The sequence below is a fragment of the Oncorhynchus nerka genome, linkage group LG13, assembly GCF_034236695.1.
Source record: "Oncorhynchus nerka isolate Pitt River linkage group LG13, Oner_Uvic_2.0, whole genome shotgun sequence".
Lineage (NCBI taxonomy): Eukaryota > Metazoa > Chordata > Actinopteri > Salmoniformes > Salmonidae > Oncorhynchus > Oncorhynchus nerka.
In genome coordinates, this window is record NC_088408.1 from 64,500,781 (window position 1) to 64,789,138 (window position 288,358).

The following is a 288,358-nucleotide window of genomic DNA, read 5'->3' on the forward strand; positions in this document are numbered from 1 at the left end:
AGAGCCACATCAATTTACACAAACACTCATCATAAACGTTGATGAAAGATACATAATTCTACGTATCATAGAATTAAAGATAAACTTTTCCTTAATGCAAACACTGTCAGATTTAAAAAAACTTTACGGCAAAAGCACACCATGCGATTATCTGAGGACAGCGCTCAGCCACCAAAACAAGCCATACAGATACCCGCCATGTTGTGGAGTCAACAAGAGTCAGAGGTAGCATTATAAATATTCACTTACCTTTGATGATCTTCATCGGAATGCACTCCCAGGAATCCCAGTTCCACAATAAATGTTAGTTTTGTTCAATAAAGTCCATATTCATGTCCAAATGGGGCGGCAGCGTAGCCTAGTGGTTAGAGCGTTGGACTAGTAACCGGAAGGTTGCGAGTTCAAACCCCCGAGCTGACAAGGTACAAATCTGTCGTTCTGCCCCTGAACAGGCAGTTAACCCACTGTTCCCAGGCCGTCATTGAAAATAAGAATGTGTTCTTAACTGACTTGCCTGGTTAAATAAAGGTAAAAATTTTTTTTTTTTTTAAATACCTCCTTTTTGTTGGCGCGTTTAGTTCACTATTCCAAATGCACGAGGTGCAGGCACTTAGTCCAGACGAAAAGTCTAAAAAGTTCCATTACAGTTCGTAGAAACATGTCAAACGATGTATATAATTAATCTTTGGGATGTTTTTATCATAAATCTTAAATAATATTCCAACCGGACAATTCCTTTGTCTTTAGAAATGAAAGTGTCAGGACCCGGTTACGAACCCGGGTCTCTGGTGTGAGAAACAGTCACTTAGCAAACTGAGCCACGAATAGTCAGCAGAACCCAGAAGATGAGGCAGACACAGCAGTACTTGAGACTGTGTTTTTAATCAAGTAAAAAGGAAAGTTCAGGCAAAAATATAAATCCACAACGTCAAAAGTAATTCCAAGAGAACAAAGGTAATCCTCCAAGTCAAAAAGGTAAATCCACAAGGAGGTAGGTACAGCAGAAAAAAAGAAACAAAAACAGAGTACCACAAGAGAGTCCAACTGGAGCCACAAATGTTCACAGCATCACTGGGGCTGGGTGCTAACATTCAAACACAGAGCAAAGAACTGAGGAAAACTAAGGGTTTAAATACAATCAAGGGAAACGAGGCACAGGTGCAAATAATAACTGGGAACAAGGGAAAACAAAAGGGTCAAAAAACAGAATGGGGGCATCTAGTGACCAAAACCGGAACAACCCTGGCCAAATCCTGACAGAAAGGGAACGGAGCTCGTGCTCACGGCCATGCGCAATCAACAACTCATGGCTTTCAGCCAGACCCCTGGTTCAAACAGCTCCCCTTTCACAGTAGAGGCCTGAAACAACGTTCTAAAGACTGTTGACATCTAGTGGAAGCCTTAGGAAGTGCAATATGACCCAATTTACACTGTATATTGGATAGGCAATCACTTGAAAAACTACAAACCTCATATTTCCCACTTCCTGGTGTGATTTTTCTCAGGTTTTTGCCTGCCATATGAGTTATGTTATACTCACAGACATCATTCAAACTGTTTTAGAAACTTCAGAGTGTTTTCTATGCATATATTATGCATATATTAGCAACAATATTATGCATATCCTACCTTCTGGGCCTGAGTAGCAGGGAGTTTACTCTGAGCACGCTTTTCATCCGGACGTGATAAATATTGCCCCTATCCCAAAGAAGTTAACCCTCGCAAGGCTGCCGGCCCAGATGGTATCCCTAGCCGCGTCCTCAGAGCATGCACAGACCAGCTGCGATCTTCAATCGCTCCCTATCCCAGTCTGTTGTCCCCACATACTTCAAGATGGACACAATTGTCCCTGTACCTAAGATAGTCATTTAGTTCAATTGCCTTTGCTATCGCCCCATAGCACTCACCTCTGTCATCATGAAGTGCTTTGAGAGAGTAGTCAAGGATCATATCACCTCCTCTTTATCTGCCACCCTAAACCCACTTAAATTTGCTTCACGCCCCAATAGATCCACAGACGATGCAATCGCCACCACACTGCATACTGCCCTGTCCCATCTGGACAAGAGGCATACCTATGTAAGAATGCTGTTCATTGACTATAGCTCAGCATTTATCACCATAGTACACTCCAAGCTCATCATCAAGCTCGAGGCCCTGGGTCTGAACCCCGCCCCGTGCAACTGATTCCTGGACTTCTTGACAAGTCGCCCCCAGGTGGTGAAGGTAGGAAACAACAGCGCATCTTCGCTGATCCTCAACACTGGGACCCCACAAGGGTGCGTGCTCAGCCCCCTCCTGTACTCCTTGTTCACCCATGTATGCATGGCCAAGCACACTTCCAACTCAATCATCAAGTTTGCAGACGACACAACAATAGTAGGCTTGATTACCAACAATGGTGAGACAGCCTACAGTGAGGAGGTGAGGGCTGTGGGAGTGTGATGCCAGGAAAATAACCTCTCACTCAACGTCAGCAAACAAAGGAGATGATCGTGGACTTCAATAAACAGCAGAGGGAGCACCCCCCTATCCACATCGATGGGAACGCATTGGAGAAGGTGGAACGCTTCAAGTTCTTCGAAGTACACACCACTGACAAACTGAAATGGTCCACCCACACAGACAGCGTGGTGAAGAAAGCGCAAAACAACGCCTCTGTGCTGCCTTCAGGAGGGTGAAGAAATGTGGCTTAACACCTAAAACCCACAAACATTTACAGATGCACAACTGAGAGCATCCTGTCTGGCTGTATCACCTCCTGGTACGGCAACTGCACCGCCCACAACCGCAAAGCTCTCCAGAGGGTGGTGCGGTCTGCCCAATTCATTACCAGGGGCAAACTACCTGCCCTCCAGGACACCTACAACACCCGATGTCACAGGAAGGTCAAACAGATAATCAAGGACAACAACCACCAGAGCCACTGCCTGTTCACCCCGCTACCATCCAGAAGGCGAGGTCCGTACAGGTGCATCAAAGCTGGGACTGAGAGACTGAAAAACAGCTTCTCTCCCAAAGTCATCAGACTGCTAAACAGCCATCACTAGCACATCAGAGGCGGCTGCCTATAGACATAGATTAGGAATCACTGGCCACTTTTAGAAATGGATCACTACCCACTTTAATAATGTTCCGTATCCAGCATTACTCATCTCATGTGTATAAACTGCACTCCACACTATGCTACGGTATCTTAGTCACTTTTAAATTGTGTTAACATATTGCATCACCCATTTCATATGTGTATACTCTATTGCATTCTATACTACACCACTGACTGTTAAACAGCCATCTCCAGCACATCAGCGGCTGCTGCCTACAGACATAGATTTGTAATCACTGGCCACTTTAATAATGTCTCCGTATCTTGCATTACTCATCTCATATGTGTAAACTGTACTCTATACTATTCTACAGTATCTTAGTCACTTTAATTGTTTGTAAATATTGCATCACCCATCTCATATGTATATACTGTATTCTATACTATGCCACTGTATCTTAGTCCAATGCCGCTCTGACATATGTGTATATATATTCTGAATCCATTCCTTACTTAGATTTACGTGTATTTTGGGTATATATTGTGAAATTGTTAGATATTACTGCACTGTCAGAGCTAGAAGCACAAGCATTTCGCTACACCTGCAATAATATCTGCTAAACATGTGTATGTGACCAATAAAATTTGATTTGAGAGCGGGGAAAAAAAGTATATTGAGCCCATGTGCTGAGAGAGGAGCTAGGAAATGAGATGAAGAGGTGGAGAGACAGGAGGAGAGGAACAAAGTAGAGAGGAGATTAGAGGTCCTTGTCAGTGCTACCACTACTGTACAATACATCCTTACACCTTAAGGTACTGCAAAAAACGGGGTGGCAGCGTAGCCTAGTGGTTAGAGTAGTAACCGAAAGGTTGCAAGTTCAAATCCCCGAGCTGACAAGGTACAAATCTGTCGTTCTGCCCCTGAACAGGCAGTTAACCCACTGTTCCTAGGCCGTCATTGAAAATAAGAATTTGTTCTTAACTGACTTGCCTAGTTAAATAAAGGTAAAATAAATCAAATAAATAAAAAGACCTGACAAACTAACAAAACCACACTAGAGAGGAGTGTGCCTTTGTACAAAGTGAAACATCTAGGCTGGGAAACTGGAGAACTGTAGAGCATTGTGCTTGTAATGCCAGAGTAGTGGGCTTGATTCCTGGGACCACCTGTATTTAAAATGCATGACTTTATGTTTGTTTAGATAAAAATGTATGCTAAATGGATTATATGTCATAATCTCAGCTGAACAATGTGTTTAATTAAAAATGTCAGCTTCTGCAGGACAAACAAACCCTCTCTTGTCTCCACTCTTCCACTATTGGAGTTGTGTTTGGCTTGATCTCAAAGTGCTGACTGAGAGGCCCAATGGCAGGCCCAGGGCCAAGTGTCGAGCGTGGAGAGAGCAAGAGAGAGCGAGAGCGAGCAGGCTGCATTAGCAGTGGAGGAAGGGGATAGTATCTATTATCTAAGTAGTTTATCTTATCGCAATCCTCGTGTAGACAGACTGAGAGATTGAAGCTATTGGAAAAATGCCTTGTGACCTATGCTGTTCCAACACGGGTACAGAACATGCTTCAGTTGTCATGTCTGTCTGGCAAACAAAAACAGGGGATGTATACTCTGGCCGGTTCTGCTTGAATTACTAGTAAATTGTTAGAAATACATAGACAGGGCCTCGATGTTGACTGCCAAATAGTAATCTCAGTCCATTGAGCTGTTACAGTTCAGGAAAGCCATTGGGTCTAATGTCTGGCTGCAATGGCCATTTAATGGACAATTAGCTACCCCTGCACTGGTGTGTGTTTCATTTAGATGGACGGTTAACTAAAGTTCAGTCTTGTGGGAGACATTATGTTTGTCTGGGGAATAAAGGGGAATAAAAGTATGTTTCTTAAGCTGTGTTTCTTTCCCTTAAGTGTGCTCTTAAAGGTAGTCAAAGATTTATCAAGTACACCGACTGACGAGAGCACTTTCTTATGGGATTGCAGGGTTACATGGCATCAAAGGGCCATTCTTATTTCAGATTCACACCATTCTCTTCCTATATGAAATAGACCCCTCAAATAGTTTCCCATTTCACCTTATCCTGAAGAAAAATATTGAAATACGAAAGGGTGACCCAAGTACCCAGAAAGTAAACCAACACTTCTGGGCATTGTGTGTTTAGAAATGACCACGCCTGGTTTCTTAGAAAAGTAATTATGACAAGAAACTGTTCATTTCCCAAAACTGACCCATTACTAAACCGTTAGTAAATCCACATAATCACTAGACTTGCAGCTGACTACATCAGTCATCAGTAGCATGCAATAACAACCAATCTGTGACAAATGGGGAATGAATGAAGGATAGCACTGAGCTTTGCCCTAATAGAACCTGAGCAGAGCCCTGAACAGGCCATGCAGTGATGGGTTTAGGGCTCCAAGGCTACCTGGATCTGCGTTCACGTTGGGTTAAAGGAGGGCTTTGCTCTGCAGTCCATTCATCAGCTGTCTGTCTGCTCTGGGCTCCCACAGCTTTTAATTATTCTCACTGATTCTGACTCGGACCAGTCTGTCACATAAAGTAGGGCACACACATACAGCCCAGTAACCAAAACCAATCAGTAGAGGTTAAAGAGGGGGATCCTTTCAAGAACTCAGTCCACTAAAGTTCACGAAAATGGTTCACTCCTACATATAGTGAGTCACATGGCCGTGGCTTGCTATATAAAGCAGGCAGACAAACATTGCAGCATTCAGCTACTGTTCGATTGAACGTTCGAATGAGCAAATGGAGTGACCTAAGCGACTCTGAGCGTGGTATGATCGTCGGTGCCAGGCGTGCCGGTTCCAGTATCTCAGAAACGGCCGGCCACTTGGGATTTTCACACACAACAGTGTCTAGGGTTTACTGAGAATGGTGCGGCAAACAACAAACATCCAGTCAGCGGCAGTCCTATGGGCAGCTCGTTGATGAGAGGCCGAAGGATAATGGCAAGAATCGTGCAAACTAACAGGCGGGCCAAAAACAGTACAACAAGGGTGTGCAGAATGCCATCTCGGAACGCACAACTCGGTGCTTGTCACGGATGAGTTATTTCACGACCACATCGTGTTCCACTCCTTTCAGCTAAAAACAAGGAGCAGCGGCTCCAGTGGGCACTTGATCACCAACACAGGACAATTGAAGAGTGGAAAAGCATTACCTGATCTGACGAATCCCTGTTCCTGTTGAGTCATGCTGATGGCAGAGTCAGGCTTTGGCGTAAGCAGCATGAGTCCATGGCCCTATCCTGCCTGGTGTCAGCAGTACAGGCTGGTGGTGTAATGGTGTGTGGAATGTTTTCCTGGCACACATTAAGTCCCTTGATTCCAATTCAGCAACATTTCCAGGCACCAAAGAATTCAGGCTGTTCTGGAGGCAGGGGGGTCCGACCTGGTACCAGATGGGTGTACCTAATAAACTGTCCACTGAGTGTATTACGGGGATGTTTTGAATTCCAGTGATGTTCTATTTTAGTCACTTTGAACATGAATTTGTTCTCATTTATGTCAGCCAGAATGAATCCCCTGCTGAATCCTATGTCAGATAATAGACAGAGCAAAGACATGCTGTGCATAAATGCTCTGAGATTAATAAATGCAAACTGGCATGTTATTTTCATAAACGTCGTCACACTTGGGGGACAGACAGTGACAGTCTGAAAGCCATATATCATGTCTGGATCAGTGATGTCTGAGACCTGGTTTACTTAACAGCTCATATTAACACAGTATTTTTAGACAGTAACAAAAATGCTGATGTCAGCTGATGTCAGGCCTCTCTCAGACCCAACATCCAAATATGCTAGGATCAAAATGTAAACTCACTGTTCCCCAATCATTCTAGCCACAGTCCTCAACAGTTTTAGAGATGTTTCCATAAGACACTGCACGTCTTAAAAGGGCAAGTTTTTTTTTTTTTTTTACAAACAACTGCTCTTTCCATGACATAAACTGACCATGTGAATCCAGGTGAAATCTATGATCCCTTATTGATGCCACTTGTTAAATCCACTTTAAATCAGTGGAGATCAAGGGGAGGAGACGGATTAAAGAAGGATTTTTAAGCATTGAGACAATTGAGACGTAGATTGTGTATGTGTGCCATTCAGAGGGTGAATGGGCAAAGACAAACTATGTAAGTGCCTTTGAACAGGACAATGCATCTCTAATTGTTCTTCAGTCAGAATAATTAGTGATGCATTTTCCCACATTTCACCCTGACAACTTGGTTCTCTAGAAAACCTGGTCTGTTCAGCAACACAATTTATTTCTACTGAAGCATTTTTACATGTAGCCTACTGGCACATGACAATATTAATATCATGAATTGTGCATCCTATTTATAGGGCTGACTGTAACTACTTCTAGACTTCCAAAGATCCAATCAGCCATTGGATGAATGATAGTACACATACTGGAGCTTCACATTGAAATGGAGTCCTTTCTGCAAATCAGATTACCCCAAGCTCACTCCAAATTTATTTCAAATCCATCTCGTGTAACAAAAGTTGAGGGGTTACTTTACATTTTCAATGCTATTTAGGTAGTCTACGCAAGTTAGTATGGAAGCTGATCAATGTTTAAATGTGTTGACATGATAGCTCAGCTGAAACAAAGACAACTTGTTTCCAATACTAAGCAGGGTACATAGGAACCTGGATGGTAGACTTGTTCTCACTGAAGTGCATTAACCCATATATACCAGTAGGAGTCACTGTTCACACAGACATTGTTGAACTGTGGCCTGTGGGAGAATTGACAAGATTATGTTATTATACTGTTATTGCATCAAATGGTTGTTTTATGCAACAGAATAAGGGGTTATTAGAACACTGTGTGTGTTCTACTGAGGATGGGCCTCTGGGAGATTTAACACTGATAGAAGATTTATGTAATATTGCCAGGAGGAACATTGCCAGGAGGAAGGACGGAATCAAAATGGCGGACGGAAGACAGGGTGGTGCGGCAGGTGCCGCTTCTCATTCGAATGCTGTCATTTTATCTAGACCATGGGTGTCAAACTCTGGCCCGTGGGCCAAATTTGGCCTGCGGGGTAATTATATTTGGCCCGCGGGACAATACCAAATTACTACTAGAGCTGGCCCGCCGGTATTATACAGCGCATTCACCACTAATACTACGAATCCCATAATGCTCTGCTGTTTTCGCGCGCCAATCAGGACAGGACCCAGAAACGCTCTCTCCTCTGTGACAGTAGTCATAGCAACATAGACGCTACAACTGTCAGCGAGCTAACCCTTCCCAAAAATGGCGAAAAGAAAGGCAGAAAACAGGAGCTTTCTGGACAAGTGGGAGGCAGAATATCTGTTTACATATGTAAAAGACAAACCTGTTTGTCTTGTTTGTGGAGTCAACGTGGCTGTAAGTAAGGAGTACAACATTAGACGACACTATGAAACGAAACACCATGACAAATACAAGGATCTGGACATGACTCAAAGGAGCCAGAAAGTAGAGGAGATGAAAAGAAGTTTGGTTTCACAACAGAATATGTTTAAAAAAGCCACATCACAAAGCGAGGCTGCTGTAAAGGCTAGTTATATAGTGGCAGCAGAGATCGCAAAATCAGCCCGGCCCTTTAATGAGGGAGAGTTCATGAAAAAGTGCATGATGAAGGTTTGTGACCTCGTATGCCCAGAGAAAAACAAGCATTTTCAAACGTGAGCCTGAGCAGGAACACAGTAGCTGATCGCACATGTGATCTTGCCACCAATCTGTATGACCAGCTGATGGAAAAGGGAAAAGATTTGGTTGCGTTCTCCCTCGCTGTGGATGAGAGCTGCGACGCATCTGATACTGCTCAGCTGTCAGTCTTCATCCGTGGAGTGGACTCAAATCTGTGTGTTACGGAGGAGCTATTAGGATTCAAATCAATGCATGGCACAACCACAGGAAAGGAAATCTTTGAGGAGGTTTCCAAATGTGTAACTGAAATAAAGCTGCCGTGGGATAAACTCGTTGGATTAACGACAGATGGTGCGCCAGCGATGTGCGGTAAAAAGAGTGGACTGGTGGGCATGGTTCGGGAGAAGATGCGGGAAGAGAACTGTGCAGGTGAGCTAACTGTTTACCACTGCATCATACATCAGGAAGCACTGTGTGCCAAAGCCCTAAAGATGGAACATGTTATGACCACAGTAACACAGGTAGTTAACTTTATAAGAGCCAAAGGTCTAAATCACCGCCAGTTTAAATCTTTTCTGGAGGAGTGTGGTTCGGAATACGCAGACGTGCCGTATCACACAGAGGTGAGATGGCTAAGCAGAGGAAAAGTACATTTACATTACATTTAAGTCATTTAGCAGACGCTCTTATCCAGAGCGACTTACAAATTGGTGCATTCACCTTATGACATCCAGTGGAACAGCCACTTTACAATAGTGCATCTAAATCTTTTAAGGGGGGGGTGGTGAGAAGGATTACTTTATCCTATCCTAGGTATTCCTTAAAGAGGTGGGGTTTCAGGTGTCTCCGGAAGGTGGTGATTGACTCCGCTGTCCTGGCGTCGTGAGGGAGTTTGTTCCACCATTGGGGGCCAGAGCAGCGAACAGTTTTGACTGGGCTGAGCGGGAACTGTACTTCCTCAGTGGTAGGGAGGCGAGCAGGCCAGAGGTGGATGAACGCAGTGCCCTTGTTTGGGTGTAGGGCCTGATCAGAGCCTGGAGGTACTGAGGTGCCGTTCCCCTCACAGCTCCGTAGGCAAGCACCATGGTCTTGTAGCGGATGCGAGCTTCAACTGGAAGCCAGTGGAGAGAGCGGAGGAGCGGGGTGACGTGAGAGAACTTGGGAAGGTTGAACACCAGACGGGCTGCGGCGTTCTGGATGAGTTGTAGGGGTTTAATGGCACAGGCAGGGAGCCCAGCCAACAGCGAGTTGCAGTAATCCAGACGGGAGATGACAAGTGCCTGGATTAGGACCTGCGCCGCTTCCTGTGTGAGGCAGGGTCGTACTCTGCGGATGTTGTAGAGCATGAACCTACAGGAACGGGCCACCGCCTTGATGTTATTTGAGAACGACAGGGTGTTGTCCAGGATCACGCCAAGGTTCTTAGCGCTCTGGGAGGAGGACACAATGGAGTTGTCAACCGTGATGGCGAGATCATGGAACGGGCAGTCCTTCCCCGGGAGGAAGAGCAGCTCCGTCTTGCCGAGGTTCAGCTTGAGGTGGTGATCCGTCATCCACACTGATATGTCTGCCAGACATGCAGAGATGCGATTCGCCACCTGGTCATCAGAAGGGGGAAAGGAGAAGATTAATTGTGTGTCGTCTGCATAGCAATGATAGGAGAGACCATGTGAGGTTATGACAGAGCCAAGTGACTTGGTGTATAGCGAAAATAGGAGAGGGCCTAGAACAGAGCCCTGGGGGACACCAGTGGTGAGAGCACGTGGTGAGGAGACAGATTCTCGCCACGCCACCTGGTAGGAGCGACCTGTCAGGTAGAACGCAATCCAAGCGTGGGCCGCGCCGGAGATGCCCAACCTGGAGAGGGTGGAGAGGAGGATCTGATGGTTCACAGTATCGAAGGCAGCCGATAGGTCTAGAAGGATGAGAGCAGAGGAGAGAGAGTTAGCTTTAGCAGTGCGGAGCGCCTCCGTGATACAGAGAAGAGCAGTCTCAGTTGAATGACTAGTCTTGAAACCTGACTGATTTGGATCAAGAAGGTCATTCTGAGAGAGATAGCGGGAGAGCTGGCCAAGGACGGCACGTTCAAGAGTTTTGGAGAGAAAAGAAAGAAGGGATACTGGTCTGTAGTTGTTGACATCGGAGGGATCGAGTGTAGGTTTTTTCAGAAGGGGTGCAACTCTCGCACTCTTGAAGACGGAAGGGACGTAGCCAGCGGTCAGGGATGAGTTGATGAGCGAGGTGAGGTAAGGGAGAAGGTCTCCGGAAATGGTCTGGAGAAGAGAGGAGGGGATAGGGTAAAGCGGGCAGGTTGTTGGGCGGCCGGCCGTCACAAGACGCGAGATTTCATCTGGAGAGAGAGGGAGAAAGAGGTCAGAGCACAGGGTAGGGCAGTGTGAGCAGAACCAGCGGTGTCGTTTGACTTAGCAAACGAGGATCGGATGTCGTCGACCTTCTTTTCAAAATGGTTGACGAAGTCATCTGCAGAGAGGGAGGAGGGGGAGGGGGAGGAGGATTCAGGAAGGAGGAGAAGGTGGCAAAGAGCTTCCTAGGGTTAGAGGCAGATGCTTGGAATTTAGAGTGGTAGAAAGTGGCTTTAGCAGCAGAGACAGAAGAGGAAAATGTAGAGAGGAGGGAGTGAAAGGATGCCAGGTCCGCAGGGAGGCGAGTTTTCCTCCATTTCCGCTCGGCTACCCGGAGCCCTGTTCTGTGAGCTCGCAATGAGTCGTCGAGCCACGGAGCGGGAGAGGAGGACCGAGCCGGCCTGGAGGATAGGGGACATAGAGAGTCAAAGGATGCAGAAAGGGAGGAGAGGAGGGTTGAGGAGGCAGAATCAGGAGATAGGTTGGAGAAGGTTTGAGCAGAGGGAAGAGATGATAGGATGGAAGAGGAGAGAGTAGCGGGGGAGAGAGAGCGAAGGTTGGGACGGCGCGATACCATCCGAGTAGGGGCAGTGTGGGAAGTGTTGGATGAGAGCGAGAGGGAAAAGGATACGAGGTAGTGGTCGGAGACTTGGAGGGGAGTTGCAATGAGGTTAGTGGAAGAACAGCATCTAGTAAAGATGAGGTCGAGCGTATTGCCTGCCTTGTGAGTAGGGGGGGAAGGTGAGAGGGTGAGGTCAAAAGAGGAGAGGAGTAGAAAGAAGGAGGCAGAGAGGAATGAGTCAAAGGTAGACGTGGGGAGGTTAAAGTCGCCCAGAACTGTGAGAGGTGAGCCGTCCTCAGGAAAGGCGCTTATCAAGGCATCAAGCTCATTGATAAACTCTCCGAGGGAACCTGGAGGGCGATAAATGATAAGGATGTTAAGCTTGAAAGGGCTGGTAACTGTGACAGCATGGAATTCAAAGGAGGCGATAGACAGATGGGTAAGGGGAGAAAGAGAGAATGACCACTTGGGAGAGATGAGGATCCCGGTGCCACCACCCCGCTGACCAGAAGCTCTCGGGGTGTGCGAGAACACGTGGGCGGACGAAGAGAGAGCAGTAGGAGTAGCAGTGTTATCTGTGGTGATCCATGTTTCCGTCAGTGCCAAGAAGTCGAGGGACTGGAGGGAGGCATAGGCTGAGATGAACTCTGCCTTGTTGGCCGCAACCTGGAACTCCACGTGGGTCGTGCGCGCTGGGACCACCAGATTAGGGTGGCCGCGGCCACGCGGTGTGGAGCGTTTGTATGGTCTGTGCAGAGAGGAGAGAACAGGGATAGACAGACACATAGTTGAAAGTACTGAACAGATGTTTCGAGCTGCGTGAGGAAATATGTCAATTCCTGGAAACCAAAGGGAAGCGACTTACCAATTTGTAAGTCGCTCTGGATAAGAGCGTCTGCTAAATGACTTAAATGTAATGTAAATGTGGAAGGATACAGCAGAGCTCCGGGAGCAAAAGTTCCTGTGTGAGCTGGCCTTTCTCTGTGACATCTCGAGCCATCTCGATGCGCTGAACCTGCAGCTTCAGGGGCGGGGGCGCATCATCACAGACATGTACGCTGCAGTGAGGGCCTTCAAAACTAAACTGTGCCTGTGGGAGAATCAGATGCTGCAAGGAAACCCTTGCCATTTTCCCTGCTGCCAATCCATAAAAGCGCAGATCTCTACCGCCGTGTTCCCATGCGCACAGTTTGCTGAAAAACTCAGTGTTCTCGCTGCTGAGTTTAGCCGGCGATTTGCCGACTTCGATGCCCAGAAATGCAAGTTTGAACTGCTTAGTAATCCCTTCGCAGTTGATGTGGAAAATGCACCAACCAACATCCAAATGGAGCTGATTGAACTCCAGTGCAACGACACGCTGAAGTCAAAGTATGATGCTGTGGGCGCCGCACAGTTTCCACGGTTCATCCCTGACACAATGCCTCAGCTCCGCACCCAAGCTGCTCAGATGCTCTCCATGTTCGGCAGCACTTATCTATGCGAGCAACTTTTCTCCTCGATGAAGATGACCAAAACAACTCACAGGAGACGTCTGACTGATGAACATCTTCGCTCGATACTGAGGATTTCTTCAGCTCAGAGCTTGAGCCCAGACATTGATGAACTAGCATCCAAGAAGAGATGCCAGGTATCTGGCTTGGGCACATCAGATTAGACCAGTGTGCAATAATTAACGTTTTCTTTATGCACTTTTTCTTGCTACAAGGCATGGGCTTGAATGGTTGATTGATTTATTATCATTTTATTTGTAAAATTATTAGCCAGTGGAAAAAGTTTATTTTGGTATTTAAATCAGAAGGCTGCAAATAGAAAAGAGGCATACAATTTTTATTTAAATTTTATTTATTTAATAAATGAATGCCATTGATGTGTTTTTTTCATTTGAAATTCGATTTTGCATGTCTCCACTATTAAATTATATATTGTATGGTAATAAGCGATGCTTGTTCCATATTCAATGTTAAAGCAAAACTTGTTTGGGTCCATATTAAAAGGTTAATTTGTTCAATGTTGGCCCGTGACTTTGTTCAGGTTTTACATTTTGGCCCACTGGGTATTTGAGTTTGACACCCCTGATCTAGACCATCAGGTGTACGCCGATCCCAGCTAAGTAACTCATGCAAAGAGTTAAAGCGCAATTATGTGTTTTATCTCCAGTACTCTGCCATGATTGTCAGTTATGTAGCTGCTCTACTGATAATCTCAGTGCGTCCTTGCTGGGATGACACAATCAGTCTACTACCGGAGAATATCAACACCAAACACATTGGTTCACCGTTCCACGGGAGCGGACAGTACACAGCATACCATAATGTTCTGAATAATGGCCAAGTCTACCTCGCTCCTTATTCTACTGAACCGCTTAGGCGTAACAAACACAAGTCCAACATTTATCGGAAACTGTTAAACTACCTGTTCACTACCCTCCTGCTCTCCGGGGATGTACAACTCAATCCTGGGCCCAATATCACCGAGCCAGTGATACGCACCGGAGTGGAGAGTGGTGGATGGCCTCGTCCACTGGTCGTCGCAGCTGTGGAGGTGGGTGAGTGCTATGGTCCTATGGTTTCTCTCGACTCACCCGGCTCCAGGATATATTTTGACTCTTCAAACATACCAGAGTCGCTATATGCGATCCCTGACTCTGCTTCTGGTACGCAAGCTATTTTAATTAGTTACCCGCATCCAGTGCAGGCGGGAGGGATTGTTAATTGTGCTACCGAACTGCCCCTAATCAAAACGAAACAAAACGGCCTAAACCCAGCCGTCAGAAAACACAGAAAATTTAACTTTTTTCAATGTGTCAATCACTCTCGAGTCATCTGGGACCCACGAGCTAAGCCCAAGGGACTACTAGGGGGGCACTTGAACATTCGTAGTGTCATTCCAAAAAGTGATCAAATTCAACATCTACTCACAGACTCCAACCTTGACTTTCTCTGCCTCTCAGAGACATGGCTCCATAGACACTCTCCATGTGCTGCTTTGGTTGTGCCTGGCTACAATGTTTTCAGGAGAGACAGGATTGAAGGAAGAGGAGCGGGTGTGATGATTTACATTAAAGAACATATCCGATGTAAACAAATTGAGTGGTCATGTGATAATGAACTAGAATGTATCTGCCTGAACGTTACACTGTCTCCCCAAATGTCTTTTACCCTCATTGGAATGTATAGGCCACCTTCCACCAAAAGTGTTTTTTGATCAGTTTAATACCATGCTTAGGGAATGTGATTTTGGGAAAAAGGTCATCTTAATGGGAGATTTTAACATTAATTATGAAGACAAGTGTTGTAGGAAAACCCTCAAACGGATCACTAATACCTTTGACCTTACACAGCTAGTTAAAGGGCCAACCAGGGTGACTTGTTGCTCTAAAACACAGATTGATTTGGTGTTCAGTAATAAACCAGAGAGAGTGACTAAATCATTCAATATGGTTACTGGGCTGTCTGATCATAATCTGACACTTATAGCCAGAAAGCTGTCTAAGAGCAGGTTTAACCTCTCTACTGTTAGAAAGCCGGATCAACTCAGAATACCTAAGAGTGAATTAAACTATTTTGAAAAAGCAATTAAGGGAATAAACTGGAATGATCTCTTGTCCTATACAGACGTGGAAGCTGATAGTCAGGTTTTTCTATCCACAATCCAGACTACAATAAATGGCTTCCTAAAGAAAATCAAATCCAAACCTGGCCAAAAGAGCACTCTTCCTTGGCTAAATGGAGAAATCTGGAAATTGATGAAAGAACGAGATTATGCTCTAAAAATAGCCCTAAAATCTAAATTACAGCATGACAGACGTAGGTTTACCATGTTGAGAAATAAGGTGATGAAAGAAATCAGACAGGCCAAGGCAAACTTTTTTATTAACATAATTGGTGAAGCAAAGGGAAATTCTAATTTGATATGGGAGAATCTAAAAAAGTTAACAGGGAAAGACCATAGTAACACTGCAAAAAGACTAGAAATCATGGTGAATAACAATCTAACACAGGATGCAGTCGAAATAGCAACAGCCTTCAATTCCTACTTTATTGACTCTGTCAGGGTACTGACACAGAACCCCTCCACTGGTTTCTTGGGCTCAGTGCTAGTGAATGACACTCAACCTGTCTTCATCATAAGGGAGGTTTCTGAGTCAAAGGTGAACAAGGTGATTAGCTCACTAAAGAACTCTAAAGCCAAAGATGTGTTTGGGATGGACTCTACCTTTCTTAAAAACTACAAAGAGTCACTCATTGGCCCCATTACTAAGGTCACCAACACATCTATTGGTCTCGGTGTGTTTCCAAGGGTATGGAAGTCGGCCATAATAACGGCCATCTTTAAATCAGGCGACCCTGCTGACGTGAGTAACTACAGGCCCATTAGTATACTACCTGTGGTGTCAAAGGTTGTTGAAAAGTGTGTAGCAGAACAACTGATTGCCCACCTCAACAACAGCCCCTTCACATTACACTCCATGCAGTTTGGCTTCAGAGCGAAACACTCCACAGAAACGGCCAACTGCTTTCTTCTGGAAAATGTGAAGTCCAAGATGGACAAAGGGGGTGCTGTTGGGGCTGTGTTTTTCTGGACCTAAGGAAGGCTTTTGATACTGTTAACCATGAGATTCTCATCACAAAATTGTCCAAGTTCAACTTTTCCCCTGATGCCTTGAGATGGATGAAATCATACCTTGAAGGCAGAACTCAGTGTGTCAGAGTGAGCAATGAGCTGTCGCCCACTCGTAGCTATGATGTGGGCGTGCCCCAAGGGTCAATACTGGGGCCCCTCCTGTTCAGCCTGTACATTAATGATCTGCCTTCTGTCTGTACTGGGTCTGAAGTTCAAATGTATGCAGATGATACAGTGATATATGTGCATGCAAAGAGCAAACAACAAGCTGCACAAGAACTCACTACTGTAATGGTCCAGGTTACAAAGTGGCTCAGTGACTCGTGTTTGCATCTCAATGTGAAAAAAACTGTTTGCATGTTCTTCACAAAGAGGGCTACCGATGCTACTGAGCCAGATGTCTATGTGTCAGGGGAGAAGCTCCAGGTGGTATCCGATTTTAAGTACCTTGGCATCATACTTGATTCCAACCTCTCTTTTAAAAAGCATGTGAAAAAGGTAATTCAAATAACCAAATTCAACCTAGCTAATTTCCGATTTATACGAAATTGTTTGACTACAGAGGTAGCAAAACTGTACTTCAAATCTATGATACTCCCCCACTTAACATACTGCTTGACTAGTTGGGCCCAAGCTTGCTGTACAACATTAAAACCTATTCAGTCTGTCTACAAACAGGCTCTCAAAGTGCTTGATAGGAAGCCCAATAGCCATCATCATTGTCACATCCTTAGAAAGCATGAGCTCTTGAGTTGGGAAAATCTTGTGCAATACACCGACGCATGTCTTGTATTCAAGATCCTAAATGGCCTGGCTCCCCCTCCACTCAATATTTTTGTTAAACAGAAAACCCAGACATATGGCAGCAGATCCACAAGGTCTGCCATGAGAGGTGACTGTATAGTTCCCCTAAGGAAAAGCACCTTTAGTAAATCTGCATTCTCTGTGAGAGCTTCCCATGTCTGGAATACACTGCCATCAGACACACATAACTGCACCACATATCACACTTTCACAAAATGCTTGAAGACATGGCTAAAGGTCAATCAGATTTGTGAACATGGTCCCTAGCTGTGTGTTGCCGCTTTCCATGTTGTCTATTGTCTGTAGCTTGTGAGGTGTGGAAACACTTTGTTGCTTTTATGAATTTTGTCTTGCTGCTTTTTGTTCTATGTTGCTCTGTCTGTATGCTACGTCTTGCTTGTCCTATGTTGCTCTGTCTGTATGCTATGTCTTGCTTGTCCTATGTTGCTATGTCTTGCTTGTTCTATGTTGCTATTGTCTATATTGTAATTGTTTTTAATAACCTGCCCAGGGACTGCGGTTGAAAATTAGCCGGCTGGCTAAAACCGGCACTTTTACTGAAACGTTGATTAATGTGCACTGTCCCTGTAAAAATAAAATAAACTCAACTCAATGTCTTTGGGTGATAAACCTAAAGAGACCGCATTCCATAGCGTGAGTTAATGTTTCTGTTCTATAAGGTACCAGGGAGAGATTACTCTGGGGCCAGACCCTGGTCTCTATACAATGAGAACAGTTTTTACAGCAGATACTATATACTGTGAATTATAAGTATCTTTCATACAAATCTTAACCTTGTGTCCCATTACATACATCTGTTGTTTGTCATGTAGACTGAAGGGGGTGTATCTTGGCTATAAAATACCTTTGTACCTTTGTCTCGTGGCTTTCAACGAATCATCTGAGGGTGATTCGTCGACCAGACATCATTATCGTAGAACACTGAATTGATTCACTTTATATGTGTGTGTTGTATTGACCTGGCATATTATTGACCAGGCTTCACATTTTATTTCAATATATCTCTTTATTCAGGTTGATGGCATGACGTTGATTGAAACATACCATTTGAATGTCTTATCAAATATGAAATTCAACATAATTTCAACCACCCAATATTTCTATGTAGAAATTTCAACGTAATTTCAACATATTAATAGTTCTGATGATTTTGTTGAATTAGTTTAATGTAAAAACCTGTTAGTCAGGTTAAGTCATTGTATTTAAGTTGAAGTTTTACATTAATTTCAAAGTTGTAACCAATATGAAATGTCATGAGGTATATTCAGAGCAACTCAACTTGGTCTCAGAGCATTTCGCATTACTCATTTAGTATGATATGTTACGTTTGGCATGGTTACAAAAGACAGACGGTTGCTTTTTTTTAACCCCCCTTTCTCCCCAATTTCGTGGTATCCAATTGTTAGTAGTTACTATCTTGTCTCATCGCTACAACTCCCGTACGGGAGAGACGAAGGTCGAAAGCCATGCATCCTCCGAAACACAACCCAAACAAGCCGCACTGCTTCTTAACAGTGTCCTGGCAACCTGGTTAGCGTGCACTGCGCCTGACCCGCCACAGGAGTCGCTAGTGCGTGATGAGACAAGGATATCCCTACCGGCCAAACCCTCCCTAAGCTGGACAACGCTAGGCCAATTGTTCGTCGCCCCCACAGACCTCCCGGTCACGGCCGGCTGCGACAGAGCCTGGGCGTGAACCCAAAGTCTCGGGAGTCAGACAGTTACGTTTAAGGCGAAAACAAAAGGCAAATGGTTGGTCTGGGTTGATGGATTGGCGTGTAACACGAATTTCTAGCAACCGAAAGGTTGCAAGTTCCAATCTCATCATGGACAATTTGAACTAATTAGCCATTTTTCAACTACTTACTACTTTTTTGCTATTTTGCAACTACTTAGCATGTTTGCTACCCCTTCCCCTAACCTTAACCCTTTTAGCTAACACTTACCCTAACCCTAACTTTAACCCTTTACCCTAACTCCTAAACTTAACCCTAACCTTAACCCTAACCCCTAGCCTAGCTAACATTAGCAAGCTAGCTAACATTTGCCATCTAGCTACAATTCATAACATGTAATAGGAATTTTCATTTGTAACATACTATAGAGAGTGTCTCAGATTTTTGTACAGAATAATAGGAAATGCTCTGAGATCAGGTTGAGCAACAAGGCAGCCAGGTCACAATAGTACAATTTGTCATTGCTTTCTGCCTAAACCGATTCGTGAAAAATTATAAATTGCTGCATCTGAATTCAAGGTTGAATATGAAATAGGCTATTTGGAATTTCATGTTTCCCAATGAGCTAGTTAATGATGTCAAGGAAATATTGTTAACTGCAACAGATCTCCCTTAATCTCCAACATACCAGCCCGTCTGACTCTGCCAGGCTAAATCCATTCAGCACCTCAGCTCAGCCAACTGTTGTTTTTGGATATCCTCATTCAATCTGTAATCAAAAAGACACTGTAGCTCTTAGTAGAGCTTTTCACAGCTCTCTGACTAGTCTCCGAAAAGCCAGGTCGCTGACGTCAGGATCGAGACCCTGAGACAGCAATATAATTCAGGTTAGGGAGGGTTTAAGTTAACACACCCACACAAACCAGTGTCCCTGGGGAGGGGGCTAGCTATGGAGGTCAGTTGAAAGTAAAGTAAGGAAATAGTCAAGTCAACTGTAAACAATAGCGTGGAATGCTTCCGAATATTTATGCTCTTTCCACAGGAGCAAGGTTAATTACTCTAAACATTGTCTCGAGTTCCTGACACATGCTTAAAATTCACACAGGTGACCAAGGACATAGTGAGCATTTATTCATTCTTAGCCACAGTATATGACATTTTGTAGAATTCTGACAACAGCAGAACTGTAATTATCTGGTCTACTCAAACACTTAGTAATCAGCTCGCCAAATAGGCCACCTAAGCAGCCAGGCATGATAGGAGGATGACATTGGGACAGCTGGATGGCTAAAGCCAAATACTGTCAAGTTTTACGTGCAACTCCCATTACACTCCTTCACCAAGCATAACAGTGTCATAATCAACACAGGCCTGGCCTACAGCAAATTCTAAAACTGTGAAGACCTTTTTACTACAGCCACCACTGCTGGTTTCCAAACTGAGTAACCTAAAAATCGAATTGTTTTGTCCAGCATGTCTAACACAGATAGCCCTGCCATACGGATTCTATATTTATTCTGACTCAATCTGACAATCCCTCAGAGAATTGAGCTCTTTCATGTTTTCACCGAACATACAGTTTCTATAGTAATCTCAGCCATAGTTCCACCAGGTGCCCCTGGCCTGGCCTATATAATGCGGTCCCGACATCCAATAAGCAGGCAGACGTTATTTTCCCCTGGACACATAGTTATGGTTATCAAACCAGGATGACATTCATTACTTTATTCAGGCCTCAGTAGTCTGGCTTTGGAGCGGTGCCTCTCAGACCCAGACAGCACAAAACCTTTGATCTGTACATAATGACTCGATATGGGAACAGAGAGCAAACAGATCAGGTTCCTGTCCAGGCCAGTTGATTATACTATTAAAACACGTACACACCATACTACACATAGTTGATCATTGGAACTACTTTGTTTCCACTGTCACAGATCACACCTTTAATAACAGAAGAGATTAGAAATACATATCAAGGGCCTCCCGGGTGGCGGCAGTCTCTGGTGGCATCGCAGTGCTCTCTGGGTTCGAGCCCAGGCTCTGTTGCAGCCGGCCAGGTTGCAACATGGGGCGATGCACAATTGGCCTAGCACTGTCCAGGTTAGGGAGGGTTTGGCCGGTAGGGACATCCTTGTCTCATCGTGAACTAGTGACTTCTGTGGCGGGCCGTGCACGCTAACTAGGTCGCCAGGTGCACTGTGTTTCCTCTGACACATTGGTGTGGCTGGCTCCTGGGTTGGATGTGCGCTGTGTTAAGAAGCAGTGTGGCATGGTTGTGTTTTCGGAGGACACATGGCTTTCAACCTTTGTCTCTCCTGAGCCTGTACGGGAGTTGTGGCAATGAGACAATATATTAACTACAAACAATTGGGGAGAAAAAGGGGGTAAAAAAAAAAAAAAACAGCCGAGAGGCTTGACGAAACGAAACGAACTGGCAACAGACAGGCAACACAGGTATAAATACACTGGGGATAATGAGGAAGATGGGCGACACCTGGAGGGGGTGGAGACAAGCACAAAGAGAGGTGAAACAGATCAGGGTGTGACACTGAGAGTGGTTATATTTCTCCAGGCCCATCCCTCAGCTTTTTACCAAAACAGAGGCGGGGCCACGGTTTGTTATTATATCATCTGTGGATTTTCCCTTCAAACAGCTGCATATTATCAAGGTATCAAAGTGTAGGTCTATTCCATGAGCGCAGCATTTATTTTTCAACTCGAATCAATGAGCCCAATCAGTCCTCCATGAAAACAAAATCATAAACAACAGAGTAGGGCTGGCTAATGAGTCATTAGTTTTGGGGTTATGGCAGTTAAGCCACTGTTCCCCGGGCACCGAAGATGTGGATGTCGATTCATACATGCTTTGGTAGGAGTGTTAGGTCAGTAACTGAAAGGTTGCTGGATTGAATCCCAGAGGTGACAAAGTAAAAATATATGTTGTTCTGCCCCTGAGCAAGGCAGTTAAGCCACTGGTCCCTGGGCACCAAAGGCGTGGATGTTGATTAAGGCAGGCCTCCAGTTCGGTTGTCAGAGGGGTTGGGTTAAATTTGGAAGACACATTTCAGTTGAATGCATTCAGTTGTACAACTGACTAGGTATCCCCCTTTCCCTTGATTGTGGTGAAAATGAAGTTGAATAAAACTGACCAACAGCTGCTCCAAGTGGTTGGGTATGGTATTACTGCATGGTGAAAATCAATGTCAAAAAAATAGGGGCCATTTTATAACTGTCCACAGAATGTTTAATTCTATCATTGAAAATGGTAGGAGAAATTCTTTCAGCAGACACCTGCTGAGACCATTTGCCGAGACCCAATTCACGTAAAAAGTTTGAAGTCTCACGAGTCACGACAAATGGAAAAGTATAGAGAAATGAAATCCACGAAGAAAGGTGTGTGATACATTGATGACCTCGACCTTACCTTTCCGAACGATGTACGAGCCCGTATCCTTTTGAATATCTTTAATAGCGGCTCCATGATAGTAAATAGCCTACGATAAATTCAATAATTTTTAATGGGAGATAACATAGCTCTTGTTCCGTCTTATACACAACAGCAATGACAACAAAAATAACAAAACAAAATTCATTCGAATATCTATGTTAGGTTGTCAAATTACTTTCATTACTTTAAATCGCATGATTAAAAATGTACCATTGTCTGTAAATTGCTGTCTTGTTTTAGGCAGTCTCAAGACAGTAGATGCTTCAACTGTTTCCCGCAACTTGAGCATCACCGGGATGTTCCACCTTGTGTATTTTGGGGAATGTCTCTGCCTACTGTAGGCTGCCCACCAATAACATTGCGCCATTGACAACTTATTGCACAGCAGACACCTTCACCCATCCTAATAAGTCAAACACCTCTCTTGTACTTTCACTGGACATCAACTGTTCTCTTATTCAATAAACAAATCATTTTACAGCTATTATACATATTGAGGCCTGTGTGTTTCATTTTTTATTTTTTATTCAAGGAACTTGGCTTCATACAAAATGTAAATGTAGAAACAACTGCAGAATTCAAATTCTGGCCAATAAACATAAATCAGGCAACAAAAACTCAGACCCAAATAAGGAATGTTCCATCTCTGTTGCATGGCTGGAACTATCATCATTGTTCAATACTATTTTTATATAAAGTAATTTTTTCCAACAAACCCCACAGATTATATATATATATATATCTATATATATATATATATATATATATATATATATATATATATACCGTATATGTATATATATCAAAGATCAATAAAAATGAACAAGAAATTAATACATGGTATCAAAAAAAGTACTACAGTTTTTACATGCACATACATTATCAGAACATGCAAACATGATTTTCTCCAGAAAACAGCCACATGTACACTGCAGTTGGTATGCAGCGAGAGAAATAGGAACAGTTCAATGTTTGGCAACCAACTGTGAGAGACTTTGGCGTGGATATGTTTCTTTTGAAATAGTACAGAGGCCGTAGAGATGAAGGAAGAGACTGATAGTATAAGTTTAAGTTTTAACCCACTACGGCAACATGTCAAGGGGAAATAATTGAAGGTACCTGTACAAGAATGTGGATCATTTTTACCATTTTTACAGTTTATTCAATGTTTATGAACACCCTCCTCTGGACTGACCCCCCCCCCCCCCCCCTCCCCCCTATTAGGTGACCTAACATGGAACAGATGACCATTAGTATGACATTGTTTACTTACTTTTTAAGACAAGTTTTTCCTTTTGACATCGTCAACGTGGGTAAATTGTATGCATGCAAATATATAAAGTTGCTGTATTTCTAAATATCCTCTTCATTTCTGCTTCAACTCGTTGTGCCGTACGCATTTTAAAATATATGTTTTATACATGTTTGAAAACGTTTTTTTGTTTTTTTATAAAGATTTGGTCACAATCATGCTGTAGTATGAATCTGGAGATCTCCGCATGTAAAGCTACAATATGGATGAAGTATATGACCGTAGTGTCCTCTTGTTGCATAGCCCTACTTTCTCTGTCATCAAAACCCTGCTTCTGGGAAATATGCAGTACAGAACCCTGACGAGTGTGCAGACATTGCAACACCTGGCCCCGCCTACTGTGTCTCCAATACTATCAGTAATTGAGCAACACTTTTGCTGGAGTAGAGCATTCCTTAAACAGCACACCGTGCCACATTCCACTACCAATGTAGAATAGAAAAGAACCAAAACTCTTCCAAGCACTAGATCATCCATCCCAGGGAAACACGTTTTTTTTTTAATTATATTGTATTAATATCCATATATATTATCTGAAGCAGATGTGAACCATCAACATTATCTGTTACCATGGCTGGGTAGATAGAACGCTAGAAAGTGTGAACCATATTTATGCTATATCAGACGGGCTAAAACCTTAACATAGACGGGTCTGAGCCAATGGGGAGACACAGGGGGGTACAGTGTGCTGGTGCCAGGGGCTCGACTCAGAGTATACACTCATTAGGGATCTGCATCTATCTCTGCTTCTCAAGCACATCCATCCAAAAAGTGCACCCTGTTTGTTTCTCATCAGATTCCTTATGTTCTATACTAACTCTGCAGTTATAGCATTGAAACAGATGGTAGCTTGCGATGCTTTCGCAGTTGACTAACCTCACCAGGAAAGTGACTATACACCACTACATCTTCATAAGTGTTGTGGACCAGGTTTATGATTTACACATGCAGTGTTACTCTGATTTTGTCTTCCTAACTGGATTTATATGCTACTAATGCAGTTTTCATGTTTGTTAAGTGTTCATACGACGATTTTGCCCCAACCTTCGTCATCCCCACTCAAATTGATGAAATATATTTAGCAAAAGGAATATCACACGTGAAAATGATCAGCAATCATAGGTTAATTAATAGTGTACATTAAAAAGCATTTCTTTTTCTTGAAGAAAAGTTGTTGTTTCTCAGATAAGGCTTTCTGTACATCTTGCTCTCCTGCAGAACTACCAAATAACTACTTAAGTGTTGATGCTTTACAGAAACGGGTTTGACTTTGCATCTTTACTACAGCATGTCTAAAAGGATAGGCACTTTGTTTTAAACATCTGAAGCAGACCGTCTGTAAGAAACATTCAACCTGAAATGATGGCAAACTTGAAGCAATTTACATAAACAAAGTTGTTTTTACAAGATACAAAATATGCACACAATGAAAAGATAACATATACCATAGTTGTATATAAAACCAATCACATTTCATTTCCTCTCCTCATTTCTCTGAAGTAGTAGTAGTGAAATTTGCAACGGTAAACAGTAACAATTCGACAATCACTGTCTGTAATGACAACATCGATCCCTCTATTCGATCAGGCTGTATCTTCTGACAGAAAGGGAATGTCATATAAAGGGCTAGGCTACTGTAAATCCCTTTATATAGTGGAATGGTAAGAGTCCCAAAGCAAAGTAGAATAGCTGTTGTGCAGTTTTACTTTCAAGTGCCTTTCTTAGGGAAGTTTGAATAAATCTCTCGGACTCCTTCCTTATCGCGTGTTGTTACAGATACTAAACAATACATGGGTGTCCCCCTGCTCATCACAGAGTTAGCAAAGAGGCCTGCTGCTCGCCCATCTCTATTGTGAGTAACTGTAGTAGAGTTTCTTATGTCACTATTTGGGTCACTATCAAGACTAGTTAAAGCATTTTTTTTTTAAAGTTGGATGTTCTCAAAGTAATTCAGTTTGATAAAGAATCAAAGCAAAAGTGCCCTCAATTAAACATGCCACTGTCTTCAGTGCATAAGACGAAGTGGGATCAAACTCAATTACCAACAATTCACCGAATCCACATCCAATTTCATTTTCATCCAGTTCCTAAAAACGGTGCTGCTTTGTTCACATTCAAATGAATCCCAACCCTTCCTTGGCTCCCATTAGCTTTACATACAGCAACAGTGTAAACTAAATCCTTCAAAAAAAGATGATAAAACTCATCACGATTCCTAAGAAAATGCAATAAAAACATCTGTTCAAAGCCATGCTAGCACCATTCATCCTCATCTGCCTCGTGGTAGTACCTGGGTGCCCTGGCGCCAGAGCCAGACTCCGGGCTGGCGTTGCCAATACCACCAAAGGTGAAGTGGTATCCGTTGGGCACCGCATGGCTCTGCTGGGGTGGCGGAGGCAGGTGGAGGGGCCCCGGCCCCATCTGAGGCAGTGCGGTCCGAGGTGAGCGTGCTCTGGCAGCATAGGGGCTCAGCAGCTCGTCCCGGAGGCTGCAGTACAGACTGCCCTGGCCCTGGGCTTCCCTGTGACTGTAACCCAGGAAGGGCTCAGAGCTGATGCGGGTGACAGGGGAGGGGATGTGGGAGGAGCCACTGTGCAGCAGGGCGTTGTGCTCAGACAGCCCGCGGCTCAGCCGGCCAGGACTCAGGGTGGGCAGGCCACTGCTACACTGGGCAGACACAAAGTGCACAGGGGAGGAGTTGGCAGTCTTGTAGGCCACCCCGGGGCGGGGGGTCAGGGGGTCTGGGGTAGCTGCCTGCGTCCACGGCTGGGTGTGCTAGCCCCTGAGGTCATCATCACTGGGCTGCATTTAACCGAACCACTACCCTAGATGAAAATTGGACAAAGCAATTTAAAACAATAAAAACGATGAGGTCATGGTCACCAGAAGGAAGGGAAAGACACCAACATTGGATGGAGAGGAGAGAGAGGACAGTGGGAGAGGACAGACGACACAACCAAGGTGGACAGGGCAGCAAAAGAAAGGAGAAGAAGACAGACAAAATGGACAGAAAATGGTGAAGAAGAGGAAAAAGAGTGGAAAGAGAATTGAAAGGCCATGAGTGGTTGTACTAAAGGCAGAAAGAAGAGAAAGTTGAGTTTCAGCCGAGGCAGAAAGAGAAAGCAGACAGATCCTCATCAAGAGAGTTGCACACAAAATACACGGTGCTGTACTAAACCAGACAGACATATACTTACTGATAATGTGTAGTGTGTGTATTGTTCAGATTCTCATTGCGTACCTGATTCCTTCCCATGCTCTGCTCATATCATACCAAGCCTACAGTATACCCTGCCATGTTTTGTCCTGACATATCCTGCCGTACCCATACTGTGCCCTGCCCTGCCCATATCCTACCCTACCAATGCCCTCCCACCTGCTTGTTGATGCTGGGGTCCTGCACCTCGCTGGGGGAGGTGGCACAGCTGGTGGTGGCAGACTTGGTGGTGTGGCAGTGTTCCCTGCTGCCGTAGCGATCGCAGGAGTAGTAGCGCTGCTTCTCCCCTGCCGTCGAGTGGTTCTTCCTCTCATGGGAGCGGCCGCGGTCCTGCACCCTGTCTCTAGACGAGGGCTCTGCAGCCGGGTCTCCTGGTGTACCTTAGGAATACACACCAGGGTTAGGGTTATGGCCAGGGTTGAGGGTAAGGACATAACCCTAACTATAATCTTGGCATAAAGCTAACCCTAACCCTAGCCTTATGTTCAAACCGGGCCTCAACCTACTGTAACCCCCCCCCCAATTCACCTCTTAAGCCCCATTCAACCGCTGATTGCACCCAGTCTATACCTCACTCACAGATTCTTAAACACTCACAAAGGCCAGACTACTACCACACCAAAGGCTTTTCTCCCCTAAAGTTCTCCTCTCCCCAGCATTGCCCTGCTAAGACAAGAGGTGCCCATTATTAGCAGGTCATTGGGTGTGCATGTCTGTCAGTCCCTTTTATCTTTGTGATAAAGGCCAGCTGCAGAGCTCCATTCTAACACCCAGGCCTGAACGATGCCTCCATGGCGCCCAGAGCGGATCTCTATAGACGAGCCCCAGCTGGCTGGGCTAATGGTCTGCTTCTCACTCTCATGGTCCAAACACCCACATTTCGTGATCAGGGTATTGGTGGTGGGCACTCATATAACATACACAACAAGAACCCCTTTAACCTCACCGATAAAGTGATCCCTAGCATTGCACATTTAAAACACGATTGGCATTGCTGGCAAAAATAATATTACCCTGTGTTTCAAGAATACGATTGAGCACAATCTTTGATGTGTGTGTGTGTGTGTGTACTTGTAGTGTGTGTCATTGTGTATTCGTGTCTGTGTGTGGTGTTTGTGCACTAACCAGCGGTGCTTGGCGTCCTGTCGAGTGACCGCTGCTTCTTGTCCCTCTCTCTACGGTGGTGGCAGCGGTGGTGGTGGTGGTGGTGAGGCCTTTCCTGGATGCTGGGCGTCTCCAGGGTGTAGTCACGCAGGTTCGCCTCTTGGGGGCGCTGTGGGGCATGGGTGGACGCAGAGCGCTTCATCGGGCTGCAGTCAGGAACAGGCTGTGTGGAACCAATGAGGAAGAGGGATCACTGACTAGTGTATGGAAACTTACATCGCTGCTAAGCTGAGTGAAGCGCGACCTGTTATACAGATGTTGATCTCTTCTCTGATCGGTTTTCAAAGTGAACTCGTAATCCAGCTGGAAATTGTAATCATCATTGTGATTATCAAACTGGAATGCTGATCGGAAGATGAGAACTGAGCGTATGGGATAAAGGAGACGTAATGCACCTCACCGACTGCATTGTGAAACACCATTTCCACCTAGTGGAGACACATCTGTCCTACAGAGCCTCGCTGCAAAACATACGACTCACATGGTCAATGTCCTCAACAGATATAGTCACCTAGGTAGATTGCTGTTGGTAAAACCATAGACACGGCTACCAAGTGGGCAGATGTGTTTTAATGAGTGTTGTTCAGTCCCCGTAGAATGATGAAAGGAAAAGCCTCCTCTATGAGATGCACTTCACCTGGCTAGGCCTTTGATTTCAAGTTTTACACCGAGCTTAACTCTTATCCTAAAATCACTCGGTATATCTCCCATATTGTATACGACAGAACAGAAAACATGTAGACTGCGTTCTTAATGTACGACCAAGTGTCAAACACGGACCATACGGCAGAAGCATATGCTTGCGGGACCGAGCATTTTACACACCTGCATGGCTAGTTAATACAAAATAGAATTTAGTTTTACACATACTAGTACATTGGGATCAACAAACAAAGAAGATGTGGTGCAGGGGAGATACTGAGGGACCGAAGAAAGGGATACATACGGCCAGGAGGGTCCCCGGGGAGTGGCGTGACTGGCTCCTCTGTCACACAGCGGAGAACCAGCATCATCGGAAGGCATCAAGCCAAAGAGACAGGAGAGAAAACGAGGTGCAGACGGAGAGGGTGACATTGAACAGTTAAGACAAAGAATAATGGAGAAGTAGCAGGAAAATAACAGTGGTGTTATTACATGCTTATTAAAAAGTAATGATCCCTTTGTAAATATGACATAATTATGATTGAAGGGCCACTGAGGGCATTTGCCGTTCAGCACGCCTTTTTATAGAAAGGGTCAACCGGTTATATCTCATTGTGTTTCAGCACCTGGTAATAAGACAGAATTACCCATTCCAATCAGACAGAACTGGTCTTCATGTCTTGTGATACTCAATGCCCCCCATCTCTAGCCTAGATTCCTAGACCATGAATACTAAGATATCCTAGAAAACATATCTGGCTCTTTAGCTTTTGTTCTCGTGAATCAAGCTTCTGATCTAGCAGAGGGCAAGTCTATGGGGTAGAGCTGCCCCTAGGGAATCAAAAAGGTTTCATCCATATTAAGAGGTGCTGAAACCACTAAATCAACATCTATTGCCTCTTATCATCCGGCACTCCAGTTTAAAGAGATTTGGGCTTAGCTTCTCACTGGGATTCAGGTGAGGGTTCATGTCGGCCCTGGGTGTCACATGTCAATACTGCACAAAGAGGAGGTGGAGGCAGGCTGGCTGGGAGATTTTACGCCCTGATCCTGTCTGGCATCGCCAGGGAGTGGGAAATGAGGCATTACCCCAAAAAGGGAAAACATTTAATTAAGCGATGGAAAACCAAGCCGGAGAGAGAGTGAAATCCATCAGTCTGTTTCAGGGTAGAGTTCAGACTACGTGCCTCCCCATTTCACTCTAACGATAGCAAGCCATCTCAGAAAGGCCAACTCTAATTGTCTTTGTTGAAGGATTTCCTGCCCTCGTTAGAAAAAGTGAGAAAAAGTAGACAGCAGGTCACGAAGCAATCTCCCTCTCCTCTCATCCAATTTATCCCCCTCTTTACATTCTCTATCTTATAGTAACATGATTACTCTCTTCCTCCCTGAATGCATGAGGGATCACCCCTTTCATTTTCTACCCACAACCATTTTGAGCCACTATAATTTTTGTATTTCCTTCTGTTGGCAGCAGAGGAAAAACGATACAGGACAAATAGTTGGCGGTCTTCCAGGCTCTAATGAAATTATTCAGGACTTCTTCTGTGCACTAAAAGTAGGATCAACACACATCTATTCTAATTGGCCTCTGAAAGGAATGCACTTAAATGCAACAATCGATCAACATAAATATCACTCAGGAAATGAGGAGCTGATTATATTTCTTGGGACGAATTGAAGGATTCATTTTTGTTATTTTTCAGCAGTTATACTGCAGTAATGTTGGATGAAATTGAACCCCTCATAAAGATAGCCACCTGACCATAGTAATCTGCCCGCAGTATAGCCACTGATGTGTAACAAAATGCAACCATGCTTTCTCCAATATAGTTTAGTCATGGCATGCCGCATCTGCTATGCTTCACAAATGATGTGTATGTTTTAGGGTGTCTTTACCTGTAGCTCTGCGTTGAGGCGGGGCATGGATACAGCCCTCCCCTGGCTCTCCAGTCCAGACCCAGGACCAGGCACTGTGCTGTCACTGGTGTCCACCTTCCTCATCTCCACTGACTCCTGGAGGACATAACACACACACATAAGCACGACACACACGCACACACACACACACACACACACACACACACACACACACACACACACACACACACACACACACACACACACACACACACACACACACAGAGAGAGAGATACGTGCTTGCATACAGATAAGTATATCCAGTCAAGTTAAGTACTAGGAACAGATACATCAGGAGAGAAAATGCAGGTCGCAAGCCATGATGTTCATGTGTGCGAAGGCCATGATGTTCATGTGTGCGAAGGCCATGATGTTCATGTGTGCGAAGGCCATGATGTTCATGTGTGCGAAGGCCATGATGTTCATGTGTGCGAAGGCCATGATGTTCATGTGTGCGAAGGCCATGATGTTCATGTGTGCGAAGGCCATGATGTTCATGTGTGCGAAGGCCATGATGTTCATGTGTGGGATGGCCATGATGTTCATGTGTGGGATGGCCATGATGTTCATGTGTGGGAAGGCCATGATGTTCATGTGTGCGAAGGCCATGATGTTCATGTGTGCGAAGGCCATGATGTTCATGTGTGCGAAGGCCATGATGTTCATGTGTGCGAAGGCCATGATGTTCATGTGTGCGAAGGCCCTGATGTTCATGTGTCTGTAATACAGCAGAGGGCAGTCTGGAATGGCTACAGTACCTGGGGAAGGGTTGTGTTTGGGACATCTTCAGACTGGCCCCTTTGGATAGGTGTCTTATTCCTGGGTCTGTGGATCTCTCTAGACTTCTCTGACACCCAGGAGGATGATCCTTTCATGGTGCCATCATGGCCTGGCCTGAATTGTTAATCATAAATAAATGTAGACGTTAGTCGTCATACAATGACTAACTGATTGTAAATTAAAATTGTTTTGTATTATCTTTGCCACAAGTCTTTGTCAAAGGCAAAACACAGTTACAATTGTCATAAATGTAAACCCCCAAAACATTGGGATTGTTTGAGACACTCCCCGCATGCTAGTGAACTCACAGTGTGCCTCCGTTGTTGAGCAGGGTGGAGCTGGGTCTAGGTAGGGCCTGAGGCTGAGGAAGTAGTTCACAGGGAGGCTCCATGGTGTTGAGCAGGGTGGAGCTGGGTCTAGGTAGGGCCTGAGGCTGGGGCTGAGGAAGTAGTTCACAGGGAGGCTCCATGTTGTTGATGGCCTTCTCCTTCTCTTTCTCCTGCTTGTAAGTCAGGGGCAGTATTGGTTTAAACAGAGCCCCCACCTTACCCTGTGGATGAAAGACGGCAAGATGCTCAACATACTGAACATGCACAATATTGATCCAGGTCTCTGCCTCCAGAATATAGTCAATCAAAATTCTGGAAATGTGAGTCATATTGGTTTTGTTAGGAGATGTTTGAAACATTTTCATCCATGGGTGAAATGTATGCCTCCTGGGCATCAGCAATAGTGTGTGTGTGTGATACCTGGGAGCCGGCAGCATTCTGTTGCTGTTGCTGCTGTTGCTGCTCCTTGAGCCTCTTGGCTCGGTTCTGCTTGTAGTAGTCAAAGATCATCAGGGCTGCATACACCTTCCCAACAGTAAGCTCATTGGCTGAGAGAGGTACACAGGGGAGTGGTTGATGAAAACCTCTGAAAACCTCTGACTTATCCATTATCTCATCCATCTGTATTGGTCTCATCCAAACTCTCTGATGCCAGTTTATCGCTAATACTATTCAGTCGATTTAGCTGTTTGAAGAAAATTGCTGCATGCCAGGCTTGAAAGAAGGAGAGAAGAAGTATCTGTTTAAAATGCCATTGTTCTCAGGTGAGATGCTTAGATCCTGCCACAAGATGTCAGTGGAGACAAAGCAGATGACTGGAATCTTAACTGACGGCCAAGTGAGAGCAAAGGTCCTACATGTTATGGCAACCTGTGTGTCATCTACAGTTTGGCAGGGGATCAACTCTTACAAGAGCAGCAAGTATATTATTTTATTAAATTAGAAGCTGTTAGTATTGTCTTGCTAGGGCAATTGAAATTTTTTTCTGCCTTTTACCTAGTAGCCTAGTTAACTTCACTAGGGTAGGGGGCAGCATTCGGAATTTTGGATGAAAAGTGTGCCCAAATTAAACCGCCTGCTACTCAGGCCCAGATGATAGGATATGCATGTAATTAGAAGATTTTGATGGAAATACTCTAAAGTTTCCAGAACTGTTAAAATAATGTCTGTGAGTATAACAGAACTGATATGGCAGGCGAAAACCCGAGGAAAATCCAACCAGGAAGTACTATTATTTTGAAAGGCTGTTTTTCCATTGAAAGCCAATCCACCATACAAAGACATAGGACCCAGTTCACGAGCTCTGTGGCTTCTTCTACATGTGGCCAGTCTTTAGGCATTGTTTCAGGCTTTTACTCTGACAAATGAGGGAGATACAGCACATTCAATCAGTGGCCAGTGGAAATTTCCAGACATCAGCCATGCGCCTGATCGGGAACATGCCTTTCGTGTTTCTCTTTTTCTATTGACGAAGCTTTTGTCCGGTTTATATATTATTTATGACAAAAACAACCGGAGGATTGATTTTAAACATCGATTGGCATGTTTCTACTAACTTTTATTGTACTTTAAAAAACCTTTTGTCTGGACTTAGTGCATGCGCCTTGAGCATTCGGATTAGTGGACAAAACGCGCAAACAAAAAGGAGGTTTTTGGTCATAAAGAGGGACATTATCAAACAAAACAAACATTTATTGTCTAACATGGAGACCTGGGAGTGCCTCCAGATGAAGATCATCAAAGGTAAGTGATTAATTTGAATGCTATTTCTGACTTTTGTGACACTCTCCTTGGCTGGAAAATGGCAGTATGGGTTTCTGTGGCTAACATAATCGCAAAGTGTGCTTTTGCTGTAAAGCCTTTTGAAATCTGACACAGCGGTTGCATTAAGGTGAAGTATATCTTTATTTCTATGTTTAACACTTGTAGCGTTTATCAATGTTTATAATGAGTATTTCTGTAATTGGATGTGGCTCTCTGTACTTTCACCGGATATTTGTTTGAGACAATGCATTTCTGAACATAATGCGCCAATGAGATTTTTGGATATAACTATGGACTTTATCGAACACAACATACATGTATTGTGTAACATGAAGTCCAATGAGTGCCATCTGATGAAGATCATCAAAGGTTAGTGATTAACTTAATCGCTATTTCTGACTTGTGAGCCCTCTCCCTGGCTGGAAAATGGCTGTATGGTTTTCTGTGACTAGGTGCTGACCTAACATAATCTCATGGTGTGCTTTCGCAGTAAAGCCTTTTTCAAATTGGACACTGTGGTTGGATTAATAAGAAGTTTATCTTTACAATGGTGTATAATACTTGCATGTTTGAGGAATTTTAATTATGGGATTTCTGTTGTTTTGAATTTGGTGCCCTGCACGCTAGCGTCCCACATATCCCAGAGAAGTTAACATGCTTAAATGTCTTACTCACATTGGCCACGGAGAAGGAGAGCCCACAGTCCTTGATAGCGGGCCGCGTCAGTGGCACTGTATTATCCTTGTACCGGAGAGGTTAATCACTGCTGTTTGAACTGTCTGATTACTCAGTAGTTGTGACTGTCGTTGTGGACTTAGATTAGTTTCTGGCCTATTTGTGTAACAGTCCTGCTAAGTTGTGGGCGTGTTATATTGTAGGGAGTGTATTCTTGACAGCTGCTAAGCAATCAACAATCAAATCGAGTTGTTCTGCGGAGTTATTCAAGGAAGGAAAGTAAGGAAGGGGGTCAGTATTGAGTAGCTTGGATGAATAAGGTGCCCAGAGTAAACTGCCTGCTGCTCTGTCCCAGATGCATATTATTAGTAGTATTGGATAGGAAACACTCTGAAGTTTCTAAAACTGTTTGAATGAAAACCTGAGACAAATCCAACCAGGAAGTGGGAAATCTGAGGTTTGTAGTTGTAGTTTCATTTAAGTGATTGCCTATCAAATATGCTGTGTCTATGGGGCCAGATGGCTTCCAGCAGATGTCAACAGTCTTTAGAACGTTGTTTGAGGATTCTATTGTGGAAGCGGGTCGAATAAGAGCTGTTTCAACAAGTGGACTAGGCTGTGGCCAACCAGTTGTTTACTGCGCGGTCACGCGGGCGCGCCGTTCCTTCTTTTTCCTCTGTAATGAATACGCTACTGTCTGGTTGGAATATTATTGAAGATTTATTAGAAAAATACCCTAAGGCTTGATTGTAAACATCGTCTGACATGTTTATACAAACTGTAATGGAACTTTTTTGACTTTTCGTCTGGATTTTGCACTCGCGCATTGTGCCTTTGGAATAGTGAACTAAACGCACAAACAAAAGGTATTTGGACATAAATATGGATGTAATCGAACAAAACTAACATTTCTTGTGGAAGTGGGAGTCCTGGGAGTGCATTCCGACAAAGATCAGCAAAGGTAAGTGAAGATTTAAATGCTATTTATGACTTTTGTTGACTCCACAACTTGGCGGGTAACTGTATGGCTTGCTTTTGTGGCTGAACGCTGTTCTCAGATTATTGAATATTGTGCTTTTGCCGTAAAGCTTCTTTGAAATCTGACACAGCAGTTGCATTAAGAACAAGTTTATCTTTAATTCTATGAAAAACATGTATCTTTCATCAAAGTTTATTATGAGTATTTCTCTTATTTGATGTGGCTCTGCAATTTCTCCGGATGTTTTGGAGGCATTTCAGAACATGGCACCAATGTAAACTGAGGTTTTTGGATATAATTATGAACTTGATCGAAGAAAACATACATGTATTGTATAACATTGAGTCCTGTGAGTGTAATCTGATGAAGATCGTCGAAGGTTAGTGATTCATTTTATCTATATTTCTGCTTTTTGTGACACCTCTCTTTGGTTGGAAAATGGCTGAATGCTTTCTGTGACTAGTTGCTGACCTAACATAATGATATGTTCTGCTTTCGCCGAAAAGCCTTTTTGAAATCGGACACTGTGGTTGGATTAACGAGAAGTGTTTCTTTAAAATGGTGTAAAATACTTGTATGGTTGAGGAATTTTAATTATGAGATTTCTGTTGTTTTGAATTTGGCGCCCTGCAATTTCACAGGCTGTTGGCGAGGTGGGACGCTAGCGTCCCGAACGATCCCAGGGAGGTTAACACTTTTTTTGTTACTACATGATTCCATATGTGTTATTTCATAGTTTTGATGTCTTCACTATCATTCTACAGTGTAGAAAATAGTCCAAATAAAGAAAAACAATTGAATGAGTAGATGTTCTAAAACTTTTGACCCGTAGTGTATGTTCCCCTTCAGTCCCTATACTTTTTGGCCCTGACAGAGACATGGATTTCCCCAGACACCACTGCTACTCCAGCTACTTCATCTGACTATATGTTCTCTCATAGTCCGAGAACATCTGGTCGTCGCAGTGGTGGCACACTACTCATTTCTCCTAAGTGGAGATTTTCTCTTCTCACCTGTTGATCTCCTCATTTGAATTCCATGCTGTCACTGCTCCACTCAAGCTTAACATTTATATCATCTATCACCCAACAGGTGCCCTTGGAGAGTTCCTCAATGAGCTTGACACCTTGATAAGTACATGTCCTGAGGATAGCTCACCACTCATCATACTGGGCGACTTTAACCTTCAGCTTCAATAAATTTCTTTCCACTCCTTTTCTCTTTTGACCTCGCCCTTTCTCAGTCACGTCCCACTCACAAGGCCGGCAATATGCATGACCTCATCTCCACTAGAGGCTGTTCGCCTACTAATCTCACTGCAACCCCCCTTCATGTCTCTAATCACTACTTTGTTTCCTTTTCTCTCCATCTCTCCTCCAACCCCATAGACTCAGCCCCTACCCAGATGGTCATGCGCTGCCGCATCTTCTCTCTTCCTTATGCTAAATCATTCTCCCTCCTGTCACCTGACTCTGCATCTTCGACCCTACTCTCCCTCCCTTTCTGCATACTTTGACTCACTGTCCCCTTTCCTCCCAGCCGGCCCTACCTTTCTCTCCCGCTTCATGGCTGAGTCACTCACTGCGTGCTAACAGAACAGGGCTACGAGCAGCTGAGCAGAAATGGAGGAAAACTAAACTTCTGGAGGACCTATCATCCTGCAGATTCATGTTCTGCAACATTGGTAGCGTACAACCTGTCCTCACACAGGAAGCGGCGCTGGTCCTAATCCAGGGACTTGCCTACGGAGCAGCAAGGGAACTGCACCTCCTTACCTTCAGGCTATGCTCAAACCCTACATCCCAACCGGAGCACGTTCCACCACTTCTGGTCTCTTGGCCCTCCCACCCCTACTCAGCCCAGTCAAACCTCTTCTCTGTCCTGGCACCCCAATGGCGGAAAAACATCTGAAACCCTACCTCTTTGAAGAGTATCTTAACTTCTTCGAGATAGGGGGCGCTCTTTTAATTTTTGGATAAAAAACGTTCCCGTTTTAAACAAGATATGTTGTCACGAAAAGATGCTCGACTATGCATGTAATTGACAGCTTTGGAAAGAAAAAACTCTGACGTTTCCAAAACTGCAAAGATATTATCTGTGAGTGCCCCAGAACTAATGCTACAGGCGAAACCAAGATGAAATTTCATACAGGAAATGGTCCAGATTTTGAATGCTCTGTGTTCCAATGTCTCCTTATATGGCTGTGAATGCGCCAGGAATGAGCCTGCACTTTCTGTCGTTTCCCCAAGGTGTCTGCAGCATTGTGACGTATTTGTAGGCATATCACTGGAAGATTGACCATAAGAGACTACATTTACCAGGTGTCCGCCCGGTGTCCTCCGTCGAAATTATTGCGTAATCTCCAGCTCCATGCGCGTTTCCATTTTCTTCAGAGGAGAAAGTCAACTGCCACGAATGATTTATCATCGATAGATATGTAAAAAAACACCTTGAGGATTGATTCTAAACAAAGTTTGCAATGTTTCTGTCGATATTATGGCGTTAATTTGGAAAAAAGTTTGCGTTGTAATGACTTAATTTTCGGGTTTTTTTCTTACCCAAACGTGATGAACAAAACGGAGCGATTTGTCCTACACAAATAATCTTTTTGGAAAAACTGAACATTTGCTATCTAACTGAGAGTCTCCTCATTGAAAACATCTGAAGTTCTTCAAAGGTAAATGATTTTATTTGAATGCTTTTCTTGTTTTTGTGAAAATGTTGCATGCTGAATGCTAGGCTTAATGCTATGCTAGCTATCAATACTCTTACACAAATGCTTGTTTAGCTATGGTTCAAAAGCATATTTTGAAAATCTGAGATGACAGTGTTGTTAACAAAAGGCTAAGCTTGAGAGCTAATATATTTATTTCATTTCATTTGCGATTTTCATGAATAGTTAACCTCTTGGAACACTAGGGGCAGTATTTCATTTTTGGATGAAAAAACGTTCCCGTTTTAAACAAGATATTTTGTCACGAAAAGATGCTCGACTATGCATATAATTGACAGCTTTGGAAAGAAAACACTTTGACGTTTCCAAAACTGCAAAGATATTATCTGTGAGTGCCACAGAACTGATGCTACAGGCAAAACCAAGATGAAACTTCAAACAGGAAATGAGCAAAATTTTTGAGGCGCTGTTTTCCATTGTCTCCTTATATGGCTGTGAATGCGCCCTGAACGAGCCTACACGTTCTTCCGTTTCCCCAAGGTGTCTGCAGCATTGTGACGTGTTTGTAGGCATATCATTGGAAGATTGGCCATAAGAGACTACATTTACCAGGTGTCCGCCCGGTGTCCTTTGTCGAAATTGGTGCGTAATCTCCAGCTGCAAGCATTCGTCCATGTGATTCAGAGGAGAGAGGAGACTTCCACGAACGATATATCATCGAAGAGATATGTGAAAAACACCTTGAGGGTTGATTCTAAACAACGTTTACCATGTTCCAGTCGATATTATGGAGTTAATTTGGAAAAAAAGTTCGGCATTTTGATGACTGAATTTTCGTTTTTTTTTGGTAGCCAAACGTGACGAAGAAAATGGAGCGATTTCTCCTACACAAAGAATCTTTCAGGAAAAACGGAACATTTGCTATCTAGTCTCCTCATTGAAAACATCCGAAGTTCTTCAAAGGTAAATAATTTTATTTGAATGCTTTTCTTGTTTTTGTGAAAATGTTGCCCGCTAAATGCTACGCTAAATGCTACGCTAGCTATCAATAATCTTACACAAATGCTTGTTTTGCTATGGTTGAAAAGCATATTTTGAAAATCTGAGATGACAGTGTTGTTAACAAAAGGCTAAGCTTGAGAGCTAGCATATTTATTTCATTTCATTTGCGATTTTCAAGAATAGTTAACGTTGCGTTATGGTAATGAGCTTGAGGCTGTATTCACGATCCCGGATCCGGGATGGCTAGAATCAAGAGGTTAACGTTGCGTTATGCTAATGAGCTTGCGGCTATAATTACACTCCTGGATACAGGTTTTTTTTGTAGCCAAACGTAATGTACAAAACGGAGTGATTTGTCCTACACAAATAATATTTTTGGAAAAACTGAACATTTGTTATCTAACTGAGAGTCTCCTCATTGAAAACATCTGAAGTTCTTCAAAGGTAAATGATTTTATTTGAATGCTTTTCTTGTTTTTGTGAAAATGTTGCATGCTGAATGCTAGGCTTAATGCTATGCTAGCTATCAATACTCTTACACAAATGCTTGTTTAGCTATGGTTCAAAAGCATATTTAGAAAATATGAGATGACAGTGTTGTTAACAAAAGGCTAAGCTTGAGAGCTAATATATTTATTTAATTTCCTTTGCGATTTTCATGAATAGTTAACGTTGCGTTATGGTAATGAGCTTGAGGCTATAAATAGGATCCCGTATACGGGATTGCTCGTCGCAAGAGGTTAAATAACTCTCACAGGAAAATGTACTTGATTCGATTGTGATGTGTTGTTGGCTCATCTAGCTATCTTAAGATGAATGCACTAATTGTAAGTCGCTTTGGATAAGAGTGTCTGCTAAATTACTACAAATTGTTTATGTTGTTTCAGAGTGAGGAGTCTGGGGCTTGCCACTTTAAGATGTGGCATAAACAGAATCACAGACAGTCCAGGTATCCTTCTTGTAAAGATGAAATATATCAGTGACATGAAGCAAGGATCCGAGAGGACTGCCGTGCAGAGGTGCTTACGTTTGTGTGGTGTAACCAACAGATCCATAGTCTTCTGTGAAAGGCTTGGCCAAACTGTAGAGAGCTCTTTCTTCAGTTCAGCATCAGAAAGACGCTGGGCAACCATCCCTAAGAAGAAGATCGCAAGAGAAAATAGAATATTCTTGCATCAAATACACAATTATCTAATTTAAGTATAGCAACAAAAGATAAAGACAAAAGTAAACATGAGCTTGCAGAGTCATTGTGGAGGTGAACCAGAGAGAATAACTAATTGAAAGCGGCAGTGAGCAGTGAAGCTAGAGAAAAGCATACTGCACTGTGACGTCATTCAACTACAGCAGCACAGGCCCTAAACACAAAACCCACCACAGAGCAGCCTAATGAGACCAAATGGGACCCATATCTACTAATGCAAACCTTCTGTAAGCAACAAACAAGCAGCATATGTCCCTGCTACGCATCCTGGGGACATCACAACATCTGTCTGTCTGTCTGTCTGTCTGTCTCTCTGTCTGTCTAGGAGGACAATGTGATGGATCGCTAAATCTAACATTTACAACTAGTGTTTGTTGCTTTTGCTTGAGTCATCAAGTCGGCCTCATATGCACCTAGCCTATCATGTATCACACAGGGGTGGAGAGGGGACAGAGTGTGGGGGAGTGAGGACAGGGTGGGGGGAGAGGGGACATGGGTAGGGGGGAGAGGGGACATGGGTAGGAGGGAAAGGGGACAGGGTAGGGGGAGAGGGGACAGGGAAGGGGGACATGGGCGGGGGCAGAGGATAGGTAGAGAGAGAAGGGCGGTCTCACCTGAGGACAGTTTGATCTCCAGGGCCGTGCGGATCAGGGCCATGAGAGTGGAGGTAAAGTGGACTGTGTTGTCATCAGCGATGGGCATGTTCATCTTGACTAGCCGCTGGAGAGAATGTGTGGACGGAGGAGGAGGTTAGAAACACACTTCTACTGTTAACACTTCATCCAGACCATCAGCCAATCAGGAGAAACCAGTCTGTGTGCTGCTGGTAATATTCACAGAGGCCCCTACAGCACACAAAAAGCTTTCTCAACGAGTACAAAGAGGAGACAAACTAAACATTCACATTCACTGCTATTGGCTACAGTATGCACTATGCTGCAAGTCAAAGTGCACCGGTGCAAGACTGACATTGATCGAAATAAAAGTGAGAAAGGGCATGTACGCATAACCATGGAAGTGCCTCAAAGATCTCAGGAGCTCCACTCTGTGGTTGCTATACCAACAATCAAACTGAGGTAAAAAGGTATGACGCTGCTCAAGTCATAAACATCTTGAGAACCAATGCCTAGCATCGACAGAAAAAGCATGTGTCACACACAGTCCATTCCAAATAACCTGAACTGCTTATCAAAAGAGATGAAATCTACACCACTATATGCATACAGAGCACTATGTTTGATGTTTAAGCTATTGTGGTAGAGTTGAGCTCCCCTGAACACAAAAAGCATTCCCCTACTATCAGTTGCGGTGCAAAAGTACGACAGAAGTCAGAATGAGAAAGGAGAGGAGGGGAGGGGTGAGACACACACACATACATGTGCACACAAATCCATAGAGAAAAAGTAGAGGTGAAAGACAGGATGAGAGAGAATGAAAGATAGAAAGACAGAGAGTAAAGCACACATATTTCTCACACAGGAAAGCAACAGAAGCCACACACACTGGCCCACAAAACCGAAAAAACCCTAGTGGGTAAACTCAGGGGATAGACTGAGATAAGGTAAGGGAGAGCAATACTAAACCCCTTTCCTATAAAACAGATTGATTGGTAAAGGATTTAAATCTGGGGACAGTCCTGGATTGGTCGAATATGTGTGTATTGTAGAATTAAATCGAAAAATTCTTCCATGAATTAATCTGCGCATGCCTGCTGTGTTGGATGTATAGAAGGACAATTCCGACACTTTTCAACATCATAATCATAATCACCATCTCCAGCGCCATACCAGTTCTACATAGGTGAAAATGTCTCGTTTCTGTGATCTGTGGTTAAAAAGATAAGAAGAAAGTTCCCCAGAAATGGACATTTTCTCAACTTGTAGCAAGTTTCTTGCCAGTTTCTTGTATTTTCTTCCTCCCCATGCCCCTTTCTCCCCAAAATCACTATTTTTAAAATGATGATGTCATCAGGTAGAACTTTTTAACTTTATATATTTTTCTACAGAAAGTAGAAATGTGGCATTTTCACATATGTAGACAGTGGTATTGTACTGGAGACAATAACATGAGGTTGGAAAGTGGTGGTTGCCCTTTCAATTACAGAGACGGGATTATATGAAAACCTATTGTGTATTTATTATCCTAAGGAATTTGACACCCACTACCGTAAATGTTACTAAATACTTAGTAACACGTTTTCACATAGTGGGGATCCCGTATGTGTCTCATGGTCTATCTCTCCGCCTTAGTGGACATCACCTCACAGGCTGAGCTTGCTCCAAATAAAGTAGCTATGCCCAAAAAAATAAGGGGAGGGAAGGGGCTACACCAAAGAGATCAGAGCGTTAGCAAAACAAACTAAAGAAACAAGGGAACACTGCAGAGCACAGAGATTGGCTGGAGGTCAAGCCAATGGGAAGACAGGTCGAGCAGAGGGAGTGGCTACCTTGTAGGCGACTCTTGGCGGACATTTCTTTCCCAAACCTAAGGGTGGGGACATGTGGAGGAGCATCTGATACATATCAAGGTACTTGATACGGCCACTTCACAGAGTAGGAAACAAAAAGCCAAATAAAGAAGGATGGAAAGTTAGAGGAGGAAAGGAACAAAATGTTTTTTTTTAAGAAACCAAAATCAATAGGAAAAAACAAAAACAGAAATCTGTGTTATTTAGATTTCCAGTAGCGACATGGAGATGGATGCCATCTTTGGCCACGGTGGACCAGGGATGCATCAGTGCGGTGGTGAACTCAGCTCAGGAGGAAGTGAGCTGCTCAGATTCCTGAGGGGAGACATGGGATGGAAGAGTGAGTCTGGAAGAGTGAGGAGAAGAACACACAGGATGCTGATGGGGAGAGAACGACAGCATTGTACGTAGTGTGGAAGACGGCTTCTGCATGCTGAGAGACATCCAGGGAGGGTTCACCAGAAGCACGGAAACAAAGGTTTCAATGCCAGACTTTTTAAAAAATCTTCATGAATTAAAGCCCTCCTTTCTCTTTACAACGTTTACGTCTAGGATCCCAAAAACACAGTACGTAAAGACGTTGATCCGATTCAGACGTGTTCATGATCTGAATCAATTTAGGACTAAACATCCAAACGTAATGTTTAATCTAACTGTACATAGATAGGAGACGGAACAGGTGCAAACCAGAATGTGTTCTCTGCATACCTCGACACATCATGTAGAAAGTAAGCATTACATAGGGATTCCAATGTCAGGTAGAGTTGGGGTTTAACATGGCTTTGAAAGCTTTGTTTCCAGTCTGGCATCATTAACCAAAGCCAGTCAGTCTGGAAGGGCGGGTGCTAGTGTGTAGGCGAGTCATTGGTGCACAGCCATTCACTTAAGTCTCTTGGCATAGGAACACAAAGCACCCTAGTGGAGGAAATGTTCTGGGGTTGCTAACCTTGTACGCTACCCTATTAGGGCAGTTCTTCCCTAAGCCAAGAGGGGGTGAGATAATTCGTAACAAGTTGTACATATCGTTATAGCGAATCCGTCCGCTGCAAAAAGAACAAGCAGATATAAAAACAACAACTTCAGGACAGCTTCAAGAGAACAATGACCATCAGAGGGCTGATAGGGTACTAGGAGGTATGTTACCATACCGTACCCTCTACATGACACTACATGGAGGATTGTCAGCAAGTCACAAAGTATCAGGCAGGGATTAGGCAGTCCCCTCCATACTAGCAGCTGTAATACTAGATATCTCTCTGACTGGGCATAGAGGCACAGTAGGAGCACCAGCCAGCCAGATGGCTGAAGGGAGGGAGGGAGAGGGACACATACCAGGCAGCAGGGTCGTACTCAGCCCAAACACGGATGAACTCATCCAGATGATGAGGCCCCAGTATAGACGAGTCTCGAGTCAGGTACTCAAAGTTATCCATGATGACAGCCACAAACAGATTGAGCATCTGGAAGATACGATTCACAAGGATTTATGGGAATAGACACAGTATGCTGGCACAACACTAACTCCTGGTCCTACGTTTCAAATCAAATCCAACTTTATTTGTCACATGCACTGAATATAAGTGTAGACCTTACCGTGAAATGCTTACTTACAAGCCCCTAACCAACAGTGCAGTTCAAGAAGAGTTAAAAAAAAATATTTACCAAATAAACTAAAGTAAAAAATTATAAAAAGAAACAATAAAATAACGTGGCTATATACAGGGGGTCTGTGTGCGGGGGTACAGGTTAGTTGAGGTAATTTGTACATGTAGATAGAGACGAAGTGACTATGCATAAATAATAAACAGTGAGTAGCAGCAGTGTACAAAACAAATGGAGGGGAGGGGGTCAATGTAAATAGTCCGGTGGCCATTTGATTAAGTGTTCAGCAGTTTTATGGCTTGGGGGTAGAAGCTGTTAAGGATCCTTTTAGTCCTAGACTTGGCGCTCTAGTGGCGCTTGCCGTGCGGTAGCAGAGAAAACAGTCTATGACTTGTGTGACTGGAGTCTCTGACAATTTTATGGGCTGTCCTCTGACACCGTCTATTATATAGGTCCTGGATGTCAGGAAGCTTGGCCCCAGTGATGTACTGGACCGTACGCACTACCCTATGTAGCGCCTTATGGTCAGATGCCGAGCAGTTGCCATACCAGGTGGTGATGCAACCGGTCAAGATGCTCTCGATGGTGCAACTGTAGAACTCTTTGAGGATCTGGGGACCCATGCCAAATCTTTTCAGTCCCCTTTTCAGTCTCACCCTCTTCACGACTGTCTTGGTGTGTTTGGACCATGATAGTTAGGTGGTGATGTGGACACCAAGGAACGTGAAACTATTGACCCGCTCAACTACAGTCCCGTCAATGTTAATGTGGGCCTGTTCGGCCACGATCAGCTCCTTAGTCTTGCTCACATTGAGGGAGAGGTTGTTGTCCTGGCACCACACTGCCAGTTCTCTGACCTCCTCCTTATATGCTGTCTCATCATTGTCGGTGATCAGGCCTACCACTGTTGTGTCGTCAGTAAACTTAATGATGGTGTTGGAGTCATGCTTGGCCACGCAGTCATGGGTGAACAGGGAGAACAGGAGGGGACAAAGTACACACCCCTAAGGGGCCCCTGTGTTGAGGATCAGTGTGGCAGAAGTGTTGTGCCTACCCTTACCACCTAGGGGGTGGCCCGTCAGGAAGTCCAGGATCCAGCTGCAGAGGGAGGTGTTTAGTCCCAGGGTCCTTAGCTTAGTGATGAGCTTCGTGGGCACTATGGTGTTGAACGCTGAGCTGTAGTCAATGAACAGCATTCTCACATAGGTGTTCCTTTTGTCCAGGTGGGAAAGGGCAGTGTGGAGTGCTATTGAGATTTTGTCATCTGTGGATCTGTTGGGGCGGTATGCAAATTGGAGTGAGTCTAGGGCAGGCCTGGGCAATTCCAGTCCTCGGGGGCCTGATTGGTGTCACACTTTCACCCATCCCTTGCAAACACACCTGATTTAAACTAACTGCATTTTTAACTGAAGATCATGATTAGTTGATTATTGAGTCAGGTGTGTTAGCTGGGGAAAAAGTGTGACACCAATCAGGCCCCCAGGACTGGAGTTGCCCAGGCCTGGTCTAGGGTATCCAGGAGGATGCTGTTGATGTGAGCCACGACCAGCCTTTCAAAGCACTTCATGTTTACTGATGTGAGTGCTATGGGGCGGTAATCATTTAGGCAGGTTGCCTTTGCTTCCTTGGGCACAGGGACTATGGTGGTCTGCTTGAAGCATGTTGGTATTACAGACTTGGTCAGGGAGAGGTTGAAAATGTCAGTGAAGACACTTGCCAGTTGGTCCGTGCATGCTTTGAGTACACGCCCTGGTTTTCCGTCTGGCCCTGCAGCTTTGTGAATGTTGAACTGTTTAAAGGTCCTGCTCACATTGGCTACCGAGAGCATTATCACAGTCATCCAGAACAGCTGGTGCTCTCGTGCATGCTTCAGTGTTGCTTGCCTCGAAGCGAGCATAAAAAGGCATTTATCTCGTCTGGTAGGCTCGCATCAACAGGCAGCTCACGTCTGGGTTTCCCTTTGTAGTCCATAATATTTTTCAAGCCCTGCCACTTCCGAAGAGCGTAAGAGCCGGTGTAGTAGGATTCAATCTTAATCCTGTATTGATTGATGGTTCGTCTGAGGGCATAGTGGGATTTCTTAAAAGCGTCCGGATTAGTGTCCTGCTTCTTGAAAGCGGCAGCTCTAACCTTTAGCTCAATGCAGATGTTGCCTGTAATCCATGGCTTCTGGTTGGAATATGTACGTACAGTCACTGTTGGGACGACGTCGTCGATGCACTTGTTGATGAAGCCGATGACTGAGGTGGTGTATTCCTCAATGCCATTGGATGAACATATTCCAGTCTGTGCTAGCAAAACAGTCTTGTAGCGTAGCATCCGTGTCATCTGACCACTTCTGTATTGAGCGAGTCACTGGTACTTCCTGCTTTAGTTTTTGCTCGTAAGCAGGAATCAGAAGGATAGAATTATGGTCAGATTTGACAAATTTAGGGTGGGGGTGAGCTTTGTATTGCATCTCTGTGTGTGGAGTAAAGTGTGGTCTATAGTTTTTTTTCTCCTGTGGTTGCACATGCTGGTAAAAATGTGGTAAAATTGATTTAAGTTTGCCTGCTTTAAAGTTCCCGGCCACTAGGAGCATCGCTTCTGGATGAGCATTTTCTTGTTTGCTTATGGCCTTATAGAGTTGGTTGAGTGCGGTCTTAGTGCCAGCATCGGTTTGTGGTGGTAAATAGACGGCTACGAATAATATAGATGAGAACTCTCTTAGTAGATAGTGAAGTCTACAGCTTATCATAAGGTACTCTACCTCAGGCGAGCAATATCTCGAGACTTCTTTAACCTCTTCAACCTATGGGGGCGCTATGTCATTATTGGATTAAAAAAACGTTCCCGTTTTAAGCGCAATATTTTGTCACGAAAAGATGCTCGACTATGCATATAATTGGCAGCTTTGGAAAGAAAACACTCTGACGTTTCCAAAACTGCAAAGATATTATCTGTGAGTGCCACAGAACTCATGCTACAGGCGAAACCAAGATGAAACCTCAAACAGGAAATGAGCAGAATTTTTGAGGCTCCGTTTTCCATTGTCTCCTTATATGGCTGTGAATGTGCCATGAACGAGCCTAAGCTCTCTGCCATTTGTCCAAGGTGTCTGCAGCATTGTGACGTATTTGTAGGCATATCATTGGAAGATTGGCCATAAGAGACTACATTTGCCAGGGGTCCGCCCGGTGTCCTTTGTCTAAATTGGTGCGTAATCTTCAACTGGAGGCATTTTCCATTGAGATTCAGAGGAGAACGCACACTTCCACGAACGATATATCATCGAAGAGATATGTGAAAAACACGTTGAGGATTGATTCTAAACAACGTTTACCATCTTTCAATCGATATTATGGAGTTAATTTGGGAAAAAGTTTGGCGTTTTTATTTTTTGGTAGCCAAACATGACACAGAAAATGGACTGATTTCTCCTGCACAAATAATCTTTCAGGAAAAACTGAACATTTGCTATCTAACTGAGAGTCTCCTCATTGAAAACATCAGAAGTTCTTCAAAGGTTAAATTATTTTATTTGAATGGTTTTCTGGTTTTTGTGAAAATGTTGCCTGCTGAATGCTAACGCTAAATGCTATGCTAACGCTAAATGCTGTTACACAAATGCTTGTTTTGCTATGGTTGAGAAGCATATTTTTGAAAATCTGAGATGACAGTGTTGTTAACAAAAGGCTAAGCTTGAGAGCTAGTATATTTATTTCATTTCATTTGCGATTTTCATGAATAGTTAACGTTGCGTTATGGTAATGAGCTTGAGGCTGTATTCACGATCCCGGATCCGGGATGGCTCGACGCAAGAAGTTAATATTAGACATCGCGCACCACCTGTTATTGACACCCCCCCACCGCTCGTCTTACCAGACGTAGCTTTTCTGTTCTACCGGTGCATGGAAAATCCCGCCAGCTCTATATTATCCGTGTCGTCAGCCACGACTCGGTGAAACATAAGATATTACAGTTTTTAATGTCCCGTTGGTAGCATAATCTTAATCGTACGTCATCAATTTTATTTTACAATGATTGCACGTTAGCCAGTAGAACGGATGGCAGTGGGAGTTTACTCGCTCGCCTACGGATTCTCAGAAGGCAGCCCTACCTTCGCCCCCTTTTCCTCCGTCTTTTCTTGCACGCAAATTCTTGGGATTTGGGCCCGTTCCCGGGAAAGCAGTATATCCTTCTCGTCGGACTCGTTAACTAGTTGCTCCTACCCTCTACTTTTTTGAACATTTTGTTAAAAATCGCGCAACATTTCAGCGCCCTGCTACTCATGCCAGGAATATAGTACGTTCATATGGTTAGAATGTGTGTATAGGAAATCACGACTGTGGCTATTACATAACGTGCGTTACATCGGAAAGCGCAGGAAAACCTGATCACAGAAAATGGAAATAAATATCCTTGCGCCACTTCCAGCAATTGTTAACAGTGAGCCGAATTAGATAAGACCGAGCATTCAACTCCCACAGCATCCCTATGTAGTCGAGTATCTTGTGAATTTAATCCTCTTTGATTCTTGGTTGAACCGAAAGAGGGGCACGACGTACCTCCGGTCTCCGCCCAGATCATTCCGGAAGAGCTCTCTCCTGAAATGTTTTCCAAGACGACAGCTAATGATATGTACATCGCCTACGGATGATTTTTATCGCTTATTAACGTTTACTAATACCTAAAGTAGCATTACAAACGTATTTCGAAGTGTTTTGTGAAAGTTTATCGTCTACTTTTTGAATTTTAAAAAATGACGTTACGTTGTGAAATCGCTGTTTTTTTAGTTTATCACACAGTCTACATATAATGATATCTTGGCTTTATATGGCCCGATTTAATCGAAATAAAGACCCAATAGTGTTTATGGGACATCTAGGAGTGCCAACAAAGAAGATGGTGAAAGGTAATGACTGTTTTCTATTTTATTGTGCGGTTTGTGTAACGCCGAAATGCTAATTATTTTGTTTACGTCCCCTGCTGTGCTTTTCTGTTGTAGTGTATTGGTGCATGCTATCAGATAATAGCTTCTCATGCTGTCGCCGAAAAGCATTTTAAAAATCTGACTTGTTGCCTGGATTCACAACGAGTGTAGCTTTAATTTGATACCCTGCATGTGTATTTTAATGAACTTTTGAGTTTTAACTAATACTATTAGCATTTAGCGTAGCGCATTTGCATTTCCAGAGCTCTAGTTGGGACGCAAGCGTCCCAGGTAGAGGTAAGAGGTTAAAGGAAAAAGCTTCTTCCAATTCGAAGTGAATAATCGCTGATCTGATGTCCAGAAGTTATTTTTGGTCATAAGAGACGGCAGCAGCAACATTATGTACAAAATAAGTTTTAAAAATAAGTTAAAAAAAGGGAGCATGTAAAACGTCAGCCATCCTCTTCAGCGCCATCTTATTCAGATCATTGTCTAATGTTAACATCCCTTATTACTGCACATCAGCAGAACATCAATACAGTTAGTGTATGTTGGATGACATCAGTACTAACCAGGAAAGAGCAGAGGAAGATGAAGGAGACAAAGTAGAAGTAGGCGAAGTCACTGCCACACTCCTTCCCCAGGTTGCCTGACCTCTCATCACATGCTCTGTGACTCAAACACGACAGCATGATCTCATGCCACGCCTCCCCTGTGGCACTCCTGGAAAACAAGGGTGGACAGATGGACAGAAATGCCTTTTGAGATTACAATGAACACCTCTAACAAAGTTATTGTGGAAGATGGTCACAGTGTACAACTCGGGCGACGTAAGATGTTGCTAGCTACATACAACCCCTGGCTTACAGAGTTACAGGAGAGGTAGGGGAAGGGAGTGGGCAATTGTAATAATTTTGGTGCTCTGTAAAGCAGAGGAAAGAGTGACTAAGGAAAATGTGTATTTACCTGAACAGCAGCATGAGGGCCTGAAGAAAAGTGCGGAAGTTGTTGTGGTGAGTGATGGCTGTGTCCTCGTTGAGCTCAATGTTTCCAAACACCTGGTATAGTAAGGGATCGATTATACCCACAGATCATGCCAGTTTCTGCCTTACACTGCATAAATATTTTCTTATTTAATAAAAAACTAAATTTCACACCATTTTAGTCCGTAGGCGTGTATAAACCAATTATTTTGAGGGAACATTTTCAAGGGAGTCCAGGAAGGAAATGTTCATATTTGGAAAGAATGGAAGCAGCACTCACCTGCATACCAATGATGGCATAGATGAAGAACAGCATCGCTATCAGAAGGCAAACATATGGCAGGGCCTGGAAGGACAAGAACACTGTTCAGCAAAGTTCTCTAAATGCAAGTATACAGTGTACTGCGTGTGTGTGTGTGTGTGTGTGTGTGTGTGTGTGTGTGTGTGTGTGTGTGTGTGTGTGTGTGTGTGTGTGTGTTACCTTGAAGGACTGGACAAAGGTCCACAGCAGAATACGGATGGTGTATCCCTGCCTCAGCAGCTTGATGAGACGAGCTGCTCTGAACAGCCTCAGAAAACTCAGATTCAACAGCCGGTCCTGCAGGACCAGAGACAAGAACACAGTCAACATTACACCCTTTTCACAGGAGACAATCAAAATATGACTACATATGACGATGATACAGACAAAACGACATGATTGTATTTGGCTGGTCCTGGTTCAGCTTGCTAAAGGAGGCCAAACAATAAATACATACAGACCAGTTCACACAGTGCTGTAGCTTGTGTAAAGAAGGGAATGAGAAAGAGCAATGAGACAGGAAGTGTAGTCACTCACCGTTGTCTATAAGAGCAGTTGTTTAACCGTAGCAGAATGTGGGCACATCAGTGAATACATTAAACAAGAGGACAATGCAGAGAGAGGGACAGGGAGAGGGACAGGAACAGGGAGGAACAAGGAAAAGTAAGAAAAATAGAAACAGTAATGACATACAGAAAGCCAGTAAAAGCTCGGAACACACACTTAAATCAGTCAATGCATTGGACAATGATACAGACATCTGGACAGATACTGTTGGATACTGGACAGATACTGTATCAATTTGAGTATAGAACAGCAATAAACAACTACTACAGGACGTGAGAGAAACATGTTGAGTGATTCACATAGTGCTCAGATGACAATAATGACACACACACACACACACTGGACTCAGCTGGACTCTGACTCTGAATTGCCTCACGTTATCAGATCCCATATCAGACATCAGTGATGAATCAATAGTGTTAACATGCAGCTCTGTTCACAAACTTTCTCTCTCCCCCTCTTTGTCTCTGCTTTCAGTCCTGGACTAGAGCCAAGACATCTTTGCTGAGATAGCTATTTAGCCTGTGTACAGGGCAGGCCCACATTGTAGGTCTCTGCAATCATACAATTCTGCCTCATTAGCAAGTAGTGTAATGTATATAGAGGAGAGTGGAAGAAACACGGTTTGTGCTGCGCTGGACTCTTAACTTACATTGATTTCTGTGACCACAATGTCAGTTATACTTCCCAGCACTGTCACAAAGTCAAACACGTTCCAGGCATCCTTCAGGTAATTCTGGAACAAGAGGGATTGAATATCACTCACAGACTCAAGGCATGCAGTGCATGAATTCAATAAGTATCAAATCATTGATCACTTTTGCCATATTGATAGCATGCAGCTAAACAGGAAGGAGGATAAACCCACCAGCGGACCGAAGGCAATGATCTTCAGAATGCATTCCAGAGAGAAGAGGGCAGTGAAGACGATGTTGAAGTGCTTCAACATGGCCTCGTAGAAGTCTGGAGCTCCATGGAACTGGTGCAGAAAGGAGAAACCAGTGAAGAACAAACACCATTGTAAAGGCCTCTCGAGTGGCGCAGCAGTCTAAGGCACTGCATCGCAGTGTTGCGGCGTCACTACAGCCTGGGTTCGATCCCGGTCACAACTGGCCGTGACCGGGAGTCCCATAGGGCGGCGCACAATTGGCCCAGTGTTGTCCGGGTTAGGGGAGGGTTTTTCCAGGGGGGGCTTTACTTGGCTCATCGCGCTCTAGTGGCTCCTTGTGGCGGGCCGGGCATCTGCAGGCTGACCACGGTCGTCAGTTGAACAGTGTTTCCTCCGACACATTGGTGCAGCTGGCTTCCGGGTTAAGCGAGTGGGTGTTAAGAAGCGTGGCTTGGCGAGTCATGTTTCGGAGGACACTGCAACATCAACATTCGGAGGACACTGCAACTCCCCAACTCACCCGTTGGGAAGTTGTGGTGATGAGACAAGATCGTAATCACGAAATTGGGGGAAAAGGGGGGTTAAAAAAATGCTAATAATAAAAAAACACCATTGTAAATATAACCCATATTTATGTTTATTTATTTTCCATTTTTTACCTTAACTATTTGCACATCGTTATAACACCGTACATAGCCATACAATTACATTTGAAATGTCTCTATTCCTTTGAAACTTTTGTGAGTGTAAGATTTATTGTTCATTTTTTTTATTGTTTATTTCACTTTTGTTTATTATCTATCTCACTTGCTTTGGCAATGTAAACATATGTTTCCCATTCCAATAAAACCATTTCAATTGAATTGAATGATCCTACTATATTTTCTGGTGAATGAGCCGGACTGTACTAACCTTCATCATGAGCACCACGGTGTTCAGGGCGATCATGATCATAATGGAGTACTCAAACGGAGGTGACACCACAAACTTCCACATCCGGTACTGGAAGGACTGCACGTTCTCTGGCATGTAACGTGTCATTTGCTTGGCGTTGATGGCAAAGTCAATGCAGGCTCTCTGAAAATAACGAGATGGAAATGAACACTTACATCCAATGTTCTCTTTCATAATCGCCACCCATTTCCTCATTATCATCATCATGGTCATCAGCACCATCTTCACTCGTCAATCCGTTACTCTTTCAAGCATTGCCTTCATTAGGACCATTGCATCTGTATCATCAACTAAAGGGGAAAAGTTTATCAGAGGTAAATACTGTGCAGAAAACCACCAATATCTAACTAGACAGCAAGCAGAGTCTATCAGAGCCAAGTGCAGTGGAGATGTGTGAATCCAGAGGATGAATAAGTGGCTGGCTCCTCCTGGCTATGTTCTGGTTTCAGTTAGGAGCGTCAAGTTAGTTCAGCATACTGACAGACACAGACAGAGGGGACATACACTGAGTACACCAAACACTAGGAACACCTTCCTAATATTGAGTCCCCCCACTCCCCTTTTGCCCTCAGAACAGCCTGAATTTGTTTGGGCGTGTAATGAAAGCATTCCACAGGGATGCTGGCCCATGTTGACTCCAATGCTTCCCACAGTTGTGTCAAGTTGGCTGGATGTCCTTTGGGTGGTGGACCATTCTTGATGCACACGGGAAACTGTTGAGCATTAAAAACCCAGCAGTGTTGCAGTTCTTGCCCAGTCACCCTTCGAATGGCACACATACACAATCCATGTCTAAACTGTTTCAAGGCTTACAAATCCTTCTTTAACCTGTCTCCTCCCCTTCATCTACACTGATTGAAGTGGATTTAACAAGTGACATCAATAAGGGCTCATAACTTTCACCTGGATTCACCTTGTCAGTCTGTGTCATGGAAAGAGCAGGTGTTCTTAATGTTTTGTATATTCAGTGTTTATCTATCTGTGCACAGTTGAGTCGTCTTAGAATAGCATACAAACAGACACAGGGAAACATATGTTGTTTTAGTTTAGAATAGGAACTGACGGAGATATATCTACTATGGTTGCCTAATGGGGTCCCGGTAGACATGAGGTAGGGGGGACGGGGACGGCTCGCTGGCTTTGTTTCCGCCTGTGGAACCACAGATGGGGCTCCAGAATCAATCGTGGACCTGTGGACCTGTCACACTGGCCCTCAGCTGGGAGACTGTACTGTAGGCTCCACTGCAGCCTCACTGCCTCAACACGCACAACTGAACCCAGCATCAACAACAATAGCAGTGAGAGAGACTGTTCCTGCACTGAGTACTCAGCCTAATGAAAGGGTTTGGCAGTATGATTGGCAACATCTACAGAGCATAGTGAGCTGATGACCAACAAATCACAAATGGAGAGTGGGACCATTGAAGAAATATTAATTGTTATTCCTTTCCCTTACTTCCTGTTCCGTAAACTCTTAGAAAAAAGGGTTCCAAAAGGCTGTCCCCATAGGAGAACCCTTTTTGGTGCTGGGTAGAACCCTTTTTGGTTCCATGTAGAACCCTGTGTGGAAAGGACTCTACAAAAGGGTTCTACCTTGAACAAAAAAGGGGTTCTTCAAATGGTTCTCCTATAGGGACAGAAGAAGAACCCTTTTTGGTTCTAGATAGCACCTTTTTGTTTTGAAGAGTGTACTGTACCTCGTTTTTCTCCAGGCTGCACTCTGACATGGCCTTGTCTCCCTGCTCCTGGAAGGTAATGATGATCAAGGCCACAAAGATGTTGACGAAGAAGAAGGGAAAGACCACAAAGTAGACCACGTAGAAGATGGAGATCTCTATACGGTAGCCTGGACTGGGACCCTGGTCCTCAAAGGTAGCATCCACAGAGTGCTTCAGAACACTGGAGAGGAACACAGGAACCATGCTGTCAGTATATGGAACCACTCACCACAACAGCCAAATGTAGTTAAACTACTACAACAAGTTCCTTACAGCAACTACAATATGACTAAGACCTAACTGGAAACGAGGACACCATTTCAAGTTCTACGTCTAAAATTAGGGACATAGTCAATTAAAAGCTTTTGTTAAAATGTAATAGGCATGTGATTAATGTTTAATGTTGATGATAGAAAGGTCCATTTTCATCAGCCGCGCTAAAATATTCCTTGCAGTAATAGCCCAACTGAGAGAGAGAGAGAGAGAGCCTAGCCACTTAGCCCTCCAGGTTATGAGGACTGAGTCTTATTTAATGGCCTTCTACTCTGACCTAAATGACTCACCAGTCCATCATCTTTACATATCATGCATCACTGGATTATTTAATAACATAGCTAATTCAATGATTTCATTGAGGAGGACAGAGGATCCGGAATAAGAAGGAGAATTATGAACAGGCCGGAAATTGCACAGACAACCCTCTCTGGTGTGCTGACCCGACAAGCCTGCGCACTTTGCTTGAATACGACATTAAAGACAATTACAGAGACTAGCACAGCACATTCTCAGAACATATCCCCAGGGCAGGCTTGTTCACCCTCTAATGTTCTAGTACTGGGTCTTTCTATAATTAATGGGGCCAATGTGTGACATTGGGATAAATGTTTTAAAATGGTTTGAAACAGAAATAAAAAGGGTTTTCATGCAGTTCCACATGCGCACTTAGAGGAATAAAAGTGAATGTATGCAAATTGGCCCATAACTCCACCTATTCGACATCATAGGCCCAGGACTATACGTCCTTTAAGCAGGGTTCATACAGACATTGGCAAATGAAATTCAAGGACTCTCATGGACATTTTCAAGCACTTAATTGTACTTTTCAAGGACCGCAATGTTAAACAATTTTATAATTATAAAGAACATATAGGGCCTAATATAGAACACCCCCCAAAAAGCATGAAAAAAAGTGTAGGCCATTACTACTTGAAGAATAATGCCTTTCTTTGGCCTTGCCAATGCATTGATATTCAACGTATTATTACATTCTAAAATATGTGAGAATAATATGGACTTGCCTGACTAAAGAAATTGGATGCATGCATGGTGATTTTTCTCCTATCCTTTGTGGCCGACGCAGGCAAACATAACAAAGCCATGAACAGCGGCAGCATTAATCTCACCATTTGAATCTCACCATTGCTGTTTTATAATGAGAAATTGACCAAAAAAACAGGTTCCTTTTTTAATGGAAGGATTTGTATGGAAAGTCAAGTTGAAGACAACATTAGATGATGTCCTCATAACTTGCACTGGGTTTTACCCCAACAAAGATGTCAGATTTTCAAGGGATGCCTATTCCAGTACTTGAATTTCTGAGTTCCAATTTCAAGTTCAAGTAGGGCTACTTCAAGCCACTTGTATTGTTTAAAATTGCAGGTGTTAACATGGAAAACAACATGTATTTGTCATGATATTTCATTACCAGATCATGTTGTGAATAAGCCCACCAGGCTGTATAATTTGATGTCATTGTATCCAGAATAATATCAGGTAGTAGACTTGGTGTCCAATCCGAGGCACAAAAACACGTGAAAATATGAAGTCAATACCTTGATGCTTTCTCTGTTAGATCTAACGAGACACTGCTGTAAATCAAATGGGCAACAACAGATGATCACCATCAATTCGCTAGGGACATTAGATCCCATGTGGGTCCAGGCAAAGCGGTTTTCACCGGCAAAACGAACGAGACACTGCTGTAAATCAAATGGGCAACAACAGATGATCACCATCAATTCGCTAGGGACATTAGATCCCATGTGGGTCCAGGCAAAGCGGTAATTCACCGGCAAAACGAACGAGACACTGCTGTAAATCAAATGGGCAACAACAGATGATCACCATCAATTCGCTAGGGACATTAGATCCCATGTGGGTCCAGGCAAAGCGGTTTTCACCGGCAAAACGAACGAGACACTGCTGTAAATCAAATGGGCAACAACAGATGATCACCATCAATTCGCTAGGGACATTAGATCCCATGTGGGTCCAGGCAAAGCGGTTTTCACCGGCAAAACGAACGAGACACCAGAATATTCTGGACATTCCTTTGCGATCACATTTAAACTCAGTTTAGCACAATTCCTGACATTAAATCAGAGTAAAAATGCCCTGTCTTAGGACAGTTAGGATCACCACTTTATTTTAAGAATGTGAAATGTCAGAATAATAGTAGATATAATTATTTATTTCAGCTTTTATTTATTTCATCACATTCCCAGTGGGTCAGAAGTTTACATGCACTCAATTTAGTATTTGGAAGTATTGCTTTAAATTGTTTAACTTGAGTCAAACATTTTGGGTAGCCTTCCACAAGCTTCCCACAATAAGTTGGGTGAATTTTGGCCCATTCTTCCTGACAGAGCTTGTGTAACTGAGTCAGGTTTGTAGGCCATCTATTTTGTGAAGTGCACCAGTCCCTCCTGCAGCAAAGCACCCCCACAACATGATGCTGCCACCCTTGTGCATCACGGTTGGGATGGTGTTCTTCCGGTTGCAAGCTTCCCCCTTTTTCCTCCAAACATAATGATGGCCATTATGGCCAAACAGTTCTATTTTTGTTTCATCAGACCAGAGGATATTTCTCCAAAAAGTACAATCTTTGTCCCCATGTGCAGTTGCAAACCATAGTCTGGCTTTTTTATGGTGGTTTTGGAGCAGTGGCTTCTTCCTTGCTGAGCGGCGTTTCAGGTTATGTTGATATAGGACTCGTTTTACTGTGGATATAGATACTTTGTACCTGCTTCCTCCAGCATCTTCACAAGGTCCTTTGGTTGAAAAACAAGTTTTAATGACTCCAACCTAAGTGTATGTAAACTTCCGACTTCAACTGTATCTTATATCTTAATAATATCTTGACATTAACTAAATTGACAGATATCAATGACTTATCAACAGCTCTAACAAGTTGTCCAGTGTAGGAAATCCTCGCTGGTAGCCTAGTTTATAGAAAAACCCTATTGTTCTACTGTGTGTCTGTGTCTGACTGTCTTTCTGTATGTCTGAGAGACACCAGACAACAGCACATTCTCAGTACATATCCCATGTCATGTTTAACCATTCTACTTCCTGTCTGTCTGAGAGGCATCAGGCCACAGCACATTCTCAGAACATAACCCCAGGCCTGTTCACCTCCTACTGGTATACTGTTATACTGTCTGTATGTCTGTCTGCAGGCCACAGCACATTCTCAGAACATATCCCCAGGGCTGTTCACTCTCTTACTTACTTACTGTCTGTCTGTCTGTCTGTCTGTCTGTCTGTCTGTCTGTCTGTCTGTCTGTCTGTCTGTCTGTCTGTCTGTCTGTCTGTCTGTCTGTCTGTCTGTCTGTCTGTCTGTCTGTCTGTCTGTCTGTCTGTCTGTCTGTCTGTCTGTCTGTCTGTCTGTCTGTCTGTCTGTCTGTCTGTCTGTCTGTCTGTCTGTCTGTCTGTCTGTCTGTCTGTCTGTCTGTCTGTCTGTCTGTCTGTCTGTCTGTCTGTCTGTCTGTCTGTCTGTCTGTCTGTCTGTCTGTCTGTCTGTCTGTCTGTCTGTCTGTCTGTCTGTCTGTCTGTCTGTCTGTCTGTCTGTCTGTCTGTCTGTCTGTCTGTCTGTCTGTCTGTCTGTCTGTCTGTCTGTCTGTCTGTCTGTCTGTCTGTCTGTCTGTCTGTCTGTCTGTCTGTCTGTCTGTCTGTCTGTCTGTCTGTCTGTCTGTCTGTCTGTCTGTCTGTCTGTCTGTCTGTCTGTCTGTCTGTCTGTCTGTCTGTCTGTCTGTCTGTCTGTCTGTCTGTCTGTCTGTCTGTCTGTCTGTCTGTCTGTCTGTCTGTCTGTCTGTCTGTCTGTCTGTCTGTCTGTCTGTCTGTCTGTCTGTCTGTCTGTCTGTCTGTCTGTCTGTCTGTCTGTCTGTCTGTCAAAGAGCCACAGCATATTCTGAGAACATATCCCCACCAAAGACTTCAACTCTATAGAGCTACTGAAAAGGAGCCTGGAAAGTGGACTTACTCAGGCCAGCCCTCTCCGGTGGACACAGTGAAGAGAGTGAGGAAGGCCCAAAGCACGTTGTCATAGTGGAACTCATACTTCTTCCACACCCGAGGCTGGGCGGCCACCTCATCTTTATCATAGTCCAGGAAATTACCTCTGTTTAGGGTGGGGGAGGGGGGGAGAGAGAGAGAGAGAGAGAGAGAGAGAGAGAGAGAGAGAGAGAGAGAGAGAGAGAGAGAGAGAGAGAGAGAGAGAGAACAACTTACTGCACACGAACACATACAGGAATATGAATATTCAGATACCTCTTTGATTAGGTTGACAAGACACTGTCCATGTGACAAATCAATAAGATACCCAAACAAAAACACATAATTAATGCAATTGTCTTCAACGCAGCACTGGGCTGTTCTTCTCTCTATGGGGGAAGATACAGCATATATACAGCAGTATGTGGACACCCCTTCAAATGAGTGGATACGGTTATTTCAGCCACACCCGTTGTTGACAGGTGTATAAAATCGAGCACACAGCCATGCAATCTCCATAGACAAACATTGGCAGTAGAATGGCCTTACTAAATAGCTCACTGATTCACCGTCATAGGATGCCACCATTCCAACAAGTCAGTTCGTCAAATTTCTGCCCTGCTAGAGCTGCCCCGGTCAACTGTAAGTGCTGTTATTGTGAAGTGGATACGCCTAGGAGCAACAACGGCTCAGCTGCAAAGTAGTAGGCCACACAAGCGTAGCGCATAAAAGTCATCTGTCCTCGGTTGCAACACTCAGTACCGAGTTCCAAGCTGCCTCTGGAAGCAATGTCAGCACAATAACTGTTTGTCGGGAGCTTCATGAAATGGGTTTCCATGGCCGAGCAGCCGCACACAAGCCTAAGATCACCATGCGCAATGCCAAGCGTTGGCTGGAGTGGTGTAAAGCTTGCCGCCATTGCACTTTGGAGCAGTGGAAACGCATTCTCTAGAGTGATGATCACGCTTCACAATCTGGCAGTCCGATGGACGAATATGAGTTTGGCGGATGACTGGCCTGCAAAGAACTGTGCAAAGTTGTCATCAAGGCAAAGGGTGGCAACTTTGAAGAATCACAAATATAAACTTTTTTTGTTTTGGTTACTACATGATTCCATATGTGTTATTTAATAGTTTTGATGTCTTCACTATTATTCTACAATGTAGAACATCGTAAAAGGAAAGAAAAACCCTGGAATGAGTAGTTGTGTCCAAACGTTTGACTGGTACTGTAATCAACTCACCGTTACTGCTCTTAAATATATATAGCTAAAGCCTACCATCTGTGTTGATATGGCCAGTAATCACTTTGCCACATGAAAGGTAAACAAACAAACATGCAAATATAGCCTACAAGTGGATTCAGCACCACGGACAGTGATCGCAAATCCCGCGATAAGACAGTTAGATCCAACAGAGATAAGTGGAATATGTATTTTTTTTTGACAAAATGATCAATGAAAAACAATAATCAGTCTTTTTAAATAACTTGATGTTCCTAAACAGGCTTCCTACAAGTCACTGACACCATTCATGAAATGGGCATCACACATAATGAGTCCAAACATTTCACAGAAGTTGGACAAAAATAATGTCCACATACATAAAAAAAAGCGGAATGTCTGTTGACTGTTTTGCTGCTTGTGATATTTTAACAAAACATTTGTGATGTACATAAATAAAGCAACTGTGTGCGCCACCGTTGGCAAAATCATAACCAAGTGAGTAACCCCGAAGACCAGCTTTTGGTCGGTCTTAAATAGTCCTAGTTGTGCTCACTGAAATTGCCATATTGGCGCACATTTTCAAGAACACACCTCCAATATTTCCACCGCACCCACCTCAGCGCAAGCCAGCTGATGTTAGACAGGTAAATTGTCAAACCTGACTAACTGGCAAATGCGCCAGTTTTTACATAACGAAATTGGAAACGACGGTGCGTTTGCCTCCTTAAATCCAGTAAAAAATAGAGCCCCTGGGCCGTACCACCACAGCTGCCCTGGGGGGGGGCGCCATCTCTAGAGGTGTTACCGTTATTCCATGGTTTGCTATGTCAATGTTAGGCCCAGTGCTTTGGTGCCAACTTTGCTCATCTGCCTTCTCCTGTTAATTTCAAAATGCCCTTTCTTCTTGTGCCAGGCTTGCTCAGTGTACTGTACTGTAAACCTACCTGCAGTCTTTCTCCAGGCTCTTGGACTCATCGGTGCAGTAGAAGAACTTGCCCTTGAACAGCTGCACGGCGATGACAGCGAAGATGAACATGAAGAGCATGTAGACTATGAGGATGTTGAACACGTTCTTCAGGGAGTTGACCACACAGTCAAACACAGCCTGAGAGAGGACACACACACGCACACACACACACACATACACACACGCACACGTGCACACACACGCGCACACACACGCACAAACACGCGCACACACACGCACAAACACATGCACAAACACACGTACACGCACACACACAGAGAAACATGGGGCTGGGTTAGAAACAGTACACGCTGATGACTCTGTGTCCTGACAACACTCATCAATAAGTCAACACCAGTGAATACACGTGTAGTGTACAGGTCAGATAAAGTCCTATTCCGTACCTTCAGCTTGGGTAGGCGTTTGATGGTCTTGAGGGGCCGTAAGACTCGCAGAACTCTGAGGGACTTGATGGTGCTGATGTCCTTTCCTTTGGACCCTCTGCACAAGAAAAACACTAAGTTAGACAGCAAACCTGTAAGGTCAACACTCAAATGCTAAACCCCGTGTGAAGGTAGTTGTATTCAGAAATGGCTAAGAACAACAATTGCATTAAAACAATTGCATTAAAAAAAGAGGCAAACCACTCGTGACAAAAGTCAAAAGCTTGTTGATGAATCCCTGTTGCTTCTACAAGTTTCATGAATGGAAAGGTTTAGACTAAGAAACAGAAAGCATTTGAAGAATGCTCTCTGACGGTCTTTGCCGAAAGTGAATGGAAATGTTCTTACAATCTAAGGAAATGGGGTTAGGAGAACGTTTGTTATTTACATTACCATCTCCCACTACTAAAGACATTGCATTTCTAATAATACTTTCAAGATGATTTGTGTTTGAAAAATACAACAGAATAATAATTGAGGTAAACATTTTTTTGTCAAAGCTATAGATACCCTTGGTACAGATAATTGTTTGTGACAACCAACCACCCAGCCCCAACTGAGAATGGATTAGTAATCTCACTGTAGGCTCATGCCTCTCCAGACCATTCAGATAGGTGTACTGTAGCATGTAATCCTGGATTACATGAGCGAATTGGACAGTTTGTGGATGTATAGCATGCAGAGTAGTTATCCCACAGCAATACACCTTCTCTGAGAGTTACATCAACACATATTTCTCCATGCAAATAGCACCCAAAAAATAAATCAAGTACGCTCGCACTACAGACTGTGCATCAGGTTTCTGCAGAAGAACCCATAACCAGTGGCAAAAAAAATCAACTGTGACGTTTCTTTTAAAGGAACCAATGCGGTTTTCATACACAAATCCTGCTCGTTAAGCTAAGATGGTGAGACTGACAAATGAAAAGATGAAAGGATGTCAGTGTAGAGTATTATGACTCACGGGGAAATACAGGAACAAGAGATGTAATAGACTTTCTCAGATACAATGGGCGGAAAAACAGAACATCTTTTGAACCAACATGTGAAGAAGTCTGAGCAGAATCCCATTAAGTCTCCGTGTATATGAATGTTCCCTACAGACTCAGAAGAGCTCATGCTGAATCATCACCTTGGGGAGCTGTGAGAATAGCAATACAAGTGACTCGCAACACAGGCATCTCCAAATCAAATACAACGAAGTGATACAAAATACTGCATGTTATATCAAATGTAAAATAATTGACCAATGTGTGGTACAGTACACAAAATGGTCATGTATTTAAGGTCAATCATCCCATTGGTGAATCGTGGATTTGAATGACTCCAATAAACAGTCGGCAACACATAAATAACCAGTCAAAGATACTACGTGACACTTCGCATGAATAAATGTTATAGAAATAGACCTATTCAACGTACAGTACAGTCAACAACATTTATATCACAATGTAAAATGTTCCAGCAGTCATGTCACTCAATCACATCTCTGTCTCAAATCTAGAGAGATTTCTCTGAAAAGGTGAACGCCTTTTGTTGTTAAAGTAAATCCTACATAGCAGTCACTCATTTTCAACTGAGAGATAAAGACGAACTTGTAAAGATCGCAGCATCTGGTGAAGATGATTAACATGGCACCAACAAGACAGTCCAGGAGGAGGCAAATGGCAACAGAGAGAAACAAATCTGCCAGCACCCTTCATTTTCCCCTACTCTGCCCTGCCTCCCCCCTCTGTCTGCTGTCAGCTGCCATCACACACACACACACACACACACACACACACACACACACACACACACACACACACACACACACACACACACACACACACACACACACACACACACACACACACACACACACAGTGGGATGTTGTAACTCTGGCCATGTTGTAACCCTGGCTGGTATGCCCAACACAGCATGGACATGTGATATGACGCTGAGGTTCCTCCCTCCCACAGCCTCCGTTACAGCTCTACTCTACCACAGCAGCATGCAACATTCATGCTCTGATACGCATTATTAGTCCAGCATGCTTTTTTTTCACAGTAAGTAGAGCCCGTGGTTTGAGATCACAAAACACTCACACATGTTAAACCACACATGACATTTTGATAGCTTTCAAAGGACGCTTGACCAGCTTGGAGAAAAACATGTGACTTGGGAGTTTCATTGCGAGCGCTTTGAGTTTTCTACAGGGGCTGGACGGTGACAGAGCTATGAGACGCCAAGACAGTGGTTAAATGTGTAATGAGGACATCATTCTCAGGTACAGGTGGCTGGCGTGTCCCATATGTCATCTCCCTGGAAGGAGAACAAAACGGTCATCCAAAATAACCACCATGTCCTGTCTCAGCACTGGCTATTTTTACTACTACTCTAAAGGTAGTCCTACAGATGTAGGATCTTGATTTGACCCATTTTGCTACAGCAGGAAAACAATCCCTGCAGCAACAGGAAATGTGAATTATTATGTGGATTATAATTCATGGACATTTTTGTAACGGTTGGTACATTTTCGTTGGGGAAAATCAGGACTGAAATTTCAAAGGGGAAATTACAAACTTCAGAAACCTTTTTAATCCTCAAATACACTACAAAATGTTTAAAATGTCCTGCATTGCAGGAAGGTTCTCCTGCAACAGGGTGATCAAATTAAGATCCTACATCTGTAGTTCTCTCTCTGTCAGTGTGGAACAAGACTGTATTATGTTTTAATATAGGCACTGATATGGCTATGCTTGGTGCGTCTCCTAGTTTAACAGAATAAACATGAATGCGTGTTATAATAGCTCAAAGTATTTGACTTGGGCATAGAAGCTTGAAAATGAACACAAAGAGTCTGCTGTACATAATGATTAGAATGGCCAGCATAGTTAGTGCTGATGCTGGGATTTGGCCCAATCATCAATTATGAACACATTTTACTTGAGCTTCCATTTACAGTAAGATTGGAGAGTGCTCTTTAATTACTTGGTACTTTTATTTCTTATTTTTATTCGTCTTCTTTTTTTTTTTTACTGAACTGTCGGTTAGGAGCTTGTAAGTTCGCGTTTCACTGTAAAGTCTACACCTGTTGTATTCGGCGCATCTGACAAATCAAATTGGATTTGAACACCCAGAAAGAGAAAGAGAGGTTTCTATTGAAAGCTATCAGAGTGACATGGCTCCAGGACTGTAAAGGAAACCCTTTACTCATACAGGTTTAGTGATATGATACGGGCCTAAGCAGAAGAAAGAGGGGTAGAGGGGAGAGGGGGATCCCCACCTGGGCACACCTTGTGGCGGTCTGACGGGGGAAAACAGTCAAGGGGAAAAAACAAGATAAAGAGTACAATTATGGCGTCTTCCCACACATAGAAAATATGACAGGTACACTCTAAACAATTACGACACGGTGAATGGGAATAGGCCTATGATGTATGAAATTGAGACGTTTGTCATTGACTGTACTAGTCTGTCAGTGACAGACAGGTGAATGCTATTGTGAAAGTGTGTGGAACTGATTCGACTAGAAAAGGAACTCGCCAAATGACAATCTCGGCCACAATGACACTTCTTCGAGGATGACTGGGTTGCAAAATTACTTTCATTTTTTCAAGGCAATGTTCCTAAAACTCAGGTTTTGTTTGCCAAAAAGACACTCCTGCCACTTGTTTTGGTGGCACAGGTACGAGTGTGTTTCCTGTGTACTAGCAGACGTTTCCAACAGACAGAGGACATCTGACAGATGTGGAACGTCTGAAGGGAGATGGAATGGTGACACGTGGTTGTGAGATTCAAGGAAGCAACACCGCACAAACAGTGTGTCGATGACACATCACGGTGGCGGTACGGTTCATTCACAATGAGTCGGTGGATCACATTGACATGACAGGCAGAATGAGGCCCGGGGCATGCAGGGAGAATAATGTCCATCGATCAACATCAACACGCCTGGCTGTCTGTCAGAGTGGCTAGGGGAGAGTGATAGATACTAGAGGCAGTGCTGTAGACAAACAAAGTGGGGATGGAGGGTGGTACCGTATGGTCACTAAGCAGTCACCAATATAGATACCTTGATGACACCATAACAGTTTAAACACACTCTGAGATTCCATGCAGAGATGTAAAGAGCTCCTCGGGCTCTAAAGTGGCGTTATTTCTTACTACCTTGTATGAGTAGTTGCCACTTAATGAAATGTGTTCGGTGAGTAGGTCCATTTGTAATCAAAACATGAGCTGATATAGAGCAGTAGGATCCTTCTTATCACAGCAACACATGTATTTGTCTAGTGCGGTCCTGGTGAATATGTAGTCACACTGAGGTGACATTGTCCCCTATAGCGGAGGGGAACATGGAACAGGACAGAGGATCTGTGGTCAAGCAGATAAATATGAGAGAAGACAAGTGGACTATGAAAAGATGACGAGAAGAGAGAGAGATGAGTGTGTCCCAGAACAAAACGGGCCTATGGACTGAGCATAGACCCTGTTAGCTCACACAAACAGAGACAGGCAAGATGAGAGAGAAAGAGAGAGAGAGAGAGAGAGAGAGAGAGAGAGAGAGAGAGAAAGCATTACCCCATGAAGCTCCTTCAAGAGATCCAAGCCACAAGGAAACAGAAAAGGAACTTTGAGTCAACAGCGCACATAACACTTGTGTAAACACACACACACACACACACACACACACACACACACACACACACAGCATGAAATAAAGCAATTTTGTGGAGGTTAATTTAACACAATTACAATCCTTACTGCAAAACACCTCAACTATAAGCAAATCAACATAACATTTACATTCCTATTTTCCCATTGTGTTGTTATGGAACTAATGGTAGGTTCTGGCAGCAGCAGCAGCATTACCAGATGTACAGGATAATTACCCTAAACCCACAGAGACTCTCTCTCCCGGACTAAACCCAGTGCTTCACCTGAATTGACATATTCTCATTCTTACAAATAATCACAACAATTTGCCCAAAAACCCGTCCCAAAGACTGAGCCCATAATGAATACAATATTCCAGCAATAAGAGGTAGCAGACATCATCATTCAGGAGGACATATTATATTGTGGTGATACAAGGAATTTGATTCTGAGGAATTTAACCGATGGGAAATGACAGATGAATCGCAGCGCATGTCAATTCAAAAGAGAAAAGTATTTCTGGGAAAGTGCAGCTTATCAGTTTCTTCTGTCAAATTTGCCTTGTGCAATTATTTTATTTCATGAAACGATGAACGTTACTAAGAATATATACAACTTACGAAAATGCAAATGCCACCAGTGCGCCACTGACCACAATGAAGTCCAGAATGTTCCAGAGATCTCTGAAGTAAGAACCAGGATGGAGCAGGAGGCCCAGGTCAACCATCTGGACCAATCAGAGAGCAGGGTTAGACGGCTACAGAACACTGAGGTTGGAGCAACCTCCTATAGTCCTACAATGTATTCAATTAAAGTGCTCTCATTTAGTAATGCATTTCAATAAACACGGCACGTAGCATGAGGCCAATACAACCATAGGAGTAACAGAATGAAAAACAAAGAAATCAATTCTAGACAAATATATCGTGGAAATCTAAGACAGCTGCCCAAAAAGGATATTATTTTTGTTCAGTCATGTAGTAAAAATTTAATTTAATGACACGCGCCTATCCAAGCGCTTACCTTAATCACCATCTCAAATGTGAAAACCCCCGTGAAGACGTAGTCCAGATACTTGAGCACCTGAACAGGAGAGAGTAAGTGCAAGAGAAAAACACAGCCAAGAGGCAATGCAAAAGTAATTATTCCTCTAGCTCATTTGAACAGCTGCCTGATCTTCTCCTCGCTGACGGATATGTCTGGAAGAACTTGGTTGTCACACCTGTTGTTGTTTTTTTAAATGTCAAACTGAGTCAAATCAATTCAAATCTTATTGGTCGTGTACACAGTTATGCAGATGTTATCGCAGGTGCAGTGCAACAGTGCAGCAATATCTAGCAATACGACAACAATACACACAAATCCTCAAAATTCTAATTAAGACATGAAGAAATATCAGAACGAGCAATATCAGAGTCCGGAATATATATGTATGTATATATATATATATATATATATGGTGGTATGTATAAACAGTATATGAATCAAAAAGGTGTGTACAGCAGTAGTTTTATAGGATGAGCCTTGACTAGAATACTGTAATATATATATATATATATATATATATATATATATATATATATATATATATATATATATATATAAATAAATAACTCTATTCTAGTATATATATATATATATATATATATATATATATATATATATATATATATATAGAAGTGGGAAAACAGTATGTAAACATTATTATAAACTGGGTGGTTCGAGGCCTGAATGCTGATTGGCTGACAGCCGTGGTATAAATCTTCTTAAGGACGTGGTACCGAGGTGGGGACCACAATCAGCGGAAATGTTCAAGAGCGCCACCCATAGAGGTTGATAAACCTCAAACTTTCATTAAAATTGACATACAATATACTGAATTAAAGCTACACTCGTTGTGAATCTATCCACCAAGTCAGATTTGTAAAATGCTTTTCGGCGAAAGCATGAGAAGCTATTATCTGATACCATGCACCCTCAAAATACTGCAACGTCACCTAACAACGACAGATTTTGCGTTAGCCGTCGCAAACCAAAACGCTGAAATAAAATATAAAACATTCATTACCTTTGACGAGCTTCTTTCTTGGCACTCCTAGATGTCCCATAAACATCATTTAGGGTCTTTTTTCGATTAAATCGGTCCATATATAGCCTAGATATCGATCTAAGAATACTGTGTGATAAACGGAAAAAAATAGCGTTTCATAACGTAACGTCATTTTTTTTAATTCAAAAAGTCGACGATAAACTTTCACAAAACACTTCGAAATACTGTTCTAATGCAACTTTAGGTATTAGTACACGTTAATAAGTGATCAAATTCATCAGGAGGCGATGTAATTTCTTTTGCTGTCCGTGTATAAAACATGTCCGAAGAGAGCTCGATCAAAACATCCGGTCGGAGACCGGAGGGAAGGAGTTCCCTTGATTCGGTTAGACCAAGAATCAATTGCGAATCAAATGACAAGACTCTAGACAAAGTGTGGAAGCTGTAGGCACTGTAACCTCGGCCCTATTTAATTCGGTTCACTTTGAACAATTCCTTGAATTCGCGGAAGGATATATTTTTCCATTTTCAGTGAACAGATTTCCCTGCACTTTTCGATGAAACGCACGTTCTGTTAAAGCCACAGCCGTGATTTAAACAGTTTTAGAAACGTCTGAGTGTTTTCTATCCACACATACTAATCATATGCATATACTATATTCCTGGCATGAATAGCAGGGCGCTGAAATGTTGCGCGATTTTTAACAAAAAGCTGCGAAAAGCTGCTTGAATTCTCAACTTCCTTAACAGGATTTATATACTGTATACCACAGGTATGACAAAACATTTATTTTTACTGCTAATTACATTGATAACCAGTTTATAATAGCAATAACAAGGGCACTGCGTTCATCCACCTCTGGCCTGCTCGCCTCCCTACCACTGAGGAATTACAGTTCCCGCTCAGCCCAGTCAAAACTGTTCGCTGCTCTGGCCCCCCAATGGTGGAACAAACTCCCTCACGACGCCAGGACAGCGGAGTCAATCACCACCTTCCGGAGACACCTGAAACCCCACCTCTTTAAGGAATACCTAGGATAGGATAAAGTAATCCTTCTCACCCCCCCCCCCCCCTTAAAATATTTAGATGCACTATTGTAAAGTGGCTGCTCCACTGGATGTCATAAGGTGAATGCACCAATTTGTAAGTCGCTCTGGATAAGAGCGTCTGCTAAATGACTTAAATGTAATGTAAATGTAAATGCAATAAGGCACTTCGGGGGTTTGTGATATATGGCCAATTTACCACAGCTACGGGCTGTGTCCAGGCACTCTGCGCTGCATCGTGCATAAGAACAGCCCTTATCCATGGTATATTGGTCATATACCACACCCCTCGGGCCGTATTGCTTAATTATACAATGGGTGAGTCTAATCCTGGATGACTGATTGTTTACCACCGGCTAAATCTATGACGTTGAAATGCCTATTTACTCTGTTCCATCTGACTGCTCAATCCACTGTCTCATCAGCCCAGCCAGGCAATTTATATACAAGATCAACACTGTAAAAAGCATCTAGACATCATCTCCCATGTCTTTTAGACGAGCGTTTGGTTTTCAACAGCAGAGTCTACTGGTAATAACCTTGCTGTCTGTCTCTCCAACATTTGCAACATTGTTTCAATATTAAAATTGGATCTCCAGCTGTCCCATGTTAATGAACGTGTCAGGAGTCGGGACAAGACAGACAGGATGGCAGCTTTTCTCAGCCAGTCGAAATCATGAATCATCATAAAAATATGTCAATCATTATTTGAATATATTGGTAACCCGTTGTATAAAAGGGATAATGCCTTCGAAAGCCAGTGTTTCGAGAATATATTGGCACGGTTTGCCGGCCCGAGACGAACACCCCCGTGACAATAACTCCTCCAAACACCGGCTTCGAGGACATCATCAATGAATTATAAGTGCTGCATTGGCCATCAGAGACACACCTATGCTTGCTAACGGTTCCATCCTAAAAGAACGCCATGTTTAGGTTGCTGTCTGAATCCTCTCTTGTATTTATTTCTACACGCACATTGCTTCCCTTTGCTTCCGGCCTAGTATTTGGTTTGGTACTGCGGGGGTTAATATAAGCCTTGCTGTGTCTGCCTGTCCGACCTGTAGGAAACAATGTTTCACTTTTGGAAATTCGATCTCTGTAGCACCATAGAGTGAACGGTGCCTAGACGAGACCAGACAGCCTGGTCTTAGCCACATCATTATCATGGGACGTATCCAAGTAAGTGCCGACAGAAGAAGAAGCAAAAAAGGTCAAATACAAAAATGCAGCTAGTGAACTGTCATTCCAGGTTCAATGTTTGACGTGAACTGAGTGAGCTGAATTTGGCTTGGCTAGCAATGGACAAGAAGCCCGCATAGCAACCATTTCGTTTAGAATGGACAACTGGTCCTTTCGCATAGCGACTTTGCAAAAGTAATTAAGGACCGGAGCGTCTGTAGCAACATGACCAAAATAACTAATAACCAGATTTCTGTTCAGGACTATATCTTCTGGTGGATGAATGATATTGAATGGATTGACTTGTCAAAATAATGTTTGAATTAATCAAAATATGTAATTCACTGTTATTTTAGTATGTTGATAAGAGCTTTCTAAAAGCGATAAGGCACCCGAGGCAGTACTGTACCATGAATACAGTCACAGGTAAATGGGTTGACGGGGCCCTCCACTATCGCTTTGGGCCGAACAACAGCACTTACCTGTGACTGTATTCATGGTACAGCACTGCCTCGGGTGCCTTATCACTTAATTAAAGTGACCAGTGTTCAATCTCTGTTTTTCAAACTCTTGGTCCCAGCTCTAATGCACCTGTACTGTCTCCACCTTCTAGATGCCAGCGGGGTGAACAGGCCGTAGCTCGGTTGGGCCAAGCCAAATTTCTGTTGGAAAGGAGCAGTTGCGCCTTCTTCACCACACTGTCTGTGTGGAGGGACCATTTCAGGTTGTGTGTGTCTGGCATGTCTTCCTGTGTGTGTGTGTGTGTGTGTGTGTGTGTGTGTGTGTGTGTGTGTGTGTGTGTGTGTGTGTGTGTGTGTGACTCACATTGTTGCGCGGAGCGTTGGCCTGGACAGGGTCCTCTGCAGCCAATGCAATGCTACTCATGGATATCACTACCAGGATACACATCTCAAAGTACCGCAGGCTGACAATATAATGACACAGACGCCGCACCCTGGAGAGAGAGAGAGAGAGAGAGAGAGAGAGAGAGAGAGAGAGAGAGAGAGAGAGAGAGAGAAGAAAGAGAGAGAGAGAGAGAGAGAGAGAGAGAGAGAGAGAGAGAGAGAGAAAACGAGAGAGAGAGAGAGAGAGAAAACGAGAGAGAGAGAGAGAGAGAGAGAGAGAGAGAGAGAGAGAGAGAGAGAGAGAGAGAGAGATCCTATAGTCCATACACAGCTCACCTGAAAGACTAATGTAGACACTGTTCCTAGTAATGGCTGGCTGCATATAGACGGGCTATAACATTGGCTGGCTGGCTGCATATAGACGGGCTATAACATTGGCTGGCTGGCTGCATATAGACGGGCTATAACATTGGCTGGCTGGCTGCATATAGACGGGCTATAACATTGGCTGGCTGGCTGCATATAGACGGGCTATAACATTGGTTGGCTGGCTGGCTGCATATAGACGGGCTATAACATTGGCTGGCTGGCTGGCTGCATATAGACGGGCTATAACATTGGCTGGCTGGCTGGCTGCATATAGACGAGCTATAACATTGGCTGGCTGGCTGGCTGCATATAGACGGGCTATAACATTGGTTGGCTGGCTGGCTGCATATAGACGGGCTATAACATTGGTTGGCTGGCTGGCTGCATATAGATGGGCTATAACATTGGCTGGCTGTCTGGCTGCATATAGACGGGCTATAACATTGGTTGGCTGGCTGGCTGCATATAGACGGGCTATAACATTGGCTAACTGGCTGCATATAGACTGCTTATAACATTGGCTGGCTGGCTGGCTGCATTTAGACTGCCTATAACATTGGCTGGCTGCAAATAGACTGCTTATAACATTGGCTGGCTGGCTGGCTGCATATAAACGGGCTATAACATTGGCTGGCTGGCTGCATATAGACAGGCTATAAAATTGGTTGGCTGGCTGCATAGACGGGCTATAACATTGGCTGGCTGGCTGGCTGGCTGCATATAGATGGGCTATAACATTGGTTGGCTGGCTGGCTGCATATAGACGGGCTATAACATTGGTTGGCTGGCTGGCTGCATATAGACGGGCTATAACATTGGTTGGCTGGCTGGCTGCATATAGACGGGCTATAACATTGGCTGGCTGCATATAGACGGGCTATAACATAGGTTGGCTGGCTGGCTGGCTGGCTGCATATAGACGGGCTATAACATTGGCTGGCTGGCTGGCTGCATATAGACGGGCTATAACATTGGTTGGCTGGCTGGCTGCATATAGACGGGCTATAACATTGGCTGGCTGGCTGGCTGCATATAGACGGGCTATAACATTGGCTGGCTGGCTGCATATAGACGGGCTATAACATTGGTTGGCTGGCTGCATATAGACGGGCTATAACATTGGCTGGCTGGCTGCATATAGACGGGCTATAACTTTGGCTGGCTGGCTGCATATAGACGGGCTATAACATTGGCTGGCTGGCTGCATATAGACGGGCTATAACATTGGCTGGCTGGCTGCATATAGACGGGCTATAACATTGGTTGGCTGGCTGCATATAGACGGGCTATAACATTGGCTGGCTGGCTGGCTGCATATAGACGGGCTATAACTTTGGCTGGCTGGCTGCATATAGACGGGCTATAACATTGGCTGGCTGGCTGCATATAGACGGGCTATAACATTGGCTGGCTGGCTGCATATAGACGGGCTATAACTTTGGCTGGCTGGCTGCATATAGACGGGCTATAACATTGGCTGGCTGGCTGCATATAGACGGGCTATAACATTGGCTGGCTGGCTGCATATAGACGGGCTATAACATTGGTTGGCTGGCTGCATATAGACGGGCTATAACATTGGCTGGCTGGCTGCTGCTGCTTTTGTTTTCTATTAATTGATTGTAGGTTTAGGCAAAGGTTTACAAGTCATCTACAAAGACGAATATTTGACTGAGTGTGTGGACTTAAAGGAAAGTGCTTTAGTGTAACATTTTAACAGCTTCGCTAAAGGAGTTAAAAGTGGGGCCAGATGACAATGTCAACATGCAGGGACTTGCTACATGGAAGGCAGAGTGTTTGTGGCGTGAATGGTGTGAGTTGTGTAGCACAGAGCAGTGTTGTGTAGAGCTGTCCACGCGGGCCACTCACACGTTGGCCTGGCCAAACACAAACATGGAGCTGTAAGGCAGGATGGGTCTGGGTCCACTCTGAGTCCGCTCCTCCAGGGTCTTCTTCTCCTCGTTCATAGGCATGGTTTCACAGTCCATACTGTTCACTGGGACACAGACACAAAGGTTTACATACACCTCAGAAACACAAGACACTGAAGTAACAGTATTAGAGGGAAAATAGGTTTGCGGTACTGACTGGGTATAAGAGTTTAGTGTTAAGATTGGTACTGACTGGGGATAAGGGTTTAGTGTTAAGATTGATACTGACTGGGGATAAGGGTTTAGTGTTAAGATTGATACTGACTGGGTATAAGGGTTTAGTGTTAAGATTGATACTGACTGGGTATAAGGGTTAGTGTTAAGATTGGTACTGACTGGGGATAAGGGTTTAGTGTTAAGATTGATACTGACTGGGGATAAGGGTTTAGTGTTAAGATTGATACTGACTGGGTATAAGGGTTTAGTGTTAAGATTGATACTGACTGGGGATAAGGGTTTAGTGTTAAGATTGATACTGACTGGGGATAAGGGTTTAGTGTTAAGATTGATACTGACTGGGGATAAGGGTTTAGTGTTAAGATTGATACTGACTGGGTATAAGGGTTAGTGTTAAGATTGATACTGACTGGGGATAAGGGTTTAGTGTTAAGATTGATACTGACTGGGGATAAGGGTTTAGTGTTAAGATTGATACTGACTGGGGATAAGGGTTTAGTGTTAAGATTGATACTGACTGGGGATAAGGGTTTAGTGTTAAGATTGATACTGACTGGGTATAAGGGTTAGTGTTAAGATTGATACTGACTGGGTATAAGGGTTAGTGTTAAGATTGATACTGACTGGGTATAAGGGTTAGTGTTAAGATTGATACTGACTGGGTATAAGGGTTAGTGTTAAGATTGATACTGACTGGGTATAAGAGTTAGTGTTAAGATTGATACTGACTGGGTATAAGGGTTAGTGTTAAGATTGATACTGACTGGGTATAAGGGTTAGTGTTAAGATTGAAACTGACTGGGTATAAGGGTTAGTGTTAAGATTGATACTGACTGGGTATAAGGGTAGTCTCCCCGGGTGGGGGGGTGATGGTGACAGGGGGGATGTTGACGGCCGTCTGTCCAGTCCGTCTGACGTTCCTCTGGTTGTCTGAGTCTTCAGGTCCCTCTGTACCCCACCTCTGATCTCCAGGGTCCTGCTGGGGGCTGATGGCCAGGGAGTCGCCCTCAGACTCCACATATCTGTCCCTGGGAAACAGATACAATTACCATAGATCACAAGTCATGGAGCTCTGGTACGAGGTAGACACATCTACTCCTCTAAAATAATGTTGTGTGAAATGCTTTCATCAGTACAAAATGATGTATACTATAGATTTTCAGTTGTGTAAAAAATAATCTGAGAAGTAACAGAGACAGCCAGGGACAGAGCCAGTCTTACCTGTGGCCCCTCCCCTTCTCTCTCTCACTGTGGTCCTCTCCCTCCAGTGTGGACTGGCCCCTTGAGCCGTGGGTCTTGTGTCTCCTCCTCTCCCCATTGGCTCCGTTCTCTCCCCTGGAGCACCTCTCTCCCGAGCGGCCATCTTTGTGGCGTGACCTGCGCTCGCCCTTGCCTCCGCTGTTGACAGTGCCGTTGCCCTCTCTGGCCTGTCTGTGGGAGTGGTGGTGGCGGTGCTCTCTCTCCCCCGTCCCCCCTCCTCCTCCCTCGTCCACTAAGGTCTGGTGGTGGTGCCTCTTGCCCCCCTCTCGGCTGCGCGACCGCTCACTCTTCCCCTCCTTGCCCCGGGTGCCTTCTGCGTCCTTGCTACGACTGTGGTGGACATGGTGCCTACCCTCTTTGCCTGGATTGCCATTCTCATTGGCCTCGTCGATGGGTCTCTCCCTGTCCCGGTGGCGGTGGTGCCTGCGTGGCTGGGGGCCGGCCGGGTCCTCAGGGGTATCCGTCTCCTCAGGGGTCCGGGGCTTGTGTTGGCCCATAGGGCCGGGGCCGTCGTGGGGTTCCACCACCAGGGGCCGGTCCAGGTGGGTCTTCATGTCAGGGCGGATGTGCAGGGCAGAGGACATACGAAGCCTCTCCTCAGGGTCCAGCTCACTGTACAGGGCCTCACTGCTGGCCCGCAGGTTGTGTCTCCTCAGCTGAGTGGTTCGCTGCTCCCACACTGACATCATCTTCAGAGACTTCTGCTGCTCCTTACTGCAGGTGGACAGACAGGGCAGTTCACCTTTATCAGGGTACATTGAACCTGTCTTTTACTGCGCGATTGATATGTATTTCATGTATGAAAATAATCATTCTAGAATACATCACACGTCATAACAGATAAACCCCTGCATGCTGAATGACATACAGTATGGAAGTGCAATGGAGGTTAATTCACAGAAAAACAGTCCCTCTCCATTACCACATGTAAAAAGAGAGACTATATGGACAGGCCAAGCATGCTTCAGTTGACTTGCCCTGTCAATGTCTGTAGAGCACGTTGAAATGGTTGAACACATGCATTGTAAATCAGTAGTCTACCAATGCCATATAGACCACCCTTATACAGATACATCCCACGTGACTTCCTCCACTGTGTAGAAAGCAGAATTAACTTTCATAGGGTACAACGGCATGAAAACGACTACCGTGTCTACCCGTGCTAGCATTGTGGGAATGTTAAACCCCAGGGCTCCAATCCACCCTCCGATTACTTACCCTCCATGTAGTACACTGAGAACAGAGTGAGCTCTAAACTGAGGTATCTGGTTAGGGGTGAATGGAGAGCTGGCAGGGGATTATTTGAGTGAATTTGCAGTATCGTGTACGGTACACTGCAAGGAGGGAATGATCAAGCTAATGTAGGGCAAAGTAAAGAAGCAAGACAAGATGTTTATTCCATCCTGTAAACATGAGGATGATGGTCATCACCGGGAAGTTATGTTATGTTATACAAATAGATTGTCATGGCCATCGTACAGTAAGTTAGTTTACCTCAAGTAGTGATGGACTGGGGAGCAGACATAACTCCTATAACACATGAAGGAGCACATTGAAACACACCAGGGACAGACTAAGAGGCATTAACAGGCTAGGAGACATTGGAAAGAAAGACACAGGGGAAAACAAGAGCTTAAAAAGACTGACAGAGGAGAAACACGAGGCGACAACATAACACAGGCACCAAAGGACTTACTTCACTGGGAGTAGAACTGAAAATAAAGAAGACAAATGAACGGCACTGCAGAAAGTAGACTTAGTACTTGACTATATCTTAAACAATCCTACCCTCAAGTTACCTTCCTTCCAATCCTTACCTTCTAGTAATGAGAAAAACTAGTCCCTAATATAAAAGAGGGACATGGCACTTTGACAAACAAAGGGCCTCTGGCGTTACAGGCAGGGTGTGTGTGTGTGTGTGTGCGCTTGTGTTTTGCCTCTCCAGCTGCCTGGCTGTAGCATCTGGTCGTAAGGTACATGGTGGCCTTTACAGAGCTGCTCAAATGGAACTTCTGACTCACTGAGAGTGTCTCGCAGTCTGCTTGATACGGCACGAGCCTGCTGTCAACCCAGCCCAGCCCAACCCACACAACTCAGCCCAGCTCAACCCAGCCAGCCCAGCCCAGCCCAACCTAACCCAGCCGAGCCAGCCCAGCAGCACAACACAACTGTTCTGCCTGCGGCTATGGAACCCTGACCTGTTCACCGGACGTGCTACCTGTCCCAGACCTGCTGTTTTCAACTCTCTAGAGACAGCAGGAGCGGTAGAGATACTCTGAACGATCGGCTATGAAAAGCCAACTGACATTTACTCCTGAGGTGCTGACCCTGTTGCACCCTCGACATCCACTGTGATTTTTATTATTTGACCATGCTGGTCATCTATGAACGTTTGAACATCTTGGCCATGTTCTGTTATAATCTCCACCCGGCACAGCCAGAAGAGGACTGGCCACCACACATAGCCTGGTTCCTCTCTAGGTTTCTTCCTAGGCTTTGGCCTTTCTAGGGAGTTTTTCCTAGCCACCGTGCTTCTACACCTGCATTGCTTGCTGTTTGGGGTTTTAGGCTGGGTTTCTGTACAGCACTTTGAGATATCAGCTGATGTAAGAAGAGCTTTACTTATCGTAAGAGTAGGGGTGTTAACCCCGGTGTCCTGGCTAAATTTCCAATCCGGCCCTCAAACCATCACGGTCACCTAATAATCCCCAGTTTACAATAGGCTCATTCATCCCCCTCCTCTCCCCTGTAACTATTCCCCAGGTCGCTGCTGTAAATGAGAACATGTTCTCAGTCAACTTACCTGGTAAAAAATAACGGATAAATTAATAAATACATTTGATTTGAAAACCGCCCCAGTATACTCTGTCTGCTCAGACCACCGTTGAGTACACGGACACAGTACAGCGATGAGAGAGAGGGAGGTAAAAATAGGAGGGCTGTAAAGTCATTCTTTAGAGAGGGAGGTCATGAGGTGAGTTCAGTCACTAACAACAAGTGCAGATGTACAGTATCAATCACAGCAAACGTACATACAAAACGAGCATACCAATCTCATAATACCTGTTACGGAAAAAAGGCTGCCACATTCATCTGCTACAATTCAACACAGAGGGAAACTCACAATGGTATATGGCTCAATGCTCAGGAGAAACAGCTGGGAGTCAAAGGGGAGACGGAGGGGAGGGGAGGGGAGGGGAGGTAGCCGGGTGGTGCAGTGTGTTTGCGCTCTGGCACAAACAATAGAAGAATTGTGGTACTGTACATACAGTATAGGACCCAAGCTAGGGAGGAGGAGGAGGGTGATGAAGTAAAGTGTAACGGAGAGTAAACACTCACAGTGAATTAACGCTGCAGACGGACGAGCTGCTAGAGAGTGCACCTTGACTTTGCTTTACAAAACTGCACATGCAAAAAAAAACAAAAGACAGGGGGAGGGAGAACAAAAGAGGGGGAGAGGTCAGGGTCAGAAGGAGGACAGGGCACCCGCTGTCCAGCCGTCCGCCTGTCTGTCCCTGACTCTCCCACTGCACGTCAACTCAACGGGAGTCTCAGTTTGAGACCAACAGAATGAGTTAACAAAGGAACGAGAGGAGCAGCTTTGAGACTTTCAACCTCCAAGACAAGTAGCGAAAAGAGTCCTATTTCGCATTGCAGAGACCAATTTATAGGGGCCATATTTCAAGTCCAATTATACATTACACGTATATTTCCGTTGAGGAAATGCGGAGGAAGAAATTCCCAAAGCCGATATTAATAAGAAGATTCAACAAACCAATGGCTACATTAAATTTTTTAAATAACAAGATAAAACAGTGCTTTGAAACATTTAAGACAAAACATTTAAAACAATGACAGAATCACATATTCTGCTAACGTCGACTATGGATAATTACAGGTGTTATACAGTACATACTGGTGAATGGCAATACAAGGATACGGTGCCCATACAATGACTGAAATGTGCCAAATCTTATGTGGGCTATCTATTTCTTTTTCGCTCAATTTACATTTCAGGTTAAGTGCCTGTCATTCCACGAGAGATTAGTGGTAAGGGTTCCAACAAAGGCATACACCAGAGGTTCCCCTGTCACCAGAACCATGTGTCTGAATGTACAGCGTTGCATGCACAATCTGGGCTCACTGTTGAGGAAATTACCTTGCTGGCATTGCCCTCTCCGCTCCATGTTGGCCTGTGTACAGGATGCTGTGTAGCCTATGTGGGGTGGGAGCCAGAGTATTAAGGTGTCTCTGACCCTAGTCAAGGTCTTAGCAGGCATTAAGCCTTTTATCAAACTGCTTCTCAACACACTTACAACGTTGAGCCCTTCAGTGACTCAGAGAGAACACATGATCTATCAAAACAACAGACATTGGGAACAGAAGGGTTAAATCCTATGTAACTCCTCAGAAGAGCACAATCAACTGAAAAAAATGGCTGTCCAGACAGAATAACACAACATAAAGCCACAAACAACAGATACAATCCCATGTAGACACACTTCAATATAAAAGAGCATCTCTCAGGAGTGGGAGACTGTGTGGTGTGTCTGGGAGACTGTGTGGTGTGTCTGGGAGACAGTGTGGTGTGTCTGGGAGGCAGTGTGGTGTGTCTGGGAGACAGTGTGGTGTGTCTGGGAGACTGTGTGGTGTGTCTGGGAGACAGTGTGGTGTGTCTGGGAGACAGTGTGGTGTGTCTGGGAGACTGTGTGGTGTGTCTGGGAGACAGTGTGGTGTGTCTGGGAGGCAGTGTGGTGTGTCTGGGAGACAGTGTGGTGTGTCTGGGAGACTGTGTGGTGTGTCTGGGAGACAGTGTGGTGTGTCTGGGAGACAGTGTGGTGTGTCTGGGAGACAGTGTGGTGTGTCTGGGAGAGACAGTGTGGTGTGTCTGGGAGACTGTGTGGTGTGTCTGGGAGGCAGTGTGGTGTGTCTGGGAGACAGTGTGGTGTGTCTGGGAGACAGTGTGGTGTGTCTGGGAGACAGTGTGGTGTGTCTGGGAGGCAGTGTGGTGTGTCTGGGAGACAGTGTGGTGTGTCTGGGAGACAGTGTGGTGTGTCTGGGAGACAGTGTGGTGTGTCTGGGAGGCAGTGTGGTGTGTCTGGGAGACACTGTGGTGTGTCTGGGAGACAGTGTGGTGTGTCTGGGAGGCAGTGTGGTGTGTCTGGGAGACAGTGTGGTGTGTCTGGGAGACAGTGTGGTGTGTCTGGGAGACAGTGTGGTGTGTCTGGGAGAGACAGTGTGGTGTGTCTGGGAGGCAGTGTGGTGTGTCTGGGAGGCAGTGTGGGTGTCTGGGAGGCAGTGTGGTGTGTCTGGGAGACAGTGTGGTGTGTCTGGGAGACAGTGTGGTGTGTCTGGGAGACAGTGTGGTGTGTCTGGGAGACAGTGTGGTGTGTCTGGGAGGCAGGGCTGTGTGTCTGGGAGGCAGTGTGGTGTGTCTGGGAGGCAGTGTGGTGTGTCTGGGAGACAGTGTGGTGTGTCTGGGAGACAGTGTGGTGTGTCTGGGAGACAGTGTGGTGTGTCTGGGAGACAGTGTGGTGTGTCTGGGAGGCAGTGTGGTGTGTCTGGGAGACAGTGTGGTGTGTCTGGGAGACCGTGTGGTGTGTCTGGGAGACAGTGTGGTGTGTCTGGGAGGCAGGGCTGTGTGTCTGGGAGGCAGTGTGGTGTGTCTGGGAGGCAGTGTGGTGTGTCTGGGAGACAGTGTGGTGTAGTGTGGTGTGTCTGGGAGACAGTGTGGTGTGTCTGGGAGACAGTGTGGTGTGTCTGGGAGACAGTGTGGTGTGTCTGGGAGGCAGGGCTGTGTGTCTGGGAGGCAGTGTGGTGTGTCTGGGAGGCAGTGTGGTGTGTCTGGGAGACAGTGTGGTGTGTCTGGGAGACAGTGTGGTGTGTCTGGGAGACTGTGTGGTGTGTCTGGGAGACAGTGTGGTGTGTCTGGGAGACAGTGTGGTGTGTCTGGGAGACAGTGTGGTGTGTCTGGGAGACAGTGTGGTGTGTGTCTGGGAGGCAGTGTGGTGTGTCTGGGAGACAGTGTGGTGTGTCTGGGAGGCAGTGTGGTGTGTCTGGGAGACAGTGTGTTGTGTCTGGGAGGCAGGGCTGTGGGAGGGGTGTGAGGGAGGGAGGTTTGATCTGTGGGAAGGGGTGTGAGGGAGGGAGGTTTGATCTGTGAAAGGGGGTGTGAGGAAGGTTTGATCTGTGAAAGGGGGTGTGAGGGAGGGAGGGAGGATCTGTGGGAGGGTGTGAGGGAGGGAGGTTTGACCTGTGGGAGGGGTGTGAGGGAGGGAGGTTTGACCTGTAGGAGCGGGTGTGAGGGAGGGAGGTTTGATCTGTGAGAGAGGGTGTGATGGAGGTTTGATCTGTGAAAGGGGTGTGAGGGAGGGGGAGAGGATCTGTGGGAGGGGGTGGGAGGGAGGTTTGATCTGTGAAAGGGGGTGTGAGGGAGGTTTGATCTGTGAAAGGGGGTGTGAGGGAGGGAGAGCAGGGGGGTAGCAAGGGGGAAACTGTATCAAACGCCTGATCATGACTTACGCTGTGATGGAGATGTTTGCGGCCGACATGGGGCTGACCTCCTTGACCTCCTTGGCCTTCTGGAGGGCCATCTTCTTGGTGATGGCCACCTCCTGCTCTTCCTCATCCTGAGGAGCACAAACACAGTGAGGAACGGAGACCACTCAGGGGTGGGTAGGTGGGCCATCAATGGTTCCATGATGATAAGCCCTGCCACAAGCCAAAAAAAAGGCCTTCACCTCTCTCTGGTGTGGCCGCAAAGATTTAAACCTCTTCCCCATAGGTGTATTATTATGAATGGTCGCAAATCCTACAACCAGTTGGGAGGTTCATTACCTTGAGTTATTGACCAGGACAAACATCCGTCATCCCAGAACGGCCCCGTGCGACAGGGTTAAGGAACCAATAAAGCAAGGCACTATATATCCTAATAGGAATATTCACTGTCATATTCAACAAACATAAATACGGGAATGAAATTCATGGCATTTGATCAGACAGCTGACTTTCGTGACGGATCATCAGGGGAACACGTCTCTCTGTCTCTCTATCCAGGGTTCTCAGGGACTCCAGGGAGGGGAGGTTCCAGTCACAGAACACAGAGGCTGGAAGCCCTACTGCAGTATGTACTCTACCTTAGTGAGCTCCTGTGCGTTTGCAAGGTTGTCAACAGCGATGGCCAAGAAGACATTGAGGAGAGTGTCTGATCAGTGAGGGGTCAGGAAAATCCAAACGGTTAATGAGTCAATCAATATTTACATTGGATATATATATATATATATATTCTTATAGCTTACAAATCAACGCTAAATCATGATACTATCACAGAGCTCTGAAGTCATGATGCTTGACAGTTAATCAGGTTAATCAATGCAGGTCGATCATCCAGAGAGGATACAGTTTCCAAACAGGGTGAGAACAATGAAGTAGATGGAGGAGAACATTCCCCGGCGCACGCCCCCCTGGGACTCTATCCCATGGTACATCACCGCATTCCAGTCCTCTCCTGTCAGAATCTGGGAGACACACAAACACATTGTTACACGGATCTCGCTAATGGTATTACAGTAGTTATAGCATGAAATCATTTCAAAAGGAAGACAAAAATCCAACTTCATTTAGCTTCTTTTGTGAACTTCACCTGGAAAACTGTGAGAATGGCTGCTGGAAAGGTGTCAAAGTTGGTTGTTGGCGTCTCCTCGTCAAAATTAAACCTGCAGGAAGAAACACAGAACACAGGTTAGAACACAGGTTAGAACACAGGTTAGAACACAGGTTAGAACACGTTAGAACACAGGTTAGAACACAGGTTCACACTCTAGATTGTATAATCCCTCATCACCATGGAAATTGAGAAGATGAGAAGAGCCCCACTTAGTCCTAGTTTATTATTGTGTTGCTCCAGCACAATAGGCATCGTACATCTTGCCACTGTCAGAGCCCTACCAGCTCGGTTGGCTCCCGTAAACCTCTCCGTCAAGGCTGATCTCACAACAACTTGTGCTAATCTTGATATTCTGTATTGCTCTGTAAGAATCTACAGGGACCTCATTACACCTTCCAACAATGAGAACCACGCAGAAAGCAAAAACAAAGTGTGTCCTCTCTCTGCTTCCTGAAATCCTTTGGTGCATAGACGGATATTCATTAGTACAGCTCTCATTACTTCCCCAACTAGAGAAAAGACAATGCAGGTCTGCAGAAAACCCTCCACTCTACTGTGAGGTAAAAATATGTACGTCTGTGCAAACGAATCATCATAAAATACAACAGATCAATACAATATTACACAATAGATAAAACAAGTGACTTACTGTATAGTGTTCATCTAATATTGTATATATCCCACTAAATGTGTTTATTTTGATTTTGACTAGGACAGGCATGATGTTGAATATGAATTCTATTCAAAGAGTGCATACTGAATAATGATCCAGGCACCTGGATGGAACACCTCAGCTCAAGTGGATTTGGCTAGCATACATTTCCTGGTCCGCTTGAAGTGGGCAGGCTTTGGCTGGATCTGGCTGGGTGAAGCAGCTTCACAACCACTAGTCCTTAATCTATCTCTGACTGAGCACTGCACTGGAAGGGCCTGAACACACATCCTTACTGAACACTGCACTGGAAGGGTCTGAACACACATCCTTACTGAACACTGCACTGAAAGACCATGAACAACACAGAGATCCTGCTTCCATTATGTCAGGGAGTGAGTGATTGTACTGTAGTTCATACTCCCAGGCTGGGCATTTCAAGGCCTGCCAAGTGTCATTTCTCTTTGGATCAACTGCATGCATCTATTGTTCGTAATGTCCTCTCTGCCTGCCACTTGTGCATTTAGATCACATGACTGGAGTGCTTCTGCATTTATCGGGATTATTAACTACACAGAGACCTTCTACTCTGTTGAGCAACACAGAGACCATTTAGTCCATTGAACTACACAGAGACCATCTACTCCATTGAACTACACAGATGCCATCTACTCCGTTGAACAACACAGAGACCTACTCAGTTGAACAACACAGAGGCCACCTGCTCCATTGAACAACACAGAGACCATCTACTCTGTTTCTGAGTGGGCTCAATAATTCAAAGAGTGGGGGGATGAAAACCTTGCCTTTCATTACTGTTACTCTCTCCTCTCCATACTACTAGAGCAACAAGGTACTGTAGTAAAAACAACGCACATCTATATTGTATCACAAGCTAAATGGTAATGCGAACAACAATGGACCTGGCTAATGTTGAGTATCACCATGGATAATCTGGACCCATGAATAATACAGTACAGTGTGTACTGGACAGGAACGGTTACTGTGAGAGGCAATAAGGGTGGACTCACAGTCCCCCAAAGAGCTGCATGCCCAGTAGGGCGAATACCACAATGAAGAGGAAGAGGAGGAACAGCAAGCTGATGATGGACTTCATGGAGTTGAGTAGAGAGACCACCAGGTTCCTCAGAGAGTTCCAGTACCTACAGCAGGGGGATGAAGAGGAGGAATGAGGAGGTGATAGTGGTATACCATCGAGTCATGTATAGGTGATCATGTCGTGTTTTGGATCAGGGTGTAACGGATCGCTCACTTAGTGACTTTGAAAATCCTGAGCAGACGGAGAGCTCTCAGGACGCTGATGCCGAAGGAGGCCCCAGGTTTCACAACTGCCCAGATCACCTCAAAAATACTGCCTATAATCACCTGGGAGGAGAGTACATTGAATTACAAAAAATGTGCGTTCTCTCTAATGTAATGCAATGCAATGTCATTCTCTACTATAAAACATTTCAGAAGTGTTTGATTGGATCGCTGTCTCACTTACTCCGAAGTCAAAACAGTTGAAAGACGAATGGAAGTAGCTCATGGGTCCTAGTCCATACATTTTCATGGACATCTCAGTCAGAAACAAGCCCAGGAATACAAACTCTGCCAAATCTGCAAGGGAGATGGAATAACACACAGATCAATTCACTGAGTCAAATATGACCGCCCTGATGTCTGACGTGAAGGCACTGTTTCAATACAACTAACACACTGTAGATGGTTTCATTGTACAAACAGCAAATAAATAGAACGATACGTCCTGTTGGCGATCGTAGGAAAACAAATGGTACAGCATTCCCTCCCACGCAGGTCGGGTGTTGGGCAGGACTTACACAGTGCATATGTGAGCCACTCAGGCTGGTCGTAATGGACGATGGCCACACACAGTGTGTTGAGGCCCACCAGACACAGCACTGTCCAGTAGAAGCTCTGAGCCTTGACCAGGTGTCTGATGGTGAAGCGGAGCCGCTTCTCTTTCCTCCGGAAGTAGGAGGCACTGCCGTTCTTGCTGCTCTTCAGGCTGGCCCGGGCGAACGGAGACCCTGGAGGAACAGTGGTGGGAACAGCACACAAACTGGAGATAAAGTCACACAGTCATCAATTCCGTATGACTCAATGAAATCACTTTGATGTCACTTCATGACCTGAACGTTTTCACTTGGCGGGGACCGTCTCGAAACGTCATTAGACTCAATGAGAGGAAAGATTCAAAATCACAGCTAATAAACCCCCAAAATGTGCACTATGGATCAATCAAACCACAGCATAGCAGGCCAAACACAGCAACTTGTATGTGAAGTTGAGGGCATTTGTAATATGACCGTAAGCAGATTTGCCTTTACATTTCTCTTTAATAATTCTGCATCATATTGTTCAGTATCTTCTCAGTGTCCTGGCTAGTTCATCCATAGAGAACTCTGTGCACTGCCCTCCTCCCTTCTCCCCTGCCTCCACCTCCCAGCCCCTGGACCATAATAAACCATCTGTAACTTAAATTAAACACAAATTTGAGGCTGGACCAAAAAAAGAAAAGTGAAAAATGGTTCTATTAGCATCTCATTAGTGGCCCAGGAGGAGAGGGAGAATCATCATTTCCTGGGCTATTTTCATCTCCAAATGTAACTAGGGTGTGGAGCCTCATAAACTGAGCACCAAGTCAGGCGTGCCTTTTTCCCCTCTCTCTTTTTCGCTTTCTCCCTCCATCTCCCTCTCCTTCTCACTGTCATATATTTATTTGTATGGGATTCTAATACTGAGCCAAACCACCTACTCCCCTTTAATTACTGTACAGTGATGCAGATCTAATTGAGGACTATTAATAATCACTTATTCAGGGGGACTGAGGAGTTCAAACACATAGTTAGCTATCTGAAAAAAAGCAGGGAACAGTTGGAGATTCTTTTATTATTACTTTATAATTGTTTAAATAAGAGTCTATTGCAATGCTTCTGTCATTAGTCATTCTTAAAGGGCAGTTGTCTAACAGAATAGATAAAACCAGGAATTCTTTATGTCACATACTGGGAAGTATAGAAATTTGAGTTACTTATTGCATTATGAAGGCTAGTATTTAACCCAAATTGATACACATTGTAGGAAGTAGGCCCAATACCACCACAATCTAATCAAAAGACAAACAAAATGATTTGATTATGCAACATCATTCAATTGAAGCACAGTCGAAGAAAAAGATTGTTCCAGGCTGCATTTGAGACAGAATTTGGTGACATGAGACAGCTAGTAGAGGTATATAAATGTAAATGATTTATTAAGGTGTCTTTAATAGAAAGAATGTGTCGAAAAACAAAAATGTAGACATTATGAGAGCTTGGGACTATAAGGTTCTAGCTGCATTTTAGTCAAATGTAGTTATTGACTGAGCCTTGTTCTTTCCATGTCCTCTGTATGTAGTACTCTAAATATCCCCAATTCATGTTGCCAAGTTCAAAAGAATACAAGATAAAAATGGATGACACCATTCAAACCAATTAAGTTTCGGAACGTTAATGCTAATTATCTCAGAATCATCTTTTGGGCAAGGTACAACCTTATAGTCCCAAGCTCTCCATTAATACATGCATTTCTAGAGCTTCTAAAATAGTTTTACAATGGTGGGGGTGCCAAGATGGCCAGGACGGTGGCTTCAAAACAGTGCCCTGCATCAGTCATCTAATGTATAGAAATCATTGGGTAGAACAGAATACAGCAGTGAGCAGTGTGAAAGCTGACACGTTGATCAAGAGGTCCGAGTCACGGGCGTTGGCCTTACCAACAGATGAGATGTCAGTGAAGTGGTCCTCGCCCTCTTCAGCATTGATCAGGTCATTCTTGCTCTTCTTTGCCCTTTTCAACACTGAACACACATTAGAACAATACTTTGGGTTAGTACCACACCAGATTTCCTTGTGAAAAGTATCTTAGTGTAGTTTGTTCGAGGGAGATAATGTATACACAGTATGTGTGTTTGATGGATATGACATCAGCTCTCAGGGCATTACTACAGGACTTCCACCAGGCAACGTACTTCCTTTTGAAAAAGCAGCACACAACTTGAGCCCTTCACATCTCTGATAGCTTGTGAAACTACTACTACAAGCATCTCAGGGGAAGCCTCTCAGGTGTTGTTAGCTCAACAGACCATTCAAACTCGACTAGCAACACAGTTCCCTCAAACACACTCTCCCAGCCAGGCTCTCTCTGAACTGTGGCCCTGTGCACTTCTCTCCCATTGTAATACAATTTACATGTGGCCCCAACACCCATAATTACTGTGGGTTCACACTTGGGCATTGATTATTTCTGTGTTGTGCTAACAAGGCCAGCAACAGCACTGATAACAGCAACAGCACACAATATTTAGCACAGAGAGGGTGGGTGGCATCAGCCCAAAGCCTCACACATCTACAGCCACAGCCAGAGAGGAGACTGGGTAAGCAGTCCTGGGCAAACACAGGGAGATGACACTTGGATAAAGCTCATAACCAAGGCACTGAGTTTCCCCTGATCAGATCAGGTGGTCTGACTTGACCAACTCAGGGCCCTGGTTATACTCCTGACCTGGGTTATTGTGTTTCCTTTTGTACCACGCTCCATCCAGAGGGGACTTCTCTTCAGCGTGCTTGTCCTCCTCCGCCAGCATCACTTCCTCTGAAACAAATACACAGGTGTCAGCCACACACACCATATAATGAACACATACACAGTGGTGTAAAGTCCTTAAGTAAAAATACTTTGAATTACTACAAGTCGTTTTTGGGGGTTTTCTGTACTTTACTTTTTATATTTTTGACAACCTTTACTTCACTACATTCATTAAGAAAATATTGTACTTTTTACTCAATACATTTTCCCTGACACCCAAAATAACTTATTACATTTTGAATGCTTAACAGGACAGGGAAATAGTCCAAATTACACACTTCAAGAGAATATGTGGTCATCCCTACTGCCTCTGATCTGTCGGACTCAATAAACACAAATGCATCTTTGGTAAATAATGTCTGAGTGTTGGAGTGTTCCATTGGCTATCTGTACATTTTTAAAACAAGAAAATTGTGCCATCTGCTTTGCTTAATATAAGGAATTTGAAATGATTTATACTTTTACTCTTGATACTTAAGTTTATTTTTGCAATTACATTTACTTATGATACTTAAGTACCGTATATTTAGAACCAAATACTTTTAGACTTTTACTCAAGTAGTTTTTTTACTGGGTTTACTTGAGTAACTTTCTATGAAGTTATCAATATATTTACTTAAGTATGACAATTGTATACTTTTTTCACCAATGCGCGTTCGCACGCAAGCACACACACACACACACACACACACACACACACACACACACACACACACACACACACACACACACACACACACACACACACTCTCTCTCCAAACCATCAGCATACTTAATATTGCATATCATAAAGCCCTTAGCATTAGTCTATGTCAGCACAATGTAATATATATATATATATATAAAAGAGAATGTGTGGCAGATTACTGCATATAATATCAAATCATGTTTGCCTATAACTAAAACTTTAGCAAAAACTTGAGCAATATTGAAGTAAACTTTAAGAATTAAAGTAAAGGGGTATTAGGTCTTAAAATGAAAAAGGAGAGGGAGTAGAGGGCATTCTGACCTGCCTTGCATATCCACTCCAGGTATCCAGTCAGCTCCCTCTCGATCTGCTGCTGCCTGCGAAGCTTCAGAAACTCCTGCCTCTTCTCCACACGCTCACGCTCCTTGGCAAACTCCCTGCAGGTACACACACACACATACTTATCGGACAAGCATAGGAGCACACACACAGTTTTAGCTACATGTCAGAGCCTGGAACACTCATATGCTGACAGCAGTCTGCCTCCCAGCTGTGGACTTGGCTGTGGGGGAAGCTTTTTGGAGAATGAAAAGTTCAGACACAAAATAAGCTTTAAAAAAGAATGAATTTGCTATGAATTCTTTTTTTTAAGTATATATTGGCAATACAGTCAGTGGTGTGTGCAAACATCAGATCTCTATAGTTACACCATGAAACAATCATATTTCTGACACTATCTTGGAGCAACATGCAACCCAGGTTCCCCTGCAGAAAGACAATTGGGAAATCAAATGAGTGTCATTCATTTTAATCAGTGCTTGTTCCTAATGCACTGACATCATCAAACAGTCACTGGAAAAAAGCTGAAAGGAGCATGTGATGATTTTTGTAACCACATAAGCCACCATCTGTTATCTAGCCAATTAAAGAGGCTCATTTCCATTCTTCTTTCCCATGAGTAACCTGGAAATAGATAGGCCTACTGCTGATTGGGCAAAGGTTGGAATGAATTACCAAGACACAGAGGGGGAGGTCTTACTCATTAAACAAGTTGTTCACAATTTTTTTAAACCTACATTTGCGATTTCATTTGGCTTTGAGAAACTTACCAGCACAGCACAGCTGATAGGGGAAAACGCTTGAGTCACACAAAATGAAATATAACGTTGCGGATAAAGTTCAGAATTATACAATTTCATGTGTACAACATCTAAAGACCTGCATCACTATACTGAGAGCTTTGCCGTTTCTAAAAGGACGTATTTGGGTGTTTTTGGAGCCTTTGTTCATGTTTCTCCGGTGCCCCCATAGTGTAGAACGAGCAATGAGGAACTCTACTGCGGGTGGGATAAGTTTCCCAAAACCAAGTGAAATCCCTGAAAAAGTGTCTGGACCCTTCTATAACATGCCAATTACATAAACAATAGAGATTTCATTCTATAATAGTGAACCAATCCTTTAACTGCACTGTGAAGTCACAAACACAACACAACACAACAGTCTGAATTGAGTCGTTGAGACTGAGGCTTTTATTTATCTTCCTCCTTCCACCCACATCTTCCATGTGTGTGTGGTACTAGCTGTTTAAGACCTGTTAACGAGAGAGGGAGTGACGGATGGGAGGGAGGGAGAGAGAGAGGAAGGGAGAGAGGAGAGAGAGATACAGAAAAAGAGAGAGCAAAAGAGAGAGACAGGGAGAGAGAGAAAGAGACAGAGAGAGAGAAAAATAAACCGACAGAGAGAAAGACAGAGAGAGAGAGAGGCAGATGGAGAGAAATGAGGGATCCCCTCCCTGAACAGTCCGTCCTCACAGCTCACTTGGTGAGAGTCAGGCAGTGATTGGTGTCTCTCCCACGCAGGGCAGAGGGAAGCTCCTTCCTGCATTGCAGTGGCTGTGTGTGTTTGTGTGTGTGTGTGTTTGTTTGTGTTTGGGAGGGCTGTGAGGGGGTGGTGTTAGCCAGGAATCCCAGCCCTGCCTGCTGCAGTTCCACAGCAGCCCCTCTGACGGGGGAGTCAGTCGCTCCTCAGCACGCCACAAAGGCGCTTTATTGGCATGGGAAACGTGTTTACATTGCCAAAGCAAGTGAAATAAACAAAAGTGAGAAGAAGCAAAACATAAATAAAAAAACATTTGAATTTAACAGTAGATATTGCACTCAAAAATATAGACATTTCAAGTGTTATATTATCAGCTATGTACATGTGCAAATAGTTGTCGTAGGAATAGAAGGGGATGTAGCGGAAGATAAATAAACAGATAAATATTGGTGGTATTTACAATGTTGTTTGTTCTCCACTGGTTGCCCTTTTCTCATGGCAACGGGCTGTGACTGCACACTGCAGTACTTTGCCTAACAGATACAGGAGTTTATCAATGTTTGATTTGTTTTCAAATTATTTGTGGGTCTGTTTGATCTGTGGGATATATGCATCTCTAATGTGGTCGTACATTTGGCAAGAGGTTAGGAAGTGCAGCTCAATTTCCACCTCATTTTGTGGGTAGCGGGCACATAGCCTGTCTTTCTATGGGGGCCTGTCTTAATAGCAAGGCTATGCTCACGGGGTCTGTACATAGTCAAGGATTTGCCACTGTGTACTCTCTGTTTAGGGCCAGATAGCATTCCAATTTGCTCTGTTTTTTTGGTTTAATCTTTCCAGTGGTACAAATAGTTCTCTTTTTGCTATCTCATCATTTGGTTGGGTCTAATTGTGAACCGGCTGGCTGAGGGGACTCTTTCTAGGTTAATCCTTCTGTAGGTGAGGGCCTTGTGGTGAAATGTGTGAGCATTCCTTCCTTTTAGGTGGCTCTTTTTCTGGATCTGGATTACTAGAGGGTATAGTCCTAATTCGGCTCTGCGTGCATTGTTTGGGGTTTTGCACTGTACACACAGTATATATTTGCAGAGTTCTGCATGAAGTGTCTCAATGGGTGTTTTTTGAATTCTTGGTTGGTGAGCGGACCCCAGACCCCACAACCATAGAAGTATTTTTAGCCAGATCCTAATTGGGATGTCGAGTTGAATGTTTCTTTTGATGGCGTAGAAGACCCTTATTGCCATGTCTCTTAGATTGTTCTAAGCCTTGTGGAAGTTACAGTTGAAGTCGGAAGTTAACATACACCTTTAAACTCGGTTTTTCACAATTCCTGACATTTAATCCTAGTAAAAATTCCGTCTTAGGTCAGTTAGGATCACCACTTTGCCATCTATTTTGTGAAGTGCACCAGTCCCTCCTGCAGCAAAGCACCCCCCCTCCCCCCCAACAAGATGACGCTGCCACCCCCGTGCGTCAAGGTTGGGATGGTGTTCTTCGGCTTGCAAGCATCCCCCTTTTTCCTCCAAACATAACAAAGGTCATTATGGCCAAACAGTTCTATTTTTGTTGCATCAGACCAGAGGACATTTCTACAAAAAGTATGATCTTTGTCCCCATGTGCAGTTGCAAACCGTAGTCTAGCTTTTTTATGGCGGTTTTGGAGCAGTGGCTTCTTTCTTCTTCCTTTTTTTCTTGGTCTTGGCTGATTTCTTTTGATTTTCCCATGATGTCAAGCAAAGAGGCAGTGAGTTTGAAGGTAGGCCTTGAAATACATCCACAGGTACACCTCCAATTGACTCAAATTATGTCAATTAGCCTATCAGAAGCTTCTAAAGCCATGACATCATTTTCTGGAATTTTCCAAGCTGTTTAAAGGCACAGTCAACTTAGTGCATGTAAACATCTGACCCACTGGAATTGTGATACAGTGAATGACAAGTGAAATTATCTGTCTGTAAACAATTGTTGGAAGACTTACTTGTCTTAGACTTAGATGTCCTAACCGACTTGCCAAAACTATAGTTTGTTAACAAGACATTTGTGGAGTGGTTGAAAAATGTGTTTTAATGATTCCAACCTAAGTGTATGTAAACTTCCGACTTCAACTGTACCTGTGGTGTTAATACTTACAACTCGGTAGGTATAATTCTTTGTGCTCTAGGGCAATCGTGTCTAGATATAATTTGTTTTTGTTGTCCTGGCTACTGGACCTGCTTTGGAATACCATTATTTTTGTCTTACTGAGATTCACTGTCAGGGCCAAAGTCTGACAGAATCTGTGCAGAAGGTCTGGGTGCTAATGTAGACCATCTTTGGTTGGGGACAGAAGCATCAGATCATCTACAAACAGTAGACATTTGATTTCCGAATCCAGTAGGGTGAGGTCGGGTGTTCTAGTGCCCTCGCCAATTAATTGATATACACAGTATGTTGAAGAGGGTGGGGCTCAAACTGCATCCCTGTCTCATCCCACGGCCCTGAGGAAGGAAATCTGTGTGTTTATTGCCAATTTTAACTGCACACTTGTTGTTTGTGTACATTGATTTTATAATGTAATATGTTTCCCCCCCAACACCACTTTCCATCCATTTGTATAGCAGACCTTAATGCCAAATTGAGTCAAAAGCTTTTTTGAAAATCGACAAAGCATTGAAAAGACTTTACTTTTGTTCTGTTTGTTTGTCAATAAGGGTGTACAGGATGTATACGTGGTATGTCATATGGTATTTTGGTAAGAAGATAATTTGATGTTTTCCGTTTTTTTTCTTTTTTTTCTTCTACTTCCGGGTTGGAGCGAGTGGTCGCATCCGCACTTCGGTCCGCAGGTAGTATAACTTTTCATTACATTTCATTACATTTCACTATAGTACAACGGTTTGATTTGTCTAATCTTAGCAATTTCTTCTTAGCTAGCTACATAGCCGTCATTGTATCAAAGATAATTGCGTAATTATCGTATTTCGTCGTCCTAACGTAGTCTACACTGCTATCTGCCCAGCAGCTAGCCAGCTAGCAAACGTCCACCGTTTACCGAATAGCAGCACTGTAGAAACTATTACACTCAACTGAACGACTTGATTAGTGTAGTGTTAGCTAGCTACATAGTTGTCTTTGCTGTCTTCGTATCCAAGATAATTGTGTAGTTTAGAGTGTGTAGTTTTAGAGTGATTATCTTAATTTACCGAGGTTAGCTAGCCAGCTATTTGTCGTCCTTAACGTAGGAGACACTGCTAGCTAGCCAACAGCTAGCCAACGTCTACCGAATAGAACTTCCGCACTCAACAACCCGGTCCGCTTCGCTTCACAGGTAGTATCATATTTTCATTTCATTTCATTACAGTACAACGGTTTGATTTGTTTGATCGTAGCTAGCTACATAGCTAGCTACATAGCCGTCTTTGTATCAAAGATAATTGTGTAGTCTAGAGCGATTTTCTAGGTTAGCTAGCCAGCTATTGTCGTTCTTTTAACGCAACGTAACGTAATCAACACTGCTAGCTAGCCAGCTAGCCCCCGAATAGCAGCACTGTAAAAACTATTACACTCAACGGAACGACTTGATTAGTGTAGTGTCAACAACGCAGCCACTGCCAGCTAGCCTACAAAGTCAACAACGCAGCCACTGCCAGCTAGCCTACTTCAGCAGTACTGTATCATTTTAATCATTTTAGTCAATAAGATTCTTGCTACGTAAGCTTAACTTTCTGAACATTCGAGACGTGTAGTCCACTTGTCATTCCAATCTCCTTTGCATTAGCGTAGCCTCTTCTGTAGCCTGTCAACTATGTGTCTGTCTATCCCTGTTCTCTCCTCTCTGCACAGACCATACAAACGCTCCACACCGCGTGGCCGCGGCCACCTAATCTGGTGGTCCCAGCGCGCACGACCCACGTGGAGTTCCAGGTCTCCGGTAGCCTCTGGAACTGCCGATCTGCGGCCAACAAGGCAGAGTTCATCTCAGCCTATGCCTCCCTCCAGTCCCTCGACTTCTTGGCACTGACGGAAACATGGATCACCACAGATAACACTGCTACTCCTACTGCTCTCTCTTCGTCCGCCCACGTGTTCTCGCACACCCCGAGAGCTTCTGGTCAGCGGGGTGGTGGCACCGGGATCCTCATCTCTCCCAAGTGGTCATTCTCTCTTTCTCCCTTACCCATCTGTCTATCGCCTCCTTTGAATTCCATGCTGTCACAGTTACCAGCCCTTTCAAGCTTAACATCCTTATCATTTATCGCCCTCCAGGTTCCCTCGGAGAGTTCATCAATGAGCTTGATGCCTTGATAAGCTCCTTTCCTGAGGACGGCTCACCTCTCACAGTTCTGGGCGACTTTAACCTCCCCACGCCTACCTTTGACTCATTCCTCTCTGCCTCCTTCTTTCCACTCCTCTCCTCTTTTGACCTCACCCTCTCACCTTCCCCCCTACTCACAAGGCAGGCAATACGCTCGACCTCATCTTTACTAGATGCTGTTCTTCCACTAACCTCATTGCAACTCCCTCCAAGTCTCCGACCACTACCTTGTATCCTTTTCCCTCTCGCTCTCATCCAACACTTCCCACACTGCCCCTACTCGGATGGTATCGCGCCGTCCCAACCTTCGCTCTCTCTCCCCGCTACTCTCTCCTCTTCCATCCTATCATCTTTTCCCTCTGCTCAAACCTTCTCCAACCTATCTCCTGATTCTGCCTCCTCAACCCTCCTCTCCTCCCTTTCTGCATCCTTTGACTCTCTATGTCCCCTATCCTCCAGGCCGGCTCGGTCCTCCCCTCCCGCTCCGTGGCTCGACGACTCATTGCGAGCTCACAGAACAGGGCTCCGGGCAGCCGAGCGGAAATGGAGGAAAACCGCCTCCCTGCGGACCTGGCATCCTTTCACTCCCTCCTCTCTACATTTTCCTCCTCTGTCTCTGCTGCTAAAGCCACTTTCTACCACTCTAAATTCCAAGCATCTGCCTCTAACCCTAGGAAGCTCTTTGCCACCTTCTCCTCCCTCCTGAATCCTCCTCCCCCCTCCTCCCTCTCTGCAGATGACTTCGTCAACCATTTTGAAAAGAAGGTCGACGACATCCGATCCTCGTTTGCTAAGTCAAACGACACCGCTGGTTCTGCTCACACTGCCCTACCCTGTGCTCTGACCTCTTTCTCCCCTCTCTCTCCAGATGAAATCTCGCGTCTTGTGACGGCCGGCCGCCCAACAACCTGCCCGCTTGACCCTATCCCCTCCTCTCTTCTCCAGACCATTTCCGGAGACCTTCTCCCTTACCTCACCTCGCTCATCAACTCATCCCTGACCGCTGGCTACGTCCCTTCCGTCTTCAAGAGAGCGAGAGTTGCACCCCTTCTGAAAAAACCTACACTCGATCCCTCCGATGTCAACAACTACAGACCAGTATCCCTTCTTTCTTTTCTCTCCAAAACTCTTGAACGTGCCGTCCTTGGCCAGCTCTCCCGCTATCTCTCTCAGAATGACCTTCTTGATCCAAATCAGTCAGGTTTCAAGACTAGTCATTCAACTGAGACTGCTCTTCTCTGTATCACGGAGGCGCTCCGCACTGCTAAAGCTAACTCTCTCTCCTCTGCTCTCATCCTTCTAGACCTATCGGCTGCCTTCGATACTGTGAACCATCAGATCCTCCTCTCCACCCTCTCCGAGTTGGGCATCTCCGGCGCGGCCCACGCTTGGATTGCGTCCTACCTGACAGGTCGCTCCTACCAGGTGGCGTGGCGAGAATCTGTCTCCTCACCACGCGCTCTCACCACTGGTGTCCCCCAGGGCTCTGTTCTAGGCCCTCTCCTATTCTCGCTATACACCAAGTCACTTGGCTCTGTCATAACCTCACATGGTCTCTCCTATCATTGCTATGCAGACGACACACAATTCATCTTCTCCTTTCCCTCTTCTGATGACCAGGTGGCGAATCGCATCTCTGCATGTCTGGCAGACATATCAGTGTGGATGACGGATCACCACCTCAAGCCGAACCTCGGCAAGACGGAGCTGCTCTTCCTCCCGGGGAAGGACTGCCCGTTCCATGATCTCGCCATCACGGTTGACAACTCCATTGTGTCCTCCTCCCAGAGCGCTAAGAACCTTGGCGTGATCCTGGACAACACCCTGTCGTTCTCAAATAACATCAAGGCGGTGGCCCGTTCCTGTAGGTTCATGCTCTACAACATCCGCAGAGTACGACCCTGCCTCACACAGGAAGCGGCGCAGGTCCTAATCCAGGCACTTGTCATCTCCCGTCTGGATTACTGCAACTCGCTGTTGGCTGGGCTCCCTGCCTGTGCCATTAAACCCCTACAACTCATCCAGAACGCCGCAGCCCGTCTGGTGTTCAACCTTCCCAAGTTCTCTCACGTCACCCCGCTCCTCCGCTCTCTCCACTGGCTTCCAGTTGAAGCTCGCATCCGCTACAAGACCATGGTGCTTGCCTACGGAGCTGTGAGGGGAACGGCACCTCAGTACCTCCAGGCTCTGATCAGGCCCTACACCCAAACAAGGGCACTGTGTTCATCCACCTCTGGCCTGCTCGCCTCCCTACCACTGAGGAAGTACAGTTCCCGCTCAGCCCAGTCAAAACTGTTCGCTGCTCTGGCCCCCCAATGGTGGAACAAACTCCCTCACGACGCCAGGACAGCGGAGTCAATCACCACCTTCCGGAGACACCTGAAACCCCACCTCTTTAAGGAATACCTAGGATAGGATAAAGTAATCCTTCTCACCCCCCCCCACCTTAAAAGATTTAGATGCACTATTGTAAAGTGGCTGTTCCACTGGATGTCATACGGTGAATGCACCAATTTGTAAGTCGCTCTGGATAAGAGCGTCTGCTAAATGACTTAAATGTAAATGTAAATATTGTTTTTACTGAGGACATTTTTGGAATCTGTTGTTCATGATACTGTAGAGGATGTTTACGAGATTGCTGTTGAAGCAGAGTCCATAGTAATTCTCTCTCCCTCCCACACACACAGAGTGGCAGAGCTTACAGTTTTTCTCAATTGCTCAAACCATTTCTGAAATCTTGCTCCATTTCCTGAAAACATTAAACAGAAAACCTCATCTTCAAGCACTATTTACATAACCCCTGACTCCTCTTGCAAAATGAAACATTCGCCTCAAAACAGTTTCACTTGTGTTCAAAATCAAACACAAACACATAAACAAAGTGATCAAAATGATATACACTCTCAAGCAGTCAGTAAAAAATACACAGAAAAATAGAAAACACATTGTTCAAAACATACAATTCTCAGAGAGAAGTACATTTTTAATCTAAAGAAATATTTATATTTTTCCATCATTGTCTTTTGATGAACGAAAACATGTTCTATCATAGTAGCTCAAAATTGATCAGAAATTACTACTCTGCTTTGCTCTTTGCAATTTAGTTTTTTGTTCTTCCTCCTCCTTGTACCCATATTTTTACATTACTGTATCCTGCATCACACAAACTTGTCCTTTGTCTCCGTGATACTGTAATTCTTGTTCTTTGTTGATATGAACCTGCAACCAGTCAAAATCTATTGAGCAGTCAGTACTGTTAATAAATGGAAAGCACAATGTTCAGGGCCATACAATTTGTCCATTGTACAGTATACAGCCTACAATGCACTGTACTACAGTATCCATTCTCAGACTTTCTCCTTCCCACCTTCAACAACCTGTTTGCTCTCTGAACTGGCTTATATTGGTTGTGTCGCATCATTTGAAACAAGTTAAATCAATTTCGAGTGGTTGTGTTCAATCAATGACATATGTTCTCTATTTGTATTTGATTGTTGCCACTTGTGTTTACCAGTATGGATGACATGTGCATTAGAGTGCAGAATGTGTTTTGAGAATGAGAATGTGTTTAGAGTTTTGCTGAAAAGTCTAAGTGAGATCTGCAAATTGTGTTTTACCATGTGAAATGGTTTAAGGTATTGACAACAGACTGCATAATTAGCTAAATGAGTCCAGGCAACTGAGAACTTTGTTCAGCCAATGGGTTTTAGTGTTTTAGCAATTGAGAAAAACTGTAATGGAAGGCCTCCTGATGAGTGCTGTGTGGTGTACTAGGTTAGAGCTAGGTGCTCTAACTGCTATCGGGACATGAATTTATTACTTTTCAGAAAACAAATCTAATTCTCACTTTCTGTTCCACCAAATGGCTTCAGGTGTCTCTGTGCTATCAATGTGGCATTATGCTCTTCTTTCAGTCTGTCTTTGATTTCAACCTTCTGCTTTCTTTCCCTTTCTTCTACATTTGACCTTTTTTCTATGGTGGAGGGTTAACACATCACTTGTTCATTGGTGCAACGATTTTCTTCTTCTTCTGCCTGACCAGTACTACGCTTCCTCCAGTAAGCACGGGGAGTTGGCTCAGGTCTATCGCCTGACTCCGCCAATCTCCCTGTGTGCCTCCCCCCTACATTTTTGGGGCTGCCTCTCGTGCCTGTTGCACTGCCTTGTAAGTAAGCATTTGACCTGTATTCGCCGCATGTGAAAAATACAATTTGATTTAATTTAATTTGAATGAACAAGGCGGCGGTTGTGTTGTTGTTGCCCGGCTAGTAGCGAGTGGGATTTTTGTGACTGTTTTGAAGATTTCACATCTTTCGACCCAGTCGACAAGAGTAGTGGTGGCTAATCTGCCTCCATTTTGTTATGGTCAAACAGATAACAAGACGTTGGTTCGTTTTGGTGAGTTTGCAAGTGGTTCGCTCGGCTGGGTGCCAAGCGGAATCTTTTAAACATCTTGTCTCCTTTTGTAGGCAAGTGTTAATGCTTCTTAGCAACGCAGAAAAGCAGCTAAATGTACACGTCAAGGTTAAGCAGGGGGAGGGGTGGTACGCAGGGTTTGATAGCAAAGTTAGCTTGCAGTGTTCTGAGTGTGGGGACATAGGGTACAAAAAGATTGCGTGCCCATATAAGGTCCAGAGAGAGGGAGTTTGTTGTAGTGCAGACAAATCAAATCAAATGTTATTTGTCACATGCGCCAAATACCAAAGACCTTACGGTGAAATGCTTACTTACAAACCCTTAACCAACAATGCAATTTTAAGAAAAATAAGAGGTAAGATTCAATAACAAGGTTATATACAGGGTGTACCGGTACCGAGTCAATGTGCGAGGGTTCAGGCTAGTCGAGGTAATTGAGGTAATATATACATCTAGGGAGGGGTAAAGTGACAATGCATATATAATATACAGCGAGTAGCAGTCTTAAGGCTTGGGGATAGAAGCTGTTAAGGAGCCTTTTGGACCTAGACTTGGCGCTCCGGCACCGCTTGCCATGCCGTAGCAGAGAGCACCGTCTATGACTAGGGTGACTGGACTCTTTTAGGATCCAAAAGGCTTTTTAGGGTCTTCCTCTGACACCGAATGGTATAAAGGTACTGGATAGCAGGAAGCTTGGCCCCAGTGATGTACTGGGCCATATGCACTACCCTCTGTAGCACCTTGCAGTCGGATACCGAGCAGTTTCCATAGCAGGCAGTGATTCAACCAGCCAGAATGCTCTCAATGGTGCAGCTGTATAACTTTGAGGATCTGAGGACCCATGCCAAATCTTTTCAGTCTCCGGAGGGGGAATAGGCGTTGTCGTGCCATACTCAGTGCATACTTGGAATACACGTCCTGCCAATCTGTCTGGCCCTGCTGTCTAGTGAATGTTGACCTCTTTAAAGGTCTTACTCACATCGGTTACAGAGAGCGTGATCACACAGTCGTCCGGAACGGCTGGTGCTCTCATGCATGCTTCAGTGTTGCTTGCCTTGAAGCTCGCATACAAGTAATTTAGGTCGTCTGGTAGGCTAGTGTCACTTGGCTGCGTATGGCTGGGCTTCTCTTTGTAGATCGTAATAGTTTGCAAGCCTTGCCACATCCAACAAGCATCAGAGCCGGTGGAGCAGGATTCCATCTTAGTCCTGTATTGACGCTTTGCCTGTTTGATGGTTCATCGGAGGGCATTTCTCATAAGCGTCCGGGTAGAGTCCCAGTCCTTGAAAGCGTCAGCTCTACCCTTTAGCTCAGTGCGGATGTTTCCTGTAATCCATGGAACCTGGTTGGGGTATGTACGTATGGTCACTGTGGGGACAACGTCATCGATGCACTTATTGATGAAGCCGATGACTGATGTGGTATGCTCCTCAATGCCATTGGTTGGATCCCGGAACATATTCCAGTCCATGCTGTTAAAGCAGTACTGTAGCTTACAGTGGTTCCTTCTTTAAAAGTTGTGCCATGCTGCAGCACACCTTGAGGGCTGCTGCAGCATTCTGTGGCACTTTATCTAAATGTCAGCTATTTATTTTGTTAATGCAAGTTAGTGCTAGTTTGACCACCATAGGGCATCTTTGAGAAGCATTTGATAGTCTTCCATATTGGCATTACCAGAGAATTTAAATAATAACATAGTATATGGGATTGATTTTAAGAAATTTTGTTTAATTAATTTGATTAATATTATGGTGTTTCTATTCTGTGATGTTTTTAAAAAAGGAACCCGCAGGGTTTCCGTTAGGATAGAATGGAAAATATGGCGCTGTACAACGTGACGCCCGGGAGTAGGCTACAGCATAAGAGGATTGGAGGATTCTAAATGGTTTGCCTTCATTAGACAACTTTGTTAAAATATTTCTGTAAATCAGTTATATTTATTCCCATAGTAATTCATTATGGATCCATAACTAAATAAACATCAGCATTTTGAAAGAGTATTTTTATCATTATTTTATTAACAAAAGCATAAAGATGCTGATGAAGAAATACAGTAAATGATTTTACATTTGATCAATAATAAAGCATTTAAAGCATTTTGAAGATATAAGCCACCTGCATTTGTTTATTAGGCTACCGTGCAGTCTGACAAGAAAACATAGCCTACAGTACATACTGTAGTAAACATGGGAAAGTACCTAATTCCTTACATAAGGGAGAGCAGGCCATGTCGAGACTTTCTCTGTGACCTCAAGTACTCATTAACTCTGTCTTTAATGCATTTTCAGGTTGCATCAGTCATGGACGGAAACTTCTGAGACACCTTATTAAATGATGAACACCTGCAGGTTCACTGGTAAGCCATATTTTCCTCGGGATCCATCCCAGTTTGTATTCTGTGCCCACTCGTGGTATCTCTTCAGTTACACATCCTTGGAATAGCAGAACAGCATAACGGTCCGGGCGGCCCTTGCTGTGCCTGGTGAACAGTTGGTCACGTTCTGTTGTCAGAAGAGGAATGGAAATGTCAGGGTGAACCAACGACCTGACGAACCCACCAGGTATGTTGACTCTGCCTGTCAGAGGTGGAGTTCCAGAGCTCACAGGTGTGCCTGGCATTGATTATGACTCCATCTCGTTCCTCGCCCTTTTGAATGTGTCATTCTCCACCTGACTCTCCGCCAATGCCGCCTGACTCTCCACATCTCGAAAAACATGGGGAAATGAACAGGTACAGTAGGCGACAATACTGTAAAGTAGGCCTAATAATGCTAAAAATAATGCTTAAATAAATTGAGTGCTGGTCTTTACTGTATTCTGCGCATTTTTACATTGTATTTCAATGTAAAGTTCGACTAAAATGTAGTTTAAATAAACATCAACATTTGAATGCCTTTTTTTCTTGTTATTTTATTAACGCAAGCATGAAGATGTTGATGAAGAAATACAGTACTGCTGTTTCGAGTTAGAAATGTAACACTTTAGAGTACTTAAGCATTGAATATATTGCAAGTTAAAATTAAGATTATTGTTGAAATGAATTGCTCGACTGGTGTAGGTTTTGTTGGTGTGCTGTTGGTATGCAACACTTGCATAACAAGTTAGCTATATTTTCAGCACCAGCCACTGTTTACCTCCTATTGATTGCGCTGCAGTTTCCGCCAGTTGTTTTTTTATTTAACTAAAAATTCTTATTTTCCAATGACGGCCTACCCCGGCCAAACCCGGATGACGCTGGGTCAATTGTACGCCGCCTTATGGCACTCCCAATTACGGTCAGATGTGATATACTGTAGCCTGTATTCGAAACAGGGACTGTAGTAAAGCCTCTTGCACTGAGATGCAATGTGTGCCTAAGACCGCTGTGCCACTCGGGAGCCATGACCAATATACACCTCCCCCAACTTGCCGATGCACGGAAAACACCAGCCAACTGTATTATCTATGTCGTCATTCAGCCACGACTCGTGAAACACAAGATATTACAGTTCTTAATGTCCCGTTGGTAGGATAGTCTCGAACAGAGCTCATCCAGTTTATTCTCCAATGATTGCACGTTGGCCAATAAGACGGATGGTAGAGGCAGGTTACCCACTCGCCGACAAATTCTCACAAAGCACCCGGATCTGCGTCCCCTGTATCGGCATCTCCACTTCATGCGATTGACAGGGATTTGGTCCGGTAGCAGCTGTAAATCCTTTGCGTCTGACTCGTTAACTTCTTGCTCCTACCCTCTACTTTTTTGAACATTTTGTTAAAAATCGCGCAACATTTCAGCGCCCTGCTACTCATGCCAGGAATATAGTACGTTCATATGGTTAGAATGTGTGGATAGGAAACACTCGGACGTTTTTAAAACTGGTTAAATCACGACTGTGGCTATAACATAACGTGCGTTACATCGGAAAGCGCAGGAAAACCTGATCACAGAAAATGGAAATAAATATCCTTGCGCCACTTCCAGCAATTGTTCACAGTGAGCCGAATTAGATAAGACCGAGCATTCAACTCCCACAGCATCCCCATGTTGTCTAGAGTCTTGTGAATTGAATCATCTTTGATTCTTGGTTGAACCGAAACAGGGGAACCACTTACCTCCAGTCTCCGCCCAGATCATTTTGAAGAGCTCTCGCGTGAAATTTTTTCCAAGACGACAGCTAATGATTTTTACATCGCCTCCTGATGATTTTTATCGCTTATTAACGTTTACTAATACCTAAAGTAGCATTACAAACGTATTTCGAAGTGTTTTGTGAAAGTTTATCGTCTACTTTTTGAATTTAAAAAAATGACGTTACGTTGTGAAATCGCTGTTTTTTTCGTTTATCACACAGTCTACATATAACGATATTTTGGCTTTATATGGCCCGATTTAATCGAAATAAAGACCCAATAGTGTTTATGGGACATCTAGGAGTGCCAACAAAGAAGATGGTGAAAGGTAATGACTGTTTTCTATTTTATTGTGCGGTTTGTGTAACGCCGAAATGCTAATTATTTTGTTTACGTCCCCTGCTGTGCTTTTGTGTTGTAGTGTATTGGTGCATGCTATCAGATAATAGCTTCTCATGCTGTCGCCGAAAAGCATTTTAAAAATCTGACTTGTTGCCTGGATTCACAACGAGTGTAGCTTTAATTTGATACCCTGCATGTGTATTTTAATGAACTTTTGAGTTTTAACTAATACTATTAGCATTTAGCGTAGCACATTTGCATTTCCAGAGCTCTAGTTGGGACGCAAGCGTCCCGAGTAGAGGGAAGAGGTTAAAGAAAAAAATCTTTGCCCAGTTCGAGGTGAATAATCGCTGTTCTGATACCCAGAAGCTTTTTTCAGTCTTAAGAGAAGGTAGCAGAAACATTATGTACAAAATAAGTTACAAACAACGCAAAAAACCACACAAAACAGCACAATTGGTTAGGAGCCCGTAAAACGGCAGCCATTCCTTCTGGAATCAGGCGACACCGTTGGCTAGTACGCAGGAGGCAGAGGCTGTGGTTAGCTCTGCTGGGCTCATCCCAGGAAATGATTCCCGTCATTGGGGAGGATGCACTGATCAGGTGGTAAGTGCTGGAGTGGCAGACGGGGGAGAAGGAGGTCGGTACCGTGCCAATGGAGGAGGAGGAAGAACGGGATGAGTTGGCGGGAGAGGAGGACGAGGAGGCCTCGTATTCAGACGGCTCATTGGAACTTGAGCCGACAGCCAGCCAGGTGGAGGGCCCAGTATATATGGTGAGAGAACTTTCTAGGTTGAAGACTAAAGGGAAAAAGAAGGTTCCTCTGGTGTCTTATTTTCCTGATCCTGGAAGGTTTGTAAGGTCAGTACAACACACAATGAAGAATGAGGGGTTTAGTGTCCTCTCATCCAGGATGTGGTATAGGCTGAGGAAATGGTTCACAGGGGTGCGTCTTCAGAATCTGCTTAAATGGATAGTTATTTTCTGGCACGGCGGCTTCATGGGCTTCTCTACTGGTTTCTGATTTTGTTGTTTTCCATACCACCTGTTATGGAGCTTTTAAGGTTAGGCTCCCTTATGGTGGAAGGGGGCGGAGGTGCTGAACCATGGCCCAAACCTTAGTGCTGGTGTCGCAGTGTTTTTGCCCCGGACCTGAGTGTCAACATTCTTCTTTAAAGGTGTTGTGTAAGGGTAGGCTGTTAGTATATGTGGGTGAAGGTGGATGAGGTAGGGTGAGTACAGCTCGCCTGGATCGTATCTATACATTCAAGAATCAGCTATTGAGGGCCTCCATTCGCTCACTTGGGTTTTCAGACCATCACATTGCCATGGCTCAGTTCTCCGTTTCACCAGGGCCTGGTATAAAGATCTTACAAGATTACACAGTATACAGCTTTGGGGGAGCTTCAGCATAGAATAAGTGAGGTGGAGGCTGAGCTGGTGGGGCAGGGTATGTTGGGGCTGCAAAATAATCTGAATTATGCAGGGACCTAGGGTCTTTTTTCAGATTAAAGCAAAAAGGGCACTTGTAAGAGCTAGATTTTCCATGTTGAGGAAATGGATGCTCCCAGCTCTTTATTTTTTGGTTTGGAAAAACAGAGTGGGGAAACCAAGAAAATCAATTGTTTACGTTTGTCTGATGGGCAAGTCACTTCTGTTGCAGGGGAGATGCGGGAGCAGGTTGTGGAGTTCTTCTCTGATTTGTATAGGGAAGAACACCTGTGTGTTCTCAGGTTCTGCTCACTACTAGAGGTGCGTGGGTAAAATCACTGAGGAAGCCAGAGGAAAAAAGGCCATATTACAACATATGTGTTGTGATAATTGTGTTGTTTGCTCTATAACCTGTTAGCTCATATGCCTTGCGACCGTGATATATAAATCAAACCAAACTTTATTTGTCACATGCGCAGAATACAACAGAGCAGATCAAGAAGAAGAAAATATTTACCAAGTAGACAAAAAAAAAGAGAAATAATAAAAACACAATAAGAATAACAATAACGAGACTATATACAGGGGGCACCGAGTCAGTGTGCAGGGGTACAGGTTAGTTGAGATAATCTATACATGTACGTGGGGGTGAAGTGACTATGGATAGGTAACAAACAAACAGCGAGTACGTCGTCCACATACTTTCGGCCATGTACTGTACATTCAGCCTCTTGCGAATTGAAGGAGATTATGAAACACAGAGAATTTTACGTACATTTTTTAATTGGTCAATCTTTGGGGAAAGCCTGGCTTCCCTTGGCATCCATGCATACATGCCACTGCTGCTCACAGACCTTCCCAAACGCTCTCTGTCGCAGAGATATGAAATGGACATTTCCCTGGCCTTTCACAAACTCTTGGCTTCAGTCTCTCAGATGGCCCCCGGCTGTGCCCAAGGGGTCGACGGTCTGCCAGTGGATTTTTATACAAATGATTGGACAGGACTTGTTTTGCGTGTTACGTGAGTGCGTGGGGGAGCTGCCGCTAAGCTGTAGACGGACTTGAGCGACTTAAAGAACTGGAGGCCTGTGGCATTGCTCTGTGTGGACTATAAGGTCTTCGCCAAGGTCCTCGCTAACAGACTCAAGTCGTACCTGGACTCTATTGTACACAAGGACCAAACGTACTGTGTACCAGGATGCTCAATCACAGACAGTCTGTTCATAATCAGGGACATGATGGACCTGTCAAGGCTTTCAAATGTGAACGTTCGACTAGTTTACTTGGACCAGGAGGAAGCCTTTGATAGGGTGGACCATGAATATCTGTTCAATGTGTTGTTTTGTTTTGGTTGTGGGGATAATTTTGTGGCCTGTGTTAAAATGTTGCATGCCAGGGTTCTTGTATGGTTAAGGTGGGGGAGGGCTCAGTAGGCCAGTCTGGGTAGGGTGGGGCATTTGCCAGGGATACCCTCTGTCGGGGCAGCTATACACTCTATACAAGCGGTCCTGTCGAGGCTGACAAATTTTAAGTGACTCCTCTCCCAAGTGTGATATAGAGGGAGGGTGCTGATCAACATCTTGGTGGCATCCTCCCTATGGCATAAATTGGTAGGGGGCATCACTGGTTGAGGGCGACGGTGCAGTACCTGCCTGTCCAGGAGGGGGGACAAGGCCTGGTGGACCTGGAGAGCATGGTAGCAGTGTTCTGTCTCAAAGCGGTGCAGAGGCCTCTGGGCTGGAGGGGTCCAGCTGGAGGGAACCAGCATGTGCTCTGTTGAGAATGGCTGGCAGTGTGGGGCTGGATCGGCAGCTTTTCCTCATGCAGCCGGAGAGATTCAACACAGCAGGGGTCTCTGATTTCTATGCTGCAGTACTGAGGGCCTGGCAGCTGTAGAGGCCCATACGAGAGAGGGGTGTGGCACCTGGGCCGTGGGAGAAGCACATCTTCCACAACCCACTGATCCCTTTGATGTCCGCTCATTTAGCCACAGGGGGGTTTAATCAAGAGACTTGCAGCCCCACGGCTGCCAGGGGGTGGGGGGTAGAAAACTCCAAGAGAAAGCTAGCCAACTTTAGCCAGTTAGCTTTGGGTGCTTGGTTGGGACAAGCATGCATTTTTGGCAGGCAAGCTGCAAAAGGACGAGTAAGTTACAATTTTCCATCGTTTATCAGTGCAATTGTAATGGGCAACTAGCTGAAAAGGTTTGAGAGGGTTTATCTAATGTTCCTTCGTTAGATGTTAGATCATCCTTCTCTGGCTAGCATTCGTTGTTGATCTTGCATAACTGAAGGATTAGGTTTGATCAATAGCACTGTACATTTCCCAAATGTAAGCGGACTCCCAAGTGGTGTTTACATATTTGCAGAAATATTCAAGTGTACTTTGTGACTTTTGATGAATGTGTTCTAATGATCTAAAGTCACACTGTTGCAACTGCCTGTAAACACACAGTCCAGTTCAAAGTGAGTGATGGCAGGCCTGTGTGCAAATGGCTTGTTTGCATAAAGGCATATTGTAGCTCTGATTGGCAATGGCGCAGCGGTCTGCATAGACTCTGGTCCTGGATGAGACATGTTTTTATTAGGTTTTATTTACTGAAGTGTCTATTAATTGTCCAAACGCAAGGTCGCTTTCCCACTCTAAATTGCTAATGAATTTTCACAAGTGCCTTAGTATTCTTAATTCCCAAACTTTCTAAGAATTGATGAAAACGTGAAAATGGCCATATATACATACTGTAAGTGCTCGCTTGTCAGATTCTTAATTTTTTTTTTAAAGTGTCATATTCTTCCTGGGGTCTCTATGAACAGATTTCAATAAGATTTCATTTTGCTAAAATGCTGTCAGTTCCACTTTAAGTATACATGTCTTTTTTTAAATGCAAAGTGGTGTGTGACGCACTGATGAAGACTGCTTTCCGTCGTCTATGCATTCGCTGTTTGAGATGTCTGACAGATTTTCCGCTCAAAGGCTCTGTATATGTATGCTGTAGGCGTTTGAGAAGATACATAACGAATATACTGTACACGCGGGCCAATTGAATTCCACGGAATTATGTCAATTAACCTACAGACCGATGACCAGTCAAATATATTTACATCGGCTGGTATTTCCATCAATGAAAAAGCAAAAAAGTATTATTTCGCAATGGCATTTTTTGTTCTTTCCTGTTGCCAATTTTATTTATCTGTGTTTTACATTTTAAATCGGCCAAAAGCCGGCTATTATTGGCTAATGGAAACCTTGACACATACACTGCTCAGAGCTGGGGTACTATGCTTGAAAATGTTCAATTGAGCCACTCAAATGTGAAAGCTGTAGCCTACACATGCCACACAATATAAACAACAAGATCTGAACATGAGTCACAAGTCAAGGTTGAGACTGAGTGGTACAGTATGTGTATATTCAATTACAGTACAGATAGTAGTGGTGAAGCTACAGGACACAGCATGGGCCTCTACCTGACTGACTGACAGAACTGACCCTGCTGGGAAGGATCTGAAAGAACTGACCTTCTACTCCACACAGAGGAAAGGAGGGAGGAGATAAAAAGAAAGGGAGAGAGAGAAAAGCGAGAGAGAGATAAAAAGGCAGGGTGGTGCCTCAAGCTGGGCTGTCTGTGGCACTTCCGCTGGCCTACTGAAATCCCTCACAGAGTGACCTGATGTGGTGATCTAGGGGTGGAGGGTAGGATGAAGGGCAGGAGGGCATGCGGCATTAGGAGTGGTGATGGGATAAAATATGAGCCTTGCTACCCCCGCCTGCTGCCTCTGACCGCTGCCCCTGGAGCTGTGGCCTCTAAACCCGGTGTGTGGTTGCAGCCTGCAGCTCTGGCCCTCTCCAGGACAGACAGTGCCCTTTAGAATGTGACACAGCCCCGCCACAGTGTATCAGTGACCTTTCACCCTCCTGAGCACAGTAAACACAGCTGACAGAGGAAGAATCTCAATTGCATACTCCTCGCGTCCTCTCTCCTTGCCTTCTTCTTATAACCCATTGGAGGAGAAGGTTGGCGGGGAGGGACCTCTGGCTTTATCAGCCAATGGGTTTTGAGAAAGAGGCGAGGAGAGAGGACGCGAGGAGTATGCAATTAAGATTCTCCCAGGGTCTAGCGAGACTAGAGAGAGCAGAACAGGCCCAGAGCATGGCCAGGGTTGGGCCAGGGATAACAGGAGACTAGGGAATGCTTTGAGCTGTTTGAAGTAGGATAAAGGAACACAGAGAGAACAGATAAAGAAGGAAACAGTATAAGGCACTCAAGGCAGACGATGGACACTTTGACCAAAACAGACACAACAACCACAATCAGACTTTGCAGCTTGTAATTTCTCAAATATGTATATCATTTATCATTTCTGTGGCCATCATGAGGTTACGCAATTAACTGTCACAGAATGAAGCAGTGTCTCGTGACATTAAGTAGCTCAATGCAACTTGTTAGGATTATGCATTATGCAAATACTCTCCTAAGAGAAATGTCTTTGAGGGAGTCTCACCTTGAGCATAAAAGTGTGGCTAAATGAATGGATGTCACACTGCGAGACGAGAGGAGAATTATTAACTTATCATCAAGGGCAGAGACACTAGTGCAACTGAGAACCAGAATGTTTTATACAAATGAACAGCCTCACCTAAAAACAGCAGTCAACCTTACCGTCTGTAAATCTATATGGGTGAGGTTTTCTACATAACCCCCCCGGAAAAACGACAATGAAGGGAAAAATGTAGAAGGACGGGAAAATAAGATCTGAGAGAAAGCAGAAGGTTGAAATCAAAGAGAGACTGAAAGAAGAGCATAATGCCACATTGATAGCACAGAGACACCTGAAGCCATTTGGTGGAACAGAAAGTGAGAATTAGATTTGTTTTCTGAGAAGTAATAAAATCATGTCCCGATAGCAGCTAGAGCACAACCTAGTACACCACACAGCACTCATCAGGAGGCCTTCCATTAAGCTCTGCCACTGTGTGAGAGAGAGAGATAGAGATAGAGATAGATAGAGAGAGATAGAGAGAGAGAGAGAGAGAGAGAGAGAGAGAGAGAGAGAGAGAGCGAGTCAACATGCCCTGTGGCTTCAAAACAATTAACAGGGAAAAAAATATCTAAATTCCAAATATGATGATATAGGGATGGTATAGGGATACATGTGGGAGCAACATCCTTCAGTCCAGGGGCTGCCATACTGTAGTGTAAGGACAGTAAATGCTGGAAACCAATTTAACACGAGCAATAAAAGCCCTGCCTCATTTCCCTTGACAGTAATTAGAACAGGGTGCTACATTCAGACAACAGTTGTGATACTGTCTTTTCAGGACAGCGGGTATTCTACCTCCAGCTTTGACCTGGTTTACTATGCTGTGTAGTGAATCTTAATGAGGGAGTCTAATACAGCGAACACTAATGAGTTCTGTACTGTTCTGTACTGTACTGTCTGTTTGAAAACAGTCCAGGTCAAATCAGGTCACTCCCATGACAATGTAACTAGAACTTGAAAATATAGAAAAGAGGGAAAATATTAACACAGTACACTACATAAATCAATACTCCCGTTTAGGGTTGCACATTTTGGGGAATATTCAGAGGTGGAAACTTTCCTTGGGAATTAACAGGAATATATGGGAATTCATGGTAATATATGGAAATTAACCAAAATAAATGCTAATTAATATTAATACCATTTAAATGTAGATGTTTTTTGCATTATATATGTATTTACCATATCATATGGAGACAGAAACATAAACCTTTTACCTTATATTTTTTTCTTTCAGAACTGCAGTTTCCTCTGCTTGGAGCAGCAGTGAAGTGGGCAGGGCAGTCCTTATTTCTTCTCTTACATCTGCAGTCTGAACATCAGACAGGATGGCATTGTCCCCCTCAATCCGTGCAATGGCTACTGCTATAGGTCTCAGGAGTTTCAGGCTGCTTACCACTCTCTCCCAAAATACATCGTCCAGGAGGATCCTCTTGATGGGGCTGTCCATATTGGCAGACTGTGATATGGCCATTTCTTGGAGAGACTCCTTCCCCTCCAGGAGACTGTCAAACATGATGACAACACCACCCCAACGGGTGTTGCTGGGCAGCTTCAATGTGGTGCTCTTATTCTTCTCACGTTGCTTGGTAGACTGCTGCTATAACTTGATGACCCTTCACATACCTAACCATTTCCTTGGCTCTCTTGTAGAGTGTATCCGTTGTTTTCAGTGCCATGATATCTTTGAGGAGTAGATTCAATGCATGAGCAGCACAGCCAATGGGTGTGATGTGAGGTTAGGAATCCTCCACTTTAGACGAAGCAGCCTTCATGTCCGCAGCACTGTCACCAGTGCAAAAAGGTTCACTGCTATAAGCTAACTTTTTTTGATGATTTTAATCCAAATTCCAGGGCTTAACTTCCCATGGAAACTTTCCAGAAAAATCCCAGAAATGTACTGGAAAGTTTCAGACCCTTTGCAACCCTTCTACCATTCGATTAGGCTAAAGCCATGTCGATGTAGTCAGACAGCAGCTTCACATTAAACAGAGCCAGCAGGAAAGTGAAATGGCTGGTAAAGAGCAATGTACCGCATGCTTCATAATAGTGGGCTGTTAACGTCACCTTTCCCACAGACAGAGATAGTGTCATTGGGTCATGGACATGTGTGATGTTGACTCTTACCCAGACAGGACTCCCAGGACCAGATTGAGCATGAAGAAGGATCCGATGATGATGAGGGGGATGAAGTAGAGCCAGTTCCAGGTGTTGCCTGAGGCATCGTTGGCCTGGAGAAGCACACAGAGAGAGAGGAGGAGGATAGACACTTATTTACATTGAAGACGGTGCTTATCGGACATTGTGTTCGGGGATGAAAAATGGTAGCAATAAACAAAACCGTTTTCTTTTGGTGTGCTACAAAAATTCCAAGATCTTGTTTAATTCCTAAATTCATGTTAGTGACGCTAAGAGTAACAGAGAGAAGCGCTGGTGTTTATGAAGCATGTAACACTTTACAGACAGGCCAGATCTTCTCCTAGGCCATTTCAGCGCAGCCCAATGTATATCGTCTGTAATTGCGAGAGGGACCTAGGGCTGCTGAAAAAGCAGGCGAAAACACATAAAAATTGGTGTTTCACACATCCCCCTTCCCCCTCCTCCCACTCCCAGCTGTCTCTAAAACATCTGATCGACTGGATAAACCACCGCGCCCTTCAACCCTGAATGTTTAGCTATGCATCTATTCTGCAAGGCAATATTTTGGCAAGGGAAACACATTAGTAGCAACCTCAGATATGCCAGTTTACTGTATATACTATGAAATGCAAATACATTTTATTCAACACTTCTATTGCTTTTATATGCTTGTGCTACAACATGACAAACATGTTATAAACGTAGATATGGGGGTTAAGTTGAGGGAGACATGATGCTCCCCAGCATGGCTGGCGCACACACTACATGTTGGAGAGTTGCAAGCTGTGAACACACTTGGGACTGAGCCAAGATATTACAACATTTCTGGTGTGTAGAGATCTTTTTCTGCTTGAATTACGACAACTGTACTACTGTACAAAACAAATATATACAAAAAAAATGTAAGAAGAGGAAAAAGCAAAAGCTTTTATTTGAAGTTGATCCCGTTTTTTGTCTGTCAACAGGTTTATGAGAGCCACTCCACTCCAGATCTATCTACTCTAAAAAGGCACGCTTTCAGTAAACTCTCTTAGTTGATATCCCTAGATCATGACATTCAAAACGCAATCCCCCGAGAGATACTGGATTTAATGCTAAGGGGGCAGATTTACTGTCAGTGGGTCTTGGTTTCGAGGTGAAAAAACTCCATGATGATGAAGTCCTAACAGGAGCAGATAGTTAAGCAATGTTTGCCTTTCATTGTGTTTGGGGATGAACAAGAGGCTTAATGGAGAAACGATAGCTTTACTGCTATGATGGACACAATCCACACCTATCGCCGAAGAAATCAATGGGTCCCATTGGAAATACAGACAATAAAAGCTTTATGAGCTTCGAGGGAAAGGAATGGAGAAGGGAAGGTAGGGGGAGCGAGGGGGACCGAGGAAACTGGTGCTGAAGTCATCGCTGGTTCCTGTGGCCTCCTGTGGTGAATTGGATCTGTATGTCATAGTGACATCCAAACCCCCACTGCAACAACGCTTATTCTGTCATTTCTCCACATAAGAGATCTAGGGCCCATATTGTTTTCATGACCCCTGTGAGAAAAGCAGAGAGCCTTAGTGGAGGCTCCTCATCAATTATTAAACCTCATTTCAGCATTAAAAAAGACACTTCTTTCTCCATGTTTGCGGCACAGCAAAAATGATCATTGTTTTCGATGTGACGACGTCTACCACTGAGGGCGATTCCACCGCTGAAAATGAGCTGAGACATAAAGCAGAAGATAATGATCTGTGATGGTGGGTTTTTCCTGCTAAAAGGCACCGCATAGATGTTTAGTCAATAGAATCTAAATAACATAACGCTGCAGCTCTGATCAAATGATCAGAAACCTACTTAGCAGCTTTTACAAATGAAGAGGTGCAGTAAGGTAACGTCATTTCCACCGGCAGTCATATACAGATATATACAATATACAGATCCCTATTCAGATCCCATCGAGATCTAGCCAGAGACGGGAGATACAGCATACACTCCCCTGATCAAACACGGACATGCTTTCTCTTCCTGCTGAAAGGCATCGAAGGATTGCCTGTGAGATGCTTACACATGCAAAACTCCACCACAGGCATGTAAGACAAGCATGCTCCCCTGTGGATTACATTGACAGGAGCAAAACAGGCAGGAAAGACACTACGCTACAAAGAGAAAATCCTTTCTATGGGTATATAAAGGTGTTTCACTTCTTCCCAATCAAATCAAACCTCTCCAGATGAGGCTGTACATGACTGTATGTACTGAACTATTTCTAACGACCCCAATGCACTGCCACTGACTGAATGAGCACAGAGACAATATGTGCTGGGTTAATGTGGACATGCCTGATGAGAGGATAACATGCTGAGCACGCCTGATGAGGAGTCTGGGAAAGAGCAGCAAGCTACTGCACTGTAGCACACCAGACAGACAGCCATTTTACTACTGTCATATTTTACATCGTAGGAATCCAACCATGACAAAGACTGCATTCGTGATGATATCTATCACCTATATACCACTGTTGATGTGGTAGCAGCAGTACATTTGGGCTGTTAAATTTAGAGTGTGGGTTCTGGCCCATGGACAGATGGGAGCAGAGGCATATTGACCCAAAGTTCTCCTTGTGTTCAGGATAACAGGATTATGTTGGAGAGAGCAGAGCCGGGGTCTGACAGGCAGGCTGGAGGAGAGGAGCATTTGTTTCCCATTATCCCCTGGTCTCCTGCAGCTAACGCTCGCCTTCCCTCCTCTCTGCTCCATTCTTTCTCATCAGGCCCCCCAGAGAGAGAGCAGCAGAGCAATATACCGAATGGGAATACCATTTCATACAGCCGGAGTAGTGTGTGTCTCTCTCTAATATAGGCGAGGGCAAGGAACACCATTTTCCAGAATTCAAGAGCCTATAAGAGCAAAGAAAATTTCCATTGTAAACGTGCATTGGAAGTTGTGACTTTTACATTTCAGCACCATGGACAGAGACACATGAAGCCATGTCGTCTTTCTCACTCTGTCTTTTGTTACTGGCTGCTGTTGCACCAATGAGCTAACTAACACACCCTCTGTTGCATGGGGTCATTTTAGATTTCAGCACCATGGACATACACTATATAGCTATGTTTGTTTTCCTATCATTTTGTTTTTCCATCATTGCCTGCAGTCTATGAAAAGTGTCAGGAGGAGACTATTCCATTCTTACACAAATGATTTTTTCACTGCTGCCCCAGTGCAGTAGAAGCTAACCCACCCAGACAGGCGGGGCTCTCTCTGTTGCATGGAGTCTTCATCCATCTCTACTCCCTGAGGGGCTATTTTTAATCATTTAACCAGTGATTAATCAATACAGCAATGTGACTAGCAAAGCAAGGAGCAGCAGGCTGGGTGACACAACTGAACTGCACAGAATACTGACTCATCTTCTATTTACACAGACTCAACAGTTTACAACCAACACCCTCCCAACAGGTTCATATGTCCAGCTAACTAAAGGTAAACAAGTAAAGTTACTAAATAATCACATAATAGTAGAGTCTAGGCTACTTATTATACCATTCCTTGAAATGTTCTCCCCCCCCCTATGACAGAGGCTAAACACATACAGTGGGGCAAAAAAGTATTTAGTCAGCCACCAATTGTGCAAGTTCTCCCACTTAAAAAGATGAGAGAGGACTGCAATTTTCATCATAGGTACACTTCAACTATGACAGACAAAATGAGAAAAAAAAAGCTAATAAATTCAGAAAAAAACCTACAATGTGATTTTCTGGACTTTATTTTCTCATTTTGTCTGTCATAGTTGAAGTGTACCTATGCTGAAAATTACAGGCCTCTCTCATCCTTTTAAGTGGGAGAACTTGCACAATTGGTGGCTGACTAAATACTTTTTTGCCCCACTGTACATGTGTCACAACAGCAGCTGGTGACAGATAAACAGAGATGTGGACTTTGGCTTAAAGAATAGAGGGAATAGAGGCAACACCTAAAGCCGTCACCCCAATAGCAGCCATCAATCCAGGGGAGTTAATGTGGTTTTAACCTCTTGAACATCTGGGGGCAGTATTTCATTTTTGGATGAAAAACGTTCCCGTTTTAAACAAGATATTTTGTATAAACAAGATATTTTGCACGAAAAGATGCTCGACTATGCATATAATTGACAGCTTTGGAAAGAAAACACTCTAACGTTTCCAAAACTGCAACTGTGTTTCCAATGTCTCCTTATATGGCTGTGAATGCGCAAGGAATGAGCCTACACTTTCTGTCGTTTCCCCAAGGTGTTTGCAGCATTGTGACGTATTTGTAGGCATATCATTGGAAAATTGACCATAAGAGACTACATTTACCAGGTGTCCGCTCGGTGTCCTCCGTCGAAACTATTGCGTAATCTCCAGCTGCGTGCATTTTTCCATTTTGAACAGAGGAGAAACCAAACTGCAACGAGTGATTTATCATCGAATAGATATGTGAAAAACACCTTGAGGATTGATTCTAAACAACGTTTGCCATGTTTCTGTCGATATTATGGAGTTAATTTGGAAAAAAGTTTGCGTTGTAATGACTGAATTTTCGTTTTTCTTTCTTAGCCAAACGTGATGAACAAAACGGAGCGATTTCTCCTGCACATAATATTTTTGGAAAAACTGAACATTTGCTATCTAACTGAGAGTCTCCTCATTGAAAACATCCGAAGTTCTTCAAAGGTAATCGATTTTATTTGAATGTTTTTCTTGTTTTTGTGAAAATGTTGCCTGCTGAATGCTAGGCTTAATGCTATGCTAGCTATCAATACTCTTACACAAATGCTTGTGTAGCTATGGTTGAAAAGCATTTTTTGAAAATCTGAGATGACAGTGTTGTTAACAAAAGGCTAAGCTTGTGAGCCAATATATTTATTTCATTTGCGATTTTCATTAATAGTTAACGTTGCGTTATGGTAATGAACTTGAGGCTATAATTACGCTCCCGGATACGGGATTGCTCGTCGCAACAGGTTAATGGTTAACACATCACAGCATTGAGGACAGTGGTCATTCAGAGCGTGGCAGCAAATACATTGAATGGCTTAAAAACTGTGCAAACATCAGGAGAATCTGATCTGTTCTTAACAGTGAGGGTAAACAGGACAACTGAAATTGTTGAAAGAATTGGCATTTCTTGTGAAAAGATGGCAACAGGGATTGAGAGAGGACAAATCTGGTGACAGACATATCTAGATGGACTGCATCTATCACACAGCCTCCTCCCCTCTGCCTCCCCTCCTCCCTCCCTCCACCTGCGTTGTAAACATAGTGTTATCCGTTGCCAGGATTCCATCAGAGGAACTGGAAGAGAGCCCTCTTTTTACAGGTGGTTTGGGATATATATCTGAGTCCCATGGAGCCCAGTGCTGTGCTGGGCTAGGACCCTCTCTCCCGGGCCAAGCCGCTACCTGGCCTTTCTATATCTGGACTAGACTGGACTAGACTGGACTAGACTGCACTGGACCTCACAGGAGGGAAATCAGGGAAATATACAATGGATGGAAGACATCTTAGACCAATTTTTCACATGTTGAGCATGTATTTTGTCCTTCAAGCCTCAATGAGGCTTTGCAGAGAAAAGCTACACTTAACCACTGCCCTGTCACCCTTGACATTTTAGAGCTAACACACACATCGGCCCAGTCTCCCCACTAGGGAGAAGGGAGCAGGCAATAGCATGGTATCAGGCTGGAGGTACACTTGTGTTCATCTGAGAGAGCCAGGCCTGTAAACACAGCAAGGTCTCTCTCTCTCTCTGCTGCACTGCCATTTGATAGGGCCAAAACAGCACTGTGCTACTGTTATTGTATCAGGGACCTTTTACTACTATTTACTACTGATGGCTTTGGATTTCTGAACTTTAAATATTATTCATCATTAGTTATAATAGAGACACGAGGGGTGCCATAGCTGAGGGTCTACACCAGATGTGAACGGATAGCTGTAGGAGGAAGGTATATGGGTGGGTGCAATTAAGCTTGGAATGTACTGAGTGTAGGGAAAACGATCACATGTGGCATTGGTAAGGGGAGAGAGCCATGGATTAGTGAGGAAGGGGGTTGAGGTCAGGTCAGGTCCCGTTAAGGGGAAAGGAACAATTTATTGCCCGTATCACTTAGTTTCCTGCCTAGCAATAAAGATACAATGTTTGGCGAGAAGGAGGAAACTCCACCCAACGTGAGGTACATATACCACCACAATAGTAAACATGTTTTTGTCGGTTCAGCTGTTCGATCCTCTGGGAAGAATAAACTTGGTTTAAGCTTTCATAGTGTCCGTCGAGCTCTTACTCTGATAATTAGAACCGGACACTACATAGAAGCCCACAGAGAAGGATATTTATCACCAGGAGAGCAGAGGATTGATGGGCTTAATAGGGAGAGAAGGGAACACGAACAAGATAATTGAGTGTCAGTTTAGTAGTCTTGTGATGTAGGCTATTTGTGATTTTGCTATCTATTGTAAATATGCTAGGTTTGTGTATGCTAAATGTCATTAAAAAAAGCATGAATGGATATAAAAGGATCATAAATATTTATGATCTTTCTATATCCATACATGTTTTTTTATTAAATCTCACGTAGGCTAGTATCAAACTTTGCTGTGGGGTCGTGGACACTGTATGCACGGTTATTTGAGCTATCTGATTGTCCAGCGTGGTAGGCACACTTGATTTAGCCACAGCTCTCCTGGTTTGTCCCTTCAGGCAAATGAAATGGTTCAAAATGGAAACACTTGGCCTACCCGGCACCTGACACAGGGCTTCTGAATCAAGTGCAACTACCAACAACAGCGCAAGACAAAATAAAAAAATAAAAGCGCAAGCCTTTATCGTTGTCTTTTCTGCCTTGAAGATCAACCGGTCGATCGGACCGGTTTGTGACCACTGTATTAGAGTGTGCAGCTTTTCCTTTGATTTTAAAGTCTATGGGCTCTATTATAACAAACCTAATGCTAATAATGGTAAATATTAGCGCTGGCGATGGCACTATAGGTCTGGGGTTGTGTCCGAAATATTTATGCTATTTTCACAGCAGGAAGAATGAACGTAAAAGCTGACTCTTTTTTTCACCTTTATTTAACTAGGCAAGTCAGAGAAGAACTAATTATTATTTGCAATGATGGACTACCAGGTTACACCTGCCTTGTTCAGGGGCAGAACGGAAGATTTGTACCTTGTCAGCAACCTTTCGGTTACTGGCCCAATGCTCTAATCACTAGGCTACTTGCCGCCCCAATAGGCTAAGAGAATGATGAGCGGATGTCGTCAACCTTCTTTTCAAAGTGGTTGACAAAGTCGTCCTCAGAGAGGGAGGAGGGAGGGGGTGGAGAATTAAGGAGGGAGGAGAAGGTGGACTAGTTTCTTAGGGTTAGAGGCAGAAGCTTGAAATTTAGAGTGATAGAATGTGGCTACAGCAGATACAGAAGTAGAGAAGGTAGAGAAGAGGGTGGAAGGATGATAGGTCCTGCGGAAGTTTAGTTTTCCTCCAGTTTCGCTTAGCTGCCCACAGCCCTGTTCTGTAAGCTCGCAATGAGTCACTCAGCCACACGGAGCAGGAGGGGAGGCCGAGCCTGCCAGGAGGAAAGGGGACAGTGCGAGTCATAGGATTCGGAAAGGGAGGAGAGAGGCAGAATCAGGAGACCAGAGAAGGACTTAGCAGAAGGGAGAGATGATAGGATAGAAGAGGAGAGTGTAGTAGGCAAGAGAGAGAGAAGATTGCGACGGCGCATGACCATCTGGGTAAGGGCTGAGTGGCTAGGGTTGGAGGAAAGGGAGACAGAAAAGGGATCAAAGACCTGGACGGGGGTTGCAATGAGATTAGAAGGCGAGCAGCCTCTAGTAACGATGAGGTCAAGCATATTGCCTGCCTTGTGAGTGGGAGGGGACTGGGAACAGGGTGAGGTCAAAAGAGAGAGTTGGAAAGAAATGAATAGGAGGCAGACGTCAGGAGGTTGAAGTCGCCAAGTACAAAGAGTGGTGAACCATCGTCGTGAAATGAGCTTATCAAGGTGTCAAGCTCATTGAGGAACTCTAAGGGCACCGGATGGGCGATAGATGGCAACAATGTTACGCTTGAGTGGTCAAGTGACAGTGACATCATGAAATTCAAATGAGGAGATGGACAGGTGAGAGAGGGAGAAAAGAGTAGACCTGTGCCACCATTGCGACGACCAGATGCTCTCGGACTATGAGACAAAATGTAGTCAGATGAAGAGAGAGCAGCTGGAGTAGCAGTGTTCTCTGGGGTGATCCATGTCTCTGTCAGGAGACAGTAGCTGAAGGGCAGTTTTAACTGAGGTTCTTGATCGCAGCTCAGCAATTCCAAACGCTGCCAGAGACACAGACTTCCACATGGGTTGTGCGCGCAGGGTACACTCAATTTGAAAAGTTGCAGTCAAGGGGTGGGGAGCGTCTGTAAAGTATATAGGGAGAATAGTGAACAAGTATAGAAAACAAACACATAGTTCCCAAAGCTACAAATGAGCAAAATGAGATCATCTGAAAATAACAAGGTAAGAGATACTGAAGTGAGAGAGTGGGATAGAGACTTCCTCTCTTTCCGTCCTCTAACAACTCCGCAGAACAACTCAGCAGAACCGTGTTAGTTTTGCGATGAGACCGCCGCTGACAAAACAGGGGAGAATGAAGTACTAATACTAATTGCTAATTGCCTTGAAAAGATGAAGAGCACACCTCCCGGTACTAATTGCTGATTAATAACTAGGAGTGGAGAAACCACTCCACATCCAATACAGCCACTGATTACCAAAACAACAACAGTCACAAATTGCCCTGCCCCTTAATCCTGGTTGATCTGTCAACAATCATTTGCAAGTTAATAGCAGTCAGCAGTTCACACACCAAGTAGGCTACTGGGAAGACAGATAGCACTTAAAGTAGTTGGCCTGCGCTAGCAAAAACACAGTACTAAACAACAGCAGATAAAGACTACAATTCTACGTATCACTCCTGGACATATCAGGCGTCCTGTAGCTCTAGAATTAAGCACTATTCACTACTGATAAGAAAAAGACAGTGAATAATTGGAATCAAATTCTAATCCAAAGGCTATGTCTAAATATACCATAGCTACATGCACTGTAATTGCTCCCCATGGGCATATAATATTAAAGCAATGTAGACTATGGAGGGTTTTAGGCACATCCAAACGTTTCACCGGAGCTAGACAAAGATCCAATGTAAAGAGAAATGGGGAATGTCCACTCACCGTTCCACTGCTCCCAAATGTAATATTTTATAAACATCAAGGAACCTTCACAGATCTCATTCTCACTTCTATAGATTTAGCAGACGGCTCCACAATTGCATTGCATGTGAGCCATGGACGTTCTCACAAAGCCAAAGGATGGTCAATCATTCTTAGAAGTTTGGTTTGTAATCAAAACAAACAAAAAAAAACAGGCAATTTGTTTTTATTTTTACTACAACATTTCTTAATAGGATGGTGTCAGATTCATGATATCATAAATCACATCTCTCGTTCCATGAGCATAAGTCTCTGTGTGCACACATACTGTAGGCCTAAATGTCATTACGTATGACACTCACAGAACCGGACCGCCGAATGTTGAAGCTCGTAGCGCATACAAATCGTCTGTCCGAGGTTGTAACACTCACTACAGAGTTCCAAACTGCCTCTGGAAGCAATGTCAGCACATAAACTGTTTGTTGGGAGCTTCTTGAAATGGTTTTCCATGGCCGAGCAGCTGCACACACGCCTAATATCACCATGCACAATTCCAAGCATCGGCGTGATGAATCACGCTTCAGCATCTGGCAGTCCGACTGACGCTACCTGCTCCAATGCATATTGCCAACTGTAAAGTTTGGTGGAGGAGGAATAATGGTCTGGGGCTATTTTCCATGGTTCGGGCCCCTTAGTTCCAGTGAAGGAAAATCTTAACGCTACAGCATACGACATTCTAGAGGATTCTGTGCTTCCAACTTTGAGGCAACAATTTGGGGAAGGCCTTTTCCTGTTTCAGCATGACAATGTCCCCATGCACAAAGCGAGGTCCATACAGAAATGGTTTGTCGAGATCAATGTGGAAGAACTTGAGTGTGCCAAGAGTGCAAAGCTGTCATCAAGGCAAAGGGTGGCTACTTTGAAAAATGTCAAATCTAAAATATATTTTGATTTGTTTAACACTTTTTTGTTTACTACATGATTCCATATGTGTTATTTCATAGTTTTGATGTCTTCACTATTTTCTACAATGTAGAAAATAGTCTAAATAAAGAAAAACCATTGAATGAGTAGGTGTGTCCAAACGTTTGACTGGTATTGTGTATGTACATATATATTATTTACATAAGTGTTCGGGATGAAAAAACCCCAACATGTTACCAAGATTATTATTATTTTTAAATATTGTTTATCAGTTATTGTAAGTACAAAATTGAAAATATGTTAGCTTCTATGTTAGCAGTAAACATCCATATGATTAGGCCCCATTCGGAAAGGGTAATTGAAACAACAAAACAGAGATTTTTTTTTTTGACTATCCCAAGATGACATCAGAAAGATTGAACCACAGAGATACAATATAATACCATTTATTTCTGTGGATCGAAACATCCAATCTGAGCCCGCTCTACCATGCTATCTGAGTGTCCCATCTGCTGGGCTGTCTGAGACGTAGGAGAAGCAGTTATCAGGGCTGATGGATGACGAGGCTGATGATGTGAACACAGGTTCCTAACGTGGACAGACAGACAGACAGACAGACAGACAGACAGACAGACAGACAGACAGACAGACAGACAGACAGACAGACAGACAGACAGACAGACAGACAGACAGACAGACAGACAGACAGACAGACAGACAGACAGACAGAGACAGGAAATGAGACGTGCCAACAACGGCTGTCTCTCCGCCCTAACACCTCAATCAGAAACAGCAGCCTTCACATTTGAGCAGACCTCCTGAACTGAAGGCCACATTACCAGGCTGTCAGTTAGACCAGGCAAAGACAGGGCAGCCTTGTGATGAATAGGATGATCTTAGCCTGTCCTCCTGTGCTCAAAGGCTAATTCTGGATTAACAGACACTAATTTAATGGGATTATTAATCATGCTAATTGTGACACTGTCTAATGCTGTCGGGGAAAGGTGGGAAATATGCCCCACAATATTGTAGACAGCAGTGGTGGTCAGTACCATTAAGATGAGGGAGGACAATTTATTTTTATGAGCATGGCCTTATTTCTATTACAACATAATGGGTGACTGTCATTCATATTCCATTCAGTCAGTTCAATGTAACAGTAATAGATTTAGGCTACTACATGATACACAAATTGTCCCTATACCCATCACGAGGTTGCTACAACCTAGCACATGATTGAAAGTTTACAAAGTAAGTGCACACAGGTTGAGAGACACAATTGAAGACACAAACAGTGACACATGGACAGACAGTGACATTCACCCCCCTTGGCATTTTTCCTATTTTGCTGCCTTATACGCTGGAATTAAATTGGATTTTTGGAGTTGTATCATTTGATTTATACATTATGCCTACCACTTTGAAGAGCAAAATATATTTTTTTTAGTGTGAAAAAAACAAGAAATAAGACAGAAACAGAACATCAGCATGCATAACTATTCACCCCCCAGTCTCAAATTAAAAAAAAAGACTGAAACAGGTTTCCCTCAATAATTTCCCTGTATTTAGCACCATCCATCATTCCTTCCATTCTGACCAGTTTCCCAGTCCCTGCCGATGAAAAACATCCCCAGAGCATAATGCTGCCACCGCCATGCTTCAAGGTGGGGATGGTATTCTCGGGGTGATGAGAGGTGTTGGGTTTGCGTCAGACCTAGCGTCCCCGATGGCCAAAAAGCACAATTTGTGTCTCATCTGACCAGAGTACCTTTTTCCATATGTTTGGGGAGTCTCCCACATGCTGTTTCTCAAACACCAAACGTTTGCTTATTTTTTTCTGGCCACTCTTCCGTAAAGCCCAGTTCTGTGGAGTGTACGGCTTAAAGTGGTCCTATGGACAGATACTCCAATCTCCGCTGTGGAGCTTTGCAGCTCCTTCAGGGTTATCTTTGGTTTCTTTGTTGCCTGTCAGATTCATGCCCTCCTTGCCTGGTCCGTGAGTTTTGGTGGGTGGCCCTCTCTTGGTGGGTGGCCCTCTTGTGGTGCCATATTCTTTCCATTTTTGAATAATGAATTTAATGGTGCTCCGTGGGATGTTCAAAGTTGCTGATATTTTATTTATAACCCAACCCTGATCTGTACTTCTCCACAACTTTGTCCCTGACCTGTTTGGAGAGCTCCTTGGACTTCATGGTGCTGCTTCCTTGTTGGTGCCCCTTGCTTAGTGGTGTTGCAGATTCTGGGGCCTTTCAGAACAGGTGTATAGATACTGAGATCATGTGACAGATCATGTGACACTTAAATAAAGTCCACCTGGGTGCAATCTAACTCATTATGTGACTTCTGAAGGTAATTGGTTGCACCAGATCTTATTCAGGGGTTTCATAGCAAAGGGGGTGAATACATATGCACGCACCACTTTTTCATTTTTTTTCTTTTATCATTTTTAAACAAGAACAAGTTTTCTTTCATTTCACTTCACCAATTTGGATAATTTTGTGTATGTCCATTACATGAAATCCCCCCAAAAATCTATTTAAATTACATGTTGTAATGCAACAAAATTGGAAAAACACCAAGGGGGTGAATACTTTTGCAAGGCACTGTATAGGATGTAATCATTAGTCCAACAGTTGCCGATGAGAGTTTCTATTGGACAATTTGTATGAAATTCAGTGAGGAGGATGGTCCCTCCCCCTTCCTCTTCTGAGGAGTCTCAACTTGTAGGCAGAGTTGTTAATCTGTATTATTAGGGAGTGAACCAAGCAGTGTAGAATATTGAAAACTGCTACTGAATCAACAGTGGATCAACTTCAGTAGGTATCACATGTATTGAATTGGAGTAACAGGCAGAGGAATGTGATATCTCATCAACCATCATGACCTCTGATAGTCTGTCCCTCTCAGCATTCTGAGCATGCCTCTTCTCCCTCCTCTCTCCATTTCTGTGAATCGAGAGGTGAAGAGCTGGGGAGCTGGAGAGCATCGTTCTCAGCTGGTAGACTCCTCCCTCTGCCAGCGTTGGGACAGCAGCAGCCTGGCACCATGTTGGCCAGCGTCAGGGAAGAGAGAGGCAGGGTAAAGCGTTGGGCGCCAGAAGACTGGCATATGCTGCTCCCCGTCAGGCATGGCAGCAGTGGGAATGGAGCAGAGTGGGCATGAAGCTGGGAATGAGATGCCACAGGTGGCAATCCTGGCTGTTTCTGAAAGAGCCACCTTCATATAGAAGACAGGCTGCATGGATGCGCATGCTTTAACATGGAGACTACTGTATTCACACACCATGCTCCTTTCAGCTAATTATCATTTCCTATCAACTATTGGGGCTCAGTAACTGTTGATTAAAATTGCTGTAGACAATCCCGCTAAGAGAGGAATACATTCTGAATGCAAAGGTATCTAAAACCACACACAGAAAGTCTTATTGCAAAATCGTAGACTGTCCCTAGGGCTGTGGCGGTCACGTAATTTCGTCATTCGTAGATTGTCAAGCAAATAACTGTCGGTCTCACGCTAATTGACCGTGAATGATCATAAACACATTTAGCATCTCCTTGCTTCCACACATAGCCTACAAGCCACTGATGCAGACCTTTGGAACATCTACATTTTAAAAAGTCTAATAAATCCATGTAATATAACCTACACCTTCACAATAAATGCATTATTTATTTTAGACAGGTCTAAAGAAAAATGATAGGTGGAAATTGTAGTCTATTTCAGAAGAACAGAATCGCATACTCTGAGTTACCTTATGTTAGATCCTGATCTGGCTATGCCATATGGCTGTGGGCTATCCTAGTTCATTTAACAGACAAGATTTGGTTAGAATTCCGTGGCATTATTTTATAGTATGAAGAATACAATTGAACAAAGCTGAATAAATAGAAAGGATATTTTCTCCAAACGATTTGAGGGAGTGCGCACACACGGCTATTCTGTGTTGAGCAAATAAATAGGTATTCCTACATGCTTAATTTAGAGTTATTCATTTTTTATGGCTGCAGGGGCAGTATTGAGTAGCTTGGATGAAAAGGTGCCCATTGTAAACGGCCAGCTCCTCAGTCTCAGTTGCTAATATATGCATAGTAGTATTAGTATTGGATAGAAAACATTCTGAAGTTTCTAAAACTGTTTGAATTATGTATGTGAGTATAACAGAACTCCTATTGCAGGCAAAAACCTGAGAAATTCCACTTCCTGTTTGGATTTTCTCTGGGGGTGGCAGATTTTCAACCAAGCGCTCATTGAAATTACAGCGAGATATGGATGAGTTTTCACTTCCTACGCCTTCCACTAGATGTCAACAGTCAATAGAACTTTGTCTGATGACTCTAATGTAAAGGGGAGTCGAATGAGACAGGAAATAGTCACCACTGCCACGAGTTGACCATGCTTTCACCATGCGCGTTCACAGGGGAAGGACCTGCATTCCACCGGTCATCTGAAGTCATTCTAATTATCTGGTTGGAATGTTATTCAAGATATATGTAAACAACATTCTAAAGATTGTTTCAGTACATCGTTTGACATGTTTCTACTGACTGTTACGGAACATTTGGACATTTCGTCACGTTATAGTGGACGCTCTTTGTGACTTTGGAATTGTTTACTAAACGCGCTAACCAAAGTAGCTAATTGGACATAAATAACGGACATTTTCGAACAAATCAAGCATTTATTGTGGACCTGGGATTCCTAGGACTGCATTCTGATGAAGTTCATCAAAGGTAAGGAAACATTTATCATGTATTTTCTGGTTTCTGTTGACTCTAACATGGCTGCTAATTTGGCTACTGTTCTGAGCTCCGTCTCAGATTATTGCATGGTGTGCTTTGTCCGTAAACTTATTTTGAAATCTGACACAGCGGTTGCATTAAGGAGAGGTATATCTATAATTCCATGTGTATAACTTGTATTATCATCTACATTTATGATGAGTATTTCTGTTGAAACGATGTGGCTATGCAAAATCACTTGATGTTTTTGGAACTAGTGAATCTAATACGCCAATGTAAACTCAGATTTTTAAAATAAAAATATGAACTTTATCAAACAAAACATGCATGTATTGTGTAACATGAAGTCATATGAGTGTCATCTGATGAAGATAATTCAAGGTTAGTGATTCATTTTCTCTATTTCTGCTTTTTGTGAATGCTATATTTCACTGGAAAATGGCTGTGTTTATTGTGGTTTGGTGGAGACCTAACATAACCGTTTGTAGTGCTTTCGCTGAAAAGCCTATTTGAAAATCGGACACTTTGGTGGGATTAACAACAAGATTAACTTTAAAATGATATCAGACACATGTATGTTTTAGGAATTGTAATTATGAGATTTCTGTGGTTTGAATTTGGCGCCCTCCATTTTCACTAGTAGTTGTCATATCCATCCCGTTAGCGGGATTACAGCCATAACAAGTTAACCTCTTGAACCTCTGGGGGCAGTATTTCATTTTTGGATGACAAACGTTCCCGTTTTAAACAAGATATTTTGTCACGAAAAGATGCTCGACTATGCATATAATTGACAGCTTTGGAAAGAAAACACTCTGACGTTTCCAAAACTGCAAAGATATTGTCTGTGAGTGCCACAGAACTAATGCTACAGGCGAAACCAAGATGAAATTTCATAAAGGAAGTGAGCCAGATTTTTGAGGCGCAGTGTTCCAATGTCTCCTTATATGGCTGTGAATGCGCAAGGAATGAGCCTACACTTTCTGTCGTTTCCCCAAGGTGTTTGCAGCATTGTGACGTATTTGTAGGCATATCATTGAAAAATTGACCATAAGAGACTACATTTACCAGGTGTCCGCTCGGTGTCCTCCGTCGAAACTATTGCGTAATCTCCAGGTGCGTGCATGTTTCCATTTCGAACAGAGGAGAAACCAAACTGCCACGAGTGACTTATCATCGAATAGATATGTGAAAAACACCTTGAGGATTGATTCGAAACAACGTTTGCCATGTTTCTGTCGATATTATGGAGTTAATTTGGAAAAAAGGTTGCGTTGTAATGACTGAATTTTTTGGGTTTTTTTCTCAGCCAAACGTGATGAACAAAAACGGAGCGATTTCTCCTACACAAATAATATTTTTGGAAAAACTGAACATTTGCTATCTAACTGAGAGTCTCCTCATTGAAAACATCTGAAGTTCTACAAAGGTAAATTATTTTATTTGAATGTTTTTTTTGTTTTGGTGAAAATGTTGCCTGCTGAATGCTAGGCTTAATGCTATGCTAGCTATCAATACTCTTACACAAATGCTTGTGTAGCTATGGTTGAAAAGCATTTTTTGAAAATCTGAGATGACAGTGTTGTTAACAAAAGGCTAAGCTTGTGAGCCAATATATTTATTTCATTTCATTTGCGATTTTCATTAATAGTTAACGTTGCGTTATGGTAATTAGCTTGAGGCTATAATTACGCTCCCGGATACGGGATTGCTCGTCGCAACAGGTTAATGACAAAATGAAAATAGTGTTTTAGACATTTTTGCAAATGTATTGAAAACAAAAAACTGAAATATTACATACGTTTTTTTTTAAAGCGAAGGGGTCTCAATATTTTCCGAATGCACTGTATATGTGAAATTTGTTTTGATTTATAATGGACCCTTAATCATGCACCTCTCTTGAAACAGGGGCAGGGGAAATTACATGTTACGCTTTCCCATGGTTCATTTTCATGCCAGCCAGGTAGGCTATACTCCTGTTGTATGCAATGTGCTTAATATTAGGAAAGTTGAGAAATAAATATAGTAGGCCTTGCCTATGGAAAGCTGATGAGATCCTCCTCTTTTTAGTAGAGGCCATCACTCTGTTTTCTGGCTCAATTGAATAGCCTATAGAAATGTTGCACAACATGAGCTCTCATGAAGTGTTTGATTTTTGATTACATTTGCATTGATGTCAGAGTGATTAGAGGGACAGTGGAGTGCTGAACAAGGCAGTGGGCAAGTTTGGTAAGCTACTAAAGACCATCAGCAGCATCAGAGCTTGGAGAATCCTAATTAGCGTGACTAAACGGTGACAAGGAATGTGACTGCCTTCATAACTCGTGACCGTGGGTGTGGCGGTAATATGGTCACCGCAACAGCCCTCCTGTCAGCCTATCCTGGTTGGTTGAGTGCGTCACAAGCCTTGGGAGAAAGAGGCCAAATTGAAATCCTGGGAAACAATTATTTGACATCAAAGAAGTCGGCAACATCCCCCCCCCCTGCCCCGCCTTTCCAGGCTTTCAGCAACAAAACAGCTATTGAGTAATCAGATCCCAATCCGAAGACAGACCTACTATAAAATCACTGCTCCACATTTTGTGGAGAATAAGCACACTGTCTTCCCAATAGAGCCATTCAATATTTCATGTTGTTACACAATCATTTCCTTTTTAATGATCTAATTGTGACTCTTATGCAAATGTCACAGGCTGTGATTTGTTGGAGACCTTGAGTCTGTCCCTAACATGAATCAGCCCCATGACTCATCCTTCCCCATCCAGCAGGTTCCAAGTGTACTGGAGTCTCTGTCTCTGTCTAATAATGTATCCAGGGTGCACTGGAAACTGAGACCGTACCACAACCCATACACTCCGTAACCAGTTCACATGTCATGATTAAATCTTCTCTCACAGCAGTCCTTTTTCACAACAGATGACACAAAACTTTGAGATCATTGTCTTTGAGATGCATTGTATTGCCATAGTGAATAACATAGTGATCCATTTTTTACATTTTGCTTTTGAGTCATGTAGCAGACGCTCTTATCCAGAGTGATTTACAATTAGTGCATTCATCTTAACTTCTTCGATATAGGAGGCGCTCTTTTAATTTTTGGATAAAAAAACGTTCCCGTTTTAAACAAGATATTTTGTCACAAAAAGATGCTCGACTATGCATATAATTGACAGCTTTGGAAAGAAAACACTGACGTTTCCAAAAATGCAAAGATATTATCTGTGAGTGCCACAGAACTGATGCTACAGGCGAAACCAAGATGAAATTTCAAACAGGAAATGGCCCAGATTTTGAAGGCGCTTTGTTCCAATGTCTCCTTATATGGCTGTGAATGCGCCAGGAATGAGCCTACACTTTGTCGTTTCCCCAAGGTGTCTGCAGCATTGTGACGTATTTGTAGGCATATCATTGGAAGATTGACCATAAGAGACTACATTTACCAGGTGCCCGCTTGGTGTCCTCCGTCAAAATTATTGCGTAATCTCCAGCTGCGTGCATTTTTCCATTTACTTCAGAGGAGAAACTCAACTGCCACGAATGATTTATCATCGAATAGATATGTGAAAAACACCTTGAGGATTGATTCGAAACAACGTTTGCCATGTTTCTGTCGATATTATGGAGTTAATTTGGAAAAAAGTTTGGCGTTGTAATGACTGAATTTTCAGGGTTTTTTCATAGCCAAACGTGATAAACAAAACGGAGCGATTTCTCCTACACAAATAATCTTTTTGGAAAAACTGAACATTTGCTATCTAACTGAGAGTCTCCTCATTGAAATCATCCGAATTATTTCTGTGAAAATGTTGCCTGCTGAATGCTAGGCTTAATGCTATGCTAGCTATCAATACTCTTACACAAATGCTTGTGTAGATATGGTTGAAAAGCATATTTTGAAAATCTGAGATGACAGTGTTGTTAACAAAAGGCTAAGCTTGTGAGCCAATATATTTATTTCATTTGCGATTTTCATGAATAGTTAACGTTGCATTATGGTAATGAGCTTGAGGCTATGATTACGCTCCCGGATACGAGATTGCTCGACGCAAGAAGTTAAGATAGCTGGGAAAGAGAACAACATATCAGAGTCGTAGCGAGCACATTTTCACTCAATAAAGCAGCAAAGTCAGGGCTAGCAGGAACATATAAATTATTTTGGTGGGGTGGGGGTTCAGAGATCCCTCATGCTTGAGTCTGAAATCGGCATTGTTGTCAGTGCGATATCACAGGCAAATGTTATGTATAGGGGGAACTCACATTATAGAGGATGTCCACCCATCCCTCCATGGTGATGCACTGGAAGACAGTCAGAATAGCAAAGAGGATGTTGTCGAAGTTGGTGATGCCGTAGTTGGGGCCGATCCAGTATTCCTGACACACAGTGCCATTCTCACAGGTCCTCGCTGGAGCCTCCATACCACAGGGGAACTCTGCTGCCTGCTCACCTGAGACACACACACAAACACGCGCAGGTACACACACAGAGGAATGTACAGTACATTGCATTTAAGTAACTTAGCAGACACTCTTATTCAGAGTAGTGACTGCATACATTTCGTATTGTATCTCTTAACAGGGCCATTTCTGATACAAGACCCAAGGTGTGGCCATCCTCCTTTCCCTGAGAGGGGACTTCTTAACCTGTTCTTGCAGTTACACAAAGTGACTAAGATTTCATAGCGATGTGCATTGCGCATACCTGTATCAGTACTGAAGCAGGTCCGGTGGAACTTGCCCATGTAAAAGTCCAGGCCGATGATGGCGAACATGAGGATAGCAAAGAAGAGCAGCATACCGATCTGCAGCAGAGGCACCATGGCTTTCATGATGGACTTCAGAACCACCTGAAGACCTGAGATAGAGCACGTTTTCACTTCACTCCCTCCCATGTTATAGTATTAACGTTGGTCATGGGAGAGACCCCAAATGGCTCTTTAAGTTCCTCTGTTTAACATTTCCTGTTATCCAAATGACATATGACGACATAACCAAAAAGGTCATGTATAACTAGATATTTGAATGCTTGGATGACAAACTTACAAGAATAAACACATCCAAACAGAACATTGTTGTTGGTTTTTTTCGCAGTGATTCCAGAGTCATTGTACTTACTAGGGATTCCAGACACCAGTTTCAGTGGCCTCAGGACCCGTACTGCCCTCAGAGTTCTCAAGTCAAAGTCTGCTCCCACTGTAGCCAGCATCCTGTTAACAAACAAACAGACCTGGAGATGAACAATCAGACTGACAATACTACAATCTGTGCAACCATCCATCATAAACACACATCGTATCATTGACATTATGAACGATTGAGGGAAGTCAAGATCATCAATAGCAAATCTCCAAACATTGCATTCCTGATAAATAAACAGGAATTATTAGCTTGTGAGTGTACAACTTTCTCCAGCATTCATGAGGAACTTGCATGTGATATAAATCTAAATGTCTCTGAAAATGAGGTCCTACGTTTTGTATTACCTAAAACTACAGGGGTTATCATGTGCTGTGTGTCTGACACTCGTGTGTTAATTGAGTATCGGCAGGGCTGATTTAGAATACATAACTACAGCATCTTACGCATCTACAGGGACAGAGAGACAGTGTGGAGAATGCGAATGACTTCATATGGACGTTGATATGCAGAGGGGGCACTGACACAGAGAAAGTGGATAGCAGCACAGTACACATGACTTCAGATCTCCACTTTCCCTGTAGGTTTCAGGAGAACTCTTATTCAAATGTGTGGTGCTCCTCTCCCTGGTGGCCAGTTTCAGGCTGAGCCGGTGAAAAGCAGCAGCATTTCCTCATTCTCCTGGGCGTCTGACTGCATAATCAAGACACGTCTGCCTAAAACTTCACCCCCATCGTTAGAGGATCTGACTGTACTTTCACACTCACGGAGGAGAGGAGCAGAAAGGGGAGAGAGGAGAGCGGAAAGAGGCTGGCGGGGAGAGAAAGGGTGACGTGGAGAGAGGTAGGAGGGGAAGGAGGAGGAGAAGAGAAAAGGAGGAGGGGAGAGAGAAAGGGGATATGCATTAGCTTCACAGCCTGTCCAATCAGCCCACAGCCTCTTCCTCTTGCAGAATGCTATTGTGGAAATGGAGCTGGCCTGTGGAGAGCAGCTCCACCTCCAATAGTCTGGTCCAGGGGGACAGACAGACAGGCCAGATCAGCATCATGTTACTGAGGCTGACGAGTGTTATTGTACACCCACTATCTAATCCACTGGCTGGGCAGAGGCACAGACTGGGGTCTGGGGAGGTGCTGCACTGAAATTAGTGGTATAATCTCTGCACTGAGAGCAGGAGGGGGAGACAAAGGGAGGGAGGGAGGGAGGGAGGGAGGGAGGGAGGGAGGGAGGGAGGGATAGCAGAAAGCATAAGGGGGAGATTGTTTTGTTCTAATTGCAAAAGACAGGTTTGAGGATTACCTAAAAGGATTACCTAAATCACACTGTTTCTAGAATTTTGCAGTCATGTATTCTTCATATGACCCAGAATCATACACATTGCTTTGTGATCACAGTAAAATGTACGCCACAAAGATTTGATATCCCCGGGATATAGGCTAACATAAGGAAAGTAGAAGGAATCTCTGCAGGGTGAGGCAACCAATAATTGTTGTGGTTCAACTGATATTCTTTTTCCTTTCTACGGGATCTTAATTAATCACAGCCTACTTACAGTATATACTCCCATCTGGGATTACCTTCATTAGAAAGGAAAGAATGAGGAAATGAAGTGACTCAAATTTTCCCCACATCAACTAGTGCGTATCAGACTAAGTAATATACAGTACGTTGGCAGAGGGCTATAATTTCCTGCTTTTGTCTATCCCAGATAACCCCGTCTCCCATCATGATCTGCCATGCTATTCTAATGTTCCAGACTGCAGCTGGCATTCTGAAATATACATCACTTACTGTATCCTCAGTGAAATGAGCACTCTGCTTCTCTCTCTCTCTCCCTGCCTGCCTGCGTCCCTGCCTGCCTCTCTCCCTGCCTCTCTGCTTGCCTGCCTCTCTCCCTGCCTCTCTGCTTGCCTGCCTCCCTCCCTGCCTCTCTGCTTCCCTGCCTCCCTCCCTGCCTCTCTGCTTCCCTCCCTGCCTCTCTGCTGGCCTGCCTCCCTCCCTGCCTCTGCTGGCCTGCCTCCCTCTCTGCCTCTCTGCTTGCCTGCCTCCCTCTCTGCTTCTCTGCTTGCCTGCCTCCCTCCCTGCCTCTCTGCTTCCCTGCCTCCCTCCCTGCCTCTCTGCTGGCCTGCCTCCCTCTCTGCTGGCCTGCCTCCCTCTCTGCCTCTCTGCTTGCCTGCCTCCCTCTCTGCCTCTCTGCTTGCCTGCCTCCCTCTCTGCCTCTCTGCTTGCCTCTCTGCTTGCCTGCCTCCCTCCCTGCCTCTCTGCTTGCCTGCCTCCCTCCCTGCCTCTCTGCTTGCCTGCCTCCCTCCCTCCTCCCTCCCTCCCTGCCTGCCTGCCTCTCTGCTTGCCTGCCTCTCAACCTGCCGTTGTTTATCCCTACAGAAAAAAGAGAAGCCTCAGGTCCTCGTACATACTCCTGACTGAACCAGTCTCAACATGAGGCAAAACTCTGCATACAAATACAGATCAGATGATGTCCTCGTTTTCTGGGCTTATATTTTAGCTTTATAATATACTCCTTTAACACTACCAAAATAGGGTTGAGATACAAAATGATGACAATTCAAAACCGAATGGAATTCAGTTACACAGAGGAGATATTGGCAAACCAATTATCTGGGTTACATTTAGTTTTTTCGAGCTCCTGGAACGAAGTGATGGGAAAGCTAACCATGGACTGGATTGGCTGGAGTTCAACACCAACCCAACCAGGACCTGTCTGCATCTGACATCACTGGGTTTTAAACCCTGGCTGTATCACTGCTTCAGTCACCAGAAAGGAAAGAACAGGTGTGTTTTCCATCTCCAACGTGGCCAGTATTGCTCAGATGAGGAGGCCCACATTGGACGGCTCCCAGTGGCCTTTAATAAGAGACTTTCTCTGCCATCTCTTTATCCCACATAGCCCTGGCAGCAGACAGAGCAGACAGCGGGGTCACAGTGAGGGCACTGAACACGCAGGCATCTGCTATAGGACTATACTTAAGGGACTAGAGCGAGGACAGCATTAACATGTTACCCCAACATTGCAGAGTGAGACTATAAAACACTAGTCCCTTAAGTATACAGAGTGTGCAAAACATTAAGGACACCTGCTTTGTCCATGACATAGACTGACCAGGTGAATCCACATGCAAGATATATGTTCCGTTATTGATGTCACTGATGGGTAGGAGACAGGTTAATAAAGAAGGAGTTTTAAGCCTTGAGACAATTGAGATATGGATTGTATATGTGCGCCATTATTCAGAAGGTGAATGGGCAAGACAAAATATTGAAGTGTCTTTGAACAGGGTGTGGAAGTAGGTGTGTCAAGACCTGCAACGCTGCTGGGTTTTTCACACTCAACAGTTTGCCGTGTGTATCAAGAATAGTCCACCACCAAAAGGACATCCAGCCAACTTGACACAATGGGCCAGCATCCCTGTGGAACGCTTTTGACACCTTGTAGAGTCCATGCTCTGATGAATTTAGGCTGTTCTGAGGCCAAAAAAGGGGGGGGGGGTGCAACTCAATATTAAGTAGTTGTCCTCAATGTTTTGTACACTCAGTGTAGGTCTACACTAAGCTGCTGTAAGAGGTATACCATGTCAGATGTCTTTCTTCAGTAGAAGAAATGGAGGCTACATTGTTAGGCAACTTACTTTCCATTCAATTAACTGCATTTACAGTAGGTAAGCAGGTTTCTAAATGAATGGCCGTACGCCCCAAAATGCAGAAAATACTCATTTAACATTTACCTCATTATGTCATAGTAGTTTTCCGCTCGGCTGCGATACCTAAATGATGTAACTATTTCCTGTTGGCGAGGGCATGTATGTGACTAACCATGCCTGTGTCCTGGGATTTCATCTCTACAGCACTGATAATGCATCCATCCAAGCATTGTATACCATGTCTTTGCATCATTGCTGTTTCTATAGTGCCTCTGCTCTTTGAGACGGAATTCGTTTGTTGTTGTTTTCACACCTAACCGTTGTGTGTGTGAAGGGATTGTGGCGCTCTGTGGAACATGCTGCATTAGCTTGTCCCTCCTCACCAAACAACAGCTGGCCAATGCAGGAGAAAAACCCCATCTCCATCCCAGCAGAGACACGCACCACGAGATGAGTTACTTAATGGGCCTTCAGATAGTGGAGAAACATCATCCTCTCTGTTTTCAATAGCAGAGCTAGCATCTGTTAGGATTGCTACTATGGCTGGGGCGACAGGGTAGCCTACTGGTTAGAGTGTTGGACTACTAACTGAAAAGTTGCAAGTTCAAATCCCCAAGGTACAAATCTGTTGTTCTGCCCCTGAACAAGGCAGTTAACCCACTGTTCCTAGGCCGTTGTTGAAAATAAGAATTTGCTCTTGCCTAGTTAAATAAATGGCTACTTTATGACTAAATAAACTACTGACACTTTAACCTGTGTTATTATTGTATGGTTCTTTTTGTTCTGTATTCTATCCAAAAAATGATTTGGCAAATGAATGCAAGTAAACAAACAACGTGTGGAACATAGCATCACACAGTGACTGTAGCTGATAAGCCTGAATAATGAAATTAATCATTTTGAAAATTGCTAGATAATTCTTTAGGGGACATGGAAGCACACTGCAATGTAGCGAAGGCATTTATCATATCCTATGCCTGGGGGAGCTGTATAATGTGTTTTGCTCCTCGCATACATAAACTCAGCTGACATGAAAGAGTCTAGAAGTCAAACACATTAGCTTGATTATCAATTAGTCAACCATGTTTGTTTACAGGCACCTCCCAGGAAAAGACTGTGAAGAGAATCTAATTCCGCTGCTCCAAAGGCAGGGAAATATAGTAGACAACTAACTCAGTTAGAAGCTCTGTCTAGAGTAACACATCCATGTGGAGTGTAAGTGATACAGCATGCCAGGGTTGCAGTATAAGACATAACAGGGGGGATATTTCTGCTCACATATTCTACTAAAACACAAGCCCAGGCGTAACACGACCAGCCATGTTAGGTGTAAGTGATGCAAGATCCCAGGGGTGCAGGATTTTTCAGAACATGGAGAATTCTGAGCCAGGCTTTATTGGGAATACTTCTCTGCTCACATGTTCTCTGGTTCTACCTCACTGACAGGCAAGTAGCAGCATATCAGACATACCCTGTCTATCTGTCTGTCTGCATGCCTGTCTGTCTGGCTGACTGTACAGTATGGGATGTGATCTCTTATGAGGCTTAGCAGCATAATGACCTGCCTCCCCCTCCTGTTCTGTAAATGACAGGCGGAACCATGTGAGGGGCCTGATAGGGACGGGTGAGAGAGAGGGGAAACACAGCAGTCATTGGACTCTGAGGAGAACACATTCATTTCAGCCCTGAGAGGACTAGTACAACACAATGTGCCTTTCACGATTAGGATCAAGCAAACAGGTCAGAACCTTCTACGTACTTTGGTTTGTGTGAGAGCAAATGGAGGGTCGTTCCACCTCAAAAGAAACAAGAAAGGGGGTTTTTGACACCCATCGTCTCAGATTGTGCAGAAATCATTTCTGTAATTAGAAACATATAAGATTAGCATTCTTGAAACATTTTGTTAAAATATAATTTGATCTCAGGTAAATTAAGTAAATTGATGTCACCCAAATGGACTATTTTAATTCATAAGATTAATATAATCTTCAATAAATATAGTACCAGACATCCGATTTGGACCGTAATTCTTCCTGCCAATGAGTAAGACATGAGGATTTCAATGAAATGATCAAAAACCACCCATGGACACCCCACACCAATCCCACCCGAACAACCAGTATACAGTATCAGTTCTCTGACAAGAAGTACAGAGCTGCGGCTTGGAGTATTACTTCTTCATCGTTTGTAATTTATTCCCTGTGATTCTGCTGATGTTTTTTCCCTCCTATTCAAAGAAATTGCCAATTGGAGTCGTTTGCATTATTTACCATCAATCTGTGTAAAAGTAGCAGGTTCTGCCCACGAGATGCCGCTCTTCCTGCAAACCCTTTTATAAATGTTTCTGGTCTCGTGTTTATTAAATGGATCACAACATTTTCTTTGCAACTTTGGGTAAAAAACCAATAGCTTTTGCTCATGATAAAATAAATTGTGTGGCCAACCTCACACTTGAAGCCAGTCCTTCATGAAAGCAATTTAGTTTGCTCTCTCAGAGAGCTTCCAGTTGTTTGACTATTCAACGGGAGTTGTGTTGAAGGATCAGGTTTCTGAGAGAAGGACCAACTGAATTGCTTTCATGGAGGACTAGCTTGACTATTGTAAATAGTGAACATGAAAAATAGCTTAACCGTCTCAGTCCATCAAACACTAAGGGAAAGACTTCAGTGCAAAGGGCACTTCAGACACTGTGCAAGTCAAGTCCAGAGTACTCCTTTACAAAAGCCCATCAACTCCCAGTCAAGTGCTTGAGCAGATGTTAATGGCTATGTCCACAGAACAATGCAATTCTTCTCAACTCCATCAGTCTCAAGCATGAACAAATGGTCCATCGTCACTGTCATGGCAAGGAAAGGGGAGGATCCAAAGCACTCATCAAAACATCCACTGACAGGTGAATGTGAAGGGGTTTTTCATAGGGACACCAAGCTCTCCAATCATAAACAAATTATGTCAGATGACGGCAGAAGGTGAAATTGTGCAATGCCAGCATATTTTGCAATGACTAATGCAGTAAATGTGAGAGGGAGGTTTTAGAGAATTGACACAGCCACTGCTATGTCATTTATTAACTTTCTCCAGCTGATGAATTATACATTTTTCCGATGACTGCCCGGGTGTGTAGTGGGCTCTTACCGAGCACACTGCCTGGGTGTGTAGTGGGCTCTTACCGAGCATACTACCTGGGTGTGTAGTGGGCTCTTACTGAACATACTACCTGGGTGTGTAGTGGGCTCTTACTGAACATACTGCCTGGGTGTGTAGTGGGCTCTTACTGAACATACTACCTGGGTGTGTAGTGGGCTCTTACTGAACATACTGCCTGGGTGTGTAGTGGGCTCTTACTGAACATACTGCCTGGGTGTGTAGTGGGCTCTTACTGAACATACTGCCTGGGTGTGTAGTGGGCTCTTACTGAACATACTGCCTGGGTGTGTAGTGGGCTCTTACTGAACATACTGCCTGGGTGTGTAGTGGGCTCTTACTGAACATACTGCCTGGGTGTGTAGTGGGCTCTTACTGAACATACTGCCTGGGTGTGTAGTGGGCTCTTACTGAACATACTACCTGGGTGTGTAGTGGGCTCTTACTGAACATACTGCCTGGGTGTGTAGTGGGCTCTTACTGAACATACTGCCTGGGTGTGTAGTGGGCTCTTACTGAACATACTACCTGGGTGTGTAGTGGGCTCTTACTGAACATACTACCTGGGTGTGTAGTGGGCTCTTACTGAACATACTACCTGGGTGTGTAGTGGGCTCTTACTGAACATACTACCTGGGTGTGTAGTGGGCTCTTACTGAACATACTGCCTGGGTGTGTAGTGGGCTCTTACTGAACATACTACCTGGGTGTGTAGTGGGCTCTTACTGAACATACTACCTGGGTCTGTCGTGGGCTCTTACTGAACATACTACCTGGGTGTGTAGTGGGCTCTTACTGAACATACTACCTGGGTGTGTAGTGGGCTCTTACTGAACATACTACCTGGGTGTGTCGTGGGCTCTTACTGAACATACTGCGTGGGTGTGTAGTGGGCTCTTACTGAACATACTGCCTGGGTGTGTCGTGGGCTCTTACTGAACATACTGCCTGGGTGTGTCGTGGGCTCTTACTGAACATACTACCTGGGTGTGTCGTGGGCTCTTATTGAACATACTGCGTGGGTGTGTAGTGGGCTCTTACTGAACATACTGCCTGGGTGTGTAGTGGGCTCTTACTGAACATACTACCTGGGTGTGTAGTGGGCTCTTACTGAACATACTGCCTGGGTGTGTAGTGGGCTCTTACTGAACATACTGCCTGGGTGTGTAGTGGACTCTTACTGAACATACTGCCTGGGTGTGTAGTGGGCTCTTACTGAACATACTACCTGGGTGTGTCGTGGGCTCTTACTGAACATACTGCGTGGGTGTGTAGTGGGCTCTTACTGAACATACTGCCTGGGTGTGTAGTGGGCTCTTACTGAACATACTACCTGGGTGTGTAGTGGGCTCTTACTGAACATACTGCCTGGGTGTGTAGTGGGCTCTTACTGAACATACTGCCTGGGTGTGTAGTGGACTCTTACTGAACATACTGCCTGGGTGTGTAGTGGGCTCTTACTGAACATACTACCTGGGTGTGTCGTGGGCTCTTACTGAACATACTGCGTGGGTGTGTAGTGGGCTCTTACTGAACATACTGCCTGGGTGTGTAGTGGGCTCTTACTGAACATACTACCTGGGTGTGTAGTGGGCTCTTACTGAACATACTGCCTGGGTGTGTAGTGGGCTCTTACTGAACATACTGCCTGGGTGTGTAGTGGGCTCTTACTGAACATACTGCCTGGGTGTGTAGTGGGCTCTTACTGAACATACTGCCTGGGTGTGTAGTGGGCTCTTACTGAACATACTGCCTGGGTGTGTAGTGGGCTCTTACTGAACATACTACCTGGGTGTGTAGTGGGCTCTTACTGAACATACTGCCTGGGTGTGTAGTGGGCTCTTACTGAACATACTACCTGGGTGTGTAGTGGGCTCTTACTGAACATACTGCCTGGTTGTGTAGTGGGCTCTTACTGAGCAAACTACCTGGGTGTGTAGTGGGCTCTTACTGAACATACTACCTGGGTGTGTAGTGGGCTCTTACTGAACATACTGCCTGGGTGTGTAGTGGGCTCTTACTGAACATACTGCCTGGGTGTGTAGTGGGCTCTTACTGAACATACTACCTGGGTGTGTAGTGGGCTCTTACTGAACATACTGCCTGGGTGTGTAGTGGGCTCTTACTGAACATACTACCTCGGTGTGTAGTGGGCTCTTACTGAACATACTGCGTGGGTGTGTAGTGGGCTCTTACTGAGCAAACTACCTGGGTGTGTCGTGGGCTCTTACTGAACATACTGCCTGGTTGTGTAGTGGGCTCTTACTGAGCAAACTACCTGGGTGTGTAGTGGGCTCTTACTGAACATACTGCGTGGGTGTGTAGTGGGCTCTTACTGAACATACTGCCTGGGTGTGTAGTGGGCTCTTACTGAACATACTGCCTGGGTGTGTAGTGGGCTCTTACTGAACATACTACCTGGGTGTGTAGTGGGCTCTTACTGAACATACTACCTGGGTGGGCTCTCACTGAACATACTACCTGTGTGTAGTGCTCTTACTGAACATACTACCTGGGTGTGTAGTGGGCTCTTACTGAACATACTGCCTGGGTGTGTAGTGGGCTCTTACTGAACATACTACCTGGGTGTGTAGTGGGCTCTTACTGAACATACTACCTGGGTGTGTAGTGGGCTCTTACTGAACATACTACCTGGGTGTGTCGTGGGCTCTTACTGAACATACTACCTGGGTGTGTAGTGGGCTCTTACTGAACATACTGCCTGGGTGTGTAGTGGGCTCTTACTGAACATACTACCTGGGTCTGTCGTGGGCTCTTACTGAACATACTACCTGGGTGTGTAGTGGGCTCTTACTGAACATACTACCTGGGTGTGTAGTGGGCTCTTACTGAACATACTACCTGGGTCTGTCGTGGGCTCTTACTGAACATACTACCTGGGTGTGTAGTGGGCTCTTACTGAACATACTACCTGGGTGTGTAGTGGGCTCTTACTGAACATACTACCTGGGTGTGTAGTGGGCTCTTACTGAACATACTGCGTGGGTGTGTAGTGGGCTCTTACTGAACATACTGCCTGGGTGTGTAGTGGGCTCTTACTGAACATACTGCCTGGGTGTGTAGTGGGCTCTTACTGAACATACTACCTGGGTGTGTAGTGGGCTCTTACTGAACATACTGCGTGGGTGTGTAGTGGGCTCTTACTGAGCAAACTACCTGGGTGTGTCGTGGGCTCTTACTGAACATACTGCCTGGGTGTGTAGTGGGCTCTTACTGAGCAAACTACCTGGATGTGTAGTGGGCTCTTATTGAACATACTGCGTGGGTGTGTAGTGGGCTCTTACTGAACATACTGCCTGGGTGTGTAGTGGGCTCTTACTGAACATACTGCCTGGGTGTGTAGTGGGCTCTTACTGAACATACTACCTGGGTGTGTAGTGGGCTCTTACAGAACATACTACCTGGGTGTGTAGTGGGCTCTTACTGAACATACTGCCTGGGTGTGTAGTGGGCTCTTACTGAACATACTGCCTGGGTGTGTAGTGGGCTCTTACTGAACATACTACCTGGGTGTGTAGTGGGCTCTTACTGAACATACTGCCTGGGTGTGTAGTGGGCTCTTACTGAGCAAACTACCTGGGTGTGTAGTGGGCTCTTACTGAACATACTGCATGGGTGTGTAGTGGGCACTTGCTGAGTACACTGTATGTGTGTGTTGCAATGTTCCTTCACCTTTTTGTAGGCATTTAGCAAATTTCAGATCTGTTGAGCGCAAACCTGAATGTCGTGAGAAGTCTGTGCAACCTCCAGCGCTCGTTTATTTCGAACACTGAGGCTATACCCACTTTAAGTTACATTTTCAGAAAGTGTTAAAGTATTCTACTGTGTCTATTTGATCACAATGTAGGCCTACCAGAATGACCTACCATTCAAATTAATGGAGAAAATGTGTCTCATAACATTTGAACATGGAAATAGCTGTTGTATCATTCTGCCTACAGTACAGTAGCAGCCTGTGTGGTGTTCACTGTAGGCCTACCAGTGGAGGCTTCTCAGAGGAGGAAGGGGAAGACCATCCTCCTTATTGAATTTCATAAAAATGTACATTTTATTTGTTTTATTTTTAAGTTATCCTTTTTAAATAAAACTATACTAATATAGCCTCAACAGCACTCTGTAGAGTAGCACCATGGTGTAGTCGAAGGACATCTAGCTTCCATCCTCCTCTGGGTACATTGACTTCAATACAAAACCTAGAACGCTCATGGTTCTCACCCCCTTCCATAGACTTACACATTATGACAACTTCTAGAGGATGTCCTCCAACCTATCAGAGCTGACGAGTGGCTCAATGCTATGGATAATGGCAAGTTTGTGGATGTACTATTTTTAGATTTCAGTGCAGCATTTGATTAAGTGGATCGTGAAGTAATTTTGACAAAATTAATGCATTCTGGTTTTAAGGAGGTAGCATTGAATTGGGTACAGTCATATCTAACTGACAGGAAACAGTCCACCTATATCAATGGCTCATTTTCTTCCCCTCATGTGTTAAACTGTGGAATACTGCAGTGCAGTTGCCTTGGGTCACTTCTTTATTTAATATATACCACCGACCTTCCCTAAGCCTTAGCTGAAACTCAAGCTACTATATTTGCAGATGATACTACAATTTCATGAACTACTTCTCTGAAGACAATCGGTCAAATCAGCATGCTTTCTGGCAGTCATTAGGGGGTGCCACAGGTTTGCAAAACAAACTTGTTTTAAATACCAAGAAAACCAATGTTATGTTGGTCTGTTGGAACTGGAAAACCCTCCAAAACAGCATGGGATACAATTAAGTATGGGAGTGCAAACTCTTAAATGCAGCTAAAACAAATGCATGCTCTTCATCATAGTCGTCTCAAATAACTAATCTATGTAAAAAAATCAAATAAAACGGCTCTGCCTAATCAGAAGGATAGCTAAATATTTACTGGAAAAACTTCTTCAGAAAATAAACATCAAACATTAAATTGAGAGTCAAAGCAACTACTGTTCTGTGGTCTGGGGAAATGCATCATCAATCCTGAAGTTAGGAGGCTTTACAGAATGCACAGAATAAAGCAAAGGATTGTTTTAAGTGCTAGATTTGGTTCTTCTGTTGCAGTCATGCACAATGTTCTTGGTTGGTCATCAATCGATAAGATAATTGTAAAAAACATGCTTATTTTATTTCATAATATAAATCATTTAAAACGGCCAAGTTCTATTCACAACGGTATTCAGTTGGTAAGAGACAGACATTCTGTAAATACTAGGAATAGATTGTCCACCATCTATGCCAGTTCTCAAGACAGAAAAGAGAAAAATGCAAAAATTGGAAACATTATCTCCCTCACTATTTAGAGTAATAAAGAAATCTAATAAATTAACTGAGCAAACCAGAAACCTTTCAATATATAAATTTAAACATTATTTTATTTCGATTTAAACATAACTTCATTGCAGAAATGTTTTGGGACTATAGTAGATGAAGAATCAATATTTTTTTAGATTGAGTATTTACTGGGTCATTATGTTAGTATATTATGTATGTTTGTAATAGTGTGGTATATGTGGAAATGTGTTCATATTATAAATTGTATTTTAATGTTTAAGGACTCTTGGAAGATTTGTCCAAATGGGGACAAAAAGAGATCCAAATAAAATAAAATAATAGAGCTTAGCAGCATGAACTGACATGTCTTATGAAGCAAGAAGATACAGCAGCTTTTCAAGCATTGCAGTGCATGAACTGTTTTAAATACCTAGTACTGAACGCAAAGATACAGTTAGCTAGCTCTGCAGTGCATGAACTGACATGTCTTAAGTATGAAGTGCAAACTAGATACAGCTAGACAACTGCTTATCATGAACTGACATGTCTCAAATAACTAATCTATAAAATAATCAGCTAAAACGGCATGCTAATCAGTGCATGAAGCTAAATATTTACTAGGAAAAATTCTGAACAGAAAATAACACAAACATTAGCTCTGAGAGTCATGAACTGACATGTCTAGTACTGAACTGGGAAATGATCATCAAGTAAGTTAGGAGGCTGCAGAATGCACAGAATAAAGCAGCAAGATTGTTTTAAGCTGGAGATAGCTTCTGTTGCAGTCATGAACTGAATGTTCTTGGTTGTCATCAATCGATAAGATAATTGCTAAAAAACTAGCTTATTTTATTTCATGATATAAATCATGTTAAAACGGCCAAGATCTATTCACAAGCTCTGCAGTTGCATGAACAGACATTCTGTAAATGAACGAATAAGATTGTCCACCATCTAGCTTAGCTCAAGACAGAAAAGAGAAATATGCATGAACATGACATGTTAGTAATAAAGAAATGTAATAAATTACAGCAAACCAGAAACTCTTTCAATATATGAACTGAAACATTCTTTTAAAACGATTTAAACATAACAGCATAGAAATGTTGTGGGACAGTAGATGAACTGAATCATATCTTTTTAGATTGAGATTTACAGCATTATGTTAGTATATGCATGCATGAACTGTAATAGTGTCTATACTGAAATGTGTTCATATTATAAATTGTATTTTAATGTTTAAGGACTCTTGGAAGATTTGTCCAAATGGGGACAAAAAGAGATCCAAATAAAATAAAATAAAAGAGCTCTAGCAGCATGAACTGACATGTCTAGTACTGAACGCATAAGATACAGCTAGCTAGCTCTGCAGTGCATGAACTGACATGTCTAGTACTGAACGCAAAAGATACAGCTAGCTAGCTCTGCAGTGCATGAACTGACATGTCTAGTACTGAACGCAAAAGATACAGCTAGCTAGCTCTGCAGTGCATGAACTGACATGTCTAGTACTGAACGCATAAGATACAGCTAGCTAGCTCTGCAGTGCATGAACTGACATGTCTAGTACTGAACGCATAAGATACAGCTAGCTAGCTCTGCAGTGCATGAACTGACATGTCTAGTACTGAACGCAAAAGATACAGCTAGCTAGCTCTGCAGTGCATGAAATGTGGTGAGTAGTTGACTCAAGAGAAAATACAATAGTTTAACAGTTAAGAAATGAATTTAATCAAAAGGCAAGCGAGTCATTTTCACTTTCACTTACGTAGCTAGCAAATATAGCTAGCTCGTTTAGCCTACTGAAACACCCTGCTCAAACAGAGGGATGCTATGTTAGCTAGTTGGCTATACTATGCAACACAACACTGGAACTTTTGAAGTCAAGGTAAGCTTTTGGTTTTAATAATTTATTGCCACTGAGGCCCGCCGGTGTAACTGCTATACTGTTTACTGACAATAAACTGTAACGTTACTGCATGATTGTAAAGGGTTTACTAACGTGTTAGTTCTATTAGCTATATTGACTATGACGTTGCTTTAGCTAATATGGTGACAACGATGTAGGCTGTGTGTAGGATGAGAGGGCATAGATGGGAGAAGGAATACAATGCGGCTGCTATGAAAGTGAATTGTGTTTGTGTGTAATCAGGGGTGTATTCATTCTGCCAATTCTGTTGAAAAATGTTTCTTAAATGGAAGCAAACGGGGATAAGCAGACCTGAATTTGTCCAATAGAAAATCTATTTTCCAACTGGTCTAATATTTACACTCTAGATCAGCTAGATCAAATCAAATTTTATTAGTCACATGCGCAGAATACAACACCTTACAGTGAAATGTGCTCCTAACCAACAATGCAGTTTAAAAGAATATAGATAAGAATAAGAGAAAAGTAACAAGTAAATAAAGAGCAGCAGTGAAATAACAACAGTGAGACTATATACAGGGGTGTACCGATACAGAGTCAATGTGCAGGGGCACTGGTTATTTGAGGTAGTATGTAGATGTAGGTAGAGTTATTAAAGTGAGTATGCATAGATGACAACAGAGAGTAGCAGTGGTGTAAACCCGGGGGCACTGCAAATAGTCTGGGTAGCCATCTGACAAGATGTTCAGGAGTCTTATGGCTTGGGGGAAGAATCTGTTTAGAAGCCTCTTGGACCTAAACATAGCACTCCATTACCGCTTGCCATGCGGTAGCAGAGAGAACAGTATATGACTAGGATGGCTAGGAGTCTTTGACAATTTTTTGACCATTTTTATGGCCTTCCTCTGACACTGCCTGGTATAGAGGTCCTGGATGGCAGGAAGCTTGGCCCCAGTGATGTACTGTGCTGTTCGCACTACCCTATGTAGTGCCTTGCGGTTGGAGGCCGAGCAGTTGCCATACCAGGCAGTGATGCAAACAGTCAGAATGCTCTTGATGGTGCAGCTGTAGAACCTTTTGAGGGTCTGAGGACCCATGCCAAATCTTTTCAGTCTTCTGAGGGGGAATAGGTTTTGTCGTGCCCTCTTCGAGACTGTCTTGGTGTTCTTGGACCATGTTAGTTTGTTGGAACTTGAAGCTCTCAACCTGCTCCACTGCAGCCCCATCAATGAGAATGGGGGCGTGCTCGGTCATTTTTTCCTGTAGTCCACAATCATTTGATCATGTTGATAGAGAGGTTGTTGTCCTGGCACCACACGGCCAGGTCTCTGACCTCCTCCCTGTAGTCTGTCTCGTCGTTGTCGGTGACCAATGTCGTGTCATCTGCTGGTGTTGCAGTCGTGCTTGGCCGTGCAGTCATGAGTGAACAGGGAGTACAGGAGGGGACTGAGCACGCACCCCTGAGGGGCCTCTGTGTTGAGGATCAGCATGGCGGATGTGGTTACCTAACCAGGATCCAGTTGAAGAGGGAGGTGTTTAGTCCCAGGGTCCTTAGCTTATTGATGAGCTTTGAGGGCACTATGGTGTTGAACGCTGAGCTGTAGTCAATGAATAGCATTCTCACATAGGTGTTCCTTTTGTCCAGGTGGGAAAGGGCAGTGTGAAGTGCAATGGAGATTGCATCATCTGTGGATCTGTTGGGGTGGTATGCAAATTGGAGTGGTCTTGGGTTTCTGGGATGATGGCATTGATGTGAGCCATGACCAGCCGACTAGAGCATACAGGTCGCGGTGGGTGGTATAAGGTGCTTTATTAACAAAACGGATGGCACCATGATAAACTGCATCCAGTTTGCTGAGTAGAGTATTGGAAGCTATTTTGTAGATGACATCGCCGAAGTTGAGGATCGGTAGGATAGTCAGTTTTACTAGGGTAAGTTTGGCGGCGTGAGTGAAGGAGGCTTTGTTGCGGAATAGAAAGCCTACTCTAGATTTGATTTTAGATTGGAGATGTTTGATATATGAGTCTGGAAGGAGAGTTTACAGTCTAGCCAGACACCTAGGTACTTATAGATGTCCACATATTCTAGGTCAGAACCATCCAGGGTGGTGATGCTAGTCGGGCATGCGGGTGCAGGCAGCGAACGGTTGAAAAGCATGCATTTGGTTTTACTAGCGTTTAAGAGCAGTTGGAGACCACGGAAGGAGTGTTGTATGGCATTGAAGCTCGTTTGGAGGTTAGATAGCACAGTGTCCAAGGAAGGGCCGGAATGCTGCCTTAGTGCCCGCCTCTGACTGTGGTGGTATGTAAACAGCTACAAAGAATACAGATGAAAACTCTCTCGGTAGGTAGTCATAAGAAACTCTACCTCAGGGGAGCAATAGCTCAAGACTTCCTTAGATATCATGTACCAGCTGTTGTTTACAAAAATACATAGACTGCCGCTGTTCTATCCTGCCGGTACATCGTATAACCAGCCAGCTCTATGTTGATGTTGGCCTCGTTCAGCCACGACTCCGTGAAGCATAAGATGTTACAGTTTAATGTCCCGTTGGTAGTTTAATCTTCTGCATAACTAGTCGATTTTATTGTCCAAAGATTGCACGTTTGCTAGCAGAATGGAGGGAAGTGGGGGTTTATTCAATCGCCTGCGAATACTCAGAAGGCTCTTTCTCCGCCTCCTCTTCACACAGATCACGGGGATCGGGGCTTGTTCCTGAGGAAGCAGCGTATCCTTCACGTCGGGCTCATCAGAGTTGTGAAAGGAAAAAGAGGATTCTGCCAGTCCATGGTGAGTAATCGCAGTCCCGAGGTCGAGAAGTTATTTTCGGTCATAAGAGACGGTAGTGGAAAAATTATGTACAAAATACAAAGTACAAAAAACTAGCAAAGGATATGAACAAATATGCACACGTGGCTTTGATCTCAAAACAAGCGCATCTAGTCATGACTGCTCATGCCGTAAACACAGTCCAGTTCAAAGTGAATGGCACAGATCCATATATGGAAATGGTCTATTTGCATATAGCTCTACAGCAGCTCTGATTAGTTATGCCGCACTGGTCGGTGTAGAGTACGGACTGAGTCCTAAGTGTCAATGCAATAGAATCCTGCTCTGATGCGTTCCGCCTACAACAAAATCTCTTGCACAGTTAGTTTTGCATAATAAGACTTGCATAGTTCGTTTTGTTTCGGTATGTTGCATTGAAAGTGGCTAATATTGTGTTGATTCGATCACAATTCCCACAGTAAAGGGAAACGTTGATAGTGTTAACTAAGGGGGAAAAACACGAAAAAGTTGATTGAAGTTCAATCTCGTGCCTCTCTGATAGTCCTTCTGCCCGGCAATCACACATTCGTGTGTTGTGGGCTTTTAATTCGTGAGCACACTTCCTGGGTGTGTAGTGGGGTCTTACTGAACCCGCTGCCTGAACACAGAGACCTACTATGCTATACTGGTCTTTGTGTGAGCCAATTTCAATGGTAGCACTTTTCTCCGATTTCAGGTGGAAACAACAGCAACATGACCATCGACATCAGGGATGTATACTGTGTACGCAGGTCAAGAGCCATGGAAATGATCTGAATGAAGAAGGACAATATCACCCCATTCACCTCACATCAGAGAGCTAGCATAGAGCCAGCCGTATATTCTCCACAATAGAAACGGGAAGAGACCATTAAACCTGTTTCTAGTGGCCTTTACCTCTAATAATAATGTTTAGACACTGTGCATACAATAGGACTCACTCCATAACCCCCAGAAACTAAATGCTGACATTGTAGATGTCACATACGCCCAGTTTGCACAACAACTCGTTCAACATACGCTACAACTCTATTATTTGCAGTTCGACGAGACGCTCAACGACTCGGTAATTACACAGCGTGGAACACGGCTGAGCACTCTAGACGTATCCCCCATGCACAGCACACACCCCACCTCAGACAGTTCCCTCTCCCAGCACCCAGCAGTATGGAGTAGTAGAGGCTGAAATAGATCAGTGTCTCACCCTGCCACTGGAGTAAAACATCACAGAGTCAGCCCAGCAGCATCATCTTGCATAAACCAGGGAGGCCCATTAGCCCCAGTCTAGCGCAGGTGAAGTGGAATAGAGACAATTATGCATGGAGGACGGGCCGTCTGGCGGCTCTACTGTATACTCACCCCACCCCCCGTCTGTTTGTCTGTCTCTATTTTAGTCTGTCTGTCTTACTGTCTATCTGCCTGCCTGAAAGTCAGTCAGTCTGTCTCTCTTGCAAGTCAGTCTGCCTGTCTGTCTGTAGTCTGTCTATCGTAAATATTGGATGACAGAATCATCGTGAGAACTTGACATTTCACAAATAACACACTCGCTTCATATTCTCATGGACGTTTGACATCTCAACAATGTAATCTTTCTAATAGGCATATGTTGTGAGATCCATCCCAATAGCTATCTTGGGATTGGGCCTAAATAATGATGAAGAGATGTGGAAAACGTGCTCTGAGGATGTAGCATGAAGAGAGCATCCTGTCCTGTGCAATTTGCCCCAGTGGATGAGAGCTGGCAAGGATGAGAGCTGGCAAAATGCCCCTGCTCCTGTTTTATTCATACATCTACAGCTGAGGATGCCGAGGGTGACAAGCCTGGCCTCAATGCTGGCAAACACTGTAAAGGAGAGGAACACGCTCCTTGATGGATTGCTGGGGTTGGGAGTCTTCAAAAAAATCATTTCTGATTCTTCCTGAAATATGCTGTGATGCTCTCAGAACTAGCGACTGAACATGCAATGCATCTAAATGGGTTTGATATTCATGCGAGGCAATATTTTTCCCAACACGGCTCTCGGCCAAGTTCAAGTCTGACTGAGGTTCAGATTCCATTACAAATCATATGGTCTTTGTTTCCTTACAGTGAAGTACTTCGAAAAAAGGTAGATTTGTTACATATAGTTTAGTGATCCCATCATCCCAATGATCTATTGTATCTTACTCACTTCACAGCTGAGAGGGGGAGATAGAAACAAGGGAGAACAAGAGAGAGGGGATGAGGGATAGAGAGAAAAAGAGAGAGATAAAAGTAGCGAGAGGGAGAGAGGGAGAGAGACAAAGCAAGAAAGAGAGAGAGAAGTAGCGAAAGGGAGAAAGAGTGCGAGTGAGTGAGCGAGAGAGAGAAAAGAAAGAGATACAGAGAGAGAGAGGGCTCCCCAGCTACAGCAGTGTGGATGAGACTATATTGGTAGAGATAGAAGTAGCGAGAGGGAGAGAGAGACTATATTGGCTGCACGGGGAGGGAAAGCCACACTGGAGACAACTGGAGGCGTCACCATAGAAACAAAGGAGGCTCCACTGATCTCATTAGACAACAGCAGCCAGGAGACAGGGGTTCTGGGAGTGAAAAGCAACAATGAGAGTAGGGTGAAGCCAGAGACGAGAGAAAATAAAAGGAATTGTGTTTGTTTGCCAACAGAAAGCAAAGCAAAGCAATAACATGAAGATATTTCTGTTGACTCAGTCTGTATTGGGCCTTTGTTGTTGCACAGCAACAATGACAAAATGAAGTGATTCTCTTCAGAAAGTATCAAAAGACGACCAAATAAAAGTTGGAAGAGGACAGATCTCAAGCAGTTTGCTTTGAGAAGGTGTATGCCCATTGTCTGTGCATGGCCGTGTAAATACATATGTAGAAAAGCAAACTGAGGTACTGTAATACAGAAGCTGCTGAGATCAAATGTTCTTTGTGTAATTGAATTTAAGCTAACAACAGAGGGATTTCCCCTAATAAAGCTGGACATGAGGAGCAGATAACGAGACGACTCCATGGTTGACAGTGGAACACAAGGTTCACACACAATGTTGTCCAAGGTAGTCAGTAAATCATTTGTTTTGATAATACCATTATATGTGAAATGCCCTTGATATTTCCATGCTCCATGTCCCCAATCCCCAAACTCTGAATCTGATCAAGAGACGATTTGAAGACAACGCCATGGTAAGCTTGTCTCCATAGCAACCAATAATGATCATAAACGAGCGAAGGGACCATGGGCTCAGAATGATGAAGTGCAGATGTAATGTCTTTGACACATGTTATGTACATTCTAATGTCGAGTTGGACTATCTTTCCATCAAAGTAAATTGGCAAAATATTGTTACAGTAATAGGGCCCTAGGAAATGGAATCACATCATTTAGCTGTTTATGGTTTTCTCAATTATGGAACATGGTTGTGATTAGACTGGGCTCAGTGAGCATGAGACGTATTTGACAACCCGGTGCACCGCTCCCTACGGATGTGACTGAGCAGGTCTGAAAACAGAGTCAATGACAAGGCATGTCTGAGAAAGACAAGAGACAATGCAAAGGAAATGACAATAAGTTGGAGTTAGACAAAGGAAATATAAGAAAAGTCAATAAGCCCGTCTAGCCACAGGTCAACCAACATAGTCACAAGTTGTGCCCCAGGTAAGTCAACCTACCCAGGTGTGTGCCAGTCACCTGCCACCCACACTGTAGTTCGCCTGGCAGCCTGGAACCAACCATACACTCCTCTTAATGCAATATTCTTGAAATTTGACATCACAAAACGATTTGTTTTAACAACTGTAAAAACACAAATCAGTTTCATGATATCAGCCATGTTTCAAATCAAATCGCCACACAGTTCTGCATATCACAGCACAGTAATGTCTGGGCCTTCACTACACTGTAGTACCAGTATAGCATGCAACTCAGGCCATCTGTGTGATGGACAGTAAGTGCAGATCAATGATGTTGGGGCCAAATCCAGGACTCATGTAATGGATATCAGCTTAACATACTGACAGCTCTGCTCAATAAAACTGCAGTCATTACTATCTGGCAGGTAGACAGAGGGCTAACCTAGGTAAACAGGTCAAACTTAGACCATCTACAACAGTTCATCATCGTTTCCATAAGGGAGCGGGGCATCTGGTGAAAACGCATCTGCAGTGTGACTGGACAAGCTGCTTTTCCCAGCAGGTCTTGTGCTTGTCACTCGCTAAGAAATTATCATAGCAAGGAGGCCTGTGGAGGGACACTCCAGTCAGTCTCTGAGACAGGCAGTGGCTCACACCACTCCTTGACGACACACACACACACACACACACACACACACACACACACACACCACATGCACGAAAGCATGTCAGCACTGCACAAGCACGCACACAGACACGCACACATACACAGGGTCCCACCACTCCACCACTCCCTGACAACAAAAAGCTTTTAGATCAATCACCTTCCCCAAGGAGGGAGAGCCAGCCAGCCAGAGAGACACCCCCATCCCCCAGACATCGATCCTCTGTCCCTGTCTGAGTGAGAGTCCAGGAGCCCTCTCCATTACAGCACCCCCTCTCACTCTCATCTCTGATTCAACTTCTTCCATTTCCTGTGACATTTGAAGAAGTGAAAGTGACCAACAAAAAAAACTGCTATTCTTGTCCAGTGGTCAGTAATTCATGTTGGGTAATGAAAAGCCTGTCTGGAAATGCTCAGGACCTGAGTGTCCCAACTCTTAATCAGAATTTATTAGAGTCCTCACTGTTCAGGTGGTTACTGATGTGTTTCTGTGAAACATTTAAAAGACCAAACAGAAACATGAATAATGGTGGTCACACTTGGCTGTCAGATGCCAGACAATAAAATGGTCTCTTTTCCAACCCAACTTGTTAATAGCGTTAATGCATAATGACTTCCTGGATGGGTCCGCCTCACTTCCTGGTATAAGGCTGCTCCTTCTGTCTGCCTTTGGTCTGTCTGATCTAAATGAGGGGTGTGAGGGGAGGAGAGACATCAACTCCTATTATTTGGCCAATAAAACACCCTGACGGACACACACAAACACAGGCCCTCTACACAATTTCGCTAAGAGTATAAATTCAAGGGCTCAGTCATAAAATCGAAAGAACATGATTGTAAAAAAAAAAAAGGTCAACCCTCATAACTTGTAAGGTCAAGAGAGCACAGATCATGTAATATAGGGACTTTACCTATTCGGCTCTCATTGTCATCATGTTCACTACTATCCATGCTGCTTCAGAAACCAGACTAAGATATCTACAGGTACGTTTACCTGTGAAGACACTCATCCCGCCCGCGTGCACACACACACACACACAGAGGACAGCTCCGTTCCATCAGACACAGAGCACAGCTGAGAGGTGGCAGTGGCACGGGTCCCATGGGAGCTCCACTCAGCAGGACAGCCTCAGCCAGCTGGCCCACATGCCACCAGCTTTCTCTGAAATACAGTATGTCATGCCACTCCAATAAATACTGGATGAAACCAACACACAGTACTCAGTAGACAGTGGAGCATGGCTCTGTTGTAGAAGGCTGAATGAATTAAGTAAGATAGCTGGTTTTCTTTCCACCCCAGCGACTATGCTGATCATGCCATGCGTGGTTGATTCTTTGGAAGACTGCATCAAGGCTCACTAGTCAGGAAAGACTGGGACTCCCAGATATAAATGTTGCTTCCGAAGAATTGTGCAATGACCCTGAAGTAACTGCAAGCCCATTGATCTGGGGGATATTCAACCGTACCTTAACATAATATAGAAAATGTCGTAATTTGTCAGTCCAGTAGAAGACATGTATTATATCAAGCCATGGATAAGACAGAACACTCCTCAGCCATCCGTACTGAAGGAAATGCTGCTATGCCATGATTATATTCCTGCTCATAGGTCTTCATCACAAAATGCTTAGTTCAGGTTCTCTTGCCTTCCGTAGGAATGAATTATATAGATCAAGCTCAGTTCCATGCAATTCCAAAGTCGTTGCAATGAAACATTATCGTTGTTCAAATCGTAGAAGAGCAGACTATGTAGAAATAAAGCAATAAAATAGATCCTTCATGATGTTAACAACACACTGACAACTCGAATACCACTAGAAGAGTGAAAAGACAAGGAAAGTGCTGATAATCTTTATTTGAGGCCTTCGTAAATTCAAACCTATTTAAAGGAGAAGCTAAATTCTGTATTTTGTGCTGAGAAGGGAATATGACAGCAGTAAAGGGATATTTCTAATATGCATAGGAGTATTACAATGAAAATGAAACTGTTTAATTTCTTAACCTTTCTTATTACACCAAAATGGAGCCTACAGATGTAGGATCTTAAATTGAACCAGTTTGCTACAGCAGAAAAATAATCCTGCAGCAACAGGAAATGTGGATTATAATTAATGGACATTTTTGTAGATGTTTGTTAGGGAAAATCAAGTCTGAAATTTCTAAGTACAAACTGCAAACTTTAGAAGCCTTTTTAAAACTCAAATACAATACATGTTCGCATTTCCTGCCGAGCAGGAAATTTCTCAGCAACAAAAGACTGATAAAATTATGATCCTACATATGTTAAACACGTGTATAAATAATCCACTCCTGGGCTCACTTGTAAAAGAGACGCCAATCTCAATGTGACTTCCCTGACTAAATAAAGGACAAAAAAAATGCATCTCTATTGAGAAAACAAATAGAGTTGTTTTGCATTCTCTCCATGGGGAATGATTCCCACCTGTAGTACAGCACGGGAGGCAAGAGTGACAGTGCCTCTACCTGATTTCAGTATTCAAGGAGAGAGTGCATGATAACACAGCCAATCTCACATAGCCCATGGGGTCATTGCACAATTGACATTGGTGAGTAATAGCTTGTTTTCCTGAAATAACAACCATTTCAATAAATGGTACCTAACGCCATGTGTGGAACAAAGCTGCCTGCCAGTCAAGCACTCCATCTCAACCAGGTCCTTCACCCCTACTCTGCACAAAGCAATGACAGCCTCCTCCTCCCCCCCCCCATCTTATCTCATCTCTGCCATTAGCAGTCACAGGATGGTAATGCCACCAGTGCAGCCAGCAGAACAAAATTGAGTTAAGAGCCTCATCATCACACCTTCAAATTGAGCTGAGTTGAGCTGAGGACAAGAGCAAAGTGGCTCTGAGAAAGGCGGGTCAGGAGCACTTAAGACCCGTAGTGGTGTGTGGGTAAAATCACCGGGGAAGCCAAGCCAGAAAAAAAAGGCATATTACAACCGGTGTTGTGATAATTGCGTTGTTTGCTCTATAACCTGTTAGTTCATATCCCTTGCCACTGTAATACTGTACATACAGTAGGGTTAAAGGTCGAGACAACAAGAGGACACAGTGGCAACCGCTGTCTGGTGAAGTCCACAAAGCATATTGCATGTAACAAATCGCTACATGACCTACAGCATGGTCAAGCAAGTAATGATTCCGACATTTTCGGACGACTAAACGACTATTGATTTATAACCGCAGAGTTACCGAAAGTCGCAAAGAAAACAGGAGCTGCCTCCACTATTCCAGCACCACTTCAACATAATCAAATCACCCATGCTTAGTCTAATACCGTGACAACTAAAAAAATTGTCCTATCAAAGGAAGCTAAATATGATGTGGCTGCCCATGGTTCCGATTTATGTGTGTGTTCGTGCAAGTAGAAAAATTGGTTGACTCTACTTGTAGAGAAACACCAATGCCATCCTCCTCTCTTCCATGTTGACGAAACAAATCACTCTGTCATTCAGTACACGATTTTAGTTGTCATCATCCTAGGCTAGCTGGCTAAAATGCTTGCAGGCTAGCCTAACTTCCTTTCATGGGCAATGTTAGCTAGTTAACATTAGACTTCTACATCTAGCTACATATTGAACTTCCATCCTCTCAGGCTAGGGGCACAATATATTAATTAATGGTTGGATCAGAATCACCTTTATAATCATTGGCCAGTACAGAGAATGAATAAAAACACAAGTTAAAATCCATATCTCCATCCATGGCTAATTAAGGAAAGGGACAATTTTAGCTAGCTAGCCACCGGAGGACAACAACACAACGAGATGCAACAATTCAAGTTGTTTCTGTTAACAATGTATTGCTCTCAATGTAATGTGATTGGAGTGACGTGGCTGGCTCCCCTTTACACTTTTTTGGGGTGCGTCAGAGCTGTTCACAGTTAAGCTCAACGCTGACTGGCTACTGTTTTTTACTTCTTTTATCAAGGGACGCCAAATGATCGCTGGCTTCCATTGCATCCAATACTACGGGCTGCAACAATGTCATATTAATTTTGAACAGACAGCATCAGGTAGATGGCCTACACATACAGAGACAGAGGGATGCATTCAACCTCTTGCGAATTGAAGGAACATTATGAAACATAGAGATGAAATATACGTTATTTTATATATTTTTTCTGCTTTTTTCTTGGGAATGATTACACGCCACTGGTTAAGACGCAACAACCGTTTTCAAACTTCACTGAGCCAGTCAGTCATCTATTGCAGAAGTGCTAAAGATGGTAACTAAGATGGTATATCTAAAATCTACATCTGCGCTACTTACTCCCAAATCTAGAAAATTATTTCCACCGCTTAGAACTTCTTTACAACCTGTTGACATAACTTGATATTTTCTGTAATATTCATAGGTATATAACACATGTGCTTAACCTTTTCACAGTGGATAAAAAAAAGCACACTCCAACTAACTAGGCTGATTCCTCCACACAGGGAAACACGATTAATAATTCAGCTGTTTGTTCCATTGCTGTTCTTTGGGAGAGTGGCTTCCTGATTAGAACACATTCTCACAGTACAATCCCACCGCTCATTTGATGAATATCTGGCCCTCTTCTGCATTAGCTCCAACCACAGAACGACCCCATCTCCTATCCCATCTTGCCTCTTGCTAGGTTTATGATATTGCTCGATTCTCAGCACAATGTGTCAAAACCCTTACATGATGTATCACACATCTAGAAGTGAATTGGTTGTTACTACTGCTGGTACTGTTGGGGAGTGTGAAGTACTGGAGGAGGGAGACGGTAGAGGGTGAAGCTCCCTTGATAATTACATAGCATTTACACAGCAAACACACCTCTGTTTATCACATAGCAATATTCCTGCAAGGTTCTGACTGTACACAAGGCTACTAGGGTATACTGGTAAAAATAAGCACATTTTACACTGTCAAAACACATGCTTTAAAATGCATGAATCGACATCAACCAACCAATAATAGGGAACACACAGAATCAGGTACATTGGGAAACAGGAAAGTCCCTCTTCTCAAAAAACAGACCGTGTCCATTGAAGACAATTCTGAGGAGCGCACTCAGCACAGTCCAGTGGTGAATCCATCAAACAATATGTCCGAGCTTACACTGACACAACAATAGAAGAAGCAGTGTTCTAAATAAGGAAGATGGGGACATAAATTTGAGGCATTACTAATTGAGAGCATCAGAGAGCATCATGGCAGAAGGGATGATGGTGGTGGAGAAGAGCTGAGGTTGATTAAGACCTTCACAGATCACTGGAGAGCCCACATCCCTCAGCTCTACTGCTCACTGCTCCCTTCCCCCTCTCTCTCTCTCTCTCTCTACAGACCCCACATCCTTCAGCTCTACTGCTCACTGTTCCCTTCCCTCTCTCCCTCTACATACCCCACATCCCTCAGCTCTATAGCTCACTGCTGCTCCCCTCTTTCTCTCTACAACCTCAATCATCACTTTTCACTAGGGCTGGCACAATTACTGTAACCGACAGTTATGGATAACAACCATCATGGAAATAAAATGACCGTCATAAAAACAGACTTGGAACCTCTTATCCTGGCAATTTGACTGGTCAACTCATGTGTCACGACCGCTGTCTTGAAATTGACTGGACCAAGTTTCAACGTGGTGAGCGTACATTTTCTCTTTAAATGTCACCAACAAAACAATAAACAACAAACATGACGCTCCGTGAGGCTATACCTGCATCAAACGAAGACAACTACCCACAAATACAAAAGGGAAAAAAAGGCTGCCTAAGTATGATTCCCAATCAGAGACAACGATAGACAGCTGTCCCTAATTGAGAACCATACCCGGCCAAAACATAGAAACACAGAACATAGAGTTTCCCACCCGAGTCACACCCTGACCAACCAAACATAGAGAATAAAAAAGATCTCTACGGTCAGGGCGTGACATCATGGGTGCACTTGCAATGGCTGCCTGGTATTTGGTCATGTAGAAGGTTCATCCAAATGATGTTAACTGATGTAACTCATGCAATGGAATGTATTTTTTGTAATGTGATTTGAGTTGAATCAACAAATCACAGCACATATTTTAGCACATATTATACTTCCTGTTTTGCTCCTATGGGTACAATTGCAATGGCTACCAGTCCCACCACTATGCCATCATTGACTTGAATGGGGACGCCCAATCTATTCATTCTATTCCTATGGCAGCACATGCAGTCAGGAGCGGAGGAGAAGTGTTGAAGCAGAGTGCTCCCAGCCCAGCTGACGGAATGTGTTGGAGGTGAGTGCTGGTGATAGTTGGATTGCAGAATGTTGTTGATGTTGCAACTCCGCCTGTCTTGCCCAGCATTCTCCCAATCAATTAGCTGCAACGAGCTGTCTCGAGTCCTAACAAACAGTAGAATCAAATAAGGTTTCTCTCAACAACAACAAAAACTATCGGCACCATCTGATGGGAAATGGAGGTGGTTGGTTGATTCCTCTTTTGTTTCACAATATGATTAAAAATGTAAATAAAATTTAAAAAAACATCTGCCCCATTGTACAAGGCACATTACCAGCGGACTTGTTAAATGGGGAGAGTCACAGTGGCATCGCTCCATCCTTTGCTATTTAGTATTAAGCTATCATTGTGTTCAAGTTGCCTAAGTTCTTTTGTTGCTGTTCTACAGTCTTGCATTGTGGGCTGTTCTATTTTCCTGCCAAAGAAATAGATTTTTGTTGCAGCGGTTGCACTTCCTGAACCAATCTCCTGGTTTCTCTATCCTGCTCGGTTTAAAGACCTTGGGGAGTATATTACGTTGCTGTTGGATCCTCAATGGACCTTTACTTGTCAATACTGGTCGAAGTCATTGGATTGAATCAATCTCTGTGAAATGTGACGTACCATTGGGATGCGTTGGGAGGCTTTATGAACCAGTCTATCATGGCTGTAGTTGTATAATGACTATTATAAAAACTTTTAGAGACATTTTTAAATGTCACTTTTCATGTCTAGGTCTTGAGTGTAGAAGTGTTTGACTAGTAGTGTATGTGCATGTAGTGTATAGTACTGCACTGTACACAACATTTCCCAGATGTCTGGGAGACCGTGGGTAAGCAGTCTGAATAACTTGAAGTGGACATTTGAGCGTGACTACTGATATCTTGCTGGCAGAAGTGAACAGTAGGGCTGTGACAGTCGTGGAATTTTGGATGATGGTAATTGGCCAAATGACCACAATCACCGTAATAACGGTTCAAATACAAAAGTACATTTTCCAGCAAGACAATAACCCCAAGCACACACCAAAATCCACAAAGAAATGGTTAATTGACCACAAAATCAGATCTCAGACTCCGCCGTTGAACCCCATTGAAAACCTGTGGTTTGAATTGAAGAGTGCAGACAAAGGATATCAAGGATCTGGAAAGATTCTGTATAGAGGAATGGTCTAAGATCCCTCCCCAAGCGTTCTCCAATCTCATAAAACATTTTAGAAAAAGGCTCTGTGCCATTATCCTTGCAAGGGGAGGGTGCTGGAGTATTGAAAACTGGAGATCCAATCATTTTGACCCCTATCTTGTCAAGATTTTTTTAAATTACTTGTTAAAAATAAATATTCTCAGAGCAATTGTATTAGTATAAAATAATATAATTTTTCCATTAAGGGACCCAATAATTCCGGACCCCACTGTACGCACTTATTAACAACACCCAACGTCTTATTGGAACATTTGAGTTGATTTGATTTACAGGGCTGGCCCTGCCTGTGGGAGCTCAATAGAAGCCTTTTCATTCACAGACCCCCACATCTGATTACCATCAGCACCAGCACATGAAACATGGCCCTCACGTGTCCTGGGGCCAAACGTGTCCTGGGGCCAAACGTGTCCTGGGGCCAAACGTGTCCTGGGGCCAAACGTGTGCAAGATCTTCATCTTCTTAATAGATTCATCACCATTAACGGAACACTATTTGTACACAATACTGTTAAAAATAGACAATTCACAACTGATGTTATGGTACACAATCACTGCTTTTACTTTACGGTAGCTGTAGCTGATATGAAATGTATGGCGTCTTTGGTACTGACTTTATACCTGCTTCAAGTACTCATATCCCAGGGAATGGTAAGAATGGGTTTCATTAATAATCAGTGAGGCAGCAATGGTAATTACTATGGCGATTGGTTTCCTGCTAGGCACACCCTGTAGTTACAGCCATAGGGATAGCATACAGCGCTTTGATGTGCATGCAGCACATGGTGATCCAATAGCTGTCAGAGACTGACACCATGGATCAATCACTCACTGTAGCATGGCACTGATAACAGGGCCAGACTGCTCGTGTAAAGGCTCTCATCCACCACAGCCCTTCAGTTATGGTTATCATGTCAGGCTGCTCTGCCCCAATTTCAATCAGCCCTGCCTCCCCTCCTTCCTCCCCATGCAGCCCTATCCACAAGTAGTGGCAGTGAATATGGAAGGAGAGCAGAATGATGCCCTGTGTGTTCAGTGATGGTGACAGGTCCATGTAGAGGCTGTGACAAGCTGTCAATAGCCCTAACCTTTCCCTAACACACTGTATTGACAGACAGACCGCTTGCTGCCTTTGTCTTTACAGCTCTCTCTCACACACACGGCTTTGTGTGACGGTTACTCTGAAACAAGACCAGTTCCAGGAATTGGTCGTATTACATTGCCCCTGGTTGGTTCACCGTACGTCCACTGAGCAAGAACAAAAGGTTGGAACACTGAGATCGACTTCCAAGTGGGTGGAGTAGGGCTTCCAGAGAATTGGTTTATTGCAATTAGGTATCAAAGCTGATGTAAGCCCCAATAGATGGGCCAAATAAATGTCAGAGTCAATAGGTACAACAAGCCAGGACACTCCCTGGTGATGCGAGCAACTCCCCGAGGACTCTCTCCAGCATAACAGCGTCCTCATCATTACCCCTCCTCCACTCTCTCCTCGTCCCCTTCATCTTTTCCCTCATGGTCCCTCGCTGAAAGCCTACGGTAGTTACCTCATGCTCCTCTCCCACCCATAGTTCCACTCCTATTGCCTCACTGATATTCTAGCTCCAATACGCAAGCTCCTCTCTCAGTGCAAGCGCTTCTACTTTTGTGGCCCTCTTTTTATTTTGCAAATATACTGCCTTTCTATGGTAAAGTTTACCATAGCATCCTGTAATGTTGCCCTGAATAACTATTCCAGACAATATTTGTTTTACCGCCGCAAATCAAATAAAATGTTATTTGTCACATGCACCAAATACAACAGTGAAATGCTTACTTACAAGCCCTTAACCAACAATGCTATAAGAAGTTAAGAAAAAAAAGTGGTAATAGAATTAACAAATAATTAAACTGCAGCAGTAAAATAACAATAACAAGGCTATATACAGGGGGTACAGGTACAGAGTCAATGTGCGGGGGCACGTTAGTCGAGAAAATATGTCCATGTAGGTAGAGTTAAAGTGACTATGCATAGATAATAAACAGAGAGTAGCAGCAGCGTAAAAGAGGGGTCTGGGTAGCCCTTTGATTATCTGGTCAGGGGTCTTATGGCTTAGGGGTAGAAGCTGTTAAGAAGCCTTTGGGACCTAGACGTGGCGCTCCGGTACCACTTGCAATGCGGTAGCAGAGGGGACAGTCTATGACTAGGGTGGCTGGAGTCTTTGACAATTTTTAGGGCCTTCCACTGACACTGCCTGGTATAGAGGTCCAGAAAGGCAGGAAGCTTGGCCCCAGTGATGTACAGGGCCATACGCGGTCGGAGGACGAGCAGTTGCCATACCAGGAAGTGATGCAACCAGTCAGGATGCTCTCGATGGTGCAAATGTAAAACATTTTGATGTGATGTGGACACCAAGGAACTTGAAGCTCTCAACCTGCGCCACTGCAGCCCCGTCAATGAGAATGGAGGCGTGCGCTGTCATCTTTTTCCTGTAGTCCACAATCATCTCCTTTGTCTTGATCACGTTGAGGGAGAGGTTGTTGTCCTGGCACCACACTGCCAGGTCTCAGCCTACAGGGAGGAGGTCAATCTCATCGTTGTTGTGTCATCGACAAACTTGATGATGGTGTAGGCGTCGTGCCTTGAAATGCAGTCATGAGTGAACAGGGAGTACAGGAGGGGACTGAACACGCACCCTTGAGGGGCCTCTGTGTTGAGGATCAGCGTGGCGGATGTGTTGTTACCTACCCTTACCACCTGGGGGTGGCCCGTCAGGAAGTCCAGGATCCAAGTGCAGAGAGACGTCTTTAGTCCCAGGGTCCTTAGATTAATGATGAGCTTTGAGGGCACTGTTGTGTTGAATGCTGAGCTGTAGTCAATGAATAGCATTCTCACATACAGTTGATGTCAGAAGTGTACATACACCTTAGCCAAATACATTTAAACTCAGTTTTTCACAATTCCTGAAATTTAATCCTAGTAAAAAATGTCCTGTCTAAGGTCAGTTAGGATCACCACTTTATTTTAAGAATGTGACATGTCATAATAATAGTAGAGAGAAGGATTTATTTCAGCTTCTTTTTCTTTCATCACATTCCCAGTGGGTCAGAAGTTTCAATTATTATTTGGTAGCATTGCCTTTAAATTGTTTCACTTGGGTCAAACGTTTCGGGTAGCCTTCCACAAGCTTCCCACATAAGTTGGGTGAATTTTGGCCCATTCCTCCTGACAGAGCTGGTGTAACTGAGTCAAGTTTGTAGGCCTCCTTGCCTGCACACGCTTTTTCAGTTCTGCCCACAAATTTTCTATAGGATTGTTGTCAGGGCTTTGTGATGGCCACTCCAATACCTTGACTTTGTTGTCCTTAAGCCATTTTGCAACAACTTTGGAAGTATGCTTGGGGTCATTGTTAATTTGGAAGACCCATTTGCGACCAAGTTTTAACTGATGTCTTGAGATGTTGCTTCAATATATCCTCATAATTATAATTCCTCATGACGCCATCTATTTTGTGAAGTGCACCAGTCCCTCCTGCAGTAAAGCACAACATGATGCTGCCACCCCCATGCTTCACAGTTGGGATGGTGTTCTTCGGCTTGCAAACCTCCCCCTTTTTCCTCCAAACATTACGATGGTCATTATGGCCAAACAGTTGTATTTTTGTGTCATCAGACCAGAGGACATTTCTCCAAAAAGTACGATCTTTGTCCACATGTGCAGTTGCAAACCGTAGTCTGGCTTTTTAATGGCAGTTTTGGAGCAGTGGCTTCTTCCTTGCTGAGCGGCCTTTCAAGTTATGTGAATATAGGACTCGTTTTACTGTGAATATAGATACTTTTGTACCTGTTTCCTCCAGCATCTTCACAAGGTCCTTTGCTGTTGTTCTGGGAATGATTTGCACTTTTCGCACCAAAGTACGTGAGCGGTATGACGGCTGCATGGTCCCTTGGTGTTTATACTTGCGTACTATTGTTTGTACAGATGAACGTGATACCTTCAGGCATTTGGAAATTAATCCCAAGGACGAACCAGACTTGTGGAGGTCTCCTATTTCTGATTTCTTTTGATTTTCCCATGATGTCAAGCAAAGAGGCCCTGGGTTTGAAGGTAGGCCTTGAAATACATCCACAGGTACACCTCCAATTGACTCAAATGATGTCAATTAGCCTATCAGAAGCTTCTAAAGCCATGACATTATTTTCTGGAATTTTCCAAGCTGTTTAAAGGCACAGTCAACTTAGTGTATGTAAACTCGCATCAGCTATGGAGAGCGTGATCACACAGTCATGCGGAACAGCTGATGCTCTCATGCATGTTTCAGTGTTACTTGCCTCGAAGCAAGCATTGAAGTAATTTAGCTCATCTGGTAGGCTCGTGTCACTGGGCAACTCTCGGCTGTGTTTCTCTTTGTAGTCTGTAATAGTTTGCAAGCCCTGCCACATCCGACGAGCATCGGAGCTGGTGTAGTACGATTCAATCTTAGTCCTGTATTGACGCTTTGCCTGTCTGATGGTTCATCTGAGGGCATAGCAGGATTTCTTATAAACTTCCGGGTTAGAGTCCCACTCCTTGTAATCGGCAGCTCTACCCTTTAGCTCAGTGTGGATGTTGCCTGTAATCCATGGCTTCTGGTTTGGGTATGCAAGTACAGTCACTGTGGGGACGACGTCATCGATGCACTTATTGATGAAGCCAGTGAATGATGTGGTGTACTCTTCAATGCCATCGGATGAATCCGGGAACATATTCCAGTCTGAGCTAACAAAACAGTCCTGTAGCGTAGCATCTGCTTCATCTGACCACTTTCTTATTGATCTAGTCACTGGTGCATCCTGCTTTAATTTTTGCTTGTATGCAGGAATCAGGAGGATAGAATTATGGTCAGATTTTCCAAAATGGAGGGCTAGGGAGAGCTTTGTACAGGTCTCTGTGTGTGGAGTAAAGGTGGTCTAGAGTTTTTTTTCCTCTGGTTGCACATTTAACATGCTGGTAGAAATTAGGTCAAGCTGATTTGAGTTTCTCTGCATTAAAGTTCCCGGCCACTAGGAGCGCCGCCTCTGGATGAGCGTTTTCCTGTTTGCTTATGGCCATATACAGCTCATTGAGTGCAGTCTTAGTGCCAGCATATGTTTGTGGTGGTATATAGGACAGCTACCAAAAATAAAGATGAAAACTCTCTTGGTGAATTGTGTGTTCTACAGCTTATGATAAGATACTCTACCTCAGGCGAGCAAAACCTTGAGACTCCCTTAGATTTCGTGCACCAGCTGTTGTTTACAAATATACATAGACCGTCACCCCTTGTCTTACCAGAGGCCGCTGTTCTATCCTGCCTAAAAAGCTTCAAACCCGTTATTCATGTTGTTGTTCAGCCATGACTCAGTGAAACATAAGATATTGCAGTTTTTAATGTCCCGTTGGTAGGATATACATGATCGTAGTTTGTCTATTTTATTATCGTTTGATTGTTCGTTGGCTAATAGGACCGATGGTAAAGGTAGATTACCCTCTTGGCAACGGATCCCTACAAGGCAACCAGACCTTCGTCCACGATACCTCCGTCTCTTTCTCCTGCGAATGACGGGGATGAGGGCCTTGTTGGGCGTCTGAATTAAATCCTTCCCGTCCGTCTCGTTGATGAAAAAGTATTCCTCCAGTATGAGGTGAGTATTTGCTGTCCTGACATCTAGAAGCTCTTTTTGGTCATAAGACCCGGTGGCAGAAACATTATGTACAAAATAAGTTACAAATAATGTGAAAAAACATGCACAATTGGTTACGGGATTGTAAACCGGCGCCATTCTCATGCATATATACAGTTATGTCTAAAAAAAGAGGATGATCGATCGAAGGAATTTCAGCCATTCCCAGTGTCTCCAGTGCATCACGATTCATCATGATCATACAAAATGTTAAATGAAACACACAACACAACACACACACACCACACACATTAACATTGTGCTTTCTCATTAATCTACTCAGGATCAGGTCTGTCATTTTAAAGCAGTGTGAACATTTAGCATGAGCCATTAGCTCAGTACTCACCCTGTTAGCACCACCACAAAGTCCATTACATTCCAGCCATTCCGGAGATAGGAGCCTTTGTGAAACGCAAAGCCAAGGGCGATGATCTTAATGCCAGCTTCAAAACAAAATATTCCAATAAAATAGGGCTCTGTGTCGTCCTGTTAAGACAAGAGAGGCTGAGAATGTAAGTGACCATTGATATCCATCATCATTAGTTTATAATGTGATTTTTGGGCTGAATGTGAGTTAAAAAGCAATGTAATGGGTTAATATCACGATGGAGTGAGTCGCGTCAATATTTCAGACAGAGCCTTGGTCTATCTGGGGGAGCGGATCAATTAGTGGGTGCAGCTGTGAGGCACTTTGCCTGAAGGGAGTGACATTTAATTCTTAAAACAACCAGCGTGCCCCAACCAGCTAAGTCTATATGATTGGGTGGAGGAGCTCACAGCATTGACCCTTTTAATGGCAAGACTTAACAACAGAGTTCAATAGGGAGCCTAAAGTGTCTGTAAGCAGGGGGATCAAAGTCACCTCTGTGTGATACTGGTTAGCTGACTGAGGACAACTGGTGAGAAACCCCAGCTGCCTGCATGGGTAACCCCCCAAAAAAAATAAACTGCTGATGGGTTGTGTCATTCAAATCTGTAATACTAGTACTGTACAGTCCCTTGCAAAGTATTCACCCCCCTTGGTATTTTTCCTATTTTGTTGCATTACGACCTGTAATTTAAATGGATTCTTATTTGGATTTCATGTAATGGACAAAGTCAAAATAATTTTTAAAAGAACTTGTTTCAAAAAATACAAAAAATAAATCAAAACTGAAAAGTGGTGCGTGCATATGTATTCGCCCCCTTTGCTATGAAGCCCCTAAATAAGATCTGGTGCAACCAATTACCTTCAGAAGTCACATAATTAGTTAAATAAAGACCACCTGTGTGCAATCTAAGTGTCACATGATCTGTCACATGATCTCAGTAGATATCTTCTTAGGGCTTCTTTTTTCTCAATTTCCGCATGACTGACGTGCCCAAAGTAAACTGCCTGGTGCTCATGCCCTGAAGCCAGGATATGCATATAATTGGTACCATTTGAAAGAAAACACTTTGAAGTTTGTAGAAATGTTATAATAATGTAGGAGACTATAACACAATAGATATGGTAGGAGAAAATCCATAGGAAAACCAACCAGAATCTTTTTTTTTTGAGAGTCCAAGCTCTTACGATGGAAAGTATAGGGGCATTCTGTAACGGTTTTCTTTAGGTGAAGTAGAGGCGGACCAAAATGCAGCGTGGTTTCTTTGATTCATGTAATAACAAAAGATAAACACGAACACTACAAAACAATAAACGTGGAAAACCAAAAACAGCCCTATCTGGTGCAAAACACAGAGACAGGAACAGGGACAATCACCCCCAAAACCAAACAGGCTACCTAAATATGGTTCCCAATCAGAGACAATCACGAACACCTGCCTCTGATTGAGAACCATATCAGGCCAAACATAGAACTAGACAAACTAGACATGTAACATAGAATGCCCACTCAGCTCACACCCTGACCAACCAAAACATAGAAACATACAAAGCAAACTACTCCCAGGATGCAATTCCTATGGCTTCCACAGGGTGTCAGCATTCTATGTGCAAGGTGTCAGGCTTGTAACTTCCAAAACAAATAAGAAATATGTTTTAGTACAGGGACACAGTCTTGGGAATTCGTGTTTGGGCGCACAATGAAGACAAAACGCACCTGCTAAAGTTTCCTATTGAACATACTTCTTTCCGTAAGAAATATTATAATTTGATTACATTTTAGGCTATCTGAGGAGTAAATATAAATGTATTTTGACTTGTTGAAAGAAAGTTTTTTCTGCATGTTGAACGAGTGGATTACTAAAATCGATGGCGCCAACTAAACAGACTTTTTGGGATATAAAGAAGGATTTTATCTAACAAAACGACACTACATGTTATAGCTGGGACCCTTTGGATGACAAATCAGAGGAAGATTTTCAAAAAGTTAGTGAATATTTAATCGCTATTTGTGAATTTATAAAACCTGTTCCGGTGGAAAAATATTTTGATGTGGGGCGCAGTCCTCAAACAATCGCATGGCCTGCTTTCGCTGTAATGGCTACTGTACATCGTACAGTAGACTTCTATTAACAAGAATTTAAGCTTTCAACTGATATAAGACACTTGTATGTACCTAAATGTTTAATAACCATCATATTTAGGATTATTTATTTGAATTGCACGCCCTCCAGTTTCACCGGAAGTTGTCCCGCTAGCGGGATGCCTAGCCCGAACAGGATATACACCTGTTCTGAAAGGTCCCAGAGTCTGCAACACCACTAAGCAAGGGGCACCGCCAAGCAAGCGGCACCATAAAGACCAAGGAACTCTCCAAACAGATCAGGGACAACGTTGTGGAGAAGTACAGATCAGGGTTGGGTTATAAAAAATATCAGAAACTTTGAGAATATAGTACCACAACAAACCTGCCAAGAGAGGGCAGCCCACCAAAACTCACGGACCAGGCATTAATCAAAGAGGCAACACAAAGACCAAAGATAACGCTGAAGGAGCTGCAAAGCTCCACAGCAGAGATTGGAGTATCTGTCCATAGGACCACTTTAAGCCGTACACTCCACAGAGTTGGGCTTTATGGTAGAGAAGTCATTGCTTAAAGTTAAAATTAACAAACACATTTGGTGTTCGCCAAAAGGAATGTAAGAGGCTCCCAAAACATATGGAAGAAGGTACTCTGGTTAGATGAGACTAAAATTCAGCTTTTGCCCATCAAGGAAAACGCTATGTCTGGTGCAAACCCAACACTTTGCATCACCCCAAGAACACCATCCCCACAGTGAAGCATGGTGGTGGCAGCATCATGTTGTGGGTTTGTTTTGCATTGGCAGGGACTGGGAAACTGGTCAGAATTGAAGGAATGATGGATGGTGCTGAATACAGGGAAATTCTTGAGAGAAACCTTTTTCAGTCTTCAAGAGATTTGAGATTGGGACGGAGGTTCACATTCAGCAGGACAATGACCCTAGGTATACTGCTAAAGCAACACTTGAGTGGTTTAAGGGGAAACATTTAAAAGTCTTGGAATGGCCTAGTCAAAGCCCAGACCTCAATCCAATTGAGAATCTGTGGTATGACTTAAAGATTGCTGTACATCAGCGGAACCCATCCAACTTGAAGGAACTGGAGCAGTTTTGCCTTGAATAATGGGCAAAAACCCAGTGTCTAGATGTTACAAGCTTATAGAGAAATACTCCCAAGAGACTTGCAGCTGCAATTGCTGCAAAAGGTGGCTCTACTAACTATTAACTTTGGGGGGGGGGGGGGGGGATGAATAGTTATGCACACTCAAGTTTCAGTTTTTTTGTCTTATTTCTTGTTTGTTTTAAATATTTTGCATCTTCAAAGTGGTAGGCATGTTGTGTAAATCAAATGATACAAACCCCCAAAAAATCTATTTTAATTCCAGGTTGTAAGGCAACAAAATAGGAAAAATGGGGGGTGAATAATTTCACCAGCCACTGTATATATGTTATTCCTGTATGTGAGAATATAATGACTGACACCTATTTTTCACTTGGAGAGAAGAGTGTAGTTAACCAATGATCAAATATGATATAATATTGGTATGGCACATATGACCCATGCAATGGTCACTTACCAAGCGCTCTGACATGGGGGTCTTGTCGCCGGCTGGTAGGTGCTGCTCCAAGGCAAGGACGATGCAGTTGGCTATAATGGTGGCCAGGATCAGGTATTCAAATGGAGTGAGACAGTTAAGAAAAAGACTGTGTAATGTTAGGCATACAGTGCCTAAGATCTAAAATACATTCTAACAGAAGAAGAAGATGAGGAGGAAGAGGAAGAAACAGAAGAATGGGACCTAGAGGAAGTAAAATTACCATATTAAAAAGCTCCTCAACAGTAGGTAGGTTAACCTAAATTATACAAGAGCTGAAGCCTAATGGCAAAGCACACATGCAGTAAGAAGTTACACTTTTAGAAAAAAAGGGTTCCAAAAAGGCAAACCATTTATGGTTCCAGGTAGAACTATTTTGGGTTCCATGTAGAACCCTCTGTGGAAAGGGTTCTACATTAAATACAAAAGGGTTCTATCTGGAACCAAAATGTGTTCTTTAAAGGGTTATCCTATGGGAACTATGGTTATCCTATGGTTATCCTTTGTAAGTCGCTCTGGATAAGAGCGTCTGCTAAATGACTTAAATGTAAATGTAAATGTAACAGCTAAAGAACCCTTTTTGGTTCTAGATAGCACCTTTTTTTCAAAAATGTAATTTTTCAGTTGAACTGGATCTCAACACTAAACATGACTGAGGGAACTGAGTGATTTATCCGTTGAACTGGATCTCAACACTAAACATGACTGAGGGAACTGAGTGATTTATCAGTTGCTGACTTACATGATGTCTCAGTTGCTGCTGTCCATGTCATCGCATGGTTGTTTATGGAGGCTATCTCCTCTGGAGACTGTGGTGCACAGAGGACTAGGGTCTTACCTCAGGCAATGGGCTACAGTATATCAAAAGATAAAAACACATAATTCACTGGCTTAGGGCAGCTCAGGACTTTCTTGCTACAATGGCTCCCATGAACCTAGAATCTAACTCAAGGGAGAAAAATACTGTGAAAGGGGCTTGGAAATGCACAGGTAAGCTAAAGGTTGAGAAGTGTTTACACAGCACCAGAGTTAAGTAATGGATGCGATTACACAAATGAATGTAAATGAATTGCAATACCTCACAGGTTCATTAACCCAATCTCATGAAATATGCTTCAGGGTTGACTGTTTCTCTAGGAGGCCTAAGCACAGCACAAATAGGTTTGTGGCAATCAGTGGAATGGTATCAAATACATCAAACACATGGTTTCCAGGTGTTTGATGCCATTCCATTTGCCCCGTTCCTACCATTATTATGAGCCGTCCTCCCGTTAGCAGCCTCCACTGATGCACAGGTTTCACAAGCTACAGAGGATATCCCTCATTTGGTAAATTATACAAAATATATCATATCAACAGGTGGATCTTTTTTTCAATATACTTCTACCTAGCATGTTATGGACATAAACGACAATAATGATACATTTTGCCTTAAAAGAAACCAATTGGTTTTGTAAACTAGGCTAAATGCACAACTCATTTCCATTTATTCTCATGGCTTATTGTTTTGATGGGACACGCACGCAGAATAGATTGCATCTGTTTATTAGACAGCCTTCCCGCTAGCTTGCCATTTAGGCCTACTGTTGAGCAGCATTTTGCACATGGGTAGATTCAGCACCTTGGAGAGCGCTTGTGCCGAAACGTTGCTAGGAGAGACTTGGTCTGAGAAACAAACGGATCGATACAGCAGTTATTTGATATGTAGCCTAACAGTGGCATAGTCCCCTGAGCAGACTATCACACAAGCTTGTTTACTTAGCCCATATACCGGAATCAAATACATTAGGCAAGTAGAAAGTAAAATAAGTATAGGCCTCACCTATAATTTATGGTGCTTTACAAAACCAATCAAATTATCCTGCTGACAAGATTTTCACTGCACTGCCATTTGGGTTGAAAAAGAGAAAAAAAAATACACCTCCAGCCTTCATGTTAATTGTTCTGTAGCCACCGATCAGATTTATGCCACAGATCAGAAACACCAATCTGACAGGTTCTTGGTAGGCAACCTAGCTGCATGTAGGCCTACCAGAGAGAGGATGCCAAAAGCTGGAGAAAACAGGAATCTTGCCAAAAAACGAAACAATATCACCTACAATAACCTATTGGAGTGGGTCTGAGAGAGTGGATATGGCTATACAGGCCTACTGAGAGTGGTTATACTGTATTACAAAGTCCAGTCAACAAATGGTTGTCCTCCATGCCATATCTTCTCATTGGCTACAGTAAATTAACTTAGATAATCATGCCCTGTAGTCTGGAACCTTGCCCCCTGTGCTTAATAACGTCAAGCCATTAAAACCCAAGTAGGCATATAATGTTATAATGTTATAATGTAATGGTACGAGAAATAGGCTAGGTTGTTTAAAGCAACAAAGGATATGGCCATTCTGTAATCTTTTTGGCATATTTCCGTATGATACAATCCTCACTAAAGATGAAGAGAGACCGGTTGACAGTAAGACAGCTCTGCTTGACAGGGATGGGGTTGTAAATGGCCATTGTCCTGGCTCTTTGGGCCATTGATTGTTTGTACACCCTAGGGCCGCTTGGGGGGCCTGCTGGCCGACCAGCCCCCCTTGGTGGGCCAGCTTGACAGACCCCTCCACGCCGGTTGGATAGTTCCTCTTCGAATCGAGCCATTCTACAATCGCACAGATCTTACTGAAAAAATCAAAACTTAGACTAGATAAAAGATAGAGAAAAAGCATCACAACACACAGTTGTTCCAGCCACGAGTTCCTTTCGGTGTGTGTAATGTTCAAGAGAATATTCAACAAACATTCAAAAATAAAAATGATTGTATTTTTCTTCAGATATTCTGTTGGCTGGTCCCCGCCTTGTTACTTCCCATACTTTCAATTGTCAAGATTTTCAAATGATATGAAACATGAAGGAGAAAGTTTATATTTCCATGTCAAATATTTGTCCATGGGTCTTCCTCTGGCTGAATGGCCACATATACGTAGCCTATAGCCTATCCCTTTTCACTGGGCTAAGCTTTAAAAACAGCCAGTTTACCATGTACAAATGTCGAGCAATAACAATTCGCATCATTCGCATAACGCATGCCATAAGGCGGGCTATGACTGCATAGCTCACTTACAATTAAGCTTCAAATAAAACAGATGCATGTATCTGGTTTATCCTCCTCGGTTGGTTTGCCATTGCGCGTTTAAGTTTTTCTTTTGTATTACCTTACCCCACGTTCCTTATGAAAACGAGGTGCCTCACATGATCCGTTCCAATAATCTTCCTATTAATTCGGGCACGGTGTAACGAGAAAACACAAGGTTGGCACCTCTGCTTCCGCTAAATCGCTCTCAGGCAATGTATAATATAACCACTTTCTCCAGCCACTGCTCCTTATGAATCGGCACACGTGACTAAAAAGACGCCAGGCTCCACCTGTATCGTCTCTGTATCCATAGCGCCAGGGAGAAAGAGGGAAGCAGCTTCTCTCTCGTTTTTTTTTACCCCCCTGAGCAGAATAATCACCGAAGTTGCTTGATAAATCGCATCAAACAATGCAAATGTAGAAATCACGAAGGACAACAAAAATGTATCATTATTCATTTTTTTTTTTTCATTCAATAGCATCCGCAATCTCCTGAGATGTGGTTCTGGCAATCCTCCCTCCCTTTCAAGTATTGCTGCGTTTTGGGTTATCATGACCGGGTGGGGTAGCCTAGGCTACAGCAGAATATGACTGATGTTTATTCTTTGGTAAACGCTAAAGACTGAGCTGAAATCTGCCTTGTATAATGTTATTTTTCAATATGCAAAAATGAACAGTTGCTTATTGTCTTGCGTGGTGCTACACAGCTGCATGGGTGGGGTGAGGGTTGCATCAAATTCAATACTAGCCTATAGCCTACCTGTATCTCTATCATCGTCGCTGATGTCAAAACTGTTCAATAGCTAGAAGAACATGTACCACATATTATTCATGGTTAAAATAGAGAATTGGGCATGTTAAATAACATAACACAAAACTAGACAGTATCCTAGGCTACTGTAGGCCATCATTAATTGGCATTTGCTACCCCTAGCTTTCTTGTAAACTGGAATACACATCAACAAATATGAGAAATAAATCATGTTTGAAAATGTACTTTATTACTTTACTGTGCACTTAATAAAAAGGAGACATGGAAAAGGTGAGCATTTGTTACAGTCTAGGGCTACCCTTAGCATTTGATTTCTGTCCGCAAATCTACTAAAAAATACATTTTATATCAGTCTACCTTTAAAAAATGAGTCATAGCAGTGGTCAGGGGAGAGTGAGAGACCCCCACGGTGGCTGAGGGAGGACAGAGGTGGCATGGGGTAGTTATGATTGTGTTTTGGCAAAATGGGAACTTGACTGTTGGGCTGGGGATGGGCTGGCCACCCTCTCTAAGCTCTGATCTCCCTGGGCTATGGCGGCTGACGAGTGTCTACACGTTGGGGGAACAGCACTGGCAGCTGTAATACTTGCTCTTGACCTTCCAGAAGTGATCGCCATAATCAAACCTGAGTGGAGGAACACAGGGTAGCCATCAAAGCACGTGTTCATGTACTGGAGCCTTTTTCTTCAGCTTTTTTATTGATTATATAGCACAACATTAATACCACATAGAAAAGACACTTTCTATTCAATGATTGTCTTATATGTTTTGTGCCTCTCACCCAATCTGATCACCTGACTGAATGGGTTTGCTGGAGAAGAAAGCAATGCGCGGAAACCGCAGGTCCTGTTGCACGGTGAACACTCGAACTGCTAGCAGGTTAGGTTCACACAGGTGGTTTATAAACCGGCCAATGTTGCCAAAGAGTCGTGCATCAATACAGTGCACATCACCCACCTGCACAACAGTAGATGAAGCAATAAATACAATTATTATACATTTTATATGACAAGACGCCTTTCATGGTACTCAAAAACATCGTACATTAAAAGTAGGCCTGCATAAAGCAAGTGCAGTACGTAAGATTGTAAAAATCTATTGCATCAAAGTAAAATGCCATGCCTCCAATCACTCACTCGATGAATCCAATTAGCAAAGGCTGATATGTTGAGCCCTCCTGTGAGGAGGTAGCATAGACAGTCATGAAATTGTCCATTTTTCAATATGCTTTAGTATACCAAATAGCCATGAAGCAAACTAAAAGCTGATGCAGCAGATGCCGTGCTGTAAAAGAACGTTGTCTCTGACATTGGCATTGTGTGCTCTTCAGCATCGCCCGTTGGTATACAAAAGTATAACAAATGATGCCACATTAACAATATTACATTCGGAATACACCATTGACCAATAATAATGTGAGATTCTCCCAGGTGTCATTTAAAATCACCTCATTGTCCAGGGTGAAAAGGAACGAGTCATTTTCCCTGCCATCTGCCTCTGCATCAGTAATGATTTCACCCACATACAGTGGGGCAAAAAAGTATTTAGTCAGCCACCAATTGTGCAAGTTCTCCCACTTAATTTTCATCATAGGTACACTTCAACTATGACAGACAAAATTAGAAGAAAAAAATCCAGAAAATCACATTGTAGGATTTTTTATGAATTTATTTGCAAATTATGGTGGAAAATAAGTATTTGGTCAATAATAAACGTTTATCTCAATACTTTGTTATATACCCTTTGTTGGCAATGACATAGGTCAAACGTTTTCTGTAAGTCTTCACAAGGTTTTCACACACTGTTGCTGGTATTTTGGCCCATTCCTCCATGCAGATCTCCTCTAGAGCAGTGATGTTTTGGGGCTGTTGCTTGGCAAAACGGACTTTCAACTCCCTCCAAAGATTTTCTATGGGGTTGAGATCTGGAAACTGCTAGGCCACTCCAGGACCTTGAAATGCTTCTTACGAAGACACTCCTTCGTTGCCCGGGTGGTGTGTTTGGGATCATTGTCATGCTGAAAGACCCAGCCACGTTTCATCTTCAATGCCCTTGCTGATGGAAGGAGGTTTTCACTCAAAATCTCACGATACATGGCCCCATTCATTCTTTCCTTTACACGGATCTGTCGTCCTGGTCCCTTTGCAGAAAAACAGCCCCAAAGCATGGGATGTTTCCACCCCATGCTTCACAGTAGGTATGGTGTTCTTTGGATGCAACTCGGCATTCTTTGTCCGCCAAACACGACGAGTTGAGTTTTTACCAAAAAGTTATATTTTGGTTTCATCTGACCATATGACATTCTCCCAATCTTCTTCTGGATCATCCAAATGCTCTCTAGCAAACTTCAGACGGGCCTGGACATGTACTGGCTTAAGCAGGGGGACACGTCTGGCACTGCAGGATTTGAGTCCCTGGCGGCGTAGTGTGTTGCTGATGGTAGGCTTTGTTACTTTGGTCCCAGCTCTTTGCAGGTCATTCACTAGGTCCCCCCGTGTGGTTCTGGGATTTTTGCTCACCGTTCTTGTGATCATTTTGACCCCACGGGGTGAGATCTTGCGTGGAGCCCCAGATCGAGAGAGATTATCAGTGGTCTTGTATGTCTTCCATTTCCTAATAATTGCTCCCACAGTTGATTTCTTCAAACCAAGCTACTTGCCTATTGTCTTCCCAGCCTGGTGCAGGTCTACAATTTTGTTTCTGGTTTTCTTTGACAGCTCTTTGGACTTGGCCATAGTGGAGTTTGGAGTGTGACTGTTTGAGGTTGTGGACAGGTGTATTTTATACTGATAACAAGTTCAAACAGGTGCCATTAATACAGGTAACGAGTGGAGGACAGAGGAGCCTCTTAAAGAAGAAGTTGCAGGTCTGTGAGAGCCAGAAATCTTGCTTGTTTGTAGGTGACCAAATACTTCATAAAAAATCCTACAATGTGATTTTCTGGATTTTTTTTTCTCATTTTGTCTGTCATAATTTAATTGTACCTATGATGAAAATTACAGGCCTCTCTCATCTTTTTAAGTGGGAGAACTTGCACAATTGGTGGCTGACTAAATACTTTTTTGCCCCACTGTACCTGCACAATAAAGAGAGCCTGCTGCGTATACTCTGTGTAATCACAACAATAAAATGATGTGAAGAACTGAAAATGACAAATCCTGTTTTAAAATCTGTTCATGACATCACAATTGGCCTCATGTCATTTGTATACCAAGACATAATCATAGTTATGGTTGGGCAGTTTTCCAAACACTCAATAAAATACCTTCCATAACATTCAGGGCCTCACTCGGAAATAAAAGTTCCTTGAGGAATATCCTGCAGTGCCCTCACACCCCAGCCCATCCTCTGGATTTTATAGAGCTGCAGCCGAGCCCTGAAAACAGACAAGAGAAGACATAAATCCAGTCCAACTAACTCAAAAGACATACAGTGCAGCCATAGTTGATCAAGTGCACAGAGAAACTGATATTTTAATTTTGGGCTGAAACTATAACAAAAAGATAGACATTTCATTTGCTAATTTTCTTACTTTTTAACTCTGCGTTGTGGGGAAAGGACTCGTAAGTAAGCATTTGATGGCAAAGTATACACCTATTGTATTCGCCGCATGTGACAAATAAAATGTGATTGATTGATTGATCAGATGATGGTGGGGTAGGGATGCCCAGTTACCGGAATCCATTCTGAACCACGTGGTTCCTACAGCTCCTCCAACAGACAGATGCTTCTCCTAGCATCTGTCAGCTTCTTATTGGTGTTCAGGGCTGCCCACACCTTGGAGTTGTAGATACAGCAGTCTAGAGGAGTCTCCGGCTCTCTGTTACTCAGGTTCACGTCTGCTCCTCGGGACAGAAGCAGTCTAGAGGAGTAGATATCATCCCCAGCATGGCTATGGTCAGCAGCATGACTGCCACCCACTGGCCAGGCTAGCGCAGCCACTGTCTCTGGATGTGTGCATCTATGTGCATCTATGTGTGGACAGGTTCCTGCCATAAATGTATCTAGGCTATACACCTACAACTGGTCTCATTGCAGGTTAGTGCGCTTATGATAAAAATTCCAGGTGGGACTGGCTATTGATAACAAATCATATTTTTCAAGAACAACCTGGTGTCATGCTGCAGCTCTAGGAGAACGGAGACGGTCTTACTACTCATGTCACACATTCCAGTTGGTTCTCCCTGGCAGCGATATGTAGAGGTGAGTCCCCATGGATGTTGACTGCATGGAGGTCTGGCATCAAGCAGGATCTGCGCGATGTCATCGGAGACAGACAGGGCTGCCCAGTGGAGGCCAATGTTCTCCTCCTGAACAGGGATCACAGGTCAACGTGGAAAAACATACCCAGGAGCAATACCTTCCCCACACACCACAGAAACAACCTTGCATCTAAAGGCTACTGTATCTTGAAGATACATTGTTCATTTTTTGGGCCATTTATGTCAAGTGTATCAGTAGACAGTACGTCATATACACTATACAAATGTTTTGAGGAAGAAATCATACTCATACAGACCAAGTGATATGTTCTCCTTTACAAAAAAATATAGCAGTTATGACTTAAGTTGTTAATTCCTCTAAGAGGTACGTTGACTTCTTGTTGTATGCGCCCAAGGTGACATTCTGAAGCATCCCTTTAACTTGGATTACAACATGTACTGTAGGTGAAACGTGCAGAACATTATGCACCCCTTGGGATCCATCCCACTGTAACCTTGCCAGTGTCTAGCCTCCCCTCCTCAGACTGTGAGAACAGAAGGTAGGTAAGGTGATGGGATGTACAGTAGGGTGAACAGCATGCATCCTATACAGTGCTGACCTTGTCTCGGATGTTAAACATCAGCCCCTTTGGAGAGCAGCAGTAAGACCAGCTCTCTGTGCTAGTACTCTATAGCCCAGGTGATATGGGTGCACCCACCATCATCCTGACACCAAGCACAACCAATCAAGTTCATTAAAGTAGACTAAAATTGAAACTAAAATGAATCATGAAAAAAACAAGTAAACTGAAATAAAATAATTAACAAAACCCTTTTGAAAAACTGAAACTATACTGAAACTATTATTTGACTCCAAAATGAACTAACAGTTCAGTTTGAGTTTTTTGGGAGGGGGGGGGGGCAAAAATTGAATGGGGTTTTCAAGCTTTTTTTCCTAATGGGGTTTTGAAGCTTGTGAATCTGGCGGGTCAAATTGAGATGAACTTTATAATTTAAAGGTAGATTCAGTGAGATGATGTTGTCACAAGCAGCACCGCAGATATTGGGTGCATTTGAGTGGTAAGGATAAATAGGGCCCTATAAATTCTGCGTTGCAGAGAATGTGGACGGAACCACGGAATCCAGACTTTAAAACGAAATCCAACAATATTTAAAAATGTATTGATCTTAGTAGGAAATCAACTACATCTATTGAAAGCTGGGAAGGTTTTCCCAAAACACATCTCAATTAAATGTTAACTCCGAATAGCCTATGCTTACCTGGCAGAATGATATCATGATTATTTGCATCAATCCAGTGGCCATTTGTTTTGCAAACAATTTCTTAATTTTTGACGTCCGGGAAAAATGTATCTCCTGATGTAGTTTAATCATGGCTGTCAAATTAGAACATCCAATTATTTAGAATGTCGAAATTCACATATTCACATTCCCGTATTACATACTCACAAACTGAAATCATAATATAATATTGAGTGTACATTGTACAATCAATTATTTACAGAGAGACTCAAATATCACATTGATTTGTATACTATCACTGAACACATAAATCATTCATTGGTTCCTGTTTTAGTCATGTCTTTGGTCAAGTTCAGAATGCAACACACTGTGAAAGGTGGCGATTGACTTGACAAAAGTCAAATCAAATCACATTTATTTATAAAGCCCTTCTTACATCAGCTGATATCTCAAAGTACTGTACAAAAACCCAGCCTAAAACCCCAAACAGCAAGCAATGCAGGTGTAGAAGCACGGTAGCTAGGAAAAACTCCCTAGAAAGGCCAGAACCTAGGAAGAAACCTAGAGAGGAACCAGGCTATGAGGGGTGGCCAGTCCTCTTCTGGCTGTGCCGGGTGGAGATTCTAACAGAACATGGCCAAGATGTTCAAATGTTCATAGATGATCAGCAGGGTCAAATAATAATAATCACAGTGGTTGTCGAGGGTGCAACAGGTCAGCACCTCAGGAGTAAATGTCAGTTGGCTTTTCATAGCCGATCATTCAGAGTATCTCTACCGCTCCTGCTGTCTCTAGGGAGTTGAAAACAGCAGGTCTGGGATAGGTAGCACGTCCGGTGAACAGGTCAGGGTTCCATAGCCGCAGGCAGAACAGTTGAAACTGGAGCAGCAGCACGACCAGATGGACTGTGTGATCCGCTCGAACACTTCCATTGAGATGAACACAACAGCTAAGTGCGTTGTTAAATGCTTTTTTGCCCTTCCGCTTCACTTAAGACACAGTAGATCTCCGCTAAACACAGAATCAAGATGTTATCAGTCTCTCTTTTACCAATGATAACTTCAGAACAAAGTTGACTACAAATACAAGGTTGCCAATGTCTTTGAAATTGTTACCAACAAGCGAAGGACAAAAACCAAGATGACTGCAATAAAAGATAAATAGTATAGGCCTACATATTTCAGTCATATTGAAATCAATTTCATGTTCAATCGATGGATTTATTTTTGCTCATTGTAGGCTAGGCCTAATTCTTGCCTCAATATATTTATTTCATGTGCAACAACATGTGCACAATGGATGTGCCTAATCTGTGATTTAGTGGATTATTATTATTCGGTAAGCATTAGAACAATCTGTCTCAATATTTGCTGCAATAGGTGGTGATATCTCTCTAGGCGGTGATCCTTCGTCAGTATTGTGAAGAAATGATTATGTTATGAGAAGATTTTAAGGGAGAAAGCTGATCCGAGAACAGCACTGCCTTTCTTTCGATCCTATCAGTATCAACCCACGCTCCAACAACGCACTTAGCAAACGTTCTCCCTGAATGGTGTTTTGGGAAGCACATGTTCTTTTGGGAAGCGCATCTTCTGCCATTTTAGGAACAATGCATCTTTAAAACACTCGTAGGCCTAACTTCCATCGCTATCGGGAAAGCAGCCCCTGGTTGTTGCGAAAATGGACCCATTGCTTCGGTTTACTTGGTGCATCTGCGTAATCTCACTGAGTCTACCTTTAAACCGAACCTATGACCTGACCCATCACCTTATGCATTGCTGCCCCTCAGTGGAAAGAAGTGACATCCCCAAAAAATACAAAGAATACACGTAATTGGCTTCTAGCCTCCCATGCATAGGCTACTTTCTGTCCCTAAGACTAGAACTAAAACTGAATAATATAAAACTAAATAGAAATGTTTTTACAAAACTGAAACCTTTATTTGAGGGGTAAAAAAAATCTGGATTGTTACCGATCTGTTACCGATCATACCGATCTGAAACGACACAGATTTTGTATTTAGACTCACGATTACACACAAAGGAAGATAGTTCCTACGCGATAGAGTGCTCACTTTGTTTTCCAACTGATCTTGTGTCCTTTCTGACATCCTGTTAACACTGTTCATTGCTGCTCGCAGCTGCAGTGCCTTCAGAAAGTCTTCACACCCCTTGACTTTTTCCACATTTTGTTGTGTTACAGGCTGAAATGTCTTAAGTCAATAGGTATTCAACACCTTTGCTAAGGCAAGCCTAAATAAGTTCAGGAGTAAATAAGCCACATAATAAGTTGCATGGACTTACTCTGGTTTGTAATAATAGTGTTTCATACATGAATGACTACCTCATCTCTGTACCCCACATATACAATTATCTGCAAGGTCCCTTAGTCAAGCAGTGAATTTCAAACACAGATTCAACCACAAAGACCAGGGAGGTTTTTCAATGCCTCTCAAAGAAGGGCACCTATTGGTAGATGGGTAAAAAAAAATCAAAGTAAGCAGACATGGAATATCTCTTCGAGTGGTGAAGTTACTAACAACACTTTGGACAGTGTATCAATACACCCAGTACACTACAAAGAAACAGGCATCCTTCCTAATCCAGTTGCCGGAGAGGAAGGAAACCACTCAAGGATTTCACCATGAGACCACTTAAAACAGTTACAGAGTTAAATGGCTGTGATAGGAGAAAAGTGAGAATGGATCAACAACACTGTAGTTACTCCGTGAAAAAGGGTTTGAAACCCCTGCTTTGGATGATCTTATTGCACACAATGTGAGAGGGCATTACTTACTAACAGTTTGAAGGCATAAAATTGCAAGGCAAAACATGGTAAATCACCTGGAATCATGACAACAGTGAGGAGCAATTTCAGTCTCTAGCTTTCCCATTAAGGTCAGGAGTTTTACAATCCATTTAATATCACCCATAATATATTGAACATCCTAATGGACAGACTGTTAAACTGTCTTCCAACAGCACTGACCTCCAACTCACCCTGCCAAAGCCTAGCTGATAGTACGGGTGAATTATGGATAGACGATTTCAATGAAGCTGTTAACATTTCAACTGGACCTGTTAGTCGAAGAAGGAGCAGAGCGTGGATGGGTAACTACCTGACAGTTGACCTGTTCGGATGTCTTGGACAGGACATGATCCACTATGGTGTAATGTTCCAGTATAGCTGCCAAATGCAGACAGGTGGAGCCCTTGATATCCTGAGAGGAGATGAAGATCAAAATGTTATTCACTGGTTTTGTTCATGGCTGTTTAAAAAAACACCAACTTATAATTTCTTTTTAGCCCTTTTTGTGATAACCAATTGGTAGTTACAATCTTGTCCCATCGCAGCAACTCACCTATGGACTCGGGAGAGGCGAAGGTCGAGAGCAATGCGTCCTCCGAAACACGACCCTGTCAAAGCCGCACTGCTTTTTGACATATACACTGCTCACTTATCCCGGAAGCCAGCCGAACCAATGCGTCGGAGGAAACGTACGCTGGCAACCAAATTCAGCTTGCAGGCGCCTGGTCAGCCACAAGGAGTCGCTAGAACACGACCGGACAAGGAATTCACAGCCAGCCAAACCCGATGCTGGGCCAATTGTGCGCCACCTCATGGGTGTTCCGGTCATGGCCGGCTGTGACACAGCCTGGGATCGAACCCGGTTCTGTAGTGACGCCTCAAGCACTGCGATGCAGTGCCTTAGACCGCTGTTCCACTCGGGAGGCCCGAAACACAGACCGTGAGCTGCTACAGCATGTGGTTAATAGTTTAAGACATGAACGTGTCATGGACATAACACAGCTTGATCACTTTACATCTACAGTACACCAGAGGTCCAGCTCATTTAGCGAAAGTCTTGTCTTATGAACGGTAACACAGCTGGTGGGGTTGACAGAAGATCATGGCCTATGTATGGAGGGGATCAATGAACTTTGCTCCACACACTGACCTTATAGCTGACCGCTGCCCCGGCCCTCAGCAGGTACTTGACCGTGTCCAGATGGTTGTTGTCACAGTAGTCCATCAGGGGGGTTCTCTGCTCCTCATCAATAATGTCCAGGTTAGCTCCAGCCTGAGCGGGATGGGGAATCAGACACCTTTTACACCTGTATGCTTGCACTGTATAATAGAGTGAAACTCACAGCCCTCTGCACTGAAAACACAACATACTCACGAAGCACTGTCAATATTGACCCCAAAAAGCAAATACATTTCCTTGGCGTGAGGGACAGGAATGCAGCAGAGCTGCTAACTTAGTCATCTGCCACACTTGTATGCCAAGCGATTCTAATGTGAAGAGAGAGCCAATACCTGCTACATGTCAGAGTACATCTCCTCACCTGGACGAGCATGTGACAGACCTCCTGGTGTCCTTCAGCTGCTGTAGCATGTAGAAGGGTCCTCTTGTTCTGACGGTCCATCAGGGTGTTGGGGTCTTTTCCATCCACTGGAACAAAGAGGTAAATTGCCTTTTGAGTCATGTTGACAACTTTCCCCCCGGGGACAATAGAGTATATAATATATTATAAAATAAAATCAACAAGTTGTTTACTTTTTCATTCAAGTTAAAATATTAGAAGAGGGTTGCTCCATGTAGGAACGAACTAGGCATACACATGAAACCTGGAGAGATGTGGCATGTTCTTACCCAGCAGATGGATGACTTTCTGGAGCTCCCCGTGATGGGCAGTGATGTACAGTTGCTTCGTGTGATATTTCACTTTCTTTGGCCTCATACTAAATACCAAAAAGAGAAATCTAGCTACAGTACATCACTTGGTATGCAGCAGAAACATCTGTAAGAGTGCCTATTACAGTCATCATTGACATGAAACAGTAATGACTACGGACCCACTATGTGTTCATTATATTGTATTATCTCATCCAAACTGCTAAAAGTCTAAGTAATGACTTTAAAAATAGCTACATTTTAAACATACTTTTCCTCATCCAGGGCAATCAGGATGCTCTCCAGTGACGTTTTAGCTGGTTTCTCTCCATCACCTAAAGGCCCTCTCTTCAGGCTAGTACAAGACAGCATACAGCAATCATTACCATTACATATTAAATACCCAAGAAAATGATCAATGCTAGCACTAATGCAGAGAGAAAGAGACACAGATTAGGATAGAGGGAATCAAATTGAGAATGGAAGAGTAAAGTCTAAATAACCTGTTGTTGGGGGAGGTGTCCAGAGTCCTCTCAAGCTCAGTGGTCTTCTTAGCCCTGTGAATGAGGGGCCTGGTGGACACAGCAGGAACAGGGGCCACAGGGGAAACAGCTGGCACAAGAGGAAGTACGGGCTTGCGTTTGGGGGCAGTAACAGGTTTGGGAACAGTGACTTCCTGGGCCCCGGTGGCATCCTCCCCACAGTGGGGACAGAAGCTCTGGGCCTTGATGACTGAGGCACAGCCACTGTGGAAATGCTGAGAGATGCTGCCATACGGTCTGTACTCCATGAAGGTCCCCTGCATAACACATACATGATTAGTCAGATATTAATATTAAAGGCAAAGCAGAGTGCTTTACGAATTAACAACCACAATAAAGTCATGGGACAGGTGTGTCAGCCTATCAGGTCTATCTTGGTTTATCCCTGTTGTATTCCTCCACTCACCACCCTGCAGAAGAGGCCACAGGCAGGGAGGGCATCACTGGTGCTTGGCCTGTGGTCCTCACACAGAAGTAGCAGACGCACTGTGTTGGACGGACGCATCATCTCAGGCTTCACAACATTCCTCTGACATCGACTCACCTGTAGGGAGGAGATGAACGGAGAGATAAATAGAAAGGATCAGAGAGATAAGGGTTGTTTAGACACTAGCTCAACACACAAAGGCTGGGTAAAGGTTAACTTCGCCCCCAGGCTATTTCAAACTTTGGGGAGGATATCTGGTGCGCAAGATTAGGGAAATGTTGCTTCAGAGCAGGTCAGACTCACCAGACCATACACCCTCTCTGTGGCCATGCAGGTATGCTCAGGCTGGAATAGGCTCTCCCTACTGCATGGGGTCTCCATGTGACAGCAGCACAGAGGTCTGGTGAGCTCAGCTCAGCTCTTCTGGTGAGCTCTTCAGACAGGTCCGTCTCTGTCACCTCACCATCAACTGGAAAGCCTGCAAAATAACACAAATCAACATCCAGGTCAACAAAACAGATGTCATGTACAGCATATTAATGTATTGTACAAGTATAATTTCACAACGAAATGTTTAACTCGTCTCTAGGTAAACTGTTACCTGAGAGAGGAGGAGACATCAGCTCATCTTGGGCTTTCAGATTTAGCGATTCCAAAGTCAATTCAATATATTCCTGCTTACTGCTGTTGTCCTCTATCTCCATTTTGTTTCCTTTGGTTAAATCTTTTTCATTTTCTACACACTGCTTGGCTAACAGTGCATGGCTTTCTTGCATTTCACAAATCTCTCAAATCTGTGCGTCAGATCTTCTCTCTTCTTTCTGACACTTTCTTGCTTTTCCGTCTTTCTGCAGGGAGAATCATTGTTCATCCGCAGTGCATTTCTACACAAATATTTACAATAGAGTAGATGGGATGGGGTCTCTTACCTTCAACACCTTGGTTTTCTTCTTTGGAACAAAGTTGTACATTCCCATCTTCCTCTTCCCTTTCCTAGACCCTGCAGACATACGGACGGAGAAGTGGCAGATGGCGGTTCAAGCTGGCACAGCATGTCATCACTAAATAAAGTGGACATGAGAGACAGTGTAGAAGAACAGTCTTCCCAGAAAGGAAGATGACTCACCCGGATGTGGCTTGGTAGAGACAATACTCTTTCTTTTAAGGCTCGGAGGTAGCTTCATGTGGGAGGGGGCCATTGAGTTTTCCATCCACATGCCTGCCATGCTCAACTCTGCTCCGTCCCTGTTAAAACGCTTTAGAACAGACTCTAATGACATCGGACACCAGTCATCATTTAAAAGGACAACATTTCTTGTTCTGGGTAAAGATGAACATTACCTTCAGTGCTGCTGGATTGGCGTCAGGTTTGCCCATAGTCTTCCATGCACACCGTGTCCTGGCTGGAGAGTCCACAGATGGAGAGCTATGAGTTTGTAAATCTGAGATCCCTGCTGCAACAGCGTCTCTACCATTGTCTGCAGGGGTTTGAGGGGTTTTGGTCAGTTAATGGGCTGAACCACCTGTCCTTTGAGGGCCTTCTCTTACTTGCTTTTTTTTTTTTGCATGCTTTTTTCATGCACAGAAAAACCATTGGAGCCAGTGACAGAGCCATGAACGGATGTCATCTTGGCTTTAGCTTTTTTGTTGACCTGCATTTTAGCACTCAGAGCCATCTTCCCCCTGGCCCCTGTGGGTGTCACGGGGGGGTTAGGGTTTCTTTTCTCTGCCTCTGATTCCTGACTGACTCCCCTACTCTCCATGGCTGTCCTGGAGGAATCCTCTGGCCTCTCCACACCAATGTCAACAGTTTCACCTGGAAGATTACAGCTGTTAGTCCCATCAAATAAGATGCCACATTAATCACGTTCACACACTGTTAAGTGGGCAAGTGGTAGTTGTAAATGAGGCCAATGTGAGAGTGATTATAGCATAGATAGAACTCACCAGTCCCTCTGGATCTGGGGGCGGCGCGGCTTGGCGTTCCTTTGTCGACGTAGATCTCTCAGCATCTACCTCACTACCTTAGGGTCGCACCTGGCAAGCTGAGAAATATCACCAAAATCAGGACAATCCCATTTGACATTTCAGCACAGTTCAGTATCTCAATCGCAGTACCTGTGCCTACTAGTTAGTTTTTCACCAAACTTTAACAAACACAAGTACTTCTCTAATCCATGTTTAGTACTTCTACAAATGATGCTGTACTACCAGAACCCATCTTTCAAATCCGTAATCTACATCTTTACAAAAGGGTTGTGTAAAACGTTGAGAAAAACAAAACAGAAACAAAGCTTAACCTTACGACCACACGCACATAGGAAAGCACTGAAAAGACTCCAAAAATTACATGCCAAATACCAGTAAGATCCAGAAGTTGGCCCTTGCAAAGGTTTAGGCAAGAAAGTAGCTTTATACCTGCTTTCTCGATGGCCTCAGTTGTTGAGCCAGAGTGGGGGGGGGCACACTGATTCCCCTTCCTTTCCCCACTCGCACAGTTCAGCTCTATTGGTTCCATCTGCACAGCCCAGATGGAACATGCTCAGTCAACATATGTGGCCCCTTTCAGGAGCAGCAGTGCATGAGCCAGCCAGAGTGTGGCACAGCAGTACTGCTCCACAAAAGACCTGTCACTCTACAGCCACATTAGACACAGGGGAAAAAGCTATGTGAGAATGTCGTTCATAGACTACAGCTCAGCCAGCGTTCAACACCATAGTCCATTCCAAGCTCATCACCAAGCTGTGGACCCCTGGGACTGAACATCTCCCTCTGCAAATGGATCCTGGAATTTCTGACGGGCCTGCCCTTGGTGGTGAGGGTAGGCAACAACACCTCCGCCACGCTGACCCTCAACACGGGGGGCCCTCCGGGGTGTGTGCTTTGTTGCCTCCTGTACTCCCTGTTCACTCCAACTGAGTTGCCACGCATGACTCCAACACCATCATAAAGTTTGCTGACGAAACAAGGGTGAGAGGCCTGATCACCAATGGTGATGAGACAGCATACATGGAGGAGGTCAGAGACCTGGCAGTGTGGTGCTAAGACAATAACCTCTCCCTCAACGCCAGTAGGACCAAGGAGCTGATCGTCGACTATGAGAGAAAGAGGGGAGAGCACGCCCCCGTCCACATTGACGGGGCTGTAGTGGAGTGGGTCGAGAACTTCAAGTTCTTTGGCGTCCACATCACCAAGGACTTAACATGGTCCACATACCCCCAGACAGTCATGAAGAGGGCACGGCAGCGCCTCTTCCCCCTCAAGAGGCTGAAAAGATTTGGCATGGACCTCCGGATCCTCAAAAAGTTCTACAGCTGCACCAAGGAGAGCATCTTGACTGGCTGCATCACTGCTTGGTATGGCGGAAGACACATTTCAATTGAATGTATTCAGTTGTACAACTGACTAGGTATCCCCCTTTCCCTTTCCCAAATACACCTGCCTCGACCGCAAAGTGCTACAGAGGATGGTGCGGACAGCCTAGTACATCACTGGGGCCGAGCTCCCTGCCATGCAGAACCTCTATATCGGGCAGTGTCAGAGGAAGGTCCGAAAAATTGCCTAAGCCATAGACCCATCAAACTCAACGCTGGACCTCGAAGCCAGTTCCACTGCATTTTTTCATTGTTACACTCTAACCAGGGACTGATTTAGATCTGGGACACCAGGTGGGTGCAAGTAATGATCAGGTTGAACAGAAAACAAGCAGGCTCTAGACCTCGTAGGCCGTGTTGGAAAAAGTACCTAATTGTCGTACTTAATAGAAAAGGACTCAAGTAAAAGTGAAAGTCTCCCAGTAGAAGTCTAAAAGTATTTGGTTTTAAATATACTTAAGCATCAAAAGTAAATGTAATTTCTCAAATATACTTAAGTATCAAAAGAAAAAGTATAAATCATTTCAAATTCCTTATATTAAGCAAACCAGACGGCGCAATTCCAGGGGAACACTCCAATACTCAGATATCATATACAAACCAAGCAAACAAAGCATTTGTGTTTAGTGAGTCCTCCAGATCAGAGGCAGTAAGGATGACCAGGGATGTTCACATGATAAGTGTGTGAATTGGACCATTTCCCTGCTAAGCATTCAAAACATAATGAGTACTTTTGGGTGTCAGGCAAAATGTATGGAGTAAAAAGTACATGATTTTCTTTAGGAATGTAGTGAAGAGTTGTCCAAAATATGAATATTAAGTATAGTACAGATACAAAAAAAATACTTAAGTAGTTTGTGTAAGTGTGTGCTGTTTTTTTTGTTGCTTTGTCGTTGTTGTTGTATCTCTTAAAATGGGTGAAAATTGTGAAATTCCAATAAAAATACTGTTACAAAAAAAATAAAGTTAGTCAAAATAGATAAGATTCTGCTACCATGGAATGGACAACACCTGTCTATTTGTGGAAAAATCACCCTGATTAATTCTTTAGTCATATATACATACATATACACATCTTCCCCTCCTCGTCACTCACACCCCATCCCCGTCATTGCGTCTCTCAATACATACATTTTAAACGAACATACAGACAGAAATTCAACACAAAAGCTCAGTTTGAATAAAGAAGTTAGGTCCAACACATGGAACGTACAGTGTAATTCTGAAACAAATGGATCACCACCATTCTAAGAAAATCCTTGTAGCATAATAGCTGATAAATCAGGTTCTAGATCATTTAGATAAGGTTCCCGTACTTTGTTGAACTGATCTGTTTTAGAATGCAATGTGCATGTCAGATATGTCAATGGCACCCATTCAAATAGTATCTTATGCCAACCTTTAATAGAAGGAACCTTATCACTAATCCACTGTAAGGGGATGTTTTTCCTCGCTGCGAAAGTAAGGATGTTGTAAAGCCTCCTCTTACCCACAGAAGTAACATGCCTACTAGTAAAGAAACTGGGTCCAATTCTAGATTGACCCCTAGAATTCAATTTCTTGCAGAACAATAGACCAGTATCTTTGTAATTTGGAACATGACCATAAACAATGTGTTAGGGAGCCTGTATCAGTTTTACATTTAAGACACTGATGAGAAGAGGAAGAGGTGTTAAAAGCATGTCTGTGATTTGGGGATATATGCAATCTGTGTATTATTCTTAACTGGATTTCTCTAGTACGGTTACATATAGATATTGTTTTTGCATATCTCCAAATGTCCTCACACATCTCTTTGTCAATAGTAACAGACAATTCTTTCTCCCACACTCGTTTCACCCTCTGTGTATTGACAGTAGAAAAGGACCTTAATGGCATCATAAAACAAACTTACAGACATTTTCCTTTGTGGGAAAAAAAACATTATTTCACAATGACAGACACATCAGGGTTGCCAATCAAGGTGGTGCTCTTCAAAATATGTCTTACTTGTCAGCAAAAAAATTATGTAGTCTGCCTATTCCCTTATTAAGCTAAAAGTTAAAGCCAGCATCCAGCAATCCTGGACCAAAATCTGGGTTGTTAACAATTGGGGTAGAGCAGAGGTTAGTTTGGACCTTCCCAGGAAGCGTTGAACTAACCTCCATGCTTTGAGTGTGTTAAGTGTAATGGGGTTATTGCAGTGATCCTTTACAGACTTGAAACTTCTGAAAAATAAAAGATCCTGCAAGGGGTATTTTGAAAAAGAAGTCTCAATGTCTAACCAAATAGAGGAGTCATCATTTGTGATGCATCAGAAATATAACATAGGTGGGCACACCACTGATAAAGCCTAATATTGGGCAGAACCAAGACCCCCCTAGAGCCTGGCAGCTGCAATACTGCCATCTTAACTCTTGGCTTGGGTTTACTCCATATGAAGGAATTTAGCCACTTACATCTTGTATTACCTTATTGGAGAGTAATACTGGGATCATTTGGATTGGGTAAAGTAGTCTAGGTAAAATATTCATTTTCAAGAGCGATATTCTACCCAACCAAAAAAATCGGAAGAGAGTTCCAGCGCTCCAGATCCTGTCTTATTGTATCAAACAAGGGAACAAAATTGGCTTTGTACATTTGCTGGAATTTAGGAGTTACAAATATACCCAGATACGTAAAACCTGGGGGAAACCATTTAAAAGGAAAGGGGGGGGGGGGTAATAGGTACAGATAGAAGACTACCAGCCTCTGATGTAGTTATATTCCTCTTGTAGCCTGAGAATTCACTGAATAATTCAATAATATTAACAAGAGATGTAATTGAATTCTCGGGGCTAAAGATGAACATCAGAACATCATCAGCAAACAAGCTTCTTTTATGATGAACGTCACAAATGAGCAGAACCTGTATAGCAGGCATTACTCTGATGGCCTTGGCCAGTGGTTCCGTAATGAGTGCAAAAGGAGAGGGGACAACAGACAGCCCTGTTTGGTACCTCTGTGTATAGAGAAGCTATTTGACCGTAACACATTATTAAGGACAGCAGCCTGACGATCATCATATAAAACTTTAACCCATGTTATAAACTTGTCCTCTAGACCAAATTTAGTCAGAGCAAAGAATAGGTAGGACCACACCACACAGTCAAATGCTTTCTCAGCATCTAGGGAGAGCACAAGACCATCCACAGCACTTTGCTGATAGGTTTGAATAACATTAAGAAGCCACCTGACATTGTTACATGACTTACGGCCCTTTATGAGGCCAGTTTGGTCCCCTTTCAAAATGTGTGGAAATAAGTCCTCTAGTCATGTGGCTAGAATTTTAGAAAGCAATTGTCTATCCACATTCATAAGGGAAATGGGTCTGTACAAGGAACAAGACTGGGCATTTTTCCTTTTTGAGAATAAGTGATATGTTGGCTTCCCTCAGCATTTGAGGGAGTTGGTCATTTGAAAATGAGTGGTTAAACATATCATGCAATGGCTCAAGGATCAGACCATGGAACTCTTTATGGAACTCTTTATAGAACTCACTACAAAATCTGTCTGGTCCTGGGGCCTACCATTTTGCAGATTCTTAATTTCAAACATGATCTCTTCCTTGGTAACAGGGGCATTAAGGAGAGACCTCTGTTCTTCGGAGATAGTTGGGAGCTCAATCTTAGAAAATAAGACCTCTGTTAATTTGGGTACATCATTTTTCAGTTCTGAGGCATAAAGATTTGCATAAAATGTCTAAAATGACTAATTTATCAACTTATTTTCATATAAATGATAGCCATCAGAATCAGTAATAGTAGCAATTGACTGTGAGTCTGCTGTCTTTTTAGCTAGGTACGCCAAATACTCTCCTGGTTTATCTCCATGTTCATAAAGCTTTTGCCTGACAAATCTCATTTTCTTTTCAGCGTCCTGTGTTAGGAGAGTCCTAAGTTTATCTAAGGGCTGATATTTCCTTTAATAATAGGGAAGAAGTGGGAGTTTTAATGTAGTCCTTCTCTTTAGGTCCTAATTCACCCTCTAACATTTTTTGATTTTCACGCTTTTTCCGCTTCTTAGTAGCTGAGTATGACATAATCAGACCCCTGGCGTACGCTTTACAGGTTTCCCAAAGGAGTGAGGGGTTATCTATTGATTGAGAGTTAATAGAGAAAAATTCTTTCAACTCTGTAATAAAATGTTATGTAAATGTATGGTCTTTAAGAATGCTTGTATTCAATCTCCAATGTCTTGACAAATTGGATGCCCCATTGAGTTTTATGTCCAGGATCACCTCCGCATGATCAGATATGACTATGCTTCCTATATTAGCAGATAAAACAGACTGCAAAGACGTCCTGGGCATAAAAAAGTAATCTATTCTAGTCTGACATCCATGAGGTGCAGAGAAAAATGTGAACTCTCTGTTGGATGGATTAAAGTTCTCCAAACATCAGCATACACCAGATCATCACAAATAGCTAAAGTACCTTTAGTTATAACAAAACGACCAAATGTATCTTTCACACAATTCAACACCTTAAGTGGTGGGTTCTTTTTCACAAGAATTGCTATACCTCTACTTCTGGATATAAAGGATGAGAAAAACACTTGACCAAACCCCCCCTTGTTGCAATTTCAGATGCTCCTTATCATCCAAATGAGTTTCTTGCAACAGAGCAATATCAATATAAATCTATTTTTTTAAAGACAGTACCTTCTTCCTTTTTAATGGGGATATCAGGGGATATCAACTCTCCAATGTAGACTCTTAAGTCTGCAAAGCCAATCTATAGCCTCATCCTTTATATATATGGAAATGAAAATCAATCAAAATAAGATTGAAGCTCTTCCACCTAAAACCAAGCCTGGGCACCAATATAGATTCACACATATCTCAGTCTGAGCTATAGAAGCAATTATTCATTGCTGCGACTTGCTTGCTAGTTGAGATTTCTACTCTTCGCTCAGTTGTCAGTTTAGCCCACATTTATTTCACTGATCTTAGTAGCTGAAAGCATTTTGTATTTGTGTCCTTCAAGGCAGCTGTCAAATATCACATTAAGCTCATTTTATATGGCAGTCTTTTTAGTGGAGGATAGGAAATTGGAGAGGAGCATAACAGGACAAATGGGATGTAACAATGAGTTTAAAATATTACTCTGCATAGGCTGTAAGAACCTTCATGTTTACAAATGACAAATGGGCCTAGAAATGGAGATGTACAATTATCCCTTCATAAACAACAACACAAAACAAAAAAATGGTGAAAAACAACTTTATTAGGTTGTGCATTGTAGATCATCAAGGCACTGTTTTTCCTATGCATACACAATTATTTGGATATAGAATAGTGAATTGTTTATAAGACAGTTGAGAAAAGTATAAATAAACAGGAGGTTGGTGCAACCTTAATTGGGGGAGGACGGGCTTACATTAATGAATGGAGCTCCATTACTGGCTCTGTTCCAGCCATTATTATGAGACGTCCTCCCCTCAATAGCCTCCACTGGTATGCATTGAGCAGTGTAAAATAATGAGTAAAGCATGTCATTGACATTCATTTATCAGCCACCAGAGGTATCTATAGAGTAGGATTTACAGTATGGTGTTCAGTTTCACATCTTTAAAACAACAGCATTACAGGGGGTTGTCTCAAAATGACCCGAACAGTCATTCTGATTCCCATGTAAAATACCTTTTGAGTTACTAAACGATCACCCAGAATATGTTTTCGTGATAAAAAAAAGCAAAGTACTTTCTCTCATGTCAAACTAACAGGAAGTCTGAAAAGACAAACTGAATAGGCGGGGAGCTCACCTTGACTGGCGGTTCTTTGAAAAAGACATGAAAGCAGTGAGCATCATAAATGCTGTGAGCAGTGTTGTAGTGGCATTATCTCAAGCTAATCTGCTGATACACAAAGCAGCTCAAACATTGAAATTGCATGCAACATCCAATCCTGTCATACGCCACATCATGGTTTCACAAATTATTTGTTAATCCAATTTACTGTAAAAGCATCAGACAAAATGTTTGCTGTATAATTTAGCGAGCTAGCCTAAATGGAATTGTCAGCACTGTTTATCACTAGCTAGTTCATCTTGGCAATTTTAGTAGACATTTACTTAACAGTGTGAGGTCTGGGTACTTATCATTATATATATATATATATATATATCAGACAATGTTCATATATCATGACTATCAATGATGTCAAGGCGTTTGTATGAATATTCCGTTTGGCATATATCTTGATGTAATGACATGACAACTGGATCTGAGTTTTGGGCAACCCTTCCCACGCTTTAGTTACATGCTGGCTGAAGACCTAGCTAGCCAGTTGCTTGCTAACACAACACACAGATGAAAGCAGAAACCTGTAAGTATATTTGATTTAGATCAATAGGGGAAACCTCAAATTGTAGTTGCTGTCACACCGCAGTCAAATTATGGCACCAGTAGACTAGCAACCTAGCTATGTAAACCAAAACCCTTTAAATTAGGTGAGAGAATAACCATTGTTGTCTTAAAATGAGGCTTTTGTGATATCAAGACAAGTGACCTTTGTGACGTCCCACCTCCCGAATCCAAGTGTTTGGCATGGGGGAGGAGACCAGTTATGATCAAACTTTATCAATATAGAAGCAACTGTTATTTTTCACACTTTGGTAGTCTTATTTTGATCTGGTTTGGGACCTTTAAATAAATTTCAAATACAATCTTGCTGTTGAAAATCATATACAGGATATCCCATGGCAAATGCTAGATCACATAATATACCACAGTTGATTTCATAGCCAAATGAGGGCAACAGCGCTATGCGCAGCTAGCTTGATTTTAAACAACACTATACATCCTACAATCTGACTATAACTATTATACAGCAAACTAAGAATCTTACACAGTCAAATCATCAATCTCAGTGTGCACCTTATAAGATTAATCTGTTGTTTTCAGACAGAGAGAACAAACCATAGCATTATGGGAGCACCCACTAAGCTAGGTGTGTTGGATCCAATATCTAAACATATCAGCAGCACAAGTTCCACAAGTCAACTTTCAAACATACAATACTAAAATCTCTGTTCTTCATATTTCAAGCATCACACATGCAATTTCAACATATTCTCAAGTAAAAAAATATGTACTGTAAAAAATGTTGTGTTTCACCCCCTTTTTCTCCCAATTTCAATTACGATCTTGTCTCATCGCTGCAACGGGCTCAGGAGAGGCGATGTTCGAGTCATTGCGTCCTCCGAAACATGACCCGCCAAACCACGCACCTGAACATCTGCCCAACCCGGAATCCAGCTACAACAATGTGTCAGAGGAAACACTGTTCAACTGACAACCGAAGTCAGCCTGCAGGCGCCCGGCCCGCCACAAGGAGTTGCTAGTGCGTGATGAGCCAAGTAAAGCCGGTTGTGACACAGCCTGGGATCGAACACGGTCTTTAGTGAAGCCCTCAAGCACTGCGATGCAGTGCCTTAGACTGCTACACCACACGGGAGACCCCTAAACTAATCCTATATGACACCGACTTAACTTTAAAAACTTGGCTCCAGCTATAAAAATGGTTTATGTAAAAACATATTACTGTCCTGAAAGTGCTAAAATTGTGTGAAAACAATCAGTAAAAAGGTGCTGCTTAACCAATACTAATTAACTTGAGGGCTGCCTGGCATCATGATCCTCTAGTAGGGAGGTTGATTGTAATATTCAGTGTACAGTTGCCAGCAGTCAATCTCTCCTGTTTCATGATGTTTATGTGTTGCTGATACAGCTCTCAACGTAGCTGGGAGGAGCTTCTGTAACAGAGAGGACAGCGGATATCAGTAATCAGACAGAAAGAGACATTACTACACAATACCCACCCAACTACATACTTTCATCAGAAACAACATGAGTCATGGGCATGGCAAATGCTTATGAAGCAAAGGAATAAATGTCTACAGAATGGCAATTAGACTCTTATATTCATATTGGATATTAGCCAAGATTTAAGCCAGCCACAATTGATACAGTGAGATGACAATACAACACCAGAAACACTTAACCAAAATACTTAATATCAAAATGTGTAATAAATAATAATAATAATAATAAGTAAAAACGAAATAGCATTAGCACTGCCAGTCACTACAGGTTATTCAATAGGGGTCAAAGACTGACCATGTGGGAATGTGGAGGTGCTGTACTCTGGCGGTAGTAGTGGGTAGAGGGTGGGCATGGAGTTGGCCAGATAGTCCATCTCAGCTGGAGGGGCACTGGGGGAAGAAGTAGAGACTCTCATCCTGGGAACAGGTTTTGGGGCTGGGCGGCGGGCAGGGCGAGGGGCAATAGTAGGACGTCCTTGGTTATGGGAGGATGGCTCAGAGCGGCTGCTGTGTTCTAGCTTGTCAGGCTTGACAGTGGAGTAAAGAGGATCAGGGGTTTGGGGAGGTGGTCTGGAGAGCTGTGCTGACGTGGTGTCCACTGAGATGTTTCCAATGTGGATGGGCAACAAAAATGACACCAGAGGAGATTTCAGAGAGATCTAATGTACCAGGGAGTAAAGGGGAGAAGGTTTCATCAAAACATGCGTGCTAAACTGAGGACCAAAGGGTTTGGCTGTAGAGGAAACGGTAGAGGAATGGTATTGTGAAAAGAGAAATGTTGCTTACTTGAATAAAGTATTCCATGTTTATTAGGCCACAGTCAGCCATAGATGACTGGCGCAGAGGAGGTACAATAATCTGCTCCTTCCACTCAGCTTGTTTGTCAGCCTTCACCCCAGGACCTTCCACCTGCACTAAACTCCTCAAGTCAATGGTAGGCTTCTTCGTCTGGTAAGTCACTTTCTATTTGAGACGAGCACATAAAAATATGGTACAAAATGATGAGACAATAATGACCACATTGCAGCTTTATAACACCATTGAATAAATCACACTTGGTTGTACAACACTCTTCTGTTGTACATCCATAGCCTTGTTTATATCAAGCGCTGTAGACTCAGCACTCTGTACCTGAATGAGACGGGCCACCACAGTCCCCGTGGTTTTCCCAGACCGGTTGTCGATCTCTGTGGTCAGTTTGATGACCTGACCAGGGGTGTAGCCCTTCATGTCACTCTGGGCCCTCAGCACCACCGTTCCTGTCTTCACCCCCAGCAGGTAGGTGAACGTCTTAGTAACGGAAGATGAACTAGGTCCCTGGAAACAGGTGGGAAATATTAGGTTAAGAACAGATTCCCCAATGTCCTGTTGCTAAGACTTGGATATTTCTGATTAAGTGAAAATGTATCAAATCTGCTAGGGAAGAACTCACATGGATGTCAGGCACTTCGTTGAGGTTGAGGAGACTCAGCAGGTAGAAGGGCTTCTCAGTCTTATAGTCCTTAGAGAAGCGAGAAGTGTCGATGAAAGCCCTCACTCTGTACATAATTTTTCCATAGTTCCCTTCAAAGGATGTGGGAATAGAGGCTATATAGGAGGGAAGGAGTAAAGGTATTTATCACATATGTATTTTCACAGAGGCAAGAATACAGGCAACAGACTTTCAAATGGCCTCTATCTATTGCAATTGTTTTACAATTAAACGTCTTGAAGGTGTGCAGGTTTCAGGTGACAGATTTTAAATCACAACGGACAGTTGATTACGACCGGATAGGTTGGTGTGGGTTTGTGTCATGTACGTTGTTATGAAAGACCGCTATATCAGAGTGAAAGGGAATCCCTTCTCAGCTGGAAAGGCAGTCTGTCTGTCTGATAGACCTCATCGATGAGTAATGGGCGGAGGGGTTGTGATGTTATCTATAGCATAGAGAGCTATAGCATAGATAAGGGAGAACATGTGATACTGTTTTAAGAGTGATCTATCGCACTCATTTCCTTAGCATGCAAAGGTTTGAAACAAAAAGACAAGTAGGCCATGACAGATTGTTAGCATAAACGACCACCATGTACAGGAGATAGTATGACAACAGGTGGCTTTGCACACCTCAGGGCATCTATGCTCTCAGTCCGTACCACACTAGTGAACAATTGGAGAAGAGGAGGCTAATGGGTACGAGGATAAAATCTTTAAAAAATGTGTCATAAAAGTTTATTACAGAGTTTAACTATAAGCTAATCAGGAATCATTTTTAAATGACTTATAACCCCTTGATAAAGTATACCTCAATAACGGATCATGGGCACGAGTAAACTACCTTACAATTACTCTCCTGTGTGCTCATTTGTAGCCCCATTTCCATTGAAAACACATGACAATGGTCCCTATGGTAATCCTCATAACCATTGATGTAGAGCCACAGGAAGCGGTACTGTAATTTATTGCTCACATTACTTCTGCTTATTGTGAATGAGCCATGTCAGAACTACAGTAAACGTACATGCCTTGACATATCTAATTATAAAATGAGGAAAACCCCATATGTTTAAAGGAATGTGGTGCAACAGGCCTACTAAGCTCCATCACTCAGTGGTCTTACCTGGAATGAGAAACTTGAATGGAAAACTGTGATCTCCCTGTTTCAGGGTTCCTGGGACACCGGAAAAAAAGATAAACATCAGATCAGCTGGCTGGAAAACATTCTGTCCATTAACAATTGTTCATCTTCGAGGAATCACATTTTACTTTCAGGGTAGAAGGGGAACCTCTGAGAATATGGATTAAATGTTTGTTTACCGTTTCCTTCTGACATACATAGGTGATGAAGGAAATATCCATTACAAAACGATGATTTACTGGAAGGTGTATGTTTAAATTAATTTAATGTTTGAAGCTCCAAAAAGGTGAGAAAGAAGCAGGTAAAGTCCCCGTTGACAGTACCTTTATCTGCCACAGAGAGAGTGCTGCTGAAGTACTGCTCTTCCACTGTCCAGGCTGTGTCGTCGATCTTGCTGGTGACACCACAGAAGCCTTGGCAATTCACCTTGATATCTTCAGGGATAATACATTGTACAACACAGTAACATAAGAGAACTTGAGGTCCTCAGACTTCATAACAAAATGGAGATCCAAACAGAAGCAGAGCATGGCAATGTATTCTTGAAAGCCCTTTTAGGATAGTTGACATTCTGATTGATATGTTCTTTTTTTTTGCAAACAAAGCACCTATTGTGGACACCTACTTTAACACGTCACAGAGATATATATATATATATATATATATATATATATATATATATATATATATATATATATATATATATATATACACACATATATACACACAACAGAACTAAAAAAGCAAACTCTAATTCTGAGGATTCCAAACACAAAGACCAGTAAAAGAAAGACAAACATACATGTAACTGCCAAAATAAAGGAAACACCAAATGAAAGCGTCTTAATAGGGCATTAGGCCACCAGAACAGCTTCAATGAGACTTGGCATATCTGGTGACAGACACACACATCCTTTAAAAACCCCTTTGATCCTTTGAGACCCCTCTTTAAAAAGTAATCTCTTCTTCTAGCCATGGTTAAATAAAGTTTTTTTTTTTATTATAAAGAAAATGGTAGCCAAAATAAATGGGCAACTGGACATTTTTATACATGACCCTAAGCATGAGATGTTAATCTCTTAATTAACTCTGGAACACCACCTACGGAAGCACATTGCTTTCAATATACTTTGTAACCCTCATTTACTCAAGTGTTTCCTTTATTTTGGCAGTGACTTGTAGTTTTCCTGGTGTGATGTAATGCAGCACACTTGATCAGTTTGCTTTCCTCAGTGAGTCACATACCTGGCTGCAAAACACACTGAAGTCACAAGCCCATGAGCACAGAAATTAAAAGGTACTAAATGGTAGTCCCAGCGGGGATTGGCAACAGCTCTTAGCCAGCAGTGTGCATATTTATGACCCAAATTATAATTCTGGTTTGAGCCCAGTAAGACAGACAATCCTGGAGGATGATGGCCAAGTAAAAACAAATCTATAAACAAACCCTGTAGAAGTATGAAGTGCAGTACTCTGATTGATATTCAGTTAAATACTCTGCTTACATCACACAATAAGTTGAATTCTAACTTCCCATTATTACTTTTTAAGAACATGAGAGTGGGTCCACTATTACAGACTAACAATCTTCTCTGTAGGGAGTACCAGCTCTTGTGAAAAACTACACTGAACAAAAATATAAAACGCAACTTGTAAAGTGTTGGTCCCCATGTTTTTGAAACGAAAGATCCCCGAAATTTTCCATACGCACAAAAAGCTTATTGCTCTCAAATGTTGTTCACAAATTTGTTTAGATCCCAGTTATTGAGGATTTATGCTTTGCCAGGATATTCCATCCACCTGACAGGTGTGGCATATCAAGAGGCTGATTAAACAGAGCATGACCATTACACACTTTGTGCTGGGGACTACAAAAGCCCACTCTAAAATGTGCAGTTTGGTTACACACACAATGCCACAGATGTCTTGAGTTAAGGGAGTGTGCAATTGGCATGCTAACTGCAGGAATGTCCACCAGAGCTGTTGCCAGAGAATTTAATGTTCATTTCTCTACCATAAGCCACCTCCGTCATTTTAAAGAATTTGGCAGTACGTCCAACCAGTCTAACAATCACAACTCAACCAACCTAACAACATGTACATCAGTGTGTTCCAGTTCCCGTCAATATCCAGAAACTTCACACAGTCATTGAAGACGAGTGGGACAACATTCCACAGGCCACAAGCAACAGCCTGATCAACTCTATACGAGCAAGATGTGTCCTTACACGAACTCTGAGTAAAATCTCTGAAATTGTTGTTCAGTGTAATTTGAAGTCCTCACAACTCATGGGTCAGATAGCCAATACTGTAGTAATTTGGGAAGGTTATCAAGTTCATAAGACATCAGTTATCAACAACAGTGCAGCTAGTGACACTGTGCCCAGTATCGAAATGCAATGACGAAAGCTGCCCAACCTGTTTTTTCTGACCGGCAATGTAAACAAACCATGACACAAAACACCTTCAGTGTGACAAGAGGGCAATTTAGTTTCCATGTTGGCTAAAGATCAGAGAACATTTAAAAAAAAAATAGAAACCAACAAATGTATTTTCGAACTCCACGCACGGTTTCAAAACATGTTTGATCACCCAGAGTACAATGTTGTTGAAAAGATGAGTGAATTTGTGTTTTTTGTTTTAGCAACAAGTGATCGGGATGAGGGTGACCACCACCCATTTGAGATCCTTGACATAAGGAACACAGTTCCAGTTCCATTGAACAATTCAATGTTCTATCCTACTACATTTCTGGAATATAACAACTTGAGTTTATGATTGCCACTTCTATGCTTGCCTTGCCATTTCATCCTTGGGTTCAAATGTTAATGGGCAAACAAATATTGTTTTTTGTTAGTGTTGTTGTTTTACCTTAAGATATGGTGAGTATTAAAAAAAGGACGGTCAAATTAGTCCTTTCTGACAGCACCTTTAAATGAGATTGATCACCTTGTTCCCCCCCAAACACATCTTTAGAAAGTGTCTGTTCGAGTGACAGCATAGTAATCACTTCAACATCCTACGTTTTTACTGTAAATAAAATGCGCGTCACAAATCACACCATTGCGTTCGTTTCAGTGGAACACGACTTTCTTGTCAGTCCGAGGAGACGACGAATGTTTCACGACAGCTGAAAGAACATTACCTTTAAATAGTAGAGCTTGGGCGGTTGTAATTTTCAGCGTGCCTGAAACGGCATCTCCAGGACTATAAACAACTTTATTGTCCTTAAAAGTGATGTCAAATTCTTGCAGTTTCCCCATGTTTCCCATCACGAAAGGCTGCCACCGCTCGGTCTATCACCTGTGCTCTGTGGTGGCGTTTTCTTCCCTTTCCGTTCAGCCTCCCAACGTGACGTCACTAACATGAAACTAGGTCTCTTATTTAAACGTCTCAGTTAAATACTTATTGAAATGTAACGCATGTGGATCTGTCGTCCGGTAAACAAAATATCATAGTTGTTTTTTTTCAATGTTATTTCCATACATCAAATTGACTCATTAAAATATTTTACAGGACTGAAACGTGCCTCTAAAATACAAGTTAGGGTGTCTGATATGCCTACTGTATGGATGGATAGTCAACACTTTCCCCCTTCAGTGAGTTTGTGAGATGACAACTCTATGTACATTTGCAAGGGATTTTTAAAATGTATTTTTAAAATGAAAGCAAAAGATCACAGAAACAATAATTATATTACAAAATATAATAATTCTTACACAATGGGGGAAAAAACAACCCCAAAAACTATTTGTTTAACAGTTAAGAGTTGACCCATTAACCCGCATGCAGACAATTATCAATGAGATATGAATATGGAAGTGAGAGAAAGCTGCATGCTGTATATAGAATGAGATTACATTCAATGATTTTGCGGTTATATTGATAAGCTCACACCATGAAAGTCTGTGGCTGCTTTTGGATATTTATGTCAGTTGGGATGGTGGTCAGGGACTTGAGGGTCATGGAGGTTGACTCTGTCATGTTGAGAAGTAATTGATGTAGAGTGGAAATAGACTAATGCTTAAAACACCTTAGAAGGAAAATATATGAAGAGTAATACTTAGGACGGGAATTATCACATTGATGTTTCTCTTTTCTATGTATTTCAAAAAAAATCAGAATTTATTTTGCAACACTTCGTAGAGTGATGTCAACGGATGATATCACATTTGACCTTTCCTGTGTTGCCACATTCTTTTGCCCTACAATTCACCTCTGCTATTCAACAAGTGTTCTATAACAATGGTAAAATTGTCTAACATTATCCAGTTCACAAATCCCCAAAATACTAATATTTGTATTATTTTTTAACAAGTACGTCTGGACTTCAGTGGTGTAAAGTATAATAGTTTTTGGGGGTCTGTACTTTCCTTTACTATTTGGCTATCCGTAAATTGATTTGATTGTGCTGTCTGGTTTGCTTAATATAAGGAACTTTAAATGATTTATACTTTTACTTTTGATACTTGAATATATTTGAGCAATTACATTTACTTTGATACTTAAGTATGTTTAAATCCAAATACATTTACTCAAGTATTATTTTACTGGGTTACTGTACATTTTACTTGAGTCCTTTTCTATTAAGGTATCTTTACTTTTACTCAAGTATGACAATTGGGTACTTTTTCCACCCCTGCTGGATTTAAACTATAATGATTTTAATATATAGACTGTGAATTTATAACTGTATGTTGTTGACAGTAAGTAATCATCTCGCTCTCTACCCTCCTTATAATCATGCCAAAGACAACCTGTTATTATATGCCCATAAGAGATAATGTACAAAGACTTAAAGCATTACTTCGTTCACGCGTGCTGTTCAGAACGGGACTGTGTGAACACCTCGTCACAGCTCCTCTAGAGACTTCCTGATTGAGACGGTAATAACAAAATTAAACAGGAAGAGGAAATGCATTTTTTTTAATCAGCTACGCAATCATCAAGCTATAGAACATCCAACCCCACCCCCAATACTTTTTGTTGTTGTTGCTTACAACCGAGTAAAATATACTTTTTTCAAATGAATGCCATGGAAAAGATATTCCTTTTAACATGCATATTATATACACTTTGATTAGTTTAAAACAGCGCATGTTTATAGGTTTTGCTTTACAATTACAGTATCTAATCATTATTACACATCAATAAAGAATACATTTGTGATTACTCTCAGGGACATCACATGTCCCATGTCAATTCTATGAATACTATTTATGTTATAGATAATAAAACTATACTTTCTCAGGATGATGAAAACACTGAGCGAATGTGATGAGACTACTATGAGGTTCCTTCTTCAAGATGTGTTCAAATGCCGGGTTTGGACATGTTTTTCTTGTGTTCTAATACAATGAAGGGAGAATCAATAGCAGCATCGTAGCTGATCTAATTTGTGGCAGGGTCTTCTTTGAACTTGACATCACATTTTCTGAGAGACCTATGAATAGCCTTGACAAAATTGTGTGATCCAAAACAGTAAAGCAATGGGTCCAGACAGCAGTTTGCTCCAGCCAAAACCCAGGAATAATAGTATGAGGTCTCCACCTGCAGAAGGATGCATTGTTCTGGAAAGTACTTCTTTAACACGACAGCCCCAGTGCGTATCACGTTCAAAGGCATGAAGCACAGTCCAAATATCACCAGACACATGGCCACCACTTTACGGGACTTGGCCTTAATACCACGGCCCTTAAACGTGTTGATATTGATACGAGACACTGATCTTGCTATCTGAACGTAGCACGTCACTGCCACTGAGAAAGGCATTAGGAACCCAAGGGTGAGCAAAACAAAGTTGATGGCAAAGTAAGTCTCAATGTAATCTCGCTGATGAATGCTAAGACATAGTGTGCGGTTTCCCACTTGGCTCGTGTTAAAGAAGTAGAAACAGGCAATCCCCTTAGCCAGCAAAACCAGCCAGACTCCAGCACACAGCTTCTGAACAAACACCTTTCGTTTCATGCAGGAGCCTTGTTTAAACTGGACCACTGCCACATATCGATGAATGCTGATGAGTGTGAGGAACAGGATACTGCCATAGAAGTGAATGAACAGCAGAGCAAATCTTCAACTTGCACAGAAAAGCTCCAAAGGGCCAGTGGCTACCCATGACAAAGTATGTTGCCATAAATGGTGCAACTGGTGTGATGATAGCATCACTGACAGCCAAATGAAACTGCAAGACGGCACCAGAGCTCCACTGTGGTATACGGCAGCAGAAGACCCACAGACTGAAACTGTTGAGGAGGAAACCAACCAGGAAGACCAGGAGGAGGAAAACAGTGATGGAGATATGCTGGGTTTCCACTGTACAGAGACTGCTGTTGGCTGTAATGTTGTCCAGAGGCAGCATTGTGCTGTTCATCTTGGGATGAGATGTGGGGGGGATGAAGGACATAAACATTCACCTTGAAAAATTGGAAATGGAACAGAGTGCTAGTCAGACCAAAGAAAATGTACATATTTAGTTAAAAAATAATGAACAAATTGTGTGCTACATCGTTGTCAATTCTTGTAAATCGGTGTTAAGTGTAGCCACTGAACAGGATGTAAAACTTGGAGCGGAGGTGAGAAAAGATCTCACCATGACTCACCTACCACAAGGACATAAACTTTGTCACAAAATAGCTTTTAATCATAGCAAAAAATAGAATTCCCTGATTTAAAGTACAAATATTATATTTGAAAGTGAACATTAAATTAATGTCCTACCGGAGGTAGGCACTAAAGCATTAAAATGTATGTACTCACTACTGTATAAATGTGTCTACTAAATTACTCAAATATAAACATGTAAAGCTAATTCAAGCATACATAACTGAAAACAATTGTGAGATTAAGGTTACAATATCTCTACACAATGGAACTTGTGATTATGATGAAAAGTCATAAAGTCTACTTTCGAGTAGGCTACTTACTTAAGCTTGCACTTGTAGTCCATCAGTGGTACAAGACCTGAATGAGAAACGTGTTATAACTTCCCCCGACTACAAGAGGTGGTTGCCCACAACCATGCCATGTAAAGCAGACAGAAGCAGAATTGTTCTCTCAAAATCACATCAAATCAAATTTGATTAGTTTGTTGGTGATGTGGACACCAAGGAACTTGAAGCTCTCAACCTGCTCCACTACAGCCCCGTCGAGGAGAATGGGAGCGCGCTCGGTCCTCTTTTTCCTGTAGTCCACAATTGTCTCCTTTGATGGGGTGCATGATGGGGTGCAGCACAAATATGGCCTAATCCTAATTATTTTTCCTGTGTGATTCTAGGAGTTGCAACCGCTAACCTTATTATAGTCAAGTTGTGACATCACTTCACTGAATACATTTATTTATTGAGGCATTTTTAAACAAGTCCATACAAACTTTCCCTTTCAAGACCTGGACAGTTTGTCACAGTCAATAGTAGTCAAACAGGCCTACTGGTTGTACAAAAATGCCCACTAAATGATCTTGCTGATAAACTGTTCCTGAGTAATGGATTGAATTGAAATAAACAGTAAAAAAAACATTTTATTAATTCAATGTTTTACAATTATCCTAATAACATTTATTTTTGTCTTTCCTAGGTCCAATCATTTAGATTTGTTGTACCCTATTTTGATTCTAGTGTCTTGGTGATAATAGAATCAGTATTGCTACATTGAGAATTGCAAATTCTTTACTTTGTCCAATTACCATAGCAATGCCAAATAACTTTAAAGTGGAACTGACAGTGTTTGAACTCCTTTGCAGATATGAAACAGACAATCAAGTATCAGTCAAATTTTTAAATCAAGTTTATGCTACAAAACAAACTTTCTAAGAAGTTTTAAAAATAGGTTATATTTGACTCAACATTCCATGACGTAAATTAAGGCATTGTTGCAAGACTAGATTGATACAGCTTAATGCATAATTAATCAAATTCAACAATACATTTCTTGGTAGTCCAAAAAATATTGCTATCGGGTTGTAAATTACAGCAGGCCTGATACAAGAACTTGAACAACTGTTATCTAGTTAGCATATCTCTTGCGTTACCAAATTCACTTTGGCTATCTACTCTGATTTCAGAGCCCTATTGTAACCAAAGACGGGTCTTTCATTACCAGGATAGACACAGAATAACTGATGAATTTACTATCGCGCAACACCCACTGAATGTGACTGGTGTCAGTAAATGTAGGCAAAAAAAAGTAAGTTAGTCATGAACACTCTAGACAACATGTAAACAGCCTAACCAGCTCTGCTAGGACGAGTAAAATGGTCAGAGTGGGGTGTTCTCTCATTTGTGTCAAGGAAGTAGCTAGCTAGCAAGATAGCGAACTTTAGACAGTTAGATTAGATGCTTGATTGGGACCAGCATGCACTGGAAGGCTACAATTCCCCATCGTTTATCAGTCTAATTTTGATGGCCAACTAGCTGAAAAAGTTTGGCAGGTTTTATCTAATGTTCCTTCGTTACATTTTAGATCATCTTGCTCTGGTTAGCATTAATTTATGATCTTGTTGATGTGCATAACTGAAGGAGAGAGCCTACCTTTTCATGGTTGTTTGATCAATAAGAAGGTTAAGAGTTCCCAAACGTAAGCGGATTCCTGTGGTATTTACATATTTGCAGAAATCCAGTCGGGTGTTATTTGTGGCTTTAGGCAAATGCGTTCTAATGATCTAAAGTCGCACTGTTGCAACTGCCTGTAAAACACACAGTCCAATTCAAAGTGAGTGAAGGCAAGCCCGTCTGGCAAAATGTTTATTTGTATAAAGGCCTACTGTAGCTCTGATTGGCTGTGTCACACTGGTCTGCCTCGACTCTGGTCCTGGATGAGACAGATGTTTTTATTTACTAGTGTGAATTAATTGTCCAAATGCAAGGCCGCTCCCCCACTCTATATTGCTATCAAATTCTCACAAATGCCTTCGAAAAAAACATGTCTGACAAGCGAGCACTAAGTGTCACATTCTGTATAACAGATTACAATAAAATGACATGTTGCTAAAATGCTGTCAGCTAGGTGTTGCCAGTCATCTATATGGATGTGGCTATGGTAATTAGACAAAGAATTCTCAAGAATGTAGCAATAATGATTCAATTATTATAATTAAGACAACAAAAAAAGGAAACCAGCTCACTGCTCATGCTAGTATCACTGCTCTTTATTAAGCTTCACATCGAGGCCTTCATCAGAGCTTTTGTTAAGAGTTTTTAAATGTGCACCTTAAGGTAGACACTACTCCACCCACATCCGTTCAATGCATTCGAATGGGATTGGAGTCGAGGGAAAATAAATACATCCTATCAATTATGTTGTCAGAAATCATTGTGTACAGTGCAATAAAACAAGTCAGAGTAGGCCGAAGTGGTGGCATTAGTTAGAAATATTCACACTTCATCATATTGTCGCACTGTGCGCAGCCTTTGCATTTATAGGTGTAAACGAGCCTGGCTCATTCTTTTGTGGCTAGCAGTTGGCAGGGGTCAATTCGTGGCGTAAATTACGACCTACGATCTATATTGCATAAATGGCGGGTTCTTAAATTCAGCTGGCAAAACTGGATCAGATGATAAAACATGCCAGTGATTCTCGACAGCATCTCCCACGTTGCGCGAGTTCAAATTATGTGTGGTGGTGAACATTAATTACAGTGTTCTTTAGGTTCTAGTTGGTCTTTTTTGTAGCGGTTCATCTCATGTTTTCCCCAATGCCAAATTAAGATCTTCATCCACACATTGTGGAGAGTTGCCTCTTACTAGAAACCTATTGGGCATCTCCGCAGCTTTTTCTAGATGGTCCTCGGTGGAGTGGCATATAGGGCGCAGTCTGAAAAACGGGCTTCTTGGAAGTCTTTTTAATGGATCAGGGAGGAAGCTGCCCCCCTGTAATAAAGTATTTCTGTCCGTTTCTTTTCTGTACAGAGTTGTAAAGTGGTTTCCATTCGATTTCTCAATCCACATATCAAGGTAATAAACACGTTTATTGTCACATCAATAGTGAATCTGAGATTAGCGTCAATGTCATGAAGTAATGCAATACAGTTTGACAGCTCTTCTCCAGTTACTCCCCATATGCAAAACAAGGCACCAATATATCGATACCACTTCAGGATTTGGCCAAACCCTCACCTAACCTGGACGACGCTGGGCGAATTGTGATACAGCCCGGGATCGAACCAGGGTCTGTAGTGACGCCTCTAGCATTGAGATGCAGTGCCTTAGACTGCTGCGCCACTCGGGAGCCCCAAATAAAATGTTAGCATTGCTTGGAGCGAATGTGTAGCCCATCGACCATTTAATTTGTGTGGAAGTAGTATTCATCATCAAACCTGAATTACAGTGGCAAGAAAAAGTATGTGACCCATTGGATTTAATAACTGGTTGACCCTCCTTAGGCAGCAATAACCTCAACCAAACGTTTTCTGTAGTTGCGGATCAGACCTGCACAACGGTCAGGAGGAATTTTGGACCATTCCTCTTTACAAAATTGTTTCAGTTCAGCAATATTCTTGCGATGTCTGGTGTGAACTGTGCTCGAGGTCATTCCGCAGCATCTCAATCGGGTTGAGGTCAGGAGTCTGACTGGACCACTCCAGAAGGCGTATTTTCTTCTGTTGAAGCAATTTTGTTGTTAATTTACTTCTGCGTTTTGGGTCGTTGTTCTGTTGCATCACCCAACTTCTGTTGAGTTTCAACTGGCGGACAGATAACCTAACATTCTCCTGCAAAATGTCTTGGGAATTCATTTTTCTGTCAATGATAGGAAGCTGTTCAGAGCCTGAGGCAGCAAAGCAGCCCCAAACCATGATGCTCCCTCCACCATACTTTACAGTTGGGATGAGGTTGATGTTGGTGTGCTGTGCCTTTTTCTCTCAGATTTGAGCTAATATCCCTTTGGAACACATGTGTAGGACCAACACTAATTGTTCTATATAAAAGTTCATTATTAAAGTTGTCTCTGAATCGGTTCTTTTTATTTTTCATAGTCTAAAATGCCCACAGCACCCCCCTTGTCTGCAGGTTTGATAACCAAAGACGAGTCTTTCATTACTTTGTCTATCCTGGTGAGGTTCTTCTGAATATGGTTTCTTTTTATTGTATATACAGACATGGCTTCTTGTTCAACTAACCTACAACAGGTATTATTTGAGGGGTTGTTAACCATGGGACAGAATTTGCTTTGGGACTTAAAATGAGTAAAGTTATTTGTTAGGTTTCTTTCTAGGCTAGAAACATTATTTTGGGAAAACACATTTAAGTTTAATCTTGCGAAAGAATTAACACATATACTTTCGTAACAAATGGTTTGTCTGTACATGCAGGTACAAAAGAGGCCCTGAGATAAGACTGAGCCTTGTGCATCAGTGAGCTTTTTTTTTGTTTGAGAGGTTTCTTATCGATTATGCAGTAGCTCCGTGTCCACGGCCTGTGTTCCTGGTCCCCTCTGACCACTTGCCTCTCCTGCATAGTTTATTTTTGGAGCCTTGTTGTACTGCTTTCGGCAACAACAACAACAAAAAAACTGTTTGTGTGCGATGGTAGCTGGAGTCACTGTCTGTAGGGAATTTGCTCTCAGTGGATGCCGAGTCTGTGTCCGAGTCTCTGTCCCCCCCGCGGTCAGTGGTGCGTGCCTTTCGGTGCTCCCGTCCTTGGGCCTTCCCATGCATAAACCTGGTTGAGCTGGTAGTAGTCCTCTGTCTCGCTGATATATCTTGATCTTTGTTGCTTGTAGGAAGTCTCTGTATTACCCAATGGATTGGTTGATTCTATGGCTGTGAAGTCCGAGCCAAGAATCTCCTTCATTATAACCTCATGTTTCACTGAGCTTAACTTGAACCTTTGTCACTTCCTTTGACGGGTTTCTTATTTTTTTTCACGTTATTCAATTGTTACCACGCACCTGCAACAAAGTTCCGTCTGAATTTTGATGACGAGACAATAAAAGACGACCTATAAATGTACAAATTTAGGCTATCATGTACTCTACCCACCACCGTCATATACATACATGCATACAGTGTCTACGGAAAGTATTCAGACTAATTTACTTTTCACACATTTTGTTACATTACAGCTGTATTCTAAATTGGGTAGAATTTGATTTCAAATCTTCAGCAAATCTACACACAACACCCCATAATGACAATGTGAAAACAGGTTTAGACATTTCTTCAAATTTATTTAAAAACATTATAAAAAAAATATTTTTAAGAATTTGGAAAGGCACACACCTGTCCATATAATCCCACATTTGCCAGTGGATGTCAGAGCAAAAACAAAGCCATGAGGTCGAAGGAATTGTCCGTAGAGCTCAGAGACAGGATTGTGTCGAGCCACAGATCTGGGGAAGGGTACCAAAACATTTCTGCAGCATTGAAGGTCTCAAAGAACACAGTGGCCTCCATCATTCTTCAATGAAAGAAGCTTGGAACCACCAAGAGTCTTCCTAGAGCTGGCCGCCCAGCCAAACTGAGCAATCGTGGGAGAAGGGCCTAGGAGGTGACCTCACTGACAGAGCTCCTCTGTGGAGATGGGAGAACCTTCCAGAAGGACAACCATCTCTGCAGCACTCCATCAATCAGGCCTTCATGGTAGTGTCCAGACGGAAGGTATACAGAAGATGGTATTTCACCAAATAGGGCCAAGGCCATATTACGGCAAGAACAGCTCAAATAAGCAAAGCGAAACGCGAATTAATTACTTAAAAATCATACAATGTGATTTTCTGGATTTTTTTTAAAGATTCCGTCGCTCACAGTTGAAGTGTACCTATGATAAAAATTACAGACCTCTACATGCTTTGTAAGTAGGGAAACCTGCAAAATCGGGAGTGTGTCATTTCATAGTTTTGATGTCTTTCCTATTATTCTACAACGTAGAAAATAGTAAAAATAAAGAAACTCTTGAATGAGTAGGTGTTTCCAAACTTTTGACTGGTACTGTATGTTTGATTACTTAATTCCTGTACTAGTCATATTTCTTCCCTTGGCAACTTTAATGTTTGAAAATATTTTTGGACTTAATTTCTAAATAGTGATTTTATTTACAGCTTGTTTCACCACTGACACAAACCAAACAACAGTAGGCCTACACACATTGACATTCAGTCTAGATAGATAGCTACAGTACATATTAAAACATACTTTGAACAATAATTCAGCAAGACTACATATTAATAAAAGTAATAACTGCCATCGAATTACATTTGTAAAGCTGGAAGACTGCTTAAAAATAGACCGCTTTAAAATAAAACAAGCACTGTGGCCCGTTTGGTCCAGCCTCCGTCTTCATACACTTTACCATCTCTTCAATAAAGCAAAACAAATGACAAAAGGAGTGAGACTGCCCCACTCCTTAAAAATACATTTAAAAAAATAACCAAGCATTAGAAAACAAACTAAACCTTGACAATCGTAACCATAGAGGAAATTGCATATTGTAATGTTCATTATGACGTTTTTTTTCATTTTTACGTTTTCATGAGCCGACCTCAATTCTACATGTAATATCAGCATCCTTTTTTCAAACCACTAGGTTTGTTTCTATCGATGCGTCCTACCTCCTCCTCTCAAAGTGGTGTGGTTGGAGTGGAGGCTGTCGTGGGCACTGTAACAGGATGGAGCCCCAGGTCAAGAGAGGGGGCTTCGTCTGGCTGGGCAGGACTCTTCTTTTGGGCCTCCAGTTTCTCTGTCAGCTGGGTGTACAACTCCTTCACCTGGTCACTGCTCTATAGACATCAGACAAGCACAGAGAACAGAGAATGAGGAATATGGAAATACAGTAGCTATGTCATAGGGCCAGGAGTTTCCCATGTCCCTGACTTTGTGACATAACCAGAAAAATGACTTTAGTTCCAGTACAAGCCACAGGTGGAGTAAAACATGAATAAAAATACACAACACCTAGTGTGAGCCACATACTAGAAATATGAATCTAACCTCAATCACTGAGCTTATGCGGTTAATAGAATGTTCTCATGCGGAAAATGCATGATTACATCATAAGTTAATCAGATGTCTCAATAACATGCATTGTTCGGAACCTGTTTCAAGCTACAAGAAAAATTCATCCAAATGGCAGCTTGCCCACCTGTTTTGGGGGTTCCAGGGTTTTCAGTAAGGTCTCCATACAAGATGGCAACACTTTGTGATGAAGGTGAAGCAACAGGCGTAGGGTGTGTCTGTGGACATTCTCTTTACTGGAATACACAAAAATATATGTCAGGGAGTTATGGGTTTCATGAGATAAGGCAAAATATGTAACCATCTGTATAGGAAGTGCTGTATTCAGTCAGACAGTCATTCATTTATATATATATATACACACATACATATACACACACAGTTGAAGTTGGAAGTTTACATACACTTAGGTTGGAGTCATTATAACTCGTTTTTCAACCACTCCACAAATTTCTTGTTAACTCACTATAGTTTTGGCAAGTCGGTTAGGACATCTACATTGTGCATGACACAAGTCATTTTTCCAACAATTGTTTACAGACAGATTATTTCACTTATAATTCACTGTGTCACAATTCCAGTAGGTCAGAAGTTACATACACTAAGTTGACTGTGCCTTTAAACAGCTTGGAAAATTCCAGAAAATGATGTCATGGTTTTAGAAGCTTCTGGTAGGCTAATTGACATCATTTGAGTCAATTGGAGGTGTACCTGTGTATGTATTTCAAGGCCTACCTTCAAACTAAGTGCCGCTTTGCATGACATCATTGGAAAATCAAAAGAAAAAGGCCAAGACCTCAGAAAAAAATGGTAAACCTCCACAAGTCTGGTTCATCATTGGGAGCAATTTCCAAACGGCGTTCATCTGTACAAACAATAGTACGCAAGTATAAACACCATGGGACCACGCAGCCGTCATACCGCTCAGGAAGTAGACGCGTTCTGCCTCCTAGAGATGAACGTACTTTGGTGCGAAAAGTGCAAATCAATCCCAGAACAACAGCAAAGGACCTTGTGAAGATGCTGGAGGACACGGGTATAAAAGTATCTATAGCCCCAGTAAAACGAGTCCTATATCGACATAACCTGAATTGCCGCTCAGCAAGGAAGAAGCCACTGCTCCAAAACCGCCATAAAAAAGCCAGACTACAGGTTGCAACTGCACATGGGGACAAAGATGGTACTACCCAACACGTTTGACCCAAGTTAAACAATTTAAAGGCAATGCTACCAAATAATAATTCAGTGTATGTAAACTTCAGACCCACTGGGAATGTGATGAAAGAAATAAAAGCTAAAATAAATCGTCCTCTCTACTATTATTCTGACATTTCACATTCTTAAAATAAAGTGGTGATCCAAACTGACCTAAAAATGGGCATTTTTACTAGGATTAAATGTCAGGAATTGTGAAAAATTTAGTTTAAATGTATTTGGCTAAGGTGTATGTAAACTTCCGACTTCAACCATACATACATACATACATACATACATACAGTTGAAGTCGGACAATTCATGGCTTGGTTTTTGCTCTGATGTCCACTGTGGGACCTTATATAGACAGGTGTGCCTTTCTAAGTCATGTCCAATCATTTGAATTTACCACAAGTGAACTCTAATCAAGTTGTAAAAACATCTGAAGGACGATCAATGGAAATAGGATGCATTTTGTATAAATTTGCACACAAAAAATAAATCTGTTTTCGTGTTGTCATTATGGTGTATTGTGTGTAGATTGATAAAAAAAATTTTTTTTTTAATTAATACATTTTAAAATTAGGCTGTAACGTAACAAAATAGGTAAAAGGGGAACCCGATGGTCACACTGACAGAGCTCCTCTGTGGAGATTATTCTAGAAAGACAACCATCTCTGCAGCACTCCACCAATCAGGCCTTTATGGTAATGTGGCCAGATGGCAGTCAGTCCTCAGTAAAGGCATGATAGCCCGCTTGGAGTTTGGCCAAAGGCACCTAAAGAACTCTCGATAAGCGATAAGAAACAAGATTCTCTGGTCTGATGAAACCAAGATTGAACTATTTTGCCTGAATGCCAAGTGTCACATCTGGAAGAATCCTGGTGGTGGCAGCATCATGCTGTGGGGATGTTTTTCAGCGGCAGGGACTGGGAGACCAGTCAGGATCGAAGGAAAGATGAACGGAGCAAAAGTGAAGGTTCACCTTCCAACAGGACAACGACCCAAAGCACACAGCAAAGACAACGCAGGAGTGGCTTCGGGAGCCCGGACCTGAAAATAGCTGTGCAGTGACGCTCCCCATCCAACCTGACAGAGCTTGAGAGGATCTGCAGAGAAGAATGGGAGAAACTCCCCAAATACAAGTGTGCCAAGCTTGTAGCGTCATACCCAAGAAGACTTGAGGCTGTAATTGCTACAAAAAGGTGCTTCAACAAAGTACTGAGTAAAGGGTCTGAATACTTATGTAAATTATATGTCCGTTTTTAAATGTTTAATACATTTGCAAAAATGTATAATAATCAGTTTTTCCTTTGTCATTATGGGGTATTTTGTGTAGATTGAATGATTTCTTTTTAAAGTATACATTTTACAATAAGACTGTAACGTAACAAGAATGTGGGAAAGACAAGGGATCTGAATACTTTGCAAATGCACTGTAAAGTCTTATGACCAAGTATACTTTTTAAAAGAGAATGTCTTCAGTGGGGTAATTAGTATTACCGAAAATACATTTTTTAAAACTTTGTCAGCCATGCCATTCTAAAGAGGTTTACTCTACCTGTAAGATTTATGGGAAGATTATTCCTTTTAATTAGATCTGCTTTCATATTGTTGAGTAATGGAATGACGTTCATATACATTGTTGTCACTCATTAAGGATCCTAAGCATTTCATATTTTTTTGTGGTATACCTAAAGGATTGCTGTAGATCTGAACTTTTATTTTCTTCCTATTGCCATTTCATTTTCTTCCCACGTTCATTTTATATCCTGAGATTTTTTTTGTATTCTGCAAATATTTTTTGAAAAGGGGGCAATATTGGTCAGGTATATCAGTAGACCATCTGCAATATTTTTTAAATTAATGTTTACAAGTACCGGTTATGTTTGGGTCCTGTCTAATTCTTTCTACAAGAGGTTCAATTGCCAGTGAAACAGGAGGGTGGGGGAGGACATCCCTGTATTGTGTTCCTTTCTAAAGCAATTCCATCAGATAATGTATTATTTTATATATATTTTCGCTTTAGGACATTTATACACATTTTTTGTATTTTTTTAAATAAAATGTGTTACTTCAGATGAAAAGTTGAAAGCTTCCAATGTTTTGAATAGAAAAGTCCATTCAAGACGGTCGAAAGCCTTTTTTGCATCAGCCATTATTGAGAAATCTAGCTGTTTTTTTTTGCCTATTGTGAGTACAGTATTCTACTTCAATGTCACAGATTTCATAAATGTGCAGTAAGATTTCCATCAGTTTCAAATGCAACATTTGCAGTAATCTCCTGTACGACCCATGACAAGACCGACCTGGAGAAAGAGGCGAGCAGAAAGCCATCAAACACGGCAGAGCAGAACTCTTCAGTCCCAAACTCATCAGAGAGCAAGGTGAGGTGCCCTGTCAGGAGGTGCAGGAAGATGTCCCCAAAGGCCATTTCGTTGTGGGTCTCCACTGCAGTTAAATGAAAAAAATGTTGAGCCAGGATAACAACAATACACTAACAGTATTTATTTCCTTCTATTATTAACCTGTGGCAAAACAAGTGCAGAACCTACCCAAAGCGGGAAGTAACCGTTGTAAGGCATTCTTGTTCCTCTGCTTGGCAATGTGGAGTGTGTAGTACAGACCTATCTCACATGCCACCCTGTTCTCCTGCAGGTACCTAGGGCAGAGGATAACTCACTTTAAATCAGAGGCTTCTCATTGAAACGCATTAAACATAAAGCTCTCATGTGCACCGCACATAATATTGACCATTTCAATTCACATGGAGGCGGCAGGTAGCAAAGTGATTAGAGCGTTGGGCCAGTAACCGAAAGGTTGCTAGATCAAAACCCTGAGCTGACAAGAAAATACAAATGTGTTTGTTCTGCCCCTGAACAAGGCAGTTAACCCACTGTTCCTAGGCCGTCATTGTAAATAAGAATTTGTTCCTAACTGACTTTCCTAGTAAAATAAAAGGTTAAATAAAATAAATACATGTATATTTTTGAATATCAATACGACGTGTTTTACATTCTATATTTTTTGAAAACATTTCATTAGAGCCATACAAAGTCTACAAAAGTAACATGTTCCATTCTAACCCCATCCCCTGTGTGACAGCCTATCCCAGTGCTTACTTGTTGAAGGCATCAGGCAGGGCTGTGGGATATGTGAGGGAGGTCTTCTCCTCACTGGGGAGCTTCTGTTCTACGGTGAAGGTGTAGTCGTCCACAACTACTGACAACATGGCTGGTAGAAAACGGGTTACAACCTCCAGTTCCTGAGGGGGAACGAATCAAATATGATGAGTCTCTGCCCTGGCTGGTTACGTCACATCTACGCCATCTAGCAGTGGTAATTGTAAAGAGGTTGTTTTCCAGCTCTGTGAGTCAAACTATTGTTACTGTGTAGCGCATAAGAAATATATTACACTCGTTAACTCACTGAAGAAAAACACATGATTATAAAATAATACTAGTGGAAACAAGAAGTGAATACATACCAATCTGGGCTCTTTAAAGACTTGGCTGTCAATCATATCCCAAGCCCCTTGTCCAAGAGATAGCATTCTAAGCAGCAGCATCAGGTCTGGACTGTCCTGTTCATTCCCACAGAAATATCTCTTCAGTAGTGGCAGTAGGTTTCCCCAAAGCATTGACAGAATATAGAAATGGATAGAAAGAACATTAAGACCACAAAAGACAACATTGAACATCTTACTCTGGGTAGAGCGTCCTGGCTGAGCAATTCTTGCAAGTTTCGGACCGTACTCAAAACCAGGGTGTTACAGGCAAATGGGTCGCACAGGATCATGGACAGGTCCCTGGAAAGCAAGAAGACCCACAACATTTGTCACATCTTTTTATGAATCCTACAATCATAAGCCATGTTCAATCACATTTCCTCCACTCTTATTTTCTCACCCAAGTACTTGCTCCTGTCCTTTCTTCACTCCATCCAGAAAACCTTGCAATTCTCGGGCTCGCTTGGCATCCACAAACTTCTCACGGATACAGGCATCCAAGCACCAGGTGAACTGCCAAGATAGACATAAATACGGCACTCTGCATCAGCATGCAGAACATTCACCACCGTATTTGCATGCTTTTTGAAATCAATACGATTTCTGTTTCAGTTTGCCTACAGAAGAAGGCAACTCAGATCAGTTGCAGTGTCTCTTTTCCTAGGAATTGAGCATACCTTGTGGCAGGGGTCTACGGAACAGATCTCACTGATGTCCAGGTCATGGAGGGACATGAGCAGCTCTGCACGCAGGGTGCAATAGTGGACGTTACGCGTACGCAGGAAGAGGGTTCGCAGGAACTGAAGTACCATGTCATACAGTTTCACATTCTTCCCAATCATCTGGGTCAACTTCAAGACTACCTGTACATGAAACAGAAAAAGGGTTAGCCTCTGTGAGAGAAAAATTACATATTTACCTGATTTGATATTAATAGTTAGCAATTAATACTTCTCAAATAGGAAGACATTTCTGTGCTGTTATTGTCTGCGTATTCATGGGTTCCACTCTAGTTCCCTGCAGCTAATCTGGGCGTATGGTCACTAGAGATGGCTTGAGCTGACAAATGAGTTAAAGACCGCATTACATAGACAAGACGTGGTGGGTGTAACCGAGATAGAGATAGCCAGGAGGAGTTTAGAACAATTCCTCATTGTCTCTAAATCATTTTTGCATCTGGGGAACTAAGCCAGGATGTGGTTAAGACAACAACCCACGTGCAGATAACAACAGGATGAACCCAGAGTGCCTTATGATGCTCCTTGGTCTGCATGAGGGGGATTGAACCAACCATGGCTGAGCATTGTTAGAGTCAGCTATATATAGTACTGTGCATTTGAGTAAAGGTTAGCCTCATTATTGCAATAATTAATTGATACTGAATAAAGATGATTGTTTGAAGAAATGACCAAGTCTCTCTCACTCTGTTAGAATTTCCACCACACCTCAAACACACCAACTCTCTTCGGAGTTCATAGACAAAAGGTTGATTGACTAGTAAAAACTATTTTTTATAACAGGCTCCTGGCCCTAATCAAAACAAATCCTTACTGGAATGTGAACAGAATCTATTGGGAATCAAAAGGCAATGAAAAGGTCCAGATGTACTCGGGTGGCTCACCTCTCCTTGGCGTCTTGCTTTGGGGGAGGGGCTGAAGAAGTTGTGCAGAATAGAGAGATCACTGCTGAAAAGTGCTGCCTCCTTCTCCACAATATACTGCTTGAGCAGGGGAGAAACCTCATCCCCGAAGAGAGCCTGGTTGTCCTGCCAGATCTGCCTCTTCACCTCAACAGCACAGACCTTATACAGTTCCTTATCAGCCATTACAAGCTTCAGCTTTTTCTCTGGAACCTGTTCATAGCAAGTCAATCAGGAAATACATTTCAAATACTGAGCTGTGATAGGATACCAGTCTTTTGAAGAGAGAAAACATGACCAATGGCAGGTGCAAACAACTATAAATAGAAAAGATCTGCATTGTGGGTTAAAAGGTGCATTCACTAAAAGTATGGTGGGAATACAGAGACTTACCTTTGGAAGATGTTTCAGAACCTGCATGACCACTGGCTGAATGGAGGGCATCTTCACCAGTGGAAAACTCTTCTCTAGAAGCTCTTCAAGTTTACCATAACTGTAGAGGGAGGTGGAATACACAAACAATCATGTCAAACATGTATAACGGTTTAAACGGATGATTTCGCAATACAGACCTGGTGTTTACTAGCTAACTATTAGCCAGCTATACATATGTAAAGAGATGTCGCACCGTTCCTCATCCTTGCCCTCTGCGATAGTGGCGACTCGCTCCATCAACTTGTCACGAAGCTCGTCAAAGACCGACTGGTGAAACTCCAACCGAGGAGTCCCGTGAAGGTCCAGGAAGGGAAGAGCTGACTGAAGAGTTGGCAACAAAATGCCATTTTCTGTCTGCAAACAACACATTATCAGACCGGCGGTAAGATAATAATCAATGCAGTGAAATAGTGGTGTTATTCATTTGATAAATCGAAGCAGTGATATTTTATTGTAATTTATACTCAGGGAGGTTGCTAAGTAGAGAAAGAGGAACAATCTAAATGTTGTGTTAATTAGTAACAATAATTATGAGTTAAGTGGCAAGTGGTTAGTGAGCATAGGTCTCGTCATTCAAATAACAGTAGTTAACGTTAGCTAACTACCTTTGTTGTTAGCACATAGCTAGCTAGCCAGGTTATTTTCTGTCAAATTGTGCTACTTTGTGCCATTTTATGGGCTATTTCTAAGTTGCACAGCGGCCGCCATTGCATTTCTCAATAAAAAAAATATTCAAATTCACATTTACATAAAGAATTCACACCCTTTATGCAGTACTTTGTTGAAACACCTTTGGAGCAATTACAGCTCTTCTTGAGTATGACGCTACAAGCTTTGCACACCTCTTTGAGGAGTTTCTCCCATTCTTCTCTGCAGATCCTCTCAGGCTCTGTCAGGTTGGATGGGGAGCGTCGCTGAACAGCTATGTTCAGGTCTCTCCAGAGATGTTCGATCAGGTTTAAGTCCAGGATCTGGCTGGGCCACTGAAGGACATTCAGAGACTTGTCCCGAAGCCACCCTTCAGTTTTCTTGGCTGTGTGCTTAGGGTTGTTGTCCTGTTTGAAGGTGAACCTTCGACTCAGTCTGAGGTCCTGAGCAGGTTTTCATCAAGGATCTCTCTGTACTTTGCTCCGTTCATCTTTCCCTCGATCCTGACTAGTCTCCCAGTCCCTGCTGCTGAAAAACATCCCCCACAGCATGATGGAGCCACCACCATGCTTCACCGTAAGGATGGTGCCGGGTTTTCTCCAGACGTGACGCTTGGCATTCAGGCCAAAGAGTTGAATCTTGGTTTCATCAAGGGGGCTGTCATGTGCCTTTTACTGATGAGTGGCTTCCGTCTGGCCACTCTACCATAAAGGACTGATTGGTGGAATGCTGCAGAGAAGGTTGTCCTTCAGGAAGGTTCTCCCATCTCCACAGATAAACTCTGAAGCTCTGTCTGAGTGACCATCTGGTTCTTGGTCACCTCCCTGACCAAGGAAGGCTCTTCTCCCCTGATTGCTCACTGGAACTTCTTCCATTTAAGAAAAATGGAGGCCACTGTGTTCTTGGGAGCTTCAATGCTGCAGACATGTTTTGGTACCTTTCCCCAGATCTGTGCATCGACACAATCCTGTCGCAGAGCTCTACAGACAATTCCTTCGACCTCATGGCTTGGATTTTGCTTTCAACTATACACACAGTACCATTCAATAGTTCAGGGTCACAGACATTTTCTTGTTTTTGAAAGAAAAGCACATTTTTTGCCCACTAAAATAACATCAAATTGATCAGAAATACAGCGTAGACTTTGTTAATGTTGTAAATTACTATTGTAGCTGGAAAGGGCAGATTATTAAATGGAATATCTACATAGGCGTACAGAGGCCTATTCTCAGCAACCATCAGTCCTGTGTTCCAATGGCACGTTGTGTTAGCTAATCCAAGTTTATAATTTTAAAAGGCTAATTGATCATTAGAAAACCCTTTTGCAATTATGTTAGCAAAGCTGAAAACTGTTGTCCTGGTTAAAGAAGCAATAATATTGGCCTTCTTTAGACTAGTTGAGTATCTGGAGCGTCGGCATTTGTGGGTTCGATTACAGGCTCACAATGTCCAGAAACAAGAACTCTCTTCTGAAACTCTTCAGTCTATTCTTGTTCTGAGAAATGAAGGCTATTCCATGCGAGAAATTGCCAAGCAACTGAAGATCTCATACAACGCTGTGTACTACTCCATTCACAGAACAGCGCAAACTGGCCCTAACCAGAATAGAAAGAGGAGTGGGAGGCCCTGGTGCACAACTGAGCAAGAGGAAAAGTACATTAGAGTGTCTAGTTTGAGAAACGGACACCTCACAAGTCCTCAACTGGCAGCTTAATTAAATGAACTAAAAAAATGAATGTCCCCTTTTCAGGACCCTGTCTTTCAAAGATAAATCATAAAAATCCTAATAACTTCACAGATGTTCATTGTAAAGGGTTTAAACACTGTTTCCCATGCTTGTTCAATGAACCATAAACAATTAAATGAACATGCACCTGTGGAACGGTCGTTAAGAGAGCGCTAAAGGGAGACAGGACGGACAGCTGATCGTCCTCGCAGTGGCAGACCACGTGTAACAACACCTGCACAGGATCAGTACATCCGAACATCACACCTGTGGGACAGGTACAGGATGGCAACAACAACTGCCTGAGTTACACCAGGAACGCACAATCCCTCCATCAGTGCTCAGACTGTCCGCAATAGGCTGAGAGAGGCTGGACTGAGGGCTTGTAAGCCTGTTGTAAGGCAGGTCCTCACCAGATATCACCGGCAACAACATCGCCTATGGGCACAAACCCACTGTCGCTGGACCAGACAGGACTGGCAAAAAGTGCTCTTCACTGACGAGTCGCGATTTTGTCTCATCAGGGGTAATGATCGGATTCCCGTTTATCGTCCAATTTGGAGGTGAAGCGTCCGTCATGGTCTGGGGAAGTGTGTCACAGCATCATTGGACTGTGCTTCTTGTTATTGCAGGCAATAAATAAATAAATCTCAATGCTGTGCGTTACAGGGAAGACATCCTCCTCCCTCACGTGGTATCCTTCCTGCAGGCTCATCCTGACATGACCCTCCAGCATGACAATGCCACCAGCCATACTGCTCGTTCTGTGTGTGATTTCCTGCAAGACAGGAATGTCAGTGTTCTGCCATGGCCAGCGAAGAACCCAGATCTCAATCCAATTGAGCACGTCTGGGACCTGTTGTGTCGGAGGGAGAGGGCTAGGGCCATTCCCCCCCAGAAATATCTGGGAACTTGCAGGTGCCTTGGTGGAAGAGTGGGGTAACATCTCACAGCAAAAACAGGCAAATCTGGTGCAGTCCATGAGGAGGAGATGCACTGCAGTACTTAATGCAACTGGAGACCACACCAGATACTGACTGTTACTTTGTTCAGGGACACATTATTCCATTTATGTTAGTCATAGGTCTATAGAACTTGTTCCGTTTATGTTTCAGTTGTTGAATCTTGTTGTGTTTTTACAAATATTTACACATTACGTTTGCTGAAAATAAACGCAGTTGACAGTGAGAGGATGTTTATTTTTTTCCTGAGTTTAGTACCTGCAAAACACCAGTCGCATCGTAGGAGTAGGGGTGTTATTAACCCCGGTGTCCTGGCTAAACTCCCAATCTGGCCCTCAAACCATCAAGGTCACCTAATAATCCCCAGTTTACAATTGGCTCTTTCATCCCCCTCCTTTTCCCTGTAACTATTCCCCAGGTCGTTGCTGCAAATGAGAACGTGTTCTCAGTCAATTTACCTGGTAAAATAACGGATAAATAAAAATAATCGTCAACAGTGAAGAGGCGACTCCGGGATGCTGGCCTTCTAGGCAGAAATCCCCTATCCAGTGTCTGTTATTTTGCCCATCTTAATATTTTCTTTTTATTCGCCAGTCTGATAGGGCTTTTTCTTTGCAACTCTGCCTAGAAAGGCCAGGTTCCAGGAGTCGCCTCTTCACTGTGGACGTTGAGACTGGTGCTTTTACAGCGGGGGCCCACCGCAGCACCCTCTGCTCGTTGAGAACGATACGTGCTTTCATGTCAGAGTCTCCAATAACACCAGAAAAAGTCGCTAATCACTTTTTTGAACATGTATCGCTAGAGGGGTCTGAATACTCGTTAAATATAGCAACAAAGTCGCTAAATTGACAACACTCGACCTGGCAACCCTGTCCTCTCTTGCCCTTTCTTTGCTATGAAAGATGCACGTTTGTGTTCTCGTAGTAGATAGACTATGGCAAAGTTTCCTCCATTGCAAAAATACTGAATCGTAGGAGTCAATACCTAGCGGAATCGAAGCTTGAGACCCAGAAATGGGAGTCGACGGTAAGCAGTTAATGAATATTTTATTTTGCAACTATGGGGACTGGTTTAGATTGTTCACATGTGAAAAAAAAACATGTGACGAAATATAGTTTACATCTGCACAATGAGCACGTGTCTCAAATACATCGTTACAGTTGCTGGTTAGCTAGTTATTGGATTTTTAAAAAACATATTAACATTAAATATCTCAAAACAAGACATGGTATCATGAACAAGATGAAACGAGTCCCTACATGGCCGTTTCATTGTTGGTAGCTAACGTTATCTGGCCATCCAGAATCACAACTGCACAACTCACGGACTTCTGCCCCATTGAAGTGTGCACATCGTTTTTGTGACGTCAGCTAACCCACCTATCTAAAGGCTATACTGCCTTTGCTTTGTTGTCACTGAAACATTATGTTAGCTGCAACGGTGTTAAAACCGGCTATGAAAGTAGAGGGCTTTGTTTCTAGAACCATACCGCAATTGAGAATCGATTCACGTTTAGTAGAGTATTTGGCAGCTAAAGCCAATTCGTCAACAAATAGAACACTTGAAATATAGTAGGAGTAACGTACGGCCATTTTAGTGCAAGACTATTGGACTAACGTTGTTTAAATGACAGCGGTACGTTAACTACCCACTTAAATTATAATTATGGTCAATAATGAATACAACGCATAGCTTGAACCACTTTGCAGATCCGCTAGTATCATCATGTTTAGCTGTGGTTAGCTAAAGCTACTTAGCTTACCTGAAACTGGTCAATGGCTTTCAGAGGCTCTGTGCAGTTAGTCAGTGTTTCTTTTAGATCCTCGCCATTGGATATCCCAAGTTCAGGTAGGCCCGCAAACATTTTCAATTGTGTACGCTATAACTACACATATATTTAATTAAAGAAACATAGGGCGAATAATGCAATATATTCGTAAACGAATGACTACAAGTTCGATCATTTATTTTTTAGCTAATGACGCACGATTCATGTAAGCAGTGCACTCAGTAAAGAGGCCGATGTGCACAAACAATCCGAAACGCAATTATTTCCGCTTCTCCATAGAATGACATATGGGAACCCGGATTTCGTCAAATTGGCCATCCCATTCAACAGTACAATGAATGTCATTGTTAGTATTGCTGTCTTTTTTATTTGATTTTTTATTGTAAAATAATAAACATATTATAAAAAATATATATATATATAAAAAAATCAAGAATACAACATGAATTAGGAACAGTCAACAGGGACATGAACAAGACTATCTAAGTCTCAAGGACTCTATGAAGTGATTTTCCAATTAAAAATGTTTTTTTTTTTAATAAAGCTAAATGTTTAGCTGTCACCGCAATGTCAAAACATTGATATGACCACCATGACTACTCATAGAGGTCACATCAGCCAGAGAATACATAATAGGTTGTGGTTTTCATAGATTTTTATTATTTTGGTTCCCTTTTCTTTTTAGTCTTGCTTTGGTACGGTCTGTCAAAATGACAGATTATCAACAAGGAAAAAGCAATAAATGTAACTCATTTAAAATGTTATGACATGCTAGCAAAGAATGACACACACAAACAACAGAGTCCTGAGTTAACACAGTCTAACAACCGCACAAAAAAACAATTCATGAATTCAGATGGCTAACTTGCATTACAGCATTGTAAGCACTTAAATTTAACCTCTCACATACCTGCATATAGGCTACTACAAATCTATCCTCAGTTTCCTTGATTATAAAACATGTACTCGAGATAGAATGGTTTGGAATTACAGTACATGACATTAAATCACTTAAACATTACCAAATGTCAAACACTTGTACAAAATGTAGTATAAATGGTCAACAATACATCTAACTTCAAATTAAATATCTCTTTGTAAATTTGGATATACACTGTTCTCCTGTAGCCTCCTCTAAAATATGTGACATTGGAATGACAAACTCTAGGACTGATAAGTGCATAATTCTGTTTGGGGAGAACAGTAACCAAATGGTGCTTTGAAGACCTTAGATAATGCTGTCACTGTCCTTCTTTTGGCAGGTCTTCAGTAGAAGATATCCAGACACAATGAGGATGAGGAAGACAAAGAGGAAGATGAGACCAGCCCAGGCCTCGGGTCGCAGAGCCTTCCTCAGTCCCATGCTCTCCCCTGGCAACAGACTGCTCAGACTCAGCATGTAACCCAGGGCCCAGCCAATAGAGGTGTCTCCCGCCTGCACAACATAAGAAAATCAAACCATAACTGGACTCCAAATTCAATACAGTAGTCAATGGGTACATTAAACATCTATATGGAAATAGCTTTTATTGCATTGAAATTAGTGATGCACCAATATGACATTTTTGGCCGATACCGATATACGATATTTAACATTTTAGTGGACGTTTAAGCATTCTAGTACAGTTAAGTCCCATAGGGCGGCGCACAATTGGCACAGCGTCGTCAGGGTTTGGCCAGGGTAGGCCGTCATTGTAAATAATAATTTGTTCTTAACTGACTTGCCTAGTTAAATAAAAGGTTACACACGCACCACACAGACCAAAATGTTATTTTGTTGCCATTTATGTATGTCCCCATTACCAGTGAAACATAATCAGAACCTATTTCTTTCACTTACTTCCTATGCTGTTTCGTTGTTAATTTGTTCAGTCCTTTCATTCTCAACCAGGATTTCTAAGGAACGCCGTTTGGGTCTTTGAGTGTCAAAAATATACTATTTAACACTATTTAACGTGTCAAATAACACTATTTGACGTGTCAAATCAGCTTGTTGACCAATCGGGACCTGATAATGACGCTTTCATGCATTTTTTTTACCGAATTATTACACATTAATTACACTATGACTCGTATTTCATGTCACAACGATTCATCGATTCATCGATACGTATGCTATGATGCTGGTAAAATTGTCTCACGCACCTACAGTGCTGGTCTTTTTTATATTTTTTTTTAAACTAGCTATCTCATGGATGCAAACAATGTTCTTCCCCCCAAAATAAAAGTATGCCATAATTCTACTATTTGTATTCATTTGCATCACTGTCAATGACATACTTTTATTTTGAAGACAAACCGCAAATTCCACTATTGTCCCTAATCCTTATTGTGGCTAGCTTCACAACACATAACCTGGTCCGGTCGAGCCTCACTAGCCAGATGAAGCTAATTGGCTGCTTATAACGTTAGCTTTGAGCAACAGAGTTAAGTAGCTGGCTAGCTATTTATCTTAATTAACTGAAGTTTAATTTCAATATTCGAACAACAAGTGGCAACCTAGATAATACTTACAAGGATTTCTAAATCATTGCTAAGAATAATGAAAATGACTGCAGTCTTTGCTGGTCATTGTTTTCAGGATGGTTGTATTGGTGCTAGCTAGGTACCAAGCTAAAGCTAGCTACCCGAGTAGTTGCGGTCGAGCAAATTATGCTTAATTACCAACGCGGTATTGTAAACACATCGTTCGTGGCCAGTGTTTGCTGACTTTTTTTGTACAGCTTTGACAGTGCTACTGTATCTTTTTCTTGACATGCACAGGCCCAAACGCGTTCCATAGTATGTATGTTGTGAAGCTAATAACTGACTCAATTACTGTGTAACTCCGGTAGGGCAACATCGGAAAATTAGGCACTTGGTAGTGTTAACCGGTGCTCTACCAGTCGGCGAAAGCCAACATCACCCAGACAGAGAACGGTTGATTGTCAAGGGCAATGAATTCCATTATCTTGGCTGTAATGGATTTTGCCTTTGAGCTGTCTCACTGAAATGTTGTTACTCTTTCAAATGACTTGTTGACTGCTCGATCCACACAGCAGACATTGTGGGCAAGTTTAGGAATGCTGTGTTGTAGTATAGCGCAACATTTTACGTGGCGTCATTGCGTCATTTACCTTCGTTATATAGGTATGCACGTCAGCTTTGACATAGGTTTTGCACATCTGGCGATAAACGAGACATCTGCCGATACCGATGTTGGCTTTTTTAGCTAATATCGGCCGATTGCGATATGTTCACCGATATATCGTGCATCCCTAATTGAAATAGATTCAAACATTCATAAGGTTTACTTTGCTGCTCACCTTTCTCTGGAAAGAGATCCGAGGGAAGGAGAGCTCATCAAAGCCATAGCCTTGGAGCATGAGGACCTGGATAAAGACAGAGGCTGCACAGTAATCCTGTAGACGACCCTTCTGGTCTGGGGCCTTCTCTAGCATCTGTTTATGTGGAGGGGGGTTAGAAAAAGATGACAATGTTCATTTCATAGAATTCTTAGTATTCCTCTGTTCACTTGCTGGTGAGAGGAGCTATAAGAGGATGGGATCTTTGTAAAGGCTGTAACGGAATCTATGGAACAGAGTTAAACACTTTGTTTCTATTGATTCCATTCCAGACAACAAATTAAATTAAATGTACAGTATTATACATGCCATGATTGCATGGAACTCCCATCTCATATAGCGTAAATGAACAGCAAGCCTGTTTTTTAAAAAACACCTCAAAGCACAACGGCTCTCCCCAATATTTTGTATTTAACCAGGCAAGTCAGTTAAGCACAAGTTCTTATTTACAATGACGGCCTAGGAACAGTGGGTTAACTGCCTTGTTCAGGGACAGAACAACAGATTTTTACCTCGTCAACTCGGAGATTCGATCTAGCAACCTTTCGGTTTTAAATGTAACCTTTATTTAACTAGGCAAGTCAGTTAAGAACCATTTTTTATATACAATGACGGCCTACACCGGGCTAAACCCGGACAATGCTGGGCCAATTGTGCGCCGCCTTATGGGACTCCCAATCACGGCCGGTTGTGATACAGCCTGGATTCCAACCAGGGTGTCTGTAGTGACGCCGCTAGTACTGAGATGCATTGCCTTAGACCGCTGCGCCACTCGGGAACCCTAAAATCAAATGGCTCCCGATAAATAATAATACAAAATTCCAGCCATTACAATAGCTCCTCCCACCTGCCTCCTTTGATACACACATCAACAGGACATTTTCATAAGTTCTCAGAAAACATCCAAAATACCAGTAATGGAATTAAATTCCCTGACTATTAGATCTCCTTTCACTCAGATGATAATCCAGTGCAGTGCCTGCTACCCTCCAGGTAACATAATTAAGGCTCACTCTCACAGTCTTAAGTAGATATTTTCTTCCCAGCATTCAACATTTGGGAGAACATCCACCCTCTTATGCTATTTGACTCAGTTGCTGTAATACGAGATTCACTGTACACTCTTTTTAAAAAAAGGTCTCCAAAAGGGTTCCTCGACTGTACCCAAAGGACCCTTTTTGTTTCCACGGAGAACCCTTTTGGGTTCCATGTAAAACCCTCTGTGGAAAGGGTTCTACATGTTACTCAAAAGGTCTCTACATGGAACACAAATGGGTTCTACCTGGAACCAGGGTTCTTCAAAGGTTTCTCCTATGAGGACAGCCGAATAACCCTTTTAGGTTCTAGATAGCACCTTTTTTTCTAAGTGTTGTGAGAACAAGAGAAAACCATTGTTTCAACGAAAGTGTATTACACAGATAAATTGTCAAAGAATAGCCTGAGTCAGTCAGCTGAGCCCAGCAGTACAGTACTTCCTGATAGCCCATGTTGCAGACAGTGTGGGTGGCTCCCTCCAGTAGAGTGGGGGATGTTACAGTGATGCCAGTGGTGCGCTGCAGGAAGACATGTGTGTAGAAGAAGGCAGAAAACGCCTGTGGAGAGGAAAATAAAACAGATTGCTCAATCAGCCCCTTGACATCAGAGCAATACCCAGAGGATTAGCCTGTCTAATTAATCTCATGCTGCTGTGGGATTTGTCTACATGCAATGGCATACAGTGACATAGCCTATGAATGAAAACATAAAACCCTATTGTTCTGACCAAAAGTCAGCAAATAAATACTTGCCTGAAAGGAAATCAATGCATCTTATTGTTAAATAGCTTGTACCAAAGTACATACAGTGCATTCGGAAAGTATTCAGACACATTTTCCACATTCTGTTACGTTACAGCCTTATTCTAAAATGGATTAAATACAAATAATTCCTCATCAATATACACACAATACCCCATAATGACAAAGCAAAAAAATGAAGAAAGAAAATGGTGCAAATTTATTACAAATAAAAAACAGAAATTAATTATTTACATAAGTATTCAGACCCTTTGCTATGAGACTCCAAATTGAGCTCAGGTGCATCCTGTTTCCATTGATCATCCTTGTGATGTCCTGTGTGGTAAATTCAAATGATTGGACATGATTTGGAAAGGTACACACCTGTCTAAAGAACGTCCCACAGTTGACAGTGCATGTCAGAGCAAAAACCAAGCCATGAATTGTTCATAGAGCTCCAAGACAGGATTGTGTCAAGGTACAGATCTAGGGAAGGTTACCAAAAAAAAGCTGCCGCATTGGAGGTCCCAAAAACACAGTGGCCTCCATCATTCTTAAATGGAAGGAGTTTGGAACCACCAGGAATCGGGGGAGAAGGGCCTTGGTCAGGGAGGTGATCAAGAACCTGATGGTCACTGTGACAGAGCTCCAGAGTTCCTCTGTGGAGATGGGAGAACCTTCCAGAAGGACAACCATCTCTGCAGCACTCCACCAATCAGGCTTTTATGGTTGAGTGGCCAGACGGAAGCCACTCCTTAGTAAAAGGCACATGACAGCCCACTTGGAGTTTGCCAAAAGGCACCTAAAGGACTCTCAGACCATGACAAACAAGATTCTCTGGTCTGATGAAACAAAGATTGAACACTTTGGCCTGAATGCAGTGAAGCATGGTGGTGGCAGCATCATGCTGTGGGGATGTTTTTCAGCGGCAGTGACTGGTAGACCAGTCAGGATCAAGGGAAAGATGAACGGAGAAAAGTACAGAGAGATCCTTAATGAAAACCTACTCCAGAGCGCTCGGGAAGGTGAAGGTTCACCTTCCAACACGACAGCGACCCTAAGCACACAGCCAAGACAATGCAGGAGTGGATTCAGGACAAGTCTCTGACTGTCCTTCAGTGGCCCAGCCAGAGCCCGGACTTGAACCCGATTGAACATCTCTGGAGAGACCTGAAAAGAGCTATGCAGCAACGCTCCCCATCCAACCTGACAGAGCTTGAGAGGATCTGCAGAGAAGAATGGGAGAAACTCCCCAAATACAGGTGTGCCAAGCTTGTAGCGTCATACCCAAGCACACACAATGTTTTAATAGCTGCCAAAGGTGCTTCAACAAAGTACTGAGTAAAGGGTCTGAATAATTATGTAAATGTATGTGTAAATGTGTAAACATTTATAAAAACCTGTTTTTGCTTTGTCATTATGTAGTATTGTGTGTAGACTGATGAGGGAAAAAAAAATTTAATACATTTTAGAAATAGGCTGTAATGATTTATTTATATTTAATTAACTAGGCAAGTCAGTTAAGAACAAATTCTTATTTAAAAATGATGGCCTACCCCAGCCAATAGGACTCCCTGAGGGCGGCCAGATATGATACAGCCTGGATTTGAAACAGGGACGGTAGTGATGCCTCTTGCTCTAAGAATCAGTGCCTTAGACTGCTGCGCCACTCGGGAGCCCCCCGAATGTAACAAAATATGGAAAAAGTCAAGGGGTCTGAATACTTTCCGAATGCATTGGAACTAAATACTAGGATACTGTGTACATTTGAAAGAACATGGGATCTATTCTGACAGTGAACCATGTATTGATCCTAAAGTGCGTTCCATGCAGGGGATCCTCCTCACCATGAAGCTACCAGTGACGTTGGGCTGAAAGACTCCATCAAAGGAGCACTTGGAGAAAGAGCAGCTGTCAAAGGAGAATATCTTGGACATGTTGCCCAGGCAGTGCTGGTAATGCCCAGTTCCAATCACCATCAGGGGGTCCTGGGGGCTGTAGGGAGTGGGCATTTGGTCTGCCGTGCATGGGGAGTCAAACACCTTGTCCAACTTCATGGAAACATTGAAACCTGCTGGATAGCAGGGGTGTGATACATGGGGCCCAGCACCTTGATTCTGAGAGACAGAGGAGACAAAATACATACCTCTGTAGACATATCCTCATGATAAATGGATATAAGTTGCAGTGGAGGCTGCTGAGGGGAGGAAGGCTCATAATAATGACTGGAACGGAGCAAATGGAATGGCATCAAATACATTGAAACCATGTGTTTGATGTATTTGATACCATTCCCCTGATTCCGCTCTAGCCATTAGAGCGAGCCCGTTCACCCCCAAATAAGGTACCACCAACCTCCTGTGATGTACAATATTTGAGCCTAACATTGATCGATGTTTTTACAATCATTATGCACTTTGGTTTGTGATGCCCTCAATCATTCTATGTTTGTAATGCTACTGTGTTTTAGGAGAATGTGTGTTACCTTGACCAAGTGAGCCAGCAGTCTGCGTAAGACCTGGTCCCTGCCGTAGCACAGGAAGCTCTGTGTGTATAGGTGGTAGTCTCTACCATAAAGACGCAGCTCCATGATGTTACTCTTGTCCTCCACCACGTCTGCAGTCTCAAAGGTAATCTGAGTGGAGGCGCCTCCGAAGTCCAGAGCACCCACTGTATCTCTGCCAGGACTAAGCCAATGCCCCGCAAAGCCATACTAAGTGACAAAAGAAAGAATGAAAAGGACATTTAAATGACAGCCAGTTAGTCTTGAGAAACAATAACAACAAACCAATGTTTCTTATTCATCTACATTGCCAACAATGCTTAACATTTATTCCTCAGTTGTCTTGAATGGCTCTGATGTGGACTCTGGAGCTTCACCTTGATAAAGTTCTCTAACAGATAGTTTACAGTGACCCAGCCATATGCCCCCTCCTCCTGTCCACTCAAGATGGTCGCCCCTCTGAAGTCGAAAGGATAAGTATGCAGCTTGCTGCCAACTTCCTTTAGTATCTTCTCTGACTCTATGGGGTTGGATATACTGTGGGAAAGAGAGAGGAAATAGACATTATTGTCTAGATCTGTTCCTATCGAAATGTTGTCATTATCCAACATACAGTAAGTATAAAGCCATTCATTAGTCATTCTAATGTGACAGCTCAAATAATCCATGAATGGAAGATGCTATTGCACTGTGTATCTGATCTGAAAGTACATTTAATGGTGTGTTGCCCACTCACTTCAGAAGCCTCATACCCGCTGTGGCTCCCAGATACAATGGGGTGAGGTAGTGTCTGGATTTGGGGATGTCTTTCAAAGCCTGATCCAGACAGGGTTCCAGACTGCGTCCTGCACCCCCTCGCTCACCTGCATAGCTGGATACCCCTCCTCCTGGGTAGGTATACAACAGAAAATAATAGAGTAGAATACAATAGGAATCAGAAAAGAAATACCACAAAGTGCACATGACTTCTGCCAATTTTGACTTGTGCCTGACCTTTTTTCTTTCACGTGAGAGAACATGTATCTGAATGGATGGAATACAATTTCACAAGTGTTTCTATGGTAACCTGCTCAACTGAAACCAAACTTTAGTATTAGAGGAAGAAATGTAGAGGGCAAACAGCGTACATGGCACAAAAACAGGAACCTGGCCACTCAGTTAAACAGAAATTATACAAAAATAATTACTGTGAAAAATCACTTCTGTAATATGAATGTCTCTGACCGGTCATTCCTCATTCCTTTGGAGAAAAATGTAAGTAGAAGTGAACACTCCAACACTGGATAATTGGCAGCCTTTCTGGCTCTGATAGACACTACTGAAATCGAAATCCAATACTAGCCCTTAGCCTAGGCATTTCATGTAGATTTGGAATGGATAGGTATGAGAAATATGGTAATAGCTCCACCTTTCCCTGAAATAGGCGAGGTGGATATTGTGTGTGTCACATTAACATATGCAATCTCTTCAGTTTTAGTGGGTGTGTTAGGGGTTGATACCTAATAATGTATTAGCAAAAGCGCTCTTACCCTTGACATGGCACTCGCTGTGCTGAGTGACAATGCCAGTGCCATTTTGTTTATCAGCTGGCCACTTGTAGATGTACATGGCAGTGTGGGACGAGCCAGCATCCAGGACAACTCCATACTGAAACAGACAGAACGGTTGGAAAAGTCAGAGAAACAGACTAAATGTAAATAAGCAATACACGTTTCAGAATTTACCTGGCAAAACTACAGTACTTTTTAAATGTATTGTACATCTTACACCTGTTGACATTTCAGTGCTTTTATTTTCAAAATGTGTGTTATTTCCCCTGCACAGTGAAAGGTTCCCACAGCAAAGTCAAAGTATCGCTGACCAACATCTGGTCCTTCAAAATGTGTTTCTCATTAATACAGTACGGCCACAAAAGGTCACCAAAGTAACTGATGAGGACAGAAAGAAAGAAAGGATTAAAGTAACCAAAAGGGACAATAGAGCATTTGCTGAATAAAAGAGGCATGCATATCTTTTATTCTCTCTACATCTTTCCCTTTATTTTCTGCTCTTTCATCCCTTCCTTTTATGCTTCCCTTTGAAGTTGGGCTTGATTTCAAAAAGGTTTTCCAGTGTATGCTCTGAGGTTGGGTTTATTAGGCAAGATACTGCATGTCAGGCAGATCTGTATATGAACAAGTGTGCAGTCCAGGTGCATTGCATTGCCAAATTGCAGAAATACTGGTTTACTCATCTCCAAGTTTCAGTATCTGTTTGTCTCTGACATGTCTTCGTTTAATTGTTCAATTTGATCTAACTTTTTAACTCCACATTTTGCATATCCATAGTATAAATAATATTGCATTTGTGGTTTATTGTATTGCCTTTGTAATGGGGAATATACTGTATATAACCGGTTCGGGATGCTTTAGAGAGCATTATTTCTACAGATTCCAAGAATGAATCGTATTCTACTGAATGAGGCATTAAATACACTGAACAAAAATATAAACACAACATGTAAAGGGTTGGTCCCATGTTTCATGAGCTAAAATAAAAGAACCCCGAAATGTTCCATAAGCACAAAAAGCTTATTCCTCTCAAATTTTGTGCACAAATTTGTTTACATCCCTGTTAGTGAGCATTTCTGCTGTGCCAAGATATCTGTGCCAAGATATGCCACACCTGTCAGGTGGATTGATTATCAAGAAGCTGATTAAACAGCATGATCATTACACAGGTGTACCTTATGCTGGGGACTTTAAAATGACACTCTAAAATGTGCAGTTTTGTTGTACAACACAATGCCACAGATGTCTCAAGTTGAGGGAGTGTGCAATAGGCATGCTGACTGCAGAAATATACACCAGAGCATTTGCCAGATAGAGAAATTAACATTAAATTACCATAAGAAGCCTCCAATGTTGTTTTAGTGAATTTGGCAGTACGTCCAACCAGCCTAACAGCCGTAGACCACTTGTAACCACGCCAGCCCAGGACCTCCACATCTGGCTTCTTCACCTGCGGGATCGTCAGACCAACCAGCCAGACAGCTGATGAAATTGTGGGTTTGTACAACCAAAGAATTTCTGCACAAACTGTCAGAAACCGTCTCAGGGAAGCTCATCTGCGTGCTTGCGTCCACACCATGATCTGTACCTGACTGCCGCTCGGCATCGTAACTGACTTCAGTGGGAAAATGCTCACCTTCGATGACCACTGGTAAGCTGAGAAGTGTGCTCTTCACAAATCAATCCCGGTTTCAACTGTACCGGGCAGATGGCAGACAGCGTGTATGGGGTAGTGTGGGCAAGCGGTTTGCTGATGTCAATGTTGTGAACAGAGTGCCTCGTGGTGGTGGGGTTATGATATGGGCAGGCATAAGCTACGGACAATGAACAGAATTGCATTTCATCAATGGCAATTTCAATGCACAGAGATACCGTGATGAGATCCTGAGGCCAATTGTCATGCCATTCATCACCGCCATCATCTCATGTTTCAACATGATAATGCATGGCCCATGTCGCAAGGATCTGTACACAATTCCTGGAAACTGAAAATGTCCCAGTTCTTCTATGGAATGCATACTCATGAGACATATCACCAATTGAGCATGTTTGGGTGTGTATGGTGTCTTGTTATGTGAAGGGTGTTCCAGTTCCCGTGTACGACGTGTTCCAGTTCCCACCAATATCCAGCAACTTCGCACAGCCATTGAAGAAGAATGGGACAACATTCCACAGGCCACAATGAACAGCCTGATCAACTCTATGTGAAGGACATGTGTCGCGCTGCATGAGGCGGTCACACCAGATACTTACTGATCCACGCCCCTACTTTTTTTTAAGGAATCTGTGATCAACAAATGCATATCTGTATTCCCAGTCATGTGAAATCCATAGATCAGGGCCTGTACATCAGTCAAATCTTTGAAATTGTTGCATGTTGCTTTTATATTTTTGTTCGGTATAAGTCTTCAATTGACAAACAATAGCTTGGATATGAATTGCAATTGTGATGCACTAATGCAGAACTCTGAACCCTGCGGCAATGCATATCATCACCACTTTAGGAGTTCCCCCTGCTCCTTTGTGTTAAGAGGGAAAGCAACATTAAACCCACATTCAAATCAAACAGTGGATAAAAAAAAACACAGATTAAATTGTGAGGAATAGCAAGTTGGTGAATGGACCCCTGATAAAGACTTTGGAATAACAGTTGAGTTGTAGTCCTGGGTGGTTTCCCAGTGACCCCCAGAGTTGGGGAGTAATGGATTACATGTAATGTAATGGATTACAAAAAAAAAAGGTAACTGTAATCCGTTCCCAACAAACTGGTTAAGAGAATGCAAAGAGTGTGCAAAGCTGTCATCAAGGTAAATGGTGGCTATTTTGAAGAATCTCACATTTAAAATATATTTATCACTTTTTTGGTTACTACAAGTAACCTTTATTGAACTAGGGAAGTCAGTTAAGAACAAATTCTTATTTACAAGATGGCCTACCAGGGAACTTGCATTGTTCAGGGGCAGAACGACAGATTTATACATAGTCAGCTCAGGGATTTGATCCAACAACCTTTCAGTTACTGGCCCAATGCTCTAACCACTAGACCACCCCAAACAATGATTCCATGTGTGTTATTTCATAGTTTTGATGTCCTCACTATTATTCTACAATGTAGAAAATATTTTAAAAATTAAGAAAAACCCTTGAATGAGTAGGTGCATCCAAAATTTTGTCTGGTACTGTATATTTTTGTCTTCTTCTAATACCTGTTAAGGGGAAAGTAATCTTAAAGTAACAATGTAATCATTTTACATTGCTGAGTTTGGGTAACTAGTAACGTAACTGATTACATTTAGAAAGTAACCTACCCAACCCATAGTGCAAAAACACCAAGAATATTGTTTACAAATGTTATTATAGTAGGCTAAATGCTATTATATCTTATGTTGTTAGCAAAAATAGTCCTGTTTTCCTAGCCTCTATTATCGCATGCCTTCATAACATTATAACCAACATATTTTCAGTTTTTCAGTCCTACAAGCCAGCTGTAGGGCTATAGCCTACATACAATATTATATTTGTAACAGTTGGCACCAACTGGTGCTTTAATTAAACAACCTGTGTAATGATCAGTCCCTGCAATGATTAAGTTTAGATTATATAATACTGTTATCACATTAGCCCTAACGTTATTTTCTCTAATTTTATCTAGACTATGTCGTGAAATTATTGGCTAAACCACTCATCGACAGGTGTATGCAAATACGGTAACTACATTCATTTCATTTTCTCACCCGTAAACATGAGAAAAGGTAACGAGCGTTATTACCATGAATTGTGGAGGTTCCCTCACGTCGTCAATCGGGATGACGACCAGTAGAATCCCTGCTATTCCCAGTAGCAGGAACACGGCCGGGGCTATGATTTGACGGTACTGGGTACTCATGAGGCTGCCCTGTCGCTTCTGACACAGAGACCGACAAACGAGCCAGTTACTGGTGCCACAGCCGGTGCCAGGATAAATAAGAATAACAGCGAGCCCATGCATGAGGAAAGCGAAAGGCTTGTGTGGGAGAGTGCAGATGTGGGATTGGCCAGATCCATTGTCCTATCAACACATGCCCTGATAATAATTTGATATTTTTTCATTATGGACCCACAGCGGTGGTAAACACACCAGTGATAAAACCTGAATTTACTCTGGAGAAGAGATTATTTGATTGAATGACAGTGTTGAGTAGGATGAAAATCCTAAAGGGGAGCAAATACAATTGTGTTTTGGATACTCACTCAGAGGGTAAGTAATAGGTATCCAAAGAGAATGCAAATTAGAACAGGTGATAAAATGGCATGTCTAGCCCAGGAGCTAGTTGAAGGTGTACAGTAACCACCAAGAAACTACAACTCTACAGTTAGAAATACAGTGAAATGACAAACAAGTACTACTAATCCTACGGTGTTCACAGGGAGTCGATGACATCATGTTGGTATTCACATTAGTCACGTTTAACCTTTGTTCAGCTGAAGTGCTAACATCAGAACCATGTCATAAAGGCCAGAAGAATGCTTTCTTTTTTACCCATAAATGTTCCTTCAGTGGTTGGAAAACTCTTCTTTTTTTTGCCATTCACACCCCATTGCTGTTTGCTCTCTAAGAGGCATTCAGGGTAATATTACATGCAGATTGTCAGCCACCTCTGAAATGATGGTGTAATAGTGCCCTGCAGTTGGTCTGAAGCTACAGATGTCTCCGCTGGTCATGATCGCCATGGAGTGAGAGGGAAGTCTGGAAGGACACACACACAACAACACCGTGTCACCATTTGATATGTCGATCATATTAGCCTACAGCAGGTCCACACACATTTAATAGAAACACGTTTCCTGTTAAAATACCCTTAGGAAGAAAACTGTAAGTCACCCGATTGTGGCACAATCTTGTCATCACAACTTCTTTGACGAATCAGGTAAAATTGTGATGATTAAGAATATCAAGCTAATTGACAGATTTTGATCGATGGTGCAAAACTTCAACTCTTGATTGGTGAAAATGTTCTCTCTGTACTTGATATCTCTATTGGTCAGGTTTTGCTGCCCTGACAGAGTGGAATAATTCCATATCAAGATCAATATAAATGCTAGACATTTGATAAAGTTATGGCCTTAAGTCTTTGTCATATGCACTATATTACTGTCTCTTTATTTACCTCCATTTGAAATGTTTATCTAATTTGAACCAGTGGAGGGTGCTACTCTCTCACAATTCTATGTGAGGCAACCTACAGACATACCCTGGTCTATGCTTTGAGAAAATTACCCAACTCTGGTTAAATCAATCACAACAGAACCAGCAGTAACCTACATTCCATGTCTATCTTCTTCATTGGTGTCCATCCTTCTTTCAACAGCCAAGATCGTGAGACTAACCATCCATCAATATAGCATGGCGACCTGGGTTAAAGGCAGCTGTCAGTTCGATACAAATTAGGCCTATGATTCTGCTCATCTGCCTGCAGATGTCAAATGATTCAAAGGAGATTGATTTTCAAGAGACAAATAGAATGCCACACCTCCCAGGGAGTCAGTGACCTCAGGTTGTGTGTTTGCTGTGGTTTCATTTTGATGAAGAGGAGCTGTGCTTCCTAGTTTGTCTTCAAAGGCTGAATAAATGTGTGGTTAGATTGGCATAGATAATCTATAACGTAATTTAAAACCATTTTCAAAGTATGCTTTTTGATGTGTCCCAGAATGTCCAGCAGTACAACAGAATTTATCCAAGCCTCCCCGATGCTTGCTCTCCAGTGTGGCCAAGACAGTGTGTGGTGTGGCGTTCTCAAGCCCAACTTTAGATTACACTGGAGCTGGTAACATGTACTGGAGTTGGGCGAGGGGTGAGACGCACGGGTGTTTGCCTGAACAGAGCAGGGGGAAAACATCATATAAATGGCATAGAGGTGAAGAGGTTAGGAACGTAATTCTGAAATGCACAGATAAATCAGGAGTGTCCAGCCAGTCAGGCAATGCCACTCCTCTCTCCTGCAGGGCCAGCTCTGATCCAACCAAAAACAACCTGATGTTTCCTCTCTAAGAACAACACTGTCACTGTTCCATCCCCCGGGCCTGGTACCAGGTCCCTGAGGACTAACATAGGCTGCTTTCTGCACATTGGAAGGCCAGGGCACCGGGAGGGCGTTCACACCTTGTTAAGTTTTACAACTTGTGCATTTGTCAGTCCCAGTCCTCTATTGCCCCTCTGACTAAGGCAAGCCTTTGAAGTGACGGATGTGAATAATGCAACAGGCAGACAAGATATACTATAGGAGAACATTTTTATTCGGCCACTTGAAAAGTCATATGAAGAGGCAGAAATGAATCAACAAAGTGTAAGAAATCACGTCTATACTGTACAGTTTGCCAAGTCGAATGCTTTTAAATAAAACACAACTAGACAGAGGTAGTTTCATCAACGATAACAACTACGTTATGTCATTACGCTGACACTTTTATGAATAGTCCCTTATAAGTGATGCATACTGTAAGACAAGGAGCAGAACTAATGGAGCTATTGCATACCACACTTGTCAAGCTATAGAATCTTTGGGACTTCTAGAGGGTTCATCGCTAAAGTCTACTAATCCATCTATTGCATGCTGGAATTTTTTGGTGAAAAAGTCTTTGTATGTAAGGAAAGTTCATGGTTTCCCATGTAGGACATGTCAGTTGTGGCTTGCATGGATTGCTTCACTTTTGTTCTGAAATTCTTTCCCTTTTACCTGTACATGCAGCCTGGTCTCATAGACTAGACCTAACACAGTAAATGTAAATCCAGCACATTTAAATTAGTATGATATGTTACGTTTTGTATGGTTACATTGATGCAAAAACGAAAAGAGGGTGGGTGGGTGGGCGTATAACACAAACGTCTAGCAAGCCAAAGGTTGCATGTTTGAATCTCATCAGGAACAACTTTAGCAACTTTTCAACTACTACTACTTTTTAGATACTTTGCAACGACGTAGCATGTTAGCTAACCCTTCCGTAACCTTAACCCTTTAACCTAACTCCTAACCTTAACCAGCTAGCCAATGTTAGCATTAGCCACCTAGCCACTTAGGGAAAGTGGGGGATACCTAGTCAGTTGTACAACTGAATGCCTTCAACTGAAATGTGTCTGCATTTCAGGAAAAAACACAGGGAAAAAAACACAGGAGGCTGCTGAGGGAAGGACAGCTCATAATAATGGCTGGAACGGAGCGAATGGAATGGCATCAAACACATGGAAACCATTTGTTGGATGTGTTTTATACCATTCCACCAATTCCACTCCTACCATTACCATGAAACTCTCCTCCCCAATTAAGAGCCACCCTCCATCATGAACAACTTTGGCATTTTAGCTATTTAGCTAACTACTTTTCAGTTACTTTGCAACAACTTAGCATGTTAGCTAACCCTTTCCATAACTCTTTTAGCTAACCCTTTTCCCTAACCCTAACTCCTAACCTTTAACCCTAACCAGCTAGCTAACATTAGCATTAGCCACCTAGCCACTTAGCTAACTAAAACAAATCGGAATTAGGAACATATCATAAGTTTAACAAATTCATGCCATATTGTAGGTTTTGCTAATTCGTAACATACTGTATCATACGAATTGTCATTCTTAACATATCATGCGAAATGGATGTTGGACTCCCACAAATGAATACATACCATATGAAACGTAACCACAGGAGGTTGCTGAGGGGAGGACCACTCATAATAATGTCTGGATGGCAAAAATTGAGTACATCCAACACATGGTTTCCATGATGACACCAACCTCCTATGAACGTAACATATGTCTCGGATAAGAAATAAATATTTTTTAAATCTGAGGCCAGGTTTGTACATGATAGTCTGTTGTAAATTGCATGAAGGAATGCCTATTCAGGTGATTAAAGGAGCAGAAAGCAGATATATTTTAGAGTTAGGGGTATTTGGTATGTGAAGACTGACTTCTTGAGCAGGGAAAAAACAGTCAAACCCCAGCCATAAAGATGAAAGTATGAGCCTAAAAACACATAAGGCATTTAATCCTCCAGCACAAGGCCATCCTTTTACATGTTCTACTGTTATTTGTGTCAACCATTCATCACACAAATAGAGGAGTTTGGAATGGTATCTTGTTCTGGGCTCTAAAGTGCGACCATTTTGGTCCCATATGCTCCTGGATATTTTGCTGTGCGACCTGACATTTTATTTTGGAAGCACCAGTGCGACCATAAAAAAAAATCACCTCTGTAATAATTGCTGTAATGATAGGCTTCACTGTGCAGTTGTTTCCAAGTGTCCTAAAGAGAAACGTGAGAACACATTCATTCAATCCAAAGCCTACATGCAAAGAATGCATCAGTGATTTGTATTTCTTGTAATTTCTGACGACGTAATGGCTTGGGAATGCCTCTGTTGACCACTTTGTGTAGCAAGTTAGTGATGCTGAAACAGTCATTTCTAAAGGCTTTCTCATAAAATATAACAAATGAAATGTTAACTGCAAAGTAGGCTTACCTGGCTGAATGATATGATATCATAATGATTTGTATCAATCGGGTCATATTTTGTTTAGCAAACTCTTCTATTGTGCATGCAATACAGAAACACCGCAAGCCAAACACCAGTCTCTTGAATTGCTCAATTGAAATTAATACACACTCCAAAATATATATACTTTTTTCTTCCCCAGACCTCAAAAGTGTTCTCCTGATGTGGTTTAACATCCACTTTTGTTTTCTATTCAAAAAGTGTCATTTTAAAAGTGAAAACCTGAACAAAAACTGGAGGAAATCTGAAACCTGGAGAATGTATGTTTTTGTGTGTGTTTTTTTGTGTGTTGTTATGGTGAATACATGTATTGGCTGGTAGATTTTTATATCTAACTGCCACAGTGGCTGGTGGACCAAAAACATTGTTTTTAGGCCCTGTTAATAAACCATGTCGTGGGTCATTCAAAACCACTCACAGGCATTTGTTTACACCTTGTTCAGTCATGTTACCTCATTAGCTAACTAGCTAGCTAACAACCTGGTTACTAAATCAAATCCAATTTTATTGCTCACATACACATGGTTAGCAGATGTTTATTGCTAGTATAGCGAAATGCTTGTGCTTCAACTTCCGACAGTGCAGCAATATCTAACAAGTAATATTGAACAATTCCACATCAAATACCTAATACACACACAAATCTAAGTAAGGAATGGAATAAGAATATATTAATATATATATATATATGGATGAGCAATGCAAGAGCGGCATAGATAGTATAGAATACAGTATATACATATGAGATGAGTAATGCAAGATATGTAAACGTTATTAAAGTGGCATTATTAAAGTGACTAGTGTTCCATGTATTAAGTAGACAATGATTTCAAGTCTGTGTGTAGGCAGCAGCCTCTCTGTGCTAGTGATGGCTTTTTAACAGTCTGATGGCCTTGAGATAGAAGCTGTTTTTCAGTCTCTCGGTCCCAGCTTTGATGTACCTGTACTGACCTCGCCTTCTGGATGATGGCGGGGTGAACAGGCAGGTTGTTGTCCTTGATGATATTTTTGGCATTCCTGTGACATCGGGTGCTCTAGGTGTCCTGGAGTGCAGGTAGTTTGCCCCTGGTGATTCGCTGTGCAGATCACACCACCCTCTGGAGAGCCCTGCAGTTGTGGGCGGTGCAGTTGCCATACCAGGCGGTGATACAGCTCGACAGGATGCTCTCAATTCTGCATCTGTTAAAGTTTGTGAGGGTTCTAGGTGACAAGCCACATTTCTTCGGCCTCATGAGGTTGAAGAGACGCTGTTGCGCCTTGTTCACAACACTGTCTGTGTGAGTGGACCATTTCAGTATGTCAGTGATATGTACACTACCGGTTTTAGAAAACCTACTCATTCAAGGATATTTCTTTATTTTTACTATTTTCTACATTGTAAAATAATAGTGAAGATACCAAAACTATGAAATAACACATATGGAATAATGTTGTAACCAAAAAGTGTTAAACAAATCAAAATAGATTTTACATTTCATATTCTTCAACTAGCCACCCTTCGCCTTGATGACAGCTTTGCACACTCTTGGCATCTCTCAACCAGCTCACCTGGAATGCTTTTCCAACAGTCTTGGAGGAGTTCCCACATATGCTGGTTTTTGCAACTGCACTTGGAAGACACTTTCAAATTTTACGTATTGACTGATCTTCATGTCTTAAAGTAATGATGGACTGTTGTTTCTATTTGCATATTTGAGCTGTTCTTGCCATAATATGGACTTGGTCTTTTACCAAATAGGGCTATCTTCTGTATACCACCCTACCTTGTCACAACACAACTGATTGGCTCAAATGCATTAATTCCACAAATTAACTTTTAACAATGCACACCTGTTATTTGAAACGCATTCCAGCTGACTACCCCATGAAGCTGGTTGAGAGATGCCAAGAGTGTGCAAATATGTCATCAAGGCATTGGGTGGCTATTTGAAGAATCTGAAATATAAAATCTATTTTGATTTGTTTAACACTTTTTTGGTTATTACATGATTCCATATGTGTTATTTCATAGGTTTGATGTCTTCACTATTATTCTACAATGTAGAAAGTAGTAAAATATAAAGAAAAACCCTTGAATGAGTAGGTGTTCTAAAACTTTTGACCGGTAGTGTACGCAGAGGAACTTAAACATTTCTACCTTCTCTACTGCAGTCCCGTTGATGTGGATAGGGGGGTGCTCCCTCCGCTGTTTCCTGAAGTCCACAATCATCTCCTTTGTTTTGTTGACGTTGAGTGAGAGGTTATTTTCCTGACAACACACTCACCTCCTCACTGTAGGCTGTCTCGTCATTGTTGGTAATCAAGCCTACTACTGTTGTGTCGTCTGCAAACTTGATAATTGAGTTGGAGGCGTGCATGGCCACGCAGTCATGGGTGAACAGGGAGTACATGAGGTGGCTGAGCACGCACCCTTGTGGGGCCCCAGTGTTGAGGATCAGCGAAGTGGAGATGTTGTTTCCTACCTTCACCACCTGAGGGCGGCCCGTCAGAAAGTCCAGGACCCAGTTGCACAGGGTGGGGTCAAGACCATTACCCAGGGTCTCGAGCTTAATGATGAGCTTGGAGGGTACTATGGTGTTGAATGCTGAGTTATAGTCAATGAACATCATTCTTATTCCTCTTGTCCAGATGGGATAGGGCAGTGTGCAGTGTGATGGCGATTGCATCATTGGGTCTGTAAGCAAATTGAAGACGGTCTAGGGTGACAGGTAAGGTAGAGGTGATATGATCCTTGATATGGTCTCTCAAAGCACTAGTAGTGAGTGCTACGGGGTAATAGTCATTTTGTTCAGTTACCTTTGCATTCTTGGGTACAGGAACAATGATGGCCATCTTGAAGCATGTGGGGACAGCAGACTGGGATAGGGAGAAATTGAATATGTCCATAAACACATCAGCCAGCTGGTCTGCGCATGCTCTGAGGACGCAGATAGGGATGCCATCTGGGACGGCAGCCTTGCGAGAGTTAACACATTTAAATGTCTTACTCACATCAGCCATGGAGAAGGAGAATCCACAGTCCTTGGTAGTGGGCCGTGTCGGTGGCACTGTATTGTCCTCAAAGCGGGCGAGGAAGGTGTTTAGTTTGTCTGGAAGCACGACTTCGGTGTCCGTGACGTGGCTGGATTTTGTAGTCCATGATTGTCTGTAGACCATGCCACATACGTCTTGTGTCTGAGCCGTTGATTTGTGACTCCACTTTGTCGCTATACTGATATTTTGCTTGCTTGAGGGAATGACTACTCTGTTTGTATTCTTCCATATTCCCAGTCGCATTGCCATGTGTAAATGCAGTGGTACGTACTTTCAGTTTTGCACGAATGCTGCCATCTATCTACGGATTCTGGTTAGGGCAGGTTTTAATAGTCACAGTGGGTACAACATCTCCAACACACTTCCTTATAAACTCACTCACTGAATCAGAGTATACGTCGATATTATTCTCTGAGGCTACCCGGAACATATCCCAGTCCGCGTGATCAAAACAATCTTGAAGTGTGGATTCCGATATTGGTCAGACCAGTGTTGAATAGTCCTTAGCATGGGTACTTCCTGTTTGAGGAGCAAAATAGAGTCATGGTCAGATTTGCCGAAAGGAGGGTGGGTAGGGTCTTGTATAAACTGCGGAAGTTAGAGTAACAATGGTCCAGTGTTGTTCCAACGTGAGTGCTACAGTCGATATGCTGATAGAATTTAGGTAGCCTTTTGATCAAGTTTGCTTTGTTAAAATCCCCAGCTACAATAAATGCAGCCTCAGGATATATGGTTTTCAGTTTGCATAAAGTCCAGTGAAGTTCCTTGAGGGCTATCGTGGAATCGGCTTGAGGGGAGATAAACACGGCTGTGACAATAACCGAAGAGAATTCTCTTGCGAGATAACAAATTCCTGCTGCGTAACAAAACGACCTGAGTTCCCTTTATGTTGTTACAATTACACAATGTGTTGTTAATCATGAAACATACACCCCCGCATTTCTTCTTCCCGGAGAGATGTTTATTCCTGTCGGTGCGATGTACTGAGAATCCAGGTGGCTGTACCGACTCCGACAGCATATTCAGAGAGAGCCATGTTTCCATGAAACAGAGCATGTTACAATCCCTGATGTCTCTCTGGAAAGCAACCCTTGCCCTGATTTCGTCAACTTTGTTATCTAGGGACAACTGTAATCGCTGCCAAAGGCGATTCTAACATGTATTGACTCAGGGGTATGAATACTTATGTAGATGAGATGTTTCTGTTTTTCATTTTCAATAAATTTGCAAAAATTTCTAAAAACATGTTTTCACTTTGTCATTATGGGCTATTGTGTGTAGATGGTTGAGATCAAAATCAATGTAATACATTTTGAATTCAGGCTGTAACACAACAAAATGTAGAATAAGTCAAGGGGTATGAATATTTTCTCAAGGCACTGTAGGCCCAATATGCTATATTTCTATCAATGATAATAATACAAATCTTCTAGATGTTATGGTGTGCTTCTAACTGTTTTAAGATGGGAACACCAGTGTTACCAATGAAAAATGTGAAATTAGAGTCCTGATCCTGGTCAAATTGGCCTCAGTAAAAAGAAAGTCTTTGAGACAGCATGACTGAAGGATTTTGAGGTGCTCCAGACAGGACAAGCCAACAGGATCAAGTTTCCCTTCACTTGTTCTGGAAATGGAAGGCAAAAATTCCTGCTGCGTAAGCTATAAGAAATCACTATAATTTAGGTAATTGTTTTTTATTTTCTTTTGACATGGAAAGCAGGAGATGTTGGGGGGTAAGACAGGGGAGGAGGGGAGCATACCTGAAACAGTGTTGTACCACCTTTCAATATGAATGACTTTTCCTGTGGGCTCCGAATTAGAGATTAAACCTTTTGAGCACACCTACTTTGTAGAACCTGAATGTGAAATAAAAGCAGCTATTGTCTGGGCATCGCTCACTCTCAGGGTCCTCACAGCTACCGGGCTTCCCAGCCACCTCACACACTCTCTCAGCCTGAACCGGCAATTAGCCATCCAAATCAAACCCGGCGGTCAGGACTAATTGTTTGTAACAGGTCTTTTGTAAAAGGCCATGCTGTTTCCCATTCAGGTCAACTCTCCGTCTCCTTGTGTGTCAGATTGGGAGAGCATCGTTCCACCCGGGAGATAAACCCATTTTTTTATGCCCCAAAGTAGACTTAATTTTCACCTTCCTTTCACGGTTCAGGTGCACTTGTGTATTGAGGCATTTAGAATCTGTGGTGGGAGGGTTGGGCGAGGGATACAGTACATCACAGGATGTCAATTATTGGCGGCTTCCTCCTTTGTTGGACTTTGTGCAAATGGGGGTGGATTTGTGGGTTTGAAAATAATAATCCTGTGTTACTGACTCTGAAAAACGGTTGAGACTTGAAATACATGTTTTCCACAAAGTCATATATTTGTCATTGTTTGATCAAGTAGTGTCTGTCCCACTTTCAAGCCCAAGCTTTATAGGCCCTGCATGGAATTATAATTTCAAGACATGTTTTCCACACTATCTGTCTATAAGGCCTATAAAGGTAACATGATATGTTGTACATTCAACAACTGACACTTTTCAGTCAGTGTAAACAGAAAAGGCTTATAGAGCTGTCTGTTGAATACATGATCAGTGCTACTGTGCTTTAGCTGGAAGAATGATTCCCTTGTCGAAATGGCATTACTCACTGTTTCATGATGTCTTGACAAAGTCACTTGTCACTTGTCACTATTCTACTGAAGGATGTTTAAAATCATTTGACTGGCGCATGTTTTTAGCCCTAAGATTGACATTTTAAAACATTAAATGTGTTCACATCGTTCATCGTCGATAATTTCGGTAGTATGTCGGTATGCATATTCATGTTTATCTGTGTGATTTTTCACTGTCTCTCTTTGATAATAAATGATGTCGTTGACATATCCGGAATTAAATAATTGTTTTACTTTTGAATGCCATTTAACTAAACATGTGTTACGGAGGGGTGGACATTTATCATAGCTCATCTGTGGCTGAAAATGTGTCAAAGTGATAGCTAGTGTAAAGACAAACATTGCCAGGGCGGGTCCCTGTGTCCCATTTCAAATGGCTGTCTGCAGCTTGTCTAAGAAAGTGCCCCTCAGATCAGCTTCTGGTTTAATTGGAGTGTGACAGGGTACACTGGGAACTATGGGGGGGCCCAGTGATGGGCAGGCAGAGTTTCCCCCTGCTGTGGACCCCTCTGTCCGCAGCTCAATCTGACAGCCCAACCCAGAGAGAGAGAGAGAGAGAGCGAGAGAGAGAGAGAGAGGGTGGGGGTGAAGAACAGAGGGAGTGGTGAGGGAGACATTTTCTCTGGAATGTTAGAAGCTATCAGAACTGACATGTAACCATAGCCATTCTCAAATCTCTGGCTTTATCTCTGTGCCTGTTGACTAGTCGTCCTGCATCTGTTGATATCTACCATCTGAACCCCAGCAGGACCTTGGAAAGAGGTGCCTCTCTCTGTCCTCTCTCTGCACCTACGCTGTTACTTTAACAAGAGGAAAAGATGGTTAGCTGTCTGTCATGTTAACAGAATGGTCCACTAGGCCCCTCTGTACTCATTATGGTGGCCTACGTGCACATTCTTCTTTGGTTGGTTGATTGTAATGACCTGGTGTTATAGGAAAAGGAGCTTTTCATTTTATTATTGATAAAGGATGATCTCTAATAGGGGAACCTGAACATGATTCATGGTGTTTTGGCTCCTTAGTTTCTGTTGAGACATGAATTTCTATGATCTTAGTCATATAAAAAGGTCCATTTAATTACTATTCTCATCTGCGGTAGATGGTGAGAATACTAAGAATCTACCGTTTATTTTCAGGTAGTACAGATGTAGGATGTTAATTGGAGAGTAAAGTCTTCCTGCAGCAACAGGAAATGTGAATCATTCTGTGGATTACAATTAATGGACATTTTTGTAGGGGTTAATGCATTTTTCATAAGGGAAAATCAAGTCAGAAATTTCAAAAGGGGAAATTACAAACTTCAAAAGATTGTAAAACATCAAGTGCACTACACGTTTTACATTTCCTGCATTGCAGGAAGGTTCTCCTGCAACAGGGTGATCAAATTAAGATCCTACATCTGTAGTTCTACTTTCCATTGTTCATTATTCTTCACACATCACTTTCAACATCAAAGAACAGGAAATGGACAGTGATTCAACACAGGGATACAAAACTCCAGTAACAATAGTCTTAATGAACTAAGAACTCTGAGATTCATTGATGGTATTATGTGTCTATTTTTGATGTGAAAGCGACCTCTGTGTTCCCAGCTTACGTGAGGGCCTGTCCTGTAGTGACATGCTGGGAGAGAGGGCCTCTATGCTGGGTTGTGCAGGTGAGTGGAAACAGGAGCTGCACTTGTGTTTTTGTAAAGAGTTTAAGTGCTGCCTTTGGAAGTGTCCTGTTACGCTGCTCCCTCTGTGACCCTCTGACCCTCCCCCTGCATCAAAGCTAAGCCAATTACTTCCATTACTTTAGTGTGGCATTGTCAATGGAATCGTAAGCTATTGATTTGCTCTGCCTACTGAGATCTGTATCTAAGCAGCAGACCATTTGAATGATTTTTTATAAACCCCTGTTATAAAACGTTGTTTAATCTAATTTCTGTTTCTATCATGACTGTTAACCTCAACTGCCCCAGTTCGGGTAAAGACCCGTACAGAATTTGTATTCCCTCACTTCCAATGCAGAAATCCCAATGGTGAGCAATAATGAGCTTGACTATAAAAGTAAATTAAATTTTTACTAATAAGGTAGACACTGCCGCCTTTACACATGAAAGGACACACCTGCACCATCACACACACACACACTGCCCCAACACACCCTCTGGCAGCGGCCTTCACAAGGCCATGTGTCAGAGACCTTCACAAGGCCATGTGTCACCAGCCCTTGTATGACTTTGTCATTATGTCTGTGAAATATGTGACTGACTGATAAAAGACTGACTGAGAGGCTGTAAGCACTCGTCCACAGCACTACAGACCAGTCAGGGGAAGCAGGCCTGCCCTGGGTTCAGAGATGCAGTGTTAGATTGGATGTGAAGAGGCCTTTGAGAGGGACATGGGGCTCAGAGTAAAGAGATGTGAGGAGAGATTGATGGGGGTCAACGGCAGCCCTCTCAGAGGTCACAGGCAGGTAAGACACAGCATGGCTGACCGAGGACAGCTTGGTTCTCACGGCAGTGACTGGTGGGCTGATGTACAGCTCACAGTAGCGTGTGACCTCTAGACAGGGATATCTCAGGGGTCAGTCTCAGATATGGTCTGATTTTCTCAGCTATTGTGACATTAAACTGCTTCAACTCAGCGGGCGAAGATGGTGAAATAATGTCGTTACAACCAGTTTACGACTAGAAGTGTCTGGCTGTAATGTCACCATTTCAACAAGTTTTGCCTGTTGGGAAGAGATGATTGGAGGTGATGAGTTAGGAGATAATGAGGGGATGTTGCTCATTGAACACACAGACAATTATTGGACGTGGAAAGGCTTTTCAAAAGCCTCAAAGCATATCCATAAAAGAAGTGTCACCAGCCCCATCATCCTGATGATGCAAAAAGCATCATATGATGATGTAGTGGTGACGTTTTGCTTCTTGAAAGTCCAATATCTTGAAAACCTAACTGCTGTCATGCAAAACATTTTAGGACTGTATAAACAGTGGACTAATGAAACAAATACCAAAAAATAGTTTTGGAGTGGATTTTAAGTCTACTGCCTTTAGGTCTACTTCCTAGAGTCACAACAACAGAGAGAGAATAGCCTTCAACTCCTGTGGCAACTGAGTCATGGAAGTGTGACTGAAATACCAGGCATGCCGTTGTGTCACAGCCTGGTTTGGGCGTCGCCAGTCAGGGAGTTGTAGGGCACCACTTGTCCTGCCGGTGGGGGTGGGCCCGGGGTGAGAGAAAATAGAAAATGGAAAATTCCTGTGTGAAGTGCAGGCGTTGGTGATCAGGTGTGAACTGCAGAGCAGAGATCAGAGGACTTAGGGGTGGAGGGAGCAGACAGCTGCTCCAGACCCAGTCAGCCCTCCACCACTCCACACACCAGCTGGGATTGGGGCCCACAGTCACGCATCTACTGGAGGGCAAGGGGCAAGGGGAGGCAATGCAGCCAATGGAAAAAGGCAAGGCGGGGAACCTCCGTCATCCGTCTGCACTTGCACATTCATATTTGCAGAATGTGAGGTTTTGAAAACGTCTGATAAATGAAGTAAGTGATTTTCGTTAGTAAAAACCCATGTTCGTGATGTCATACTAATTGTTCATGAACCATCATAGCGTGCTCCACATAAAAAATGCATCAGCATGATTGTTTATCTGCAAAGTGTCAAACAAAGTTGTTGAGACCAGTGGAGGCTGCTGAGGGGAGGACGTCTCATAATAATGGCTGGAACGGAGTGAATGGAATGGCATCAAACCATGTGTTATTGGTCACATACACATGGTTAGCAGATGTTAATGCAAGTGTAGCGAAATGCTTGTGCTTCTAGTTCCGACCATGCATCAATATCAAACAAGTAATCTAACAATTTCACAACAACTACCTTATACACACAAGTGTAAAGGAATGAATAAGAATAAGTACATATAAATATATGGATGAGCGACGGGCCGAACGGCATAGGCAAGATGCAGTAGATGGTATAAAGTACAGTATATACATATGAGATGAATAATGTACGGTATGTAAACATTATATAAAGTGGCATTGTTTAAAGTGACTAGTGATACATTTATTACATCCAATTTGTAATTATTAAAGTGGCTAGAGATTTGAGTCAGTGTGTTGGCAGCAGCCACTCAATGTTAGTGATGGTGTTTAATAGTCTGATGGCTTTGAAATAGAAGCTGTTTTTCAGGCGCTCGGTCCCAGCTTTTGATGCACCTGTACTGACCTCACCTTCTGGATGATAGTGGGTGAACAGGCAGTGGCTCGGGTGGTTGTTGTCCTTGATTATCTTTTTGGCCTTCCTGTGACATCGGGTGGTGTATGTGTCTTGGAGGGCAGGTAGTTTGCCCCCGGTGATGCGTTGTGCAGACCTCACTACCCTCTGGAGAGCCATGCGGTTGTGGGCGGAGTTGTTGCCGTACCAGGCGGTGATACAGCCCGACAGGATGCTCTCGATTGTGCATCTGTAAAAGTTTGTGAGTGTTTTTGGTGACAAGCCAAATTTCTTCAGCCTCCTGAGGGTGAAGAGACGCTGTTGCGGCTTCTTCACCACACTGTGTGTGTGGGTGGACCATTTCAGTTTGTCCGTGATGTGTACGCCAAGGAACTTAACTTACTACCCTCTCCACTGCTGTCCCGTCGATGTGGATAGGGGGGTGCTCCCTCTGCTGTTTCCTGAAGTCCACGACCATCTCCTTTGTTTTGTTGACATTGAGTGTGAGGTTGTTTTCCTGACACCACACACCGAGGGCCCTCACCTCCTCCCTGTAAGCCATCTCGTCGTTGTTGGTAATCAAGCCTACTGCTGTAGTGTCATCTACAGGCGTGCATGGCCACGCAATCATGGGTGAACAGGGAGTACAGGAGAGGGCTCAGAATGCACCCTTGTGGGGCCCCAGTGTTGAGGTTCAGCAGGTTGGAGGTGTTGTTTCCTACCCTCACCACCAGAGGGCGGCCCGTCAGAAAGTCCAGGACCCAGTTGCACAGGGTGGGGTCAAGACCCAGGGTCTCGAGCTTAATGACGAGTTTGGAGGGTACTATGGTGTTAAATGCTGAGCTGTAGTCGATGAATAGCATTCTTACGTAGGTATTCCTCTTGTCCAGATGGGTTAGGGCAGTGTGCAGTGTGATTGCGAATTGCGATTGCGTCGTCTGTGGACCTATTGGGGCGGTAAGCAATAGGTCCACAGATGTGGGTCTAGGGTGTCAGGTAGGGTGGAGGTGATATGGAGGTGATATGATCCTTGACTAGTCTCTCAAAGCATTTCATGATGACGGAAGTGAGTGCAACGGGGATGGTTTTCTTTCTGTAGTCCGTGATTGACTGTAGACCCTGCCACATTCCTCTCGTGTCTGAGCCATTGAATTGCGTCTCTACTTTGTCTCTATACTGACGCTTAGCTTGTTTGATTGCCTTGCGGAGGGAATAGCTACACTGTTTGTATTCAGTCATGTTTCCGGTCGTCTTGCCCTGATTAAAAGCAGTGGTTCTTGCTTTCAGTTTTGCACAATTTCTGGTTGGGGAAGGTTTTAACAGTCGCTGTTGGTACAACACTACCGATGCACTTGCTAATAAACTCGCTCACCGAATAAGCGTATACATCAATGTTGTTGATTGACGCTATCCAGAACATATCCCAGTCCACGTGATCGAAGCAATCTGGAAGCGTGGAATCAGATTGGTCGGACCAGCGTTGAACAGACCTGAGCACGGTTGTTTCCTGTTTTAGTTTCTGTCTATAGGCTGGGAGCAACAAAATGGAGTTGTGGTCAGATTTGCCGAAAGGAGAGTGAGGGAGGGCTTTGTATGCGTTGCGGAAGTTAGAATAACAATGATCCAGAATTTTCCCAGCCCGGTGTCACGAATCCCGCTTCCTGAGTCTGTGTTTGCCTGTGTTTCTGTCCTGGAGTGTGTTTCCGGTGTCCTGGAACACACCCTGTCTGGTTGCCGGGCGAATTAGCTTGTTGGGAGATCGATGTTCACCCGCACCTGTATCCCATCAGTAATCTGCACACCTGTCCTGATCATCACCTCTCCCCTTCAAAAGCTCTGACCTGACATCCATTCCCTGCCGGATCGTTAGCCATGAACAGTATGTTGTGCCCACGAACCAGCCTCCAGTTTATAGAGCTTGTTTTGTTTTGTTTTATTGTTTTGTACGTCTTGCTTGCCTTTAACTTACCACCGTTTGTTTTGTCTACAGCCATTCACCCGGAACCCATACCCCATCCCTGTCTGCTCGTCGCCAGTGTGTTGTTATCCATTGGATCTGCCTATCCACTCCCATCAACCCACCTCCGCTGCCCGCTCCTCCACCCGGAACTATCTACCTCCACGTTCTTATTGATTAATAAATACTCACCATCTTTATACTCACCTTGTCCTGGTCTGCTTCTGGGTCCAATTCTGGTAAACCTTGACAGAACGATCCGGCCAGTGATGAACCCAGCGGACCTGGACTCCGTTTGCCATACAATTACCCAGCAGTAGAAGATGTTGGGACAACACAACACGGCGCTACACGAGATAGCGGGTTCAATCCGAAACTTATCGGATAGATTAACGAGTATCCAGGATCAGCTCAGGTTGCCGGCGGATCATCCACCACCTGTTTCACCCATATCACCTGCCGATTCGGGAGCGGGTTCCTTCCGTGAGCCCAAGGTTCCGACACCGGAGAAGTACGAGGGAGATCTGGGAGGATGCCGTTAATTTCTTTTACAGTGTGGGTTAGTTTTTGATCTGCAGCCCTACTCTTACGCCACAGAAAAGGCTAGGATAGCTTTTGTTATTGAGCTGCTGCGTGGTAGAGCTCTGGAATGGGCTTCAGCTGTTTGGGAACGACGGGACACATGCATGACGTCATACCAGGGTTTCACGGCAGATATGAGAAAGCTTTTTAACCATCCAGTCCGAGGTAAGGACGCAGCTAAACGTTTGTTCTCTCTTCGCCAAGGAGCTCGCAGTGTGGCAGACTTTGTGATAGAATTCAGGACATTGGCTGTGGAGAGTGGTTGGAATGAGGAATCACTACAAGCATTTTTTTACCAGGGGTTGTCGGAGCAACTCAAGGACGAGCTGATCTCCTATCCAGAGCCTAGTGACCTAGATAGTTTGGTCACCTTAGCTATTCGGGTAGATAATAGAGTCCGAGAGAGAAGGAGGGAGAAGCAGTGGGGTCCATCTAATCAATCTGAGACTCGGTTACCATTCGGGTCAGGAAGTGGACCAGAACGGGTTGATCATTTTCCCTCACACGGGATTAGTGGAGGAGTCCTGCCGCCAGATCCTGAACCTATGCAAAGTGGGGCGGCACGGGTTAACTAAGGACGAGTGCCAACGTAGACGTGAGACCAACAGCTGCCTCTACTGTGGTAGCTCGGGACATTACATCTCCGGTTGTCCTCAGCACCCGTTAAACTGCTCGGCTCGTTAAGTTTGGGAGGTTTGTTAGCGAGCCAGTTTCAACCTCTCAAGAGTCCTGTCAGACCTCGTTTTCCTGCTACCCTCATAAATAAGAATCAGAGTTTAGCGATTAACGCTTTCATCGATTCAGGTGCCGATGACAGCTTCATTGATGCCGACTTAGTGGAACAGCTGGGGCTTTCCAAGGAGCAATTACCGGAAGCCATTGAAGCAACCACTCTGAACGGCAGTAGTCTGGCACGGATCACTATGAGGACTGAACCGGTTAAGATGTTGTTGGTGGGGAATCATTCAGAGGTTATTTCTTTTTTCATTTTGCCTTCCCCCCATGTTCCTCTGGTTCTTGGATACCCCTGGCTAAGAGAACACAATCCTTCGTTCGATTGGGTGACTGGTAAGGTAACTAGTTGGAGCATTGAGTGCCATGCTAACTGCCTCAGGACTGCCTGTTCTCATGCTGTCCCCAGTCGGGTCAGTGAGTCTGCTCCTCCTGATTTGTCCCTGGTTCCTGAAACATATCACGAGTTGGGTGAGGTGTTCAGTAAGCAGAAAGCTCAGTCACTTCCTCCCCACCGACCTTATGATTGTACAATTAAGCTGTTCCCTGGAGCTGCCTTTCCCAAGGGACGGTTATACAGTATTTCTCGACCTGAGCGGGAAGCCCTGCAGACATACATAAAGGAGTCTCTTGCTACAGGTCTCATTCGTCCCTCGTCATCACCCCTGGGAGCTGGATTTTTTTGTGAGTAAGAAGGATGGCTCTCTACGACCGTGTATTGATTATCGGGGGTTGAATGATATTACGGTCAAGAACAAGTACCCCTTGCCCTTGATGAGCTCCGCTTTCGATTCTTTACAGGGTGCTACTGTGTTTACGAAGCTTGATCTACGCAATGCGTATCATCTGGTTCGGATCAAAGAGGGGGACGAGTGGTTGACTGGATTCAATACACCTATGGGACATTTAGAGTACCAGGTGATGCCGTTTGGACTTTCCAACGCTCCAGCAGTGTTCCAAAGTTTGGTGAATGACGTGCTGAGGGATATGATCGGTCTGTTTGTGTTCGTTTACCTGGATGACATCCTGATTTTCTCCAAGGAGCTTTCCAGCCACATCCAGCATGTTAAGCAGGTCCTGCAGCGGTTATTGGAGAACCGTCTGTTTGTGAAGGCAGAGAAGTGTGATTTTCACGCCCACACTACATCCTTCCTCGGGTACATCATCTCCAGGGGTGAGATCAAGATGGACCAAGAGAAGGTTCGGGCGGTTCGGGATTGGGCCCGGCCCGGTACGAGATTGCAGCTCCAGAGATTCCGGGGATTTGCGAACTTCTATCTGAGGTTTATCCGTGATTACAGCCGGGTGGCCGCCCCTTTAACTGCTCTGACGTCTTGCACCAGAATTTTCTGTTGGACTCCTGAGGCAGACCGAGCATTTCTGAACTTGAAGAGCCGATTCACCAACGCGCCGATTCTCTCTCAACCTGACACTTCCCGTCAGTTTGTTGTTGAGGTGGACGCGTCTGATGTGGGGGTGGGCGCCATCCTGTCCCAGCGTAGCTCCACTGACGGTAAACTCTATCCCTGCGCCTTCTACTCTTGTCGTCTTTCACCAGCTGAGAGAAACTACGATGTGGGTAACCGGGAGCTTCTCGCTGTGAAGCTTGCCTTGGAGGAGTGGCGTCACTGGTTGGAGGGAGCGGAGCAACCGTTTGTGGTCTGGACTGACCACAAGAATCTGGCTTACGTGCAATCGGCTAAACGTCTCAACTCCCGTCAGGCCAGGTGGGCTTTGTTTTTTGGACGCTTCAATTTTTCCCTGACGTTCCGACCTGGGTCGAAGAACGGCAAAGCGGACGCCTTGTCCCGGATGTTCTCCAAGACGGATGAGAGTGGGGCCAAGACTGAGACGATTCTTCCCCAGAACCTTGTCGTGGGATCCGTTACATGGAAGATTGAGGAGGATGTGATGTCGGCCCTTCGGACGCAGCCCGGCCCCGGTAACGGTCCACCCGGTCGGTTGTTCGTGCCTGAGTCGGTCCATTCTGCTGTTCTTCAGTGGTCCCACGCCAGCAAGATAGCTTGTCACCCTGGCGTTGCTCGGACTATGGCGCTACTGCGCAGACGATTTTGGTGGCCTGCCATGGGAGAAGATACCCCGAGGTTTGTTGCCACATGTCCTGTTTGTGCTCAGAACAAAAGTACCAATCGGCCCAGCTCTGGGCTTCTTCACCCCATACCTATTCCTCTGCGACCTTGGTCGCATCTGGCCCTGGATTTTGTCACGGGATTGCCCCCTTCTGTTGGGAACACGGTCATTCTGACCATTGTGGACAGATTCAGCAAGTTTGCTCATTTTGTCCCTCTCTCCAAGCTTCCATCTGCCACGGAGACGTCCGAGATCCTGGTTAGGGAGGTTTTCAGGGTCCACGGATTGCCCAGTGACATTGTTTCTGACCGTGGTCCTCAGTTTACCTCTGCTGTCTGGAGATCCTTCTGTTTGGCCATTGGAGCTACAGTCAGTCTCACTTCTGGATTTCACCCACAATCTAATGGTCAGGCGGAGAGAGCCAACCAGAAGATGGAGTCCACGCTGCGTTGTCTTGTCTCCTCTGATCCCACCTCTTGGTCATCTCAATTACCCTGGGTCGAGTATGCCCATAATACCCTTCCTTCATCTGCCACTGGGATGTCCCCCTTCCAAATGCCTGTACGGATACCAACCTCCCTTGTTTCCTTCTCAGGAGAGGGATCTTTCGGTTCCTTCTGTCCAGGCCCACATTCGTCGTTGCCACCGGACCTGGCATCGGGCCAGAAAGGTCCTCCTTTCTGACCGGTATCAGATCCAGGCGAATCATCGCGGTATTCCTGCTCCCGCTTATACCATCGGAGATAAGGTTTGGTTGGCTACACGGGATCTTCCTCTACGGACTGAGTCGAGGAAACTGTCACCAAAGTTCATTGGTCCGTTTGTGGTGGAGAGAATCATTAACCCTGTTGTGGTCCGACTCAAATTGCCGGCAACGCTTCGAGTACACCCCACCTTTCATGTCTCCTGCCTCAAGCCGGTTCTCCTCAGTCCTCTGTTGCCCGCTCCTCCTCGTCCTCCTCCTCCTCGGATGATCGGAGGTGGTCCTGCCTACACGGTGCGCCGCATAATGGATTCCAGATGGCGGGGTCGAGGTTTCCAATATCTCGTGGATTGGGAAGGATATGGTCCAGAGGAGAGGAGTTGGATTCCTCGGCGTCAGATCCTTGATGACGACCTGCTTCGTGACTTCTACCGCCTCCACCCTGGCGCTCCAGGTAGTCCGCCCGGTGGCGTTCGTCGGAGGTGGGGTACTGTCACGAATCCCGCTTCCTGAGTCTGTGTTTGCCTGTGTTTCTGTCCTGGAGTGTGTTTCCGGTGTCCTGGAACGCACCCTGTCTGGTTGCCGGGCGAATTAGCTTGTTGGGAGATCGATGTTCACCCGCACCTGTATCCCATCAGTAATCTGCACACCTGTCCTGATCATCACCTCTCCCCTTCAAAAGCTCTGACCTGACATCCATTCCCTGCCGGATCGTTAGCCATGAACAGTATGTTGTGCCCACGAACCAGCCTCCAGTTTATAGAGCTTGTTTTGTTTTATTGTTTTGTACGTCTTGCTTGCCTTTAACTTACCACCGTTTGTTTTGTCTACAGCCATTCACCCGGAACCCATACCCCATCCCTGTCTGCTCGTCGCCAGTGTGTTGTTATCCATTGGATCTGCCTATCCACTCCCATCAACCCACCTCCGCTGCCCGCTCCTCCACCCGGAACTATCTACCTCCACGTTCTTATTGATTAATAAATACTCACCGTCTTTATACTCACCTTGTCCTGGTCTGCTTCTGGGTCCAATTCTGGTAAACCTTGACACCCGGGTCACGCATTCGATATGCTAATACAATTTAGGGAGCCTTGTTTTCAGATTTCCCTTGTTAAAATCCCAGCTACAATAAATGCAGCCTCAGGATATGTGGTTTCCAGTTCAAATAGAGTCTAATGAAGTTCTTTCATGGCCGACGAGGTATCTGCTTGGGGGGATATACACGACTGTGATTATAATCGAAGATAATTCTCTTGGTAGATAATGCGGTCGGCATTTGATTGTAAGGAATTCTAGGTCAGGTGAACAAAGGGACTTGAGTTCCTGTATGTTGTTATGATCGCACCACGTCTCGTTAATCATAAGGCATACACCCCCGCCATTCTTCTTACCAGAGAGATGTTTGTCTCTGTCGGCATGGTGCGTGAAGAAACCAGGTGGCTGTACTGACTCTGATAACGTATCCCGAGTGAGCCATGTTTCTGTGAAACAGAGAATGTTACAATCTCTGATGTCTCTCTGGAAGGCAACCCTTGCTCGGATTTCGTCTACCTTGTTGTCAAGAGACTGGACATTGGCGAGTAGTATACTCGGGAGCGGTGGGCGATGTGCCCGTCTACGGAGCCTGACCAGAAGACCGCTCCATCTGCCCCTTCTGCGGCGCCGTTGTTTTGGGTCGCCTGCTGGGTCCCGTCCATTGTCCTGGGTGGTGGACCAAACAGAGGATCCGCTTCGGGAAAGTCGTATTCCTGGTCATAATGTTGGTATGTTGACGCTGCTCTTATATCCAATAGTTCCTCCCGGCTGTATGTAAAGAGACTTAAGATTTCCCTTGGGTAACAGTGTAAGAAATAATACAAAAAAAACTAGATACTGCATAGTTTCCTAAGAATGCAAAGCGAGGCGGCCATCTCTGTTGACGCCGTCCTGAAACTATACAACAAACGTTTGATGTATTTGATACCATTCTACCAACTCCGCTCCAGCCATTCCCATGAGCCCGTTCTCCGCAGTTAAGATGTCACCAACCTCCTGTGGTTGAGACACACAACATTTTATGTGCAATCACTTGCTGATGACTGACAGCTTGTTAAACTGTATCCAGGGGTAGAATATTCAACCCCCAAATGATATTTGGCTCTCGCTGTTTGGAATGTATCAACAAATCATGATGTCAGAAAAGCAGATACATGTTTTGCTGGGTAAGTTTCACATTTATCATTTGCACAAGGTACAACAGTAAGGTGAAGGAGGACCTATAACTCAGATACTACATAATCTATATTTTGCAAATTTTTTTGTGTATGTTTATTAGCACTACCTCAACATTAAAATGTTCCATATTAAATGATATGTTGTTGCTGAGGGGCTCGAGCAGGCAACCAGGTGTGTGTATTACCGTCAACTAGTGACAAAGTTAATCAATTAGTGGCAGTTTATTAATTGTATTATCAGTAGAAATATTTATCATAATTGGATGTGCACAAAAAGTCATTGTGCTTTTAAAACAAAGGACGGTTTATTTTGAAAAAGCATTTCTGTTCAAATGCTAAAGGAATCAAATACCTGCTAAATGTATACTAGTATGAGCATTCTATCCCTCTAATACAAAAAGACCAGGGGGGAATTTCAAAAGAATCCCCCTTCTAAAAATCCTCAGGGAATATACTCAGCAATTCATTGTTTTGACTACAAGGCCCAGTGACATCAGCGACATATGTCTGATGTGTTGCTGTCAACTGATGAGAGAATACATTTAAATGCCAATCAGTGAGATCTTGAAACGCAAAAACAGTCAAATACAGTATAATGGCTTAATGTGTCCTCGGGGAGCAGGAGGTCACATGTTTCTGGATGCATAACAAATTTCTAATAAATGGCTATTTTTCCTAGTGCCAGTGTTCCAAGGTCACATTGTTTGCATGCTTTTTTTGTTGCTGCAGTCTCTCATCTCCAAAGACTGTTTTCTCACTGAGACGTGAGATGTGCTCTACTGAGCACCCCAAAAAGCTGTTGAATAATACATTTGATCATTTAGATTTTTAATGACTCATGGTTTCCCTGAGTTTCCCAAAAGATCCATAAATACTGTCCGTGAATGAGGGACAACCGCAAAGCATCTCCATACAAATGGATGCAATTTTCATACAGGGACTTCAAGGTTCTCTCTTGTGAGGGTATTGGAACAGCTCCTGCCAATACTGTGTTGACAATAACTTTATCAAATTTAACAATGTATTTTTTCTAAATGTTGGACCCAGAGGTGGCACCACAGGTTCAAAAGTGGTATGGCAAAATTTGTCTGTCTTTTCTGGGGCCTGGAGTTTTTCTTGATCTCATGACCTGATCAGATACAATTCTGGGTCTTACTCTGGGGATATGAGAATATATTATTATTATTATAGATAGCTTCCCATTTCATCTGTGCTAGGACTATAGGGCTGGGGGTTTTCTTGTCGGGTCATGTGAATTGGAAACACTCCTGGCCTGGTGGATCAAACCCTTTCAAACTATCACAAACCTTGATATTATTCATCCTGAATCTGATATCAAAAGAGCCAGGGACAACAACTTCAATGGACAAGTATACTCTGTAGTTTAGGGAACTACCATTGCACGGCTGAGCGTTATGCAAAAAATGGTTACAATGTATTAAATATTAATTTCACAACTTTGGTTTTAGAAGTGGGGGGGATTTTATCCAGTCGGATAAACACTCCAAACAGCCTTCCCAACCATTTGGAGGTGTCCGGATGGTCCTAAAGCACACCGTTGCCTAGTTTTATATTACATTCCAATGAAAACACTGGGGGGGGGCAAATATGCTATTTCAGAATGTCCCCCGTACTCAGTTGCGGCCCTGACTTTCATCAATTTCATTGAATATATCCCCCTTTTCATGAAGTAGATTTTATTGAATGTCGCTCATTCTATTACACTCTATTCTAACCAAACCTGCATTACCAGTTCATATCAGTAGGTGTCACTATGCACTAGCTAGTCAAAGAAAGTTGTTGCCATGGCTGCCTGTCTCTGTATTTGTGAAAGTGATGGTGGTGCAAGAATCCATCAATTCTCTCTTTCTGCATTAGCCATCCATCCATCTGTTATAGTTAGACAAACACGTTCTTCTCTGTGTAGACTGCTCTGCGGGGGAATTTGTAGGTTTTTAACTTTTAAGAGTGAAATATGTGCTACAAACATGTGTGAATAATCACCAGCAGTGGAAATAAAACAATATGCAAATGAACATAATTGGACTAACAAACTGTCTGACTAACCTTTTCAGGAACTTCATTGGCCTTGGGTAGCAGCAGCAGATCATTTCATCTTCTTTATCCTGTGCCAAACACATTTATTCAGTGAATCTAAATTATTAACGTTAACTGCTGGCAGCATGATTGCATCAACCTAGCTATCTAAGGTAAGCAAGCTAGCTAGCTATCTAGCCTGGCTACTCTAAAGCTAACTTTAGTAGTTTTTCTAGTTAGCTATAAATTGGATCATTCTAGATTGTTTTAGAGGACGACTAAACTGGTTTTATTAACCGTTTTTATTAACACATTCCTTGTTTTCCATGAACATTTGTGTTTGCCCTCTTATGAGGTAGACAAGCAGGGTTGTTACTAGTTACCACAGTCACAAAGTGAAAATATGCTATATCTTAAAACATGTATAAAAACAACAATTTGGTTTTGGTCTTGATTTAAGGTTAGGGTTAGGCATAATGTTAGCAGTGTGATTAAGATTAGGGTTAAGGTTAGGGTTAGGTTTAAAATCAGATTTTAAGAAGATAAATTGAAGAAATTGGCAGGGTTTAGCCATTTGTGGCTGTGGTAGCTATTGACGACCTTGCAACCAGGCAGGCAGGAGAGGAAGGTTTTTCCATTAGATAACACAGCCACAAAGTCAGATTCCACCAGGATTCCACAGACCCGAGACGAGCGTGAAGCCAAGTCAAAGGTGCTGCTGGTGCAACCAAATAGTTGTTGAGAGGCATGCGTGATGAGGCTCTGTAGGCTGTAGCTAAGAGACCACTGTGACTGACAGGTGAATCCGCCTGTTGTGGGAAGGGTGGGGGGTTACCGCGTGAAATGCCAGGGACAGAGTTGCATTCACTAGACAAAACAGAGGCAAACGGGCTGAAATTGGGAGAGGTACTATGTCAACTAGTCCAATAAGAAAGGCTTGCTTTTTTCCGTTGCAAAATGTTTTTCTGTGACGTGAACTAATTTATTTGTCTGGTAAAGGTCTTCAGTATTCAGTGCTGCTGCTTTGAAAGTGGTGTGGCGCCGCCACACCAGATTGAAAAGTACTGGGGTAAATGATGTCTCGCCACATGTTTTCCGGCAGCTGTGGTTGGACCTTAAAAGCACTTGATCTATGCCACATTAACAACAGTGACTATCTTCAGAAAGTGATACGGCTTCAACGTGACCTTGTGTCTAACCCTGTTACATATGTGCCTTGAGCATGTTCATTGCTCAGTGACATTTTGCTCCTTAAAAATAACACAGATGCTCTGACGCCATCGGCAGGCCAGTCTGATTCCTGCCATTGGAATTGGACAGCGTCCAGCTATTTTCATTGCCTCTCTGTGAATCGCTCTTGTCTGAGTCACTTTATTAGTTTTGAAGCCTGACATGTTACCAGCTTCTTGGCCTCATCAGATGAAGTGGTCAAACCCTGTCTGCAACTGGCGGGTGTTAATCATGGATCAACAACTCGGGTTTCACCTGTTGAGCATCCCAGTGGTCTGGGACTTCCCAGTCTATAGTCCCCTTGCTAGTGTTCTCATTATTACGCAAAGATAGACTTTAGTTACATCATATGGAATAATGTATTATATAGATATACTTTTTAAACGATATGGTGTTTTGACTAAACTGTATCTTCCCATACTATGAAATGCACTTACTCTGATAAAGCAGCATATCATCTATTTCTGTTGTGCTGACAGTAAGTGTGGTCCCATTCAAATGGTGTGTTTGTGTGTTGTAGGCCAAGGCTCATTGCAGATAAAGGGGGTGGGGAAACTAGTTCAAATTTATTGCCTGTCTCAGCTGTGTCAAATTTGGGAAACTCAAATGGTCAGCTTGCAAATGGTTGGGGTGTACTTAGGGGTCAGAGGCCTTTCTAATAACTGCAAATCTATACACTTTTAGCACTCTAAATGTATAAATGAAAACGTGCGATTAATGTAACTAGATTTCAGGTATGTATGTTACATGTTGATACATTTGTACTAATTTTTCAGCATTTACCCCTTCATGTCTGAGTATGACATTTCTAGAAAAGGTCCACTCTGACATAACATTCCATAAGAGGCAAGTATGTACGGTCTGTCATTATACAGAGCAATGGGGAGAGCCCTCCTATGAGTCAATGGAGCCCTCTCACCAGAGCACTGCTGAGTGACCTAATAGCAGGGGTTTGGGTGGCATGAGTGAAGGTGCCCAACTGCTGTGCAGAAATCCACAGGGGGAAGCAACAGGACTATTCTCCAACCTCATCCTCTGAAACAATCTGAGTTTTTATTATTCATAAAGAGGACCACCCACTTTCTAAACCTTCGCCTCCTCGATTTTTGCAGGGTCAGAAAAAGTGACCAGTTGTTCTTTATGGCGGAGATCTTTACGATGTGGTTGGAGTTGTTGGGAGACCACCAATTGTCCTTTCACATGTTACTGGAGGTACAGCAACTCTGAAGTATACTGGATAAAGATGATCCTGTGTTGACATAGTTACTCAATATAATATTTACATGTAGTGATACTGTATAGTGATGTTTTAAAGCTGTCCATTACTTTATGCAGGAAGCCTTTGGTCAACTGATGGCAGGTCAAATTTGAGGTAGGTAAAAAATATATAGCCATTGCATAACATAAGGAATAACTTGTACAGGTTGTAGTATACATTTACAATCACATATATGATCAGTTCACATTGAAGGATGTCAGATTTCTCTGTCCACCTGTCTTGGGTTTCTGCAGTGTCACCCTCTCTCTCTCTCGCTCTCTCTCGCTCTCTCACCCTCTCTCTCTCTCTCTCTCTCGCTCTCTCACCCTCTCTCTCTCTCTCTCTCTCTCTCTCTCACCCTCTCTCTCTCTCTCTCCCTCTCTCTCGCTCTCTCTCTCTCACTCTCTCTCACCCCTCTCTCTCTCACCCTCTCTCTCTCTCTCTCTCTCCCTCACCCTCTCTCTCTCTCACCCCTCTCTCTCTCTCTCACCCTCCCTCTCTCTCTCTCATCCCCTCTCTCTCACGCTCTCTCTCTCTCTGTCTCTCTCTCTCTCTCTCTCTCATGAGGTTCAAAGAAGTGTTTATTTGTACCAGGACAAATTCTATACCTTTTCTGTGGGTGGCTCTAGGTGCCTGCTTTTCATTGAATGTCTGGTTATTTCCATCACAGCCTTAGCGCCAGTAAAGCCGGCGGAGACACGAATAAATTAGATCAGGTTGCAAGGCCTCAGATCTCACCATCATTTTGTATTTCATGAGGCCACATCATTTTTTTCTATGTACATCCCACTCCCCCCAAAAAAATCTGACACCCAAGCAGGGCAGCCTGCTGGAGATGAATTCCACAGTGATGAGGCTAGCCACTGCAAAAGCTCTCTCTCCCCTCTGCCCCCCTAACATTTCTACTAGTTAGCTCCTATAATTGGAGTCTAGTCACAGAGCTAAACATCCCACGTTGCCATGTTTCTACGTATAGCAGTATGTAACACCCCTTGTGACATCCCTTTTGAACTACGGTCATATTCATCACATTATTTCCCCGTTGGAACAACTATAGAGTACATCACTCCATACACTATACTAGAGTAATAGTATAGGAAAGACTATAGGTAATTAAGTATGAATATTGAATATTACATTATGGAAATGTTAACCATAAATGCGCATTTTATGTGCGAAAGGTCAATTGGTGGGGTGGAGTGGTAGTGGTGGTGTGTGTGTGTGTAGGGGGGGGGGGGGTGATCTGACTAAGTGGGTAAGCTTGAAGTGGTGTTTACTGGTTTGATATGCTTTAAAAATAGTATATTTTAATTGTCCAAGCAGACTACGCTGAAGACAGGATCAAATATCAACAGATGCCTGGCAAACATTCTTTGAAGAAGCAAATAGGTTTTCCAGGTGATGTGGTGTCTATTACTGCTGCGTAAGAAATGGTGGTTTATTTCTGTATTGCTGTATGTGCATCTATATGTATACATACAAATGTGTTTTAAGCATGTTTCCTTCATCTCAAATGATGAATGTTACCTTGCTTGCCTGCCTTTTGCTTGTTTTTGCTTTGTTTTTTACAAAAGAAATAAACATTGGTTGTTGTCAAATTATGCCAGAGACTACAGCTTGGGCAACACAACTTGATGGATGGACTGACTGACTGACAGGTTTTAAGAAGTGACATTAACATTGCTACAAAGTCTGCCACCCATTGGGCAGAATAAATGGTCAGATATGCATTTTTTAACAAGTGCATTATAAATAAGAAACAGAAATACCTTATTTACATACGTATTCAGACCCATTGAACCTATTTGACTCGAAATTGAGCTCAGGTGCATCCTGTTTCCATTGATCACCCTTGAGATGTTTCTACAACTTGATTGGAGTCCACCTGTGGTAAATTCAATTGATTGGACATGATTTCGAAAGGCACACACCTGTCTATATAAGGTCTGGGGATCTGGGGAAAGGTACCAAAACATGTCTGCAGCATTGAAGGTCCCCAAGAACACAGTGGTCTCCATCATTCTTAAATAGAAGAAGTTTGAAATCACCAAGACTCTCCCTAGAGCTGGCCGCCCGGCCAAACAGTGGAGAAGGGCCTTGGTCAGGTTGGTGACTAAGAACCCGATGGTCACTCGGACAGAGCTCCAGAGAACAAGATTCTCTGGTCTGATGAAACCAAGATTGAACTCTTTGGCCTGAATGCCAAGCGTCACGTCTGGAGGAAACCTGGCACCATTCCTACGGTGAAGCATGGTGGTGGCAGCATCATGCTGTGGGGGATGTTTTTCAGTGGCAGGGTCAGGATAGAGAGAAAGATGAATGGAGCAAAGTACAGAGAGATCCTTGATGAACACCTGTTCCAGAGCGCTCAGGACTTCAGACTGGGGTGAAGGTTCAACTTCCAACAGGACAACAACCCTAAGCACATAGCCAAGACAATGCAAGAGTCTCTGAATATCCTTGAGTGGCCCAGCCAGAGCCCGGGCTTGAACCCGATGGAACATCTCTGGAGAGACCTGAAAATAGCTGTGCAGCGACACTCCCCATCCAACCTGACAGAGCTTGAAAAGATCTGCAGACAAGAATGAGAGAAACTCCCCAAATTCAGGTGTGCCAAGCTTGTAGCTTCATATCCAAGAAGAGGGTCTAAATACTTATGGAAATGTGATATTTCAGTTTGTTATTTTTAATACATTTTCAAAAATGTCTAAAAATGTGTTCTTGCTTTGTAATTATGGGGTATTGTGTGTAGATTGATTCGGAAAAACTACGTAATCCATTTTAGAATAAGGCTGTAATGTAAAAAAGTCAAGGGGTCTGAATACTTTCAGAATGCACTGTATATTATAGAGAGCTATGGTGTGTATTTTTATTTTTTATTTATTTAACTAGGCAAGTCAGTTAAGAACAAATTCTTATTTTCAATGACGGCCTATGAACTGTGGGTGAACTGCCTGTTCAGGGGCAGAACGACAGATTTGTACTTTGTCAGCTCGGGATTTGAACTTGCAACCTTTCGGTTACTAGTCCAACGCTCTAACCACTAGGCTACCCTGCCGCCCACTGTATAAACAGTGTAACAAAAATGCAATGTACAGTAATATAATGAGCTATGTGAAGAATACAGTATATGAATGCACAGTGTGAAAAACAGTGAAACAATAATTATGCAACTATCATAATCTCTCAGAGACATGTACATAATCTCAAAACGATTTTGACACTGGTGTAAACCTGGACAAAAATAGACCATCATTCAATTAATGCCAGTTTAACAAGCGGGAAATAAGCATCCTGGTAACATCAGTCAGTCATCAGTCAGTCATCAGTTAATGATGTTGATTAGGCTACTACACTATTGCAAACATGATTTATCTTTAGCCGAGAATGGAGAAAGCAATGAATTTTAAACCTCATTACCACACCCCTTCTAGTGAGATTAAGCTACTCACTTTTAAATACAGCGATTAATTAGAATCTAAGTGCATTATAACGTAGTAGATAACTCGCATTTACATCCGTCGTGAAAGAGAGGTGAGAGAGAGAAAGAGTGCGAGAGAGAGAGAGAGAGAGCAATCGAGCGCAAGAGATGAAAAACAGGATGTATTTTTTATGTTGTGTATTTCCATAAAATAAATAAAATAAAACAGATAAAGTACATGCTGATATGCATAAGGCATACTGGTTAATAATTTGCCGTGATTGCGTAATATTGTGCTTAATACCCAAAGTGAATTACATTATCAGGTAATGTGCTATTAAAACTTTTTGCCCCTTTTATTATTTTTTTACAGGCCACAGTGCCCTGCCCACCCACAATCCAAAACCTCCGACAACCAGTTTATGGGAGGGACCAGCCTTTCAACATTTAACCACTGCGCAGCAAGAGGCCAAGACGCGCTATGAGTAAGAGGGCTTTTTAAACCTGGAATTACTTGAGGCTACATTGAGCTACGTATGGGGAACAATATTTTCTCTTGAAATAAACATCCAAATGGCAATAGTTAGGACATAATAGTGTTCCCACTGGACTTGTATGATGGATCTCGGCGACTCTTTTGGTTGCATACCTTTTGGAAGACCTTCACACTTCAACACACCTGCTGTAATTGTAGTATAGATAGACCTACCATTTTCCTCATATGCGTACCATGATGTGTTTCTCCTGAACACTTTGAAGAAGGTGTTTCACATCTGAAAGTTGGCGTGTGAATGGAATCAAACTCATAAACTAACAAGGGACACAGAGTGGACAGGTCAAGCGGATATCCGAAACCGGGGGACTCTGTTGGATAACTTTGGACCCGTTGGTCTCTTGCTCTCCGTGAAGAAATACATGTGGAATTGGATGACATAACAAGAGAATGTATGGAATAAATCAGCGCTGTATTTACATGTAAGAATATTTACTCTTTGAAACATCCTTATCGAAAAACATTTGATTGTTGGTGATGTTTTATTCATTGTGATTTCATTTCGCAGATCTTTTCATTTCTTCGTGCTGTGGTGCCATGCTCAGGTAAACCCTCTTTCAAAGTCCCGTGCAGATAGTTTAGACAAATTATTATTAATAAGCATTTGATGATAAATATAAAAATGTCTTGATTTGCTTGTTATTTTTAAGTGGGCCGCTTGCCTCTGAATACATGAATTATAGGCCTAATGCAACACAATATGTTGTCCTACAAGAGTTGATATCATGATTGTTTTTTTTACCAAATAATTTACAAACCCAGATGTTATATTTTTTGTATTATGTTATTCAGTCAAGCTCTGGAGTCAAGCAGTGGTCTCTTGTTTTAGAAAACATTTCAATTAGAGGTTAGAAGAAAATCCTACAAGTGATTATTTTTTTCCTTTGCATAAAAAGGGGGAGAATCACCCGTCTCCTAATTTTAACCAGTATGTGAGGGAGCAGGGCGCAGTGACGGACCAGTTTAGCCGGCGACAGGTCAGGGTTTACCAACTATACAGTCGGACCAGCGGGAAGCACGTTCAGATACAGGGCAAGAGGGTCACTGCCACTGCTGAGGACGGCAACAATTACGGTAAATTGTTCTCTTCTCATGAGGGCCATGACACTGTTTTCAACCAGTCGGACGCATGCATGCAAGGCTTATTAATAGTTTTTGACGAGGACTGCATTTGCAATGTTCTGTCTGTCTATGAAGAGCTCTGTAGCCTAGGCTAAGCCTACTTTCTCACCTAATTCTGCCTCCACCCTCTGTATAGGTCTGTATGGTAATTTAGCCTACCTACGGTATATCTAAATCTCGTCTGGCGAATCGTCTTTTGTCCAGGTCCAATACACATTCCTGTTGTTAGCCCTAATTAACCAGAGGGAGTCAATCAATGGACCAATAGGACAAATGCAATTGGTATTTGTGTATTCCACCCTGATTACGTTTGTCTTCAAACATGCATAACAACACTTAATTAATCATAGCAATGGCTTGTTAATGTCTCAACCCGAAACCCATTATATCTCACATCATAGGCTGTTAAGATCATCTCTCTTCAGTATATGCCAGTTGTTTTTAGGCCAATTAGGTTAGCTTATTGCTAGCTTCCTACGGTTTTGTTTTTTCAGTCCACTTCCATACAAGAATTGTAATATGATACAAGGAGTGTACAAAATATAGTTAATTGACATACTGGATTTATCACACCATTGTTGTATTTTCATATGGATATGTGTGTGGTAGCACGTCTCTTTGTAGAAACTGACACCTTTGGCAGTCGGGTTCGGATCAAAGGTGCAGAGAGTGGACGTTACCTCTGTATGAACGGGAAGGGGAAACTAGTTGGAAAGGTATCATGTCAAATCCACATCACTTTCAAAGATGAACACATTCTAGCTTGCTTGTTTCATAGTTATATGGTCATTGTTATGTAACTGTGATTGTAAATTATTTAAGTGAAGTTTTCTTTCAACAAATAGAAACATAGTTTGAAATAGTGAAACTGCAATAAAAGGGATGCATTTACTAACCAGTGTTTCTCCCTGTCATATGGCAGACATATTTGGCCGACCCCACCGATCACCGACCCTATGCAGGCTAATGAATAGCATTACAAACAAGTGTCATTATAGTGTGTTATAATGACACTTGTTTGTAATGCTATTCATTAGCCTGCATAGGGTCGGTGATGGGGAGACAACCAACATGTATTTCCAACTGTAGCAGATCTACAGTTGCAAGGCATGGGATAAACTCTCCTCATTCCCTTTGGTGGTTGGTCGGAAGTCAACCCTTCACTTCCTGCATGGGAACGGAAATATGTATTCAGTGTTGTCTGCTTGCCATGAGAAGTAAAGGGTTTCATCGCTCCATCTTTTTGGGGTGTTGAAAGACTAGGTTCTGGTTTCATCTAGTGAATAAATAAGTACAGATGAAGGCTGTATTTTTCTGGTGGTAACGGTCCTTTGGACAAATCCAACAATATAGTTATTGTGGTTTAGATATTTATTTAACATTCACTGTTCATAGTTTATTGTTTTGAAATGGAGGCGGCTGTACTGATATGGTATCGTTGTAGTTGTTATGAAACAGTCTGAAAATGTAGATACAATGGATGTGCGCTTGTCTTGTACACATTGTTTGCATTCGTCTGATGGTGATAAAACTCATGTAAACATAACTGTAAACTAGTTGGTTCCGGTGTTTCAGGAGAACATTGAAGTATTCCATTTTGTTTGGAGCTTGAGAATCAATAGATAGTAATGTAGTTCAGAGGGACATACTTTAATTGACCTATCCAGATGTTGTTTTGATCTATATGCCTTCTAGTAGTGGCACTCTGACTTGATGTCTTTCATCTCTCTCATCCTCTCAACAGCTCAATGGAAGAAGCAGGGATTGTATCTTCACAGAGATTGTTCTGGAGAACAATTACACTGCCTTCCAGAATGCCAAGTATGAGGGCTGGTATGTGGCTTTCACTAGGAAAGGTAGACCCATCAAAGCCTCAAAGACGAGGGAGAACCAGAGAGAGGTCCATTTCATCAAGAGGCTACACAAGGGCCCACTACCTTTCCCCAACATGGATAGAATCAAACACTTTGAGTTCATCAGTTTTCCCCCCACCCGTCGCGCAAAACGGAACAGGAAATCACAGGCTGCTGCCTAGTACAGAACAAATTGGACTCATATTATTGAGTAAAAATATGGAACTTTATATTTTTAATACGCAAAGATACTTAACATGCTCAAAAGTCTAAAGGATTATTGTTGTAAAATGATCCCATGTAAATAATGTAAGAGAGTAAATGAGATTGTATATATTTAATATGACTGTTTGTGTTTTTTCATTATCTTTTGGAGTGGTGATGCGACAGAGAGGAAATAGGTACATGAATAAACATGTTCAACTTGGTTAGCACAAAACTTAAGCGTGACAAATGCAACATCTTACCTTTAGATCGTGTCCCTCAAATGACTACTTCCTTGGTACGTGTGCTGAAATAGATTTCGGAGTTCACAAAACCTCTTCAGAAATGTACAGGAACTAGTAATGTTCTTATTTCGCATATCAGTGTGCACAACAGGTGCATCCATTTTTATCCAGTATAAAAATCAATAGTCAAGTGGCATACCATTCTAACAAAGGGCTATGCAAAGACAATATTAATTTCTCAGGCTCAGATCTTCAATTTATTTACTGATATGTAGCCTAGCTACTTTACTTTTGGTCATGAATATGAATTCATTGCTTACTATCAAAGCGAGACATGCACTTATACTTACTCCATTCCATGATATTAATTATGTTGCCTTAACCCTATATTTCAAGAGCAACAACACCAATCAACCCCATAACACCATTCATGTTCTGTGTGGGATGAATTTGTTATGCAAAAACAAATAACAAAGCATCAAATGATTCCAAATGATTAATCACATGGATTTACGGTACTGTTATGACAGACCAAAAATGATATTGCACTAACCCCTTTACCAAGGAATAGCCCAGTAATATTGAGATTATCACTTGTAATAAAGTTGGCAAGGAAGTACGACATGGGTATTAACATTACTTTTCCTTAATAGCAAGACATGTGGTCATGTTTATGTAATATAAATTAGATCTATTTTCAACCTGATGACAGATCATTTTTTAGGAAAACCATTTGTCAATGTAGGCCTAATGAAAGCCACTATCTGAATGGCCCCACTGGAGAGGTGCTGATCCATCCACCCCCCACATCTGTCTTTTATTTCAATCATCGCCAAAAGTCAGATAAGGGCACCTGATTAAAACACGGACCACATTGATATACCCTGCTAATGCTATTATAGGGACAGAATACATTTGATCCCCATCCTTTGGTAATAGTTCTCAAATAAAATAGTCTGTTGGCACATGCAAATGTAGCTCAATGGAACAAGTATCCTAATTACAGTGTCCCCCGTAATTTGTGGTCTATCATGTCAGTTTTGTTCTTTTGGGGGGGTAACCTGCAAATACTGAGATGTTTAAATTGGAGTAACGGTTCACTCTAGTGGTTATCATTGTATACTGCAACGGTAATTGTCCCATTGGGTTTATCGAGAGTCATTTTCTGATTGATTCATGTTCTTTTGGTAGGATAAGCCAGAGCTTCCGGTATATAATAACTCTAGATCAGCCCAGTGGGGCAATTACCGTTTTCAATTACCGTTATAATGGGGTCAATTACCGCTTCGCCGCTTCCTCTCTGCACATGCCCCAATAAAGCCATTTTGGATAAACTGACCCTGGACCTGCAGTCAGAACTAAAGGAAAAGCTACCGCTGTGTGTCAAACGGAAATGGAATTTAAAGAGTGCCTCAATTTGCCCCGGAGCAGAAAATTTTACAGCACCATGGATCAGGTGGTATGTCAGCTGATCTGAACAGGAAGAGATCCAAGTTCAGTGAGCGGTGGCAGTCATAGCGTTATTTCTCAATAAGTATTATAGTTCTCACCCCAAGACACATCATACTATTTGAGAAAAACGTAACTGCTACTCAATAGCAAATCCATTCATAATGTTTGCCCCTGACGACGAGGATGGAGATTTTCTGTCACCTACTGGAGGGTGAGTAAGTTTCCTTTCTTTTTCTGGACAGATTGCTAGCAAGAATTACAAGAAATTGCCATGTGGGGGAATCGTTTCTCGTTTCAGCTTGTTTCATTGTTATTGATACGATGTCTTGTTTTGAGGTTTGTTGACTGATTTCCTGTCAATGTTAATATGGCCAAAAATTCTCTAGCTAACTAACCAACAACTATAATGATGCATTAGAGCGACAACAACTGGTCATTGTCCAAATATATTTATGTTTTCAAGAAACATTTGAGACAAAATACAGATGACATGTTGTCAACCATCTAAGCCAACCTATGTTTTCCTCGTGGTTGCGCGCTGGTATTTTTTTTTGCTCAAAAACCAACCCTTCTATTTACTTGAGCAAGTCGGGTGCATAGATGCTGTAAATAAGTCAATGGAACGCAGACATTTACCAGATTGGCGCACATTCAACAAATCTGGTCAAACAAAGTAGATATTCGTCAAATCCGTAATGATTGCAGTATTGTAAGAGGCCCATAATGTTGTTACTTAAGCAAGCATTATTCTCTGTTTTTCACCTCAAATTCGTGTGAAATACACATATAAACAATGGACTAAATGTAGGTTAATTTTATTGGGGGCCGATGAGGAGTCTCGGGATCTTTCCCCCATGCGTTATCATGTCAATTCCATTGTTTTGGTCGAGTTCGATTGACCCTCTTTACCGCATCTATGCCTTGCAAAATAATTATCGATGGGAAGGGTGACTTGACCTCGTCTGACTCCTCGCGCATCCTCAGTTAGAGCCTTGTGAGATAGTCTTTGTCCTCCACCTCTTACCCAGAGACGCAGTACTGCACGGAATTTGCAGGTACAGTATGAGGTGCCTCGTGCAACTGATTCAGTTGCAGGTCACTCTAGTTGCTAGATCCTACGCTTTGGGTCGTTTGTGATTTCCCCTTTTTGGCTGCGAGCCCAGTTTTTAGTTGCTGGATTAATCGGCCTGCTATGTCTGCTCTGAAGTAGATGACTAAAAATCACTTGTACAATGCAGGCTAACTGCCAACTACGGCCTATGTGTTTTGCTCTCTAACATTTCCTGGCTAGTAGGGCAATAGTTCCCTCAGCTAATATGATTTGGCGGAATGAAGCTTGTCTGGGCCAGAAGCAGTGAAGGAGGGGGGAGGCGAGCATTGTGGCTCCTAATTCCTCTCACATGCTGCTAGTTACGGCCAGTAGGGCGAGGGCTGCCTGCTCCTTCAGCTCAGCACACTCTGGACTGCAGACTGAGCCGGAACTCCACAGCTCTTCCAGTGATATGGTGTCAGATCTGCCATGGATGTGTGACCGCTTTGGGGAGCAAGACATTGAGGAAAGGAGTGGAGGGCATCACTGGGGGTGGGAACACTGAAACACAGTGTGTTGGGTGACCCGTGCCAGCCTTACACATGTAGGCGAAAGGGGCTACCCTTCACCACCAGTCGTAAGCAACAGACGGGCTTTGGAGGTGTCCACCATGTCTTCTCCTCTAAGGGATAATGACTACCTGTGGAGGGAGATCCAAGGGTCAGTATTGCCCTGCTCTGGAGGGAAGAGTTAAAGTAAAACCTGATGTTTTGTCTTGATGATGACCGCATAAGCCTAATTTGCCACTAGTGGTCTGTCTGTAGCAGTTGAGGAAGGTTATGGGGTGTCTTATTATTTGAATTTGTGGTTGCCTGGTTCTAATAGCGCCTGGGAAAATGTTCTTGTGGTCATTCTATTTACGCTTCAGTTATGGCAACGTGACATTGTTAGAGATGTTTCAATTTCGTGATGATATAGGCTATTCTAGTGTGTAGTCGTAGTAAGAGCTGCTGTGATAAAATGACCTACACTAATGGTATTGTGTTTTTGTCATCTTGCATTCAACGACCTGTTAAATGTGGGAATTGGCTACTTGACTTAACATTAACAAGTCATTGTGGTGTTAACTACGGAATGCTGACTTGTTGGAGGCAGTTAGACTGAGGGTATCTGAATCCCAATACGTCAGAGGAAAGGGCTCATAAGAGTTGCTTTTCTCTATTGTTTGGGCATGGTTCTTGATATACAGTGTGCGGTTGCTGTGTCAACTGGGCATGCGTCTTGATATACAGTGTGCGGTTGCTGTGTCAACTGGGCATGGGTCTTGATATACAGTGTGCGGTTGCTGTGTCAACTGGGCATGCGTCTTGATATACAGTGTGCGGTTGCTGTGTCAACTGGGCATGCGTCTTGATATACAGTGTGCGGTTGCTGTGTCAACTGGGCATGGGTCTTTTGTTCTCTGCTGAATATACATTCACTTTTTTTCACTCACATTTTTTGTGTTCGGTGAAATCAGAAACAGTGAGCCAGGAAATGATTAACCATGAAACAGGACAGCTGCTCAATTAACACAAGACCTTTTAGCTTTTCATTCAATGAGATGTTTTTGTCTTTATGGAACATACCATGAGATGTTTTTGTCTTTATGGAACATACCATGGTGTGTTGATGTCTTTTGATAAAATATTTGTGAACTTAGGAGGGGGTTTAGTAGACCTAGCTCATTACACCAATAAGCCGGTCGCAGATAATAGGCTTACAGAAATAACCTAAATATCACTTCCTCTGTGTTATTTCAGCGCAAAGCTGGCATCACTTTTTGGACTGGACCAAGCAGCAAGTCAGGGGAATGAATCTTTTCAATATACAGCCCCTAAACAGCCCAGGAAGACTTCAAATCCAGGTAAAAAACAGAACATAACCGACGCAAGGGAATGTGACCAAAGTTTGGTTAATATGCTCAGGTGAACCTGAGATGTGTTTACCGCGTGTTTTATTTCCAGGTCCTCCTGCTCAGAAACCTGCGTTCCCTCCGGGTGCTCCTGCAGTACTATTGGCTACAGCTATCCATGCTTTCAAATAGTGAGCATCTTTAAACTGTACAAATGACTAGAAATACCATCCCCTGTGGATCCTGTGACATCATTAGACCCATTCATTGGTTTTGACTTAATCCACAACTGACAGTGCATCTTTCTGTTTAGTCTTAACGGGCATTATCAGAAACAAGGAAAACTGGGAGCTGCAGTCCTGGGTAACCAAACAACAAAAGAGGTGAGACCAGAGTTGTGCTTTTATTGAAAACGGTCAATTTTCCTAAGATTTCTATCGCTTTGAAAATGCTTATCATCATGCAAGTTTGCTACCATTGATCTACGAGTTCCCTGTCTGTTTTCTCGTAGTACAAACTCTTGCTTTACATCAGTCAGCAGAAACAAGTGACTGCGGCCAAGATTCATGTTGGCTTCATCTTTACGGTGAGTTTAAAACAAACAAAAACATTGTCAGAGGAAGCCGAGCAAGTGAAAAGAGAGCCAGTAAGCTTCTCTAAAAGAATCTCGCTCTCTCCCGGTGTCTCCTGCAGGTTCAGCCCAACAACTACTGCACTTTTTATGATGACCAGCGCCAGAACTGGTCCCTGATGTTTGACACAGAGAAGGCTGCTGTAGACTTTTGTAAAGAGGTGATGGACAGCTGAGCTTAGGTCATGTTTAATTGCTTTGTGCAGAATTTATTTGAATGTAGACTGGTATAAAAGTGATTTAAATTTGCTGCTTCTTTAATTTAGGTGTGTTTGGCAAAAGTGAACAGCGCCCCCTCCTTAGATATGGTGGTGGTGCAGGACCTGACACTAGGGGAGGGACAGGAAGTTGAGACTGGAGACTCCCTGGAGGTGACATACACAGGCTGGCTCCTACAGAACCATGCCGTCGGACAGGTAAGATATGGCTGTGTGTGTTGTGCCGTTAGAGATTAGTGCTTCGCACATTGCTGTGTGTCCTCTTTGCCCTGGGAGAGCTAGTGGTACAGCAGTGTTCTTGTAATGTTCAACTATTGTTTCAGGTGTTTGACTCCAACCTGAACAAAGACAAGCTGCTCCGACTGAAACTTGGCGCTGGAAAAGTGATTAAGGTGATTAATTGATGTACAATTGGTGAATAATGTGGGTCGTATAGGCACAGCTAACACTTCTGTTCTAAAGAAGAATAGTAGGGGCATTCCATACCAGACATGCATGGGGAATGCACAGCTTCCTCTGTCCTCTCTGATTGCTAGGGCTGGGAGGAGGGCATGGTGGGTATGAGGAAGTCAGGCCGGCGTCTCATAGTGATCCCTCCCAGTCTGGGCTATGGCTCCCAGGGAGTAGCCAACCGCATCCCAGCAGACAGCACACTCATCTTTGAGGCAGAGCTACGACGGGTAGGACCTCCAGCATCTCGCAAATGGGACTGTCCAGTAACTCTAAGCCAAAATGTAATATTTAATGTGTCTTTGTATCATCATGCCCTTCTGTTGTGTCCCCAGGTGAAGTTGGCGAAAGACAGTGGGTCTGACCGTGCCAGTGCTGGGTCTCGGGACTCTGCTGCCTCTTCACCTGTCCCCTGTGTGGAGAACCTGGGTCCCTACCTCCCTGCAGGGCCCACTCTGCTCTGTGCTACAAGCCCCGGGAGACCAGGGTAAAAGCATAGGCTCATCTAAACACAATCACAACCAGCTCTTTTCTGTCTTTGTTCCTCTTTCGATTGCTTTCCCCATCTCTTTTTCAGGGAACCACCACTTCGGGCAAAGTCGAATTCCATCAGTGAACAGTTGACAGTGAGTGCTTTCTCTCTCTCATATCTGAGTCACATTAGACTTTTATATAAAACAGGCACAGCTAGGGCTCTGGCGACCATAATATTTTGTCAGATGGTTATTGTCATGCAAAAGACTGCCGGTCTCACGGTAATTGACTGTAAATGAACATAAACACGTTTAGCATTTCCAGTTGGATCCAAAAATCTCAATTTTGGACTCATCAGACCAAGGACAGATTTCCACCGGTCTAATGTCCATTGCTTGTGTTTCTTAGGCCAAGCAAGTCTCTTATTGGTGTCCTTTATTAGTGGTTTCTTTGCAGAAATTTTACCATAAAGGCCTGATTCACACAGTCTCTCTGAACAGTTGATGTTGGGCTGAAATTTCTGAGGCTGGTAACTCTAATAAACTTCTGCAGCAGAGGTAACTCTGGGTCTTCCTTTCCTGTGGCAGTCCACATGTGTGCCAGTTTCATCATAGCGCTTGATGGTTTTTGCGACGGCACTTTCCGGATTGACTTACCTTCATGTCTTAAAGTAATGATGGACTGTCGTTTCTCTTTACTTCTTAGAGCTGTTCTCGCCATAATATGTCCTTGGTCTTTTACTAAATAGGGCTATCTTCTGTATACCACCCCTACCTTGTCACCACACAACTGATTGGATCAAACTCATTAAGAAGGAAAGAAATTCCACAAATGAACTTCTGACAAGGCACACCTGTTAATTGAAATGCATTCCAGGTGAATTCCTCATGAAGCTGGTTGAGAGAATGCCAAGAGTGTGCAAAGCTGCCATCAATGCAAAGGGTGGCTACTTTGAAGAATCTCAAATCTAAAATATATTTGGATTATTTAACACTTCATTTTATTGGTTACTACATGATTCCATGTGTAATTTCATAGTTTTGATGTCTTCACTAGGGGAAGGACAGCGGAGTCAATCACCACCTTCCGGAGACACCTGAAACCCCACCTCTTTAAGGAATACCTAGGATAGGATAAAGTAATCCTCCCCCCCTTAAAAGACTTAGATGCACTATTGTAAAGTGGCTGTTCCACTGGATGTCATAAGGTGAAAGCACCAATTTGTAAGTCGCTCTGGATAAGAGCGTCTGCTAAATGACTTAAATGTAAATGTTCACTATTATTCTACAATGTAGAAAATAGTACAAATACTTTTGACTGGTACTGTGTTTGAGTATGTATATAGAGATTATTTTTATCTCCTAGATTTAGGATTGATACTTTAAAACCTTGTGTTATAAAAAATAAAATAAAAAGTATACTATAAATAATTATACCTAAAGGGGTCCCTCAATTAATTATTCTATTACTAGGCTATTCAAAATCAAATACAAATGCCCTCATTGTAGGATAACTGTAAGCCACCCTGCACAATTGGTGAACCAACAGCATCGCCTAGGGCCATACATTCTCTCCCAGAATCATGGATAGACATTTTGGAGAGTAGCATAAGGTAACCAGTCCATCCAGTATGCATAATGATACAGTCCACCGATTTATGATTTTTTCAACGCCGATACCGATTGTTGGAGGACCAAAAAGCCGATACCAATTAATCGGCCGATTTTTATTTTTTGTTTGTAATAATGACAATTACAACAATACTGAATGAACACTTATTTTAACTTAATATAATACATCAATAAAAATACATTTAGCCTCAATATAAATAATGAAACATGTTCAATTTGGTTTAAATAATGCAAACACAATGTGTTGGAGAAGTAAAAGTGCAATATGTGCCATGTAAAAAAGCTAATGTTTGAGTTCCTTGCTCAGAACATATGAAAGTTGGTGGTTCCTTTTAACATGAGACTTCAATATTCCAAGGTAAGAGGTTTAGGTTGTAGTTAATATAGTATTTATAGGACTATTTCTCTACCATTTTGTATTTCATATACCTTTGTATTTCATATACCTTTATACCTTCATATACCTTATAATATTGCCAGTGTAACAGTATAGCTTCCGTCCCTCTCCTCGCCCCTACCTGGGCTCGAACCAGGAACACATCGACAACAGCCACACTCGAAGCAGCGTTGCCCATCGCTCCACAAAAGCCGCGGCCCTTGCAGAGCAAGTTAACCCACTGTTCCTAGGCCGTCATTGAAAATAAGAATGTGTTCTTAACTGACATGCCTAGTTAAATAAAGGTATAAAACTTGAAATCGGCCCTAATTAATCGACCATTCCGATTAATCGGTCGACCTCTAGTCCACACTCCAAAGATGATTACTTGAATTTGTTTGATTTTGGAGTATAGGCTACCAATTACGGTATGTACCAAAGACATTAAATCAGTTTTGTTTCATGTTTTTCTGCCATGCATAATATGTGGTAGTCTATGTATTATATAACGGCAAAATCATTATTTTAATTCTGTTTTTTGGGGGGGGCTTGGACTCCTAAGCCTATGCATAAACTCTAATATTTATATGGCTGTTTTGAATTAATTATCACCTTAGCAAGCGCTGTCTGTTTCCTTGTTAGACTTTGAAACAATATCCACAACAAACATGTTTTACTGTTTCAACCTGCTGTTGAACTTCTTTCTTCAAACTGATCAATCACAGTGAGGTTTAAAATCACAATAATGTTTTGATAAGTTTTTGATGTGATTTTTGATTGTATTTTCATTGACGTCATGATTTTAAACCTCACTGTGATTGATCAGTTTGAAGAAAGAAGTTCAACAGCAGGTTGGTTAGAGGAACAATAGAGCCATGAGTACCAAGCCATTAGTGACCTGTTGGTGGGACAATAGAGCCCTGAGTACCAGGTCATTAGTGACCTGTTGGAGGGACAATAGAGCCAAGAGATTGCTGTGACTCAACGGTCACATGTAATTTTACTGTGGTCTTTACTCATGACAGCTGGTGTGGCAGTAATACTGTCACCGCAACAGCCCTAGGCACAGCTGACCTGATAAAGTATAACCTATTCCTTCATCTTCCCGTTGTTCCAGAATCCAGACGCCACCAAAGCCAAGCTGATATCTCGCATGGCCAAGATGGGTCAGCCCATGTTGCCCTTCATGGCAGGGCCCTCCTCCCAGCCAGACTCCAGCGACTCAGAAATGGAGGTGAGATGAAGGGTTTATTTTCATATAGCTGCACCTACAGTATAGTAGCTGAGATAAGTATTCGAGAGAGAATCGCTGTCTTCCTCCAGGACCCCAGAGTGAAGGAGCGTCCTGCTGCTCCTTCTCCTGTACAGATCTCCACTGCCCTCCAAGCTCCAGTGCAAGGTGAGCTCTCCCACAACCTCTGCTGGAGCCATCACTCTCCATGTTTAGCTGACCAATAGATAGGTCAATATCACCGGTTTTTAAGACTAATGTCTTGAATTGTTAGACTGAGATCTGCTGTAAAACTTCCTTTTCAGGGTGTCTGTTTGTTGATGCCCTGGAGGCTGCCTTTGGATGACATTTCTCAGTTTGTACATATTCATTTTTTTTCTTAAGTGCTTTCTCACCCTCACGGGGCATCGCCCTCTGCCTTGATGTCTGTTGCTATGACAGCTGCTGCTCCGCAGCCTGTGATGTCAGGCTCAACCCATGCCTTTCAGGTGAGAATGACCCATGTCCTCATCGTTCAACTGTCAAAAATGTAACTAATTTCCATGCTATTTTGTATTAAGGCTCACCGCCCTTTCTAATGAAGCTCTCCTCATTCTCTGTTGTCATTAAATCAGTCCGTTATGTTCTTTCATAGCCTTACGCCTACCCACAGTCCTCTATGTCTCCCTCTCAACTTCAACCAATGGGCCAGATGTTCCCCACCCAGGCAGTACCATACATGGGAGGCACAGGCGAGGTCACTTCCTTCCTTATGGCTGAAGCTCGGCAGCATAACTCTGAGATCCGATTGGCTGTTGGCAAAGTGGCAGATAAAGTGGACCAGCTGGCTTCAAAGGTCAGCAGTAATATGAAGGGTATTTCTCTGGTGTTATCAGACATCAGTTTTTCACTTCTCATTGATCCTCATGTTTTGACAGGTTGACGACCTTCAGAGGCAAGGAGGCCACTCATTGGCTGTGCCCAGTGTCACTATGGAAACCGCCATGATTATGCGCAACATCCAAAGAATCATTCAGGTATAGTCCGGGGGTGTTTTTTTTTAAAGATATATATATATAAAAATGATTTATTCATCATTAAATGTGTAACTGTCTTTATAGGAAAATGAATCTTTAAAGAAGGACGTGTACGAGAAGAGCTCACGTATAGAGGAGCAGAACCGCAAGATCGGGGAGCTCATCAACCAGAACCAGAGGTAAGACCGACATTGATCTGCTGTAGGAGGCAGACATTGATCTGCTGAATTTCCTTGTTGTCGTCCAGGTACATGGAGCAGAGTAACCTGCTGATGGAGCAGAGGAATGACTCCCTAAAGTCCTCAAGTGAACACAACCAGGCCCGGACGCTGCAGGCTGAGCAGGACAAGGTAGATCACCAACCCTACGTCTGTATATACTGTTATCACCCTGCAAGGATCAACAAACGTTCCCTTATACTCTCCCAGCCAGTGGCAGTATGAGGTGTGATTATTTAAACCCATAGCGATGGCTCTAGGAATTCTTCTCACTACAAAAGGGTTTATTACAGTATCTAACATGGCTGTGGGGATTTCAGTGGCATTTACTTTGGTGTGTCTGGGGACTAACAGAATCTCACCTCCATCCACTGCTCCTGGCTGTTTGTCCTGCGGTGTTAGTCTCAGGACCTTTTTAGTAGTGACCGTTCACTCTTTCCAGCATGCTCTGCCTCAGGACCTGGGCTTGGGCCAGGTGAGCCTGTTTGCTCACTCTCTACCTCCCTCCACTCGTCATCTTCCCCATCCCCTTTTTCGCTAACTTTTCATTTATTTCATTTATTTCATTTTTATTCAACCCTTCCCTCATTATCAGTCATCTTAATCTTCTTCCCACAGGGTCATGCTGTTAGAGTCCATGTTAACTCTGTCTCTCACTCATCATCATGTCTGGCCAATCACCACCACTGTCAACTCACTCTCTATGGCTCTATGACCACTGGGAAAAAATGTCTAGAAACGGACAGTTCCCACCATGTTGCTTTGCTTCCAGTCAGATTAGTGATCATAAAGGAAAGAAGATGAGGAACATAAACAAATTTGAGGTTATTGGGACACCAGCCTGTCACTGGGCTGTGTATTGTATAGACAGACAACACTGGTGACTCTCAGTGCTTGTCTCTATCCCTCAGGTACGTCTGACAGAGGAGCTGGCCACGTGCACATCACGGGTGTCCCAGCTGCAGCAGGAGGCCACGTCTCACCAGCAGAGGGCTGCAGAGCTGCAGAACAAACTGACCTCTGCCCTGCAGGATGGCGACACACACTGCACACGCATCTCCTCCCTAGAGACCCAACTGGAAGGTATACACTACTGTTACACAATGTGTTTTATTTAAGGAGGTTAGACAGGTGTCAGCGAGAGTGTGTTCATCTTGGTGTAGGATGGAGGAAGTGTCACTAAAGGTGTGTGTGTGTGTAGAGCTGAAGGAGACTGCAGAGAGAGGACAGGCTCAGTACCGCACAGAGAAGCAGAAATGCAAAGGGATGGCTCTCCGGGTGAACAACATGGAGGAGGAGCTGCAGGACCTGAAGACTGACAAAGACTGTATGGAACGAGTGAGTATGGCACACAGTAAATGTTCTTGTTGGTTTATCTTTTAGATTTGGGCACCAATGCTTACGTCAGTGTGTGTGGGCCTCCTCTCAGATGTGCATGGTAGAAATTGCCCAGAGGCAAAGATCTAGGATCAGCGTACAGATCTCAGTTCAGCTCTCTTCACTCCTAAACCTTGACCAGAGTTGGAGAAGGGCCTAAAACTGACGTTAGATCGGTGTCTAAGGGTATCATTATCCTCCTTCTCAGATGGTGTCGGACAGGAAGAGGAAGTGGCAGGCAGAGAGGCAGCGGTGTGATGAGGAGATGGAGGAGCTGAGGAGGAGCAGCCAGCAGGACATGGAAAGTCTGAGGACACAGCTCCGCAAGGCCAGGACCAGCACTGGCCAGGCAGCCTCAGAACAGGTATTGTACAGTGTTTCCCCTATATTAATCAGCAGCGGCGGGCTCCACTATTAAATCGTGGCCGCCACTCCCCAAAATATGATGTACATTTTTATATATATATTTATTATTATTTTGGGGGGATGGTAAAACATTTTCAGTTTAAATTTAAACAACTAAAACCAGATATAAAGTATGTAGAAAAGATAATGGATCTATATATTTTTTAAGATCATCTTTGAGAACTAACAGCCACCAGAGTAAAAACTAGACCTTAACTAGGTTTCTATCTAATTTGCGACAGATTTTCATGTGAATATTCTAAAATCTGCATTTTCCCACTAGAGATGTTTCCATCAAAATGACTTTCTGCGGATAAAAGGCTATATGTGATGACGTAGTGCACAAAAAAAAAATGCCGTTAAATTCCCATGTACCGAAATTAAAAATACAAGTTAAATGGGTTTCCATCACATTTTCAACTCTACTGATGAGTTAGTCACAAAAACTGTTGCGTTATATCGCTGGTCCACACTGGTCTTGGCAGGTGCCCTCTAGCCTAACCAACAGCTCACAGATACATTGCGGGTAGGCTACCTACATTATGAGATTATTATGGATATGAGCAATAGTATTTGTCAAACGGAAGCTAAGCATCGATCGTCATGTCACCAGAATAAGACCCTCAATATTTAATGGAAGGGAGCATCAAGCTCATCACCGTGCACGTTCAACGCCCTGTGAAGTTCATCAGAACTTATTTCATCTGTAGCCTAATAAACTGCAGGCTTTCCCGGGTCGTAGTGGGAGGACCACACAACATATCATGTGACTCCCAAGTTTACTTCGATCTGATGGTTATGATATCAATGTTTGCGCATTAAGGAGTTTCCACCGCCATTTCTAGCATAATATATTTTACAGACACAAAAAGATCCCGCCATGTAGAACGAACAAATTGTCAGCATTTCTAAAATTGTACCGGTGTTTCATGTTGCAATCAGCCCGGTCATTCCTTTTTTTCATGCCTCAGGTAATTTATCTACATGAAATGGTTGGATGGAAATGCTCTTACACAGGGAGAATCTACAATTCCAAAAATGTCATGGCACGGGGCCCCTATTGATTTCATTATGATGTTTGAGTCACTTAGATAGTATAAGAACACGGCACAAGCCATGGCTAACTGTAGAATCAGTTTTTCCAGATTCCTATGAAATATGACCCATAATTACTTACAATAGGAGCGAAAAAGTTTTCCTTCCCACATTTTTTAGGGGGGGTATAGGTTAACAGAATATGAACTTTTTAAAGAGATGTGCAGTTTTAAAATAATTGACCAGTGCACATTTTCTCTCAGCCCCATTGCAGGAAATTAGCTTTATAACTGGCACTTTTTATTTTATTTTCAGCTCCATCACAACACCCCTACCCCCCCTACACTAACTTGGCCACCGCTGCTGAAAAAAATCCTAGGGTAAACACTGGTGTATATGTATCGTCTATCGGGAGGGAGTGATAAATATTTGCACAGCCAAATCTCCTTTTGGATACGTTTTTAGTCTATGAAGAGTCATTTTGTGTGTGTGCCTGACTGCGTGTGTGTGTCTATTTTTTTCGGGTGTGTGTTCCAGCTAGCCCAACTGCAAGCAGAGCTGGAGGAGGAGTGGAAGGGGAAGTGTGAGCAGGCGTTGGCCTCGGCCAAGGAGCAGCAGGGGCGTGAGATGGCCGAACTGGCAGAGCAAAGAGACATACTGGAGCAGAGACTGACCCAGCTACAGGAAAAGGTCAACAGCCTAACCCATATTATACCGTACACAAAACTTTCTCTCTCACGACGCCACTTTGGACTCCTGAGCTCATACATCGTTTTATAATGTGTGGCTAAGGGGGATTTGTTACTGTTGTTCTACAACAATGGGAACGACATAAGTACAAGGCTGTGAAATTACTTATTCTGTAGCTTAATCTGTGAGAGGGTTCCGCACCACTACTAACGGGCTCTCTTTCATTCGAACAGTTTTCGGCTCTGAAGCAGTCCAGGGACTCAGAAGAGCAGTGCTTGTTGCAGCAGCAGGGACAGGACGAAGAGCAGCAGGTCCTACAAGAAAAGGTATTGATCTGGTTATGTGTTAGCTGCTAATGCTATTTCTAACTCTCTCCATAATGTTATGAAGTCTTCTTTCTCTCGCTCTCTCAGTATTCAGGCCTGGAGGAGCAGTGGTCAGCTGTGAGACAGAAGCTGGAGGGGCGAGTGGCTGAGCTGGAAAGGAGGCTGGCAGAGCAAGGGGGCCAAGCGGACAGTGCAGGACAGGACACTGCAGGGGAGGTGAGGGGGATACAGAGCCATGTTTTCTTTCAGACAGCTGTGTCTTTCTTACCTGGAAAATTGGGCAGTAGATATTTGGTTTAACCCAAAACTTGGAACATACAGTTCAGGGCTGTAGTTCTATTTTATAAAAATGTATGTCAGTCTGAACTTAAAGGTCAATAAAATAAATACATTTCAATAAATGCTCACCTTGAAGTGTTCTGGCTACATGATGAACACAGGCTAGTATTATTTTTCAGAACGGGAGTTTGACATTGCCCAATTTACTTTCAAATCCTTGGGGAGAATAAGTGTATAATGTGACAAGGTGAAAGCTGGACTTTGTTATGCATTGAAAAATGTGTGTTTTGTTCACACATACTTAATGTTTTATAAGCCCATACGGGCTGCGCACTAATTGGTGTACGACACAAAAATAAATCAATCAATCAAACTGCATTTCATGTTTTGACCCTGGCCATGTTTTCCTGGCAGGTGAAGCGTGTAATGAATGGAGTGTTTCACTCTCTGAGGGGGGAGTTTGACCTACAGGAGACTTACACAGGCAGCACTGTGCTCGGTGTAATCGTCAACACCATAAAGGTACAGCATCTCTTCAGGACAATGACCAAAATGGTTGTCTCAATAACGTGTTATTCACAATGAAGATGGACTGAAAAGGATGTGGGTGAATTAATGTTGGTCTTTGTCCCTTTACAGAGTGTTACCTTGCAACTGCTCAATGGTACCGAGAGACGTTCGTCCCATCTGAGGGAAGAAGAAGAAGAAGTGGACAGTGATGTGAGGCATAGAGAGGAGAGACCAGCTCAGGATGCTCATGTGAATGGGAAGGAAGAAGAGGAGGAGCAGATGACCGAGCCTGAGCAGCTTAGTGAGTCCTCTGTACAGAGGGAGGGAGACCCCAGAGATGTGCAGGAGAGGGCTCACCTTGAGGCAGTACCAGAGACGAAGAAACCGACTCGAGTGGAGCCAGAGGCAGACATCCACACGGATCCAGAGCACCAACCACTCTCAACCCAGCCACAACCACCATCTCCCCAACCACAGGGAGAGATTACCACAGAGCCTTCTGAACCCACTGGCATAAACCTTGAGGAGAATCTGCCCTCTGAGATAGGACAGAAAACTCAGTCCGAAGGTGGCATAAGTAGCCCAGAGGTGAAGAAAGTGAGTGGGACTATTGAGGGTCCCCTGGGTGAACTGAAAAGAACTAGCTCCAAAGCCACAGGTCCTCAAACCCAGCTTCCACCTCCACCAAGCCCCCTGTATGATAGTCCTGGGAAAGTAACAAGGTGAGTTCTATAGAGAGACCAGTGAACTAAAATTAAACTTAGATAAGGCTCCGTTATACCGAACCATGTTCATAATTAGTCCCTTACTAATATGCATGAATTCCTGCATCCATCTATTTCTCCCCCCCCCCCCCCCTTCTATGTCCATTCTCACTCGTGTGTTTTACTATTCTCTCAGTCTGACTGAGGGAGTAGGAGAGGAAAATGGGAA

The 288,358-nt window shown here is 43.2% G+C and overlaps 6 protein-coding genes and 2 pseudogenes across 12 annotated transcripts in view; 2 read left to right on the forward strand and 6 right to left on the reverse strand.

The window, feature by feature from the left end:
• Positions 1-23,444: 23,444 nt before the first annotated feature.
• Positions 23,445-172,994, reverse strand: LOC115140665 (voltage-dependent N-type calcium channel subunit alpha-1B-like). The gene is given in 50 exon segments (XM_065026553.1): positions 23,445-26,263; positions 26,266-26,353; positions 26,905-27,125; positions 27,871-28,072; positions 28,856-28,894; positions 30,451-30,567; positions 31,231-31,366; positions 31,561-31,802; positions 32,002-32,129; positions 39,703-39,810; positions 40,494-40,599; positions 43,293-43,389; positions 43,679-43,806; positions 49,433-49,583; positions 49,827-49,918; positions 50,124-50,189; positions 50,325-50,441; positions 51,334-51,447; positions 51,580-51,690; positions 52,513-52,677; positions 54,252-54,453; positions 58,534-58,671; positions 60,714-60,874; positions 61,141-61,237; positions 65,744-65,755; positions 66,439-66,545; positions 66,842-66,901; positions 70,923-71,052; positions 73,181-73,307; positions 74,254-74,447; positions 74,641-75,393; positions 78,019-78,081; positions 81,202-81,308; positions 81,816-81,883; positions 82,079-82,196; positions 82,322-82,394; positions 84,029-84,160; positions 84,271-84,383; positions 84,505-84,617; positions 84,839-85,059; positions 86,778-86,859; positions 87,564-87,653; positions 88,657-88,772; positions 111,415-111,518; positions 130,555-130,742; positions 130,997-131,149; positions 131,410-131,501; positions 165,990-166,129; positions 169,669-169,774; positions 172,073-172,994. Coding segments are annotated over 50 exon segments (7,230 nt in total). The 5' UTR covers positions 172,333-172,994; the 3' UTR covers positions 23,445-25,781.
• An 844-nt stretch (positions 172,995-173,838) lies between these two features.
• Positions 173,839-186,454, reverse strand: LOC115140666 (histone-lysine N-methyltransferase EHMT1-like; annotated as a pseudogene).
• A 6,839-nt stretch (positions 186,455-193,293) lies between these two features.
• LOC115139867 (arrestin domain-containing protein 1-like) lies at positions 193,294-202,172 on the reverse strand. Its single transcript, XM_029677711.2, has 8 exons — positions 201,670-202,172; positions 198,848-198,958; positions 198,507-198,557; positions 197,342-197,496; positions 197,041-197,226; positions 196,696-196,872; positions 196,205-196,568; positions 193,294-195,840 (listed from the first exon to the last, which is right to left on the reverse strand). Exons 1-8 carry the CDS (start codon positions 201,794-201,796, stop codon positions 195,797-195,799), a joined length of 1,215 nt encoding a protein of 404 aa, XP_029533571.2. The 5' UTR covers positions 201,797-202,172; the 3' UTR covers positions 193,294-195,796.
• Positions 202,173-203,435: 1,263 nt separating this feature from the next.
• On the reverse strand, positions 203,436-211,437 carry LOC115139870 (P2Y purinoceptor 2-like; annotated as a pseudogene).
• A 90-nt stretch (positions 211,438-211,527) lies between these two features.
• On the reverse strand, positions 211,528-224,566 carry LOC115139863 (negative elongation factor B-like). The gene is made up of 13 exons (XM_029677706.2): positions 224,341-224,566; positions 219,436-219,596; positions 219,201-219,300; positions 218,790-219,020; positions 217,846-218,031; positions 217,569-217,681; positions 217,366-217,468; positions 217,148-217,243; positions 216,783-216,925; positions 216,216-216,322; positions 215,970-216,111; positions 212,594-212,702; positions 211,528-212,231 (listed from the first exon to the last, which is right to left on the reverse strand). Exons 1-13 carry the CDS (start codon positions 224,440-224,442, stop codon positions 212,073-212,075), a joined length of 1,752 nt encoding a protein of 583 aa, XP_029533566.1. The 5' UTR covers positions 224,443-224,566; the 3' UTR covers positions 211,528-212,072.
• A 438-nt stretch (positions 224,567-225,004) lies between these two features.
• On the reverse strand, positions 225,005-237,531 carry LOC115139865 (ectonucleoside triphosphate diphosphohydrolase 2-like). Its single transcript, XM_029677709.2, has 9 exons — positions 237,309-237,531; positions 233,519-233,636; positions 232,726-232,876; positions 232,367-232,526; positions 231,972-232,199; positions 231,334-231,603; positions 229,184-229,303; positions 227,673-227,807; positions 225,005-225,802 (listed from the first exon to the last, which is right to left on the reverse strand). The coding sequence occupies exons 1-9, from the start codon at positions 237,525-237,527 to the stop codon at positions 225,596-225,598; spliced, it is 1,608 nt and encodes a 535-aa protein (XP_029533569.2). The 5' UTR covers positions 237,528-237,531; the 3' UTR covers positions 225,005-225,595.
• Positions 237,532-264,638: 27,107 nt separating this feature from the next.
• On the forward strand, positions 264,639-272,074 carry LOC115139871 (fibroblast growth factor 17-like). The gene is made up of 7 exons (XM_029677713.2): positions 264,639-264,738; positions 264,862-264,898; positions 268,579-269,180; positions 269,267-269,303; positions 269,655-269,832; positions 270,490-270,596; positions 271,625-272,074. Exons 3-7 carry the CDS (start codon positions 269,149-269,151, stop codon positions 271,913-271,915), a joined length of 645 nt encoding a protein of 214 aa, XP_029533573.1. The 5' UTR covers positions 264,639-264,738; positions 264,862-264,898; positions 268,579-269,148; the 3' UTR covers positions 271,916-272,074.
• Positions 272,075-273,588: 1,514 nt separating this feature from the next.
• The window catches only part of LOC115139861 (FK506-binding protein 15-like), a 15,767-nt gene continuing 997 nt past the window's right edge, over positions 273,589-288,358 (forward strand). The window contains exons 1-27 of one of the 7 annotated variants that reach the window (XM_029677697.2): positions 273,595-273,849; positions 276,467-276,570; positions 276,671-276,749; positions 276,872-276,941; positions 277,070-277,144; positions 277,252-277,350; positions 277,456-277,605; positions 277,731-277,799; positions 277,944-278,087; positions 278,193-278,344; positions 278,435-278,483; positions 281,456-281,572; positions 281,662-281,737; positions 281,954-282,057; positions 282,204-282,404; positions 282,487-282,585; positions 282,670-282,764; positions 282,833-282,935; positions 283,715-283,886; positions 284,005-284,141; positions 284,389-284,544; positions 286,158-286,310; positions 286,544-286,636; positions 286,724-286,852; positions 287,330-287,437; positions 287,555-288,147; positions 288,326-288,358. The exon at positions 288,326-288,358 is cut by the window's right edge and continues 67 nt beyond it. In XM_029677697.2, the coding sequence (XP_029533557.2) occupies positions 273,818-273,849; positions 276,467-276,570; positions 276,671-276,749; positions 276,872-276,941; positions 277,070-277,144; positions 277,252-277,350; positions 277,456-277,605; positions 277,731-277,799; positions 277,944-278,087; positions 278,193-278,344; positions 278,435-278,483; positions 281,456-281,572; positions 281,662-281,737; positions 281,954-282,057; positions 282,204-282,404; positions 282,487-282,585; positions 282,670-282,764; positions 282,833-282,935; positions 283,715-283,886; positions 284,005-284,141; positions 284,389-284,544; positions 286,158-286,310; positions 286,544-286,636; positions 286,724-286,852; positions 287,330-287,437; positions 287,555-288,147; positions 288,326-288,358 (3,392 nt within the window). In that variant the 5' untranslated portion in view covers positions 273,595-273,817. Of the gene's footprint in view, positions 273,850-276,466; positions 276,571-276,670; positions 276,750-276,871; positions 276,942-277,069; positions 277,145-277,251; positions 277,351-277,455; positions 277,606-277,730; positions 277,800-277,943; positions 278,088-278,192; positions 278,345-278,434; positions 278,484-281,455; positions 281,573-281,661; positions 281,738-281,953; positions 282,058-282,203; positions 282,405-282,486; positions 282,586-282,669; positions 282,765-282,832; positions 282,936-283,714; positions 283,887-284,004; positions 284,142-284,388; positions 284,545-286,157; positions 286,311-286,543; positions 286,637-286,723; positions 286,853-287,329; positions 287,438-287,554; positions 288,148-288,325 lie in introns of all 7 variants that reach the window. The other 6 variants (XM_029677699.2, XM_029677700.2, XM_029677696.2 and 3 more) reach the window with 6 other exon arrangements.

Bases quoted from the DNA above. Each gene is read 5' to 3' on its own strand.
- LOC115139867 (XM_029677711.2), bottom strand. From the start codon at position 201,796: ATGGGAAACATGGGGAAACTGCAAGAATTTGACATCACTTTTAAGGAC. The intron at 197,497-198,506 runs GTAAGACCACTG...CCTCCTATATAG, and splicing joins ATTCAAGTTTCTCATTCCAG to CCTCTATTCCCACATCCTTT. The intron at 196,569-196,695 runs GTAAGCAACATT...CTGGTACATTAG, and splicing joins ACATGGAATACTTTATTCAA to ATCTCTCTGAAATCTCCTCT.
- LOC115139863 (XM_029677706.2), bottom strand. From the start codon at position 224,442: ATGTTTGCGGGCCTACCTGAACTTGGGATATCCAATGGCGAGGATCTA. The intron at 219,597-224,340 runs GTAAGCTAAGTA...TGTTGTTTGCAG, and splicing joins AAGCCATTGACCAGTTTCAG to ACAGAAAATGGCATTTTGTT. The intron at 219,021-219,200 runs GTAAGTCTCTGT...TGCTATGAACAG, and splicing joins TTCTGAAACATCTTCCAAAG to GTTCCAGAGAAAAAGCTGAA.
- LOC115139865 (XM_029677709.2), bottom strand. From the start codon at position 237,527: ATGCATGGGCTCGCTGTTATTCTTATTTATCCTGGCACCGGCTGTGGC. The intron at 232,200-232,366 runs GTGAAGCTCCAG...TTTGTCACTTAG, and splicing joins TGTTAGAGAACTTTATCAAG to TATGGCTTTGCGGGGCATTG. The intron at 231,604-231,971 runs GTAACACACATT...TCTGTCTCTCAG, and splicing joins TGCTGGCTCACTTGGTCAAG to AATCAAGGTGCTGGGCCCCA.
- LOC115139871 (XM_029677713.2), top strand. From the start codon at position 269,149: ATGTATGGAATAAATCAGCGCTGTATTTACAT. The intron at 269,181-269,266 runs GTAAGAATATTT...TTCATTTCGCAG, and splicing joins AATCAGCGCTGTATTTACAT to ATCTTTTCATTTCTTCGTGC. The intron at 269,304-269,654 runs GTAAACCCTCTT...TTGCATAAAAAG, and splicing joins TGCTGTGGTGCCATGCTCAG to GGGGAGAATCACCCGTCTCC.